At 44.3% G+C, this 260,429-nt stretch overlaps 5 protein-coding genes and 1 long non-coding RNA gene across 11 annotated transcripts in view; 3 read left to right on the forward strand and 3 right to left on the reverse strand.

The window, feature by feature from the left end:
- Nucleotides 1-15,822, reverse strand: part of LOC310831796 — a 97,711-nt gene extending 81,889 nt beyond the window's left edge. The window contains exon 1 of one of the 2 annotated variants that reach the window (XR_014557959.1): nucleotides 15,512-15,822. This is a non-coding gene — a long non-coding RNA (uncharacterized lncRNA). Of the gene's footprint in view, nucleotides 1-10,497; nucleotides 10,810-15,511 lie in introns of those variants that run through there. The other variant, XR_014557960.1, reaches the window with a different exon arrangement.
- Nucleotides 15,823-32,497: 16,675 nt separating this feature from the next.
- Nucleotides 32,498-58,936, forward strand: POLG (DNA polymerase gamma, catalytic subunit). Its single transcript, XM_083712492.1, has 23 exons — nucleotides 32,498-32,833; nucleotides 33,742-34,363; nucleotides 36,176-36,362; nucleotides 37,588-37,755; nucleotides 39,196-39,342; nucleotides 39,649-39,728; nucleotides 40,722-40,904; nucleotides 41,596-41,747; nucleotides 42,685-42,808; nucleotides 43,952-44,176; nucleotides 45,728-45,848; nucleotides 46,160-46,225; nucleotides 46,766-46,870; nucleotides 47,801-47,961; nucleotides 48,418-48,471; nucleotides 48,958-49,075; nucleotides 49,503-49,638; nucleotides 50,322-50,568; nucleotides 52,155-52,277; nucleotides 53,351-53,519; nucleotides 54,651-54,859; nucleotides 55,432-55,592; nucleotides 57,295-58,936. The coding sequence occupies exons 2-23, from the start codon at nucleotides 33,780-33,782 to the stop codon at nucleotides 57,357-57,359; spliced, it is 3,585 nt and encodes a 1,194-aa protein (XP_083568618.1). The 5' UTR covers nucleotides 32,498-32,833; nucleotides 33,742-33,779; the 3' UTR covers nucleotides 57,360-58,936.
- On the reverse strand, nucleotides 56,643-85,717 carry FANCI (FA complementation group I). Of its 2 annotated transcripts, XM_083712470.1 has the most exons (39): nucleotides 85,634-85,716; nucleotides 85,270-85,339; nucleotides 84,674-84,768; nucleotides 83,447-83,519; nucleotides 82,578-82,708; nucleotides 81,153-81,309; nucleotides 81,002-81,059; nucleotides 80,110-80,151; nucleotides 79,478-79,601; nucleotides 78,908-78,993; nucleotides 78,585-78,717; nucleotides 77,166-77,258; nucleotides 76,848-76,984; nucleotides 76,322-76,502; nucleotides 75,739-75,826; nucleotides 73,815-73,945; nucleotides 72,904-72,974; nucleotides 71,953-72,067; nucleotides 71,717-71,839; nucleotides 71,271-71,339; nucleotides 70,019-70,120; nucleotides 68,209-68,412; nucleotides 67,940-68,061; nucleotides 67,273-67,437; nucleotides 66,891-67,070; nucleotides 65,229-65,395; nucleotides 64,707-64,786; nucleotides 64,284-64,400; nucleotides 63,609-63,660; nucleotides 63,020-63,147; nucleotides 62,622-62,690; nucleotides 62,128-62,218; nucleotides 61,241-61,425; nucleotides 60,733-60,789; nucleotides 60,565-60,624; nucleotides 59,683-59,769; nucleotides 59,157-59,252; nucleotides 58,225-58,350; nucleotides 56,643-57,826 (listed from the first exon to the last, which is right to left on the reverse strand). In XM_083712470.1, exons 3-39 carry the CDS (start codon nucleotides 84,755-84,757, stop codon nucleotides 57,761-57,763), a joined length of 4,050 nt encoding a protein of 1,349 aa, XP_083568596.1. In that variant the 5' UTR covers nucleotides 84,758-84,768; nucleotides 85,270-85,339; nucleotides 85,634-85,716; the 3' UTR covers nucleotides 56,643-57,760. The 2 variants fall into 2 exon arrangements, with proteins under 2 accessions (XP_083568596.1, XP_083568595.1); XM_083712469.1 differs by having other exon boundaries at nucleotides 56,643-58,350; nucleotides 85,634-85,717.
- Nucleotides 85,718-92,186: 6,469 nt separating this feature from the next.
- On the forward strand, nucleotides 92,187-109,444 carry RLBP1 (retinaldehyde binding protein 1). Its single transcript, XM_083712899.1, has 8 exons — nucleotides 92,187-92,472; nucleotides 93,925-93,964; nucleotides 95,756-95,884; nucleotides 98,135-98,339; nucleotides 101,171-101,349; nucleotides 103,701-103,859; nucleotides 107,071-107,181; nucleotides 109,174-109,444. Exons 2-8 carry the CDS (start codon nucleotides 93,953-93,955, stop codon nucleotides 109,330-109,332), a joined length of 954 nt encoding a protein of 317 aa, XP_083569025.1. The 5' UTR covers nucleotides 92,187-92,472; nucleotides 93,925-93,952; the 3' UTR covers nucleotides 109,333-109,444.
- A 4,336-nt stretch (nucleotides 109,445-113,780) lies between these two features.
- On the reverse strand, nucleotides 113,781-159,021 carry ABHD2 (abhydrolase domain containing 2, acylglycerol lipase). Of its 3 annotated transcripts, none has more exons than XM_083712800.1 (11): nucleotides 158,685-159,021; nucleotides 148,745-148,826; nucleotides 146,329-146,530; nucleotides 139,677-139,852; nucleotides 138,335-138,502; nucleotides 135,429-135,612; nucleotides 125,605-125,697; nucleotides 123,082-123,192; nucleotides 121,441-121,510; nucleotides 120,541-120,625; nucleotides 113,781-119,689 (listed from the first exon to the last, which is right to left on the reverse strand). In XM_083712800.1, the coding sequence occupies exons 2-11, from the start codon at nucleotides 148,791-148,793 to the stop codon at nucleotides 119,496-119,498; spliced, it is 1,332 nt and encodes a 443-aa protein (XP_083568926.1). In that variant the 5' UTR covers nucleotides 148,794-148,826; nucleotides 158,685-159,021; the 3' UTR covers nucleotides 113,781-119,495. The 3 variants fall into 3 exon arrangements, with proteins under 3 accessions (XP_083568926.1, XP_083568927.1, XP_083568928.1); XM_083712801.1 differs by lacking the exon at nucleotides 158,685-159,021 and adding an exon at nucleotides 151,051-151,113; XM_083712802.1 differs by lacking the exon at nucleotides 148,745-148,826 and having other exon boundaries at nucleotides 158,685-159,003.
- A 40,206-nt stretch (nucleotides 159,022-199,227) lies between these two features.
- On the forward strand, nucleotides 199,228-230,624 carry MFGE8 (milk fat globule EGF and factor V/VIII domain containing). Of its 2 annotated transcripts, none has more exons than XM_083712760.1 (10): nucleotides 199,228-199,484; nucleotides 211,368-211,493; nucleotides 213,007-213,132; nucleotides 214,418-214,531; nucleotides 216,783-216,964; nucleotides 217,538-217,693; nucleotides 220,659-220,803; nucleotides 224,596-224,780; nucleotides 228,326-228,481; nucleotides 228,927-230,624. In XM_083712760.1, exons 1-10 carry the CDS (start codon nucleotides 199,412-199,414, stop codon nucleotides 229,068-229,070), a joined length of 1,407 nt encoding a protein of 468 aa, XP_083568886.1. In that variant the 5' UTR covers nucleotides 199,228-199,411; the 3' UTR covers nucleotides 229,071-230,624. The 2 variants fall into 2 exon arrangements, with proteins under 2 accessions (XP_083568886.1, XP_083568885.1); XM_083712759.1 differs by having other exon boundaries at nucleotides 199,240-199,484; nucleotides 224,578-224,780.
- The last annotated feature ends 29,805 nt before the right edge of the window (nucleotides 230,625-260,429 follow it).

Raw genomic sequence — 260,429 nt, forward strand, 5'->3', positions numbered from 1 at the left:
TTGATAACACTCATACAGCTAGATAACCAAAGACAGAAACAGCCCTCCCTCTTCCGAGGGCGTCTTCTTGCTTTTCCTCCACTTTTTCTCTCTATCTCTTTTCTTTTTTTTCCCCCCTCCTCATAAAGCTGGGCTCAACTTGGCGGGGGTAGCAGAAGAAAAAACAAGAGTAGCGAGGTTTGGATCTTCGATCTGCCATCGAGAAAGCAAAAAAAAAGGAGGAGAGAGATAAAAGAACGTGAAACCTTTTGGGAAGACGAGAGAAGAAAAAGAGCAGCGTTGCACTTATTTAAGAAGGAAAAGCGGGAGAATGACCTGCTCTGCAGGTTATGGCTGGCAGAAGTCACCTATTGCTGAGTTCTGACTATCTGAAATGAGGCATTTCCCTTGGGGGGAAGCAGCTGGTTTACATTCAAATCCCACCCTGAGATACTGGGCTGATGTCTCGCCCTCTTTCTACTGACCAAGTTCTATACTCCTTTTCTGATGCTAAACACCCTTCTTTGGGAAGTGACGTCAACAGGGCTGGCAGCCAATGGGCGGCCTCGCATTCAAATCACCTCTCCTTCCCGCCTCTTTTGCTCTTTCCCTCCCACGCCTCCCCACCCAACACACATTCCGCCCCTTTCCTTTTAGGCAACAATATTTCTTCGAAGTCTGCCATACGTACCCCCAGCCCTCTCTCCCTGCCTGAGTTAAGGCCTGCAACACAACCCTGTGTTGCACACACTTGGCAGCCAGCCCCATTGAAGTGAACGGGGTTTCCTGCAACGCACATTTCCTCTTTTCTGGGGGGCTCAAAGAAACCCACTGCGTGCGTGGGGGTCTTGATTTTGTTCAATGGGGTCTTCCAGTCTAAACCCTGGGTGCCGCAAATTAAGATCACCCCCTTGACTAAGGGTGATCTAGCACCACTTTGTTGGGAGGTGGGGGAGGCCTGGGATTTTGCAGACTCTTGGGGGGGGGGGAATGAAATCAGATCATTTTAAAATCACTGGGGATGGAGAGGATTCTTGCACTCCGGAGCACGAAAGAGGAGCCCTTCTCACGTCCCAGGGCCCGATCCAGCGAATGTTAAGCCCTATGAAGTTCCCTTGAGTTCATTGGGAGAGATTTAGACACTTGCTAAGGGCTGTAGCAAACGTGCCCGATTATGGCCCCTATCCCATACATGTTTAAATCGCCACACTGAGCTATTAGCATGGGGAGGGGAATCTTCTTCTTAGGTTGGAACGCGTAGGACAGCAGTCATGCTTGAGATTCAGTTCCAACGAGTTTTGTGGGATTTTATTTTTATTTTTAGTTATAAATACCCAAACCCCAGCCAATACATCTCTCCTGTTGAAAACTCCCAACATGTAAAGTGTTTAATGTTGTCTGGATTCCTGTCTCCCAACATGTTTTTTTTAAAAAATATATATATAAATAAATAAATTAAAATTAAAGCAGAGACAGTTTCCCTCTTGAAACAAACATGGACATGGCAAAAATGTGTGGGCAGCTGAGTTTGGGGAGCCTAATCGTTCAGTATATTTTCTCCTCTGAACGATGCATTTTTCCCTAGAAGAATTGAAAATGGAAAACAAGTGCTTTGGAAAAAAAAATTCCCCAGTTACGAAATATGAATTATCTCGTATTTTTCTACGGCCTCCAGCCTCTCACTTACAATGCACACACATTGCTGCACGCCCTTGGCTCCAGCACTCTATGAAATAGGCACCACCCAGAATTAGGAGGCGAGATGATTAAAATAAATAAATGGTTTTATCCCTTTTTTCTTCTCGTAAGGCGTCTTTGCTTTGATCTGCTGTGTGTGGAAGACACCCGCCTCACCTTCAGCACCAACGCCTCGCTCCTGAACGGGTTTTAACACACTGGAGCGATCGACAACGAGCGATAGGCAACGTGCTCACAGATCAAACAAAACAGGCATTAGAAGCGATTACTGTCTGAACCGGCATCAGACACAATCTCTCCTCCTATCGGTTTCCAAACGGTCCCCAAACCGAGATCAGATCCGGAAATGCAACGAGAAGCATGTTTGATTGAAAACGAGCAGAGAATGAAGTAGAAGGTTAGAAGCCTGGGCAAGGGAGCGGCACCTAAGGAATTCTAGAATAGAGAATCAAGAGCCTCAGGTCCACCCTTTATTCCGAAATAAAAGTAACATCCAACAGGCCAATGCCAAGCACATTTTCAGTGGCAATCCTATACATGTCTACTCAGAAGACAGGCCTTTTTTAGCTCAATGAGACTTACTTGCAGGCGAGTGCAGGCGGAGGACTGCAGTTTAAATCACAGCAGGTTACTGATCTCAATGCACCAAGGTATATGTTACTCATTTCCACAGAATCCTAGAACTGTAGAGTTGGAAGGGACCACGAGGGCCATATTGTTTAACCCCCTGCAATTCAGGAATCTTTTGCCCAACGTGGGGCTCGAACTCACGACTCTAAGATTAAGAATCTCGTGCTTTACCGACTGAGCTATCCACGCCTAAAAAGCCTTCTAATATCACCTCCAGATCACATTCCCTGCATGGAATTCCAGATTGCTGCTAATCTCAGAAGGCGGCGGGATCTAACTGACTCCACAATCCTGCGCCTATTTACCCAGAGGTAAATCTTACTGTGTTCCCGGAGATTTAGGTTGCGACCCTTAATCCCCTTTTTCCTGTAACTAAAAACCCCGCTTGAATTCCACAGCTTACTTCTGAGGATATCAACTTGTCTCTGGATAGAAATGCACAGGGTTGCGCTGTTATGGAGTGAGTGGGTTTAGGATTGCAAGTCCAAACCGGCTAATATCCAGGCACTAGGCTCACCCTTATGCCACTGGGGCAAGAGAGATCAACAAGATTCTCCACGCACTGGATTCCATTCTAGCGCGCATTCCCAAAAGCAATCCAGCCTTTTCGGATTCTTTTTTTGGAATGTTTGGGAGGGAAACATAGATCTCTGCTTTTAACCATTTTCAAAAGGCTGTCTTTCCTGTTTTCCTATCGCTATGCACACATATAGCAATCTAATAATTAGATAGATTATATTGGGTAAGGGTGTCTTTCTTATCTCCGGGCTCTTGACCTGCACAAAGCACCAATGGATATGATCTAATAGCTTATTCTACTTCAAAAATTAAATCAACATTCTCGCGTGATTTTTCCCCCCTATAAAGATTTTTTTTAATTAAAAAAAAACCTAGCTACAAGGCTAATGGCTAGTTTAATAAACGACCTCGGAAGTAAATTCCTTTGATTTCATCAAAGCTTACTTCCAGGTAATGTTAGGGCTGAAGCTCTAAGGAAACACTAGAGTTCTCTGAATACCCCCGGGGCAAAATCTTTACGCACCGCCTTCCAGGTACAATGGAAAAGGGACCTTAAGGGGCTCTCAGACCATTCCATAGGTCAATCAATACACTTAGACTGAAACTAAGTCACCGAAAATCCTGACTTTGTCAATAAGTCGTAATTTCGGAGGAGGTCCACCAGGTACTGTGTTCTAATTCCAGAACCTTTGAATGAACGGAGGGATTAGATTTCAGGGACGACGCCCTCCGTCTCCATTCCCCCCACCATTTCTTGGAGGAAAATTAGGCTCCTTCACTCTCCCCCACCCTCCGTTTTCTTTTAATTTTGACTCGGAACAAACACGCTTTAAAAACACCGCTCGTCCTTTCCGAAGAGATCCCCCCCCCCACACACACACACACCCGAATGGTACACGCGTTGTTACCGTTTGAAAGGATCTGATTGGGTGGGACTGAGAACGTGTGGATCAAACCGGAGTGAAAGCAGTGAATGGGATCTGACTTCGGATCAGAAGCAGATCTGCAACTCCCTCCCCTCCTCCCACGGCCTAATCCAGTGTATTTGCAAGACAGATTGTTTTAAAGGACTAATCTTGAATTAGATTTCTCTGGACTAGAAGATTGGTGGGAAAGCGGGGGAAAGATACTGAACATTGAGAATTTGGGGTTTTCAAACAAAATCCAAATATTACTGATCCTCTCCCCAGGTCCAGGGGGAATTGTCGTAGATTTTCCTGAAAGAAGGAGGTGTGGTTCTCTTTAGTAAAGGATGATTATCCGTGGCTGGCTAGTAGGTCCCTCCGCTTAGTAGCCATTCCTAAAATTTCACCTTCCCGAATGCCATTTCCCAAATCCTCACACTTCTCTATAGAGTCTTAATGTTCTGCGCCTCCCCTTACATGTTTCCATGAAAATATAAAACCTTTCCGCCTGAGTCCACGTCTGTTGCCCGCAGGGCCCGGCACCTTTGCAGGAGCGAAATATGCGGTGCAATGGTGGGGAGGGGCGTGTTGATGATGCTCTCTCAATTTATTTTATTTTCCGTGTGGGTTGCAAGCGAAGGGAAGGGAAGGCCCATCAAGTTCCGAAGATTTCTAGCGAAAAGACGTTCGGAATGACGTTCTGGGTTCCACGGACATTCTATTCTGGGGTTCGCGATTGAATCAAGGATGGGGAACTGGTGAAACACACACACACACACACACACACACGGGTGTTACTGGACCCCAACTCCCATTAGCGCCAGGCATCGTGGAAAGTGGTCAGGGATGATGGGAAATGTAGTCCAGGAAGGATCTGGAAGGTCACCGGTTCCCTTTCTCGGAATAAAATGAGGCGCCCCCCCCCTCCAACCTGGCCTTGTAGAAACGCGCCGCTCGTTTCTGCCTGTACTGTTGTTGTTGCTTCTCCTCCTGCGTGGAAAACAGAAGCAGGCATCTCAAGGCCAAGCGCGCGATATTTCCTCCAGCGCCTGAACAGGATGACCGTAAAACATGCAAGGAAAATCCTTGCATTCATTATTTCTCTGTGCGCAAATACGCAGAAGCCACTTGGACGAGCTGATTTCTGCCCCCCCGCCCCCGCTCCATCACACAGGTAGCTTGCAAGCTAGGCAGACGATTCGATAACCTAAATCCAGAACCGATAGGTTCTGCCACAGTCAGAGTGTCTCAGCCTTTAAGGTACTACAAGACTCTGTTTTTGCTGCAACCCTCAGACATGGCTACCCCTCTGCAAGCATGCTAAATCTAAAACGTTGTCGTTACCATTAAGTGTGTGTGTGTGTGTGTGTGTGTGTGTGTGTGTGTCACACACACAGAGAGAGAATGGCGTAAAACACCTATATCGAGCCTATTGCGGAGTATTGACTTGTCTCCTCTTGTCAATATTCTATGCATCTGCCCGTGCAGTTGAACAGTATGTTTCAAATCGATGCTAAATGCCACAGGATCTCTCCGCTATGGGGAATGGCTGTTCTACGTGTGCGTTGAATCCTGATAAAACAGATTTGTTAGCTGAGTGGGTGTTGGAAATAAAGAAAGAAAGAAGATATGTGTGGATGGATAGATAGAATATTGATAGGACAGAGAGAGGGGGTGAACGACGGGTAAAAAGAGGGGAGGGAGAGATGAAGGGAAGGAAATAAGGAATTTTAATATAATCTAAATAAATCAAATAATCCCTGGATCAAACCACTATTTCCAGAGGGGGGCTTCGAATCCACGGAACATGAAGAAGGAAAGGAACCAAGGAAAGCAAGAGGCGACCGGATCCTGCTTTTGCCTGGTGCCAAGCTACTAGCCAGCCTGGCCAAGCAGTCGTTCCTGCCCCATTTCTGTCCAGCACTTTCCTTTCAAACCCCCACCATCATTCAGCAGGTAGGCTAGCTCTGGCCAGGCCCGGGAAAGTCATACCAGCAGCCTTGGGCCTAACGTGCTGGTGCTGTCTCGCGTAACGGATCCTCCGAGAGGCTTTTGGAAACTGGGAGCACGCCAGCCTTCCCGCAACTCCAATGAGAGGTCTCCTCCCTCGGGTCTCCGGGTGGGAAAATGCGGTTGGGTACTAACTCTGCCGCGGAACACAATTCCCTACTTCTCCACCGGCTGCCCAAGAATGAAACGTTGCTTAAATCCGAGGGCGAAGGCACTGGCCAAGGTGCTGGAAACTAGCTTCCCTTAACGTGCCTTCGTTGCCGCCACATATTTGCATCATCTGCTCACCATCTCTCCCCCACTCGCCTCTTGCAAAATAAAATAAAATCTCTTTATGCCCCCTCCGCTCCCTCCTTTCTAATACAATGGGAAATTTTCTGGTAAGGGACAGTAAACAAATAGCAAAATCGTGCATCAGGTTACATAATAAGAAATTCTTCCCCAACCTTAAAAAAAGAAAATACTAATCTAGGTATAATCCGCCTCTGGCTAGAGCTATTTGTAACGGATGGAAAATGAACGGTCCCCTATTAAATAAATATTTTTCCCCTCCTCGGAAATTATAAAAGATGAAGAAAACTTCCAGAGCGGTGGCAACCCTCTTAGTGTGTTGTTGCAGAGGGTCTGGTGCCATCTTAAAGACTGAAACTGCACCCCTAAACCCACTTATCTGGGAGTAAGCCCCACTGAACTTGGGAGGTGTACTTCTGATTAGAAATGTATAGGATTCCACTCTAACAAATCGATTCAGACTCGTTCACTCTTCCACCAGATCATCAAAGCTAGATGCAATTCGACTCTAATTGAAATAACAAGTCACAGCTATTGGCTGTTTTACAAGGATTGTATTTAAGGTGGTTGCCAACCTTCCCGAAGAGGGCTGCAGACTTTCTTTATTTTCCCTGGCCTCCAAGACTTTGGTAGACTGCAGGGTGCCAGTCTAACAAGGCCCAACTCGGATCCATCAAGCGTCAGTACAAAGACAGAGTGTCCTGGCTGGAGCCACGTCACCGCCATCCCCTACCTAGGAGTAGTAGGTGGGAGAAGATTTCAAGCGCGCCACTAAATCCAAAAGGCATCTTTCAAATTCCCTCCTACACCTCAGACGCGTAGCTGAGCCCGATTCTGGGAGGTGAAGAATGGCTCTTCATCCAGCCCAAGAGGAGAGCAATGGGTGGAAGGCGGAGAGGAGATACAGGGATGAAAATGAGGGCAAAGAGAAAGAGAGAGAGGAAAGAATCTACAACCCCACTTTCTGGGACTGTGCCCCCCCCCCCGCAGCCAGTGTGGCTGCTCTGAAGTGAACGGGTCCGTGTTGGAAGACTGGACGGGTCAGATCTTTCCAATACTGGAATGCCATTCAGGAGAAATGCTCCCCATCCCTATAGCTGTGAAATGGGCCTAGGGGGCATAAGCTTTGGCTCCCTTCTAACAGAGTGAGCTTTGTGCTCCTGCAAAGGGATGCTTTAAATGTGGGGATTTAAGGGTGGCGGGGAGAGGGAGGCGTGGGGAGGGGAGGGAGGAAATCGCGTGGAAGTCCCAACAGGGAGCCATGTAACACGGCTGTCTGTCTGTCGGTGCGCTGGTGCAGAAAAGGCAGGCCGAGCTCGCAGTCGCCGGGGCCGCAGGCTCGCAGGGGGAGCAGGCTCGGCAGCTACCACGCTCACATGGCGGCCTCCAGATTTCCCCAGTGATATTTCTCCATTCCACCCCTCTCCCTCCCTCCCTCCAGCATGCTTACACAACCCCCCTAGGCTGACTGTGTTCTACACCGTGTCGTTATTTCAACGCCCAAAAGCACAACAGAGAGAGAGACGCACACCAGAGTAGGTTTTTTTAGCGTGGCAAAATCATAACACACACACAGAGAGAGAGAGAGAGAGATCGTGCCTGGATTTACTGAGATGAGCATTTTTAAAAAGGGTCACAACCAGCCAGCTAGAAAGAATCGTAGCCCCAACCTTGCCGCACTCGCTTTCCAAGACATTCAAAATTAAAGAAGCCCTCCTGCTCTCCTCTTCTGAAAGAAAGAAAGAAAGAAAGAAAGAAAGAAAGAAGAAAACTACACACATCATCTCTCGAGGCCTTCCCCCTTTTTTATGCCTGAGCATGTCTGACGTCAGGTCTTCTTTAATTAGGGGAAAGTTATTTTTAGCCAACCTCGAATAACCACACACACGCTTCTTTGCTCGGTGGGCTCAGTCAGGTGAATCTCCTGGTTTGTGCTGGGTCCCCTCACCTCTCTCTTTGCCAACTCCGAACCGCAGATCCTGAAGGGTTCGGAGGGGGGTATTTTGGGAGAAATAAGAAGCAGGCTGGTTGAGGAAAGTAAGGGAGGTGAACTGGGAAGCCTCGCTTTGCCGAGTAATTAAGAATCCCATCATGAGCGGTGTAAACGCGGCCGCTCCAGAAACGGAGTAGAAAGCTGAGGGAGAGAGGAGGGCCAGAGTGTGTTTGTTTTTCTCTTTATACTGCCTTCCAAACAAGCGTCGGGGAGTGAGGGGACCGTGATCTAGACAGGAATCCGTGTCCTTTGAACGTCTGGCCTGTTTTGAGGGGCACAACTTAAATTATCATATGCTATATCCCCAGGCACACGCTCAAGGCTGAGGCCTAATGGGTGGAAGTCATTCTAATTCACTATTATTATTTTAATTGACTCTGAAAAATAAGAGGAAGAAAAGGAAGGTAAGGAAGGAGAAACGACGCCTAATAAAATGCAAAGGCAATAAATCCCGACGCACTTGCATTCGCTGCTACCTAGATATCAATGCAGCGGCTGTAACTTGCGATAGATATATCTAAGTTCCGCCCGCCCCCCACGTTAGTTAGGGTTTCTGCCTCCAATAACAGAAAATTAAAGGATTCATTCTTAGTGGCTGTCCTCATTTCGGTAATGTCTGATAAGCAATACTTCTAAATGGGATGCTCTCTAACTCTGTTTTCAAGGCCAGACATCATGTAAAAAGTGTAATTGTTGTTGTGGTTATCATTATCATTCTCTCAAAAATATCCACCGTAAGCCTGGGATATTTGAAATCCGTTTGTCTTAAATATATATAAATATTTTGCACCATGGGCATCGAAACACTACAAAACCCATTTTGTTTGTTAAGAGCATTTGCAATATTAACCATCCCATGCAAATCGCACACGCTCACCACAAACCCACGGGCCCTTCGAAAAGAACAAAGCCTTTTGAAATAACTGGTGGATGAAGAATCTTTCGAATGCCCTCCGCGTAAATAATAGTCTCAGAAGTGGCTTTTACAATAGCGAGCATTTGGGAGAAGTGGATCGATACCTTTCTAAGGTTTGGTAAGGACCAGCTCAGAGCAACTCAGTAACTATGTGAATGTCCAAGAAACCAACAACTCGTCCCCTCGTTTCTATCGCGCATCTTGGAAACAAATCCATAAACGTGGAAAATAAGCCTGAAACTTAAGGCCGTCCCCAACAGTGGGCCGACTGAGGCAGCTGCCTCGGGTGGTAGATTCGTGACAAAAGACATCAAAAAATGATGCATTATTAATATAATTATTATGTAATAATAATTTAATATAATTATTATTTACCAGTACCATCATCGATAGTGTTAGTGCATTTATTACTTTCTGCTGTTAGTGTTGTTATTAAATGCCGGCGATGAACTTCAAGGCCTCCTCGCAACACTTTTAGTTCCAACAGCCCAAGAACCGAAGATAGACGCACAGTAGACTCTCAGAATGCCTTGACATGGCAAAGGGTGGTAGCTAACTTAGCATTACTCAGAGTAGACCCATTTAAAGCAATGAACCTCAGGTAGTTCATCCTCACTCACTTTGATGGCTCTACACACCCAGCAGGACTAGCGTTGGCTACAACCCATATGCTATCAAGGGATACCTTTAATCTGGGACTGCGGGAAGACGCCACCGCCACCACGCTCCTCAACGGCAGCGTAACGCAGCTACCCGATCCACCCGCGCGCAAGTACAATCCAAGCAAGCTTTACTCGGGAGCCAATAATCACGCACGGCGCGCAGCGCGTAAGGGGATGGCAGCCTCGAACAATTCCACCCACCCCTGGTTCCTTTGGCTCCCCTCGCCTTCACGTGCGCAACATCCCAAGACCCCAGCTACTTCCCAAAGCCATGGATGCCTACCTATTTAAAGCTTTTTCCAGCGGGTGGGAGCAAAAACACACTGGCACGCAGACCCGGCTTTGTCAAAATCCAAAGCTTGCAACCAAGGAAGGTCTGGGAGGACTTCTCCCGGCACCCTCTTCCTTCTTCCCGAGCGCCTTCTTCTCTCTTCCCCGCGTTCCCACGATCTTACTTCCCTTCCCCAAACCTGCAATTCACACGTGCTCATCTTCCTTTCCTTCTTTGCCTCGTTTGCTTATTCAAAGCAGCAAAGGAAGATCAACTTTCTCTTACAGAAGGGGGGGGAGAGATATTTCTTCCCTCCCCCGGCACCCTCGATCGTTCCCAAATCCGTTCCCCTTCTGCCCCCCCCACCCCCCTCAAAACGCCAGCACCCCCCTGAACGCCCCCCCACCTCACGCCAGACGCTGTTTCAAAGGCGAGCAGCGCCATCACTCCATAGCCGTCTCCACCGCCTCTAACCCAACCGAATCCCCATCTCTCTTTTCTACGATGGTGGGCCCAAAAACCCACAGCCTTTAACGCCTTCCCCCGTGGTTGTGGGGGAGCGAGAGAAAAGAAAGGCAGGCAGGCAGGATTCTCGGCGAAGAGCAAGCAAGATCAGCACTTACACGCGGCAGCTCCAAGCACGGGTGATGGAGAAGGCAGGCAGGCAGACAGGCAGAAGAAATCCGTGGCCAAGAAAATAACAAAAATAATAATAATAAAAAGGAGAAGAAGAAGGGGCGAAAGGCGATTGGAGCTGCTGCGTAGCTTATTTTCCAGCCGAGGATGATCCACGGTTTCCGTCTCGCTGTGTGGGCCTTCTTGGCCGGCCCCCCTTTCCCCCTTCTGGCTCTGAGGGAGCGGAGAGAGGGGTGGGGAGGAGGGGGATTTAAGAGAAGGAGGGCGCCTCTAGCTGGGCTTCCTTCCGCGCGCCCAGCCAGCTCCTCTTAGCTCCAAAAGCTCTGGTCGTTTTCCAAGAAAGCCTGGTCTGCTGGCAGGCTGGGTGACGTCAGAGCAGCAGCGTCTTACTCGAGCCAATCAGGGGCGGCTGGAGGAGGAGGAGGAGGAAGAGGAGGAGGGGGAGAAGCGAGGAGGAGGGGGGAGGGGGCGCTTGGCCAGCCATCTCCACCGAGCAGAAATCTCATCCTGCCCTCCCTCTCTCAGCCTGTAATTAAGACTCCGGTGGAGCTCCAATTAAAAAGGGAAAGTGGCTTGTGGCTGGGCGGGGAGGGGGAGAGGGAGTCCATTCTGATAGGCTTGCATAAGGACGGCCTTTTGAAAACAGCTCAGGCAGGCTTAGAAGAAGAAAACCAACACTATACCCGCCCACCTGCCCCACCAGCCCCCCACCAGTCCTTAAACCCTCCTGGATAGGGGAATGACCAACGGGGTGGAATTCTGGGCAAGTAAAAGAGGCGGGTTTTTGGGGGGGGATGTTTGGTTTTGCTGCATTCTTTGCAGGGCGTTGATAGAAGGTATTGTGGAACTGGGGGTAATGGGGTTTGCTGAGCAGACCCCCAAGTCTTTCCGCATCTTGGGATGGGGGATTGAGTAGAAGAAAAAGTATTGGAGCGGGAAGGATATTGATCATAGCCTATTTGACATAACTGATATTTTTGTGACAGTGGTTAGGTGACCCTCTCTCTCTTCCCCTCCTTGTTGCCTTTATAGCCACCCATACATCCTGTCTGTCTGTCTGTCTGTCTGTCTGTCTGTTAATTCTCCTGATGATAGATGGGATGCGCGCCATAGGTCGGTAACCAGATGGGCAGATATGGCAAACCAGAGGAACAGCTCGCGGGCACGTTGGATTTGCACCTGGATTCTGGGAAAACCTCTTTCCCCACCCCACATTTCCAAACCCAGAGAGGCTCCCTCCCCAACTTCACCCCCCCCCCCACGGTGGGATCTGAAAGCCAGGGAGGAAGGGGGTCGTCCTAGAGACCCTCTTCTCTACTGGCCCCTCGCTTTCTCCGCTTGCCTCTCTCTCCATACCACTCTTTGCCCACCGTGGTTACCTTGCCTCGGGCGCTGTCCAAATGCTGAAACCCAGCCCGGCTTTTTCCCAGCCTGCTTTCTCCTTCCGTCGCGTGGATCAACCTTCCCCCTCTACCTGTCTCTCCATCCCATTCCAAGCGAATTAGGGGCCTTGAAGAGGCCAGGGAAAGACCAGCTCTCTATCCGAGATCGGGCAACTTCGCCCTCCTCTGCAGCGAGGTAGAAGGGTGGGAGGCTGCGGTAGTAAAGCGAGGGGGAGTAACGGGGAGGTGAAGACTCCCCCTCCCCTCCCTCGCCCCCTCCCCTTCCCCCGCCCTCTCCCTCTGTCGTCTGCTTCCCAGGACCGCCGAAGCCGCGGGGGAGGTCTTGCCGCCTGAACTTGCCAGCGGGGTCTACCCCATCCATCAAAATCCAGACAGACAGACAGGCCAAGTTCATGAGCAATCAGTTTAACCCCTTGCAGGCCATTCCTGTGTTGCGCTGGAACAGACGACACCCCACCCCCCCACCCCAATAAAACCGACGGTGCGAGGCGGTGCTGTGTTTAGGTGAATGTGGGCGTGTGGACGTCTGAATTGGAATTCGAGCCTTAAATCAGTTCCTTCCCGTTTTGTTTCTCTTCTCTCTCTCGTCTTGATTCCACGTCTCCCCCCGCCCCGTGCTTTCATTAGCCTCGAGCAACTCTAGTCGCTGTCTTATTTATTTATGTATTTGGATCCCCTCCCTTTTTTATAGTAATTGCAGCTGCACTCCTATAGCCACTTATCTGGTCATAAGGCCCACTTCATAGGACTTACTTCTGAGTAGACCTGTCTAAGCTAGCACTGTACACCTGTTATTATTATTTTATCTCCAAACCTCTTGTTTCTCTTTCCTGCTCAGCCTTCTGTTATGTAATGAATTTATTTTCCATATGCACACAAAAAATAATCTGCATTTTTCTGTATGCTTCGCTTAAAAAATTATTATTATTATTTAACCAACCGTTGCTTCTGCAACTCTTTTCTCTGGGCCATTAATGTTTCCCAACTTGCGACTGTAGACTCAATCTGTATTATACACACACACACACACACACACACACACACACATGCATATACATATATACATATATATGTATATATATGTGTATGTATATATGTATGTATAGATAGATATATAAATATACGATCACACAACACGGGGTAATAAAGAGGCGCTATGGTATAAAACGTTGAAACCACAAGAACAGGTATTCAAACCTAGCAGTAACCAAACTTCGGAAGAGGCAGCTATACAATAGATGGGATAGCTACAAAAATCTTGCTGATCGCTTCGGATTTCTGAACGGGAAAATACAAATTCCCATTTAGAAGATGCTCCGAGTATCACTGCGCTCTCTTAGAAAACACCAGGCCCTGCCACGATTTCTGTCTCATTTTGCTTTATGACAAAGGGTCGTATTTTATTTTTTAAAAAAATAATAAATAAATATTTTTTTAAAAAAAATAAAAATAAAAGCAACAACAGCAAATGACATCCTTCCTTTCCCCCGGAAGTATCTGAGATAGCGTTGTGTGGGTTAGATTTAAACTCTCTGCGCGAAAGGACGAGCACTGAAAAATCATTGCGTAACTGCGGAGGAAACGTCAGCCAGCAGTTAAGAGAAAATAATAGTAATAATCCCCTTCCCGACCTACTGCCGTCTCTCCGTGGCTGAGTTTATTTGCCCTAACAATTAATTCGCCAGAGACGAACTTTTCACGTTAACAGCGCTTCTTTATTTGGAAACCTTCGCGTTTCCTATTGAATTAGCTTTGCTCCGTTGGCGCTGAAATGAAGACGCCGAACCAACTTTTTGCCCGGAGTATTTTCTCACCAGCGCAAAGAAAAGTCCCTCTCTAGCTTCCCCCTCCCTCTTCCCCCCGTACATTTCTTTTCTTTCATTTTTCTTTCTCTCTCTCCCTCTCTCTCTCTCTCATTCATTATTTCTTTTTCTCCTCCTTCTCCTTCTTCTTTTTTAATTCAACCACCCGGGGGGTGGACGTGCCTGGCAGTTCAACTACTTCCAACCCCTTTTGTCCCGCCCGCCCCGGGGGCTCCATTGTCGCCCGATTGAGTGAAGTTTCTGCCAAGGCAACTTTCCAATGGTGACCATGGTGCGGCGGGTGTGTGCTGTGTGTCTGGGTGTGTTTAAAGGCACACACCACCGGGGACCTCGAGCCCGAGGAGTCGGCGTGTGTGTATGTGTCTGCGTGGGTCGACCTTTGCTTGTAAAACTGCTCTGTGCTTTCCGAAAGGGAATAGTTGAGCGTTGCAGGAAACAATTCGCTTTGGGATTGCGTGTGTGTAATCTGTTTAGATATTGATATAGACACACAAGCACACATAACAGATAAGAAAGTCATAAAGTCAGGGCTGGGTGTGCAATCTTCCTATTTTTATTGCAAGGGGTGTACTCTGCTAAACTCACAAAAGGAAGGATAATATCCAACTAATATATCATAGTTTCTATACACATCCACACAGAGTCCAGGGCAGAGCTGGTCCAGCCCACTACGTTATCTAGTGCGCCAGGAATCTACTACCACCAGACTAACATCTCTGAGGACGATGGGGAGAAAATTCACGAGTTATCTGCTTCTCACGGTCAACCAAACCCTCTCAGTCCTCAACCTCTTTCCCTAGCCCCCATACGAGTGAATGAACATTTCCTCCATGTCCTCCCTTGTGTGAAAAGGAGAATATCGGACTGCGATCCGGATTAACGGTGTGCAAATAAGACTCCCAGCCTTAAAAAAAACAAAAAAAAAAACAAATTGCTGTCCCTCGCCTTTCCCCTTGCTCCATACGAAGCACGGAGAGTTCATATGGAGCTGAGGGAAAGGGCTCCCATATATACCTTACATCCCAATTTTAAAAGCGGGTCTATACTCTTTTTTTTCAATCAATCAATCAAAATCCTAAAGGAGGAAATTACTATATTGTCCCTTCTCCTTCCTGCATACAAGGTGCTGTAAAGTCTTTCCACAATCTCAAACACACAGATAATAAGTTTTTGCCTAAGAGAGCTGGCCTTCATCTATGGAGAAGGAGAGGGGCACCCTCCCCCTTCCTAAAAAAAACCTAGAAGTGGCCGACTAAAATGTGCCGATGAGTTGCCCAGAGCCAGGATCCAGAAGGGTGTGTAGCTAGAAAACTCTTCTTGACAATCCAGACAGAGTCAGTCAACAACCTTAGAATGGCTTGTGTTTCACACTCACACACCCGCGCATGCACAAACACACAAGCGTGTGTGTGTGTGTGTGTATTCCACACCCCCTCCTCTAAATCCTAAGACTCCCTAAACGGAAGGAAGGAAGACACGTGTCCGGGGCCACTGCGGCAGCCCAAGTCAATTTCAGACAGTAAAAGGTCAGAAATTCCACTACAGGACTTGTGATTTGTTGTGGTGGGGAAAGCCCCCACCCCCCACCCCCCACCATCATCATTTATATTCCAGGTTGAAAATTTAGCCTTCTTCTGTACCCCCCAAGACAAACTCCCCCAGATCTCCGCAGCTCCTTAGCCAAGAACCCTTCTAAAAAGAAAGAAATGAAGAGTCATTTTCTCTCTACTGTCTCTTAAGCAAACGCCACGCAATAGGAACCGCGATGACCTTACCTTGCCGGAGAGGACATGGCGACCCCGTCCGCTTTGCTGGGTCTCAGCTCTCGATCTCTCTTCCTGGGAGGGGGTGTCCCCTGAGCGCTCCCCCTCCCACAAATGGAGGGTCCTTTTTAGAGCTCCCTCCCTGCGCTCCTCCGTCTCTGTGTCTCTCTGTGCAACTGAAGCTCCGTCGCTCGTCTCCCGAGCAGAACAACGAAGGCTGATTTCCCCCCACCGCCCCTCTTCCCTCCTCACCTCAGAGGGAGGCGGGAGGACGAGGAGGACTGCGGGGAAATGTCATTTTAGGATGTGGGAAGCCTGTAAGCAGGGGCCATGTGGGGCCAGAGCACCCCACGTAGGTCTATACGTCACCTATAAAAAGCCCCCGGAGCCTCCTTTCCTCCGAGGCTCCTGGCTCTTGATGCTCGCCTAATAAATATATGAATATCTATAATAACAAGCCTCGTCGCTCTTTTTCCTTTTCTTATAAGAATAAATGGGGGAGAGAAATAACTTACAGACTTGTGCTGAGGAAGGAAGAGAGGCAGAGGTTGGGTGAGTGATGGGGAACATCGCTGAAATATTTGGGGTGGGAGGAGAGGGGCAGTAGTTGGCGTCCAAGGATGGAGGGTCCGCAGACTTGGGGGAAAGTTTGGAAAGAGAAAAGGGAGAGGAATCCCAAGTCCTCGAAAAGGCAGGAAGAGGCGGCATGGGACGCAAAAGGCGGAGAGGGGAACTAGGTGGGGGAAACTCTCAAGCATGGGGGGTTTCTCTCTTTGCCCCACCGAGAGAGAGAGAAGGGGGTCTCCGTCCATCGAGGGGTTTATTCCAGCCCCCTAGTAGCCTAGTCTGAAGAACCACCGCGAGAAAGCTGCCCCGTTCTCATTCCAGCCCTGCCAATCGAGTTTTGGCAAAGCGAGCGAGGCGGCGTCCACACGCTCCGCTGGACTGGATTGCGGAGCAAGATGCGGAGCGAGGCTTCTTCTGCGGCCGCCGCCGCCTTCCGGAGCTCGCACTCGCCTGTCCGGTTGGGGCGCTGCTAATGCGAATAAATCCACAGCCCCCTGCTTGCCCCCTAACCTCCGCTCCCCCTTTCCAGTAGTCCAGAGTTTCCCCACGGGCTCAGGCTCCCTCCGCGCTGAGCGCTATCTGGGCATTTCTGCCCACGGGCAGAGCACACTATCCTCACGACTAGGGTGACGGAACCGGGGGAAGGGATGCGTGCACACCATAAACGGATGGGGAGCCCAGTTCGGAGGAAGGGAGAGACGTCGGGCAGTTTTCTGATCTGAGGTCTGCGTCCTCACTCAGCCGCGTTTCCCTTACGCACCCAGTTCCATTATTCGCGCTCGCGTGTGTTTGTGTGAAAACAGTGTCCATAAAGAACGGCAGATGAGATAGACGGCTGGAGAAAAAGACAGGTCGGTCTAAGTTACACACACACACACACACACACACACAACCTGCCTTATAAACACGCCAATAGTTTGGATGGAAGGAGGCACACCTATTGTTGTGTATGTATTACAGGGACTGTCGATTTACATTCGTATAATTGTTTTTATTTTTTTTATAACACGCCTGTGTGTTTGTGTGTGTGTGTGTGCATCTATCTGTTGGCGTGTACGTGTGACTAAGTGACTGACAGTGACGATACATCATTGGTTTTATTTTTCTCACGCCTGTGTAAATGTGTGCGAGAAAGCACGTGCTCGTGTGTAGCAACAGTCGCCGCATTTTGGACAGTGACTATCACACGCACACACGTGCGGGTGTAAGAGGCCAGTTTATAATATCCCGTTGCTGTTGCAATCAAAATACTCCAGTTTCTACACTGGAACAACTTTTCAACACGAAGCTGTCAAAGTCCAGCCTTTCGCCTCCGCCACTTCCACACCTAACACACACACACCCTCCTTGCAAACCAGGGAAAGTTGTCTAATAGACATTTCTAGTACTTGACGAAGCAATGTTCATGTGAACTCCCTGAGACGCGAATGGTGCCGAACGTAGTCTCCGCCTTAGGAATGGACAAAATTGCAATAGGCATGCACACGCAATAGAGCAACTGAATATCCACATTGTGGATGTGTGATCGCTTTTCTTATCGCTTTTATTAATATAAACCCCCCCTCCAAAAAAAAACACCCTTCTCCCGTTCTGTTTTGCAAATATCATGCTCTCTCTCTCTATATATATATATATATTTAAAGAAACATCAGAACAACGCCGTTTGAAATTTTGGGTTGTATTTTGAGTGTTCTCAAATAGCTTGGCTTTATGTACTATACTCTCAAGAAGAAGCAGAACAGAACCCAAACGTTGGGACTCGATCCAACCCAAAGTTCAAAACTGTCTCTGGTGCTTGTGATCGTCGAAACGGATCTCTCTCTCTCTCTCTCTCTCTCTGAAATCAATGAGACTTCATAAACCTCAATTTTGCCCGGAATGCTTTTCCATCGCGCCCTGCCCTGGCCCATTTCTTCATCTTCCTTTATTCCATAAACCTTTCCCGCCCGGCTTCTCCTGCCAAAGGGCTTCTAGAAGAGTTGGGTGGAACGGACGTGGGCTGCAACCGAGAGAATTAAACCAAGCTCGAAGCTATGAAATCAAGAGCTCGAGAAGTTGGGTGCCAAATATAAAATACCACCAGCAACATCCTAGCATGGTCTGGGAGGTCTCTTTGCCTCCTTCCCCCGACCTAGAAAGGTAAGATTCGGTCTCCCTCCCCGGACAGATCGGATCCTTTGGCTTATCCAGATCCACATCTCCTGTAATGGAATGTCTAGGGACACTTCTGGGTCATCAAGCGACCTTCCTCACCCCCCCCCCTTTTTTAAAGATGATCCCCTGAGTGAAAAAGGGCAGGGAAATAAAAGCAAGGAGAATGGGCGAAGCTCTTGACCCCTGACCTCCGGATTCTGTTCTCTTCCCTCTGAAGCCGCCCGGGAACAAAAAGGGACCGGTTTGTTTCAATGAGAAAGGGCAGGCGAGGTTAAACAAATTCCCTTTTCTGTCAATTGTCTGGCCTGTTTATTGCAATCACGTTAAGGTAATATGCTTGTTTACATCTCTCCAGGGCTGGGTGTCGTCTTCGTCGTCCCCCCCCCCCATGCTCGCCTTGTTTGTTCTGGGGGGGGGGGGGGGGAAGAAAGAACGAAAAAAGAAATCTCCCTTTTCCTGGAAGATTATTTTCCTAGTGGTGACTACTTCGGGGTTAAATGTTCGACCTCGATTAATATTTTCCAATTAATTAATTAATTAATTAATTACTTCTAATAGCATTTCACTTAAGAAATGGATTTCTGGTGCGAACCTTATGAAATTTATGGAGATAGAAACCGAATTTGTTTTTCTTACACGCACGCACACATTCCTAGATGGTCATTTCTAAATTCTAAAGTCTGGCTTGTGTGTGGTTTTTTTTTGGGGGGGAGGGGGTTGTTTTTTTTAAAGGTAAATATTGAGGAGCGGGGACGAAGAGAAAATGCACGGTTACACACCCCGCAGATTTGGAACATTGTCAGTATCTAAACGGTTTCCCGCAAGAAGTGGAAATTCCATTGTGACGCCGGAAGATTTTCAGTTTTTAAAAGCGCACTTTTCTTTCTTTTATACATTATTTCCAGGCAAAAGGATGCTGGAGAAAAAAAGTAACCGGAGGTGGCATGAGAATCCGGTTGCTTCGCTCCAGGCACTACCGATTCTGCAAGCAAAAAATAATTTAAATAGAATAAATTCGTGAATTTGTAATGTTTGTTGTTTTAAAAAAGACAACATTTACGCTCCCCGCCTCTACAATTTTCTGGAACATTCATCCACTAGGACGAAATCGATAACCCAGGAAAGAGATGAGCCTTCCGGTGTATTTTAACCGAAGCAAAATTCTGCTTGTAGATTGTATGAAAAGACTGGCGTTCAATAAATGCATATTTTGTTTGTATGTTTACTCTTTGGCTTAAAATGTTCTTCCTCCTATATTTTAGAGAGTATATCAGTTTGCAATATCGTGGGACGAGGTGCCTACGCAATAAACATGGCAGCACGACTCTCCAAGTTCTCCTCTGACGTTTATAATATTTATATATAAATAAATAAATCATACGCCAATGCATGCACCCACAGTGAAACACTCAGACACGTGAAAACAGAAACCCACGGCATATTCACAGAGTTCGCCTATTTAATTAAAGCTATGCTTTTACATTTATATTCCCTAAAATATTATTCCATCGAGAATCTGATGGGAGTAGGACAAAACCTTCTAAATATATAAGGAGGCTGGCAATGCATAGATGTGCGACATTTAATTTTAGGACCCTTCCTGCCAACATCGGTTTTAAAAGGTGAATGACGATTTTTTGTTTTAGGAGTGTTATATATTTCCAAGTATCCGAAGCTGTTTTGATTGGCAGCTGCTCTGCCAGGTCTGCGGTGAGCAAGGGCGGCCCCTAGCGGCCCTTTTGAGAATTGCACGGCTTTGCGTCGCCCAGCTTTGTAGACGTTACTCCAAAAAAATATGTATTCTATCTTTTTGCTCCTAATTCTCCCCGCCACTCTGTCCCAAAACACCCACCATATTTTATGGGTTAAAGTTGAAGCTTTTGCATTTCAATGCCATCCTAATGCTATTATAAAACCTGGGTTTGCCTTCCCCACCATCCGACGACCAGGCTAAGATGTTTGTTGTTTTTTTTAACATTTGCTGGCTCGCTTAAGAAAATCTGGAAACGGAAATTTTCCCACGAATTTCTTATTTGCTACTCATCGTCACTGAAGGCTCCAACGGGTTCCACACGCACTTCCCTGAATAAAACACACTAGATTACAGTGTTTCCGGTGGAATGCTTCATATATATATATTTCATTTTCCTTAAAGCACAATGCTTTTGAACTGCGAGAATTTGATGCCAAAGGATTCACTCCTCCCACAAAACTATCCATAATCCCACAAACTAAAAGGGCATTCCGATACTAATATGGATTATTTTCGTTTCCCTTTACCGCCTCAAGAAAAGAGGATTTTTCTAGGAGGGGCGCCCGAAGAGAACAAATAAAAAGAAAATTAAAAAATCGACAGAATTGCTTCCATTCTGTTTTCGTGACAATCTTTTCATGTTGACCTTTTGGAGATCTTTCCTCCCCCCCCCCCCCCCTTCAAAAAAAAAAGGAACCGTTCCGGAAGGAATGGAACTTCTCAAAATCCCTTTATATAGCAGGAGAGGCACTGGCGGAGGCGTCAAACCTGCAGTTTGGACTTCAAGGCATACTAACCTACGGTCCGTTTTGTTGCGCGGAAGGCCGGGTTGCTTGTTTGAAAATCCTGGGTCACAAATAAATTCGCTCCCTCATCTCCCACCCCGACAATACTTTCCTGCAGCTGTATATGCGCCCGAAATTTGGGACCACTGGGAGACATCATAGCCATGCTAGTCCCAATCCTATGCCTGTTTGCAAATAAATAACCCTGTCTCCATGCGCGCTGCAAAGTGCAGGGATCACAGTAGTTTTTTCCCGGAAATACTAAACGTTATAAGGGAACACCATCGTCTCCCACCCGTCTCCACCTCGTCATTATGAATATGCTTTTGCAAAGAAACCTGGTACTTCATTGTATATTTTTTTTAACTGGCAAAGGCCGTAGCTGAGTGGCGGAGAGAAGGCTTTGCTTACAGAAGGTCCCAGGACCCACGTTCAATCCCCGATGGGGTAGGAGACCCCTTGCCTGAAACCCTGGAGAGCCGCTGCCAGACAGTGTGGACAACACTGAACTAGATGGCAACTTCTTGGGGTTCTCTGTGTCTCATCTGAACAGAGAAAGCTGTTTTCCACCCGCGATTGTTCAGGATTTTCTGCCTGCCTGGTGTGCCAATATTTGGGATTTCTGGCGAGGGTTGGTTCAGCAGAATTCATTATTCCCTAAATATATACACGGCTAAACCCCCTCTTCCTAAGGCAGGGTTGGGCAGAAGGTCAATCTGCTGCATCTCCTGGTAGATCTATGCAGTTTCGCAGTAGATCGGCAAGGATTTCTGACTCCAAATAACTTAACAAGAGCAGCAACAAAACGACCCTAACCGCTAAAATAACGCTGCTGCGATGCTTGGGTAACTAAGAGTGAGTTTTGGTGTGGCGAGTTCAGTTCAGTTCTGGTCTTCAGAACAAATTCCTGGTCTTTTGCACCAGGCGCCAATTGGCGCATCCAAGGGTTTCAGATTGTGTTTCAAAGTAGATCCCACAAGCCTGAAATCTGCCTTCCTTGGTAAAGAAGCTGAGCTCTTTCTCGCTGGGGGGAAAGCATTCTGAGTCTGCTTTTTTCCTTGTCCCTTGCTTCAGAGCAAACCCCTTCAGAAATGCCCGTGTCATTACTCTGGAAAGGAGTCATTCGAAGATATTGTTATCATTCACTTACAAAAAAACCTAGGAGAAGCCCAGATCCTTGCCAAAAGGGGTCTTTTCAGAAATCGTGCCAGCTTCCTTTCGTTGCGCGACCTCTGCCTTGTTTCCTACACAAGTGAGTATTTTTGCATGAGAGAGAGCATGGAAGAATCTTAATTCAACAAACTGATCTGTTAAGGAAATCCTGGAACCCAAGGGAAGGAAGGAAGGAAGGAAGGAAGGAAGGAAGGAAGGAAGGAAGGAAGGAAGGAAATGAGTTCATATGGGAACAATTGTGATCAGTAAAGCTATAGAGCCAGTGGAATAAGAGTAGAAATTCAAGGATGGGGGGGGATGAAATGATTTCATCTCTCATTGAATTAGAAGTGTATATAGTACACACACAACGTATGTATATATTATTATTTCTCTCTCTAAGGAAAAGATATAAAGCTATAAAGATATAGCGCCAATGTGTATTTGGAGAGCCATAACATCCTGGCACGCATTTTCAGCTGGCCTCATGTAGTTGCAATGCCAAGTATCTTTTGTTCTTAGCAGAGGATATAATTCAGCCAAAGTTAAGCATATTTAAGTCTCCGTGGAAGTAGCTGATTGGTGTTCTGTCACTTGAAATCAAAGCATTTTTTAAGAAAACGTTTTAACTATGGCTGGATTGTGTCCAAGTAGTTTGATTGGGTTTTTGTGTGTGTGTTTGCGTGTTCTTTCTTTAATGCGCTAGACTAGAAAGTGAGATCAGCGACGGCCATTTGAGCAGGGTATGAAAGCTTCCTGTAATTATTCCCTTTTAATTTTAGGGCTGGCACAAAATTTCCTTCTCCTGCTCTGTGTGGTCAGAGCAAGACCAAGCCACTTTCTCTCTTAAATCTTTGATCATCAGCCGTGCTTTCTGGGGCTGTTGAGAGTTGCAGTCCAGAACATCTGAAGGGCACCAGGTTGGCCAAGGTTGGCCGTAGGAAACAAAACACATGCCATTGCTCTAATCATGGTTGCAATTTGTTTTATACTGTCTTTAAATCTGCATTTTTTATTTCTGTAACCTCTCCTAGGGCCTTCTGGTGAAGGGCAGATAATAACCAAGAACAGTTTCAAGACACAACTGAAGGCTGCAAAACAAGATGCAATTATGAGTCTATACATATATATTTCTTGACTGGCTCTCTTGCCTGAAGTTAAACATATTGAAGCACTACAAGATCCTGCAAAGTGCAAAAACAGGGCTGCCAACTTGAACAAAATATTGGGAGGCAGGTAAGCCCCCCCTGCATAACTGATCACATGATGCAGTGTACAGACACCATTTCAATGACAATGCCCATCAACATTGGGGGGGGGGCAGCCTCCTCAGATATTTTATTGGGGGCAGAAGCCCCCTCTGATTCTAGGAGTTGACTCCTATGGTCAAAAGTGACACACTAGAGGTAGTAATCTGTGGATCTGGTGTCACATAATACTTGTTCTGCATTCACAATAAATTGATCTTTTAGTGTAGCAGCAGTTACACTTTGGAACTCCCTGCCTATTGACATCAGGCAGGAGTCTTCACTGTACTTTTTAAGGCACTTGCTATTTTATCTATCCAGACATGGAGAATCTTGATGTGCGGTCTTTAGCTTATCATTGACTTTAATTGATTTTATAAATGTTTTCAGTACCTATTTTTAATCTTCTTTTAACTGATCATTTTATTGTTTTATTCATCTTTGTAAAGCATTTTGTGGTTTTCTTGCAATCAAGTGGTATATAAATGTTGCAAAATAAATAAATAGTAAGATCTCCTGTACCACTATAGGGCAGGAGGCAATCCAGCTCCACTGTTGCTTGCTAAGTGTGTTGTGGCACCCTAGGGTGCCTAGAATGATGGTTGGGGTGCTGTGGGCAACACTGGCCACCATCCCTCTTTCCTTCCCTCCCTCCTCTGCCCTTTTGCTTCTCTGCTTCCCAAAGGCTTGCATAGCTGTTTGTTGCAGCAGCCCCAGCTACAAGATCTCCAGGGGAATGGTGCCTCTGGGACTGGTGGGGGAGTGTTGCTGGTTGCTAGCAAGCAAGTGGGTGAGGGAGTCCAGCCAGCCAGCCAGTCTGCCAGCCCTTGCTTTTGGGAATGTACAGAAGAGAAGCAGGAGGCCGGGCAGGCAGGCAAGCACTGTGCTAGCCTTTCTTGTGCTTGCTGTGTGCAAGGCCTGCCTGGGAGCTCAATGCCCAGTGCTGAAGGGCAGCCTTTCCGCCATGTAGGCCTGGCAGCGCCCACTGTTGCCACTTCTGCCTTCCAAGGTAAGGTGTTCACCTTTGGCCAGTCTCTGTTGGACCACTAAGGCTGGGGATATCTTCTTCCCAGGGCCCCGTGGGGCGGCACCTCTCTTTGGGGTGGGCATGGGGGCAGCTCAGAGATCAGGGGCGACAGCAGCAGCTGCCCAGAGGACTCCCAAGGAGAGGGGAGAGGAGGCTGAGGGAACCCTCCACAAGGGAGGGTGTTTGAAAAAGGGCAAGAGGCTGCCAGCTCTGCAGGCAAGGGGTGATGCAACTGGGCTCCTGAGCCCCACAGGGGTGTCACAGAAACAATGTGGTTGGTCAAGGGAGCAGTGGACTCAAAAAGGTTGAAAACCTCTGGTCTAAATTAAGGTTACCAGATTTTTTTCAAAGAATCCAGGGACACTTTTTTTAAAAAAAGATAATTTTTATTTATTCATTTTTTAAAAAGAGAAGCAATATCTTCTCTTCTGTGGTCTCCTCCATCACACGGCCTTCCTACGGGCCTGCTCTCTTGGAGCTCTAGCCGCTGTGGAGAAGGCTCGGCTCAGGCCTGGGCTCAGGCACATCCTTGCCCTCCCGGTGCTCTACTACCTCTCCTTCTCAGCGGTGTGGCAAGGTCGGGGCTCCACTCTTTTTTATCCTTCCTCTTTCTCTCTCTTCCTTCTCCTTCTCCTCTCCTCCTTCTCCCTGCATTGGCTCTGGGGTTTTTCCTGGCCCCGGAGCGCTGCTGGGCAGTTGACTGTATGGCTGGACACTCTTGCTCCCAGCTCAATTTGGGTCACGGGGTGGGGGGGCAGTGGTTTCCCCAGTTGATGCACCAGGTATCCCTGGTTCCTCTGTGTCGGCAGTCTCAGCAGCCTGGAGCCAGCCTGGTAGCGCAGTTGGCTCTGGCTGGCTTCAGGAGCTGCTCACTGCCGTGGCGCCCGCCATTTTGCCTCGCCAGAAGTCCCCATATGATGTGTCTTGTGCCGTTGAATCAATCACATAACATTCATTCCCTACTAATAAATCTACAACACTTAAAATATAAATCCAGGGACATGAAATGAAATCCGGGGACATTCCGGGGACGGGTTTTGTCCGGGGACAGATTTGTAAATCCGGGGATTGTCCTCGGAAAACGAGGACGCCTGGTAACCATGGTCTAAATGGATCACGTCGATCAGCAGTGGGGAACCTGTGCCCCCCACCCAATGGCTGTCAGACTTCAACTCAACAGTCCCAGCCTGTGTGGCCAATCGTCAGGGATGATGGGAGTTGTAGTGCAGCAATATCTGGAAGACTCAACCCTGGCTTGGATATTTTATTCATGGCACCGGACGCTACAGGATACCCCATTTTATCCTCACAAGAACCCTGTGAGGTAGGTTGAGAGTGCGTGACTGGCCCAAGTGGGCATCATGGCTGAGAGGAGATTTGAACCCTGGTCTCCCAGGTCCTATCATGAGTCCCTCTAACTACTACACCAAACTGTTGCTTCAGATTTATTCTTATCCTTTTTTCACCTTGACTTTCCCTGATCCATAAGATTGACCTCTTGTTATTTATGAACTCCTATGTTTTATCCCCTTTTGTATCTATAATGCTGTTTTTGACTATACCGTTTTATTGGGCAGCTCCTGCCCCAGAGCAAAGCACTCAGGGGATTTGCCCCATGTCTTATTCAGGAACTGTACGCTTCCTTTCCCCTTCTCACCAAGGCGCACCCCGCCAGCCACATAGGGTGGCATTCCAATACGTGACAAGTCCCTGGTTTGTCTGTGTGTCTTCTGTTTCATTTCAGCTGCTGAGGTTTTTAACAAATTCCTGGTGGGCTTCTCGAACTGCCCCAGACCCTGCAATCGTCATCTATCTAAGCATCCCCTCTGTGTGCCCCCTTCCTGGGAGGTCCGGAGGGTGGCAACATGAGAACGAGCCTTTTCGGTGGTGGCTCCCTGCTTGTGAAATGCTCTCCCTTCGTTAACCATATTCCAGACTGGCATCTATGGGGGGGAGGGAGGGGCGGCAGGTTAGATCAACTATAATTGTTCTCATTTCTTCTTTGCCCTGACCTGCCCCTACGAAAGGAGGCTGAGATCAGAAAACATCATGGAATCCCAGCTGATCTTTTTAGACTCACGAGCACCCAGAAGTGGGGGATATGACAAGTTTTACCAAACTGTGCAGCTGAGATTTATGGTTGTGGGTCTCCACAACAGCACTGAAGAATTGAGAAGCAGGCCCGTCCTTCCTGCAGGCCCGCCCCCCACCCCTCCGGCAGCTCCCAATATCTAGGAATTGTTATTTAAACCACTTTAAAAGTCAGGAAAGGGACCCAGCCCAGCTGTTTACTGGAAGCTTGCCATCTCATTATCAGGAGTGTCTATTTGAAGGCATTCCTCCAAGAACAAGCCTAAAGCATTAACTACACAACCATTACGGGTGGTTATTGGACCATACTTTGGATCGTAACATCATTATAAGCCAATAACGGCTCATAACAATATCTCACTTTTAACACCACTTGTCACAGTCAGAGGCTAAAGCATGGGTAGGCACACTAAGGCCCGGGGGCCGGATCCGGCCCAATCACCTTCTAAATCCGGCCCACAGACAGTCCGGGAATCAGCGTGTTTTTACATGAGTAGAATGTGTGCTTTTATTTAAAATGCATCTTTGGATTATTTGTGGGGAATAGGAATTTGTTCTTCTTTTTCTTTCTCCAAAATACAGTCCGGCCCCCCACAAGGTCTGAGGGACAGTGGACTGGCTGCCTACTGAAAAAGTTTGCTGACTCCTGATCTAGGCCATGGGTAGGCACACTAAGGCCTGGGGGCCGGATCTGGCCCAATTGCCTTCTCAATCCGGCCCACGGATGGTCTGGGAATCAGTGTGTTTTTACATGAGTAGAATGTGCCCTTTTATTTAAAATGCATCTCTGGGTTAGAGCCTAGGACTTGCCGATCAGAAGGTCGGCAGTTCGAATCCCTGCAACGGGGTGAGCTCCCATTGCTCGGTCCCAGCTCCTGCCAACCTAGCAGTTCGAAAGCATGTGAAAGTGCAAGTAGATAAATAGGTACCGCTCCGGCGGGAAGGTAAACGGCATTTACGTGCGCTGCTCTGGTTCGCCAGAAGCTGCTTAGTCATACTAGCCACATGACCCAGAAGCTGTACACCAGCTCCCTCGGCCAGTAAAGCGAGATGAGCGCCGCGACCCCAGAGTCAGCCACGAATGGACCTAATGGTCAGGGGTCCCTTTACCTTTACCTGGTGTTTTTACATGAGTAGAATGTGTGCTTTTATTTAAAATGCATCTCTGGGTTATTTATGGAGCATAGGAATTTGTTCCTTTTTTTTCTTTCAAAATATAGTCCGGCCCTGGTCCCTGTCTGAGGGACAGTGGATCGCCCCCCCTGCTGAAAAAGTTTTCTGACCCCTGGACTAAAGGCTCGCTTCGAGCTTCTTTCTTGAACAGCCCGGTTAATCTAAACAGGGTTCACCCCCAGAACCAGTGGGGGGAGGGCAGGAGGGTTTTGTCCTGAGCCTGAGGCTGAAAGTTGTTGTTGTTTTACAATTTTAAATAGATGTTTAATGTTTATGCACATTGGGTGAAAAACATGACACAGTCTTGAAGCAGTATATACATGGCATTAGCCACAATTCATCTGTAGCCAGTAGTTTCTTGAGAAATACTCCTCTTGGATGTGTTTTCCCTCAAACCAGCTTCCAGCCAGTTAGAAAATGGAAGCCTCAGGTAAGCTGAGGTGTGTACATTGGAAAGAGCCATTGCACATGTGCAGAAAACAGCTTCAGTGAACTGGCGTTTGGAATGGGGAAGCCAATGAGATGAGGTGCCTCAGGTGAAGACGTTTTTGACCCTTCTCCAGTGTGTACAGCAATGTAAAAAAGTGGCTTGACAGGGGGAAATGACCTCACTGCGTTTCAAGCCACTAATGCGTACATGGCCTCAGTTTAAGCAAATAAGAGCTGTGGCTTGGTAAAAGGCAACCAATATAGATTTTGTCATATTAGAGTTGAGAATGCTCATAAATATTAATAAATATGTATCAGATCTGAGGGCACAAGATTAGACTGTGATGAACATGTTCCCATCAGATCAGAGGACTGTAGAAACCACTCAATATTTTTTTGGTGCCCTATTTTGTTTTGATGTGCCATCTCCCCCCCCCCCCCCATGACAACTAGGGGTCTCAAAAGTTGGGCCTCTGTGAATGTCTGAGAAGGCCTGTTCTTTAGTGGTGGCTGATGCCCATTGCAAGGAACAAAGTAACACTTTTAGAAGCCCTTAGCACTGAAAAGATTATGGTGCCCCCATATGTAATTCAAACAAACAAACATCTTATACAATATACACTTTTTGTGTGTGTGTGTGTGTGTGTGTGTGTGTGTGTGCATGTGTATGAATGAATCAAATACATATAACTCAGAAGAATATATCAATAATAAAAGCCTTGATTTATTGCAGCACATGACAAGATTGGATTTATTAGTAATACTTCAGTCTATGTTAGTAGGACACCTCCTGGTGTAGCTCAGGATCAACAGCACTATATATTCGAAAAAGTAGTTTATCTGACTGTCCATTCGCTTCTTCTCAACATGTTCAGACACCTCTTGAGATCTCATCACCAAACTCAGCATACTGCTCTCCGAGGTGGCAGTCTTCCTCAATGTTTAGGTGCCAGGTGCAATTTTGAATCAAGATGGCACACTGAAATGTAACTTTGGCTTGTCTTTGCCTATTTTTTGGCATAGGTTCGACCATCCCTTGATATATCATTATCGCCAAAATTGGCATAAAAAGGTTCCTAAGATGGGGGAAGAAGTTTTCATTGGCGCTTGGATCCCACACACCATTTTGAATCAAGAAGGCAGACCAAAATACGACTTTGGGTTTACTCCACCCAGTTTTTGGCATGATGGGTCCAAATGTGCAAATTGCACTACAGTGGTACCTTGGGTTACATATGCTTCAGGTTACAGACTCCGCTAACCCAGAAATATTACCTTGGGTTAAGAACTTTGCTTTAGGATGAGAACAGAAATCGTGCAGTGGCAGCAGGAGGCCCCATTAGCTAAAGTGGTGCTTCAGGTTAAGAACAGTTTCAGGTTAAGAACAGACCTCCAGAATGAATTAAGTTTTTAACCCGAGGTACCACCGTATTTATTTAAAAATTGCAATATTATTTGGTTTCTAAAAATACCTGGGCAGCACATGGCACTCCTCACCGCTAAATAATGAAAACAGAACAGAAAAATAGAGGAAGAGTGTGTAGTAAGTTCTGATTTTCCCTATGATTACTATTTCCATGCTTAAAAGCACAGAAAAAGCACCTATCTGGCCTGCCTATTGGGTATTCTAGCACCATAGGCGCCGACTCCATGGGGCCTGAGGGGGCCCGAGCCCCCTCAAAAATTCGTTTGGGGGGGCTCTGCCCCCCAATAATTTAAGAAAATTATTAGTTATATTATGCTTTGTAAAATCACAAAATTATGTTGGTATTTTTTTTTCCTTGTTTGACGATAGTTACCTTTTAAAATACATTCAGTAATGAGTTAAAACAAAGCCACCCCCGATCTAGAGAGGGGGTGGGGTTGCGGGCTCTTGACCCATCAACAATCTCGCGGGGCTGGCGTCAGCCCCGCGAGAAGCGGGGATTCCCCCTAGCTCATTAATATTCACCGCCCACGGCGGCAGCCAATCGGCTGCCGCAAAGGGCGGGCCCTCACAGGTTCACTTAAGGTCGGGGCAGCCCGGGGCTCGCCCCTTTCGTTCCCCCAGCAGCAGCGGTTTGGAGGTCTTGGGGCCCCCCAATATTTTTTATAAGTCGGTATGGGCCCCCGCCCCCCCAATATTTTTTATAAGTCGGCGCCCCTGTCTAGCACTGACCCGTAGGGCAAAGGTGAAGCCAGAGCCAATGAGAGGCAAGCCAGTGGATTATATTTTTGTCCCCATCACCTACTGAGTTCTAATCCTAAACACACTTGCTAGGAAGTAAGGCTTGTTTCAGGTGATGGGGATAAGCTGGAAGTGCAACAGTTGGGATCATTCCTTTCGTAATTGAAGGGTTAATTAACCAAGGGGGTGGTGATGGAGGTGATGCTTGGAGATGTTTGCAGGAAGCTTGGAGGACTCTCCAATAAGCAGGAGGGAACCGAGGGAACAATCATGGTGATTCGTATGCCTTATTGGCACAAGCAGCAAATACACACCCTGGAGGAAAGGGGTCAAGTTCACTGCATGTACGGTGTTAAAGGAAAATATTATAAAAATGATGTATAGATGGTACTTAACTCCTGTAAAATTAGCAAAGATATATCATAATAGTGATAATCTATGTTGGAAATGTAAAGAAAAAGAAGGTACCTTTTATCATATGTGGTGGACCTGCCCCAAGGTGAAAGACTTCTGGGAGAAGATTTATAATGAATTGGAAAAAATGTTGAAATATACATTTATTAAGAAACCAGAGGCCTCTCTTCTTGGAATAATAGGTTTGGAGTTGCCCAAAAAAGATGTTGGATTGTTTTTGTATGCCACAACTGCAGCTAGAATTTTGTTAGCTAAGAATTGGAAATCACAAGAAGTCCCAACAGTGGAGGAATGGCAGATGAAGATGATGGACTTTTCGGAGCTAGCTGACCTGACTGGAAGAGTCCGCGACCAGAAGGAGGAGGAGTACCAGGAGGAATGGATGAAATTCAAAGACTATTTAGTTAAATATGCTAAGATAACTTAACTGGAAAAACTTCCAAATATCGGATAGGCTTAGGATTTAATGATGTGATGTTAGAGAATAATATGTTTAAAGTCAAAATGAAAACAAAGTAAGATGTTAAGTGATTAAGTTAATTTTATGAGAAAATTGGTTTTGGAAAACTGTTACAATGACATACACTGAAATTCAGCCAGGGGGGTTTGAGGAAGTCATTTAACAATGTTACTAAGATTGGATCAAGTACAGTTAAGAGGTATGTATGTATGTATGTTTGTTTGTTTGTTTGTTTAAAATTTTTGGAAAACCAATAAAAACATTTGAAAAAAAGAAAAAGCAGCAAAAACACACCCTAGAAAGAGAACACAGATAGACAAAGAGAACCTCCTGATACCTCCATCAACTTCTCAGCTTAGATGACAACATGCATGGGCAGTGGCTTCCAAACTTTCAGCTTCTGGGGTAACGCTTTTCACATCAGCTTTGCAAAGGGTTCTGGGGCACATTGTCCGCAGGGAGCATTGGCCAGGCCAGCAGGGCAATGTCGCTGCCCTCTTTGGAGAGCCTACCTTATAACAGACCCATCATCACGAACAGCACAAGGCCCAGCAAATGCTTTCTTATAGAAGAATTCCTCAGGTTTCTGTAGCTTGAAAGTTAGCAAAGAGTATTAAATATCAACTTAGTGTTTTTATTATTAAGAAGCAGACAACACTGCCACCTGGTGTACAATAGGGAAAATACTTCCTGGTGGAACAAAACTTAAGTACCCCTTAATTTCAGACTAAGTGCAATTCAGACGACTACGCATCCTGATTTGCTTGCACAAAGCTCAGGCACAGGTTAGATTAAATCCAGTCTTTATTGAGCGTTTTTCCTGATTTGTTTGCAAGGAAGGTCAGTCGACACTGAGCATTCATCCTGATTTGCTTGCAGGCTGTTTACACGCCTTCCCACACTTTCCCACGGTCACATGCAGAGGCGTAAACTGTTACGGAGTTGCGCGTCCTGTTGAGCGCACGAAGACTTCCAGCGCAATCGTGTCTGCTCAGAAATGACTGAGTCCAACGGCGCTTATTGGGGCAACAGCGAAAATGCAAAGGTACCAAATGTTAGCCGTGGAGAACAAGCGGTTGCTCAATTACGGAAGCCAGTGATTGTTGCCAAGATGGTAAAAAAATATATATCTGCACAGAAATCGCGACTGCATAAAAGCAAAAATATAATCTTGCCACTAAATCCCTCTCGCTCAGTGGCGAGCTTGCAAGCCCTCTCGACCGCGGCAGGACTCGAACCTGCAATCTTCTGATCCGAAGTCAGACGCCTTATCCATTAGGCCACGCGGCCGCGCTGGAAACAAGGTCTCCGCTAGACCTATAGGAACTTGAGAAGCAGGAGACTGGTTCTGAAGTATTCTGGGAGATACCATTTCCTAGCGAGTGTCAAGGGGGGGAGAGGGGGGGAAGAAACTAGGGGTGGGTGGGAAACAAAACCAGCACCGCCTCTGTCTGAGGCAAACTCATTGCTTTCTCTTTCTTCTGCTTGTCCTCTCAATATTTCGGCTGTGTTTAAGACGCGAAAGGAGACTTTGGTAGCTTCCATATAATAATCCCCCCGTGTCGGGCGAGCTCACTCCAGTCGCGCGCCGGCGGAAGGTTCGCCTCGTGAGCTCTTGGGCGGGGCGGAGTTTGGGGTCGTGGGCAAAAATCACCTCATGGTGTTTTGGGTGCTTCGTGTGCCCACGAAAGGGGGCGGGCGGTGGGGGCTGCTGCTGGTGGTGCTGTATAGCTACTTCTCCCTGCCCCCACCCCATTTTTTGTGAGGAGGGGTAGCCTTTTTGGGGGAGGGGGTAAAATAGCCCAATTTGGGGAAGGTGATAAATTGTGGGCGCCCGTTTTGGGTTGTGGTGCTGGTGAGGAGAATAAATATTAGCTCCTTTGGGTGGCATGGAAAAGAAGCTAAACTGAGAGGGGTAGGTAAAATTTTGAGATAATCTGTAGATATATCTTTTTTTCGTTTTTGGAAGGGGGGGTGAGTTGAGAATCAGAACTATTTTCTTATGCCCTCTGGACATTTGGTGTCCAAAGTGTTAGTGGTGGTGTTTTTACTGTGTTTTTAATATTCAGTCAGAATATTAAAACCCAGTTAGATGGGTGGCAAATACTAAAATTATTGTTATCATCATCTCAAGAAGACAAGTATAATCATAATTGTTTTCATAGAATTGTAGGGTTGGGGGGGCTGTTCTTAGCAGTCACAGATATTATGGACTGCTTTTCTATTTCACCCTCCAGAGGGCTCTGGACACCTGTATTTATTTATGTGGCACATAGTTAAAACTAGGGAGCTCTCTCCCACAGAAAGTGGTGATGGCCACCAAGTTGGCTTTACAACAGGAGACAAATTCCTGGCCGCTCTCCATGGCTAGTGGGCATGATGGCTATGCTCTGCCTGCACAGCTGGAGATAGCAATGCTTCTGAACACCAGTCACTAGAAACCAGGGGAGAGGAGAGTGCTCTTGTGCTTGGGTCCAGCTTGTAGCCTTCCCAGAAACATCTGGCTGGCCACTTTGAGAACAGGATTCTGGGCTAGATTGGCAGTTGCCCTGATCCAGCAGGCTTGTCTTCCATTCCTATACATATCCTCATTTACCCTCACAAGAACCTTGGGAAGTCAGTCTGACTGAAAGATAGTCATTTGACCAAAGTCATTTTGCAAGCTTTGTGGAGGAGTGAGGTTTTGAATCCTTTGTCTGAATCTGGAACACTTGCCTAGGCGCTTCACAACTTAAATACTTTGTGCCTGGCATCTTGGGCAGGAAGATGGCAAAAATTCTACACGAAACCTCAATTCTGTTAATACTTTTTGTCTCCTGATAGATCTTCTGTATCCTCCATGCTGCTCATTTCTAGTGAAGATGAAGCGCTTGGTGTGGAATACAGGTCCATTCAGATTACGGGGAATGCAGAGATGGTCCTCGGGTTCTTCTGCCAACCGCCTGGTTCAGGAGGAGATGGCACAAGATACTGGTTCTGTCCCCAAACAGCAACGCATCAATCCACTTGGCATCCAGATGCTTTCTAAGCATCTTCATGAGCAGATTTTCCGGGGTGCCCAGGTTGAATATTCAGAGGAAGACATCCAGAAGAGTGTGGCACACTTGCAGAAGCATGACTTGTGGGGCAAAGAGACAACTACACTTCCTGATGTGGAATTGCAGCTGCCCCAGTTGTATGGGGCCAACATCGATGAGCACTTCCGTATCTTGGCACAGAAGCAGAGCCTCCCATATCTGGAGGCTGCTAAGGAACTACTTCAGTTTGGGATCCCACCAGTGCCCCTGGAGTGGGCTTGGAAATCTGGGTGGACACGATATGGACCCAGTGGGGAGAAGACAGCTGTTGATTTCCCTGATGAGCGGGCCTTGGTGTTTGATGTGGAAGTGTGCATGAATGCAGGCCAATGCCCTACGCTTGCAGTAGCTGTTTCCTCAAATGCCTGGTAAGATGCCGACAGCTCTGGTAGAAGGGTGAAAGTTTTTGTTCCTACAAACTTTGTGTAAAAATAGAACCTATTGGGCAACAATAACATGACCTAGTCAGTGTCCCACTACTTCTGTCCCCAGTGTCCCAAAATACTTTTTTCATTGTTCATTGGTTTATTCCAGTGGCGTAGCGTGGGTTGTCAGCACCCGGGGCAAGGCAAGTAATTTGCACACCCTAACCCGTGGATTTGCGCCCCCTAACCCTAACCCCCAGATGTTGCGCCCGGTGTGGCCGGCCCCCCCTGCACCCCCCACGCTACGCCACTGGTTTATTCCTATAAACTTTTTGGCCAAAGACCCCTGATCAATCAGCATCTCACATTTAATAGATCACTTCATGTTCTTATTCAGTTCTAGGTCTCATACCATAGGGCAAGGCTGGGGAGCCTCAGTTCCATGCAGCCCTCTAGGTCTCTTTCTGGCCCTTAAAGGCTCCACTTCTCACTGGCCCTGCTTCATATCCCGCCCCCCCCCCTTTTTTTTTAATGATTGAAATGTGTCCTTGCACTTTGATAATGTTTCTTGCTTCCCTGTAATTAGCTTACGGTACATAAGTACAACTTGTATTTGTTGCTCTGCCAGTGTTTGCTTTTGGTCCCACCCACCACTGGCATGTGGCCCTCAGAAGTTTGTCCAGAGAGAAATGTGGCCCTTGGGCTGAAAACTCCCCTCCCGCTTATACATCATGCTGTTATCTTTTCTTCTGGGGTTCTGTTGTTGAAAGAGTGCCAGAATGAGAATAAATGTTTCCACCTAGAGTTTCCTGGGCTTTTGTAAAAGAGCAAGAACAAGAAACTGTGCTTATGAAGAGACAATTAATGTTGTATTGGGGGGAGGGGGTTGTGTAACCTTCCTTTATATATTTGGAGGAAGCCCTCATTGTTGACTCACAAAATTCCTAACCAGATGTGTGGGTTGTGCACAGATGCTGTGGGACAGTCAGAGGCGTGTTAAATTAGAACACTGGAACTCTCACCTCCTAAACTTCTTCAAAGCAAAGTGAGAATTGGAAAAGGGGCTGCATTTTCCTTGTTTTCTTGAACTTCATCTTATGAATCCTAGTTTAGCTATCCCTTCAGTACACGTATACTGTGACCACGTTAAACTAAAATTTTAAAATTAAATAAATAAATGGTGGTGACGATTCAAAGTGTTTTCACATTGCTCTTCAGTTGGAAAAGCCCACAAAGCAACTTAAAAATTAATAAAATAACACATTATTTGCCACTATGCTTACAAAGACACGGCATGAAAGCAAAAAAGGGTTTTGGGAGGGAAGAGCCAAACAAGAGGCACCAAATTCTTGATGTTAGGTTAATATGACCATGTCCTTGTCTTCTATGGCAGTGTGATAGCTGCTGGGAACCTGATCTATTTGGACACTGCTCTGCATGCTAGTCATCTGTGTGAATGTGCCCATTTGGTTTGGACAAGCTTTACATACAGCAGGGGAACACTCCCCCAGAGCACAGGTGTTAAAATCAAAGTTGTTTTAAAAGGTAGGTGCTCCTGTAGTGTGATCTTAAGTGTGCTTGCTCCAGAGCATCTCCCACTAAGTTCAACAAGATTCATTCTGTAGTAAATCTTCTTAGGATTGTAACTTTTTTTTTTCAAAAAATGAAATTGATATGGGTGTTAAAACGAGTGCAATGCTGCAGTGTTCTTTCTGAAATTACTAAATTCTCAGATCTAGAAGGTGGGTTCACGTGTTCTATAGTGCCCTGGAAAGAGTGCTTTAGTTCACACAGCTGGGTGTGTTTGCTCCCCAGGTACTCATGGTGTAGCAAGCGACTGTTAGAGGAACGGTACACCTGGTCCAGCCAGTTGACTCTGTCAGATCTCATCCCTCTGGAAACGAGCAACAGCCTTGCCAAGCAGGATTGGCAAGAGAGGCTGGTGGTGGGTCACAATGTCTCTTTTGACCGTGCGCACATCAAAGAACAGTACCTGATTCAGGTAAGTCATCTTTGTCTTCCAATCTGTTCTGCTTACTTTCTTCTTGTATGCAAGCTGTTATTGGTGGCTGAAGGCTAGTTGTTTGTGGTAGCATGTATCAATTCAGTTGTTATAGCCATGAGCCATAACTGTTAGGAAATTGCACAACAAACAAGATACAAATAAATACTTGTAGAAATGAAGCTTAGCAGATCAAATATTAGATCTGTATTGAAGCAAAATTTTCCCCACAGCAGTTAGCTAGGTTTTTATTATTATTACAAAGTCCTTGTGAATCTTTGATGCTGCAGTTGCAAACAAAGCAGCTGTCCTTGTTTGCTTGTCCAATGATAGAGCTATGTGTTCTGCTATTGCCTTGTATCTTTAAAACCCAGCCATTGCTTCTCTGCAATCTGCTGTCAGAAGGGGTACTATTTGCAAGGGGAAATCCATACATGAGGAGGAAGGGTGATTAATGCTTCATTCACCTGCTGCTTTTCTCTCCAGCAAGGTTTCAAGCTCCTCTTTGGATCAGATGTATGAGTCTGGAATCCTAGCTGGAGAAAAAGTAGTTGTGGGAAGGAGCTGCAGGTGTAAAGAGGCAGAAGAGGGAAGGGTTAAGCACCACCCTTCCCTCCTGCTCACCACTCTGATGCTGCTTTGCAGGGGAGAAGCTGCAGTCAGAATTTCAAATCCTCAGGGTAGAGATAGAATGTATAGTCTGGGTATGAGCCGTTAGGCTAGAATTTCACCTGATAGCAGGGTAGTTAAACTGTGAACTCACAAGTTTGAATCTTGGCATCACACCCTGCCTGTGATCCCTTCCTGAAGTATCTATTTGGCTTCTGTTGGTAAGACATGATGCTGAACTTGACTCTCAATTGACCTGTTCCTGAACATACATCATAGCAAGTTCTATGTAATACTCTATTATCCTCCAGGCTGCCTCATTATTGTTGCTTACTGTATTTCCTACCTGCACTTCACCTTGAGGTCCCAAGGCAGGCTATAACAATATAAAAATATACCTGTAACTTTAAAACTAGTTAAAATAATTTACAATAGGAAGAAGAGGGTTGGCCCTCATAGCATATATATCCTAGATGTTGTAGGCTAGGGTATAAAGAGGTGTCTTTAGCATATAACAAGAGCTATACCATGTTATTTTTTGGTTTGCTATGTATGGCTCTTTGTGTAAATGAATGTCGAAATGGCAGTGTTTGTGACATTAAAACAACTATTTCAGGGCTCCCAGATGCGTTTCCTGGACACCATGAGTATGCACATGGCCATCTCCGGGCTAACAGGATTCCAACGCAGCCTTTGGATGGCAGCAAAACATGGCAAGCGAAGAGGGCAGCAACAGGTGCAGCAGCATATCAAGAAAACACGGAGTAAAACTGATGGCCCTGAGGTGAGTTGGAAAGGCACAGAGGAGTTGCATGCTAATCCCTCTGTTTCTTGACAAAGCCGCCCCAACGGCAGCACTAGATAAGATTGTAATGTACTCCAGCGTATATTGAACTAGAGATTCCCCCCCCCCCCCCAAAAGAGCAGAAGGCAGTTTGGAAGAAAGACTACTGCTTGTGGTCTGGATGCTAGCTCCTCTTTGGTCTTCGGTAAACAGATTTTTAGGATTTTATATTGTTTCGCAAACTAACAAATCCCATTTGTCTAGAGGTGACAGTGAAACAAAGATAAATGTGTATGTACACATTGAGAAGTCAAACTCCTTTCCAACCCATTTTAAGTTTTTTTAAACTATTTTTTTGTTTTGCTTTGGGTGTCAGAGTCCTTTCTGGCTCTACATTCAGCAACCTTGATCAAGTCATACTTATATATAACATGGGAACCACATTTTTAATACTCTGTCCTATGAGAGGAGTGGAGAAAGAGGTAGATAGATATGTTGTTTTTATATCTGAGGTTACATTAGCTGGGACTGAACACTTTATTTCTCTCTTCCAAAATAACTAATTGCCCTCCCTTCCTCATAATTGCATGTCTTAATGTGTACAATTTTGTCTCTTACTAAAGTTGCAAAATGCAGTTCCACCACCATGGGGTTTTTAGTAGAAGACTGACAGAGATCACCATAGACAGTTGGGAGAATTTTTTTGGCAAAAGCATTCTGAATTGGTAGTAGAGGGGAGAAGTGCAGAGCCAGCATGGAGGAGATTGGCAACATCCTAGATGTGAGAAAAGTTTTGTTCAGTAATATGGACTTCTGTTGCCTCTTGCATTGTCATTGTTTCACAGGCAATCCTCCAATAAAGGCCTGCCAAACTATAGCTATATTTCTGTATGGATGCCACAGTAAGTCTGATCTACCGATACATCAGAATGAGGTGGTGGAGGGCTGAGATGGTATAATAGATGGCTTTACTTTAGACAGAGTGATCATATTTTTAAATAGTCACCTATATATTCTTAAAAAATACATAAATAGAAAACAAACTTGGTTGACAAAGGACTAGGATAGAACCTTTCTCCCTACTGTGCTATTTTTCTCTTGGCAGGGAGGATTTTTTCTTTTGTAGAGGAGCATTCAAAATTGGAATTATTTTTATGCAGTAATGCAGTTCAATATACCATCTCAACTTTCTGCCACCTCTTTCACATGTGTAGATGAGGCGTCCTAGGACTTGCCATTTTTGTAAAGATCCTGGACTGTGTAGATGTTCTGTGTCATTCTGAGGGTTAGAACTAATCAGAATGGAAGTCTTATTCCTATAGATTGAGGACGCAATCTGATGGTTTCTTAAATGTTTTTAAATGCCTTCCATCCAAAAGTGGGCATTTTGGGGGTTTGTGGACTAGTTAGTCATTACTCTGCTGCCTTACTACCTTGCAGGTTGCCTCCTGGGACTGGGTGAACATTAGTAGCATCAACAATCTAGTAGATGTGCATGCCTTATATGTTGGAGGCCAGCCACTGGAGAAAGAAGCCCGGGAACTCTTTGTCAAAGGGAGCATGAATGACATCAGGAATAACTTCCAGGTAGGGAGATAATCTATAGGATGGTATTTTTTAAGGGAAGGAATCAAGGGACCACTGCTTGGTTGTAGAGCATATGATTTGCATGTAGAATGTTACATGTTTAAAGTCTGGCATCTCTAGTGTGAAGGAAAGAGTCTTGGTATACCTGAGAAAGATGTATGATTTCAATCTGGAGCTCTTTTGCCAGTCAGAGGAGAATACTAGGATAGATTGACCGATGGTGTGACTTAGTGGAATGTGGCTTTTGATACAGGTGTACATAATTTATTCTCCCATTCCCTCTATTCTCTCTGTCTCCCTTCCAAGGACCTGATGAGATATTGTGCCCTTGATGTCCAGGCTACTTATGAAGTATTCCAGGAGCAGCTTCCTCTCTTCTTGGAAAGGTGAGTATTTGGGGTGAGGGGTTCTGAAATGTGGAATTCTTTTTTATGGTGTGTTCATTTATGAGATAGCTTGCTCTGGGTTAGCCGATAGTGTTAGGTTGCCTTTGTGTGTCAGAAGCATCTTAGGGACAAGATGGTGTTAGATTATCAATAAACCCCTTTACATTTTACCTTGCTAGGGATTCTGGTCTCACCTTTCTTTAGATACAGATAAAACTTGCAAGGTTCAGCATGGTGGTAAAGTATCAGTACAAATCAACCAGTGTTACAATTTTGTGAGAAAGAAACAAGAAGCAGTATCTCCCCAAACATCTTAATCCTTCAGAAGTGGTACAAGTGCATATACAAAATTTCTCAGTGAAAAAAAACACAGATAATAGTTAACCAGAAATTACAATGCACGTTGGAAAACTGAGCCAAATAATTCTGGGAGTTACATCAAACAACTTATCATATTAAATAAAACGTCTGTTGTGACAGGCAGGGAGAATGTGAGGGGAAAGCTTGTACAATGCAAAAACCTGGGGGGTGGGAGTAGGCACAAAATGTCTTGTCTTTTGTGGAATCTCATTCCACCAGGTGGGAGGAATAGCCCTTGTGGGCAATCTGCCCTTGCGGACTGCCCAATCCAGGAGTAAAGAGTACAATTTTGACTTTGCTTTTAAAAAAGAGTGCCCCAATTCCAGAACTTAATTTGCTTTATTGGAATTAATGACATCCGTGCACATATGAGAGAGAGTGAAGGGGTCCATCTGTTACCCAGATCAGTGCTCTCAGCTATTGGACCTTGTTCCTAGCAATGTGGCCTCAGCCTTTCATCTACATGGATCCATCCTTGGTTCTGTCTGTTGGTCAAGCATAGTGTGACAGACTCTTACGATCTGCTTCCATTGTATGCTAAGGTCAACAAATGCCTAGTTTACATAGCTTAGTCCAGTTGCTTCCAACATTCTGGCTCCACTCTTATTACCCCCTTTTCTGTTTCTTGGTTAGGTGTCCCCATCCTGTCACATTTGCAGGGATGCTGGAAATGGGAGTCTCCTACCTTCCTGTCAATCAGAACTGGGAGAGGTACCTGGATGAAGCTCAGGTCACTTATGAGGAGCTGCAAAAGGAGATGAAGAAATCCTTGATGAACCTAGCTGACAATGCCTGCCAGCTGCTTCATGAGGAAAGGTGGGGGTATTATAATCACTGTTACAGTGCACTGCTGCTTAAGCCAGAGCTTCATAATTGGTGAAAACCTGGCTCTCCATTAAGCAGTGGCAGGAGAGAACACTATGAAGCAGAAACAGAGCTGGAAGGAGGATGCAGCACTCAACCCTCCCTTTGGTTGGGGCTCCAATTGCATGCTTGCTACATCTCAGGGAAACTCAGCTGAGGAGGTAGTCCAGGACAGAAGATGAAAAGGGGAAATATGGAAGATTTAGGATGCACGCACATCTGCCACATCTCCCCCTCATCTTTGCAGTTGGAGAACTGGGTTCTCAGACCACAGTTTCAGCTGACATTTAGTTCTGGCATTAAAATCTGTAGTATGCTTGGGGGTGGGGGTGGGGGCAATTCCCCTAAAAGAAGATTGCAAGGTTGAGATAAAATTGAGACTGTGGGTTTTGTGAAATGCAATACTGTTTCATTAGGCAGACTACTACTCAGTAAAGGAATTTGTTTGGCACAGTTTCAGCAGTGGGTGCATCTAGATAAACTGAGAAGTTGTTGCTATGACATGGTGGAGGAAAGTACCCTTTCAGCTCCTCTCCCTTGCTGTAAATAAACAGGAGCTTGTAGACTAAGATCTCATTGATGGAAATTGAAAAAAGCATTCTTCAAATTAACCTGTTGTGGTTGGTCTAATGTATCAAAACAGGTACAAATCTGATCCCTGGCTGTGGGATCTAGAGTGGGATCTCCAGGAATTTAAGCAAAAGAAGAAGAAAATTGGGAAGAAGAAGAATGAAGGTGGTAATGATGAACTGCCCAAAGCCGTGGAAAAAGCCTCCATGCTAGAGTGGCAGGAAGGTAAGAGCATCATCATAATTGACTACTAGCTTGCTAGCACACAGCAAATCGCAGATGTCCCCACTGTCTACTGGCAGTTGTAATCTTTCTCTCCTAAATCTAAATCAGAAAGAAAGAGAAAGAAGATACCTTAGATGGAATGAGATCTTTTGTCCATCTGGTTTAGCATTGTCTGTACAGATTGGCAATAGCTCTCCTGAGTTTCAGATAGAGTCTTTACCAGCTGCACCTGGTGATGCTAGGGGTTGAACCTGTTACCTCTTGGATCCAAAGCATGTAATCTACCCTTGATCCAGATCCCTTCCGCTAAGCTGTCCTTGCAATTGGGTAGGAGCAAGCAGCTTTTAAAATCTTATTTACGAGCCTGAAATACATACCTCAGCGTGTGTGTATTGCAGGCTGAATGTTTTGCATCCAGCGCTCAAGAGATTTCAAAGTACGATAGTATTACCAGAGAATCTTAAAAAGTCCCAAGATCCCAGAAGTGCTGTTTTAAAAAGGGTGTCTGTGTTTTTTCATTTTTATTTATTTGTTAATTACAGTCTTGGAGGATAAATATGGAATACACAGGTGTTTGGAGTGCAATATAGAGGCAGCGGAGGAACATAAGAACTATGGAGTGTTACGGAGCTGACACATTTCAGCAAGAAAACATTTCTCTCCTGACCATTAAAGTTACATTTCTACTCTTCCCTAGGCTACTGTGCATTAAACACTCATGTATTTGAATTCCTCTTGGCCACTAAGACTTTTAGAAATTTGCTAGCTGTCAAATTCTGCATTGGATTATAGGCTTTGCAGGCCACCGAATAACTGCGTCCACGTAGATTCTTAAGCCATTTGATGTAATATGTACTGTAGTTATAAAACAGCCTTGTCAACAACTGTACTCGTTGAAAAAATAATTCCTTTCTGATTTGTTGTGTCATGGAAACAGATCCGGGACCCCCAACTGAAGAGGAAGAACAGCAACTTCCCGAGAGCCGATTGTGCTTGGACCGTCTGAAGGGGACTGTAGCTTTGCAGCCAAAGAGACTTCAGCACCTGCCTGGCCATCCAGGGTGCGTTACTAAAGGGAAGTTGTAGACAGTGACCCTTCTAGGACCTTTTGTTCATCTCTTTGTCAGGAAGAAGGATTCCAGTTTAGTCTTCTAATATGTTAGTTTTCTATGTGCATGGATTTTTTTAAAATAGAGCATTTGCCCACGAGAGCCTCCACCTGTTATCAAAAGTGTGCAGCTTAGACATAGATTTACCCACGTTCCTGAGAAGTAGACCTACTTTACAGTTGGCATTTAAACAAGGGTAAAATAAACTTTAACATTCCTGTCATGCTGAGTGGATGTTTTTTGTCTAAAAGTTAGAACTGTTTGATTTACAAGATGATTGGTCAAACAACCACTTATTTGTCTGAATTATTCCGTTTGCTGTGAACATACAGAATTCCGTTGGCAAGGTCACAGGCCTATGTAGTATAGTGAAGATTACGGGTGGCTAGCTTACAACCCATATCCAACCCTCACAAAAGTATTTTATGATCCCCAAGTCTCTCCAAATTCAACCTCTTCTAAAAATGATTAAATTTAATAATGAGTGATTAATAATTATTTTCAATAGTGTAGAATAGCTGGTGGGAAAGTCTCTCAGAAGGCAGCCTTTTGAATGGCAGCTCTGGCCACACCCACTTCTTACACTGGCCACACCCAGTTTCACACTTAACCCCTCCCCCAAGGGTTGGCCATAAACCAGTGCAGCCCTCAGCCTGAAAAAAGTTTACTACTGCTGCTTATGAAGCATTGCATTGTAGAATGGAAGCCCCCCCCCCAATTAATTTCCTGCAATGAGACATGCTTCTATGTATTCAAACTCTCATAGTAGCTAAGTCAATGCCATCCAGGTTATAATGTATTGAGAAGAGAGTCAGCAACCAGAGTCTCCCATTAGCGGCTCGATTGGAAAAGTTCTCTACTTTAAAAAAGGAGCAGGCCACCTGGAAGCATCAGTGACAGAGGAGGTAGCTTTTGTTAAACTGAGTAAAATCAACTCTGACAGGAGATGTAATTATTATTTAATGGATTTCCATACAGCTACTTGGTGAAGGCCTTTGAGCAATTTGGTATAAAATTTAATCTGAACAACCAATTATCTAACATTATTGAGGAAAGCTTTATGTTGACTTTGTGGTCTACTCTCCCCTTGCATAGGTGGTATCGTAAGCTGTGCCAGAGACTGGATGATCCCAGCTGGGTGCCTGGGCCCAGCCTTATCAGCCTTCAGATGAGAGTGACCCCAAAGCTCATGAGGCTCACCTGGGATGGCTTTCCATTGCACTACTCTGAGAAATATGGTTGGGGTTACCTGGTGCCAGGGAGGAGTGACAACCTGCCAGAGGGGACTCCAGATGCTGACTTGCCTACTTGCCCCTTCAGGTAAGAAGTGCATTCTGGGGTGAAGAGAGCAACAAAGCTGCCATGGTCTATAATTGTATAATATTAGTTGATGCAGTGCAATCAGTGTATGCATTGCATCATACAGTCACACAAAAAAGAGAGGTCCTTACCCTAAGGAGTTTATAGTTTAAAATTGTTGAGTTTGCAGTGGAAGGCAGCAAAGGAAGAGGTAGGACACAAAGGTAACAAAAGAGGGGAGAATTGTTGATTATGCTTAGTGAATAAAGCACTACTGAGTCTCTGCCACCAGAGCTATACTTGGAACCCAAAAGAGGGGAGAATTGTGAGAGGCAAGTTTTAAAAAAAGGATGAAGGTGAGCAAATGCAGTTGCATGCATGGTTCCCCAGGAGATTCACTTCCTTTCGTAGCCCATTTGTTGTACCCTGCAGGCGTGATGACTTTAATCTGCTTCCGACAGTTTAAATCTGCTTCCGACAGCAGTTGCCTCCAAAGACAAGCAGAGAAAGTGCTCTCAGCAGGAGAGAGCATCATTTATTCACTTTGGTACCTTTCAGGGATCATCCAGGTGGATTTTTCAGGGTGTGTTCTGCAGCATATATTTACGCAGTAGTAGTGGATTTATACTGGATTGTCCACACATCATTCCATTTCATTCATTGTTCTGTGATGCTTTCCGGTTCAAAGAAAGGGGGTGGGAAGAGTTCAGTTTAGAAATCTGTGACTAAAATCAGTGCAAAAGGTTCAATCTGCCGTCTTGATTCAAAATGACATCCAGTTGTCTCCCAAAATAGATGAAAACATGCTCTTTGATCTTAGGAGCAGTAATGCAAAATTTGTTGTTGTTGTTTTGAGCAGGCCCAAGGTAGATGGTACTTCCTCGGGCTGCCTACAGCTGTGTCCCATTCAGCTGCACTCAGCACACACAGTTCTGGGTATAACAGATTTGTTGAGTTTCCCAGGGGGTCCAAAAGATGGGGGTAGGGCCCCCCACCACTCACAGCTCTTTCTTCACCCCCTCTGCATCCTCCTTTCTTCCTTCTCTTCTTTCAGCCTCACAGTGAATTGCAGTGAGACGTAAGAAATGTTCCCTAGCCCTGGAGAATGACATGTAAGAGCTAGGCTTTGTAAAGCAGGGGTGGGGAACTTCAGACCTGGGGGACCAAATTCCAGGCCTCTGTCTGGCCTTCAGGACTCTCTCCAGGCTACTCCATCCTTCAGTTGTTTTGCCTGAGTGGAATTTGTTCATGAATGGCAATAATGCCTCTTACTTGTCTGGATGTAGAAATGTCAGCATAGGAGCATCTCACTTCTGTATGGCTGAACTATAGCCAATTGCAAAAAGGAAATATATTTTTAGGTCTGATATTTGCAAATGAGTAAAGGTGTGAAGTCCTCAACATCCTTCAGTGAAAAACTACTTTCATTAAAGTGAGCAGGCCCAGTGCACCAATCTCCTTGTTACGTAACATTCTTGTGGCTAAGTTTAGCATTGCTTTGCAAATGGGGTCAAGAAATAAGACAATTTGCTGTATTCAGTGAAAGCAAAACTACTTTCTCCTTAACTGTAGGGTTATTGAGCATCTGTACCGTGAACACTGCAAGGAGAAAGGCAAAGAGCAACCTATCTCACTGGACACCACGCTGGAAGAAGAGCTCATGTTAACAGAAAATAGCACTTTCTGGCATAAGGTACAAATTGTGTGTCTCAGAGCTCTGATACATGATCATTAGAATTATGTGGCACAGTTTTTGCTAAACTGTACAATTTCAGGTAACTGGTAAAGGCATTGAATAAGTGATTTCTCTCCATATTAAAAAGAAAACTCGCTGGATACAGAAAACTAGCATGTCAAGGATGAAGCTAAGCTAGGTTTCTACACGCAGAGTTTTTGTTTTGTCACTTGGGAAAGACCTTCTTGGTCAGATGAGGATCAGGAAAATGAGTAGATGGAGGGGAGAATGAACTTAGCTGTTAAAGAGATTTCTTTCCCTCATGCCAGGTTGAAGAGCTCAGCCGTGCGGAGATGGAGATGGATTCAGATCCTGTAACCAAGCAATTTAGCGAGGTAATGGTATACCTCCTCAAGAGAAAAACAGTAATTGAGGGGAAATCAGTACTCATGTATTGCCTAAACCTGTGTGCTTTGAGTAGTGGATCTTGAGACTGCTGGGCGAAAGCCCGAATGAGGGGTTCGTCTGATTGGGGAGGTAGTAGGAAGAGCGTTCCCAAGTGCCCCAAACCCTTTGTCTACTCCAGCAACCCTGATCTTAGGTATAATGGGAGGGGAGGAACCATAGCAAATCAGTGGCATCAAGCATTGCAGAATTTTGAAAGCAGCATCAGGAGTTCCTAGAAAGATTGAGAGGGATCTATTTTCCCAACTTTTTGGTGACTGTTCCTCTTAAATATGACAGAGGTGGTTGAGGCCCTGCTGGCATGAATGGTAAAAACATCATTCAGATAGCTAATCAATAATGCTTCTCTACACGCTTTTCGCTTTGCCTTTATGAGGTGGGGCATTCTTACATCTTGAGTTGTCTATTTTGTTTTCTTGTACATCCTTGTACATTCAGGTCCAACTAACCCTACATTGGTTTGCCAACAGGATGAGCTGGACCATTCAAAGAGTCATCCTGATTATCACCATGGCAATGGTCCTTACAATGAGGTCAATATCCCTGGGTGCTGGTTTTTTAGGCTACCTCACAAGGTGAGCAGGAATTTCTTGTATATAGAAATAAATTGATAATTTTCTCGAGTTCAGTTAATTGAACTTTAAAATCAGAAATGCATTAAAGTATATATGCAATAAAGTGTCTGTGATATATGGAGGATGTTAAACACCACACAGGGAACATTCCCCCACCCCCTTGAGTATACACTAATTTTCCCCCACTTGATTATTTTTCTTTTTTCTAATATCCTTGTAGGGGGGGGGGGGAGAATGTAGTTATGGTTTTATAGACCTCTCAAGGCTATGCACCTTTGCCACTGAAATGAAGCCTCTTACTAAATTCTATTGGAAATGTAATATTTCTTTCCTGAATAGAACAAAGTATGTGCAAGAGGTGCCACGTGTTCAAACCGGCCTGGAAAATGCAGTTTGTGACCTAGAAGTCTTTACAGTGGTACCTCGGGTTACATACGCTTCAGGTTACAGACTCCGCTAACCGAGAGGTAGTGCTTCAGGTTAAGAACTTTGCTTCAGGATGAGAACAGAAATCGTGCTCCGGCGGCACGGCAGCAGCAGGAGGCCCCATTAGCTAAAGTGGTCTTCAGGTTAAGAACAGTTTCAGGTTAAGAATGGACCTCCGAAACGAATTAAGTACTTAACCCGAGGTACCACTGTATCCTTATTGCCAGATGTTCTGAGTGGTGTTAAGGATTGTTCCTTGGGAAAGGAAATGCATCCTACCCATGCTCCAAGGCATTGCTTCTTTAACATTTCACAGTGTTAAGGAGGCCATAATCCTGTTGTCGGAGTCGCTGCTGGTCAGAATAGATGCTGCTGGACTGGACCATTAAGGGTTTCTGTAAAGCAACTTCATATGTAGTAGGGAGGAGGATTTTATGCTGGCTAATCCCGTTTTATAACCGATACCTTGAGCTAAAGCAAACTTCCATCTCCTGCTGTTAAAAGGATGGGAATGAAAACAACGTTGGAAGCCCATTTGCTAAGGATTTCTTGCCCAAAATGGAGGATGGCACCCTGAAAGCTGGCATAGGGGCCACAGAAGGGACACAAGCTCTTGAAATCAACAAGAAGATCTCCTTTTGGAGAAATGCTCACAAAAGAATCAGGTGAGGGGTGACTTCCTTTGAATTAAATTACCAGTCTGCAGAACTGCATGATACTTTAATCCCCGCTCCCATGCTGTATGGTGATAATTCAAGTTCTGCTTTCAGTACCAAGGTAAATGTGCTTCTTGTGCCATGAAGTGTTCAGTTTGTATACTTTACTCCAACCTTTAAATTTTAATCTTTGCAACAAGAGAGGAGCCCCTCCCCTGAGTCATTTTCAATTTGGTAAGAGCTCAGGGGAGCTAGTTACTTGGTGGGGGGCTTGGTATAGTTCTTATTACTAGGCTTGTTGAAACTTGGGTAAAGCGCTAGCTTAGCTCAATTCTTCCTTTCATGGCCTGCTAAGGGCTTGAGACTTGGTGTGCTCAGGCAAGAAGACAAGGACCAATGCAAGACATTAGTTCTTTAGCTTCTGCTGTTTGCTTTCTGAAGTTTGTTTCCCTTTTGTTTTGTCAGTTCCCAGATGGTGGTGTGGTTGAAGAAAGGGGAGCTGCCTCGATCTGTGACCAGGTACACATACAGAGATGTTCTCAAGGTCATTTTTTTCCTTTTATTTCTTCCCCACTTTCCAACCAAATTTAGTTACCAAAGTGACTTACAACAAAAATAATGATGATGTTAATAATAATAATAATAATAATAATAATAATAATAATAATAATAATAATACAATATGATTAGGGATGCATTCACAAGTCTCTTCTGATCTCTGGGAGTAGGTAGTGTGTCTAGGTTCCAAATTTTCCAGGTTATTGGATTCCAAGCAAATGTCAGAGATGTATATTACCTAAGGGGTAACAGCCAGTTAAGAGTGATGAATGTTCATGAACAGCTGCTGAGCAGCTACTCCAGCAAAATCTTTTCGAACCCTTCATCGCTGTAGGATGTGTCGGTTTACCTGCAGTCTTAGCTGTTCCTGTCAAGTAGCTACTTGATCACTAGCAAGGCTGGCGTCCTCATGTTATATGAAATGGACTCACCCTGATGTTTCTGTAGGCACCCAGACTACGACGAGGAGAATAGCTATGGAGCCATCCTGCCACAGGTGGTAACTGCTGGGACAATAACTCGTCGAGCTGTGGAGCCCACCTGGTTGACAGCCAGTAATGCCAGAGTATGTATGGATTTTCTAATGCTTTTTGTGCTTACTGAGAGAGAGAAACTGAAATACAGTTGCCCAAAGATATGTCCATCCTGCTTTTCTTGTCCATAACGAGAATTCCAGTCTATAAGAAATAGACACCTTTGGCTAATTTACAGGAATAGAGAAGCCATTCTGGCAAACATAATTTATTGGTTCGTTTATTCATTACTACAAAGTCCAATTAGTTTATTAGCTATTTTGATTTTTGGAGCATTGATTTTCAATTACCAGCTCAGGCTATCACTGCTGTAACTAGAAGATTCTGTAATAATAGATCCATGAGCAGGAGAGTGCTATTGCACTCTGGGCCTGCTTAGCCACTGTGTGAACACAGTGATGGACTAGGTGGTTCTTTGGTTTGATCTAGCAGGAATCTTGTGTTCTCTGTGTCTTGCAGACTGACCGGGTGGGCAGTGAGTTGAAAGCTATGGTCCAGGCCCCTTCTGGCTACCATCTGGTTGGAGCTGATGTGGATTCCCAGGAACTTTGGATAGCAGCTGTCTTGGGAGAAGCTCATTTTGCTGGCATGCATGGTGAGCATTTCCACTCACAATGACCTTTCCCTGCCTGTTCCTTCAGCAGCTGATAGTCAGGGGTATACTTACTGCCTGGGAATGTGAAAGCTCTATTCAGCTATCAGAGCTAATGCTGTTTTTGAAATACAGTTTTTTATTGTAAATTTTTACAGTACAGTGAGTACGGAAACTGCATATTAGAAATTCCACTTTTCGCCTTCTTCAGACCAACATATCTCTTTAAAATAATTTATAGGGGTCTAGAGACTTCCATATGTGTTCTAAGCTCACTCAACCAAGGAGGACAAATGGCTGGCAGTTTAATTCTTTATTGACAAAAGCAGACACTTACAAAAGCTCCTAAGGTGCACAGAATACACATGCACACACACTTCTGGCAGCTGCGTAGCTGGCATTTTTTCCAAGCTTGTGCCCAGGCTGAACAGTTGGAGCAACAGTGGGGCATCCCCCAGGGCTTAAGTACCATTGTCCGACAGTGTGCATTATGGTATCTAGGCAACCATAAGGACTACAAACTTGTTTTTAATTGACATCTGAGGTTCTGAGCTCCATTTTGTATCCAGTGCCATATTTTGTTCCTGTACAGAATTACGGAGATACACCTGGCCCCGTTTCACTCCAAGGCCTCTTTTGTCACACCCTCTTAAAGACCACACTAACCCATTCTTTCCCCACCAAAGGCAGCACGGCTTTTGGCTGGATGACCCTTCAGGGGAAGAAGAGCAATGCCACAGACTTGCACAGCAAGACGGCCTCCACAGTGGGGATCAGCCGAGAACATGCCAAAGTGTTCAACTATGGGCGCATCTATGGGGCAGGGCAGCCCTTTGCAGAGCGCCTCCTCATGCAGTTCAACCATCGCCTGACACAGCAACAGGCCAGTGAAAAGGCTCGCCAGTTGTATGTTGCTACAAAAGGGATTCGGCGGTAAGGTGTGCTTGATTTTAAAAAAATTGATCAATTAAAACAACTCCTTTTATTTGGGCAGTGTATTTTTTAAACAACAAAGAATTGATTAAAAATACTACTGCCTGTAGTTTTTATATCTGGAAAGAACCATTCCATCTCATCTGGGGGAAATGGCTCTTCTCTGGTGGTACCTTAGGGTAAGTCCAGTCTCATTCGTATTTCCTTTGTCTTTGAGAATGTCAGTGAACATAGTAGAAGAAGAAGAAGAGTTTGGATTTGATATCCCGCGTTATTACTACCCTAAGGAGTCTCAAAGCAGCTAACAATCTCCTTTCCCTTCCTCCCCCACAACAAACACTCTGTGAGGTGAGTGGGGCTGAGAGACTTCAAAGAAGTGTGACTAGCCCAAGGTCACCCAGCAGCTGCATGTGGAATCATAGAATCATAGAGTTGGAAGAGACCACAAGGGCCATCGAGTCCAACCCCCTGCCAAGCACTCCTGACATATGGTTGTCAAGCCTCTACTTAAAGACCTCCAAAGAAGGAGACCACCACACTCCTTGGCAGCAAATTGCACTGTCGAACAGTTCTTACTGTCAGGAAGTTCTTCCTAATGTTTAGGTGGAATCTTCTGTCTTGTAGTTTGGATCTATTGTTCCGTGTCCGCTTCTCTGGAGCAGCAGAAAACAACCTTTCTCCCTCCTCTATGTGACATCCTTTTATATATTTGAACATGGCTATCATATTAGCCCTTAACCTCCTCTTCTCCAGGCTAAACATGCCCAGCTCCCTTAGCCGTTCCTCATAAGGCATCGTTTCCAGGCCTATGACCATTTTGGTTGCCCTCCTCTGGACACGTTCCAATTTGTCAGTGTCCTTGAACTGTGGTGCCCAGAACTGGACACAGTACTCCAGGTGAGGTCTGACCAGAGCAGAATACAGTGGAGGAGCAGGGAATCGAACACGGTTAACCAGATTACGAGTCCACTGCTGTTAACCACTACACCATGCTGGCTCTTGACCACTACACCATGATGGCTACTTGACCATAGCGATGGTCAAGTAGATATTGGATACTTGGACTTTCAAACAGCTTTTGGTGCAGTACTGCACCAAACTCCCGAGTAAGTGTAGCAGTCATGGGATAAGAGGACAGGTCCTCTTATGGATCAGTCACTGGTTAAAGAATAGGAAGCAGAGCTTGGGAATGAATGGGCAGTTCTCAGAATGGAGAGATGTAGAAAGTAGAGTCCCCCCAAGAATTGGTACTGGGACCTGTGCTTTTGTTCATAAATGATCTGGAATTAGAAGTAAGCAGTGGGGCGGCCAAGTTTGCTAGTGACACCAACTTTTTCAGGATGATAAGAGGATATTGTGTGAGGAGAGGGGGGATGTTTCTTTCCCAGATCATGTGACTTAGCGCTAAACAGTTTACCCCCAAGGCTATTTGCTCACTCTAAGTACCTGTTTGGCTCCAACTTGAACTATTGCCTGAACTGCCATGATGAAGGTCCTACTTAGTTTGGACTTTGGGGGTGTTTTGTGTTGGCAGTTTTGGGTCCCTCCCAACTCCTGTGGTTTCTTATTCCATTCTCCTCTTACAGCTGCTATCTGTCCGAGGAAGGGGAATGGCTGGTGAAAGAGCTTGGCATCCCCGTAGAAAGGGAAGAGGATGGTTCTGTGTCCCTGGAAGATGTGCGGAAGATAAAGAGAGAAGCAGGAAAATGGTAAGGTGTTTTCTACTGGAAGGTTATGCTTGAGCTAAAGCCAGGGCTGTTGGCACTAAAGTAAAATAAAACTTTTTTAAAAATCAAAATTCTGTGCCATGGTCATCTAAACTCTATACCACAAAAATCTACATGCTTCTGCTCCATTTTACTCAGTTCCTTCTCCTGCTGGTCACAGACAAAGGCAAAAGGTTATGTAGGCCACTGAAGCCTGGCCACTGGAAAAATTATTTAGCCATCCTTGTGGCTTCTGAGTATCACTAAGCACTCTTAGCTAAAGGATCACAAATGTGTTTTGGAAAATGGAAATCCTTGAGAAGCTGAAGCCTCTCCCTTCTTTCACCACATAATGTCCTCTCCCCCCCACCACCCCCGTGGTGGGGTGGCATATGTGCTGTAGCTCTTCAGTCCTCCTTTGGATTTCAGAAAAGTCTCTGGTGCTTTGCAGGTTTATGTGATACCATAACATAACTGGGTTGTGAACAGCCATGGCCTTTTCTCCTGAAGATGATGAACTTTTAGAGATAACTTTTGACGTTCTCTCTTTCTAAAGGAGAGTAACCCAAAACAGATTATCTGTTCCCATTCATGGTCAAGGCACAGTTTGTGCAAATAAGGCAAGCTTGAAGCTTCCATAAGGAGGAGTCCTTCTCCCTGCCCCACCCCTTGCCTGCTCGAGACAAGGCATTTATCTGAGCAACTCTATCACTGGGCTTTAATGCCTTGCTTTTGATTAACTTGAATTTTTCTTTCTCCACTCTAAGCACTTAGTGGTACAGGACCCAGGGTTTATATTTTGGGTGGTGGCTTTAATTTGTGAGGCCTACAAGTAGAGGCTGCTACAAAACTTCTGCAATGTAAGTGGGAGAAAGAGAGATGTCTAATGGAGAAGAAATAGGTGGGCTGGAGTTCCAGTTGCATTTTCCATGCTGCAGAGAAAAATGTCAGGAAGCGGGTAGCTGGTGACAGAGTAAGTACAATCCATGCACCCGGGTACCTGCACCTTGACAGATCCCTAAACAGAAGTCTGTTGCTGAATGGCTTGTTCAGCTCTTACGTTCTTCATATTGCAGGTCTCGAAGGAAAAAGTGGGATGTGGTGAACCGACGAGTGTGGGCCAGTGGGACAGAGTCTGAAATGTTCAATAAACTGGAAAGCATTGCCATGTCAGAATCTCCTCGCACCCCTGTGCTGGGCTGCCACATCAGCAGAGCATTGGAGCCAGCTGCTGTCAAGGGCGAGGTGAGAGGGAACCCTCTTGACTCTGAATTCCAGCCCTTGCTTCAATACAGCATGTTTTGGTGGCAGCAGTAACTGCCCAGCTTGCATTGCAAGGGTTTTCACTGGAAAAGTGGTATTAGGAAAATGGGAAAGGGAAGATGGAGGTATCTAGCCAATGACCAGCAGCATGTAGGAACAATATTTCATTTAAAATCTCCAGCTGCCTGTATGAAGCAGAGCGTGCAGCTAAAACTCTTGCTGTTGGGTGTTTTTCCATGGTGTGCTTCATGCCACACACAGCATGCCAATATTCATGTACATGTGATTGTGCATGCTGAAGGCGGGAGGGTGGGGTGCATTCCTTTCCAGGTCTATGATTGTGGAGAAAGGCTGAGAATGATTCTGGCAGCCTTCCCAAGAAGAGCAAGAGCTGTAATGGAGGATTTCACTGCCTGCAGTGAGTAAAAATCACCACTAGACAACCAGGCAGCAGAGATCTACAAGGGTTAGTAATTTATTACATAACAACAACAAAAGCAACACGTATTTGCAGGAGGTTGGATAGTAGCAATTGTTAACCTAGTATTGTAATTCTTAAAAGTTACAGTGGTACCTCTAGTTACGAACTTAATTTGTTCTGGAGGTCCGTTCTTAACCTGAAACTGTTCTTAACCAGAGGCGTGCTTTCGCTAATGGGGCCTTTTGCTGCCGCTGCGCCGCTGGCACACGATTTCCGTTCTCATCCTGGGGCAAAGTTCTCAACTTGAGGTAATTTTTCCAGATTAGCGGAGTTTGTAACCTGAAGCATTTATAACCTAAGGTGTTTGTAACTCGAGGTACCACTGTATTTGCAAGGTGGTTGTGCTTTTTGGTTATCTGCAAGTAGTGTAGCAAGCTATGTCGTGGATCAAGTGTTTGCAACAAGTTGTCTTTTCCATGCCAAGTGCTTTCATTGTATCTGTATGAGCAGTGCAAACACCAAGCCACCTTAAAAATGTGTTTGACAAATTCATACATTGTGTAGTAAAGATCAGGGCTCAGTAGTTTTCAGGGGTTGTGTGCACTGGTATGCTGGTCATGCTTTTCAAGATGCAGGCAGCCAACAAGAAAAGCAAGAGGTTTACAATAGAAAACAGTATCTCTCTCTTCCAGTTTATAACCAGCAGAATAAACTGGGTGGTCCAGAGCTCGGCTGTAGATTACCTGCACCTGATGCTTGTGTCAATGAAATGGCTCCTTGAGGAGTTCAGCATTGATGGGCGGTTCTGTATCAGCATCCATGACGAAGTGCGATACCTGGTGCAAAGTGAGGATCGCTATCGGGCAGCTCTCGCCCTGCAGATCACAAACCTCCTTACACGGTAAGCACCATTTTTGTAATGGCATTCCACAGGCCAATGTTCAGGATATCTGTTCAGCTGGAAAATAAGGGATTGCCTGACAGATTTCTTATAATACTAGCCTACCTTCCATGGCTGAGAGCCAATGTATGAAGCACTTGGGAAAGCAACTACCTAGAGAAGACATAGTATCAAATTTGGGGTTGTGGGGCTCTCCAAATCCTTGCAATATTTTTTCAGGGTTGAGTGAATGAGGTGTCCATCCCATAATGTATTAAGCCCTGTTTCCACCTGGGAGATGTGAGGAACCACATGACCAGCTTTTATAGACTGTCCTCTACTGGTGTATCACTCCTGTCCTTGCCTCATGTTCCTGTGAGTTCTGGCTGGGGGAAAAGCCCTGACTGTCCAAGGCATTATGCCTCTGAATTTCAGCGGCTGGCAATCACAAGTAGGGAGAGCACTACTGCACTCAGGTGAGAATTGTAAAAGCATGTGAGGATTTGGGCCTGTAGTTGATGTGATAACTGAAAGCTGACACCTTTCAGAAGAATTTCCTAAATCTGTACTACTTGCATTGCTTGTATTTTCAGGTGCATGTTTTCATATAAACTGGGTATTCAAGATCTGCCTCAGTCAGTGGCCTTCTTTAGTGCTGTGGACATTGATCGGTGCTTAAGGAAAGAGGTGACAATGGATTGTGTCACTCCATCTAACCCAACAGGGATGGAAAGAAGATACAATATTCCCCAGGGTGAGTATTGTGCCACATTCTTAATTCTAGAGAAGCTAGCATCTCCTTTTCTCACAGAAATATTATCTGAATCCTGTTGTGCTACTACTGAGTAATAATTTATGTCTACTCATTGGAATAGCCATATAAACCAGGAGCGCCATATATATTGATCCACTTTGCATATAACACTAAGCCAAACCATGGTTCAGAACCAGTGAGTGAGTTCCTGGAATGAAGATCATAGTTGCTGTGCTACTTCCCAGCAAAGGGTAGCTTGTCTCTCATTCTGGATTAACCAGTTTGTCTAGAGTGAGGCAAACAACAAGACTGGCTTCAGACGCAATATGGGAAGCACAACAGCAAGACTGGCATGAGCACAACAGCCGTGATCTGCGCTTTGGGAACCATGACTGTTCATTTGCACTAAGCCATGGTTTTATGTGCTAACTAGACCATCCCCAGTGGTTTCAGCCAAAAACTTGTAAATATGTCCTTTTAAAGCCTTCCAGTTCAACAAGGCTCTGCTTGGATCTCCTTTCTCCAGAATTTGTCCTTGGAGTGAGTCCAGGAGCCAGGCTTGCACTTGCATATTCCCTTCGCCATAGAAAGAAAAGAGTGATCAAATAGATCCCTATCTGCTTCTGTAGCACTGGGGTTGCCACTCCTGCTTGTGTTGCTCTGCTACCCCTTCTTGTTTACACAAGCACCATCACTGTTGCAAGGCTCATTCCCTTAATGACAAGCAGCCCTCATTCAGCCAGGCCACTCACTCATTTGGATCTCGGGCTTCCTTGTTGTGTGTGCACATGCAAGTAGGCAGTCGTGACACAGGGGACATGGGAAGGCCTTCCTGGGCCACCTGCCTGTGGTTTGTGTTGCTGCCACAAGAACTGAGTATGATAACACCTTACATTGTTGTGCATGACGAAAAACAGCCCTATTACCCAGCAGAAAACCTCACTCAATTCACTGACACTTATACTTAGATAAGTATGCACAGCAGCCTTAGTTTCCCACAGAAAGGAGCAAGTCCATCTTCACAATACCTGTGGGATGTCCCAGTCAATCTTTGTTTCTTTGCCCAATGTAACATTTTATTATGCTTTGATACATTTGCATAGGGAAGCCGTTCTGCAACATCTGGCTTTCCCATATTGCTTGTTCTCACTCCATCAGCTCTAGGCTTGGTATCCAGCCACTGACTGGAAATAGTGCAAAGGTACAGTGTAAATAACAGAGTGCTTACAAACACTTCAAGATGAAATCTTGTCTCACAAGTAGTAATTAAGCTCAGCATTTGACATAATCACTTTTTAATTGGCATGAATTAATGAGTGTTTAAACAACTTATAACTAAAGCTTGTTAATTATTGAGCTGTAATGGCAATTTTGTTCCAACTATGACAGCTTGAGAAGAAACCACTGCAGGAGAAGGGTTCATGTATTTTATTAAATTAAGCTCTGGCAGGAATCCTTTAAAGCAAATCTTTTAGGGAAAATGCATTTTAGAAAAATGGCAGTCATTCCTAGATTTGGGAATATTCTCCACCATTCTCTTGTAATATCAGTAGTTTTGGAATAAACAGTGGTGTTGATTACTTGTTCTGTTCCCTTCCCAGCTTGCTAGCTATTTCAAGATCAACAAGTAGATCTCAAAGTGGTTTTCAGTATCTATTATGTGGCTGGGAGGTGTAAACATGACTTATTTAATTTCTTTCAGGTGATGCTCTTGATATATATCAACTTCTCAAAATAACCAAAGGGTCATTGCAGAAACAAAAATAGGGTGCAAGGCTTCAACTGACGGGAAACCTACCAGCTCAGTGAATCCTCCCAGAAGCAGCTTAAGCAAGGAGACCTGCCCACTCCCTGTGATTTGCACTTTTTTCACTGAGAAGAGGGAGAAGACTTCGGGGCTATCATTAAAACAGGCTACAGCTTCAAAGGTGAATCACTGACAGAACATCCAGAAGGACAGATTTCACTTTAACTGGGCTGTGCCAGGATGGTTATTCAGCAGCCTGTTGTGGTACAAGCATTCAGAGAATTGCATGTCATTCGTATGGCAAGCAGAAACCTAATTAAAGCCCATCTTAAAAATGAGGCATTCATCTTTCTCCATTAATGCTTCACAGGGCAAGCAGAACCAAGCTACAGTAGTCACTTGGGAATGACCAAGGCAGCTCTTATTTTTTACGTTGCCTCTTAGTTTTGGGTTCCTGGCTGGTGTTGGATTGGGTAGAAGCAGTGTTCTAAAAGAGATGAAAACAAGCTATTAGTAAATGCGCCAGAGGAGTCCTGAGTTACTGAAACACAATTTTAAAACCTGCTGTTTAAAGCAATTTTTACTCGGAAAAACACCTCTGGAAATTAACTTCTGCTAGAAAAGTGCCATGTTCTTCATTTTTGTCATCTCATTAGCGTTCATGTATCTTCCTCACCCCCACAGAGGCTGCTGAGACTCAGTGGTGAAATTGAGTAGTCAGGATGATGCAGAGGGGTATTGCCATTGTACAGAAATGGGTATTTACCATTAGCATACAACTGACAAAGCTTCATATGAATTTCATAGAAGGTACTTTGGAAGTACAGATTTACATTTATATTGGCAGAAAATAGATTGCATCTTTTTAGAATGTCTACTACTGACCTGGTCGTTGGCTGGCTCATTCTCCCTATCTTCAGCATTCTGTTCCTGTAGAGCATTCTCCAAAGTAGACACATTGATACGGAAGTCCCGGGAGGTGCTCAGTTTCATATATTGCATCAGGTTGACCTGCAGCAAGCAGCCCAAGGGGTAGTTAGAGTGAAAGCTTGTACCACCTATAGGCATAGCTTATGAAAACTTAAAATAAGTTTATACACAACTTTTCATCACAAGTGATCTCAAAGCCATTTACATTCTGAAAATCACAGAACACGAATAGTAAGATATCAATAGTAAAACAACAGTGTCAAGGCTCAGAAAGCTAGTGAAAACATGTACTTTTTTGTGCCAAAAGTGACTCAGACTATACCAAATCAATATTATAAATATTGGATACATAAAGGAGCAGGCGTCCCTTATTCTAAGATCTATATCCCTGATGAACAGCACTTTGAAGCACAGAAGGAATTTGTTTAATTATTCCTAATATTACTTTTATTCTTTTTGTCTGTATTCTTTGCAAACGGTAGACACAGGCCTTTCTGGATTTCATCTTGGGTTCTAACAGATGTGACTCATTGCACCAAAGTACTTGATAAAGATTTCCAATTACATATACAAAATGTATCTGATAAATGAGTAGTCTATTCAGCAGGGACAGTCCCTTCATTTGAACTGCTTGGCTTTTTAAGTGTCAGTATAAATAATAATTCAATTTCCTGTTAACTTGCATAATTTTCATGGAATTAGAGTTGGAAAGGACCATGGAGGGGGGGGGCATCTAGTCCAACCACCTGCAATTCAGGAATCTTTTGGCCCAATGTTGGCCCATGACCCTAAGATTAAGAGTCTAATGCTCTACCAGCTGAGCTATCCTAAGAAGTTGCCAAGGTGTGCCCAAAAGTTGCAGCTACATTCTTAGACTGGAATGTTACCTTTGACTTTTTTGAGAGATGGATCAGAAAATTCTCATATTGTTCTATGGCAAAAATCAAGTTAGGAATTGGCTTGGATTCCCGCAACACTTTGGCCTACAGATGGAAGGAAAGCATTGATAAATGTATTATAAATGTGTATTAAATACAGCGGCAGCACAATTACAGGATCTCACAGTAAATAGCTATGTAGGCTTTTCAAATATTTTTAATATCATTTCAGGGTGAGTATTATCCACATGATTAGGGAAACCAAATGCTAGGGAGATATAGATGCTCTGAATTTGATTAGACCTCTGAGCAACAAAACTGACTTGAAAAACATAAACTTGTGCAAAGCCTTGAATAGTTATCTGTCCTCCCCAATTCAAATTGCACCTGTGAGTATTCAGTAGTAGTTTATGCTGCCATCCTCTGCTACTGAAGAAGCAGAGACTTAAGGATTTAAGTACATCCCATTGAAACTCAAATAACTAAGGGTCCAGTGTATTTCTGGGCAAAGAACGGCACAAATAACCATCCTCACCATGACGGTAGACACCTCAGCTGTTGTCTTCTCCTTTTTCTTCTTTTTCTTTTCTCCTGCCATGCTCAAGGTTTCACTCTGGATATTCTGAAAGGAGAAGTTGCTTGACATGTAAAGATAGGGGATTGAGTCTCTGTATTAAGAGGGTGAACAAGCTGGTATAAAACGTGGGAGCAATCCGTAAAAAGAGAAAGCCCCTTTTACAGGGAATGTTCATTGCTGAATTTATATTTGGGTTTAATCCAGACTTATCCCCCTCTCCCTTCTTGCTACTCCAGTTCTGATCTTCCCATTGACCTTTCCATAGTCCTCACTCTGAAGAAGTCATTTTTTGCAATCGTAATCCACCTTTGCAGGAAATACTGAGCCCCTCATCCATACCACACCTTTGTTAAATATGGGCAGGACAATTCTGTAGTCTGCAGCTTTTTGCTGCACAGAACACAGAGTAAGAGTAGGATAGTACCAAAATTCATATCAGTACCTCCCAGATTTAAAACACAACTTGGTTTAGTCAGAAGAATATGTTCCATTCTTTTCTATTATTCTTAGGATTCTCATTTTCCTGTCTTGCCACTGATAGCAGCATTCTCTGCATTTATGAACAGGGCTATTTATGCTGAGAGCATAGGAAATTGTGCCGGGTACAGAATTTAGCTTCCTCAGCATCACAGCTTTCAGCAGTCTCTTTAAATGAACCTCAAGGCAGCAAGCACAGGTATGGTCCCATCTAGGCACTGACCAGACCCAAACCCACTTGGCTTCAGCAAGGTTGATGCCTCCTGTGCCATCAGCATATGTAAATGCTGTTTTCCCCTAGGTTAATAGATGCACTGTTTGGGATTGGGAGTGTGAAATGGGAAATTCAACTTTTTGGCTTACCTGCACATATGTGATGAAGGCATAACACTGGGGGGTCAAGTGGGAGCCAGAGAGTCTAACCTAGAGAAGATAATGCTACTTATTCCAAGAATTTTCTTCCGGAATTAAAGCAGAAACTATTATTCGGCACCTACTAACAGGCATTGTGCAGGATCATGTAACACCCACCAGCTTTTCTAGCCGTCCTGGAATCGCCCATGTTGTGGTTCGGCACACTTGGAGATACTAAAAAAAAAAAACCAATGCAAGAGGACATGGTATATGAGCCACAGGAACTCCCTGCTACAGAATGCAAATAGTCTGGGCATCCTTGCCTGTTAGCATTTGTGTTTTGTAAGATCAGCAGCAGAGATCCTACAGAAATAATACTTTCAGTGCCCCCCTCAACTGAAATTTGGCAGGTAGCAATTTATTAAGAGTCAGGATGTTCTTAGTAGTGGTGCCCTTCCACAGGGATTTTCTGCCTAAGTAGGCTAACGTAAAGCACCATAAGAATTAGTCAGGCTAGATAGCAGGTTATACATTTCAGAAACAAACTTGCATGATCTATACACTACTGGCTACCTGAGAGTAGCCCATCATCAGTTTTTAGGCATCCAGGCTAAGTTGGGCTTAGGGAAAGATGATGATCAGGCCCTCAAACCCAAACCTCATGCCTCGGGTCAAGAGCACTCACATATTTTACAAGGCTTGTAAGAGTGGTGTACATCTTGCTGACACTCCTGAGCAGTGTGTCCACACAGCTTCCCGGAGGCAAGGCTGTTTGTACCAGCTCATGGTATGCAGTCAACAAAGTCCCAAGCTGAAGAATGATTGCCTTTTCCAGAGGCTGGGTTGGGTTTGTCGCTTGAGAGGCATCTTCTACAAAAGGAAGGAAAAAGCTTCGTAAAACCCACAAAGGTCCTTGATATCTAGAAATAGTCACGTAGCCTGTTTGAATGGGTGTGCACTCCCATTTAAAAATCAGGTATACAGTTTAAACATGTTCCAAGTTCAAGCCCAGTTCCTGGTTGGTCAAATAGCAGCAGCATTAATTAAGTTCACTTCTTACAGCTTTGATTTATGTGTCTTTTCCTTGAGATGCTGGCCTTGATCATCATATCCCGGTCACTACTGGAACAAGCTTTACTTGGTGTTGTCCTTGAATGTGCCTCCAGCTGTTTTTGGACTACAATTCCCATCATCCCTTGCTACTGGTCTTGCTAGTCAGGGATGATGGGAGTTGTAGTTCAAAAACAGCTGGAGGCACAAGGTTGGGAAACACTGGTCTAGAATGTGGCTGTCATCTGTATTGATTAACAAATTTGTTCCTGAGCTTAATTCAAACCATTTCACAGAGTTGACCATGTTTGGGGCAGATGGACTGCTTTTTGTCCTATGAAAACTTGTTTCTCTGGGGTCTTTTCCTAAAAACTGTGCCAAAGGGCATTTTGTCCATGATCCTGTGTTGTTTTTTCTTGACAATAAGGATGAGAGTGGGAATCGTCAGCTGAGCTGTTCATACTTCTTAACAAGAGACAACCCAATAGGACACCATTTGAGAACTACTGTTCTTTTTCTTACCTGCTGCCTCCAGTCCCAAATGACTCTTCATCTTATTAATCAGCCAGTCCACCTCTTCGAGGACCTTCTCTGCTCGACTCAAAATCAGTAACTAAGAAGAGAAGAAGAGTTTGGATTTGATATCCCGCTTTATCACTACCCTAAGGTGTCTCAAAGCGGCTAACATTCTCCTTTCCCTTCCTCCCCGACAACAAACACTCTGTGAGGTGAGTGGGGCTGAGAGATTTCAGAGAAGTGTGACTGGCCCAAGGTCACCCAGCAGCTGCATGTGGAGGAGCAGAGACGCGAACCCGATTCACCAGATTACGAGTCCACCGCTCTTAACCACTATACCACACTGGCTCTAAAAAAGAAAGAAATTGCTTTGAATAGCACATTGTGCCTTGCAGGCACAGGAAATTGCCAAGTAGAATTTACTTGTCACATTTATGTATCACTTTTCATTGAATTTGAACCTAGTTTGTGGTTTGTTAGTTTGTTTTACACCAACTCACACAAGCTGTAGGAGCTGCTGTCTTGGCGTTCACAATAGCAAAGTGGGGCTGGTGCTCCATTTCAATATCCTAGGCAGAGAGTGGGGGATTAAAAAGATGAAACAAGCAGTAATTCACCATTCCCATTCCTTTTTATCTTCACAACAACCCCATGAGGTAGGATAGGATAATAGTCACTGGTTCAGTGTCACTCAAGTGAGCTTGGTCTCTAAATGGGGATTTGAACCCAAATTTCTCTGGACTAACACTCTAACCACTACACCAGCCTGATTCTACGTTCTTTCAATAGCTATATCCAGGAAAGGGATTTGGGGATACAGAACAAGCGCACAAGCTCTGCATTGGCAAATGCATGCAGACTGATAAGCTCAGTCTAAAAGGCACAACTGATATGTTACCTGGTCAATGTCCCCAAGCTGAGCATGGATATCCTGGGCAAGCTCACGCAATACACTGCCTGGGCTCTTGATGAGAACATGCAGACTGAAGAGCAGGGCTAGCAAGCCCTTGCAGCAAGGGGCGTCATCTGCGGAGAGCAAAAACACAAGTAATCTTTGGAGACATCATGGCTGGTCTACTGGGTCAGGCCAACAACCAACCCAACCCAGCATTCCATCTCTTAACAGGCCTTCTGCAAATGTAACACTGCTTAATCTCCTTTCCTCATGTTCACAGCAAATTAAAGTTAGCATGACACCTGCTGACCGCAGTTCCAAAAATGGTAAGGAAGGAAGGGAGAGAGAAAGAAGAGAATGTGAGCCCACAGGATGCAACCTAATCATGGCGAGGAAATCAAGGAGTGTTGCACTTGCATTGGGTCACATGAAGATGTTTAGTGGCCCGAACATCTGTCAAACAACTTTGGGTACCCTTATCTCCCATTAATTTATTTAAACCTTGATGCTACATTTCATTTGATTACCTAAGCTGCAGATGTCATAAGGCCTGAAGCAGGAGAACAAAGTCTTACCTGGTCAGAAGTCTTACCTAGGCTAGTTTCCTTGCAAATCTTGACTGTCCAGGATAACAGCTGCATGAACTGCACAAGAAGAGAGAGGGTGACTTTTCTCAGTACAGAATTATTAGTGTTTATGTTGTTGCAGAGCCACTATGAGAGCTGTTTTCAATGTGGGTTGAAAGGCAGATCAGAAGAGTTAAGAGAGAATAAATAAATGATACGTATTAAAAGCAAGAGTTTAATCAGATAGATTGGACTGAGGGCTGGTCCACATGTAACATAAAGGTAAAGGGACCCCTGATCATTAGGTCCAGTTGTGGCCGACTCTGGGGTTGCGGCACTCATCTCGCTTTATTGGCCGGGGAGCCGGGTACAGCTTCTGGGTCATGTGGCCAGCATGACTAAGCCGCTTCTGGCGAACCAGAGCGCACAGAAACGCTGTTTACCTTCCGCTGGAGCGGTACCTATTTATCTACTTGCACTTTGACATGCTTTTGAACTGCTAGGGTGGCAGGAGCAGGGACCGAGCAATGGGAGCTCACCCCGTTGCGGGGATTCGAATCGCAGACGTTCTGATCGGCAAGTCCTAGGCTCTGTGGTTTAACCCCAGTGCCACCCGCATCCCTACATGTAACATAGAGACCAGCTTAAACATGAGGAACAGCTGGTGGATCAGGCCAGTGGCATCACACTGCGGTATATACCTGGAGGGAGGAGGGCTCCAACAGTTTAGAAAGAGTTGCAAGGATGTTGATTAACAGAAGTGCTTCCTTGCTGCTGAAGTCATCGTCAGCGTTGCTGAGCTGGTTCACTAATGACCTCTGAGAAGGAGGGGGAAAGGAAAATAGATTTCATGAGCAAAGAACAATTTTTAGAAAGCAATGAAAGGAGGGGAGGAAGGTGGGGTGAACATTTTTTGAGACTCAAACTTTCTGTTCCTGTCCAAGTATTCTTAGGCAATTCCCTAAGTAGGAGATGCTCCTTTCCTAGATCTGCTTCAATGGCTTTGCCATTGTAAGCAGTGAACTGAGAGCACAGGCCCAGTATCTCTGCCTACATCCTCCTGAACAAGAGTCGATCCATCCCTTCAAGCGGTTCAACCCCAACATCACCTTTCTGCAGTTCACCTGAAACTGTCGAATCTGAAAGGCTGCTTTCTCAGTGACGTTAATGTCTCCGTCTTCTTCCGCATCTTCGTTTGCAATATCTGGCAAAAAGGAGGAGGGAGAATGGCAACAAGGTAGAAGTTGAGGTCAGGAGAGAGAATTCATCACAACTATACACATGGAGATTATCATTACTTTGAAAAGCAGTGGCCGGCAGTATATTTGCTTATATTTATAAAAATACTTGTATGCTGCAGTTTCTTTAAAAAATATAAGTAGTCTACAACAATTTTATTTACATATACAATAAAAAACCATGCAAAAACTTAAATTCACAGATCATCAGCTCACTATTCCAGAAGATAGCTTTCTTAATTGTCTGCGTAAGCTTGGCACCATAGAAAAGTGTATAGTGGACACCCAGAGGTTAACAAAGAAGGGGCCTGCAGAATCTTTACAGAAAGAGCTTTCCGCAGGAGTGTTCCGATGACACTTCCAGCCCCTTCACTGACAATTCAGCAGAAAACGAGCCTTAATGCTTACCCAGTGCCTGCAGAAACTGTGGGATCTTTGCTGGATACAGCTGTTGCACAGTGTTAAAGATCCGCAGCAAACCCTCCAAGCACAACAGTGAGATGCTCTTGCCCTTCTCCTTCTTGCCCGATTCTTCAGCTGCGGTTGGGATTGAGGTGTATCTCCACAGCAGGACTCTTTGGGGAAAGGGGTAAAGTAGGGGGTGATTTAAGGCAGGCTTAATGGCCATGTGTGATGACTAGGAACAGCCAACCCTTGTACCCAAATTACACATCCGCTATTAATGTGCTTAACTCTCTATTCATGCATGCAGAGGAGGAGGGGGGGCAGAAGTTCACGTCAGGTCATCTCTTACATGCACCTCTTGCTCAGTACTGTCAAAGTTAGTACTGTCAAAGTCAGGCCTGCAAAGTTTGCGGCCAGCAAAACCAAGCACAGGCAGCAAGACACACACTGGGCATGCCACCCGCTTGATAATTTCTCAGGTTCCTGCCGTCTCAGGCAGGCAGCAAAAACAGAATGAAAATCAAATCCCTTGTCGGCCACTATATATAGCTGACAAGATGCACCCTGCTGAGTGGGTGCATCTTATGACATCTTAAGACAAGTCCTTCATTATGGCTAGGACTTCCCCAGTCTTCAGTGGCACAATGTGATCCTAATAAGAACTGGCCAGGAGTCCACCTAGTCCAGCATCCCGTTCTCACAGCGGCCAGCCTGTGGGAAGCCTGCAAGCAAGAGTTGAGTGCAAAAGCATTCTCCCCTCGTGTGGTTTCCAGCAACTGATATTCAGAAGCATCACTGCCTCTGATGGTGGAGACAGAACATAGCCATCGGGGTTGGCAGTTGTGTACTTAACATGCTGCAGCCTGTGCAGGGAACCTGGCATCCCTCCACTAGTGTATCTCATTCACCATTGCAGCTGGTGAATTTGGGTAGAGGACCCAGAAAAATGTATGTCCTCCCCTGGACTTCATTCCGCCCCTACTGCCATTGAGAAAGAGCAGAGCGGCGAGGGGGGACACAACATAGGCAAAGAATTCCTGCCCCAGAGAGATGGAAAACATCTGGTTGCTATTAAACCTAGAAGCCTACCTCCCCACCCCACCCCCGGCTTCTGTGGAAGTTAGCAACATCAGCAAGAGGGTAGGGAAGAGGATTTTAAGAATCACTGTCTCTGCATTGCCTCCAACAGTCAAGAGTGCTGAGGGCTGGGATACCAGTAACAGCAGAAATGCCTGATGGACTCTTAACTTCCCTTTGCCCCCACTGTCCCTGAGGAAGAGCAGAGTTAGGGGAGGCATGGCAGATGAACATCTGTTCAGGGTTGCTTGCTATCATTGGGAACCACCGGCATACCTAAGACAGGCAGCTTCAAGAAACAGATCATTTCTCTTGCCTCAGGGATTCTCTCAAGCCAGAAGGATAAAAAATATTTAGGATGCAAATTCTTCTTCCGTACAAAACAGTTTGACTTAACTAACTACTGCAGAAGTCTGCTGCTCAATGGCCTCAAAGACCAAGAGGCTACTTGCTCAGAATCCCAACACTGGCTTAGTTTCAAACTCCTCTTTGTTTTCTTTCTCCACCTTTTAATCTGTAAGAGCTTGAGATATTTAAGATGTACCCTTTACTAATACCATACCAAAGTCTTCAGGCCATGTGACTCACCGAGTGATTCTACAGAGGTTCTGGAACATCTTATCTCTGTTCTGCCCATCAGGCCCATCTGTTTGTCCCGTCTCCTCCAACTGCTGTACTTTCTGCAAGGCCACACTGACAGCATAGCGCATGAACTCACTGCTGGAGCGCAGAACGGCCAAGCTCTCCTCGTGGTTCTGGGAACAGTCCCTGGGGCATCAGAAGAAAGCAAATTCTCAATGGTTGTCAAGATGGCAAAAAGGGATCAGAGATGGAGCCAGAGGAGAAAGTGGTGTAATCTCAGGTGACTTAAGCTACCACTAAGATTGGGTAAAAGCACAATCAGGTATCAAGAGAGATACAAAATTTCTAGATACCCTTGATGAATGTGCCTTGAAACTCAGGTCCTTACCTGAAGAGACTTGTAAGTAATGTGCACACAAAGCCCATGGAAAGAAAGCTTCGGGCAATTTTATTTGCCGAAGTGGGTTTGTTCTTCCCAGCTTTCTCTTTCAGGATTTCGCAAAGTTTGGTATAGCACTTGAACAGGCCCAGAACATCTTCAAACTTGCTCTTGCTGCAACACACATTGCAGAAATAAAAATGCAAAAAACCATGAGACAAATATTTCAAAACAGAACCTAGGTATTTTTATTTCATGTTTCACTCATGAAACACACAGACAAACATGCAGATATTAGTCATTCACTAGAATGGACGGGTAACTTAGTTGGACTCTGATAGACCCATTTGCAAAGCTGTTTTAAAAGAAATTGAGGGAGGGTAGGACAAAGTAATGTCTGAGCTAATTTCCATCCTACTGGGATTAAAGGACCACTACTACATGAAGAGAGCTGGGATTAACACCACTGGCAGTCACTTGAACCCAGAACCTTCAGAGACTTAGTCAAGGGTCGAAGTGTTCAGCTCAACCAGACCATCTAGGTTTTTTCACTATTTCTGCTATCAGGAATTGTGCTGAACTTGCAAGCTCTACCCCATGCAGTTTGCAGCTGGGAAGTCCTGCTGGCTGTATGCTGATGGAGGGCAGAGAGAGGGAGGATAATTTCATTCCTTACCTGAAATTCCCTATGCTAAAGTTGTACTCAATCAGGACCTCACAGACGCCCATCACTAAAATAGCGTAGATATTGTTCTTCAAGCCCACTCCTGTAGACTGAGAGAAGTCTGCCGACTTATCCTGAGCATAAAAAGGTAAGAAATTAAAATCTAATCTCCAGGGCTTTGAAGAAAGAAAGAAAGAAAGAAAGAAAGAAAGAAAGAAAGAAAGAAAGAAAGAAAGAAAGAAAGAAAGAAGCAGTCTTCTCCCTTCCTGTTCCTAACTTACCAGTTCAAAATCTTCTAATTCACTCTTGATCATTCGCCGTGTGATCGACTCCAGCATCTCCTCCAAGTCTTGCTGGAGACCCTTATCATCATCTTCATCTTCTTCTTCTTCTTCTTGTTCTTCTTCTTCCTCAGCCTGTCGGCGCAGGCTTAAGGTGCTCTTATACCAGGCCAGACAATGCTGAATACAGCAGAGTAAGTGAGCCTGAAGGAAATTGCAGCATCAATCATTAATGGTCATGCAGGTTGCTCAGATGCCTCCTCCCTCCTCAGGAAAATGTTCTTGCCACAGATACCAGCCTCATATAACCACCATGCTTAAGTCAAATTAATGCACAAAGGGGTTAATACTATAAAGCAGTGGTTTTCAACCAATGTGCTGTGGCACCCTGGGGTGCCTTAAATGATCCAGGGGTGCTGCAGGCAACACTGGCCTCTGTCCCTCTTTCTTTCCCTCCCTACTCTGATGTCCTCTTGCATCCCAAAGGCTTGTACAGCTGTTTAGTGCAGCACTCCTGGCTATAAGCTCCACATGCGAATGGTGCCTCTGGGAGGCACCTTTCTTTGGGGCGGGGGGGCAGCTCAGAGACCAAGGAGAGGGGAGTGGAAGCGGAGGGAACCCTCCACAAGGGAGGGTGTTTGAAAAACGGCAAGAGGCTGCCAGCTCTGCAGGCAAGGGGTGCCATAACTGGACTTCTGAGCCCACAGGGGTGCTGCAGAAAGAATGTAGTTTGGTCAAGGAAGCTGTGGACCCAAAAAAGGTTGAAAACTTCTGCTATACAGTAATCTGTTCTGCCAGGGCCAAACTGGACAGGACACCATTCACGCCATTTCACTAATGTTGCGGGTGGGCCTTTAACCCTCCCCCAGCCTACTCCCTTGTGCTTCTGATTCAGGCCCAGCAGCTGCTAACTGCTCTGGAAGCTTTTCTTCCAAAGCAGTGCAGAGTAATGCATTGTTTAAGATAAACGGACCTGCAGTTTATTTATTTAATTTAATAAATGTATATATTGCTTGATTGTTAAAAAAACAAACAAACCTCAAAGTGGTTTACAAAAAAAGATAAAACAATAAAATGAAGGAAAAATTCACAACTGTACTTTAAAAACATACAAAAGTAAAAATACTGAAACGGATTAAAATTACCCCAACTTTCTAAGCATCTGGGTAGGCATGTCTAAAGGTAAAGGGACCCCTGACCATTAGCTCCAGTCGTGGCTGACTCTGGGGTTGTGGCACTCATCTCGCTTTATTGGCCAAGGGAGCCGACGTACAGCTTCCAGGTCATGTGGCCAGCATGACAAAGCCACTTCTGGTGAACCAGAGCAGGGCACAAAAACGCCGTTTACCTTCCCGCCGGAGCAGTACCTATTTATCTACTTGCACTTTGACGTGCTTTCGAACTGCTAGGTTGGCAGGAGCAGGGACCAAGCAACGGGAGCTCACCCCGTCGCGGGGATTCGAACCGCCGACCTTCTGATCGGCAAGTCCTAGGCTCTGTGGTTTAACCCACAGCACCACCTGTGTCCCTTGTCAAGTAGGTGCCAAAAAGAGTACAGTGATAGCACCTGCTTGATCTCAATAGGCAGGAAGTTCCAAAGTTCAGGTGCTGCCACACTAAGTGATCATGTTCTTACAAATATGGAATGGGTATTATGTGGCGTCTGTAGTGGTGCCAGTTCTTAATTTATGAGAAATATGCTGGCACTTTCCTTTGAAAGATGCTAGTTACAAACTCCAGATTTCAGTGGAACTGAAAACAAACTTTTAAAAGCCATTATCCAAGTGACTCAACCCTTTGACGCTCTCACCAAAGGTTCTTGCAGGAAGATTTGGTCTCTCTGAGCCAGGATGCATCCCTCTAGTTTTAACGGGGGCAGCAGGTCAGGTTCTGGCTCATAATACCGCTTTATCTGCCACAATAAATAAGGAACAACATTTTACAAGTGAGAATCATTCCCACTTTACTGCTAGGCAGGAGAGGGAACAGGGGAGAAAGGCTAAGCATCTGAATTAAAGTTAGAAAGAAGAAATAAATCTTCCCTAGCTTAGGATTGCTGAACTAGGGTGAAAACAGATACATACTTCCTACCCACACTTCTCTGCCCAGGAACAGGAATAGTTTTTTTCCACCTCCATGTGTGAGATCCACTCACATACATACCTGGCTCAAATATACATCAGCGCAATTTTCAATCCTTTCTTCCCACCTCCCCCTGCTCCCATTTAGACCAGATTTTCCCACCCCTCCTAGATGTCTGACATGTTTTTCTATTTAAAGAATTAAAAAAACCAACCAATCACCAACTTTATGTTCCTTTGTTTTAAAACTTAAAGCAATGCTCTGGGCAGCGAGAGAGGGAGGTGGAAAGGAAGTGTCTTTATGACTGACACAAGGGGAAGCCAATTAACCTTCTGCACAGACAGCTTCACCTGGAAACAGGAAAGACAGCTTACTCCCAAGTTTGGGAGTTTGTACATCTGTCCAAAAAGGAGGTGGGGAGGAGCATGAATCCACATCTCAAGTGCATTGCTCAAGATATGTGCATTTGCCCTCTCTCTTATGTAACTGATGCATGGCTCACTGACCTATACGCAGGTATAAGCAGCAGGTTAAAAAAAATAAGAGAGAGAAGGATAAGATTCTAAGTTGATGCATGTATTCACTTGTCATCTTATGAGTTACCTCTTGCTGTGTAAACTCTGCTACCCCACCAGATAGCAAAAGCAATGAAGTGTCCTATGGCATCTTAAAAACTAACAAAAAATGGTAACAGAAAAACCTTCCGGGTCTAAGGCTGCCATTTTGTCCGAACCAGAATGCTCTGGTTTGTGCTTTCCCTATAAACCTGAATTTGAAACCAGAATCAGAAACTAAGATTGGTAATGGCCCTTGGCTATACACAATAAAGGCCTGACTTAACCGAGAAGCCAAGATCACACAGGGAGGGGAAGACTAGGGAGAAGAGAGCATGTGAGCCTGGGGCTGGAACATGCAATACCAAACTACGGTTTGTCATACTGTCTGAACCAAGCCTGCAATGCTTTGATCTTGCCATATACCTGAGAGAGCAGCATCTCCAGAATGGAATTACTCAGTTGGGAGTTTCTCCGCAGGACATCATAAAAACCCTGAGAGGAGGGAAGCAAAGTTTTTTTAAAAACATAGAGCCTTAAAAAACTCTCACAAGCAATTTTCCTCATTGTAGGCAATGGAAGACAACCATGCTGCCTCTGCTGCCTGCCACTATGCTCAGAAGCAAAAACTGATCCTCACAATATAACACACAAAACCAAATGAGGTGCCATCGCACTGCCATGAAGCACAGCAGAGGTGCGGAAGGGTATTATACAACTAGAGCACTACAACACACTAGCACACAAACACTTACCAGAAGACCAGGAACCAGCTTCCCAAAGGCCTGCAGATGCTGACATTAATCCACAACCTCGACACTGCTTGAACTGAAGAAATTACGTGGAACCACGGCCAAAAGGATCCTCCTTACCTCATAGAGCATGAATCTGACATCAGCCTGCTGACTTAAGCATCGCCTCAAGCTGCCCAGGATTTCTAGGCAGAAGGCCTCATTGGCTGCTGCGTTATAGCGGGTATGAACATCCACCTGGACCTAGAAGGCAGTAACAGAGTCATGAGAAATCATTTCCGGTTTATTATGACTGAAGCCGCCATCCTACGCACCTGGGGCTGCACAGGGCCTTTGGGAAGCTGCTGGCTGCTTACCTGACTCGCACCAATTGCCTGGCTGCACTGGGAGGAGGTCAAGCTACCCAGAACCTTAAAATTCTTTAAGAGGAGCAGAAACCCAGCAACTGCTGACTTACGGGCCTCCAGCTGCCTGTGATGGAAACAGAGGCAAGGGAGAACAATTAACGACACCCATGGATGCTTCTGCTGAGAATTCTGGGGCACCCTGCCCTCCCTACCTTGTTAATGCTGGACAAAGCTTTGAGCTGAATTCCCTTAAAAGTTGGAGTGAAGAGATAAAATGACAAACAAACAAACCTAGAGTGGAAAACCACAAAGGTGTGCAGGGTTGCTTGTTTACGGTATGATCAAGTGGATAAAATGTGCTGTGTGTTGTTTTTTAAAAGACAGCAACCCTGTTTTTTAAAGACAGCTACTTATTTTTACATTTTATTATTGGAACCCATTATAATTTTGTCTATCAACCAAGCATGATGAACTTTGGTTCATTTTTCATGTTGTGGAGAAACTCTAATTCCCCCAACGAGTCTTCAGGAAAGGGCTTGCCCACATTTGTCCTGTGCCTAGAAAGTCATGGGTCCAAGCAGTTTTGCCTTTGCCTGCCGCTTTCCCCCGAGTAAACCTACTCTTTCGTGCTAAATCAGAACAAACAGCAATCTGCAGAAAACCCAGTCGCTGTTTGCTCTGATTCAGCGCTAAAGACTGGGTTTTCCCAGCCAGGGGGTGGGGAGCGGCAGGGCAAATGGAGTTGTGGGTAAGCCCTTGGGTAAAAAAACTAACGCATGCAGAATTTGGAGCGTATGGCACTCCAGGCGACCCCGTCTAGCTCTTGGGACTCTCCTCAGGTTACATCCGCTTTCCACCTGTGTTGTTTATGTGATAAAAGCAGTGAGGGGTGGGGGTAGGGAAACCAAGGAACTCCATAGATGTCTATTTACTTTGAAAGCATAAAAAATGGCAGCTTACCCAGAAAACATTGATTTGCGAAGAACAAGGATCAGGGAGTCCCTCATGGACATGCTAATTTTCAGCAGGGGCTGGGGGAAAAATAGAACGCATTAGACCAAGTGCTCTGCAATTTTGCTAAAGGAGCAGCAGCAGCAGCAAGGCCAAGAAAAGAGGGATAGGGAGGACATTATATCAGCATAATCAGTGAGCCATATCAGTCATTCCCAATCTATGAGCCACAAGAGAACTACAAGAAATAAACGGGAAGCCCACAAGCAAGACCTGAGTGTAGTGTTTGGCTGACATACAGGTGAAAGCATCACCTAGACTTTAGAACACCTTGCCGAGGGGAACCTGTCCCACATTCTCCACAACTTTATGCCACTATGCAGAAACATCCATTTTCTAGTAATTGTCTGGCCTGCTGAGTTCTTTGATCTCTGAAACACTAGCTTTATATCCCATGCCCTTTCCATCTTTTATCAGTTTTTAAATATACGGATGAGATTACAAGTGCCTCAAGCATTTATTTTAAATGGAAAGAAGGGATAAAAAGATATTTTAATGAATGAATTTAAGAGGACAGTGGTACCTCGGGTTAAGTGCTTCATTCGTTCTGGAGGTCTGTTCTTAACCTGAAACTGTTCTTAACCTGAAGCACCACTTTAGCTAATGGGGCCTCCTGCTGATGCCGCGCCGCCGGAGCACAAGTTCTGTTCTCAACCTGAAGCAAAGTTATTAACCCGAGGTACTATTTCTGGGTTAGCGGAGTCTGTAACCTGAAGCGTATGTAACCTGAAGCGTATGTAACCCAAGGTACCACTGTAGTAACATATTTCAAAGTATTTTTAAAAAATATGCTGCACTCTTTCGTAATATATTTTGAGGACTTTTTGAGCTGAAAACTGACTAGTATAAAAGAACTTTACCTGCACGGCCTTAAGCAACCCTTGTACTGTGTCAAGAGGCAGGAATGACAAATGATCAAAGGCCTCTGCGACTTTTGAAGAAGACTGCTGAAGGATGAGCGGGGCAGACAGGATAATACCGGACAACAGATCTGAAAGAGAAAACGGTAACAAGGAGAGCTGCAGCCTTCAATAAGAGAAAGAGAAGGCCAAGATGTCAGGAACCAGGGACAGAAAAAGAAGTGCATTTGATTCGTAGGTTCACAGATCAAGAAAAGACAACTGCACAAATTATGAAGTCACCTTCCAAAAAAAGTAGAACAGTGAAAGATAAGAGGTCATACAACTGACTTCTTCAAATATGTACTCACTAAGGATTGAGGGCCAGACACTATGTATTTCAGACAAACACCAAAAAGACTCATGTTCAAAGCCCTAATCAGCCAAGCAGCTCAGTTAGCAAACGAGAGTCAGTCTCCATCTCTCAACCTAACCTACATCGCAGGGTTTTTTTGGGGATAAAATGGGTGTGGGAAAATAACTTTGTATGCAACTGGGGCTCTAATTGGGAATAAACTACATTTTGACTACAACTGCTACAGACCACTGGTTTTTAGGTTTGGCAGCAATCTGGTGTGATTTCATTTGCATAAACTCCCTTGGACTTTCTTTGCATAAACTCCCTTTCTGTAAATGGAAAGACTGGTATAGTTTTTCAAAAACAACAAAATATAATAACAATAAGGTACATGAGAGAGTGTCTAAACCACTGAGCCTCTTGGGCTTGCCGATCAGAAGGTCGGCGGTTTGAATCCCTGCAACTAGGTGAGCTCCCGTTGCTCTGACACAGCTCCTGCCAACCTAGCAGTTTGTTTTGCTTTTTTAAATAATTTTTATTGAATAATTTTCAAAAAAAACAATACAACCATACTACCACAAAATATAATTAAGAAATAAAAAGTACATACATCGATTTTTAGTTTGTTGTGTGTTATTTACCATCTTATTTCCTCCCAAACATTACATACAACAACAACACATATGTGCAGACACCCACACACCTACACCCGCACAGTAAATATTTTTTTCCCTTTTCTCTTCCCAAATCTTTTCTTCAACTTTGACTTCCTGTCAAGTCCCTTTGCATATGTTTTATCTTACATTTGAATGTACACAAAACAGTAAACCTTTCTATATAATTTTTCTAATACATTCTGAAAACATAATAAATCCTTAATTGTAGTCCACTTCCTTTTATTTCCTTTATCACTCAAATGCTAGCAGAGAGTCAAAACTATTACTGTATTTTTGAACATATTTTTTATAAACATCTCATTTTTCCGCTAATTTTTTGCTTTGAGTTTCCTCTGAGTATACTAGTCAGTTGAGCCGTCGCCACCAATTCCTGTAATTTGATTTGCCAATCTGTTATTTTTGGAGCCTCGTAATCTTTCCATCCCTTGGCCACATCCCTGCCAACCACATCCCTGCCAACCTAGCAGTGTGAAAGCACACCAGTGCAAGTAGATAAATAAGTACTGCTGCAGCGGGAAGCTAAACGGCATTTCCGTGTGCTCTGGTTTCCGTCATGGTGTTCTGTTGTGCCAGAAGCAGTTTAGTCATACTGGCCACAGGACCTGGATAGCTGTCTGTGGACAAACGCCAGCTCCCTCAGCCTGAAAGCGAGATGAGCGCCACAACCCCAGTCACCTTTGACTGGACTAAACTGTCCAGAGGTCCTTTACCTTTACCTTTTTACACAAGAGAGTATGCCTGCTATGTGAGACTTCTTAAAGACAGACAATTATGGCTCTGGAAAACAGATGGAGCACCACTCCCTTCTGAAGTTGAGGGAGGAAAGAAACCAAGAAGCTGTTTTATCGAACTGTGCAGACATGAGATTTCCCTTGCAATAATGTGCCCCCTTTGCTCATTTCACAGTTACCTAAGAAGTGGCTGATAGGGGAGCCTGCATTTGTGATGACTCTGTTCAGGACCTGCTCCAGTATTTCACTTCTGATTGGTTCATGGACCTGAAAGCAGACAGGATACTAAAATTCAGTCATAGGTCAACTTTTGAGGCTGTAGCCAGACTTGCAGATTTATCAGGCCATTAAAAAAAAGTTTACTCCAATATTGCTGCTATGACTAACATAGCCATAACTATGGAGCAAGTGGAAGGAAAGACCCTCACCCGAATTAATGTCCCTCTGGCAAAGGATGATGGATCAGTCACTTTTGGTGCAGACAAAGGCAGCTAGCTAACCTCAAAATGTGTGCATGTCACTACTGTGTGCTTAGCTCAGCCTAATCATAAGTTGTGCTCAGAACTGTGACTCATGCAGAAACATACAAGGGGTGTGCAATTCCTTCTCTTATATGGCGTAAAAGTAAACATTTTTGGATTTAAGGAAGAAAAGTGTGGCTCCAATTTTAACTGAAAGAAACAACAATGCTTGAAATGTTATCAAAGAACTGGAGAAGATAATATAAATCACAACTGTTTCCCTATAATGGCATCTCCTTACCTTGAAGGCTTCCAATAGGAGATCAGTTCCCAACTTACAAGCTTGCTGGGCTGGAGTTTTGGAAAGGCCATGGTTCGTTTCCACAACTTTGCCTCCCAAAGTTCTTTTTGGCCCATAGGAGTCCATCAGGATGAATCCAAGATCCACCAGGCCCCGGGTCACATGATCCCAACCAAACACACTGGATGGAGTCATTAAAAGAAGGGAGAGGGAGACAGCAGCTTTAAAAGAACATTCACTTTTTATTCATTTGTTTATGGGCTTTGCATATGCATATGGTTCGCCACTGTAAGAATAGGTTGCTGAACCAGATGGGCATAAGCAGATTCTTTTTATGTACATTCTTGAGCATGGGCAGAACCGGGCATTTTTGCAAAGGCAACAATATTCTACAGCATCCTTATCTCCCCATGTACTAAATGTGTGCATTACTATCAAAGAATAATGCCAGGGGTTGAGGAGAGAAAAGGGAAAAAGTGAGAACTTTGTCCATCAAGTTCTTCATTGGTGGACTGCAGAAACTCACCTGTTTGCCACAACTTCCAAAACCACGGCAGATATGTCATAGTTTTGAGGAGCCAATTCCTGCAGGAACTTGGAGCCCTGAAGAAACTGCTTGTCCTTGAAGCTCCTCATAACTGAAGATTTCAAAAAGTCAAAGACCTAAAGCACAAAAGTTGAGTGGGCAAGAGAGATTACGCTTGTCCAATTTCCACCACTGAATGTCCCAGCCAGAACCAAACATTGCGTGAACAAACCTGCCAACTAAAAGCTCCATCAGCCCACCTAAATATTCTCTATCAGGCTCACTGATGTAGTCAAGCGCTAGCAGGGAAAGACATACCTGGTCTTCAAATCGGTGTATTCTGGTCACTGAGAGCAGAATGGTTATGCTGAAGGGACACAAGACCTTGCTAAGATCCCCTTGTTGCTCAGTCTACAAAGCATCAAGCAAATGGAGAAAGTTAGAGGGCTTCATATTTATCATGAGATGATTATATATATACTGTGTGTGTGTGTGTGTGTGTGAGAGAGAGAGAGAGAGAGAGAGAGAGTGAGAGAGAGAGAGAGAGAGAGATTTATAAAGTAAATGTTTCATTTTTTTATTTAAAACTATAGTTAGAATGGAAGTTAGACCAATAATGAACATGAGTGTTCCTCGTCTCAGCAGACTAAGCTTGGCAGCTATGTCACTGAATCTGTTTCATCATGTAATTTATTCTACATCAAGCTGTCTTATAGTGACTCAGACCATTGATTCATGTAGCTCAGTGTTTTCTGCAACAGCTAGCATTGGCTTAGTTATTCGGACACATAGTTCTCAGCTTTGGTTGAATGTTCAGCTCTTCTAAACAAAAGTCAAATGCCAAGTTTGCACTTGGATGGCAGAAGCCATCACAGCATTCTCAAAGCCCCTCTGGATCCTTGTGCCCCAAATACTTTTCTCTCCAAAACTTCAACAAAAGATGGGGATGGTTAGGCAGCAGAATTGGTTCAAGCCTGTGTAAAGCCTTTCACTCTCCTTTTTACAGGAAAAGGGACCATCTTGCAGACAGCCTCCCTAACAAAGTCCTCTTTGAGAAACTGCTCTGCTATAAATGCAGTGCTTGAGACTGTTTTGCTTCCACAGCTGTGTAAATACTGCAGAGCTGAATTCTGAATCTCCCTTCTACCCCTTTCTCTTTGTCTTGCAGGGAGAAAGAGCCAAAAAGAGGACACAAGTCCAGCCACTAGGTCCATGTGGTTGGGTTAACATGAGCAGGGCTGCCAGATTACGCTGATTTTTGTGTCTCTCTTTCTGCAAAAGAGGGGCTCCATTTGGATGTAACATTCCTGCTTTAATAAGTCATAATTTATTAACCTGGGAACAAGCATCAGGCCCACAGAGCCACACCCCCCATTTCAGCTGCCAGTTTCAGCAATGCAATTGTTTAATGTGGTAAGATGACATTACACCACAGCTCCCTATAAATCAGACATAAAGAAGTGTGGCTTAAAACAACACAGTGCCAAAGCCAGCAAGCATTTCACCCAGCTGAAAAAAATGAAAGCAGGTAAGACATCACAGAATTCTAGGAGTGACTGGCATTCCAAGCCACAATTAGCTTAGGTCAGAACAATGTCCCACGCGGTGAGTTCAGTCCTAGAAGACTGCTATCAACACAGACCAAACTATATCTAGCATTGGCATAAACAAATTAATGCTACCAATATCTGGCATATCAGCGACATCCTCAGCATCAACATTATGCATTTGATATACCTTTAAGTATTTTATTAGCTCTTTTCCCAAATCCTGGTCCAGAGTAATAGCCAGCACGATATGCAGAATGACGGTGCCTTCCACATGGCGAAGTTGGTCCAGGGGCACTGTGGCTTCTTCAAGGTCCATTGATCTGAAAAGAATCAGTCACAGAGAGGCCAAAGATAGAAAGACAGTTGTGGCAGGGATGGAATAAGGACAACCAGGACAACCACAGAGAAACTAAAACAACACATTTGCCCCAGAATCGAAAGTGTCCTTACAGGGAAAAGAGAGTAACAAATATCAGAGCAGAAAAAATGAGAATATAAGAGGGGACTCACTCTGAATTTCCCTGCTCTTCTTTTTGCTTTTTATCCATCTGATTGAAAAAGTTGATTATCCCTTCCAAAATGTTTTTCTTGCTGCCCTGAAAGATCACAAGACAAAGTAAACAGAAAGTGCACCACAGTATTACGGTAATAAAATACAGTAACAATAAACATTCATACAAACATTTGGAGAGAGATTACGTCTCAGTAGTGGAGTGCATGTTTGGATGCAGAAGGTATCAGATTAAAACTTTCTGGCATCTCCAGTTAAAAGGACCTGGTACCAGGAAAGATCTCTCCCCAAGACCCTGAAAAACTTCTAACAATCAGACTAGGCAATGCTGGGCTGAATTGGAAGTTGTTAATGTTTAATGTTAGATAATGTTTTTATATATATTGGAAATCGCCAAGCCAGATGAGAAGGGTATAAATAATAATTATTAGTATTATTACTTATTGTTGTTGTTATCATCATCATCATCATTATGTGATCTGAGTCATCCACAGAACCTACTGCATGTCAGTTGCAGGGTCCAGGTTTTGAGATTTGCGGAGCCTGGTCAAATTTTCCAAAAAGCTTACCTTTGCAGAAAGCAACAGAAGCTGATAAACTAAAGGAGGGATTTCTTGGAGGTCCAACTGACAGAACATCCTTAAGACCTTTTCCACCACAAACTGCAGCTCTTCTGCACTCAGTGGGATGTCCCTGCAGAGTAAAGATGAAAGCCAGTCCAGATCATCTACCCAAACATCAGTCCAAAACATCAGCAGAGAAGCCTCTGGGTCAACAAACACCACGGTACAAAAACCAGCAAGTATTATTTATGATTTACATTCATAGCCCAACTTTCCTCCAAGGGGCTCAAGGCAGCCCCACCCCTCAAGTTATCTTCACAACAATCCTGTGTGGCAGGTTAGGTTGAGACTGGCCCACAATCATTCATGGTTAAGTGGGGATTTTTAATCCAAGTCTCCATGCTCCATGTCTGATACTGTCTCCACTACACTGGCCCCCAAATGGTATATCCCAGAAATTAGCCTTGGATCAAGAACCTTTCCCACTTAGGAAACACTTGGCCAACTAGAACTTCTTCCAAAGTGCAAGCATGGATTATGAATGACATGCCTAGTGAAACTGCTCTCCCCTCACCTCTGTAAGTGCTCCCCAAGTCAGCAATGAAAAAAGAAAATAAAAAAAATTGTACAGAGGCTACCTGAACATGGAGGAGAGATGTATCACATGTTGAGAACTCCACCTGCCCACATAAAAATCAATCAGAAGGTTTGAAAACAGAAAATAAAGTACTAACAAAAAATACTTCCAGCAGGGATAGTTGTGTTACACATGACAGTTTGTGAAATAAAGGGGTGGTGAGAGAGATGTCTGGCCCAGTGCACCAGCAGCTGGATTAATTGCAATAGCTGCCCTTGAAGATGACTCAGAAACTTCAATAGCCAGATTACTGGCTGGGGTCCTAGTTAGAACACATATAATTGCCCCCCTTTTCTCAAAAAGAAAGCAACAACCCTGTACAGGTTGCCGGTCCATTTCCAGATGTGATTCACGGTCCTCATGTCGGTGTTCAAAGCCCTAAAAACTTAGGCCCCAAATATCTGAAAAGACTACCTCCTTCCTTACAGACCCTCTTGGGTGTTAAGACTGGCAGAAGGAGCCTTCTTTGTTATTCTGCAACCCTCAGAAGTTCAGTGGTGGCAGCCCAGGAGAGGCAATTCTCTGTGGCAACCCCTAAGCTGTGGAATTTCCTCCTCAAAGAGGTGTGCCTGGCACCTTTATTGTATAGCGTTTCTAAAATGATGCAAGCACACTTTTCCGTGGTCTTTGACACCTAAAAATATATATTTAGGACCCACCCTTGTTCTTCTGATTGTAAAATGTTTTAACTGGTTTTGCTATTGCATTTTTATGTTGTTGCAACTCACCATTTTGGTGGAAGTCAAGTAAGAACACCAATAAAAATCAGTACCAGAGTTTAACATTTGACTGGGTAAAACATAGCAAAGAGTTGCTTACATAAAACTGGTGCATTCTGAACAATTCTAAAGGCAAGCACAGAACTGTACATGGCCTGCTGAAGACATGCCTACCTGCTGGAACAAAGTGTATTGATCAGCTGTTTCTTAAACTCTTCCCCACTCAGCTCACCTGGAAAGGGGTGGGAAAGCACACAGTACAAGGGCACTTAGGACAAGTTGCTCGTCAAATGAAAATAAGGAAGAAAGAAGGGATAGGGCTTACCTGCCCCATAAACCAGTGTCTCTTTAGCTGTCGCTAGTGCAGTCAGAACTGTAGGGAATAGCTCCAAAGACCTGCCACTGAGCAAGATGCCACCTTTGATAGCTTCAACAAACGAGGTTGCCAGGTCAGCCAATGCAGAACCTGGCAGCTCATGAGCCTGAAAAATAAGGGACAAGATATGGGAAGATGAATATGAAAATATGCACCAAGGGGGGGTGGTTCCAGACTAAAATAACAAAAGTATTTTAAAAATACAATCTCAAGTTGCCAGTGAAAGGTGCATTAGAAATAGTTGTTGCATGAACACACTGGGATGTCTTTCCTCGGGTGAAAGGAAGTTAACGGTATCACTTATTTATTACATGACACATTAGCCCCAAACAACCTGAAGGCCTAGAATGTTGTAACTATACAAACTACCTTTGATCGTAGACTCAAGTAGGTAGCCAAGTTGGTCTGCCATAGTCAAAATAAATTACAACAATTCTTTAAAAAGATAGTTAAAACCTAAAAAACCTAAAAACTCCCTTAAAAGAATCAAGTCTTCAAAAAAGTTATATGATCTAAGAAAGTCTTCAAAAAAACCTTCCAAAAGAATTTAAAAATTATAATGTAGCACCTTACAGACCAACTGAGTAGTTTTAGGTATAAGCTCTCGTGTGCATGCACACTTCTTCAGATACACTGAAACAGAAGTCATCAGGCCATTATATATAATGAGAGGGAGGGGAGAGGGAATGGGTGATTGGATACCTTTGATAATGTTAAATATGCACACGTGCAGTGGGGTCCCGATCCTGTACTTCAAGCACAGAAACTGAGCAGATGAAAACTTTCCTGTGATAGACCTAAGTGGTAGGAGAAGCCTCACTTACAAAATTACACTGTGCTGAACTGTTGTCAAAGGCACAGGAGTAACACCAGGAGGAAACCTATGACCTAGAAATTATTTCATCACCAAGGAGATGAACAGAGTAATGGCGTGTGCGTATGTGGGTAGAATCCGTGTCTGGGGAACAAGGAGGCTTTGGATTTGGAAAAATCACAGCCTCCCCACAATGTGTCCCATTCATGGCTCCACCACACACAGAGCATTGGTGGCACGTCAGTGACCACAGCACCGCTTTCTTCCACCACACTGGGGACTCCTCCATCTGCAGAGAAGGAGGCCCACAGTATCAAATAGCCCCTTCCTTACCTGCCCTTCTTAATAGTTAAGGATTACTCTCTAAAGCTCTAATCACATGTAGTGTCTTGAAAATCAGCCCCACTAGATAACATGCATGTTCCACAACATGCATAGGGTCAGGATTCGCAGATGACCGCAATGTAATTTAAGCGTGGAATCTAGAAGTGGAAGGGAACCATCATCTCCGTTACACTTTGCTGAGCTGGAGAAACCAGTCTTGATAACTCCATTCCTACCTCTAACATAAGCAGCCGTATAATTTCAGATGCAACTTCCACATGCAGGTCCCCTGACTCCACCAACTGGACACAATGCTTATAAACACTGAGCCTCCTAACAACACCCGTCTGTTGGAAGCAAGGAGAACCTGGAGTGGAATTCCCAATAAACAATAAAGAAGTTACTTGAGCAAACATTTTAATACAGCTCTTACAAGAGACAAAAGAGCAGCTGGTGGCCTAGACTTCACCAACACTCTCAATAATTTTTCTGACCATTTACTCACTTTCTTCTGTGCAATTTAAACAGCTAAAGGGTTCTGCATGACTCCCTTTATTAACAGAAGCTGCAAATTAAAATATCCCCTTTCATAGTCTATATTTCTGTATCTTGTTCAAAATAAACATCAGTTGTGTCCACATGGAATTACTTAACACTGGCACATTTAAGTGATCAGGAAACCCAACTGCTGGGACAAGTTCAAAAGAACTCTCACTCTCCCCACCTGCAAGCAATACTGTCTAGAACAAGGGTTCCCAAACTGTGGTCTGGGGACCACTTCATTCACTTGGTCCACCGCATGTCTCTTAAAAAAAAAAAAACACAAATAAAAATCTAGAAGATTCTTTACAGCACAGTCCCATATTTCTCTGTTCAGTAGCAAGTCCCACTGACATCAGCTGAGTTTACTTCCAAGTAAATGAACATAGGATTGCAGTCACACCCAAGTACTTGCTTAAGGCTGCAATCCTAACCCAATTCAACAGGACTTGCTTCTGAGTAGACATGATTAGGATTGCACTGTAAGATATCAATGTCATACATGGAACAGTTGGGTAAAAAAACAGATTCATAGATCAGTCTATCACAACTCATTGTGTGGTACCTTTGAAGATTCCTCTCAGGAGGGCACCAATCTCCTTTCCCTTCAAAGCCTGCTTTGTGATTAAGCCTTTCAGCTGCAGCAAGAAGGGGGGGGGGGAAGCACAAGATTCATTTATCATCACTTTAAGCTTCTACATCCAATGATACTAGAAACACTGTGTGTAACCAGGTACTAATTTCCATACAATCATCACTAAGGCACATAAATTTACCGTGCTCTTAATACGGCCTTGCAGATACATCCAAAATATTTACTAGCCTACACATACTTACATTCATCATTTGTGGCTGCCTAACCCTAAACTTTTTTCAGTTCTCCATGCCTGGTCACCTGGAAGGAACCTCCACTCATCACAGATGACTAGATGAACGGCCTGTTACTAGATAGCCTGACATGCAGTTAAAATACACCATGTTCATGAAAAGGGAGAACCACAGAGGAACGAATGCTCCCAAAAACATTTTTGTGAATTATATACAGTACTACAGTAACCACTTGAAGGCCATGAAAAACTGGAAGTGGCAATCCACTTGCCTATGATTTCTAAGAGGAGCAAGAAAGGCATTGGATATACTTGTCATTAGCAGTTAGTAAAAGGCAGAAGACTTGGCAACCTTAACACAATGATGAAAAATGGAAGCAAAACAACATTATCTAGCTGTCATAAAACTGTACAGGAGCTAACATTGCAGGAGGAGGGAGACGTATAAAAACATACAAAACATACAAACATACTGTATAGTGCAGAATGCAAAAGTTGCAGCACCTTGGCATATGGCAGATGCATAGCTGCCCACTGACAGAGTCACCACAATTTTTACCATTTTCCCAAATGCATGGGAATTCCCACAGCTATGAGTTAGTAGAAGGAAACAGAAATACAACAGGAATAAATACAAATATCTAGCAACTTGCAACTCGTGCAATTAGCACACTATGAATAAAGGTCCATTAATGTACTATATATGGATGCCTCACAATTTGGACACAAAAATACTGATCATGGAAGCCATGATGGTGTAACAAACACACTGAAGAGAATGAGCAATGTCCAAATGTAGGGATAGGAGTGGTTCTCTATGTGTTTTGGGTTGATGGGAGTTGCGAGTTCAGCTACATACACAGGACCACAGGTTCTCTTTTCCTCTTTACAATCAGTCCCAAACAAGGGCACTATCAGTGGATCCCCCCCCCCCCTGAAATACTGTGGGAATCACAACAGCTCACCTCATTTTCTTTCAGGCTTTGCAGGCCTGCCTGAAGTTGCTCAGCTTTTTCATCTGCCACCAAGGTCAGGATTTTCTGGTCCATTGTTAATAGAGCTGGCGAAACAACAACAAAACTTATTATCTGTAAAATTAGCAAAAAGAGTTTTAACCTACAGAAACAAAGTAAACTCAGATTGTCTCTAAGGCCTCGAAAGGTAAATTGATGCAAAAGCAGCCTCAAACTGTAAAGCTTTTTGTGGACTGCACCACTCTGCACTACAAGCGGGGATGTGTTTAAATCCAATAAAAAAACCGCATTATATATGTTGGGATGGGGTGGAATTGAAGTTTGGATAATTCCTTAATGACATGCTGGGGTTGACTTTGTATTTTTGTATGACTGCAGCGAGTGGGAAAGTATTCAAACGTACAGCCACTTGCCACAACTTTGCTGCAACCGCTGGGTTTCTTTTCACATCTTCTACCACGCTTCCCTATCTGGGGTGACACAGGTGTATCCATGATGGTGCAACCAACCAGGAAGACTCTTGTTTCAACACACACCACACACACATAAAGCTCAAAAGGCCAATCTCAGCCCTCAGACAAACCTACCTCACAGGCTTGTTATGCTGACAAAACTGGAAATATAGGGAGTGGGAATCATTTATGCCACTTTGAGCTCCATGTAGGGGGGAAAAATGGTACAGAAACCGTTATAAACAAAAGAGGCACTCTCCACATGTTCAGAGACACCGTTTCACCTTCCCCTTTTTTTCTAACCTGGCTGAAAGGAAGCCTCCCCCCCCCCCCAAAAAAAAAATACTTGTCTTTTTTTGGCTAATGACCAACAATCACCGCTCAGCCTCGTGACCCACCTTCGGCTACGACCCCGGCCACGTGACCCTCTCACGTCCGCGCCCCCTCCCGCTGCCGACCCTCGTCCCTGTTTTGCCTCAGGCGCGGCTTCCCGGCCTCACCTTCCTTCAAAACTTCCCCGAGCGCCGAATTTCCCGCCTGGAACTTCGTCGGCGTTGCCCCGGCAACGGAGTCCCGCCCCTCTCTGAACAGCTTCCGTTTCCCTAGGCAACCCGTGCGCCGCCTCCGCTTCGCCGTTGTTCTCCTCCTCCCCCCCCCCCCCGCCGCGGCAAGCCAAGTCCCCGGATGGTGCTGTGGCGCAGCGCGTGGGGTGGGCGGCGCGGTAATGGGAAGGTCGCGCGTTCGAGGCTTGCTGCCTGCCGATTTGTGAAAAGGCGGGGATAGGGACAGAAACCAGATAAAAGGGACGCTCACTAAATAGGCTCTCCTATGAAGAACGGTTGCAGTGCTTGGGGCTTCTTGCTTTTAGCAAGTTCTTGGTACTTTTTGTACAATTATGCATGGATAGAGAAAAGTGTTTCTCCCTCTGAACACAAGAAATCATCCGGTGAAGCTGAATGCTGGAAGAAAATCAGGACAGATAAAAGAAATTACAATGGTACCTTGGTTCTCAAACTTAATACGTTCTGGAAGTCTGTTCCAAAACTAAAGCATTCCAAAACCAAGGTGCGCTTTCCCATGGAAAGTAATGCAACATAGATTAATCCATTCCAGAATTTTAAAAACCACCCCTAAAACAGCAAATTTAACGTGAATTTTACTCTCTAACGAGACCACTGATCCATAAAATGAAAGCAGTAAAATATGTACTGCAGTCACACAGTCAGTGAATCAGTAACTGAACTGGGTTCCACACAGTCACAAAAACAAAAAAGCCGCAAAAACAGAAACGCAAAATAAATAGCAAAAACAGACAGACCTCAGCGTAACACTCAAAACGGAAGTGTGGCATTCAAAACGGAGCGTGTTCGGCTTATGAAAAAAATTCGCAAACCGGAACACTTCTGGGTTTACAGTGTTTGGGTTCCAACTTGTTTGAGTACCAAGGCATTTGAGAACCAAGGTACCACTATACTTCTTAGCACTGCACGTAATTAAACTATGGAACTCACTCTCACTGGAGGCAGGCAGGAATGGGCACCGACGTGAATGGCTTTATAAGGGGACTGGACTAGATTGGGCTATGGGTGTCATCCAGTAGGTTCTGCTGATGGCAGTGAAGTATACAGTGGTACCTCGGGTTACATACGCTTCAGGTTACAGACTCCGCTAACCCAGAAATAGTGCTTCAGGTTAAGAACTTTGCTTCAGAATAAGAACAGAAATCATGCTCCGGCGGCAGCAGGAGGCCCCATTAGCTAAAGTGGTGCTTCAAGTTAAGAACAGTTTCAGGTTAAGTACGGACCTCCGGAACGAATAAAGTTCTTAACCCGAGGTACCACTGTACAGTGTTGTATTAAGCCGCACAGAATAGGCCCACTTAAATTAATGGACCCAAATGGCTGTTTATCTTAGTGGATCTACTCTGAGTATACGTTAATTGAAAGCAACCCATAGTCCTTCTGTCATATTCTCTCTTCCACCATCCCAAATGAGGGTCACATCAGCAAGACCTGGGAATCTGCTTCTGACCTGACCTGACCTCATCCAACCTCTCTCTGCAAAACAATCTGATTTTTTTTTTAACATTTCATTTACATAACATTTGTTCCAATTCCTGTTGTCCCGTGCAGCCTTAACCCTTGAGTGACTTTTCTTTGCTGCTAAGATATCGGACAGAAAGCCCATTCAAGACCTGCCAGGAAGGATAATAATAATAATAATAATAATAATAATAATAATAATAGCACCATCGTGAAACCAAATCAGAGTGAGGGTAACACTTCTTGCAGTTTGGCCTTTTCCTGGATTTCTTTCTTGCCTCACGCGTGGCTTGGATCATTTTGTACAAAACCCCTAAGTACCCAGCAACAAGGGGAAGCCTTTGTTCCATGAGGCGATTTCAACCTATGTTTAAAAGGAAGCAGAGATTAACCTAAGTGGCCTTTCTTGTTGCAAACACACCGGCTTATTTCTGAAGCTTTCCACAAAAGCCTGAACTGTTCACAGATGGGAGCTAACACAAGAGAACAGAAGCCATCAGTGGCGCAATTAGGTAATTTTAGACTAAGGAGCAATTTTTCACTTTTTGCTACTGTACCCATCTAGGTTATATTGGGAGGGGGTGCCCAAATGTGGATTATATACTGTACTTGCCACAGCACTGGAAGCCAGTAGCCAGTTTGCTTCATTTTCCTACAGTCAATCTTCACGTGCTAAAAGAGTTTGCACCAATTTATTTTAGAAAAAAACAAAACACCCTTCCAAGTTGGTTGCGTGAAGCAGCAGCCCTGAAGACTGGTTCAGACATGCAGTTGCTTAACAGTTGCTTTGCGAGCACTTGTGTGCTAATATAATTCATACAAGTTTCAAATCTCTAGATGCTAAATCATGATGATTTTTTGGGAGGGGGGTTTGAGTGGCTTTTGGCTGAACCCCATCCATGCCTTGTTCACACAGCTCTATCAATAAATAGTTTGTACCTCTTCTCTCCCCCCTTTCTCCCTGCCTCACATTGGGAACTAATTTCCAACCACAGTTCTGGTGATATTGGAATTCAAATCCTTAAATCTCAACACATGGGGGGCGGGATTCGTAAGCTATGAAGGACTTGCTCACAAATTTATTGACATCTGTGCGAATTTTTACAGCTAGGAAGTGGAAGGGGCAAGGTGAATATAAAATGGAAGAATGGTATAAAGAGGTGCGGGATATAGCTGTTAATGATAAATTAACATGTGCTATTAAGGTAAGATGGGGAATATGCAGGAGAAATGGTTTTGAGGAGATATGGGAGGTATTCTGCCCGGACGCTGAGGTCCAGTGCCGAGGGCCTTCTGGCGGTTCCCTTATTGCGAGAAGCAAAGCTACAGGGAACCAGGCAGAGGGCCTTCTCGGTAGTGGCGCCCGTCCTGTGGAACGCCCTCCCATCAGATGTCAAAGCGATAAACAACTACCTGACATTCAGAAGACATCTTAAGCCAGCCCTGTTCAGGGAAGTTTTTAATGTGTGACATTTTAGTGTATTTTTGGTCTCTGTGTAAGCTGCCCAGAGTGGCTGGGGAAACCCAGCCAGATGGGCAGGGTACAAATAATAAATTATTATTATTATTATTATTATTATTATTATTATTTTGTAGAATTTGTACTGTTAAAACAGAAAGGGGTTAAACCATCACAAGAGGTGTTGAAATTTTGGGAGGTTGGATAATTACAGTGGAATGGTCTCAGGGGTGGGGTGTACATATTTATTTTTATTTATTTTTATTACTTCATTCAAATATGTAACTATATATAAAAATAAAAATAAAAACCTCAACACAGTTACAAAACATGCCCTGCATAAGCTCCCCATAACGTTGGACCATCCGTTTTGCCATTGTGCCCCCTGGGAAGCCCCCTTTGGTGTGAAGGTCTCTGGACTGAAAGAGGAAGGCAAAAGTGACTGTTGATAATCACTGCTGTCTTTACTACCAGTGAAGATATACTTTGTCCTGTTCTCTTTGGTCAGAATTCAGCAGAATCTTCTGTTCTGGTTACATAGAAAGAGACTGTGTACCAGTGGTGCTGCCAGAATAGGGCAGAAGTCCAGGGATCCATTCAACAAAATAAGCAGGAGCCCCCCACCCAAACACAGCAGAGCTGGCTTACCACATTTTGAAGAAATCATGCACAGTACCATTTATTTATAATATTTCTGTTTATTATGCCCCCTTCTCCTTGAGGTCCCACAGCAATCTAAAATTGCAACATGAAATGCCCTTTAAAACAAATGACAATCCAAAGAATAACAACAGCAAAGTGCACATATAACAAAATGAAAGGAAACACAGAATCAAGTTACATTTGCATTTTTTTGCGGCTGTTGTTGTTAAACTATTTTTTAATAAAAAAATAACATCAAGCCAGGCTGCCGCCTATAGTGCAACCTCACAAGACCCTGTATGAGTAGGCTTGCCATATGTTAGGAAAATTCCTGACATGTCCTGGTTTGGGGGTGTAAAAATGGCATCGGGGAGGAATTTTACAGAATCAGCAAAATATGAGGGGAACCTGGACGTATGCAATGGAAAAAGCATCAGAAACAGCTCAAAAAGCTTAAAAATCACTATTTCTGGGGTTGTCAGGAATTCTACTTTTTGGAATATGGCAACCCTACGTATAAGGGTTCGGCTTCAGCAGATCCTGCCTGCCTGCACTGGAGGAGGAAGGGGTGTGTGGTGGGTGTGGTCCGTCCCGGGTGTCATCTTGGGGGGGGGGGTGACATTGCTGCCACCCTGAGACTCTCACCCCACCCCCGCGGGCGGCTAGCCTCAACCGCGGGTGCACAGCATGTGCTGGAGCAGCTAGCTCCGCCTCTGCCTGCCTGATGCCATTTTCCATCAGTTTTGACAAGAATATGTAAACATTTAATTTAATACCTTTATTGTCAATGTACAACCTGTGTACAATGAAATTAACTGAGCCTCCCCCCCCCCCACATACACTCCACCTCATTGCACTCTGTGTGCTTGTCGCACAACACACCAACCCCAAAAGTCAGTTGCAGTATATTATTTTCCGTTCAGCAGCCTAACAGCCCACAGATAGAAACTGTTTTTTAGCCTGTTGGTACGACTGATTATACTTCTATATCTCCTGCCCGAGAGTAGAAGATTAAATAGGTGCTGGCTGAGGTGTGAATCGTCCCTGGTAATTTTTCTCACTCTCCTAAGGTTACGATCCCTTGCGATGTCATCTGGCGGGCTCATGGGACAGCCCATGATATCATGTGCTGTGTTCACCACCTTCTGTAAAGACTTTCTGTCCATGGCTGTCAAGCCAACGTACCACAGTGTGATATAATATGAGAGGACACTTTCTATTGTGGACCGGTAGAAGGAGGTCATCAATTGTTGTTTAACATTGTTCTTTCGCAAGACCCTGAGGAAATGGAGTCTCTGTTGGGCCTTCCTAACCACCTGAGTTATATAGTTTTTCCAAGTGAGGTCTTCACTAAGGTAAACTCCCAGGAATTTAAAGGAAGAGACTAACAACTAACAAGAAACATTTTGTCCTTGACTAAGGGAAAAACGAAAACCTCCCAACTAAGAGACAAATTGCGGTTGGGATCAAAATTCCTTTCTGGACCAGAAACCAACCAAGTCCACAGTAATGGGCAAACAACAAGGAAGGGTGGCTAGGATAATCCTGCGGTGAAAAGGTGTATATTCTGGGCAGCCAGCCATGTCCCATCTTGCAACAACTTAGGAGCTCCTGTAGGGTTTCACAAGAACTAGGGGTGAGCCAAGGCTGCCTGCACCAATCGGGTTCATCACACAAGGCGGCAAAGAACCTGATTTGCACAACCTGAATTTGTCAGTAAGTGACTGAATCTCACCCCAAAGTAGCAGCAGCCTGTAAGCACCCTTGAAATTGAACCTAGGAGCCAAAGTATGGTGACGTTAAACGCCTGGTTTGGCATTGACCCATAGAAGAGGGAATTTCAGCATGGCTTGCTGCTCCACTAGGGATGAATGAATCCCTCAGTTCTGGTTCCTCTCAGTAGGGCTGGCACTGGATGCAACCCATTGTTTAAATGTACATCAGAGAACGGCGTTTTAACTTTTCCTAAATAAGACCTCGGACACGGGTGGTGCTGTGGTCTAAACCACAGAGCCTAGGACTTGCCAATCAGAAGGTTGGCGGTTCGAATCCCCGTGACGGGGTGAGCTCCCATTGCTCGGTCCCTGCTCCTGCCAACCTAGCAGTTTGAAAGCACCTCAAAGTGCAAGTAGATAAGATAAATAGGTACCACTCCAGCAGGGAGGTAAATGGCGTTTCCGTGCACTGCTCTGGTTCGCCAGAAGTGACTTAGTGATGCTGGCCACATGACCCGGAAGCTGTACGCCGGCTTCCTTGGCCAATAAAGCGAGATGAGCGCCGCAACCCCAGAGTCGGCCATGACTGGACCTAATGGTCAGGGGTACCTTTACCTTTACCTTAAATAAGACCTCATCTGCACTGTACATTTAAAACGGCGTCATACCACTTTAAAAAGACTCATCTACCCATGTACTATCTGAAACCAAAGGGGCACATTGGTTGCCAGATGTGATTCCCCCCCCCCCAGCTGTCCTTCTTCACTATACAGCTCCCAGGCTGCTCTGGGGAAAGCCATGACTATTTAAAGTGGCATGATGCTACTGTAAACATATTGTGTAGATGGGGCCTATATTTGTTCATCTAGGCAGGTGGACATCCTGGTGGACATTGGCTCTCCAAAGCAGAATCCTTTCCCACTTTTGCTTAACTAGAGAGGCCAGGGTTTGAACCTGCGACCTTCTGCATGCAAAACATGTGCTCTGCTCCTGAGCTACAGCCCTTCCCCACTGAAGTTATGGACCCTCTTCCCTCCCTCCCTCTGCAATGTCCCCCAAAGCCCTTCCTTCCACCCTGCATGTTACACTAATGAGTGTGGCCCAGTTATACAATAAGAAGCTTTTATACTTGGCTAATCGGCCCCAGAATGCTGCCAGCCTCCCCGCCATGAACTTCTGTGAGCCAAAACCACTTGCTCTCTCTCTCTCCCCCCCGCCCCCTCCTCACCGGCCTTTTGTCATTTTTTAATGGGGTCCCTCGCCTGGTTTGTGCTGACCTAATTAGAGAGCTCTTGCGAGCGATGCCTTGTGATGGTCTAATCCCAGCCTGGTGACTCTACAAAGCTTTTGCCTGGGTTTCCTCTTGTTGCACTTCAGCCTTTTCTCGATTCTTTGCTGCCTGTTGCATGTTCAATTTATTCACTACGGTGATTCTGTTTGGATTGCACACTGACCTTCTTGGAACTGTTTCACCTCCCTGGTGAGTATTTCGAGATTCTTTCTTTCAGCTTAGATTCTGCCGCTGCAATTGCTTCAAATCACAGCAAACGCAGCCCAGCCGTTAAAAACAACTGGATGTATTTCAGCAAGGACTAGATGTCAGGGATGCTCTGCTTGGAACCCTATATTGCAGATTCGGCATTGCATGGGGTTGGACTAGACAAGCGCTATGTACCCATTCAACTCTGTGAGCTTTGTCCAGGGTTGCTAAGCTAGCAGATGGACGAGTTTCAGTGTTGCACAATGGAGGAATCAATACGATACGATACAATATCTTTATTATCATTGTCCCATACAGAACAATGAAACTGAAAAACTACACAAAACGTTCAAAAACCCCTAAAAACTCTGAAACCCCATTTTAAAATACAATATACTATAGAGACTCCTTATGCTGCGTTTAGAACCAGAATTGCATTTGCGTAGAAACTGTTTCTCAGGCGGCTAGTCCTGGCCTTTATAAACCTATACCTTCTTCCAGAAGGCAGAAGCTGAAAGAGATTATTTCCGGGGTGCGCACTATCCTGTCCTGTGCTATCTCTCCAGTGCAACAGTTGCACTAGCAGAAACTCGTGGTGCAAGGGATCGCACGATCTTGTGCAACAAGTTACCAGCAGCCTGTTCATGCAGTCTCTTGTGTAGCAAACCTGTGAGTCTATGAACACAGGAACTTAAAAGCTGCATTATACCAGGGCAGATCCTTTGTTCATCTGGCCCTTCGCTGCCAAATCGGACAGGGCATCTGCTCTCCAGGGCAGAAATTGGTCTCTCCCATCCCTTGCTAACTGGAGATGTCAGGGAGTGGACCCAAGACCTTCTGCATATTGTGCTGGCACTGAAACAAGACAAAAAAGCCAGTTCCAATGCATGTTTACTGCCACCAAGCTGAATAGGACTTCCTGTATGTCCCATCATCCCTGACTACTGGTCCTGCTAGCTAGTCTTGTACTCATGTACTCATCATGGCCAAGGATAAACAAAGGCAATCAGGACATTAGCTGACGTGGTGACAGGACATGGATGTTGGCCCCACCCTTATCAGTAGATAAAGACTCAAACAAACAGGAGGAGTGGTAAAAGCCATATAATTGGGAAGCTCCACAACCAACAAAGGCTAGCAGCTGGAAGCCTTTAGCAACCTAAGAGAGAAAGTAAACTTTGGGGACTGTATAAGTATAAGACATAATTAAAGGAGGCGGCCCAGCAATGTTATCTGAAAATTAAGTTCCTGGTAATGAGAAGAGGCTGGGACTTCCTGCGGACAGCCTCACTAGGTCTCCTCTAGAGCCCTCAAGGCGGACTTGGGATTCTGAAGGATCCTCAGCTGCAGAAAGTTGCCAGATCTCTCTGAACCAGAGAGTGAACTGCAACAGGTGTCACTGTGTTGTCTCCTGTTGATGTTAGCCTGACAATCCTCATTCTCTCTTTTCAGTGGTTGCGTGGATTAGGAAAACAACAACATGACTTCAGTGGTGAGTACAGATCCTGCTTGTTCCATTCCATTTGTTCCCTTTTTCTGATTGTAACTGGGCTTAGATTAAGGAGATCTTGATTCACCTCTGCTCTCAGCAGGGCTAGCATCAGTCTTCTACACCCTCAGGCTGCTACCAGTGCTGAGACCAGCGCTGATGACAATGTCACTTTGGCTTTGCCACATGGGACAAACAGTGGCTGCATCCAGGAAGCTGCCTACCATGTGAAAATGTTGTTGAATATTTATATGCTGCAGTTTTGGGGGAAAGCCCTTCCAAAGCATCTTAGCCCATCCAAAGCAATGGAAAGATATTCCATGGATAGGGTAAATCTGGACTGGCATTTTTATGCCGATGCCATTGCGTGGGCACACTGCAAAAACCTTACATTTGTGAGCAGCATTGAGCCCACAATAAACACCTGCTTCTGTCTTGCTTCAGCCCAGATGAAAGGAAAAGGTAGATGAACAGTAACAGGCAACTGAGGAGCTCTGCCTCTAAGATATATAAGGTCAGGAGCAGGTATCAGGAATAAAGCACACAGAGTAAGTGATTCAGAAGAAATAAGACCTCCCCAGGAATGCCAGGCCTAATGGGGACAGCAACTCTTCTCAGTGGGTTTTGCCCCTATGAGGCAGTTGCCTAAATCTCCACCTTCCTCGGGTCTTTCCCAAGCAATCTGAGACTCCGCTGATGTGCCTGTCTCTGCTCCTCCCTCTTCACACCTCTTCTATTCCTGGGAGACAAGGGGGCAGGGGAGCTTGTCACAGCAGGAAGGGAAGACACCCATCCTGACTCATCTCTGCCTCTTGGCCTCCCTCCTCTCTGCACCCACCTCTGCTTCTAATTCTGTACTTCTATCTGCCACAGATTTTCCCTGCTCACTAAACCCTGTTACCTTTTCTACTTCAGACACCTCCTCCTCCCAGTCTTCTCCCTCTTCTTCCACTGACCACTCATCGTCACCCTGCCACCAGTCCCCGGATTGAGCCCAAAACCTTCTAGATGCAAAGTACGCACTTTGCCACTGATCTACAGCCAGTAGTGTAGTGGCAAATTCACTCACGCAGGGTCATGATAGTTAAAGCCATCTCCCTGACAGTCACACCCCTTCAAACATTATGCAACCTTCTAAGTTTATATAGTAATATTGTACAATAATGATAATTAAGGATGCATTGCAACGATCAATGCAAATCTCCACGAGTTGCCTTTCAGATAGACAATTTTCTGTGCGTGTACATGGGCAAAAATGATTTGGAATGCTTCAATATCTTCTTTCTGAGTGTCTTAAACTGTGTTTTCCATGAAGTTCAATGGAAGTTCGACATAACAGAACTTGGGCACCAAACTCTGGAAAAAGAAAACTCTATGTTTTCAGTGTTCCTAAATGCTCTGCTTTGGCTGTACAGTGGTGAAAAAACTCCCCTTTCATGCTGATTGGGTGCCACCTTTAGAAGACATCTGAAGGCAGCCCTGTATAGGGAAGTTTTTAATGTTTAATGTTTTGATAGTTTTTGTATATGCTGAAAGCTGCCCAGAATGGCTGGGGAAACCCAGTCAGATGAGCAGGGTACAAATATTGATTGATTGATTGATTGATTGATTGATTGAGATACCTGTAAGGACCCTGCTGCAAAAATATTCACAGGTCTTCTCCTTTTAGAGTCAATATTTTTTACATAGGGTGCCAAGTATTATGCAAGTTTTGTCAGTTCTTGCATGAGCAGTTGACATGATGGGGATGTTTTAAGTCAGGAGTTCATTTCCCCCTTATGCTTTCACCCCCAGACTGGCACATTCAGGATCGTTTCCGAGGAGGAGCAAGCCTTGCGTTCCAAACTTGAGAGGCTGACCACCAAGGACCATGGCCGCGTCTTTGGGAAGTGTGAGAAAATCCCTGACTATACCTTGCAAAAGGTGAGGATCGCTGGGCGGGGTGGAGAGGGAAGGCCAAAGACGGAGAGCTGTTGATGATTCCAGAGGGTGGCCTGTTCATGGAGCTCAACATGGCTAATTAACCTTTCAAAAACTAACTACTCACGTAGCTCTGTGTGTGAGAGAGAACAAGAGGTTTTAGTGATGTCAAGATGGTCCATCGTGAGACTGTTGCCTTACCTTCCTGAGAAAACAGAAACTGAATTTTTATGCCTCGTCTCCCTGCCAACAGGGCTAGCTAAGAATCCTTCAAGGCCCGTATCAGGGACCCTTCTTTGAAGTTTGCCCATGTTTTGCATGGCTGTTCCACTGCAATTTAACCAGTACGCCTCTGGTTCATGTCATGTAGCATTCAGTGGAGACCAGAGGGTCATAGCAGGGGGGGAGACAAAGGGGAACACACACAGACAAACCTGGGTCCTGGGTCCACCAGGGCTTCTGCTAGGCCCTGAGCCACAGAGATGAACCACAGCCCAGGTCCATCACTGGCAGTCCTAACAGTTGTTAAAGCAGTTAGCTTGTTCTCCCTTGAAAAGCACAAAGAGCTAAAGGAGAAGGTTGAAAAAATGGCACTCCAGGTTTGATGCTGCCATTGATGTAGAGGCAGAGACAACCCTACAGGGATGCCCGGTGTGGTGGCTGCTTTATGCAAGAATCATCAAAGGGTTGCAATGTGCCTATTGTTTAATTTCCTACATACAATTGTATCAAAGGCAGAAGTCGCTAATTAAGAGCATAAGTCCTGTTAGGTCAGACCAAAGCCATGTCTATCTCAGGGTTTCCTACTGCTGTGCTGAAAATCCCACTCTTGCTTTTTTACCATTCTCCATCAATTAATGAGAAAATAAATTGCGTTATGAAAATGATCAAAGGGGAGAGGAAGCGCTCAGGGCGCTCAGTGCGTGTTTTTTTTTGTCACACTCACCTTACTTTTGAGGTTGCCAAGGGATTATTTGTGAATGCCAGGGACGTGGGTGGCGCTGTGGTCTAAACCACTGAACCTCTTGGGCTTGCTGATTGGAAGTTCGAATCCCCGTGAAGGAGTGAGCTCAGTCCCAGCTTCTGCCATCCTAGCAGTTGGAAAGCACACCAGTGCAAGTAGATAAATAGGTACCACTGCGGCGGGAAGGTAAACGGCGTTTCCATGCTCTCTGGCACTCGTCACAGTGTTCCATGCGTCAGAAGTGGTTTAGTCATGCTGGCCACATGCTCCGGAAAAGCTGTCTGTGGACAAATGGCGGCTCCATCAACCTGAAAGCAGAGATGAGCACCTCACTCCATAGTTGCCTTTGACTGGACTTAACTATCCAGGGGTCTTTACCTTTACCTTTACCTTGTGAATGCCCTTTCTTCCATACAAGTGGCAACTGTGGATATATATAATGGGTCATTTTTAATTAATGGAATTTTTTTGCAAGGGGAGGAAATCTGGATTAAATGTAAAAAAGAAAAGTATGGAATGCCCATAGAAGTTTTGAGATATGTGGTATCTTGGAGGCCTTTTAGTTTAACCTGCTGCTCAGTATAGGATCTGTGAACCAGCCCACTTAATATCCAGAAAATTATATGATTTTGTTCATACCAGCTATGTGAAATGACAGCACTTGGATTCTATAGCGAAAACTAATTAAAGTGAGCTGGGCTGGACATTCCTTGCCTATTTTACTGCTTGGTATGCCAAAATACATTGGGACAGTTGTCTGCAAAAGTGTTTTCTTTGGTGGCTCCTCAGTGAGTTGCCTAGCAATAGCAGACAAAAGCCATTTTAGTTCACTGCCACCAATTTTCTTCCTGAATAGTACAACCACAAGTGGAATGCTAGGTGTGTTGTTCTATATATACACTGGTTGCAGAGGGCAATGGTGTTAGTCAACAGGCTGTCACTCCATAGAAATATTAAGAACATAGGCCAGAATCTGTATGGCAGATGTTCTGGTGTTGCTTAGAAGACAAGTTGATATAGAATAGGGCTCAGCGATGGAAGGAAGTTTGATGTCCCCAGCATTAGGGCAAGAACAAATAACTGGTTGAGCACCAAGGGCCATGCCAGATACAATATCATGAGACCAATGGCCACAGCTAGCGAAAATGTTTCTGTTTAGAAGAACACTTCCTTGAATATGAGCACACAAGTGCTATTTTGCATGGGAGAGAAAGGAAAGCGGGTATTGTCCCATTCCTGTGACATCTTCTACCTTTGAGACACTGTCCGGCTTCTCTTCTCCTCCACAGGCCAAGGACGAACTGAACGAGACCCTGGAGAAGCGCGAGCTGGCTGTGAAAGAGCTGCGGGAACTGGTGCAGGAGAAAGCCAAAGGAGGAGAGGACATCTGCAAGGTGGTGGCTGAGAAAGTGAAAGGAAAGGATGATGCTTTCTTCCTGCGTTTCATCCGAGCCCGTAAATTTGACATCAGCAGGGCTTATGATCTGATTAAAGGTGGGGTTCTTGGCACGCAAACAGAACCAGTCAAATCTTGTTGGCATGCTGTGGTCACCCTTCCTTAGGGTAGCATAGGGAGTGGGCGGGTGATATTGGCTTATTTATCTAGCCTATTAAAAAGAAAAAAGGAGGAGTGAGGGGCAACACCTTTAATTGCCAGCAAAACCCAAAGTTAGGTTGTAGGAAGAGGGTTTGGGTGCTTCCGCTGTGTATTGTTACCTTATATTGTGTTTTTCCCCCCTTTCTCTCTCTGAGAGGGATTTTACTGGCATTGACCCTGGACTCTGGTAAACTGGAGAGATTATGCTGGAGAAGAAGAAAAATATTTGCTTGGCTCTATTTCAGAGCTCCCTTTGTTTATGCAACAGGGCAGTAATTAACAAAACTAGTGAGGGAGATGAAGAACAAGAGAAGGATTTTTGCCTGTTTTTATTTAACCGCCCCAAGCTACGCTTCCCCATTTCACGCCTGATGGCTCTTAACAGGAAACAAGTGAAACAAGTTACTACCCCTGCTATTCCTGCCCCCTGCAGGATGGAAATCTGGATTGATCATCCCCTTGTTGGTAAACAAGCATGAGAAAAATAAGGAGGCAGAATGATTTCGTTTTTACTGAGAAGGAACATAGATGGGTGGGTGGGGGATGAAAAAATAAATAAGCCCAGTTAGGTTCCCAAGTCCTGAAGCAAAAAGTTTTAAGTACTGTGGTAAAGGTAAAGGGGCCCCTGGCCATTAGGTCCAGTCGTGACCGACTCTGGGGTTGTGGCGCTCATCTCGCTTTATTGGCTGAGGGAGCCGGCGTACAGCTTCCAGGTCATGTGGCCAGCATGACTTCTGGCAAACCAGAGCAGCGCACGGAAGTGCCATTTACCTTCCCGCCAGAGCGGTACCTATTTATCTACTTGCACTTTGACGTGCTTTCAAACTGCTAGGTTGGCAGGAGCTGGGACCGAGCAACGGGAGCTCACCCCGTCGCGGGGATTCGAACTGCCGACCTTCTGATTGGCAAGCCCTAGGCTCTGTGGTACTGTCCCAAGTACAATTCCAGAGTTTGCACTTCATGATATTATTGGGGGGGGGACAGTGGGAGTGGGCTTATTGGAAGCTGCCTTGTACTGAGTGATATGTTTGGTCCATCTAGCTCAGTACTGTCTGCACCAGGAATGGGGAACCTGTCCTCCCCAACATCTCTCAGTGTTGGATTACAGATCCCTTCATCACTGATCATTGGCCATGTTGGGCTGATGGGAGATGGAGTCCAATAATATCAGCAACACACTGGTTACTGATGGGTTTTATTAGGTAGGTGAGGGGATGTATTAACTATCTTTTATCCCTCTGCAGGCCCATGTGTGTGGGTTGAGACAAAGAGAAAATGGGGCTGCAATACTTTTTTCAAAATCCAGGGCTTTTGCGGATACTCTCACAAGAGAAAGCACTCTCAGCAGAGTTTATAACTCCCATTTGAGGAAGTTTAATCGGAAGCACAGGAATTAGTCGTTAGGCTGATGTCCCACTTTTGTTTCCCTGTTTATCAAAGAAACAGGCTCCAGACTGAAAAGCAAGTTTAAAATGTATAGTTTACTCACAGTCAAGCATTCATCCTTAGCAGCAACAGAAGTAAAAACTAATGCAAGTAAAATACTTGTATTTACAGCCAAAACAACTTCAGGCATGTGCCTTATACAGGAACAAGTGGAGAGACGGTGGCTCCCATGGCTAGTTGAAGAGAGATGGGCAGGGGAAAGGAACAGGAAATACTTATTTGCTCCTTCCCTCCCAGGAGAGGAGTGTTAATGACATCACACAGAGCATTCTCTACCAATTATGTTTCTATGGTCTGAGTCTGCCTATCAGCAACACAGCTCTATGGTCTTAACTCCTTCATGTGCTAACTAGCAAAAATGTGCATTGTTAGATTTGACTGCAAAACTTCCATAGTTTCCCTCACCCTAATCTACCCTGACTGGCAGCAGCTCTCCAGGGTTCTTTCTCAGACCTACCAGGAGATGTAGAGCTTTGAACCTATAACCTTCTGCAGGCAAAGCAGACACATTACCACCAAGCGACTGACCTTCCTCTGAGATCTTTGCCTGGTTTCATTACTTACCTCAATATGTGATGATACATCACTGCTATGTTAGCTGACCCTCCTCCTTCTGCCAAGTGGGGTCCTAAGCTTCTGCCCTGAAGTTCTGCCCTGATAGCCCTACCATTTAAGCACACTGCCTCCTTGCAAGGATGGGGAACATTTGCAAGGACGGGAAACCAGTGGGCCTCCAGATGTTGCTAGACTGCCCCTTCCATCATCCCTGACTATTGGCTATGCTAGCTGGGGATGATTTTTTATTATGTATTATTATGTTTTTATATGAGCTGGAAGCCACCCAGAGTGGCTGGTGAAACCCAGCCAGATGGGTGGAGTATAAATAATAAAACATCATCATCATCAGGAGGGCCACAGCTTCACCCATTCCTAATCTAGCTCAATGCTTCAGTCTCTCTTCCCACACTCATCATGGAGCCAGCGTGGTGTAGTGGTTAAGAGCGGTAGTCTCGTAATCTGGTGAACCGGGTTCGCTTCCCCGCTTCTCCACATGCACCTGCTGGGTGACCTTGGGCTAGTCACACTTCTCTGAAGTCTCTCAGCCCCACTCACCTCACAGAGTGTTTGTTGTGGGGGAGGAAGGGAAAGGAGAATGTTAGCCGCTTTGAGACTCCTTAAAGGGAGTGAAAGGCGGGATATCAAATCCAAACTCCTCTTCTTCTTCTTCTTCTTCTTCTTCTTCTTCTTCTTCTTCTTCCATCTTTCTTCCCCCTCACACCAGGTTATGTCAACTTCCGCCAGCAGTATCCAGAGCTCTTTGAAAACCTGACTCCCGAGGCTGTGCGCAGCACCATTGAGGCTGGCTACCCAGGCATCTTGGCCAACAGGGACAAGTATGGACGGGTGGTGCTGCTGTTCAACATTGAGAACTGGGATTACGAGGAGATCACCTTTGATGAGGTGAGCAGAACAGAGGTCCTACACTGCAAGCACTTGTGCTCCCCCCACCCACTATTAAACTACCAATGCTTACCACTGGGATGGGTAACTTGTGGCCTCTGTATGTTACTGAGCTACAATAGCGAGTGGGGGACCTTTTCCACTGCAAGGGGCACATTCATAGAATCATAGAATCATAGAATCATAGAATCATAGAATCATAGAATCACAGAATCATAGAATCACAGAATCATAGAATCATAGAGTTGGAAGAGACCACAAGGGCCATCGAGTCCAACCCCCTGCCAAGCAGGAAACACCATCAGAGCACTCCTGACATATGGTTGTCAAGCCTCTGCTTAAAGACCTCCAAAGAAGGAGACTCCACCACACTCCTTGGCAGCAAATTCCACTGTCGAACAGCTCTTACTGTCAGGAAGTTCTTCCTAATGTTTAGGTGGAATCTTCTTTCTTGTAGTTTGGAACCATTGCTCCGTGTCTGCTTCTCTGGAGCAGTAGAAAACAACCTTTCTCCCTCCTCTATGTAACATCCTTTTATATATTTGAACATGGCTATCATATTAGCCCTTAACCTCCTCTTCTCCAGGCTAAACATTCCAAGCTCCCTTAGCCGTTCCTCATAAGGCATCGTTTCCAGGCCTTTGACCATTTTGGTTGCCCTCTGGACACGTTCCAGTTTGCCAGTGTCCTTCTTGACATTCCCTTCTGGCCAACCTTCCAAGGGCCAGTGGTGGGGTGGAGACGGGCCAGTGGTGGGTTAGTGATGGGTGTGGCCTTTGCAGAGTTCCATGGGCCAGATAGAGAAACCCAGAGGGCCACAACTGGCCCCAGGTCGGAGGTTCTCCACCCCTGGACTGCATCTTCCACCATCGCTGACCACTAGCCATGCTGGTTGGAGCTGATGTGAGTTGGGAGTTCAATGGCACCTGGAGAGTCAAGTGTGAAAGTTTGTGCAAGCATACACAACAACTAAATAAGACACCAGAATGTCTCAGATTATTTTCTTGTATATTTGACCCACCTCCTGGTTTGGGATGCTTGGTAGTGAACAATGGCCTGATGTGATAGGTGCTTCATATCATCTGTGCAGGACTATTTTCTTTTTGTGTTAGAATCCGACTCCTGGAGCAATGGAAGGTGGGGGTGGTGGAAGCCCTCTCGCAACTATTTCAGCCCTCTAGCAAGGGCAGTCTGTCTTGCCTCTGGTGACTGACTAGACAAGGAGGGAGCACCTCTCGCTAGTGCAAGGATGCTCATGAAAGATTATCCCCAAGGGAAAACAACCCTCGATACAAAAACATTCCGCGTTCCTGCTGCAAGCTACTGCTTCTCATCAAGGTGTTTCAGGTTCTTTAGGGACAGGCACGGGGAACCTTTGGTCCTCTAGATGTTGCTAAATTCTCAACAGCACCACCAAGCATGGCCAATGGCTGGGGACGATGCGAGTGCTAAATTCAGCAACATCTGGAGGGCTAAAGGTTTCTCACACCTGGCTGCTGCTTGCAGGGGTTGCAAACTCCTAGTGTGATGCTTTTGCATCAATTGTTGACTGTTTTTAAGGTTGGATATCCCAACCACTCAGTCATATGGGCTAGAAACATAGGTAAAGGTAAAGGTACCCCTGCCCGTACGGGTCAGTCTTGACAGACTCTGGGGTTGTGCGCCCATCTCACTCAAGAGGCCAGGGGCCAGCGCTGTCTGGAGACACTTCCGGGTCACATGGCCAGCGTGACATCGCTGCTCTGGCGAGCCAGAGCCACACACGGAAACACCGTTTACCTTCCTGCTGGTAAGCGGTCCCTATTTATCTACTTGCACCCGGAGGTGCTTTCGAACTGCTAGGTTGGCAGGCACTGGGACCGAGCAGCAGGAGCACCACCCCGCCGCAGGGATTCGAACCGCCAACCTTTCGATCGGCAAGTCCTAGGTGCTGAGGCTTTAACCCACAGCGCCACCTGCGTCCCTGCTAGAAACATACTTAGCTTTTAAAATGAAATCTGAGAATCTCAGATAGCTGAACTCTGCCCAAAGCTGGAGGGTCAAAGTTTCTCCACATTGCCTCTGCATTCTGCAAGGTGGAACACCATTTTGGGCTTTGGGGGGTGGGTATTGTTTTTGTTTGTTACTATGTTGTGTGTGTGTGTGTGTGTGTGTGTGTGTGTTTCTATTGTAAACTGCCCTGTGATCCTCGGATGAAAGGAGGCATAGAAATTTAATTAACAAAATAAATACTGGCTTCAGTAGCATTGTACAGAAAGGTTGCCTGTTTCCCAAGGCATGGGAGGAAGGAAATCCATCAACTTGGCCAGAGTTCTGGACATAAGCTCCTCTCTCCATGTGTTTTGATCCAGATTCTTCGCGCCTATTGTGTGATCCTAGAGAAGCTGCTAGAGAACGAGGAGACGCAAATCAATGGCTTCTGCATCATTGAGAACTTTAATGGGTTCACCATGCAGCAGGCCTCTGGCATTAAACCATCCGAACTGAAGAAAATGGTGGACATGCTGCAGGTGAGTCTGCCTTATTGCCCGCCCTAGAAAGCAGTGAAGACAACCAGGACCCCATAGATTACCGGTTATGCAAGAGGTATTCCTAGAACCAGGGGGCAAACAGCATACCACATGACCATTGTGTGGCATCAATGATGTCAACCAACCCTGGACAGTTCCTTCGTAGTAACATAGGAAGCTGCCTTCTACTGATTTGGACTCTTGTCCAATCTACAGCCTTGCTCCTGTACATTCCCCCATGCAAAACTCATTCAGGTGGCAGCAATTTCCTTCTCGCCAGCTTGCCACTGCAGCCAAAGTCCTTTCGCCTACGAAGTACTGCATTTTTCGCTCTAGAGGACGCACCCAACCATAGGGCGCACCTAGTTTTAGAGGGGGAGAACAAGAAAAAAATAATCTCTCCCTCTCTGTGCAGCGCCCCTTCAGCGAAGCGGCAGGAGAAATGGATCCCCTTCCATTTCTCCTCCCACTTCGCTGATGGGGCGCTGCGCAGAGAGGGAAAGCTGCACAGCGCCTCTCCGGCAAAGTGAAGCCAGGAGAGCAAGAGGGATCAGTGCGCACCGACCCCTCTCGCTCTCCAGGCTTCAGCAAAAGCAACGCGAAGCCTCCGGAGCACGGCGGGAGCGTTCCTGCTGCGCTTCGGAGGTTTGGCGTTGCTTTTGCTGAAGCCACGGAGCCTGCATTTGCTCCATAAGACGCACACACATTTCCCCTTAATTTTTGGAGGGGGAAAAGTGCATCTTATAGAACAAAAAATACCGTACTTCCTCTGTCTAGGCATGTAGGCAACTGAGTGATGAAAGTCCGCTGCTTATTGGTGCTCGAAACGGGAACAAAAAGATGATGTATACACAACCAGAAACATTCACAGGAACATTTGAGGTGCTGGAGAGAAAGGGCTATATGGTCCTTCACGACCCCATGCAAGTCATCACTTATCAATCTGATGAGTGTGATGGTGCAATTTGGCCTTTTGGCTAAATTTCAGGTGGGAGAAGAGATCTGTAACAGGAACGCATCCAGATCTGGCTAAAAGAATGAACTAAAAAGCCAGGAACACAATAGTGAACAGTTCCTGTTAAGGAGAAGGTAGAGGCATCCAGAGCATGGTCAAAGGAACATATCTTCCTATGCCCTATACTTGGTGGTGGTGCTTTTTGAACCCAAGCACTGCATCCTATTATGGGAAACCTCCCAGGTAATGCATGCCAGTGGTAAACAAGGCCAGAGGCACGAGACCACTAGATGCTCGGTGCTCCCCAGGTGCCAATACCTGGTTGGATCCTCACCTGGCCAGTGTCTCTCTGAGCGGCCATCCCACACGATCATCCCACACCTGCATTGGTGTTATTCAAGGAGAGGAATCAGGGCGTCAGGCAGAGTTTTGGGAGTCGATGGAGAGGGCAAGGGGAGGCAGATGCCCCTCCTTAGCGCTGGATGAACTGTCCTCCCCGCATTTTCAGCTTTCATTTAACCAAAAGGAAAAGAACATGGTCTGGTTTTGTACCTAAACCATAGGTTGGCAAACTAAGGCCCGGGGGCTGGATCTGGCCCACTCGCCTTCTAAATCCGGCATGCGGACGGTCCGGGAATCAGCATGTTTTTACATGAGAGAATGTGTCCTTTTATTTAAAATGCATCTCTGGGTTATTTGTGGGGCCTGCCTGGTGTTTTTACATGAGTAGAATGTGTGCTCTTATTTAAAATGCACCTCTGGGTTATTTGTGGGGCTTAGGAATTAGTTCATTCCCCCCCCCCCGCAAAAAAATATAGGCTGGCTCCCCACAAGGTCTGAGGGACAGTGGACTGGCCCCCTGCTAAAAAGGTTTGCTGACCTGCTGACCCCTGAACACTTTTGCCCTTTAGCTCAAAAATATGTGAAGTATTTCCTTCAGTCTTCCAGATTGCTGTTTCTCTGATGGGTGCTTTAGCTGAGATTCCTGCATTGCAGGGGGTTGAATTATATGACTCTTGGGGCCTCTTCCAATTCTGCAATTTAATGATGGATGAAAACTCTAATGTTTTGCACAGGTGGCTACATTCCAGCCACCCAACAGTTGACACCCTTCCCGTTTCCATCCTATATCCCATCAAGCAAGAGATTTTGTCTGTGTACAGACCAGAGATTAGAAGTACACCTTCCACCAAGAATCCTGGGAACTGTAGTTTTACCCCTCACAGAGCTACAGTTGCCAGGACCCATAGCAAAACTAGTTCCCAGGATTCCTTGGCAGGAAAATGTGCTTTAAATTCATGGTGTCTATACAGCCATTATCACAGTTCAGAGACACATTCAAGCCAGGGGGGAAAGTGCTTGAGTGAGGGGTATGACTGTCCAAAGAGTCCAAAAGTGTGTATCTGAAGAAGTGTGCATGCACACGAAAGCTCATACCAAGAACTAACTTAGTTGGTCTTTAAGGTGCTACTGGAAGGATTTTGTTTTGTTTTGACTATGGCAGACCAACACGGCTACCTATCTGTAACTCAAAGAGTCCAAAACGCTGGATGGAGTACAGTGGTACCTCGGGTTAAGTACTTAATTCGTTCCAGAGGTTTGTTCTTAACCTGAAACTGTTCTTAACCTGAAGCACCACTTTAGCTAATGAGGCCTCCTGCTGCCGTCGTGCCGCCGGAGCATGATTTCTGTTCTTATCCTGAAGCAAAGTTCTTAACCTGAAGCACTATTTCTGGGTTAGTGGCGTGTGTAACCTGAAGCATATGTAACCTGAAGCGTATGTAACCCAAGGTATTTGGCCCCTGGACACAAAGTACCCTTTACATCCATACAAAGAGCACAGCCCTCAGTGGTGGTTTAGTGGAACTGCTTCGCTTCCTCCACCCATCCAAAAAGGAGAAATCAGGCTTTTGAAGCAATAAAAGTCCTCTCTGCCTAGCTGCTCTGTCTCCCCTTTGCACTACAGCCATACCTCATGTTATGTTTGCTTCAGGTTGTGTGTTTTCAGGTTGCGTCCCGCAGTGACCCAGAAGTACCGGAAAGGGTTACTTCCAGGTTTCGCTGCTCGCACATGCGCAGATGTGCAAAATGATGTCAGGCACATTCGCAGAAGCAGCAAATTGCGGCACGTGCAGACGCAGGTTGTGTTCTGCTCATGTTGCGAACGGATCCCGTTTGCAACCAGAGGTACTACTGTATTATTATTTTTTTGCGGCTGGCTGCCTTAACCATGTGCTCTTTTTTGGAAATCCCTAGGATTCTTTCCCAGCTCGTTTCAAGGCCGTCCACTTCATCCACCAGCCGTGGTACTTCACCACAACCTACAACGTGGTGAAACCGTTCCTGAAAAACAAACTGCTGGAAAGGGTGAGTTATGCCGCAGAAGGGTAAGGAGCAATGAGAAGACGAATACAGCATTGTCAGTCAAGGAATGCAAGCATGCCAGGGCAGAAATGAGATGTTACTGGGATTGGGCATCTTCTGCCAGGAATAGCAGTGTTATGTACTGAATTGAATAGGATCCAAACTGCAACAGTCTGATTGGTCCTAGAACAATAGGATCCAAAAGGCAGCAGTCTGATTGGTCCTAGAACAATAGGATTCAGAATTGGTCCTAGAACAATGCAGCAGTATGATTGGTTGGCAGGAACCACCCAGTCATGCTCCAGATAGAAGTGAATCCACAACCTGATTGACTTACAGTAGAATTCCGGAATTAGCCAATCATGTGCAGCCCATTGTGTAAATAATGTATATAAAGCAGATACTTTGAGGGGACTTTCATTCATTCCTCCTCACCACTATGAGCTGAATAAAGAGCATGAAATCACCTTGCGACTCTGAGTATATTTCAAGCAGGCATGGAGACCTTTTGGCCCGGCAGATGCTGCTGATCTATTATTCATAAAACAACAACTTTCGTATCTCACATGTTTCTCCACGAGCAAAAGGTGGAGTACATGGTTCTTCCCCTCCTCATTTCATCCCCCCAGCCACCCTGTTATGTAAGTTAGGCCAAGAGGCAGTGACTGATCCAAGGTAACCCCCACCCAGGGAGCATCATGGCCCAGTGGGGATTTGAACCCGGGTCTCCCACATTCTAGCCTGACACGCTAACTGCTACACCACACTGCCTGCAACTCCTATCAGCCCCAGCAAGCATGGTCAATGGTCAGGGATGATGGGAGCTGTAGTACAGCAACATCTAGAGGGCCAAAGGTTTCCCCACAGCTAGCTGCTGCTTGCAAGGGTAGCAAACTCCTGGTGTTACGATTTTGCATCACTTGTTGATATTATATCCAGCCACTCAGTCATATGGGCTAGAAACACGTTTCGCTTTTGAAATGATAGCTGAGAATCAATTTTTTACATACATACATACATAATTTATTTGGTTTTTCAGATTTAAAATTTTAGTCAAGTATTGAACATAGAAAATAAAAACAAAATTCCGATGAATGTTTTGGACTTCCCTCCTCCCCTTTGTGGGTCCTATTATTAATGACTTCCTCCCGCATCTTTTATGATGATCCAAATCTACCTCTCCATTGTGTCCAAAATTCACCATTAAGCTACAAGTGATATTCCAATCCTGCTAACGATTTTAGCTGTTTACAATGGTCCTTAAGATAAGTTATAAATTTTCCCCGTTCCTTATTAAAATTTGGTCTTCCTGATTTCTGATTTTTCCGGTCATTTTAGCCATTTCGGCATAGTCCATCAACTTCATCTGCCATTCTTCTCTGGTAGAAGGCTTTATCTTATTTCCATCTCTGGGCCAATAACATCTGCGCAGCTGTGGTTGCTTACATAGTCTTTTCTGCTCCTTTGGGATTTCGGCACCTATAATTCCTAAAAGGAAAGCTTCATGGTTTTTTTTCAAGCCAAGGTTATTTTAAACATATATTTCAAATCATTCTATATCATAAGTAAAGTAAAGGCCAGTCGTGGCCGACTCTGGGGTTGCGGCGCTCATCTCGCTTTATTGGCCAAGGGAGCCGGCATACAGCTTCCAGGTCATGTGGCCAGCATGACTAAGCCGCTTCTGGCAAACCAGAGCAGCGCACGGAAATGCCATTTACTTTCCCGCTGGAGCGGTACCTATTTATCTACTTGCACTTCGTGCTTTTGAACTGCTAGGTTGGCAGGAGCAGGGACCAAGCAATGGGAGCTCACCCCGTTGCGGGGATTCGAACCGCCGACCTTCTGATCGGCAAGTCCTAGGCTCTGTGGTTTAACCCACAGCGCCACCCACATCCCCTGTTATATATCACAAAAAGTAGCTCAAATAGCTGAACTCTACCCCCAGTTACACAGCATCTCTCAGCTCAACCTTTCTGCCTTCCTTTTTGCACTCAGGTGTTTGTGCATGGCGACGAACTCGACACCTTCTACCGAGAGATCGATGCCGATATCCTGCCAGCAGATTTTGGGGGCAATCTGCCCAAATACGACGGCAAAGTCACCGCGGAGCTGCTTTTTGGGACCCGACCTGATGCTGAAGACACAGCTCTTTAAATAGCAACATCTTGGCATAGAAGATAGGGCGCAGAGGTGTCCCCCAGCTATCCTGTTAAACGTAGCTTTGGTTGAAAGATCTGTCGTGGCCATAAAATCTGGGTGTACATTGCTTTGCCACTCTCTCTCATTCTTTGTCACCAGATGGCAGTAGAGCAATCAAAAGTCCCCTGCCATTTCTCTCAAGAATAATCCTTTTGCTTTTATTACCTCACCCCCACCCAGGAAAAACAAGAAAGTGGAATGAAAGAGAGGGGGGAGGAAGAAGAAAGAGAGAGAGATGGTCTGTGGTGGGGACATTCTAGATGAGGCAGTACAAGCTTTGTTGACCAAGCACCCAGGTAGTCAAGTAGTTGAGATGTGCCTTCATAGATTTACTGGCTTGCCCTATAATGGTGGGAAGAAAGTGTGCACCCACATATAGCTATGTATTTTAGAGCCCAGATGTCGCTGGATTTGGGGGGCAAGTGGCTAAGGAAAGAGGAAACAGACAAAGCTGTCACAAAGGCAGTGCAAATGGCACAGCCACAGTCCATTACTGCAGCAGCACACAAGCCAAGGACTGTTTTCAATACAGAATAAAAAAAAAAAAAACCAACAGCAGCAAGGGTGTTTTTCTTCATTTGTGAGTCACAAAAAGCAACATTTGCCGAGTTTCTCTGTGCTTTGGAGAAACCAAAATTCTCTAAGAAGCCCAGTTGTGCGGCCTGTGAGAATTACTTACGGTTGAATTTTTTGCAGAATATTGTCAGTAAATTTGTGCTATTTTACATGCTTTGTGTTCCTAGCAGCCATGCCATGACCTATACATTACATTAAGGCCCCATACTCCAACCACTAGAAATCCTAATGTGCAATTCCTCCGGCTTCAAAGATTTCAGAAGGCATTGATCAAAATGTTCAAGTGTATGCTCCTAAAAAAGCTGCTGCTGTTGTTTTAAGGAATTAAAAGCTTAAATTCTTAGGAAGCTGGATTCTGTGGGTGATCCCACATTCCGACAGTTTTCTGCACTTCCTTGAATCACAGCACACACACACACACACACACACACACACACAGAGAGAGATATCCCTCTCTATCACTCCTGGGCAAAAGGTGAAAGAGGGGAAATGGCAGCCACTGGGAGAGGAGACATGCCTTCAACATATGTCTTCAACATTTTGAAAGCGACTTTAGCAAAAGACCCAGAAATAGCTCATTGGAAATTGTATAAATGAATGTGCTTTGAGGTTTGTGGAGACAATGAAGTGGCTTCACCATCAGAAAACGCTCCAGGCCAGTGTGGTGTAGTGGTTAAGAGTGATAGACTCGTAATCTGGTGAACCGGGTTCGCATCCCCACTCCTCCACATGCAGCTCCTGGGTGACCTTGGGCTAGTCACACTTCTTTGAAGTCTCTCAGCCCCACTCACCTCACAGAGTGTTTGTTGTGGGGGAGGAAGGGAAAGGAGATTGTTAGCCGCTTTGAGACTCCTTCGGGTAGTGATAAAGCGGAATATCAAATCCAAACTCTTCTTCTTCTTCCTAGAAAAGACATCCACAAAGTCCCCCCCCCCCAATCACGAGTTTGATTTACTTTAGATATGGAGGTCCAGAGGCTTGAGGGCCAAAATACAACCTTTCAGGCATCTGTATCTGGCTCTTAAGACTCTCACCAGCCACAGCCCTGCTTTGCATCTTCCCTGAGGGTTTTTGCCTGGCTGGAACATATCCTTGAACTCTGAAAATGCTTCTTGCTTGCCTGGATGAGGCCAAAGGGGAATGTGTTTAGAAACTAGTCTATGGTATAAAAGAAATTCATTCATTGCTTTGCCCACTTTTACCTCTGGCCCTGACCACCAATGGCATGTGGGCCCCAGAAGGTTGCACAGAAGAAAATGTAATCCTCAGGATGAAAAAAAGTTTCCCCATCTTGTTTTATTTCTTCATTTGCATAGTCTTTGTTGGTCCTCCATGCTGGTTTCCAAGGCCCCAGACAGAGGCGCTGTCTTGCACCCATGTCTGGGGGGGTTGGCGCACATCGTACGCATGTCACAGGCGCCCAGCAACAAATCTGTGGCAAGGTTTACTGTTGCCTCAGCCAGATTTTTCATTTTTACTGCACACAGACCCGCTGTATTCTCTGAATACTAAATTTCAGAGGAGGGTAGTGATATGATCAGTTGACTGTGCTCGCTTCGGCAGCACATATACTAAAATTGGAACGATACAGAGAAGATTAGCATGGCCCCTGCGCAAGGATGACACGCAAATTCGTGAAGCGTTCCATATATATATATATATATTTTTAAAAGATATGATCAGTTGACCAATTTCATTCATACAACCCATGTTTCAGACATACTCCCCTTTTTGCTCATTAAGGCAAGAGGCACCAGCAGTGCTGGAAAGCAGACACGCTTACCCAAAGAGAAGTAGGTTCTCTTCCTTGTTCTATGAAATCAGATCTACAGCAATCCCCACCTCTCTCCTATTCCTCTTCCTAGAGATAAATACCAGGACTGTTTGATTTGTAAAGCAAACCAGCAGGGGTCCCTCTGAAACAGAAAAAGCTCAGAAGAAGCCTACAAGAGGTGCATTCATTAGACCACTGGCTCCCACTCAAGCCAAACAGGATATCTACTCTGATGCTGCAGAGAAGACAGGGGTCTTTCAGAGTGGAGAGTGGGGTGGAAGCTGGTTGAGCTACCGATCACAATCTCACCCTACCCAGAGGCATTAATATGACTTAGGTGGAGCAAGGGATGTGGATGGAATCAAGTGTCCCTCTGCCACTCTTTCTGATGAATTCACCCATGTTAAGTCAGGTTAAGGTTTCCCACAGAAATAAAAGAAGCACCCATCACTCCACCACCCTTATAACTAATATATGGAATAAGCATCTCCCCCAGCAAGTTATAGAAAGGAGTTCCAGCTGCACCACTACCTTTGACTTGATGTTTTCCCAAATGCGGGGAATTTAGAGTAAGCAATGCAGACCTGCAGTCTGCTGTGACAGAGCCCACCAAGAGCAGCACATGATTTTGTGGGTCATATACAGCTTGGTTCCTAGAATTTATGAGGGCTTAAGTAGGTTGCAGTACAAAAAGCCAGTTTGTTGTGTGTTGTTGACTAGAAGCCACAAGCCCCAGTGGCGTAGCGTGGGGGGTGCAGGGGGGCCGGCCACACCGGGCGCAACATCTGCGGGTTAGGGGGCACAAATCCATGGGTTAGGGGGCGCAAATCCACGGGTTAGGGGGCACAAATTACTTGCCTTGCCCCGGGTGCTGACAACCCACGCTACGCCACTGACAAGCCCCAAATCTGGATGGTTATTTCAGATCAATTTGTGAACTGAAGCATTGTGCATCTCTGCAATGCTGTACTTCCTCCCCCCAGGTCTCTTTCTCTAGGCTTCTTTTCTGTTAAATAACTAGGTTAATATTAAATCTGGATATAAGCATGTTACCAGTACAGTTGACTCAGTTCAAAGATTAACTGTAGGGGTAGCAATGCTTCCACTAGATACATTGCGGTTAAGAGGCTTTTCCATGTAAATGAAGAATCAATGTGATTATTTCTCAAAATATGTATACTTAAATATCTGCTGTGCCATGCACAGACATTTTCATTTTTGTTAGATGGAAACAAACTGTTCTAGTCTGCCCAGTGACTCCCAGATTTTTCTCTTTTGCTGTGCTTTGGCCAGCTCAATCCTCACAAAAACCAAGTGGCAAATGAAAGGAAAATGCTAATCACAGACACATAGCAGTCATTTTTGTTTGCTGCAAGTTCTGCAAGGGTTGGGCTAGCCAAGGCATAGAAAAAAAGAAAAGAGCAAGTGTGGAAAGAAGACTTCTCCAGTGCACAGGTTCCTAAATTCTCACACCCAACCTCACAGATGTTATGGAAGCTGCTTGTAGAAAGAGCTTGTATGGGATTTTCATTGCTATCTATTTAAGGAAAGCATGCACAATGTACAGTGGTACCTTGGTTTACAAACTTAATCCGTTCTGCAAGTCCGTTCTTAAACCAAAGCGTTCTTAAACCAAGGTGATCTTTCCCATAGCAGCGGGGGACTCAATTTACAAATGGAACACACTCAACAGGAAGTGAAACATGTTCTTAGTCCAAGGCAAAGTTCACAAACCAAAACACCAACTTCCTGGTTTGCAGCATTCTTAATCCAAGTTGTTCATAAACTAAGGTGTTCTTAAACCACTGTATACTGTGTGACAAAGAGCTTCAAGGCCTGGGTATAGGAATGAAACTGTAACTAATACTCTACTTTGCTGTAAACTAAACTTGCTTTAGTAGTCAGATTTCCTTGCAGATCAGTTTCCCCGCCCCCTTGCTGGTTTAAAATTATGATTTAAAATCAATCCACCCTGAATAGTTGTCATAATATCACTTCCAATTTGTACCTCCTATGCTAGTTGAAACCAATGACAGACAAAACAACGTGTTCCGAACTCAAATAAGTTCTTTATTTTTTTAAGCAAAGAAATTCCATTGAATCAAATATAACAAAATTACTCTGTTCCGCATGACTCTGTTTATCACACACAGAACAAAAAAAAATAAGAAAAAAAGATCAAGGACACACTTTTAATAACTTGAAACGTTAGCAGATTTAGAAAAATTGCATTGCTAGTTGCAAATTTTCATCTCAGCAGCAACTGGTTCCTAAGAGACAAGAAAGGAACCAGCAACCATTGAGAGTCACTTACACACATGAAACCTGTTCAGGGCAGCATTTTTGTTTCCAAAGGAATTAGGAATGTGAAAGTGATGTTTTCCAAAATGTCTGTCTGGAAGCAAAAATTACCAAAAAGGAAAAAAGAAAAAACTGAGGTTGAAGAGACATTTTCTTAAAAAAAACAAAAAACCCTAAAAAACCAAACACTCAACTCACTCCAATAAGGCAGCTGCAGTGACAGAAATCAAAGAGCGCACAGGTACAGGTCTAGCTTCCTGAGGTGTTCGGATATTCCTCTGTGTGTTCAGGAGAAAAATGGGGTGTTTATCTTTTAAAGTTGTGCTTTCTTAAATAAGGTGAAAGGCTGTCAGAACGAATCTATGAATTAACTATCAAATGCGATCGAAATAGCTGTGATGAAATAATTGAACGGACAGACTCACAGATTCTAACACACTACACTGATGAATCTCAATGGCAGATTAAGTTCTTGAGGTTCCCAGTACGAAACAGCCACACAAATTAAGCCGTGATGTCTGCATGGGCTTTTATCAGCCATTGATCTGGAACTGAACCTACTTCAATTCTGGAAAAGGCTGTTTGGTACAAGCAAAGATTCTGCTGCATATAGCAAAATAATAACTCCTGCGAGTTGCAAAAAAAAAATATGCTGAAAAACAGTGAATCCCCATCTCAGGAATTTTGAAACAATGGGTTACTCTACAAGGATTTGAACCAGCAAAAGTGCTGGAAGGTTGGTGGTCCCAGAAACTGAGGAAATGTCTTGCACGAAGGAAACAGGGATGGTTGCTCTGGTTGCAAAATGGAAAAAAGCGGGGGGGGGGGGATACCAATTCTCAGTTCCAGCTTTATAAATGCTGCCCTTTCATGGTTGTGCCCTTTAATGTAACCAGCAAAAAGAACAGAACACCAGATGCTTCAATGAGATACAGTACAGTTCTTGATTTAAAAAGGGGGGGGGGAGATCCCACTGCCCCCGCATTCCACCCAGCTGATTTCATCTCATTTTGTCAAGCAACCAAACCAGAGGTGCTTCAAGGCAAAGGAGATTTAAAAAAGAAAACAATTCCAGATAAGGAACATGTGGAGACAGCGAAACAAGATGTTAGAATAGTACGAAGGCCACAAAACTCCAGCAGCGTTGCATGGCACCCACCACCCCTTTTCAATGGAGACCTTGCTCAGTACACAACCAGCAGGCTACTTGTCGCCCTCATTTATATCACTGGCAATAAGTGTGCCTGCTGTGCGACTAAGAGGTCTGCATAACATGTAGCTAAGGAGGATTGCTTAGGCAACTGAGATATGGGAGGGGGCCGGTGGTGTGTTTCAGATACTTTACAACCATCTTGTTGGCTGTTATTACTCTTGTCGAGACTACTCAGTGATACACACCTGGACCTCTCCTTGTAGAGATGCTTTCCTATGATAAGAGTCCCCAGACAGGGAGTTGGAAGTTCTATTCTGGCAGAAAACTCAAAGGCCAATGACAATACAATTGGAAGAAAACTGCTAACCTCAGTCTGTATAACTGAATGTAGGGCATGCCCTTTTAGAAAAGAATATACCAAACACTTTCAGCATGAGTCTGGGACAAAAACAGAGAGAGTTGTAAACATGACCTGCTACCTAGTAATATAAGCCTTCACAAAAAGACCGAAGCCAATCTTAAAAAGGTGCCCAACCTTAAGAGTCCATGAATATCTGGAATACAAACATTTCACCCACAACCAGGCCACTTTAGTGCAGGCATCAACAAAACAGTGAAAATATGAATGTTGAAATAGATGCATAGCTTACAGAAAGCTGCAGATGTTACCAGTGAAGAGCTGCTTTATGCTTTCATCTGATGAAATCTGCTTTGAAAATAATTGAACATGGCAGCTCTTACCACGTGGCAAACCAATTGATGGCAACAGATCACCTCAAACAGAAAGGTCTGAAGTGGTGTACTGCTTTTTTTTTTTTAAGTAACAAGATCTGGTGAGCTCCTATGCACAGTTACAAACAGCAAATCGTAACACAGAAAGCATCACCAAGCTCAAATTTACTGGCAAAAACAATGGGATGGAAGAAATGTTAGTGTCCTGGATGCTTCCTTGTTTTCGTTTGTTTGTTTCCATGTAATATCTTTCGGGGGGGTGGGCTGAAGTCTAGCCTACTGATAAGCAGGGAGATGCATTCCAGCAGAATCACAGATTTACTGGAAAATACTAACTGAAAGTCAGAATCACCTATATTTTTAAAATGGAATTTGTAAAGCCACTTCCTCCTGTTGGATCAAGTTAACTCGTTCTTTCCTCTACTGGGTTTTTTCTGGGGGGTGGGGAGCATTAAGTGTATCCCCAAGTGTGTCTATCAAGCAGACTGAGAACCTCAATTTTATGGTCTCACTGGCAGTGTTATGGGGCAAAATAGGTTTCCAAATTTCTATATGGCCATGTTAGTGAGAACTAAAGACTCTGTAACAGCTCCACATTTTGGGGTGTGTGTGTGTGTGTGTGTGTGTGTGTGTGTGTGTGTCTGTGTGTATAGGGAAAAGGGATCCCTTTCAACATTTCACAAGAGCGCTAATGATTTTCAAGGGTTTGACAGTTTTAGACAAGAGTGGTTCATGCTCTCCTCCATTTAAAAGAATTTTAACCACTGAAGTGATCTTCTTTGAAAAGGCTGTATTACATAGGTGCATTGCCATGTGATCCCTGAGTACTGAAGCTTAAGAATGCCTAAATATGAACACTGGAGTGCCATCAAAAGCAGGCATCAACTCATCTTCTTGTTCAGGTGCAAAACTAGTTCCATAGCTGAAGGGCCCTTTACAAATAATTGCATCCTCACATCCAGCTTCAACCAGCAGGCAATAAAAGCCTTTCCTTTGTGAAAAATGCAGTTTCCCTTTTAAATGCATCAAAAATGTCTTACTTGGGTAGAAGTCAATGGTAGTGTTAAATTCTGCTATTTAGCACCCATTTGCTAAGAAGTGGGGCAGATGAGATTTATATGATCTAAAGAGAAACCAGAAGTGGGGCAGATGAGAAAGATGGCTCTCAGTGGCAGGTCTAGAGGAACTTCTATGCTTATGTGCTGCTAGGCAAACTCTTTTTGGCGAAACAGCTACACACTAAAGAGGAAAAAACTAATATTGTGGAGACTGATGTGAAACAGACACTCTCATAGCTTACTTTCTAAATTTTAAGTGGGGGTAAAGAAGCTACATTCACTTCCAATATATATTTGCAGTAACTAAAAATGATTTCAACATCGACTTCCACTCAAACAGAAAGGAGACTCTAGATAGTGACCTGCACTGCTTATGTACCTATAATTTCATCCCCACACTAGGGTTTACGTAGGATTTTGGCAGTTTATGGATATAGAAGAAAATTCCAAAGAATAAGATACTGAAAAAGAAGGGAGAGCCAACTCTTTGAGGAAAAGGAAAGAGCCATAAGCACTGGCCAAATCATACCTTGCTAGGCTTGGTCACTCCCTCAGATTTGAGGGGGTAGAACATGAGTTCTACACAGCTTGCCAGACATGTCAAGGTTGCGGAACTAAGGCTGAAGGAGTTTTTATTCCTGATGTGAGAAATGCACCTCTGCTACAGTAGCTAATTATTGCTCAATAAATAAAACTAGAAGAGAAGAGAATAACCCCCGAAAACTCAACATACACCTTTCTGAATTTCAAAGCTGCTCCAGGATATGTTCTATGAAGCATCCAAGTTCAGAAAGGACTCCTATCCATGTTAAAAAAAAATCACACTATAATTAAAGTGCCTTGAAAAACAAAACCAGAAAGGTTTAAACAATAAAGTGCTAACTGTTATGAAAAATGGGGTGTGTGAGAACTCCTGCAAAAAGAGGTGAAAGGAACCACAAGGAGGCAACAGTGAGCTGACAATTCTGAAGGGAAGCAGTGTCTTACTACAATGTTCCACTGTCTTAATAGAAAAGTAATCTAAATATCAGATTTTTAAAAAATCTTATTAATACATATATGGCTGAATATTTTTCTTCCAGGGTGGAAACTCTGTAGCTCAGTGAAGAAATATGTCTCTCTATTGTGTGGTAGTAAAAAAAACCTTTTTTACTGTAACTCAGCCTAATGCATCATTCACCAAATTTCTGCTGGTGTCTTTGCTCTGAAAGACAAGTCAGAACACTGGACTCATCAGATTGTCCTATATAACCTAGTAACTGTAGATGCATTAGATACAGAACTTTTTTTTTCCTTTTAAGCATTTCAGTATTGTAGACACCAAATCCCCATCTCCTCTAAGGCAAGGCATACTGACTGAAAATAGCCAGTTCAACGCTTTAGAAGTCTGGGGATTTAATTTATTTATCTATTATGTTCTTCCCTAGCAGACATGAAATGTGGGCAAGACAAAAATAAAAAAGCATAGATGGATATTATATTCTCTCTTTCACACACACAAAAAGTTCCTAAGAGTATACATATAGATTTGCTAAGAAGTACTCTAGAAAACAAAACACAAAAAAGGGCCACCTACAAACTGATAGCAAGTGGCTTCCATTCGGAGACCGTATTAAAAGGCCTGGGTTAAGAGCACACAAATGTCTTGTGTCAAAATAAAAATTCCTTATACTAGAAAAGGCAAGTATCACAAGGCTACTTGTTTAGTCTCGAGTAGTAACACAACAGGGAATCCACTGGACTGATCAACCCAGAAGCCATCTTTGAGCCAAGTCTCAACAAAAAGCAAAATGTGACTGTACACACCCAGCCATCACTCCAGAATTCTGGAGCAACAGTAGTGCTGATTACACATCAAACACTTTCAAAGCAATCTAAACCCTCGAAGTGCATTAATCAGAAAGGGCAAGCCCCCCCCGCCCCCTTCTCAAAGGGATGCAATTCCGGAAACTCAAAATTCTTTCAACTTTCCTCTTGTTTTGTGGACAGCCTTTCCGATGACTTGCAGAGCGAACTACGACTGATTTCCTCTACAGATAGATATAGATGTCTCCCCCCAGGTGGGGAGGGAAAAAATGCAACCACAAACGGACTGTAACTCCTAACGCACATCACTGACTGCTAGACAAGTTTTGCAAAAACCAGAAGTGGGTTTTTTTGTTTCAGTTTCTATCAGTGAAAGTGGGAACAGATGGTCAAGAGCATCAAAACTTCTTGCTAATTTCAAAAATGTTCTTTCGTTGCACTTGTTTCAGAATCTTGAAGCAAGCTATAGATGGCAACCCACCAATACAGTGCATCAGTTCTTCCAATACACAACTGTACTGCAAATGATCAAATATACTCCCAACTTGCTCAGTGCCAGTCATTAGCCTCTCTGGCCGTAGCTCTACTTTGGCATGAAACACTATGGTCAATGCCCAAGTTCAAGGTGTTCAGAAGTTAGGTCTGGAAAAGCAGAAGAGATTAAGAGTTCCAGAAGATGGGGATTAAAGGTGAAACAACCTGAAGTCTTTGGAACTGTTTATTCTTGGCCAGATGATTGTTCCGTATCGGAGCATTGTGATTTATTCTTCTCCCACTGACAGATGGCATTGGCATATTGGACCACAAGCTTATCCATCCAGGTGAGGGGTTCAGGAAAGAGTACTGCACCCTCAAAAAAACCCAGGTGACCTCCATGCAATGGCAAAACAAACATGACATTCTCCCGCTTTTCTGCAAGTGTGAAAAAACAAAGTTTAGAACTCAACACGTTTTGCATCTTACCAAAGTACAGTACTCTGTCCAGTAAAACCTCAGGTTTAAGGTATAAAAGGTAAAGGGACCCCTGACCATTAGGTCCAGTCACAGACGACTCTGGGGTTGCGGCGCTCATCTCGCTTTACTGGCCGAGGGAGCCGGCGTACAGCTTCCGGGTCATGTGGCCAGTATGACCAAGCCGCTTCTGGCGAAACAGAGCAGCGCATGGAAACGCCGTTTACCTTCCTGTCGGAGCGGTACCTATTTATCTACTTGCACTTTGATGTGCTTTCAACTGCTAGGTTGGCAGGAGCAGGAACCGAGCAACGGGAGCTACCCTGTTGTGGGGAATCGAACCGCCAACCTTCTGATTGGCAAGCCCTAGGCTCTGTGGTTTAACCCACAGCGCCACCCACGTCACTTATACTCTATTATTTTGACTGGAAAATGTATATACAACCACCTGTGTTCCAGGTAGGCATGATACTCCAGTTATAAGGCAGTTGCATTAGTCAAGATGCAAGCTACATGAAATCAAGTCTGTGCTGGATATTTCCCACTGATCCTTCTAGAAAGTAAGATACCACATTACCCTCTTCTACTCCTCCTTTAGTGTCAAATTTTAGGTTGCAAACTCCTTGGGGAAGGGGGCTATCCTTTTGGACTCTGTAAAGAATATGCACATTATGGTTCTATATGAGACACATGCATAGGTGACAAGTTTGTCTGGAAAAACAAACATGCCTTCTGCCCTCCAAGGCTATCTTTAGGTTATCACAACGCTACACTGCCTTGCAGAAATCTATTTACTGAAGCTTTCAGCTCACCTGAGAGGGCTTTTGGTATTGATAAGAGACTATCGTGCACCAGAGGGTCATCAGCAGCATTAACCAGCAAGAGGGGAACAAAGATCTGCAGATTTAAAAAAAAAGAATTCTGTGTTGGAACACAATCTTGTTTGTAGTCTAGTTATGAAGTCACAATTGAGTACAACAAGTGCTGTAGGTGACCTGAATCTGCAGAAACACCACTGTTCAGATAATATAAATTTAAAATTGATGGAGGAGCTCCTTAGCACCAGTGTAAGTGATTTCTGTCACAGAAAGCTTTTATTACTACAAGCAGCAGTCAATAGCATATCTTCTGCAGTGCTGCGTTTCAGGCAAAACCAATTCACTGTTTTGCTATAGGTGGAAAAGATTTTGAACTAGTATAAAACTCAAAGAGTGTAGAATTGGCTACGGTGACTTAAACTTAACGTTTCCAATGACAGACATCTGCTGCTTTCTAAATTTAGGGAAAATGGAAACAGAATTGGGGGGTGCACTAATGACAGCATACGTAGCCTATTCCATAGAAGTTAATCAGAAATTGCCTTACAGAAAAACAATAGATAAATAGATTCTATAAGAAATGTTGGTCTCCGAGTACCTGACCATAAGATAGAGGAGCTTTAGTCTCTTCAAAAGATAATAAACTGGTTGTGAAAATTTCACAGACATGCATATTTCCACTTGCTGACCATACCACAAATAAGCATACTTTCCAAGGCAAGGAAAATTATTGCTAATTTATGATGACCCCACATAAAGAACTACTATTCAGCAACATGTGCTATAAACTTGGCTAGAAGCACATGGGGACGTTCTCCATCTCACCACAAATCTCACATACTGACATATGTGGTACATGTCAAAAACTAGAGTAACAATATCGTATCAACTTACTTTCTGCAAGTAATGCAGGCAGCTCTCCTGTTCATAGTATTCCTTTAAGGTGCTGTAGCCATGGAACTTCCTGAGACACAGTAAAAAGAAAGCTTAAGCATTTAGAGATTTTCTTGTTATTGAATCACAAATATTTTCTTCTAATTCTTATACACAGGATTACAATAGTTCTCCAAATAAGACACTTGAAATGATTACTTCTGTACAAGTTAAAGCCAACATTCTGCTTCGGCTTTCAAAAGAACTATCTAGTGAAACATCCAGAGAATATGGAACTATTTATATGTTCTTCTTGTTCTTAGCTTTAATATCTAAATTCCGTTCCCCAAGACTGTCTATCCTGCAGAAAAAAAGCATCAAAAGAAGAATGTGGCTACTTAGTAAACAATTAGCTAGGGAACAAAATAGCAGGCAATGAAGCAGTAACTCAAATATGTGGAAATGAGTGTACACACACCGTACCATATCAAATATGCTGGAAACATCCTTTCCGATTTAATTGCAGAACCCCTAAGTTAAGGAAGTTAAAACTAATTATATTACTAGCCCCTCTTTAAATGCAACATCAGGCTCCCAAGTTCTTCTAAGAACAGAAGTCAAGCCCCTACCTAACTAGTAGAACGTAATGTTGATGTTCATATTACTCCCAGCCACCCTAAATATTATTTGTACTGGTCATGAGCCATAAACAGGCCACCCTACGAATTATTTGTGTACAATACATTCCAGCACTCTTTGGATGAAGTAACAGAAGCAAGCAAAAACAAGCAAGGAAACACACAAAGGAGGTATAGCAACTCCTAGTCCGCCTATTTGGGAATGCAAGTTTTACTGAGGAACAAGTGTGTAGCCAAAAAAAGGAGGGTGTCCTCTGAGGACAGGGTTGATTTCTCGCCATATCACTATAGGGTATAGGGGAAACTAAGGCTAACCAGCGAAGGCTTTATCTAGTTTCTACGGGAAAACCTACCCTTGAAACTCCACGACAGAAGTTCAGCTATGTAACACAATTATGTAGAAAGTGGTAAGCGCTGATCATTAGGAATCACAACTTTTTTCTTATGCCAATGGCTACTGGCAAATCAGTATATGAAGAATTTGATGCAACTACAAATCTAAAATACACATTTCATTCAGACCAGCTTCATCTTCCATCTATACCATAACTGAAAGTGATTCAGCACTGGTGCTAGCATTTGGGGCCATTGGTACTTCTAACAAAATGACACTCCTGACTCTATTCTGATGAACTTTTACCAGCACCCCTCAGGTGTTTCTGTAGCACCACCAAGTAACTCAAATTATTGGAGTTTGCCAAAGGAATTAGATGACAAGGATCACTGTTTTCTAACCATTCATAAAAGATTTCTAGCACTGGCTTAAGATATGCTTCACAAAAACACTGTAGAACTGATTAGTCAACCCTGCACCCTAATTTTACTCACTCAACAGCGTTGCTATTTACAGCATGGTAAATTCATTTTTTAAAGTGTAACAAACAAGAGGCAAGACAAACCTGTAAACAATAAGATCTAGAAAGAATTGGGAGTTATATGCACAATGATGATAACAACAGCCTCCATTTCAGGAAGGTCTAAATGACAGGGGAGAGTTACCAAATGTGCTTCTTGATGTCCATACCTCATGATACTGTCATCAATCTGCATAAGGGATGTTGCTGTGTGAAGTCTGCTCAAGTCTGACTCTAATAAACTGTGAGGATTTTTAGGGCTCTCAGCAAACAAGGTGTGTCTGAAACAGAGAGAATGAAGTGAGTGACTATGAAACACAGACATACTCTAACTATTAGAGAACGTACTCTATTGGGTTTACTGCTGATCTGAAGGTTACTTCATAAATTGCTTTATGTTGACGCAGATCTTAAGATCCATGTTACTGTCATCTCCAATACCATTCTGAATCTGTCCCATGTGAAAAAAATACAAAAGGCAGTTTTGTTCAGCTCTGAAGACTTGATACTGGCTCAGATTTTGACATTGGTGCAGAAACTGGTGCAGATACAAACAGTATACCTGAAGGAGCGTCCCCCATCGTTCAGCCCAGACACTGAGGTCCAGCTCTGAGGGTCTTCTGGCGGTTCCCTCACTGTGAGAAGTGAGGTTACAGGGAACCATACAGAGGGCCTTCTCGGTAGTGGCACCCGCCTGTGGAACGCCCTCCCATCAGATGTCAAGAAAATAAACAACTATCTGGCTTTTAGAAGACATCTGAAGGCAGCCCTGTTTAGGGAAGTTTTTTAATGTTTGAGGTTTTATCGTGTTTTTAATACTCTGTTGGGAGCTGCCCAGTGGCTGGGGAAACCCAGCCAGATGGGTGGGGTATTAATAATAATAATAATAATAATAATAATAATAATAGGAGTAAAATTGAGCCAAGGTCAGAAATGCTTAAGAATCAGTGTACTGCAGTAGTCAGGAAGTTGGCCTTAGAGTAGTAGATCCCAGTTCAAAGCCCTGCTCAGCCATGAAGCTTGCTGGTGTTGACTTAACGTGGGCCAGACATCTCAGTCTCATTTTTCTCACAGTGTTGCTGAAAAATAAAATGGCAGTGTGTGCGTGTGCGCGCGCAACCACATATGCCACCTTGGTCTCCTTGAAAGAAGGAATCTCTGCCCATCCCAGTGCTGGAATTTATTTCCACCTTTGTGCTGCTGCAAAAAGCAGTGGGGTCTTCAGGGGCTGAAAAATCTGTTTGGGGGACTGAATGAGGCCCCTGGGCCAGAGGTTAGCACTCCCTGCACTAGGTCCTGTGGGCAATTACATTACTAAGCAATAGCCCTGTCAGCATTGGTGAGAACAATGCAAGAGGGTGTGTGCTGTAGACTATGGATCAGATGCATGATCATGTTCTCCAAAAAGCAGAGGTGGAACAGAACATGTGCAAAAGGAAATAAGGCTTGCTGGAAGTGTAAAATCAAAGAAGGCAATTTCTACCATATGTGGTGGACTTGCGAAGAAATGAAGAAGTTCTGGGAACTTATTTATAATGAATTAAAAAAAAATATTCAGATACACCTTTCCTAAAAAACCGGAAGCCTTCCTCTTAGGAATAATTGGGGATGAAATTAAAAAAGAAGACCAGACACTATTCCAATATGCGACAGTAGCTGCTAGAATATTAATAGCACAAAATTGGAAAAACCCAAATATCCCAACTGTTAGAGATTGGCAAACAAAATTATTTGAATATGTAGAACTAGCAAAAATGACGCAGAAAATTAGAAACCAAAAAGATACAAAGTTTATTAGTGATTGGAACAAATTTATAGTATACATTGAAGGAAATTATAGAAACTTAAAAACCACAGGTTTGATATAAATCTTACGATGTGTAAACCATTAACATTGAAGCTGCAGAAAAAAGAAAGAAGTCTTATTAAGAAGCCCGAAATCAGGAGGGAAGGAGGTCAATAGGTACGTAGAGGAAAGATTTAAAGAAGGAGATGAAGAATTGCAATGAAAATTTATGTTACTTTTATGTTGCTTATGGATGTTTTTTGATATTATTGATTTGTTTACTTTTGGTTATTTAAATGAAAATTAATAAAAAGAATTATAAAAAAAAGAAAATGTGCAAAAGGAAGTTTGGTTTGAGGGTTGGCCTTAGAGCACAAAAGATCCATTATGGAGAAAAAAGTGTTTTTGTAGATTAACAAGCCGTCCTTCAAACCTGCTAAAGGTTGCTCATGCTTACAACCAAGAGCTCTTTTAACAGGAAGATTAATATATTTAGTTAAGTTGTCATAATATTTAGTTATCTGGGATGAATTAAGGGGGTTCTATATCCTATACATAATTAGAGTCTCTTAAAGCTGTTTTTCCATACTGGCTTAAACAGGAAGCAATACAGCAACTACAGTTACAAGCTTTGACTACTGCTAACCTTGAACTGTTCAAGCAACCAGTTATTGTAGTTTCACACCCTTTCCCCAAGCACAGCCAAAGTGTCACAGACTTTTCAGAAAGATGTTTCTGAAAGTAAGGTTACTAATGCACATGGTTCTTCAGTAGCTACTGATCCAGAGGAGAATTAATTTTGTTGGTACCCTGCTCAACTTGACGACACATAAGAACAATTTATGGTACTGCACATTATCAGCTGACACAGAGGCCCATTTAGAAAATAAAGAGCATCATTTTGTACCTGTGAGACAATATGATTTTCTTCAAGTTGTCTGCCATGAGGAAGTTGTAAAATCTCCGACACTGATCCCATTGCATGAAGGTTTCCTGTGCCCTAAAGATATGACATGGGGCAAATTAATTAAAAGCTGGAAAAGCAAGCTTCCAGGGTCATAGCAACAAAAAGTACTTTGCAAATAGATGGCAGCATTTCCACATAACTAATTTGATTCACTTCAAGGAACCACCTATAAGCTATCACACCTTCAAAAGGAATCAGCTTTTTCCTTTTTCAAACGCACAGTAATGCATAAGAGAAATGTGTCATTAAAGGATTCAGCCAGCAGGGGGAACAAAAGCATTAGAAACTGGAGCACAAAACAGCCAACAGCTTGCAAAACAGAACTTTCCAGGAAGAGATGGGTTGTTCTATGTTGTCTCAACAGGTAATTTCAAACATGCGTTACAAAAATTGACAGAGCATGGACAGATGAACTCAAAACTGTATTTGAAACTGCTTTTTTTTTAAAAAAAAACAAGGTTAACTAAGGAAAACACAGACAGAGCAACTAGTACTTTATAAGAATGAGAGATTTTTGCACAATACCCACCCCCCTTTTAAAATAGCAGTCCCTGAATGTGTACACATGCCAAAGGTGGCACAGTCTTGTGAAGCAATTTGTAAAAGTCTAAAATCTATCTTGCAGTTACATGCAGTATCCTCACATTTTTCTCAGGTTCAAACAAAGTTTGACAAATATTTTAGGGATGGGGAGGAGAGAAGACACGGTGTATTAAGCTTATGTTGTTCCAATTTCTAATCCTCTTGCTTAAAAAAATTAATCCTGCCACAAGATTTCTGCAGCTGCACAGTCTTAAATATAAAGGGAGCCTTTGTTGTCCAGTTTGGAACCAGAGCTGAATTGCTATGTGTTCTATTAATATGGAGGTTGCCATTTCCTTAGCCTGCTTGACACTTTCTCAAACCAGAAGGGCCTCCTGTGTAGTATTTACGTTCAGATACAACATCCTTTAGTTAAAGTGCAGTTGCAGCTATAGTACTGCAACTAATGGATTTAAATGGCATTTATTTCCTAATAAGCAGAACTTTGCATACTAAATGTCATTCTAGGGAAGGCTTCCAACTCTAAATCCATTTGTGCAAGTGGGTTGCAAAATAAATTATTGGTTGTTGTTTTTTTAGAACAGTACCCTCCCCTTGGGTTTTGACCTTAAAATACACCAGAGCTCATCAAGGTTAGGTCAAACGATTTTTTTTTTTTAATAAATTTTTATTAGGGGTTTTTACAAAATAAAGTACAAAGATAAACAACCTTTCTTTTATCTCAACAGAGTTTCATAACTTCTTTGGACTTCCTCACATCTCCCGCTGCCATTTTCATCATCATAAATTTTTCCCAGCAATTTATCATCTAATTTGCAAATTTTATAACCACTTATTTAAATATAATCGTCTGTAAATTAATTTCTCTTAATCTCACTTTACATCCCATTTCGATCCGATTTTGTGGTGGCCAATTATTTATGATCAAACATCCTACTTAACTTTCCACCAAGTCACAATATTTTTGTAAATAAGTCTTAAATTTCCTCCAATCTTCTTCAACCCTCTCTTCTCCCAGGTCTCGAATTCTGCCAGTCATCTCAGCCAGTTGCATATAGTCCATCAGCTGCATCTGCCATTCTTCCAGAGTGGGTAGATCTTGAGTTTTCCACTTCTTAGCGATAAGTATCCTTGCTGCTGCTGTTGCGTACAAAAAGAATGTTCGGTCCTTCTTTGGCACCATCTGGCCGACAATGCCCAGGAGGAAGGCCTCTGGTTTCTTAAGGAAGGTATACTTAAATACCTTTTTCAGCTCATTATATATCATTTCCCAGAAGACCCTCACCCTGGGACAAGTCCACCAGAGGTGAAAGAATGTTCCTTCATTTTCCTTACATTTCCAACATTTGTTGTCTGGCACATGGCATATTTTGGCTAGTTTAACTGGGGTCATGTACCACCTATATATCATTTTCATTACATTTTCCTTCAGAGCATTACATGCCGTGAAGTTCATCCCCGTGGTCCACAACCTTTCCCAATCCTCAAACATAATATTATGCCCAATATCCTGTGCCCACTTTATCATGGCCGACTTAACCATTTCATCTTGTGTATTCCATTTCAACAGCAAGTTATACATTCTTGAGAGTACTTTAGTCTTAGGTTCTAACAATTCTGTTTCCAACTTCGATTTCTCCACCTGGAATCCTAACTTTTTATCCTTTTTAAAAATTTCTTGAATCTGAGCGTAATGTAACCAGTCTCGCACTTTGTCTTTCATTTTTTCCAAACTCTGCAATTTCCAATTGTTGCCCTCTTTCTCTATTATTTCCCAATATTTCGGCCATTTGGCCTCCATATTGGGTCTTTTTCGGGCCTTAGCCTCCAGAGGTGATAGCCATCTTGGAGTTTTATTTTCCAATAGGTCTTTGTATTTTGTCCAGACATTAAACACTGCTTTCCTGACAATATGGTTCTTAAAGGCCTTATTGATCTTAACTTTGTCATACCATAAGTATGCATGCCAGCCAAATGCATTGTTAAAACCTTCTAAATCTAACACGTCAGTGTCCTCTAGAAGTAGCCAGTCTTTTAGCCAGCAGAAAGCTGCGGCTTCGTAGTACAACCTTAAGTCTGGCAGGGCAAAGCCCCCTCTTTCTTTCGCATCAGTTAATATCTTAAACTTAATTCTGGGCTTTTTGCCCTGCCAGACAAATTTAGAAATATCTCTCTGCCACTTCCTGAAGCACTCCGTCTTATCCACAATTTGCAATGTTTGAAACAAAAACAACATCTTAGGCAATACATTCATCTTAATAGCAGCAATTCGGCCTAACAAAGAAAGCTTCAATTTTGACCAACTGTCCAAGTCTCTCTTAATTTCAGACCAACATTTTTCATAATTATCCTTAAATAGACTCAGATTTTTTGCTGTTATGTTTACCCCTAGGTACTTTACTTTTTTAACCACAGTTAGTTCTGTTTCTCTCTGAAACCGTTCTGACTCTGCATCTGTCAAGTTTTTTCCCAACACCTTAGTTTTCTGTTTGTTTAGTTTAAAGCCCGCTACCCGACCAAAGTCCTGAATCAATTGTAACACTCTTTTTGTACTAGATTCTGGCTCTTGCAATGTCAAAACAAGGTCATCTGCAAAAGCTTTAAGTTTATATTGTTTCGCTCCGATCTGAATCCCTTGCACCAACCGGTCCCCTCTAATCAAGTTCAAGAGCACCTCCAGGACAGAAATAAACAGCAAAGGGGAAATCGGGCAGCCTTGTCGTGTCCCTTTTTCAATCTTAAACTCTTCTGTAACCACATTGTTGACTATCAGTTTTGCCTTTTGTTCTGAATAAATCGCGTCAATCCCATTTTCAAAACCCCGCCCCACTCCCATTTCTTTTAAATTCCCCTTCATAAATTTCCAAGAAATATTATCGAAGGCCTTCTCCGCGTCTATAAAAATTAGAACTGCTTTAGTGTTAATATTTGTTTGCAAAAGTTCCAAAATGTCAATAATGTTCCTTGTATTAGCAAATAAATGTCTTCCTGGGAGAAAGCCTGCCTGGTCTTTATGAATTATCTCATTTAAAACTCTTTTGAGTCTTCCTGCCAAAACGTCAGCAAATATTTTGTAATCCACATTTAAAAGGGAAATGGGACGGTAGTTCTTAAGTTGTGTCTTTTCAGTTTCTGATTTTGGTATCAATGTGATGAAAGCTTCCTTCCACGATTCAGGCGCCTTCTTTCCCTCCATAATTTCATTGCTGACCTCCATCAGTGGTTGAATCAAATAGTCACTTAATGTCTTATAGTACTTGGAGGTCAAGCCATCTGGCCCTGGAGACTTGCCCAACTTCATATTCTGAATGGCCTGTTCTATCTCTAGTCGTGTTATTTTACTATTCAGGAGTGATCTATTTTCTTGTGATAGTTTTTTAAGTCCATTTTTCTCCAAAAATTTTGCAATCTCTTCCTCCTTTTGTGGCCCTTGAGTGTATAATTTCTTAAAATATTTCTGGAAACATTTTCTAATTTCCACCGGGTTCTGAATATTCCTTCCTTCTATTTCCAAATTTGTTACTATGTTCAGCTTTTGTCTCTTCTTCAACTGCCAAGCCAGCAGTTTCCCACATTTATTAGCCGATTCAAATGTTTTTTGTTTCATTGATTTAATCTTCCATTCTATTTCCTGATTTATCAGTTTGGAATATTGTGCCTGATGAAGTTTAATTTCTCTCAAAATCGGCTGTGACTTCGGGTTTACTCTTAGTTTCTTCTCTAACTCTTTAATTTTCCCCAAAATCTTGTCCTTTTTCTCATTTTGTAGTCTTTTCTTTATGGCGTTCTGTTGTATCAAGAACCCTCTCATCACAGCTTTGCTTGCGTCCCAGATTGTTCTTTTTTCCACAGCAGTGTTCAAATTTATCTCAAAATAGTCCTTTATTGTTTTTTTGGCCTTCTTGATAATCTCCTGATCTCTAAACAAGTTGTCATTCATCTTCCATCTAAAGGAGCCGGTTGGTAATAATGTCATGTCCATTTTCAACGCGTTATGATCGGAGCAGGTCTTTGGGCAGATTTCCACTTTCTTCACCTTAGGAGCCAGACCTCTAGAAATCCATATTTGGTCAATTCTTGTCCAAGTCAGTTGGGCTTCAGAGAAAAATGTTCCTTCTTTCCCTAAGGGGTTCTTTGTCCTCCATATATCAATCCAGTCCATGTTGTCTGTCATTTCAAAAAAGGTCTTTGGTAGTCTGCCTTCTTTAATAACCTTTTGGCTTTGTGACCTATCCATGTTTGTAGAAACGATCCCATTCATATCTCCCATCATAATGATGTTATCATAGTCCAGATAATCCAGCATAATCTCATGCAACTTCTTGTAGAATTCTGATTTCCCTTCATTTGGAGCGTAGATTCCTAATATCAAAATTTTCTCTCCTTGGTGCTGTATTTCAATTGCCAAAATTCTTCCATGTTCATCTTTAAATAGAAATTTTGGTGAGAGGCTCTCCTTTGCATATATCACCACTCCTCTCTTCTTAACTAAGTCCGAAGATATAAATTCTTGGCCTAACCTTTTATTTACCAATATTTTTCTGTGGAGCCTAGTCACATGTGTTTCTTGTAAACAAGTAATGTCTAGTTGCTCCTTTTTTAATATGTGAAAGATTTTCTTCCTTTTTTCCGGACTGTTGCAGCCATTTATATTCCAACTTAAAAGTTGCAGAGACATCCTGGATAGATCTGTTTAGTTTCCTTGGGATGGTATTTTGTTCTGTGAGTCTTCAGGGTTCTGAGGTACAGGCACCTGTGGTGGTTCAGGCCCTGAGGGTAGTTCAAGTCCTTTATGAAGGTCCTCTCCGTAGGCAGTCAAAAACTTGTCCCTATCTTCCAAAGTTCTAATTTTAATCTTCTTCCCTCTAAAGGTAAAAGATAGTCCTTGGGGAAAATCCCACCTAAAGATGATTGAGTTGCTTCTCAGCAGTTTTACTAAGTCCAAATATTCAGATCTAAGATCCAACAGCTGTTTAGGAATGTCCTTAAAAATCTCAATTCTTTTGTCCGAAATGTTCAAGGAGCTTCCGTAGTGCAGGCCCAAAATCTTGTCCCTTTCCTCCTTTGATCTCAACGTAATCAAACAGTCTCTGGGCCTTTCTCTCTTTGTAAGTCTTCCAAGTCTGAAGGCTGACACAATTTTAAAGTCTTCCTCCTCTAGACCCCAGAACTTGGAGAATTCTTTGGTCAGAAACTCAGCTAGATTACCTTCTTCCACTTCTGGTATCGATCTTATCCTTAAATTAATCTCCCTGTTCCGAAGTTCCAACATGGAGAGATAGGTCTGGTGTTCCCCAACCTGCTTACTGAGCGGCCTTACTTCTTTTTCCAACTCTCCCACTCTTTGGCTGGTCTCTTCGGCCAGTTTCTGATTTTCACCTGCAGCCTCCTTCAGTTGTCCGATTGCTTGTGCATTCTGTGCAACTTGCCCAGATAATTTGTTTAAAGTTTCTGTATTAAGGTCAATTTTCGCAGTTTGTTGGTCAACTTTCCTCTCCAAAGACTCCAATTTCTCAAGAATTCTCTCTAATACAGAACCAGATCCTCCTGAGGCCATCTCCTCTAGTTGTAAATCCTCAGTTTCTTCCTCCCCTGCCTGTGACAGGGAGGTAGCTTTTTCCTCCGAGGGCAAAGTGGGCACAGATGATCTGCGTGCTTGTGAGGCTGCAGTTACGGTTGTCAGAGTTGTTTGTCTGGTTCTTAATCCCTTTCTTTTTGCGCCACTCATTCCAAAGTTATCTAGCAGTCAAGGTCAAGCTGAGTTGTTCCCATGGGAAAGCTACGGCCCAGGTGGTAGCAATCAAACAGAGGGCCGGGAAATAGAAAGTAAAACAATGTTTTTGTTGTAAATCCTCAATCCTCTAGGGGGAGCATAAAATGTCCTAGGAAGAAGAGTCCATTCCACATACGAAATCTGAACCAATACTTAGGGATCTTCACAAGAGTAGTTTTAGCAGAGTTGGTTTTAGGTTTGCCACAATATTTCAAGTTGTGCTTACTGGAGTTCCAAAATGCAAGAACGTAACCATTCTGAGCTCCCTCAGACTGTCTCAAAGTTTAAATAGAATGTATCCAAATTTGCAGTCTGACAGTTCTACTGCTCAGGCAGTTCTGACACCTGGGCTTCTTAAACAGAATTGTAATCCACAAAGAAAGGAGTATATAAGTCCTAATAAAAGTCCAAGAATCAATTGCTTACAGTCTTTAAAGGGAAAAGTAATTTCTGCGGGTGCTCAATCTGAGCTGTCAAAAGTTCTCTCTATGCCTCCACTCCTCCTGCTCTTTGCTTTAAAAGTCAATGGCTGCGGAGGACGGACTTCCTTTTCCTCGTCTCTCCGCTTTCAGCTTATTTTCAATATTTTTAGTCCCGAAATTTAGTAAAGTCCTCAATTACTCACGGGTTGTTGCGTTTTAGAATCTTGTGTTGAAGGAAGAAAGGTCGGCGCTCACCGGCAACGGCAGCGCGGCTTCGCTCCGCTGAATGCGCATAGACCCACAGCGCCGCTACCCCCTCTGCGATCCGGAGCCCCTTACGGGGTTCCCTCAACGTTTCGGGGGTAGCTCCTGGCGCCCGCCGGGTCCCGAGACCGCAGGCTTCCGCTGCCTGCGGTTTTCCAGAATGGGTCTCCGCTTCGCCGTAGCGGACGACCCTTTTCCAGCGTAGCTTCCCTCTCCCGGTTAGGAAAGGGCAGCCATTACCGTTCGCGCCGCCTCCGGAAGTCTAGGTCAAACGATTTTTAACCTTTCTTTCAGAGTACACTGCCCACAGCACACAGGACTATAAAAAGCATGTTTGCTACATACTCTGCCTGAATTAACATTACTGTAAATGTACAAATATCTAATCAGATCTGAAAGAACACCAAGAAATCCCTTTCCTAATCCTCTACTCATCATTTGGAGACTGACAAGAATATAAGACTCTATCTTTCAATATTCCAGTGTAATCTGGCTTTATAATACTTTCGATACCATTGACCATGGTGTCCTTCTGAAGCAACTGTCTGAACTAGGGGTTGGGTGGCACCACTTTGCGGTGGCTCCAGTCCTACTTGGATGGCCATTCCCAGAGGGTGTTGATTGGGGAATGCTTTTCAGACCCATGGAACCTTCACATCTACATAAAACCGCTGGGTGGGGTTATCCAGAGGTTTGGAGTACATTGTCAGCAGTATGCCGATGACACTCTGCTTTATTTCTGCTTTACATCTGCAGGTGAGGCAATGGAAGTGCTGGACCAGCGTCTTGCCTTGGTAATGCACTGGATGAAAGCCAAAAAACTGAAACTCAATCCAGATAAGACTGAGGCACTGTTAGTGGGTGGTTCCCTAGACCAGATGGGTGGAGATTGCCTGTTCTTGATGGGGTTACACTTCCTCTGAAGGAGCAGGTTCATTGCTTGGGGGTACTCCTGGATCCTTTGCTGTCGCTCAAGGCTCAGGTGGCCTCAGTGACTCAGAGTGCCGTCCATGAGCTTCAGCTGGTGGCCCAGCTATGCCCATATCTGGACAGGGATAGCCTAACTACTGTTGTCTATGCTGTGGTAACCTCAAGGTTGGATTACTGCAATGTGTTATACGTAGGGCTGGCTCTGAAGACGGTTCAGAAATTTCAGCTAGTGCAGAATTCAGCTACCAGGTTGCTCACCGGAGCAAGATGGCTTGAGCATACTACACCAATCCTGGTCTGACTGCACTGGCTACCAATTGTTTCCGGGCCCAATTCAAAGTGCTGGTTTTGACCTGTAAAGCCTTGAATGGCTCAGGACCACAATACCTCAAGGACCATCTCTTCCCATATGAACCTACCCGGACCTTGAGATCATCTCCTGAGGCCCTTCTTTGTGTGCCTCCTCCGTGAGAGGTCCAGAGGGTGGCATTTGAGAACGAGCCTTCTCTGCAGTGGCTTCCCATCTGTGGAATGCTCTCCCCAGAGAAGTTCACCTGGCGCCTTCATTATATAACTTTAGGTGCCAGGCAAAAACTTTACTTTTTAACCAGGGCTTTGGTTGATTTGAGTGACATCCTATGCCGTTTTAAAATGTGGGGGTTTGGGGGGGAGGGGCTTATTGGGTTGTTGTTTTCATTTTGATTATTTATTTTGTGATTTTATGTTTCGATTTTGTTCTGTGAACCTCCCAGAGACCTCCGGGTATAGGGCAGAATAATAATATAATATAATATAATATAATATAATATAATATAATATAATATAATATAATATAATATAATATAATATAATATAATATAATATAATATAATATAATATAATATAAATATATATATATATATAAAAATGTGTTGTGCTTCTAAGTAGCACAGACAAAGCAAGCATCTTTAAGGTCCTTTTTTAAATGTCACTTTTGATCTCTTGGGATATATGTGCACACATGGACACTACTATACATCCTGTTTGGAGCCTCAGTTCAACACTGGAAATACACAGAGCCAAAGTAGTTTTGGGAGACTGTGACTCTGAACAAAAGAACAGCAGGAGGGAAGGGTGTGCCTAATATTCTTCCCACTGGCACTTTTCCTAATTATAATTACCTCTGCCCAGCTAATGCTTCCCCATTTTACACCAGAGTTCTAGATTTGTGTTTATGCAAAGAGAGATGGAAAAGGTCTGGATTTTTGCAGAAAAAATGCTAGCAAGGTTAAGAACACTCTAGTCTCCTCCTATTCCTCTGCTAAAAATGGCAGCCCCCCAACGCTACTTTTCACTTATACATACCCCCCCCCCGAATCTGTTATAGTAGTTTGCAGGGAGCATTAGTTCGACCCAGCTCTCAACCCAAAATACACAGCACAACTGTAAGCAGAAATGATTCTAGCTGAAATGACATGGCATAACTAGATATCAGAAAATTTGGCCATGACAAGGCTTCAAAAGAGACTGCTAATACTGAGTAAAAGAATACAGATCAATAGGTTAGGTATATGTGGAAATGGTTTGCACCCTTTGCTCTCAGCTAAACGCCTACAGCAACTGAATATGCCAACAGCAATTTTAATGATGAAATTTGCTGTAAGTTCCCAGTTCCCTTTTTTGTGCAAAAAGTTCAAAACACAGTTTAGCAACAAAACTTCACACAACTAAAGTTTTTATGCCCCTGAACCCCAAAGAAAGCTTTTGGTATCTGTATCATATTTCCATGACCAGCAGATTGTTTCCTTAGACATCTACCATAAGTTTCTCCTGCTCTACAAGACCAAGCTTACCTCAGTGCACTGTACCCTTGACATACGCTGACACAGCACAATACACCCTCTTGGTTAGTCTGGTTCTCCCCCAGATATTTGCACACTATGTTTCCACCGAGGCTGAAGCCCACAACAACCAGCTTGGATTGAGGATAAGTTTTCCTGATGTAGTTCACCATGGCTCCAAATTCCCATGTGCAACCTGTAGAACAGCAAAAAAAAAATTAAACATGACGTATCACAGATGCATCTAAAGTCCCAATCTTCCCCTAGAGCTCACATATGCACTTCAACAGACATTTCTGACAACATTGTTCATTATTGAAGCACAATGGGCATTTTTGCACATATACAGTGATATTCCAGAAGATCATACAGAGGGAGAATACACCCACATTAATAGTGAAACCCACACCTGCTCTTCTAAAGAACCTTTTTCTTCCCTTTTTTACTGCCATATGAACAGAGCCTCTAACTGCCGGCTACAGCAGCAAACCTCCCCCCCCCTTTTTTTAAAAGGATCAAAGCAAGTTTTTCAAAATATTTCATTCTCTGTTCAGCAGTCATCAGGTCCCAGCCAAAAGCTGTAACTAAAAATACTACACACACTTTCATTTCTTCCAACTGTGAACTGGGAGAGAAATCTATATATAAAGTATCCCCCTCCCTGCAAAAAAACCCCAAATTGCTGCACACAGTCCAGATTTCCAGCAGCTATTCAGCGATCAAGTCTAATTTGTGCATTTGACTGTAATCCTTCATGTGCAGGGATTTGTACAAACTTTTGGGAACTGAAGACTGTATTCATACACATAGCACTCCTGTGCCAACATGGCCTGACTATTATTTTCTACTGTCAATGGCCACTCCTTCAAAAACATTTACAGGAACCTAGGAAGCTGCCTTATATCGATCAATGGGGTCCATCTAGCTCTGTATGGTCTACAATGATTTACAGTGGCTCTCCATGGTTTAAGATGGAGTCTCTCCTAACCCTTCTTGGAGATTATAAGGACTGAATCCCAGACATTCTGTATGCAAAGTAGATGCTCTACATCTGAGCTACAGCCCTCAGAGGCATTATAATAACACTTCAGGAATTTTTAGAGTTAGGGACAGCACCAAGAAGCCTTAATACCAATACCACGCTGATCCCCAGGATTTGCTTGCAGTGACTGAAACAGGACTATGTTGTGTTCCAGCTAAGCAACGTAACATGGGTTTCTGAGATACTCTGCCAGCCCTTAGGTGGGCACAAACAGTTACTGCCAAGCTTCTCACCTCCATATTCTGGAGGGTCACAGAATATAGGGAGATGGGGATCTTGGCAAAACATTTCAGACATTGGTTGGACAGTGAGCTTCATATTGGACCCTTGGCTACAGATGCAGTTTCTCTTCGGCTCTCACCCCCTTCTCCCATTAGCTCTCTTGGGGCTGCAGCAGCTCTATCACCATCTTACTTTCTTTTACCTTCCCACGACTATGAAGCAGCATGCTTCCCAAACTTAGAATATAGCAGCCTCATTTGCGTTTTCCCTGCATGCCTTCTTTTCTGGGAGAGGAAAGGGTGCTTAGCTTTGCACTAAAGTAGGGGTGCCACATGTCCGGGAATCAGATTGCAATTTTTAAAAATCGGACTGTAATTTGGGAATATGGCAACCCTATACTAAGGTTTTGGATGCACTTCATCTCTTTCCTTTCAGAGGATGTCTTCCCCAAAAGAACAAGAGGATAGGGTGGCTAGGGTTGGACCAGATGCAGCTCCGTGGCTGGGCATGCTCAGCCTGGAATATGCTCAGCAGGTACTGAGTTGATTTCCCAGCCCCTGAGAGGATACATGTGTCACAGCTTGATATTTAATACTTTGGGGAGGAGAGACATTGAACAGCACTTTTTTTGGTAGGGAGGCTGCATCTTCATTCTTGAAAATGTTTTTCAAGCCTTGTTTATGAACACCATACCTAAGCCTCAAAGAACATAACTCCCATAGGAAGGAGGGGCGGTGCAGAGCTTTACAACAACATTTTGGATTGCTCAACAACACTCCAGAATTATCTCCTGAGGGCGGAATAGACCATGGTTATTAAAGAGCAGCCATGCAGTAGACCACACCCTGGAGGCTTGAAATTCTAATCACAAGCACTGAGATACAAGATGTGACAAGAGCCAACAGGACTACATCAGCTAAAGAGATCCCCACTCTCCTTTAATAGATATCAGCTTTATGCTCACCTGCTCTCTAAAGCAGTGTTTCCCAACCTTGTGCCTCCAGCTGTTTTTGGACTACAATTCCCATCATCCCTTGCCACTGGTCTTGCTAGTCAGGGATGATGGGAGTTGTAGTTCAAAAACAGCTGGAGGCACAAGGTTGGGAAACACTGCTCTAAAGCTATCTTGAAAAGTTACACATCAATTATTTTTCTGGCAAAGAGAATCTGAGTAAATAGATTCTAGGTGGATGAATGTACTGGACACACAGACGCTGGGAAGCTGGTAATGCTATAGTGGTTGCATCTTCAATTGCTATCTCATGGTCATCCCATTGTGAAGCATTATATATGGCAAAACATTGGGAAGGTGATCATGGTATTATCTCACCAAGTCATCTTGTCCCTACTACTTTCCCTTCCCAATGTTTCCCAATATAGTGTACTGTAAAGAGAGGGGTTTTAGGAATCAACCTTTGGAAACAAAATTAATGCAGACTTAGCACAAGTAATAGCTGCTACTTTGAATACTGTTGGTTTTTTTTAATTGAGCAAGTAAGTCATCCTGCTTGGGAATTAGCAAAAAGGAGGAGGTTTTATCACAGACAACACTTTCAAGCTTCAGAAGGCACCATCTAGTGTGCTTTGACATTAGAGGACTTTGTCCAGTTGCAAAGTAACTCTGAAAGGTTAAGATGAAAGAGCCAATATTTACCATAAGTGAACATGCGTGGAGACGTCAACTCAATAGTTGGCAGAGCTCCAAGGTGGTTTAGCACAGCACATCGATAGCCATTCTTCTGCGAATAGTCAACAAAGGTGCGGATGTACTGCTTCTCACTGTGATTGGCTATTCCTGGGCAAATTACCATTGTGATATCTTCTGCACAATGAAAAAGGTCGGGAGAGGCAAGTTTTAAAGCAAAAGCAAAAGAATACATGCTAGTTATACCAGTTTCATATTCCACAAAGACAAAACACATTTATTTCACAACAAAGCTATTTTTGCTCCTCGTGCATTGTTCAATCTGTAGTGATGTTTTATATGCTATGTTTATATCATCAAGGGAAATAAACAATATGCCCTGCACAATTTCAGAGTTTCTTCATCTAGGTTCTTTCATCTGACTGAGAGGAGTTTATTTTAACACGTTACTACAGATGTTACTCCAAACGATGTCACTGAGAGAGAGGATTTCTATCAGTTTTGGTACATTATTTTGAAACTCTTCATGAAGAACCTTGAGGTAATGTATCTAATTAAAGCTGAAGGTCTTTGAGGCTAACTAGAAATAACTTTGTAAGAGAAGGAATTGTTTGTTTTTGGCATGTCTGTTGACTAAATAAAGGGTCCAGATTTATACATCTATCTGAAAAATATCCATTTGGTCAGCAATGCTTCCTTCTTTTGAAGATCAAATCAAAGTTGCTGAGAAAGCAACTGCTGAGAACAGCTCTACAGCTCATTGCATCGCTATTTACAATGCTTGGTAGCAAGAATCAACCCTCCAGCATCTGGTACAATTCCACATTTGAGAGTGAAATTCTTAGAATATTTAGCAGCAGCTTCCTATGCACTAGAGCAACATTTCAAAACAAGCAGGATCAACTGCCCCTTATACCTGACCTTCAGAAAGACATGTCATTACTCACTAAATTTTGATATATTGTTTTTAAACACACACACGTTCCAGATGTGATTAAGCCCATATACACAAGAGAAAAGTCCTACAGGCAAAACAGCCTGTTTAGAGACCTTAATCCTAAGCATTATGTTATTTATGGGTCAGAGGAATAGCATTTCATGCCCATTAACTCAACTGGAAATCTAGGCCATAAACCTTGTATCTTATCACTTGGTTGTAAAAACTGTTTTTTTTTTTGGTACATGATTCATAACAGCACTAGCTGCAGAAGCTTACAACCACCTAAACATGTCCCAGAGTTGTGAAAGCAGTGGCCCCCTAGCCTGCCAATGGTAGTCAAAAATAGTAATGTATTTCCCCCACATTTACTCAAACTTCTAATAAAAAACCCACAACAACTGGTTATCTCACCTCTAATGCAGTTTTCAGCCAGTGGTTCAAAGAGGTCAAAAGTTGCTGTTGCACCATCTGACATTGTGAGGTACTTGCGAAGTCCATAAGGATGCGGTGATCTTACTCTCCCCATCTTCCCATAGAGGGCAGTCTGAATGTGCCCACTCTTTCCCCAGATCAGAGGTGGAATGTACCTAAAAAGAAAACAAATGCATTTATTTGCTTTAGGAAAGCAGATCTGCTATTGAAACAAGGGCACTTCCTTCCTAGAATAGTATTTTGTGATGTGTAGGGGTAAAAATAAGGAGCAGCTGCTTGGTAAGTGCATTGTCCAACAGATATAGAACTGGAGCCCCCAACCTATTGATCTGGTATCAGGTATGATTTAGTGACCTCTGAAAAACACCAACTGCAGAATGCTTACAAAAGCATTTCCTTTCAAAGAAGAGAACATCTGTACTAGGCTTATCAGGAAGATGGTACAGCCTGGTGCCAAAGCAGATGGCTTTTTATCTCAGATTTATGATTCCTGGTGTACTGAAGAAGAAACTTGGGGGGGGGGGAGGGAGAGAAAGATATAAAGCTGATAACTTTATCTGTTTTAGGAACACCAATCTAAGTGGGAAGGAATCAGTAGGTGAGCAATACAAAGCTGCCAGACAGGAGGGACCTTTTCAATGCATATTAGGAAACCTAGTTCATTACTCAAAAGAAGTATGTCCTTGGTACAAATACAGAGGTCATGAGCATATCAAAATGGTGGAAAGCAAGCTTTCGACTGTACAGAGAACAATCATGCCTGACACTGGTGAGCTCATCAGAACCTGAGCTCCCAACATAAAAGTATAATGAATGTCTAAATTATGTGCTTATACTATCATTGGATTTTACCTGCCACCTGTCAGAGTCTCTAGGTGACTCACAACAGAATAAAACTCAATAAAATTTAAAACAGAGCAGCTATCACTAATTTGGAGCAAAAATACAAAACACAGAAAAACAACAACATTAGAATGTCACTACACATTGCTCTGGGAGCTCATAAGAGAAACAGCCCTCTTCCCTTCTTATGTAGAGAGGTGCTCCAATACTTATTGTGTCCTAAGCCCTATAAGGCCTGGGAACCCATTATGAAGAGAGATCAGGTCAACATTTGACCAGTAAAACACATGTGCATGCACCTGCTCCAATAAATCAATCAATCAGTAACCTGACCAGTCAAACAATAGCCAAATATCGAAGCACAGATTTACTAGAAGAGAGAGGAATATGAAAACTACAAGAGATACTGTGGCTCTAGAAAACATCAGAGCCCAATCCCTTCTACATGACCCCAGAGCAAATGAAATGGTCTCAGTGATAGCCCCAAGTCTGGGGCATTTGCAACATGTGCATGCTTGATTTATACTTTCTCTTGAATCTTACTTCTGATTAGACATGGCTGTACTTATAGCACATGGCCAGTGGGAAAAGTTGACCACATGGATTACCAATTTGGAAGAGGGCAGGTAGGCATATTGAAATTATTGCAGAGCTGCAGCTAGGTCACACTGTACCACACACACACAATAGTATTGTTGCAAACGCAGGAGCATTAATCAACAACTGATTCCCAATAATGTAAACATTATTAAGAGGACAGCCAGTCAGTATTGCTTAGGAACATAGAAAAAGTTTGTAGATCAATAAAGGAAAGCATGTTGTCAACTGCCCTGAGATCTACTGATGAAGGGGGGGGGATACAAATTTAATAAATAAATACAGGAAACGCAGAGTTGCCTGCCCCCTTTTAAAATTAGACAAACGACTTTACTGAGTCTTGTAGGTAAAGCCAAAGGGCCCTCAATGTATTGCTATCAGAGGACAGCATGATACAACGAAAAAGGGGGCTATCAGTCACACAGACTTTGTGACTTTTTTGGAATCTTTGACAGTAATCAAATAACAGATAGTCAATTGACTAGCACTGCAATCCTATCCAATTTGTTCAAACACATTCATACATCTTTCATATCCTGTGCAATGTTTGGTGTTGCTAATAGAATTATTCATGAAAGGTCATCAGCATGATCTAATTATACATTAAACACCAGCAGTGAAAATACAGATAGTTGGTGGTTTTTTAGCAGGCTGGAAAAAAGAAATTTCCATTATGCAGTTAGCTGTCCTAAACTGGTGTTCTAAATGCCCTTAACAGCCTTGTGGTTAATAATTCCAAAATATATAGACCAGTATCGTGGCAGCTCCTACAACGGTAGTGTAAATGATACATAAGTCATGTTGATTATATGCAAGTAGAACATATGTACACAGACATTTAGCTTCAGTTTCTACACAAAGCTCCTCTTCTTGCTCTAGTAAACAGCACTGCATTCATGCAATTGTGCTGCTTAATAGTCATGCTACCCTGAAAAGAATGCCAGAGATGCTCCTAGTTTCTTGTAGACAACAGTAAGAGCATTTCAAAGGATCTTCAGATTAATGAGCTGCACTAGCATTTAAATTACTTGTTCCCATTATAGGCATATGACAAGACTTTGAAGTTTGGAAACTTTACTAAGAGAGTGTTGTTAAGATGCTGCTTAAGAATATGCCTGAATCTTTTAAAAAAATGTTAAGGTAGAATTATCATTAGCCGAATTTGAGCAAACCAAAGTTTTATCCAAATCTAGTCATAATCAAAGTTGACCCAATGACACTAATGGACATGACTGAATTAAAAGATCTGCTATAATTTTAGTTGGGGCACAGCACTCATTTCCCAAATTAAGAAGACTGCCATCAGCTACAAGATCTTGTTGATACTGTACTACTTTTACTCTACCTTGCTGAAGCTAATTAGGTCTGGGTCAGGTCAGCAATCACCTTGGAACCATATAGATGCTGCCTTGGGTTCCACAATGGAAGAAAGGCAGGATTTAGAATGAAAAATAAATAAATAAGCAAACAAATGATGGCGCCTAGAATTGTGCTTTTGTCCTGGGCTTCTAGTGCTACAGCTCTCACATTAAAGTTATTACTGATCCAGAATTATTGCCAAGCTGAAAGTTTAAGAGGGAAAACAACATATAAATTAATATTAACTATGCTGCACACTGTGGAAACATAGGTTACAGAAGGACACCCTAGGCTGATGGCAACTTTTAGGGGGGAAATCTTAACTCTAATTGTCACTGGTTCTAAGTGTTTTGATTAAACCACTGATATCAGTGGGACCACTCTAAAAATGACTTAGTTGTCTTACCACCACTGACTTGCTCCACAGCACTGTTCTCACAAAGTAGTTCTTGCAAAAATTTCACAGCGGGTACTACCTTTTCCTGTTTTTCTCACCAACCACAAACACAATACATTTATATGGCTCAAGAGTTCCACCAAACTCTACACTTCCTTTATGAAGCAAAGCATTTAGCAGCCTAATATACAGCTTCTTCTCCTTCATGACTGTTCTCATAATAAAGGTGTATTTGCAGTGCAGTTACTCACAGTTCAAACATGCATTATGCTGGTGAGAAACACAGAAACGGTGAATAGCTGCACACAATTACATTTGATAACAGATAACACTGTCACTGGGGAGTGGTTTATCAGTGAGCAGTTTCTATTGTACTGCTGACAGACTTTGGATCAATCCTCTTTTGCCATCATTCCATGGTATTAATATCTAAGGGCATTTCAAGAGGCCCCCAATGTGCAATTTAATTCATATCCAACTACAAGGAGTCTCATATGAAATAGCTCATGTTCTGCAAGTGGCCCAGGAGCGTTGGGAATAATGATGAGTCTGTGCAATGTTTCCCAAGGCCAATGCAGAGTGTCTCATAACCAAGTGCCCATAACCAAAGCACTAGTGATGCAAATGTATGGAATATTCTTTTTATTTGAGTGTTAGTATTTTGCTTTCCAAATCACATTCCTCTAGCAGTCAACTAGCCTCTCAAGCCTTTCAAGATCATATACATGGAAATATTACAAGTTTAATAAAATCTTGCTTTTCAGTATTGCACCATCTCAGCACAGGAAACCAACTGTCTAGCCTGCAACATGTATTCCATATCACCCTGAGAGCTGATCCAAAAGCTAGCAAGCAAAAGCCATTTTTACTTGCTTGTTAAAATTGTCCTTTGCTTTTCCACCCAATTGCACACTTTACCTTAATATAGAATGTAAAAAGCTCAGCTTGGCCCATTAACTATTAAAATATTTTATCCAGGTTGAACACAGAGGTATTGTGCTATGTACTATGCCAAAAGGATTAAAACACTTTATCATGTTCTGCTTGCAGTCCTGCTGACCTTGCCACCCCATGACAAGTGTTCACTACTGTTGAATGATTTTGGGGGAAAGAGAACAAAAACTCAAAAATTACTACAAATGCTGGTGAGGTGGTAAGTGAAGTTAAACCTCATCAACTGTGCTGTGTTTGTCATTATTTTACGCTCCTTTCAGGAGTCCAGTTCCAACACAAGCTAACTTGATTAAAACAGAAATTACAGTTTGACCTGTGTGTGTTTTTACTCACTTGTTCCAGCAGTCCTTTAAAATCAGGAGATCAAGCTAGAAGAGGCATGCAAAATCCCTTAAGCCTCAGTAAGGTCCTTGGAATATCCCATGGAACACAGTAATTAAGATTCCATGCATTTTGTACAAGGTTTAACAGCAGTTTTTTACTTGGTTAACAGGAACCCAATCCTGCACGTTTCATGAGAAGAAAGTTCCTCTGTGTTCAATGCTTACTCCCAAGTAGATAAAAAAAACCAAAAAAACTAACATGCTCACTAAACTATTGAAGAGCCTTCAAATGCAGACATTATCAAGTCTCATTGATAAAAATAATTGTTTAAATTAAAAAATTAAGATTTTAAAATTTTGAATAGGATTTTTAAAATTCAAATCAGAACAACTGTATGACAAGTATTTGGCTATACAGTACAGCAAATTCAGATAGTTGAAGGTGATTTTCCTTCAACCCACTCAGCTTATAATGGCAAAAAAACAAAAACAGGTTAGATCAGGTAGCAATGTGATTTGCAGTATTTGAAAAGGCCTCATTTCTGGAAAGCTCTCCTCCCTATGGAGAGGCACCTGACACTTTTTTTCCTGAAATCTTTTTTCCTGAATTTTTTTTTACTTCTCTGCTGTTTTAATACATATTCATTTTCCAATCCAACATTTAGTTTATATTCACATTTAAACAAGACAGACTTGCAATAGTTTACCTGTATAAAAAGCTTTCAGATTTTTGTATCATAAAGGTAGGAAACTTTCTATAAAGCTATTGCTTCCCACACATATCAAACATAATTTTACATTAATGATTTAACCAACACTTTATTTAGCTACATAATTATCTATGTATAATTATATTCACCTCTGATAATCCACGCGAAGCCATGAAGTATGAAATTCTATACTACTGGATTCAATAATAAGTTTCTCTGAGAGGTTCTTCCTTTGTATTTGCTGCCTTCTTTCAATGAAACTCAACCAGTAAGGAGATGTAACAGTGGACATATCTCCATAATGGAAAAGGGGGTTGCTGTACATTTGCATCAAAGCAGAGTTGTGGCAGATAAAGATGCAGAAATTTCTGCTATTACAGTGGTACCTCTGGTTATGAACTTCATTCGTTCCAGAGGTCTGTTCTTAAGCTGAAACCATTCTTATCCTGAGGTGCACTTTCGCTAATGGGGCCTCCCACTGCACACAATTTGATTTTTTTAAAAAAAATATTCACTTTAACACACCAAAAATAAAAAACAAATATCCATCAACACAAAGCAAAAAGAAAATTAATACAATGAATAGTAATCTCAAAACCTTAAAATAAAAATGGTCTTTTCCTATAGATCAGACTTTCCATCTACTCCTCAAAGATTCTTACTTTGCCTAGCGTGGAGGAGTCACAGTAGATTAAAAATGTGGATTGTTCATTCACCTTTGTGCAGTATCTGCAGGTACAGATGGTAGCTTAATGCATTACTGCCATGAAATCTCCTGCCTCCCCCAACGAAAGTAGATTTGACTAATTATTTTGGCAGTTTTTGAGGTTTCACGGTAAGTAATATTTTAATACTATTTCTTCAAACCAAAGATCTCACTGCAAATGGGTATTAGTCCAACTCAACAAAATTAGTTTATTGCTACAAAACAACTTCAACTAAGGACATAGCAATGACGTGGTCATTTCAGCAAATAACACTTCCTGATGCTAGACTGATAGCTCCAAAAAGTACAGGAGCACTATCATTCCCCATACTAGAACTGAAGACTGAATAGGGGAAAGTCATTACCTTAATTGCCCTGCTTATGATCACCAGAGACATGTGGTTGTCCGTAAAAAATAGAAAACTGGACTAGATGGGCCTTGGAGTTTGATCAAGCAAAATAGGTTCTTTCCATATGTCATGCTTGTTACCGAGTGTGAATTCAACAACAGGATGCAGTCAGCCCCGCTCTCTTAAATCCAACATCTCTATACGATACACAAGTTTCCAAAGATAGAAATGTTTCATTCACATAATAAGCCTTTATGATCTTAATATTTGCACAAAAATGTTCCATTCTATTCCCAATAAAAGATCTCTTCCCATTTGTAAATAATTCCCTTCTTATGTATGAATTTTTGCATTTGGACACCTAAACATTCATATATTCATTGGGTACTCACTCTTTGGTTAGAAGAGAGCATGACTTGAGTAGAAAGCGGGACAAAGGAGTGTCTTGGTATATGAGATCTGGAGGGGCAGTTGGGCTCTTCAGATTCAAGCAGCGGACAATAATGTAAAGAACAGCAGCTACAGCAGCCAACTTCACCCCATCAAATACTGCCGGCAGCTCAGGGGTTTCCATTAAGGAATTCATCTTGAAATCTATGAAAGAAAAATAAAGCTCAGAAATCTATTTTCAGCAACTGAGACATGCTTACAAAGCGGTGCCATGAAACAGTATTGTTAGAAATGCTTTTATGTATAAAAAACATTCATAAAAAGCCCAGATCAGGGCAGGCTCACACAGAACAGATTATCCAGTTTAGCTTAAGAGCTATGTGTACATACACAATAAATCTCTAGACTCTACACCAGAACATTTTGACAAAGCAGAGATTTCTGTTCTTGGTTGACAATCCGTATCTTGAATTTTATCTCTATATTACCAATTAAAAATTAGACACTCGAAAGAACAACTGCATGACAGAACTATCAGTCAGCTGCTTTGACAGTGTCTAGCATTCTGTAGACAGTGTTTAAAATTAGGATATTTATTCCAACCCCCCCCAAATGCTGTCTAAATGTGGTTTGATGACTCTGCCAGTGTTGATAAAGCTCCTATCCAAGCAAAGAATAAAAAGGAACAATTCTGGTGCCTATTCTAAAAACAAAATCAGCTAACTGAAACAAGATACAAGAATCGCAAGAGAAGTTACACAAAGATGCTGAATCATGGAGGAGTAGAAGCAAATGCATCCATGCAGGAGATGACTTGTGCAACTGTCAATGGCAAGGAGTGTCTACTGTCAGCACCAGCTGGTTTGCCAGCTACAGCCACTCCTTGACAAACTTGCCACATAAACATGGTTGGATAACCTTGAATTTCTATCCCATTCTACCTACCTTAGGAACCCAAGGAAGAGTACAGATAAGCAAAGAATACAAACAAATTACAACCTCAAAAACGCAATACAGAATATCAATAAAGCAATTAAAAAAAACAACACAAAATAATATCAATAATGCAATTTAAGACACAGAACTCACAAGCACAACAGAAAAGGAATTCATTGGCCCCATTCTCCTTTCCTGGATAAACAAGTGGGCTCCTTAGGAACAGTGTAATAATTATGATGTAAGGGACAATCACAACCCCACCACAAAGGAGTTCTGCTATGAGGCTGCAGCCACAGAGATGTACCTATCCTATATCACCAGCAAAAAGGCCATGTCCACTGATGGGACCACATGTGGGGGCTACCCTCTAGATCTAAGGCTTATGTAAGTGCTGAGGTTATGTAGCCAATTACACGGCTTGCTGGACTAGTAAAAATTGCATTGTAATTTTTATCCAACAATCTGATGACATGTTATGATAATGGTTAACGTCACTGCAATAGCTCACTCTGTTTTATGTTGCTTTTTATGTTGTATCCCACCCTGGGATCATTATGATGAATGGTGGGCTTGTAAAATGAATATAGTATTAGTGAAAAATGCAACCATCTGTTATTACTAAGCTCAATTTGTTACTGCAGTTTCTCTCGTTGAAGCTTTTAAGAGTTTCCCCAGAACAAGCTACAAAAGTCCATGTGAACATGGCAATGAGTAAGGCTGCTTGTCCTTGAGCTCTGTGGTCTGTTTTTATTTTTTTATTTTGAATAGTTTTAAAGTCAGTTGGCTCAGCCACTAATGTTAATTGCAATATACAGGCAAGGAGCATATCTGTTTTTACTTTTACGTGGGCTTAAAAGCAATATATTTTAATTGGAGGACAGGCGCTGGGAAAGTAGCATTTAGCATTCAACTGATAAGGAATGCTTTTTAAAAGCTCACTGTGACGAAGGAGACTCTGCAGTTTTAACAGTTTTAATACAGTTACCGCAAAAACACAGACCTGTAGTGCTTTAGATAAATTGTCTGGAACTCCTTTGTCAGGTTTAGTCCACAAATCCATGCTTGACTATTGTGAATCAAGGGACGCAGAAGTAATTGGAAAGCAAGATGAAATTAATTTGTCTTATATGGACTACCTTGTTCTTCATATGGCAAGAGTACAAGAAATGGGGTTGGAGATGTCTTATCTCAAGTAAGAGGTTTTGCTACACCTCTATTGAAAGCTTAACTAACTGGTTAGCTGATCTGGACTTGTTAGGAGCCGATACATATGCTCCCGGGCAACCTAAGCTTCCTCCATATAATAAAACATCAACAACAATTTTGGCACGATAGACTCGGCCACAACTGAGACCAGCAGAAAAAGCATTGCTAGATTACATACCAAAATAGCAGCACTCTGTTTAGCAATAATTTGCAGGATGTTGAGAGTAGTCCTTGACAACTCTCAAATAATGCATTCAAGCACATAAAACCCACCTTGTGCTGTGTGCCACTTATTCTTAAATGCAGGAAACTCGGGAATCATCTAAGCAAATACGTTGTTCAAATCAAGGTTAACCTATAAAATAAGAGACATACTGAATGTTATTTTACTGGCAATAATAACACAGCAACAGTCACAACAGGCTCAGAGCACAACCCATCTAGAACACAAGAGGATAGCTGTCATAGGTTCACTTCATGCAAGCCAGCTACCTAGGGGCCATCTGAAGTTGAAGAGAGCGAATCATGTGCAGTAGCTTACCATATGAATCTGTGAATATGATTTGCCTCCATATTTTGGCAAAACCATATTGCAAAGACAACAGCATGGCAGCAGATATAATCTATACATAGATTTATATATACATATGATCTATGTAACAGTAGTAGATTCCCATTTTATACAACAAAAAGCCAATAAAAGCTGGCATAATCAGCAATACTGGTGCCACGAGATACAATCCTGTATAATATTTATGCTACATAGGAGAACAAGGTTGTACATCTGCCTGAGTCAAAATTAAGCTGACAATAAAAACTTTTGTACCTATAAACTATAAAAAGTTGTTCAACCTGAATTCCTCTAACATTAGCAAAACTTGTATTGTTCAATATCAGCTGCCCCAACACATATCTGACAGCAGCAACGTTTTACCTGAAGAAAACTCAAAGAAAGTCTACATTGAAGTTAATGCTAATGCAAAACTGTGCAAAATATCTGCTGGATGAAAGATGGTTGAAGTGATGGCTGTTACAATGGATAAAACCTTTGGTGTGCGTAATCACAGGAACTGAGGCAATACTGTAGAACAGGCTTCCTCAAACTCGGCCCTCCAGATGTTTTTGGCCTACAACTCCCATGATCCCTAGCTAGCAGGACCAGTGATCAGGGGTGATGGGAATTGTAGTCTCAAAACATCTGGAGGGCCGAGTCTGAGGAAGCCTGCCGTAGAAGAGTATAAAAGCAGAAACATATATAGTATAATGCTTTGTAGAATATCCCTATGAAGGAAAGATTGGAGGGTGGGACTGATGAGATAAGATCAAATGCAACACCCTGTGCTAGCAATTAAATACTCTAGAAGAAACTAAACCAGCCTAAAGCAAAGGAAGTTAGTAATAACTCAAACTCCAATCAAGCTCTTGACATTTAAAGCGAATGTTTGCAGAAGTAGAGCATACACCCTTGCCGCACCCAGGGAACAGGGAGGAAGGAATATGGCTGTAGTGTCATTCACCTTTTTAATAAGCTAAATAATTCAAAATTCAAAACTGGAATATGTTCTATATCCTTCAAAGGTATAAATGGCAAAGCCTGTTATCAATTGTAGTGAGAGTACTTCCAATGGGCACTGATACAGTACTAAAAATAAATTGGAGTCTACTTACTTGACAAAGCAGAGAAGTCCACAAGTATCAAATGCATGCCTTTCATTCCCTATGTTTACTGTCCAAACAACTAAACTGGCAAAGAAGGCCAAGTGCTAATAAGGACATTAAGTTCAGAATGGGAGCTGCCCCTCCAAGATGAGTTAACAGTGGTGAATTCACAAGTGTGCATTATTTAGGACTGGGAAGGACAAGCTATCAACAGCCACTAGCCATGATGGCTATTAGAGGTTGCTGGTGAGCACAAGTAGGGAGAGTGCTAATTGTGGGTTTTCCATAGCCATCTGGTTGGCCACTATGGGAACAGAATGCTGAACTAGATGAGCTTTTGGTCTGCTCCACCAAGGCTTTTATGCTCTTAGGAGAGCAGACTCCAAGACACGAGAGCTGGGTGAACATTGAGTCTTTAACAAGGAAGCATTCTAGTAATTAAACAACAGGAATCCAGGAGCTGTAGCTTCAAGTCTGACTGCTCGGTAGAAATTGGGAAGCAAAAGGCAGTGTGTGTTAAACCAGCCCTCCCAAACCTGGTGCCCTCTAACTTGAAATTGATGTGAGCTGTTCTAAACACCAGGAGGGCACCAATTTGGAATAGGCTAATGTCCATGAGCATTAATTATCACCAGTTTAGTTATCTCTAATGTAGCTTAAGAAGAAGAAGAAGAGTTTGGATTTGATATCCCGCCTTTCACTCCCTTTAAGGAGTCTCAAAGTGGCTAACATTCTCCTTTCCCTTCCTCCCCCACAACAAACACTCTGTGAGGTGAGTGGGGCTGAGAGACTTCAAGGAAGTGTGACTGGCCCAAGGTCACCCAGCAGCTGCATGTGGAGGAGCGGAGACGCGAACCTGGTTCCCCAGGATTACGAGACTACCGCTCTTAACCACTACACCACAATGTAGCTTAAGTTACCTTCGACAGATTCCTCTTTAGTCTGCTCCTAGGATGTTTAAAAGGAGAGTTGGCTGGGCATAGTGACATCTCATTCACTCTGAAGGTTTCTGTATTCCCCCATTGTGATGCTTTCCAATAGCAATGCATTTTACATTGAGGAGGGTAAGTGAGAAAGGGCTCTTGTGAGACCTCAATGGGGAGAACCTTTGTGAAAGTTTCAGGTGCCAAAGCACCCAAGATCTTTGAAAAAGATTAGTGCCTTTGAGGCTTCACAAGAGCTCTTTCTCTATTATTCTCCATATGACCAATTCATTACCTAATGTCATAGCCAACGCTACTGGGAAGCACCACAATGGGAAAGTGAGAATCCCCCAGTGAGCTGTTGCTACATCCAGACTCTTCTTTAAACATTCTAGGAACAGACAAAGAGAGGAAGCAGTTACCAGTAACAAAGCTGTGTCAGAAGCATGGGAGGGGGAATTTTAGGGCCAGTATACCCAAATCACAACTGTGCTCATCTAGAGAAAAGGTGGAAGGGGACAGGAGAAAGGAAGGATGAGGAGTGGAAATCAAATAATCTAAAAAAGACCTTTAGCACTCTCTTCTATTTGTTAATCTAGTTCCTCCAAGAAGACAGCAGTACTTACAACGAGCTCAACATTTTCTCCTTACCCAATGCCCTTTTTAAAAGCTAACAAAAGGAAGGGAAAGACTGTTCAAAGAATTGGAATTTGAGCTCACAGCTGTTCTTTCATCATTTATAAGAGCTACTTCTTACAATTCAGGGTGGAACACTCTTAACATATGCCATCCCCACTCGTCTCCACCAAAGGTACCAGGGTTCAGAAACGTAGTTGCTCGGGGCATAGTCCATGTGTGTTTGCATAAACTGTCAGGTATCAGAAAAGTAAATAATTTTCTCCATCAGGAAAATAGGATATGAATGGGGTTTTATTCAACATTTTTTCATTATCAAGAGGAAAGAGATTATTAATATATGGACTTTGTATTTTCAAGGATTGTGCAAGTGACCCAGTATGAGGGACAGAGTTTCAGATTTGAAACATCTGAGGTCACTGCTCACTAATATTGAACAAGATCACTATCTAAGTTCAGATCTCCATCTGCATAAATTGGAATTAGCATAGTCTCTACCCGGATTTTTGATAAAGAAGCAATGTGCAAAGTATTTTATTCTCAAGGAGCTATAAAGGTATATCATACAAAGGTATGATAAAGGTCTACTGTTTTGGACTGGATGGATGAAGCATTTAATGTACAGTCAAAAGCAAAAATAGAGATCACCAGTTACTGATGTTAATGAAAGCATTTATATGCCAAAGCACTACAGAAATTCTACAACCTAATATCCAAGGTTTGGAAATCTGCAGCCTCTATTTCAAAAAGATGTACATTTCACTTTGAAAGTTACTGAAGATCTGAAAGACATGCAAAGACTAATCCACTACAAGTCTGAATTCCACATACATTTCTATCTTTAACTAGTGCTTACATTCTTCAGTTCATGATTCTACACCTCAGAGAATACAATGAGGGTCAAATTAAATGCAGTTTGTGGAAGATCTGTTATTAAGATCTCATTCTTTTAAACTCCATATAAGCAATCAGAGGCTTCATAGTCAGCATTAGCTCTCAATTTTGGGACTCTTAGGTAATATGTCCTCAGGAAGCCCATCTGCATGCAGCGTTCACCACTGCCTATTTGCTTGTGCTATGAATGACCCTATCTAGTAAGTAAAGCATCCTGTTTTTCTGCATGGCCAAGCAGCTGCATTTGAGACACCCACAAAGCAGAACACGATGGCAATAGCATTATATTCCCCAGCAACTAGGGACATGCTATCTCTAATCCTGGATGTGTGCCATAATCACTGATAGCCTTATCCTCCGTAAATTTGTCTAATACCCTTTTAAAGCCATCTAAGTTGATGGCCATCACCACAACGTGCAAAAGCCAACTCCATAGTTTAATTATACGCAAGTATGAAGCGGGTGGCACTGTGCTCTAAACCACAGAGCCTAGGGCTTGCCGATCAGAAGGTTGGCAGTTCGAATCCCTGTTTCAGGGTGACCTCCCGTTCCTCGGTCCCAGCTCCTGCCCACCTAGCAATATGAAAGCACGTCAAAGTGCAAGTAGATAAATAGGTACTGCTCCAGCGGGAAGGTAAACAGTGTTTCCGTGCGCTGCTCTGGTTCGCCAGAAGCGGCTTAGTCATGCTGGCCACATGACCTTGAAGCTGTCTGTGGACAAATGCCGGCTCCTTCGGCCTATAGAGCGAGATGAGCGGGCAACCCCCAAGTCATCCGTGACTGGACCTAATGGTTAGGGGTACCTTTACCTATGAAGTACTTCCTATTGACTGTTCTGAATCTCAAATCATTCAGCTTTATTAAAATAATCTCTATCCACTTTCTTCACAAATTTTATAAACCATTATCATGTGCTTCTCACCTGCCTTCCCTCTCCAACTAAAAACCCCAAACACTATGACCTACACATTTTTCCAGTGCTGCACATGGAACTAGTATTAGAAGAGATCTTCTGCTTGCCAGAAGATGGACTTATCTACTTCAGCCCCTTCTTCATTTTCAATTGCAGTCGCTGGAAACATTTGCGGAGCTAAACAAGCTGATATACAATTTAACTTCCCCATTGCAGTTCTGAATACTGGTTTGATGATGAACAATATTTCATTCTATATACATTTTCAGGCCTACAGAATGTTCTCAAAAGAAAGTGAACTTTGGAATATAATCATTCATTGCTGAACTGTTACATAATTCTGACAAGTACGTGATCTGCATTTTTTTAGTGCTAAATGACAGGAAGTTCCAAATGTCCTACTGTATAATTAAACTGTAAATATTATTAGTCACAAGGCCAAACAGGTCACCAACAGTGATGCTAAAAAGTTCTCATTTATTTTTTACATGCCAGTTATCAGCATGAGTTTATTTGCAACTAATTTTAAGCCACACAAATATTTTTTAAAAAAAGACAAAAATACCCTGCTTCTCCTATGTAAGAGCTCTGGTAATCTCTACTGCACAACCCAAAGTTTCCACTCCTAGATCTTCAAAATTATTTCTTCTATGAAATGTCATAGTAATTTAAGATTACACAGTATTCAGGATGAGAAGAAAACTTTGAAAGAATGCTATAAACCAAGCTGAAAGATAAACATTAATTCATAGCCAGCCAGCACCTTCAAAGTATAATAATAAGCAATTTCACATTTAGCGCCTTTCCCAACAAAGGGAAATCCCTCTCTATTTCAATAATGGAATCTAACTACCAAACAAAGCCTTCATGAATCTATAATTCCACAATAAAAACTTATCTTCCAAAATAGCTCAAAACTTCCTACATGATAAGTAGAATGCTTAGATGATTATTTATTTGTCTCAGCTGCCTTAAGATATGAAAGTATCTGCCGAGGAGAGTGAAGGACTTTATAAAAGCAGACTGATCCGAACTCTGTTATAATGATAATGTTATAATGGCATGACATGACACAGTTTAGAAAAAAAGAGTAGAACATGAATTTTAAAACAAATAGAGTACTGTAATAGTATAAAATATTAAAATCAGTTAAAGCAATTTGCAATCAGAAGAATTGGGTGGGTCCCTATAAGGGAGGGACAAAGTGATATTGTGGGCAAAATATTCGCTGTGAAGAAGACATGGATCCAGTAATATGTCAGATATGTTTTTTATTATATTATATGAGCAGTTTTGAGTGTCAGAACTCTTAAGAGATAAACACCCATGCTGTTTGCTTAAACAGAAGCAACACTGTTGGACTCTGTGCAAGATAACTCTCAGAAGAGAGTTTCTTTTAAGTCCAAGAAAGGTTGACTGCTTGCAGCTGCTGTCTGTAACCTGAATAGTGAAAAAGCAGGAATTGTCTAAACATAACTTCTGATTTATGCAGTATGATCCTTTGACAATGTTAGGGGTGTATTGAATGATATACTAATACTAAGAGACCAATTAAAAGGCAAGGAGAATCAATAGGTCTACTCTGAGTAAATCGTAGATAAAAGATTTAGGTGATGGTCCAACTAGTAGTACATTTATCAAAGTAGTAGTACATTTATGAAAGTACTACTACAGATACACAGAACATATTTCAGAACAACTCATACAAACCATTATAGATCTTTCTTGACAGTTTTAAATTGACTCAGATACACAGAAAAAATATGCAAGTACATATTTAGGTATTTAGTAGATTTATATCCCATTTTTCAACCAAAGTCCCAAAACAGCTAACATCATTTATAAAATGTAACAGATAAATCAAGCAAATAGCAAGATGGCAAGGCCCACAGTGAACATAAGCACAAAAGCGCATTATCAAGAGTCACAAGACACATATTCAGCAGGAGACATTTGGTCTTTATGGCCGAAGAAGTCTCAGAAGGATCAGAGAAACCAAATTTGTTGCCACTCAAAGCCAGCACCCACTCTGGCCTTTATCACTGCATCTCTGCATCTCACTTTTCTGTAAGAGACAACTTAGGATTGCCTATGCAGAACATGTATATACCACTGGGTGACAAGCCCTGCCAGCTATTTGTTTTAACTGCTACATATTACAGAATATGTACAGTTGTATTTAATACCCTTAAGGGACACAATACAAGATTTACAGTACTTTTCATTTCTTCATGCAAAGCTAACAAGGTCGTCATTGACAAAACAGCAATTGGGTGAAATCTAAAGCAGTATAACTGTATAACACAAAAGAGCAAAAGCAAAAGGGAGAGGGGAATGCCCCCTTTTAGTCTTCTTGTGCATGGATTATTTTAGAATAAGTCTTATTCTATCAGTGCAATCTCATCTATTTGATGGCTTATAACAACATCAATTAATCAAAATAATCCCAGGTGATTGGAGCAACTAACTTTATAAAGTGTCTTTAAATTAAGTAACCAATCTATAAAGCCTAGCTATAAGACAAGTGTGGAATAGTTAAGATTCAGGAATAGGAAGACAAATGTCTACACATTACCTCACATTCCACCTGCAAGACAGTGCCCTTCCCGGCTTCTTGCTTCAGAATTTCATTGACATTTGTCATTATTTCCTCCGGCAACATATACTTGTAGAGAGGGGATAACAACCAATGTCAATGAAATTCTGAAGCACGCCTGGTGGGGCACCATTTTGCTGGCTGGATACGGGCGAACATGTATGCATTGCACAGAAGCACAGGTGCCGACCCCAAGGGGCCTGAGGGGGCCCGAGCCCCCTCAAAAATTCGTTTGGGGGGCTCCGCCCCCCCAATAATTTAAGAAAATTATTAGTTATATTATGCTTTGTAAAATCACAAAATTATGTTGGTATTTTTTATTTTCCTTGTTTGACGATAGTTACCTTTTAAAATACATTCAGTAATGAGTTAAAACAAAGCCACTCCCGATCTAGAGAGGGGGTGGGGTTGCGGGCTCTCGACCCATCAACAATCTCGCGGGGCTGGCGTCAGCCCCGCGAGAAGCGGGGATTCCCCCTAGCTCATTAATATTCACCGCCCACGGCGGCAGCCAATCGGCTGCCGCAAAGGGCGGGCCCTCACAGGTTCACTTAAGGTCGGGGCAGCCCGGGGCTCGCCCCTTTCGTTCCCCCAGCAGCAGCGGTTTGGAGGTCTTGGGGCCCCACCAATATTTTTTATAAGTCGGTATGGGCCCCCGCCCCCCCCAATATTTTTTATAAGTTGGCGCCCCTGCACAGAAGATCATAATCACCAGTCAATATATAATAGGAAGTCTGTCTTGGGTACAATTCAGAAACAGCAGGAAGTAGAGAAACACCCTAGGAGGAACAGCGGGCTAGTTCAGTGAAATCTCCCAAAGCAGAAGCAACACATGGCTCAAAGGATAGAGGTGACTAGCACTTGGATAACCATAGTTTGGACCGAAAGTAATAAACAAGATGACAGGAAGGGAAGCATATTTGAAAGAAAAATTAGGGAGAATATTTTTTACTCTGTGGGGAAAAGATGCTGAACCTAGGCAGTAAATGTTGCTGCCTGTGCACACACAAAAATATTGGGGAATAGGAGAAAAGGAGAGAGATCTGAAAACTCACCTCAACCCCCTACCCCAGTCCATAATGTAAGAAGAGGATAAACCGAGTCTAGTAATACTTCATGTTATATTAAAACCATGCAGTAATGGGGAAACAACAACAATGGGCATGTTAGGCGGGGCGTAGCCCATGAAACCAAACCCATAAAACAGACAAGAGCCTTTGTAAGAGGTGAAAGAGGAAACAGTTGGTAAAGGACAGAACCTCAGCCATCACTGTTACAGACCATTTAGGATGAAAAAAGCAGACTCTGTTACAATTCACGAGTTGTAGACCCTATCATTTCTCAAGAGAATTTCCATTATGACAAAGAATAACCACATAAAATGCTGGTTTTTTTTACAACTTTTACAACTTAATCTTGGAGTAATCGTTGTACCTCTTTACTACCTTTTCTGGGGCACAGGCAACCCCTGTTATTGAACAGGGGAGGACCCTTGCCTCCAGGCTTTGCTTACTAAATAGACCTTTATTCTGATGGGGGGGGCTGTTTTTAAAACACAGCCCCGATACTGAAAACTCTCCCTCTTTCCCCAGTTTTGAAGTGACGGACCTGCTGATTTTAACGTTCAGAGAGAGGAAAGCTATAGGGATGCCACTGGAGCCAGTATTTTTTGTTTAGGCTACTTTTTACACTCCATTATTAAGTAATACTCAAAGAGATGGAACAGTAACAAAATAATTGTGTGTGGCGGGGGGGGGGGGGTGTTGGAGAGGAGAGAAGCTAAGAACCACCCTGCTGGATCAGGCTCTTGGCCCATCTAGCCTAGCATCTTATCCTCATAGCGACCAACCAAACGCTTGTGGAAAACCTATGAGAGAAAGAGAGGGATTGAGAGGGAGAAGCCCACATAAGATGCTACGGCGCTCTCTCTCTCTCTCTCTCTCTCTCTCTCTCTCTGTGTGTGTGTGTGTGTGTATGAAACATCTAATTAAAAATGTCTTTAAAATTAAATTAAACGAACAGTTTGAGGAGGGAGGTGGAGGAGAGGAAATAGAAGCTGGAAAGGAGAATAGGAGAAATCAACAGCAGGAATTTAGGTGGTTGTTATGGGGGGGGGGGGAGAAGGGGCCTGCCTTTCCCTGCAGAGGGTGATGATGATGGATGGGCAGCCCGGGCATGGCTGGGAAAGGAGGGAGGCCTCTGGGCCAAGGTCACAAAGCCAACCCCGCCCCCCCACGTTGTCGCCGCTTTGGGTGGCAAAATGGGGGGGGTGCGAGGCGGGGGAATCGACAGAAGCCCACCAGCCGCGCTCCTCCCCACCCATCACCTGCTTCTTTCCGCCACATTAGGCAGGTGCGAAGGTGCCTCGGCCTCCCGCTTCTCCCCCCCCCCCCCGGTCCAAGTGGAAGAAGGGCGAGGGGACTAATAGTGCCACCACATCCTCCCCCTCCCATTTTTTGGGGGGGAGGGGGTTGTCTCTTGGTCGCCGCCCAATTTGGGAAATTGCCTCAGCCCCCCCCCCCACATAACAGACATCCCTTCCCCCTTCTTCGTGCCCGACCCCCCTCCCCCAGCGCACCTCACCAGCCTCACCTGCGTAGGCCCGGTCCGGGCTCTCGCGCTCTCTCCTGTCTTGACTGCGACTCCCATCGAGATACGCCGCCACACACCCGCGCCTGGTTCGTGCTCCCAGCTTACCCCTCCCCGCTCCCTCTCCTCAGCCGCCGCCTTTGTCACTCCATTGGCGCCCGCGCCTGCCACTCTCCACCTTCAGCCGGCGCCGGATTGGCTGTCGGAAGCCGGCCTTTCGTCCGAGTGGGAACTGGGAAAGAGAAGGGGGTGGGAAGAGGAGGGCCTGGAGGTTGTCAGGGCGGCGGCGCCGGCGGCAGCAGCAACGACGCCGACGCCGCCCTGCCCTCCCCGCAGCAGTCCGGCGAAGAGGAGGAAGAGGAGGATGCCCATTGGTTCCTTATGACGCAGTTGGGCGGAGACACGAGGCGCCATTGGGCCAGGAGGGGTGTCAGTCAGGGCTGGGTGGAGAAGTGACGCGTGCCTGAGCGTTGCGTCGCGCTGAGGGGAAAGAGGGAATGAGCGGGAAAGGGGCGGGGTGGGTGTTGGTTTTTTTGTTTTTTTAATTTTTACCTCAGGTGGAAGATTCTGCCTCAGTTCTTTTGCCTCAGGCTGTATCATTCATTCATAATATTTCTTCATCGCCCTCCCTTTCCAAGAGAGTAACATACTGTACATACAAAAAATAAAAAAGAGCCACAAACTTCAAAAGCTCGAAATATTGTATAGAACAGAAAGGAGCCATAGCTCAACTATGAGAGCAGTTGAAGAAGAAGAAGAAGAGTTTGGATTTGATATCCCGCTTTATCACTACCCGAAGGAGTCTCAAAGCGGCTAACAATCTCCTTTCCCTTCCTCCCCCACAACAAACACTCTGTGAGGTGGGTGGGGCTGAGAGACTTCAAAGAAGTGTGACTAGCCCAAGGTCACCCAGCAGCTGCGTGTGGAGGAGCGGAGACGCGAACCGATTCCCCAGATTACGAGACTACCGCTCTTAACCACTACAGGTGCTTTGCATGCGAAAGAGTTCAGTTTTCAGGTGGGGCTGATGCCGATCTGTGTAGACAGTACTGAGCGACATGGGCCAAGGCAGCTTTCTGTGTGATGTTGAAAACAACAGGGAAATCTTAAAAATGGGCAAATAGAAAGGCCTTTGCCTGGCTTGGAAAAGCTTGTAATGTTAGGCAAGCCATGTTTCCCTCTCAGAATGTATAGCAGCCTGTGCACGACTTGTTTTCTCCCCACTGGGAAAGTGCCAGCTTTCCCCAGGATAAATGGATCGCAGCAGCTTTACAGTAAAATCAAACAAAATTAAAAAATGTTTCATTAGTGAAAAATACATAGGAAATGCATAATATCAGCAATGTTGCTTTGTAAGGATTGGTATGTTACGCAAAATTGCCTACAAAAAATGTGCATATTAAGAGGAATTTGCACAAAAATGCTGGTTAATTTTTTTATGATTACTTTTCAAAGAATCACAAACTGATGGGGAAATGCGTGGAACTAATTCAAGATCGGAGAAAATGGCAAACTGAGAGGAACTGAATGTGGCATATTTGCTCATCGCTAAATAGCACTCTGCAAAACTCTAGCCATTTATTGACCTTTTCTCAAGTGGTTGCCTACACTGTCTGGAGAGAGGGTGGAGTTCCACAGATCCTTTTGTGATGCCCTATGATTCATCCTGCGGGTCTCTTTAAGTGCAGTCTTAGCCTCTGCACGTGGCAGCTCATGTGTTTATGAACAGGTCCCTTGTCCAATGCCATTCATTCTCCTCCTCTGTTTGCAAAGCCAGCCTGTAGGCTGCGCAGAGAGGCTGGTCCAAACAGAGTGAGCAACAGCCCCTTTCATTATTCATCCAAGTGTGCAGGCCCGTGCTGCATGCAGAAGATATGAAAGGAGGAAGGCAGCTGCTGTGCACAGACTGCCAATGAGATCGGAAAGCTGCCTTTGCAGTTCCTCTTTCAGTACAAACATTTGGCTGCGGGCTACCACAAAGAGCTGGCCCTGCCTATCTCCCCCTCCCCCCCCCCCCGTGTGCCCCAAGTGACATACTCCATGTGACAAGCCATGTCAAAAAATACAAGTGGGCATTAAAACAAAAAGTATTTTGGGAGAGACAAGGGCATGCCATGATTGTGTCCTTGTCCCTGTCCTGTGATCGCCTTGTCCTGTAATACATCTGCACTTACAATTCACTCACTAGGCATGACATTCTCATTGCAGCCATAGTGAACATAGTTAAAAAGGATGACCAGGAATGATTTTTTTTTTCTTTTACAAACCCCTCCAAAGGGAGAAAAAGAAAAGCAGGCATGCAGCTGGTGAGAGATATATTGGTCTGACTCATGCTTCTACGCTTTAACCTCTAGATCTTCCTTTCCATCAGCTATTCTTGGATGAAGAAAGAGCTGGTGCCTTTTAAAGAATGCTACAGTCGCATGCATTAGGAATTTCTATCCTAAATATTTGGGCAGCGACTGAAAATTCTTCATACTCAGCTTAACAGAAATTAGTAGTATTGTCCTCTTCGCAATTACACACATGCAATCCTTTTTGAGCACTAAAAAAAAGTCATGAATAACAACATGGGGGAGGGGGAATGTTCTCCACAACAAATAGGAATTAGCTGCAGATCTGAGTGTTTCCTATTATTGTTATCATTAATAAAGAAGGAAGGAACTGGGGGAAGAGGAGAGAAAAAGACAGCAAATACTTTTATAAAAATCCCAACTGCAGCCATTGATGCTTTATTTATTCCCCACTAAAATGAGGTCTCTTAGATGCTTTAAAGCTGGTTGATGGTGAGCTTGCACTAATAAAATACCGCATTATTCGCTCTATAACACACACCAGACCATAACACGCATGTAGTTTTTAGAGGAGGAAAACAATAAAAAATATATTCTAAACAAAATAGTGGATATATGATTTTTGTGGTTCATGCTGTGGCCACAGACATGTGATCTGACAGTGAGTTTGGAGTAGCCCAATGCAAAAATCCTGAGGATCCATGTGGATCCATGCTTTGTAACCACGGAGGAGGGAAGGAAGGGGAACCATGGATCCTCTGCTCACGACTGCAGCAGATCCCCCCCGCCACCCGCAGGCATTCACTCCATAACACGCACAGACATTTCTTTCCCCTTACTTTCTAGGAGGAAAAAAGTGAGTGTTATGGTGCAAAAAATACAGTAATTGTTCATCACATTTGCATCGCATCCAGACTTCATTCCAGTGAGCTCTGTGCTAAGCATACTGTGTTCTTTTATTTGATCCTCACAGCAACCCTGCGAGGTACAGGCAGCTGAGAAACTATGATTAGCCAAAGGTCAATGAGCTTCCTCCTGAAGGGCAAAGTAGACATTGTGCACAAATTTTATTTTTAGAAAAGGGGGCAAGTTAAAGTGGAAAGGTGGCGAAAGAGAAGACACTCTATTTTCAAGTGTTTAAAGCATAACTCAGTTTCAGTGATCCACATATTTTCCTTGTAAAAATACCAAATGTTACATTTTTAAAAAATGTTTTATTATAAGTGATACCTTCAATGGAACATTGCATGCTGACTAGCTCCTGCCAGCTAGTCAATGGCTACTGCATTCCGTTTCCCCTTCTAGTTGGACTGTTTCACTCCAACATTCAGTCAGCATTGCATGGACACTTAGCTAATCTAGTCCTCTGAGCTATTTTGGGGTTTCCCTCCCCATTAGGTGCTCTCTGGTTTTTTTTGGGGGGGTTGTATGCAGTGGCGTAGCGTGGGGGGTGCAGGGGGGGCCGGCCGCACCGGGCGCAACATCTGGGGGTTAGGGTTAGGGGGCACAAATCCACGGGTTAGGGGGTGCAAATTACTTGCCCACGCTACACCACTGGTTGCATGTGCACATCTGCAAAGCTTGGGCTTCCCATGAGCCTGCTAATATTTCCCTCTTGTGTGTGGATGGTGACATTTTGGCACAAAAGCACTGACACTCACATTTGGACCCTGAATATAGAAAGAATGGTTTGCTTAACATTTGCCTGGCCTTCAAATTATCATGTGCATGCGATTGCTATACTAGACCTTCATAGCGACTGCCAAAGGTGGCACTTGCTGATTCAACGTGACAGCTCCTTTGTGTGTCTTGGATTCTCATGTGCTTACAGAATAATTGAGTCATATGTTCTCATCGCTGCCTCTTGATAGCAGCGGCTGCAGTCCTCCCACTTATTTCAGAATGGTCCTACTGAATTTAGTGGAAGTGCTCCAAAATGGCTTGAGGACCAAGTGTAAACATTTATTCAGTTTGGGAGATTAGTCCAAACTGCAGCTGGTAGCTGTAATAACAGCCACCAGCAAAAGCAAAAATAGACCAAAAATAATACTTATTCTAGCCTGCATATTGCACGGCTGGGGTAGAAGACATGGGGACCCTGTGCCAAACCAGACATAGGAGTTTCTAACTCTCCTCTATAAAAGACTCTCTTTTCTATTAGAATTCATACCCAGAGACAGCCCCTGCAGAGGATCCATGTGACTATTAAGTACATTATTTGGGCATACAAACTATTGTGGAAGCAACATCTTTGGACCTGAGCTCAGGAAATCCTCTTCTGTCAGTTTGCAGCAGAAAACGACTATAGGTGGCACTGATTGACTGGCACCTGTGCTGTAATGCACTGTCACAGAAGGTGTAAAAGGAGACAGCAATTGTTGCTTTATGTGGGGCTGCCGTTGAAGATGACTTGGAAACTTGCAACAGGTCCAAAATGCGGCAGTCAGATTACTGGCTGGGGTTAGGGCTGCCATACGTCCAGACATTACCGGGATTTCAAAAGGTGGAATTGACGTCCGGGGGTAATTTCTGAAAGGCAGCAGTCCTGAATCTTAGACAAGTCAACTGAAAATATGGCAACCCTAGCTAGGGTTCCATTTAGAACTCATAAATTTTAATTGCATTCGTTGCTAGTTTGTTCTTGAGCCCAATTCTGAGTACTGACATTAGTGTATAAAGCTCTAATCAACTTGTGCTCCAAATGTCTTAAAACCTGCCTTCTTGCCTACAGACTCTCTTGGGTGTTAAGATCAGCAGAGGGGACCCTCTTGGTAGTTTCACCATCCTCAGGAGAGGGCATTCTGTGTTGCAGCCCTTAAGTTGTATAATTCCTTCCCCACAGAGGCGTGTCTGGCACCACTTTGTGCAGAGAATCCTCACAACTTTCAGCACCCTTAACCCTGATACTTTAAACTAGAAATGCCAAGGATCGAATCTAAACCACATGTTCTACCACCCTGAGCTACAATCTTTCCCCATAGTCGATGTCTGAGGCAGCCCTGTTGTCCCAAGTTTAAAATGGTGACTTGGTCCTAAATTATATAAGTCTCAAAAGTACTATTCTACAGTAATTCTGACTATATTAGTATCCTGGGTGTTTGACATAGTTCTGTAAAAATATCCTTCCTTCACTACTGTGTTGGGCGTTTTTTGTGTGCATTTGCTGAAAGCGCAATTTATAAAAACAAGTTTGTAAGAATGTAGGCACATTTTCCAAAGGCTAGTACGTCTATCAAGGTGACTAAGTCCCAAAGATTCTGAGTCACCATGGAGGAATGGAACAAAGCCATCAGGAAGAAATGGCTAAATTTAAAACATGTAGCCTGATCCCATGGTAATTTGGAACATGTAAGCCTGCTTAATGAAGTAATTGAGCATAGATATGCCTGACTCTGCCTAGAGTACTGTCATGGACTGGTTGGACACAAAGGAATGGTGGGAGGAACCAGCTGGGGAGCCATCAAGGAAAGAAGGTTCAGAGCCCAGGGAGTGGTGGTGGGACAATGATGAGTGGTCCGAGGGAGAACACTGAGAAGATGAGGTGTTGAAAGCTGAAGAGGTAACAGGCTTTATTGAGCTGGGAAAGCCTGTGACAGAGAGAAGTCCAGAATCAAAAGCAGAATCTGAAGTAGGCGAGTGGGAGGAGGGACGTCAAGAGGCAGAGATGAGTTAGGCTGGTGTATTCCACTCCTGCTGCAATAAGCTCTCTTCCCCACTGGCCTCCCAGAACGAAGAGAGGCATGAAAAGAGTGAAGGAGAGGTTGGTTTCACACAGGCGCAGTCTCTGATTGGGAAAAACCTTGGAGAGAAGAGGACTTAGATGGGGCAAGACCTATCAGGGGCAAGACCTATCAGGGGGCAAGACTTATCAGGGAAGAGCTGCTGTGTTCAGTTGATCTGACACTCCTCCAAGTCTGTGCAGGTTATGTTCATTCTAATAAAGAGTTAACTCCAACTTGCACAGTGTAATTTACTGTCGGCTCACTCCTGACACAGGTACCTTTGCCAATCTAGTGCCCACATGATGTTTTGGACTACACCTCTCATCCGTCCCAGCAAGCACAGAGGGAGTTATAGTCCCAAACCTCTGGAGATGGATGGCTATCAGTTTGGCAAACATAAGAAGAGTCTGCTGGATCTGGTCCATGGCCCATCTAGTCCAGCATCCTGTTCTCATAGTGGCGAATCAGATGCCTTTGGGAAACCAGCAAGCAGGACCCAAGCACAAGAGCCCTCTTTCCTCCAGCAACTGGTATTCAGAAGCATTGCCTCCAACTGTGGAGGCAGAGTGTTGCCATCATGGGCAGTAGTCTTCAATAGCCTTTTCCTCCATACATTTCTCTAAACCCCTTTTACAGCCATCCAAGGTGGCACTCCCTGCTCTATGTACACAAGCTAACTGAACACATGGCTGAATCTTACTTCAACAGTGGTGACTAGACAGCATACCCTCCAACACTCCTCAGATGAAAATAGGGACATTCTAGTCTACATCCATATCACTGCCAGAGCAGCATGAGGGGTCCCCCCCCCAATCCAGTGAGCAAGCTCCCGTTTCATTTAAAAAGAAAACCCCTCAATTTGTGTTTGCTTTACTGTTTTAATTTGGCGCTTAATTAAACCCAACAGAGAGGGAGGAAATAGAGCAACAACCTTTACATTTTGCTCCGGGCATTCTTTCACTTTTCTCAAAAGAAAATAGGCCCCTTTCCTAAATATATATTTAGATTATGATGACTGTACTGCATGCTCCTTTTCCTTCGGCAAAGCTTTTTCCTCTCTCTACCATGTTCATGCCCTTTACAAACTCAATTCTCCACTGGTGCCACAAGTCGTACAGTGGAGACACGGCCAGCCCCTTTATTTGTTCAGCTACAGGGACTGGACATACAACCTCCAAACCAAAACACCAACCACTGCAGTGGTGCTACAGAAGCTTGAATGATACAGGGGGTTCTGTAAAAGCGGGGAGGGACATTTTCAGGTTCTTAATACGAGAAAATGGAAATGCCTTGCTATATTATGCTGAACCACAGCTCAGGCCCAAACCACACATGACAGCAGCAACAAATTCCTGGGTGGGATTCAACTAATGGGATTCAACATCAGCAGATGGGCTTCCACTTGGGCAAACGAGCTTTTCCTTCTATCCTTTCTCAGCATCCCAGAAAACTGGATCTGCTGAGCCAGAAGAAACCCCAGATCGGTGCACGGGGCAGAGAGGGATGTGGTCATTCCATGTAGCAAGCTGAAATGCTTGCCCTCATGGAACAATGTTGAATTCCTCCCCCTATCTTTGGGTACGCGCTGGCACCCTCATTCAGCCCAGACACTGAGGTCCGGCTCTGAGGGCCTTCTGGTGGTTCCCTCACTGCGAGAAGTGAAGTTACAGGAAACCAGGCAGAGGGCCTTCTTGGTAGTGGCACCCGCCCTGTAGAACAACCTCACATCAGATGTCAAGGAAATAAACAACTACCTGACTTTTAGAAAATTTCTGAAGGCAGCCCTGTTTAGGGAAGCTTTTAATGTTTGATGTACTTATTGTGTTTTTAATATTCTGTTGGGAGCTGCCCAGAGTGGCTGGGGAAATCCAGCCAGATGGGCGGGGTATGTATACATACATACATACATACATACATACATATAGTGGACACTCGGGTTGCGAACGTGATCTGTGTGGGATGCACTTTTGCAACCCGCAGCAGCACGGGTTGCGATTTGGTGCTTCTGCGCATGCGCAAAGAGCAATTTAGCGCTTCTGCGCATGCGCGACCGCCAAAACCCGGAAGTAACCCGTTCCTGTACTTCTGGGTTTCGGCGGTCTATAACCTGAAACAACACAACCTGAAGCGTCTGTAACCTGAAGTATGACTGTAAATAATATATTATTACTACAGTGGTACCTCGGGTTAATAACTTAATTCGTTCTGGAGGTCTCTTCTTAACCTGAAACTGTTCTTAACCTGAAGCAGCACTTTAGCTAATGGGGCCTCCTGCTGCTGCTGCCGCGCCGCCGCTGCACGATTTCTGTTCTCATTCTGAAGCAAAGTTCTTAACCTGAGGTACTATTGCTGGGTTAGCGGAGTTTGTAACCTGAAGCATATGTAACCCGAAGCGTATGTAACCCGAGGCACCACTGTATTATTATTACAAAGTGGTGGGGGAAGTGGGTTAAAATGTAAAGTGCCACAAGGAGTAAGAACAAATGGAGTCATGAACCGCTCCCCTACCTCAACACACCCACAAAGTTACCCACCTCACCCACACAAAGATCCCCCCATGACACCCAGGTTTGTTTTTTTTAAAAAAGGGCTGCTGTGTGGTGAAGGCAAAGGAGGAGCCACATGGGGAGGAGGACCTGACTGCTGCCACCAGACCCACTGCTCCCTCCCTCCCTTGCCCACCTACCTGCTGCCTTGGGCTCTCTCAGGGCAGCTGAGGCCGCAGGTGCTCTGCTCAGGCATGGCTGCTCCCTCATCCGCTATCAGGAGCAGGTGCCAGGAGATAAATCACACAGCATCAGTGAAGTTAACTCTTTATTCAACAAGGTCAACTGACGATGCTAGGCCTAGTGGGTACAGCAACACATGCCGGCAGTTGTGAGGACTGATGGTTCCCACCTTCCCAAATTTGTTTCCTCCTGGTTACCATTGTTTGCTTGCTTTGCAGTCGTATTTGCAATACAAAGAAATATTGTTTGCTTTCAGCCCAACCCTGAGAGGAACACCCAGAACCACTGTTAATTTAACATGTGTTCTGCAAACATGCATTTACAAAGAGCTCAGCCACTGAGAAATGAGGGGTGTGGGGAAAAAAGCCATGTGAATCAAGATAAATTTTAAAACCCTCTTTATGTACGCAACCATAGCAGCTAGGATTTTAATAGCAAAGAATTGGAAAGGCGACAGTATCCCCACCAAAACGGACTGGCAAGCGGAAATGATAGAGTATTTACAACTCGCAAAAATGATTGGGAGAATAAGAGGAAATTCAAATCAGAAAGTTAGAAAAGACTGGATAATATTTGAAGAATACCTTAAAAATTATTGTGATAATGCAAATCTCCCAACAGACCTAGATTGAATTTTGAAAGATGGAGAAAGCATATAAAAAATTTTTCTTGACAAATAATGGGAAAGCTAAATCATAACGAAAAAAAGGGTGTTTTGTTTGATGAGAAATTGTACGTTAGTGTCTATGGTGTGTCTATGTTGTATGTATTGTATGTACTGTCTAAGTTATATGTAAATTGTTGTATAATAAAGGTTATTTTAAAATTAAAAAGAGAGAGAGAGAGAAATGAGGGCTGTGATTGACTAGATATCCCCAAATCAAATAAACAAAACCACCTTCTTTAAAAGCTGTTGTGTGGCCTAATCAATAAGGCAGCTTTGAAGCAGAAGGCTGAGGGCAGGATGGCTTTGAAAGAGGATTAGACAAATTCGTGGTGGATAAGACTTTCAGGGGCTACGAACTCTGACAGGCACGTTCTTTCCCTGCTGTCAGGTGCAGTATACATCTGGATACCGGGGTTTTTTTTATGCTTTAATTTTAATTCAGAAGCAAACTTCTTCCAGCTCTCAGGAAACACCAACATAAATTTACTATAAGTTCCTCAAGCTCTATGATCGTGTTTTTAATGTACATAGCCTTGAGATGATTGTGTAGATAGAAGGTGATTAGATTAATAATAGTAATAATAATAATAATTACGCTGCAAAACCAACCACATCCTGTATTCCTTTAAGTAGCGATTCCATGCAAGCTAAGTGTGTGCTTTCTGCATGCATTTGTGGGTGTAACACACAGCATAATGACACACTGCGAGTTCTATTAAAAAAATGCAGAGGCTTGCTTTTATAGATGGGTAATGTGCGTGAGCATGATTAATGGTTTGGGTAGTAGGCATGCATGGAGGAGGTGGTGTAAATGCTTCAAGGTAAGGAAAGGTAGATTTAGCAAACAGGAGCTGGCTCTAGAGTCTGAATGCTCTGTGGATATCTCCTAGTCTTAAGCATTGTGCCAAATAAGAATGTGTCTATAGCAATACGGGGCTAACATAGCAGTTTCGTTCTGCCCTTTCCTGGAACTAAACTGAGCGCAGATCCCAAATTAATTCTCTTTTGCTTTCTCAATTTGTGTGTGCCATTTTTTCTCTTAACACGAAGAATATTGGGCAAAGGAGTGTCAGTATCTGGCAGGAGTTAGGCTCTATATACCGTATTTTTTGCTCCATAAGACGCACCTGACCATAAGATGCACCTAGTTTTTAGAGGGGGAATGCAAGAAAAAAATATTCTTTAAAGGGAGCACTGATCAAAGCCTGTATGCATCCCAGGCTCTGCTCAGCACTCCCTTTCCTGAGCCGTGTGGAGTGTGTTTGCGGCGCTTGGGGGCTTTTCCTCGAGGATGGAGAAGGGCAGCCCATCATTGACGGGTTGCCTTTCTCCCTCCTCAGGGAAAAGCCCCCAAGTGCCGCACACACGCTCCACGTGGCTCTTTAAAGGGAGCGCGGCTCTTGGGGGCTTTTCCGGGAGGTGGGGGAAGGGACAGAGCACGGCTGTGCTGGTCCCGGGGGGAAGGTTACCATTGGTGTAGTCAAAGTCCGGTCCTGGGTCAATAGCCTGGAAACAGTTCCGAAGGAGCAGGGCAAGGTCCGAAGCAGGAAGCCGGGCGGGGACAGGAACACTGGAGGAACAGGACTGGATGCTGGCCGAAACAGCTCTTCATCAACGTTGCTCCCGCAACCTGGGACCGGGCTGACTGGCCTTTATCTTCTCTGAGGCCAGGGGCGGTCCCGGCCCCCAGGAGACCCGCCTCTCCTGGCCTTAAGGCGAGCACTCCTGGGAGAAACCAGTTCCCTTCGCCTCTCTGCCCTGAGCCTCTGCAGTTCAGGAGAGGCTGAATGGTTACTGGGCCCAGGGGGAGACTCACCTGCAGGCACTGAGTCCTCAACCACCTCTGGAGCCAGAGTGGAATCACCTGGTGCCTGCTCCTGAGGATCCGGCACAGGTGCAGGCGCTTCAGAATCAAGGCCCTGCCCCAGTTCAGCCAGCCCTGGAGGCGGGGACTCCTGTGCAGGCTGGGATTCCTCTGGTTCAGCCTCTGAATCAGAATCGCAGGCCATCACAACGGCTAAGCCAGAAGCTAGAACAGCAAGAGGGAGCACAGCGATCCCTCTCACTGTTCTGGCTTCTGAGATAGCTGCACAGCCTCTTCAAGGCAGTGGGATGAAGGCTCCCTGCTGCCCTGAAGAGGCTGCGTGCAGCTAAGCCAGAAGCTAGAACAGCAAGAGGGAGCACAGCGATCCCTCTCACTGTTCTGGCTTCTGAGATAGCTGCACAGCCTCTTCAAGGCAGTGGGATGAAGGCTCCCTGCTGCCCTGAAGAGGCTGCGTGCAGCTAAGCCAGAAGCTAGAACAGCGAGAGGGAGTGCTGTGCAGCGATCCCTCTTGCTGTTCTGGCTTCTGGGATAGCTGCGCAGCCTGCACTCGCTCCATAAGACATACACACATTTCCTCTTACATTTTAGGAGGGAAAAAGTGCATCTTATAGAGTGAAAAATACGGTATTTAAGGACCCTGCGAAGACAGCTGCAGCACTGGCTCCAGACAACACCCACAACATTCATTTCCTTAAAAAAGTAAAATCAAATTCTTTTGTCTGATCCAGCAGGGCTCTTAGATTCTAAAGAGCCCCTGTTCAACCTGTTGCCGGGGTGGTAGGTAGGTGGTTATTCCCAGATCACAGTGAAAGTATGATGTTAAAGGGAGGGTGTTATGTACTGAAGTTCTCACCCTGGGCCAGGGGTGAGAGGGGGATACTGTAGATAGTTTTCACTCAGGTCCACATATGCAAATAAGGGATTGAAAGTGACGTTCAGTGATTGGATAGTTACAGAAAATGGTTACTGTTGTGTTCTAGGTAAAGGTAAAGGTACCCCTGCCCGTACGGGCCAGTCTTGACAGACTCTGGGGTTGTGCGCCCATCTCACTTAAGAGGCCAGGGGCCAGCGCTGTCCGGAGACACTTCTGGGTCACGTGGCCAGCGTGACATCGCTGCTCTGGCGAGCCAGAGCTGCACACGGAAACGCCGTTTACCTTCCCGCTGGTAAGCGGTCCCTATTTATCTACTTGCACCCGGAGGTGCTTTTGAACTGCTAGGTTGGCAGGCGCTGGGACCGAGCACACCCGCCGCAGGGATTTGAACCGCCGACCTTTCGATCGGCAAGTCCTAGTCGCTGAGGCTTTAACCCACAGTGCCACCTGCGTCCCTAAGCCTACGGCACCCGGTATTCCCAGGCGGTCTCCCATCCAAGTACTAACCAGGCCTGACCCTGCTTAGCTTCCGAGATCAGACGAGATCGGGCGTGTTCAGGGTGTGTTCTAGTGGAGCTCTATATAAGCAGGCTGGCTGAACCCTTCAGTTCAGTTCTGTTCTGTGAATAAACAAGAGCTGTTTGAAGAATTGCTGTGTCGTTTGATATGTTCACCTACAAATTAAGATTCTCAGGAGCTCAAATGAAATCAGTGATGAATTGTAATTCTTGTTTACTTAAGTACGTGCACAAAAACTTATGCTTTATAAATGAGGCTGTACATCATTTTCTTTTCTAGCTCAGGCCACTGCTTACAGTGTGTTTGTGAAATAGAATAAGCCAAATGAGGATGACACTTCATGCGTCTGCAAACTCTAATCCATGAAAGCTTGCACCATAATTAGTAGTTCCACCAACCTCAGAAGCTCAGGGTGGCAGCAGCCCAGGAGAGGGCATTATCTGTGGCACCCCCTAAGTTGTGGAATTCCCTCCCTACAGAGTCACCTTCACTTTACATTTTTAGCAAATGCTGAAAACTCGCCTCTTTGCCCTGTCTGTTTGACACCCAAGGTGTGTGATTTCAGGACCTGCCCTATTTCTGCAGCTGTAATTTGTTTATAAACTCTTTTTAATACTGTGTTTTAAATTATAACACTGCCTATGGTGAAGGGTGGGCAACAAACATAATAATGATATAATAATGAGGATGATCATTGCTAGTATTTAAAAGTATCACAAGTCTCTCTTTTGGCAAATTAGTGCCTTTCTTGAAATTAGTCCACCATTAGCACTCCTTGTTGGTGTCAGATATCCTAGAACCGCCCTTGGGTAACATTTGGCAAATATTTGGAGAGGTAACTGGAAGTCAGGCACGTATACCAAGTCCTACAACCTACACTCAAATACCTGCGAGCATCTATAATTACAGTAAAATGGGTAAGCCCAGTTAATAATGTACAAAATACCATGTACAAGTGCTAGGGGGCACTGTGGCACAGGAAATGCTGATGACTCAGTGATTTTCCCTCTGTGCAAGACTTTGCTTGTCTTGCTTTTTTTATTTGTAGTGAGATATCATTATGCTATTTGCATTCTTTGTACTTTGCCACTAGGTCTGGACAGATTCTAGAACAGCCTGCACATTTGAAGCCCAATATGCTACTGAAAATTTGTACAATCCTGCACTTCTACTGGCTCTCTCAATACCAAACTGGCGGCCGGGAGAAATAATTGAAATTAAAATTTCCATCATTATCACCATCGCCATCAAGTCATTATTACAGTGGTACCTTGGTAGTTGAATGGCTTGGCTCCTGAACAAATCAGCTCCCAAATGCTGCAAACCTGGAAGTGAGTGTTCCGGTTTGCGAACGTTTTTCGGAAGCTGAACGTCTGACACGGCTTCCGCAGCTTCCGATTGAGTGCAGGAAGCTCCTGCAGCCAATCGGAAGCCACACCTTGGTTTTCCAACAGTTGTGGAAGTCAAACGGACTCCAGGAACAGATTAAGTTCGAGAACCAAGGTACCACTGTACTTCAAATGACAAAAAATAAAAATAAATATATTATCTTGTGGCAATTTTCTTGTTCATCCCAATAAGCAATTATTATTATTATTATTATTATTATTATTATTATTATTATTATTATTAAAAACCTTTGGAAACTACTGCCTTAAAAACTAACAAAGTTGGTGAGAGAACAGAGATCCATAATTCATACTCTTGTCACTTTCATTTTAAGGGAGCGGTGATGGGTATATTTTCTTTTAACAGGGCAAAAAAACCCCGCCAGTTTTGTGTGGCAATTTTCAAAACTGCTTTGGAGAAATGGGTTATACTCCCTCTCCCGCAGCTCCAAAGTCCCAATCCATATCCCTCCTCTTGCATTTCACAACTGCTTTTTATCAAAATTTGGATGAGGTGGGAGATCCAATCATTGATCCCTTTTCTAGTCTAGACTTGAGATACCAGCCCAGCAGTGGGAGATATGATACTTCCTGTTCTATTGTTAGGCAACCAGCATAGAATCATAGAATTGCAGGAAAGGATCCTGAAGATATGTTCACTGCCAGTGAATCTCCACTCAGCCATGAAGCTCACCAGGTGACCTACCTCAGCCCAACCTACCTCACAGGGTTGTTGTGAGCATAAAATGGAGAGGAGGAGACCTACGTACACCACCTTGAGCTCCTTGAGGAAAGGCGAGATATAAATGCAGTGCTTTTTTCGGGGGCGCATACCCCTATATATTTTGTGAATCTTTGTACTTTTGTCCATTGACTATATTTATTTTCCCCGATGTGAACTATAAAATGGTGATTTTATTGGGTCAAAATGAGAGTACCCCTAAACATTTTTTTAAGAAAAAGGGACTGTGTAAATGTAAAAAATAAATAAAACAAATACATATTTCTAACTTAAAGGTAAACGGACCCCTGACCATTAGGTCCAGTCACGAATGACTCTGGGGTTGTGGCACTCATCTCGCTTTATTGGCCGAGGGAGCCAGTGTACAGCTTCCGGGTCATGTGGCCAGCATGACTTAGCCGCTTCTGGCGAACCAGAGCTGTGCATGGAAACGCCATTTACCTTCCCACTGAAGCGGTACCTATTTATCTACTTGCACTACTTACAGTGGTACCTCGGGTTAGGAACTTAATTTGTTCTGGAGGTCCGTTCTTAACCTGAAACTGTTCTTAACCTGTGGTACCACTTTAGCTAATGGGGCCTCCTGCTGCCACCGCGCCGCCGCTGCATGATTTCTGTTCTCATCCTGAAGCAAAGTTCTTAACCTGAGGTACTATTTCTGGGTTAGCGGAGTCTGTAACCTGAAGTGCCTATAACCTGAAGCATCTGTAACCTGAAGCGTATGTAACCTGAGTTACCACTGTATCTATTTATCTACTTGCACTTTGAGGTGCTTTCGAACTGCTAGGTTGGCAGGAGCAGAGACCGAGCAATGGGAGCTCACCCCATCGCAGGGATTCGTGGATTGTGCTGTGCAACCTTTGGAACCACTGTTGCTCCATACATTTCAATAATAATAATAATAATAATAATAATAATAAGAAGAAGAAGAAGAAGAAGAAGAAATTTATTTATACCCCACCCATCTGGCTGGGTTTTCCCAGCCACTCTGGGCAGCTCCCAACAGAATATTAAAAACACGATGAAACATCAAACATTAAAAATTTCCCTAAAGATGAGCGGCAGGCTGAGGTTGACATTCGGGACACGGCTTCTTGTTTCATCCATCGGATGTGTATCAGCCGCTCACAAGTTTAAAGAAGAAGGATGTACTTGAGGGCCTGGGAAGGAGCAACCAGGAATGAAAGCAGGAAGCAGGAAAACGAGAAGTAAAAGAAACAAAACGCAAACAGTAGCAGAGGGGGAAAGAAAAGCAAACAGAAGAAAAAAAAGAGGAGAGGAAGACAAACAACGATACAGGAAATATGAGAGATGAAAGAAGAGAAAAGAGCGTAGAAAAACAGGGTGAGCATTACACCCGTGTTTCTTCCACATATTTCGAACGGCGGCGCCTTTTCTAAATGTTCTGCCTTTCAGGATTCCTGTCTCGATTTGCACCATCTGGGAAAATACTAAGGATTGATCCCAGCCGACTTGCCTTTGCTGTTGAATTGTAATTGATAGCTCAGTTGGTTAGAGCGTGATACTATTAATGCCAAGGTTGCAAGTTCGATCCCTGTAAGGGACAGCTGCATATTCCTCAGTGGTGTGCAGTCAGTGGACTAAGCTAGCCCCCTAAATGTTCCCGGTAAATTAAAGTGTTAATGCCTGGCACCTCCTCCCCAAAGCCCAGGAAGCTTCTGTCTGGCTTAGGGAGGGCGAAATGTCAGGATGTCATCCCGTCCAATCACCCTCACATGCTGCCACCTCTGGCCCTGTTCCCCTACGAAAAATCTTACCACACGCCACTGATACTGCCACACTGCAGGGGGCTGGACTAAATGATCCTAAGGGTCCCGCTATGATTATATGAATTCCAGCGCTCTCAATTGTTCGTTTTGCAGCTGTGGCTTTATCTGCCAGAGATCTATCCCAGTAACCTGTTTGCAGATGAAGCCTCTGTCTGGAAGCACCCAAAGAAGTAGGGCGTGGGAGGCAGACGCTTTGCGCATTGCCTGGTCCTTCGTCCTTTCACAACACCTTGCGCTGCAGAAATAACCTGACAATACTTTTCACAGCACGGAGATGCAATGCCTGCGAATTAAAGGCACAGAAAGAGGACCCGGGGCAGGTGAGGGTGGGGAGTCGCCAACCCTGCTAGGCCGTCTTTACCCTTCTTCGGCTGTGCACACATTGCAACTTTACTTTGGCTCCAGTGCGCTCCCGCCTCTAATGTTTGAAGCCGTGTATACGTACGGTGTATAGGGACACGGGTGGCACTGTGGGTTAAACCACAGAGCCTAGGACTTGCCGATCAGAAGGTCGGCGGTTGCTCGGTCCCGTTGCTCGGTCCCTGCTCCTGCCAACCTAGCAGTTTGAAAACACATCAAAGTGCAAGTAGATAAATAGGTACCGCTCCGGCGGGAAGGTAAACGGCGTTTCCGTGCGCTGCTCTGATTTGCCAGAAGCAGCTTAATAATGCTGGCCACATGACCTGGAAGCTGTACGCCGGCTCCCTCGGCCAATAAAGCGAGATGAGCGCCGCAACGCCAGAGTCTGTCACGACTGGACCTAATGGTCAGGGGTCCCTTTACCTTTACCTTATACATACGGTGTAGCCACAGTCCATATGTATCTTGCAGCTTTTAAAGAAATGGTGCTGTTTTCTGCATTTACCCTTAAACCAGCTTCCATCTGATTTGAAAAGGTAAGCTGTGGTTAAGATGTGGCATGTGCTTTCGAGACATCTCTTGCTCGTGCGCAGACTGGGCCGGATTTAGGTTTGATGAGACCCTAAGCTACTGAAGGTAATGGGGCCCTTTATATGTCCAGCTGTTCTTTGCCGACAACAAATTGTCGCTGTTTTTTGTGTTGAAAATATGCTATAAATGGGACGCGGGTGGCGCTGTGGGTTAAACCACAGAGCCTAGGACTTGCCAATCAGAAGGTTGGCGGTTCGAATCCCAACAACGGGGTGAGCTCCCGTTGCTCGGTCCCTGCTCCTGCCATCCTAGCAGTTCAAAAGCACATCAAAGTGCAAATAGATAAATAGGTACCGCTCCGGCGGGAAGGTAAATGACATTTCTGTGCGCTGCTCTGGTTCGCCAGAAGCAGCTTAGTCATGCTGGCCACATGACCCAGAAGCTGTACGCCAGCTCCCTCGGCCAATAAAGCAAGATGAGCGCCGCAACCCCAGGGTCAGTCACGGCTGGACCTAGTGGTCAGGGGTCCCTTTACCTTTACCTATATGCTATAAATGGTAATTTATGGACCCATTACATACATCATGGGAGCCTACACAACACAAAACATTGTTGCTGTATGTAGGTTTTTGTTTTTGTTTTATCTTAATATTTTGGAAATCCATTTTTCCCCCTTCGATTTTTTTGGGGGGAGCCTCCAAGAGAGTGGGGCCCTAAGCCAGGGGTCAGCAAGGTTTACCTTGCCTGGGCCAGTTCACTCCAGCGAAGATCCAGCTAGATTGTGTGGCCATGTAAGTGCCCGTGATTTCTGGCGTCTGCGTCTGCATAGATACGGTTTTTGGCATCAGCGTCAGACGCGATTTACAGCACCGCGGAAGCGAGTCCCTGTGCTGCACCGGTTTAGCGCAGCGCACGGGGACTCGCCGAGCGGGTGGCTCGGTTTGGGGATGGCTTGTGGCCCAGTTAAATGACCTCTGTGGGCTGCTTGTGACCCATGGGCCTTAGGTTGCCTATCCCCGCCCTAAGCTATAGCTTCTTTAGCTTATACATAAATCCGTCACTGTGCACAAATGGCAATTTCATTGACTAGGAAGGACTTCAGTGCAGGGAAACTGGCAATGTGCATTAGACACCACTGTCTTCTCTCTGGGCAACGTAAAAAGTTAAATAAAAACTGAAATGCAGCTGGGAAGACAACTGCACTGCATTTTATGCTGCTAATGTGCACATAGCCATATTTCCACAATGGCCCACATTCTCATAGGGAATCTTAATTCCCAGAATTGCTGTTGGTTGTTCTATGATTCACGCTAATCTTTTCCCATATGACTATATAGGTACTTGGTGTTTGGCTGAGAAGGAATCATCACTGATTTGGAGATGCTACCTTTGTTAGTTGTCATAGTATCACACCCGGAACTTCAGATAAGTCAATCTTTGTGCTTAATTATCTAGAACAAATAGTGAGAAGAAAGGAAGCCCTGCTTTGAGATACAGTGCTGGAGACATATATTTTTTTTTAGAACAAGTTTCAAAACTTCTGATATTTGAGACAAGCTCTTTATATGCGAATTTTATTTAGTTACTTATTTTTGTTGCTGCTGCTGCTGCTACTTCTTCTACTACAATTGGGACTTGTAAAATGTTGCACTGTGAGGGAGCGCTTGTGTTCAGGGTTCCAGTCGGCTGTCTTCCTGCAGGATACTCCATTTCATTTCCTGGTTCCTATCTGGTTCCCACCTGGGAGCCGGTGTGGTGTAGTGGTTAAGAGCGGTAGACTTGTAATCTGGTGAACTGGGTTCGCTTCCCTTCTCCTCCACATGCAGCTGCTGGGTGACCTTGAGCTAGTCACACTTCTCTGAAGTCTCTCGGCCCCACTCACCTCACAGAGTGTTTGTTGTGGGGGAGGAAGGGAAAGGAGAATGTTAGCTGCTTTGAGACTCCTTAGGGTAGTGATAAAGCGGGATATCAAATCCAAACTCTTCTTATTATTTTCCCCAAAGGTCAGTCAGCATTTCATGACCTTGGAGCATGATGCCAGCAATACTAGATGGGTGCTTGGAGGGGGAAATCCTTGCATCCATGAAGAGCAACAATAAAAACCTGTCCTGAAACACCATCCTTGAAAGGACAAGTGATATGCATGTCCCAACAGAGAGTGAATGCACTGTGGGGCGGGGGGGGGGGCTGTGCAATAAGCAGCCCTAGCAACTCAGGTAAGTAAGTCAAGCCTGCACACTCAGGGTACATACACACTAGAGAGAAAGGAAAGCACATGTAGTTTTTGTAACTGCTGCCTTTGCATTTCAGATTTATCCATCGTCATTTGGAAGTAAGATGGAAATAAAAAGGTTTAGGCTGACAGCTTTGGTTTGGTGCTTGTGGATATGCCTTTGTGGGGGCCCAGCTGTGTAGGCTGTCAGTACAAGCCCCTGTGTTTCAAAATTTGCCACTAAACCACTACTAGGGGGCAATTATGATAAGAAGTGGCCAGGATTACTGGGTTGAAAGGTGGGGGGCAAACTGAGCCATACAGGAGTGTAATGGAGTTATAAAGATCCCTTCTCAACTTGAAGTGTAGAAAGAAAGGGGATTTCTGTTAATTGCTTACATGGCACCCTATAGTTTTCCTACCTATGGAAAACATCCTGTACATTTCCTTACGCACTGAGACGCACACACACCATCTTCTGAAATGTGCCATAAGCTTTGTCTCTCCCAATTTCTCATTTTCCCCATCTTTAATTCAATTCTCCACATTCCCTCCTCAGTTTGCAATTCTTTATTTTTTAAAATTCATTTGCGCTTTAGCACAAATGTCTTCCAATACCCACATTTAAATATGCAATTTTGCCTTTTCCGCACATTTTGGCAACCACTGCTTTCCCGATGCAATGCATCTTGTATATTATTTTCACTAATACATGCATTCATATATAGACACTGAATCCTGGCATTTTTGTACACATTACATGGTTGGAGAACTGCACTGCAAAATTTAGGGAAGTGTGTGTTTCGGAGGGTGACTGCCTTGTGGTTTGCATGTTGTTTCAATAAGTGTGGAGCTGGTAGATTCTCCCTTAAATGAAATCTGAACAGAATTCCTCCCCTCTTCTTCCATGCAAGCTTTGTGTAAGCAAATCAGAATGAGTACACAATAAATAGGTTATCTGCAGCAGGATCCGCTCTCTTGGCTTTCGGCAGGCACTGCTCAAACAGCTGCAGCAGCAAGGAAGGCTCGCAGTCCCGTAGACCACAAACCAATGCAGGTGCATGAACCGTTTAGACAGGTAAATTGAAAAAACCACGAGCATTTTAGTGCAAAATTCTCCTGATGGGCACATTTTCATGTCATTTTCTCCGATATACACATTTTTGCAAAGCAGTGCTGCCCAATTGTCATGCTTTGTTTGTGTGCTATTTCCACGAATATGTGCATTTTTGTGCACATGCTACCGTCATGGACTGGCTGGATGCAGAGGAGTGGTTTGAGGCAGCAGACGGGGAAGGTAAAGATAAAGATAAAGGACCCCTTGATGGTTAAGTCCAGTCAAAGGCGACTATGGGGTTGCGGCGCTCATCTCGCTTTCAGGCTGAGGGAGCTGGCATTTGTCCGCAGACAGCTTTCCGGGTCATGTGGCCAGCAGGACTAAACCGCTTCTGGAGCAACAAACAGCATGACGGAAGCCAGAGCACACGGAAATGCCATTTACCTTCCCGCCACAGTGGTACCTACTGTATTTTTTGCTCTATAAGACTCACCTTTTCCCTCCTAAAAAGTAAGGGGAAATGTGTGTGTGCGTCTTATGGAGCCAATGCAGGCTGCGCAGCTATCCCAAAAGCCAGAACAGCAAGAGGGATTGCTGCTTTCATTGCGCAGCGATCCCTCTTGCTGTTCTGGCTTCTGAGATTCAGAATATTTTTTTTCTTGTTTTCCTCCTCCAAAAACTAGGTGCGTCTTGTGGTCTGGTGCGTCTTATAGAGTGAAAAATACGCTATTTATCTACTTGAATTGGCATGCTTTCGAACTGCTAGGTTTGCAGGAGCTAGGACAGAGCAACAGGAGCTCACTCTGTTGCAGGGATTCGAACCACCGACCTTCTGATCGGCAAGCCCAGGAGGCTCAGTGGTTTAGACCACAACGCCACCAGCCGGGGAATCCCCAAGGGAACCCCTAGGGGAAGAAGGCTCAGATCCAGGGGATTGGTGGTGGGATGGCAATGAGTGGTCAGAGGGAGAAAAGGGGGCAGATTGGGAGGAAGCTGAAGAGGTGGCCAGGTTTAGTGAGCAGGAAGAGGCTGTGGCAGAGAGCACTCCAGAATAAGAGGCAACAGCAGAGGTGGGTCAAGAGGCAGCGTGGAGGCAGGCTGCTGAAGAAGCCCGCCTCCTGATGTGACCAGTTCCCCTCCCCCCTGGTCTCCAGGAACACACAGATAAATGAAAAGGGCAGACTGAGCAATAAGATGCAAAGTGACAGAGCCTTAGGCTGCTGGTGAAGGAACCAGGGAAAGAGCCTTTGAGAGGGGTGGGAAGGCAGAGACCTTCAATCCTCTCAGCTGCCTCATTGGGGCAAGACCTACCAGGAAGGGTTGCTGTGATCACGAAGCCTATGCTGTTTTGGTTTATTTGAATAAACAGTTAACTTTAAAGACACTGGGTATTTTATTGCTGAGTGCTCCTGGCAGCTTACCCTAGAATATTAAATTTTGGCTGCAAAAGTCGGGGGGGTGCGAATTTTTAAGCAAAGCTGTGTTTCAGCTTATACACTGTTTTGAAAATTAGGTAAATTAGGTAGGCTTGCCTGTAAACACAAACTGAATCAAATTTCTCCCCCACCCCTAACCTCAGCATAGCAAGCGTCAGAGCCTCAGGGGCTTGAGCCCCATTGGGAGAAGTCTGCTGGTGACAGTCCACACATGGCTTTTATTTGGGACACATAGCTGGCTCGAGAGGGCTTGATTATTTGAGGGGATTTTCCTTTCCGTTCAAGGAAAGGAGTAGTCATAAAGAAGGAAGAATGAGCCACTGGCAAAGCCTTTCCTGAATATGGGACGCCTGCAAGCCAGAATCAATTGCGGTTTCAGTGCCCTGCAAAATATGTGATTTTATGAAGCTGCAGATGGGAATCTACAGGGGGAAAAAAGGATTTAGGTTGAAGCCAGTTGGGAAATGGCTATTTCAGAGTTTCCACTTGGTCCCTATTGCCTTCTGGACACAATTTGAGTTACTGGCTTTGTCATATCCCACTCAATTGCAGGAGGGTTGGGCCCCATATGATTCCAGCTCCCTGTTTGGTTGTGACCTCGAAGAGCCACACCGGATGAGAGATGCTGGAAAACTATGATCAAATCTCTTGTGGGTATTTTTGAAATTTGAAACAGTTGTGGTGCATGAGTTTGGAAGGGCAAGGCGGATAGGACTGGGGGAGTCAGTCTTCAACAATGAAGATAAGAGTGTAAAATAAGGTCAAGCATTGATGGAAGGAAGTCATACTTTAGTTTAAAATTTGTTATAAGTGTAAGTTAAGGTGGTGGGTGGGAAAGGGGGGGATCTTTGGTCTGGTCTGTGGAATTTTTTGATATTTCTGTATTTTTCTTCCCTCCCTCTTACTTCTTCTTTTCTGTATTTTTTGTATTTGGAAAATTAATAAAAATTATATCTTATTTTTATTTTTATTTTTAAAAAAGAGTAACAGGAATTGGAATCAGATTATTGAGCCGTATCGTTTTCTCTGCATTAAATCTGCTCAGAATGTCAAATAAAAGCTTATGACCCAAGCATTCTTGCCTTTCTTCTCAGAAATATTTCCCCAGTACAGCTGTGTTTGGCTGACTACTTTCTCTAAAGCGCACAGAATATGCCATGTGTTGCGGAGGAAGGAATGTGTGTGGAACTATTGGGGAGCTTCCCATCTCCATCTGGCTTTTCAAACGTTTGCTCGCATTTTCTTCTCCAGTTTTGAGGTTAAGTCTGGAGAGAAGGAGAAAGAGGTGCTCTTCCCAGATTCCCCTACCCCCTTTTTTAAACAAAAAGGCTGTGACCACTGTTTTATGGCATTGTAAAGAAGTCCAGTGCTGGAGTCAAGCTGGGTATCTTCTTAGTTTTGGTCAAGTCACATCAATGATGGAACAGTAGCTAGGAGTCAGTGGAACCTGGTAGGGTGGAAGACAGGGAGGCCAAACAGTAGGTGGCGCTAGAGCCAATCACAGGCAGAGCCAAAAGGAACACAGGAAGCTGCCTCATCTGCACCATCAATTTAAAGCAGGCTTCTTCAGCCTCGGCCCTCCAGATATTTTTGGCCTACAACTCCCATGATCCCTAGCTAGCCGGACCAGTGGTCAGGGATGATGGGAATTGTAGTTTCAAAACATCTGGAGGGCCAAGGTTGAGGAAGCCTGCTTTAAATTGATGGTGCAGATGGTACAATTCACCGTGGTACAATTCCCATAATTCCCTGTGACAAGTGATTGTTAAACCACTCTGAGAAATGTAACTTTGTGAGGGGAATGGGGGATCTCCTAACAATTATCAGCAGCCTTAACAAACTACACTTACCAACATTGTTGGGGGGAAGCCGTGACTGTTTAAAGTGGTATGATACTGCAACACATAGATATCTGCATTGATCATTGCACTGCATCCCTAATTATTGTTGTTGTTTATAGTCATTTAGTCATGTCCGACTCTTCGTGACCCCATGGACCAGAGCACGCCAGGCACTCCTGTCTTCTACTATCTCCCGCAGTTTGGTCAAACTCATGCTGGTAGCTTTGAGAACATCTCGTCCATCTCGTCCTCTGTTGTCCCCTTCTCCTTGTGCCCTCCATCTTTCCCAACATCAGGGTCTTTTCCAGGGAGTCTTCTCTTCTCATGAGGTGGCCAAAGTATTGGAGCCTCCCTAATTAATATTGTTGCATAATTATAATACTATTGTACAGTGGTACCTCGGGTTACATATGCTTCATACTCTGCTAACCCAGAAATAGTACCTTGGGTTAAGAACTTTGCTTCAGGATGAGAACAGAAATCATGCTCCGGCGGCACAGCAGCACGGGAAGCCCCATTAGCTAAAGTGGTGCTTCAGGTTAAGAACAGTTTCAGGTTAAGAATGGACCTCCAGAACGTATTACGTAAGTACTTAACCACTGTATAATCTTAGGAGGACTCGTGGCTGTGAGGGGCATGGTGTGACTATCTTGAAGCAGGAGTGTCAGCTTGGCCCTACGACTGTAGGTGCCCAGGGCCATGGGTGCCATTCATGGGGAATTTTGTGGATGCTCGGGCACACAAGGCCTCCAGGGAGTTGGCACCTATGTCTGGAACGGACCCTGGACTTCTGAATTTGCCACTACGCTACTGGCTCCACATCCCATATGATGCCATTGTTAAACTTTTATCCTCCCGGCACTTGTTGCTTGGTGGTACCTGGTTATTTTTAGTACTGGCTAGGATGCGTGATAGTCCCTCGAAAGAGATACCAGGCATTGAGTGCGGGCTTTGATTGTCCCAGCCGAAGGATTAGTAGCAGGCATAGGACTTAATCTTTTTTGAGACTGTTGGGAAATTACAGCTTCTCCTCCCCCACCATGTCACAAGCACATACATAGCTGCCGGAGGCTTAATTTGGAGGCCTTGGCAAATCTCCTTGGAGCTCAGATAAATGAGTTATAAAATGTAGACCTCGTTGTACTGCGGTGTGACCTAGTCTGCTTAAGCATTGTAGGTCAGATTGGCGGCAACCAAGCGGGGAGGGTGGGGGGGAGATTGCTAGGGAGAGAGATAATGGGGCCACGTGGGCTTTAGAGAATCTGAATGCAGGAGAGGTCAAGCGGCAAGATGATTTAAATGGTAACCAAATGAAGAAAGGCGATGTTGCTCAGTTGAGGCATTATTTATTCATTCAGATCACTTGAATGAGAAAAGCCTGGAAGAAGCACAGCACAAAGGAAATTCTAGAGTGACTTGCCACCCTTATATTTACCATCTGAAAACTTGAATTTTGGGGGGCCTTGATGAGCTGTGTATGCACTATATATTTAAAGCACATTTGAAGCACATCTTTTGCCACAAAGAATTTTGGACGCTGTAGTTCGTTAAGGCTTTCTGGGAATGACTTGCTTGCTGGGAAGAGCTGCCATGCCAAAAATCATTTAAGGGGTAGAATGTGCTTTTTCAGATATAGTGTAGCCTCAAGAACTGGCTAGTTAGTGTATTTCTAACCAGCTTTTCATCTTAACTGATCTCAGGTGTCAAGGAACTGCCATCAGCTCAGAGGCGAGAGGTGGAAAGGCAGTTGTGTTACAGGGAGTCTCCGAAGATCTTGCCAAGTAGTTCTTCCTCTGGCAAGGAGGGAAGCCACACCTCCAGTGGGGAGGGGGTGCAAGGATCAGAAGATGCTAGGGAGAGCCTCAAGACTGAGCCTGAGCAAAGCGGAGGGGAGGCGAGTCCCCCTTTGCCAGCACCTGTTCTGCGCAGTAGTCTTCGGCGCAGAGAGGGGAGGAGAAAGTTGGGGGTCACACGGCTGTTATGATCAAACCTATCCATTCTGAAGGAAATCAGCCCTGAGTGCTCACTGGAAGGACAGATCGTGAAGCTGAGGCTCCAATACTTTGGCTGCGTCATGAGAAGAGAAGACTCCCTGGAAAAGACCCTGATGTTGGGAAAGATGGAGGGCCCAAGGAGAAGGGGACAACAGAGGACGAGATGGTTGGACAGTGTTCTCAAAGCTACTAACATGAGTTTGACCAAACTGTGGGAGGCAGTGGAAGACAGGAGTGCCTGGCGTGCTCTGGTCCATGGGGTCACGAAGAGTTGGACACGACTAAACAACAATATGAGGTGGATAGCTTGGGACAGTGTAGTGGGCTGGGAAGGTTGAGTGCCGTGGGGGAAGAGCTCCAGTAGAGATGCTTAAGGAGCATTTGGGCTTCAGATCCTCTACCACAACTGCAGCTCCAGGCTGCACAGGACCTCTGTTCCCGCATCACTATAAGGCAAGCCTTCTTTTTGCAGCCTTAACCGCTGCTCAGATTGGAACCTGGAATCAAAACAAAAACAGGACATGCCGGTCAAATGGCATGAGAAGTGGCTGGGCACCTGATGCTGCAGCCTAGCAAACCAACTGCAAATTATCAGGGTTTCCTTAAGCACCCACAGAAGTGCCAGATGTTCCAAGCAAATGCAACAAAAGGGAGCAAATTGAACACTTTGGTTAGAGCACCTGGACTCCAAAGTCTCTTAACAGCCCTAGAGCAAAACTGTCTGAAAGTACTTCAAAAAAGGAGCATGGAGTTATTGTTCATTGCTTAATCCACCAGGACAAAAATAGATTTCTCCTATGTAGATGTTTTGGCTGGCCTGTGAAAAAATGGTTAGGAGTCAAGTAGAAGCAAAAATTTCCACTGGTTCTATATCTATACTTGCCAACAAGCCATATTTCTCTCCCAGTTCAATTTCCACCACACAGAAAAACAATTTCCTTTTTTCTCCTCCTGGTCACTTGAACAGATCTTGCCTCCGTTATTATCCCTGGGAACAGCGGGATTCCTCTGTTTGCTCCACTACAGTCCCATTTTCTTGGAAATTGTTGAACACTGTCCTTATTTGGCATCTGCCTGTCATTAAATACAAAACAAAACTCCATTTGCTCCATGCTTAAAAGTGATTTGTTTATCTCAGTCTAGCATCTGTGCCCCCAAGAGAGAGAAGAGAGGGAAAGGACACTTTTTCCAATAATAGATGGTCTGTTTTATTAGAGCTCACCCTGCAATAACTGTTGGAGTGTAAACACCACTCTGCAGGGCAGCTGACAAACATTCACCCACATTCTCTGGCTTCCTTTTCTGCACAATCGCTGCTTTATGCTATGCGCCGGCCTAGGGAATCGGCAACTGGAGGCCTCAGGGGTCAAATCCATACCCTGCTGCAATACTCCTTAGCCTTTTCCGTTGTCTACCCAGAAACAAGAGAAGAGAGGAGACAGACTGCAGACTATGACAACAGGGCTTGTCTGCTTTCCAGGTAGCTCTGTGAGGGGAATAAAGTTCTCCTACAGAACTCTCTGCACCCTTAACAAACTACAGGTCCCATAATTCTTTGGGGGAAGCCACAACTGCTTAAAGTGCTACGATGCTGCTTTAAAGATAGAGTGCAGATGGATCCTTTTGTAAAACCCTTTCCTTTAATTTGCAGTGGATAGATCTAGCTCTAGATTTTTAGGCAGCAGAGCTCTGCTTGGCATTTCACCTTTAACATCACCCCTTCCCATTTTTTATTTTTTTAAAAATATTTTTAAAATATTTTTTGCCTTACATGTGCTGAATGGGCATACCTGTCAACTGCCCCAATAAAATTGGGACATCCCGGTTTTGGACTCTGTGAGTATCCAAAAACACCCAATCATAGAGCTCCAGAACTCGGGTTTTGAGGCTCTATGATATCGCACGGGTCATGTGACTTATGTGGGTGGGGCATGTCCCAGATTCTAAGATTAAAATGTTGGAGGGTATGAATGGAGTCCTGGACCTTTGTCCTGTGCTGATGGCAACATTGGCCTGGTAACATTCAGGAAGGAGAGGGTTGAATTTTACACCACGTCTTTGGCTTAGGGAAAACGTTTCAGGGTTTGCGGTTTTATAAAAATGGCACAAAATGGCTTTGTCTCCTTGCCAGTGGTTATTGCAACAATCTGTATTTATGGTCCCTTCCCTGCTCGACAAAGATGCTGAACTGTCAACAACTGCAGCTCCTTCCAGTCCAGGCATCCCCAACCTTCTTCTTCTTTTTTTGCATACATAATTTTTATTGATTTTAAACCATAACAAACAAAAATAAAAAGATTTACATCTTGTTATCACAAATTTCTTTAAGACTTCCTTCAGCTTCCCCACAAATCATCCGTGCCCTTATTTGAAAAGTTTACGCAAATCCTAGTTTATATTGACATTATTTTCTCTTTTCTTCCTTTTCTCTTTAGACAATATTCCTACTTTTTCACAGAGCCTTTTTAAACCCAACTAGCGTTATCTGACCTTCACTTATGTTATCCAGATATTCCACAAATTTCCCCCAGTCATCAATGAACCTTTGGTCTTTTATATATCTAATTTTCCCCATCAATCTGTCCATCTCCGCGTAGTCTAACAATTTTGTTCTCCATTCCTCAACCGTCGGTATGTTCTGTTGTTTCCAATTTTGAGCTAGTAGGACTCTTGCGGCCGTTGTTGCATATTGAAAAAATTTACCGTCATTATTGTTTATATCCCTTCCTGCTAGTCCTAACAGGAAAGCCTCTGGTTTTTTTTCAAAGGTGTATCTTAATATACTCTTCATTTCATTATATACGCTTTCCCAAAAACCCTTAACCTTTCTGCATTCCCACCACATGTGGAAGAAGGATCCCTCTTTTTCCCTGCATTTCCAGCATTTGTTACAAGTTTTATACATTTTTGCTAGTTTTGCAGGAGTTATATACCATCGGTAAAACATCTTCATGAGGTTCTCCTTTAACGTTATGCAGGCTGTAAATTTAAGGTTTTTTTTCCCAAAGTTTCTCCCACTCTTCATAATATATGTTGTGACCGATGTCCCTAGCCCAGTGAATCATCACCGACTTCACTTCCTCGTCTATCAAATTCCACTCTAATAGTTGATTGTACATTTTAGATAGGATTTTATAGTCATTGTTTATTATTTCGGTCTGGAGTTTAGAATCTTTATCCGCATATCCTCTCTCTTTAATATCTTGCTTAAACATTTCATTTATTTGGAAGTAGTGTAGCCAATCAAATACTTTTTCTTTAACCTGGTCATACGGTTTCATTTTCCATGTCCCCCCTACTTTAATTAACAGTTGTTCATAGGCATCCCCAACCTTCGGTCCTCCAGATGTTTTGGACTACAATTCCCATCATCCCTAATCACTGGTCCTGTTAGTTATGGATCATGGGAGTTGTAGGCCAAAACATCTGGAGGGCCATAGGTTGGGGATGCCTGTTCTATGCTGTTTTCCAACACAACAAAGAAACTGCACACAAACCCCTGACCAAAGATGGCTGGCGTGTGCCCTAAAAACCTAGCTCCCAGGTGGAATCAGCCCAATTTGACCCACAAAGCTGTTTTCCCTCAACAACACCGCCCCGACCATATTGATTTGTATGCTGTTGGTGGGTTTTTGTCATTGTCTTGTTGGGCTGTGTATGTGATAAAGGGGCACCATGCCGGGGTGAAGGTGTCTTCTTCTATTTGTCCCCGTGTCAGTTTCAGTTTATCAGTTAATTTTTCTGAACAGCAAAGAACCTGCACAAGCAACGCTGACACCAAACCCTACATATAGTAAGTAAAATAGAAACATCGCCACCCAACCCCACCCCCACCCATCTTCCCCCTTCCACCTTTCCCCCCCCCTTTCTTCCTAATGTCTCAACAAATGAAACTGATTTGTAAAAATGTTACATGGGGGTGGGATATGAGAGAGGGACATTGCACACACTTTTGTAAATCAAGAAAATCTTTAATAATAATAATAATAATAATAATAATAGCACCCCGACATAAATGATGATTTATTATAATTCCTCTGCGCTTGGCAGTCCAAAGCATCATTGTGGGGAATTTCAAATACTGTAGCAGACAGCTTCCCAGGCCCAGCTACTGTTACCAGATAAGTCCATGGACTAGAGACAGCTGAATTAAAGGAGTCATGAGAATCAGCATCAATGGGGTCCGGGTGAGGTGCTAGGGCTTAGGCATTTGTCCAAGGGTAATTCTGGCTGCTGACGCCAGCCCTGCATAGATCGTCCCACATCATGCCCTGTTTCCTGTTAGACAACTTTTACATTCAGTGCCAAGAATACCTCTGCCCACAACTCTGAATAGGGCATGGATTCCTGCGGGTTCTTTTCTCTGCCAGCACCCACAAGCTGGATGCTAATTCCCCAACCAGGTAGCCAGTTGCCCTCTGGCCCACAGCTTACTGCAGTAGGGCATACCTCCTTCCCTCCCCACTGTCTCAGTACATCCTGGTTTTTCTCATGAGAGCATGGCGGCCATTTTAGGTGCTGTGATTTTGCGCCGCAATCTTGCCCCTCCCCCATTTTGGGGGGCAGTGATTTTGCGTGTTGTCCCAAAATGTGCATTTTTTGGACACCATGCCCCACCAAAGTGCTTTTTTCAGGGTCATGATCTCGGTCACATGACCTGCACAGTGTCCCAGGACCCCCCCATCATTCAATTTGTACAAACCCAACACACACACACACTCACACACACGACATACGCAACGCCTCTGTTATAAATTCATAGAAAATCAACCATACATCGGATCTGCACTGTTCCACTTTTATTTTACTCCATGAAGGAAGGACTACAAAATGGTGAAGGTTTGATACAGGGCAGGCATAATCTCTCAAGCATACCAAACCTGCCCAGTTGGCATGCCAACCTTGATGGTCCTAGACAGAAGACCATCACACTCACAAAAGACCTGCATATGGGAGTGGATTCAGCATGGACTGGAACAAAGGACAATGATCACCTCTTCCCTCTGGAGACAGGAAACTGTAAATTCCCCTTTGTCCTCTGGAAAGTACTCATGGGGAGGGGGAAAGGAGGAACCAGCCAGGTGACAGAATACTCAGGTTACCTCCACAACTCCTCCCTCAACCCCTCCTTTTTGTGATGTATCAATGATGTAGTGATGTAGTTTTAGGGGTGTAGTTTGGGGGATTAGTAGCTAATAAAAGTTGGGGTCTTCTTTTGTTCTGGGCTTCCATCTTGTTTCACCTGGTGGCTGGTGGGAGTCCTGTCACGACAGTCTTCAGTAAAGACCAAGCCTACTGGCTGCTGTTTTGCTCTGGTATTCCTGGCTGGTGTCCTTGTTTTTTTGTCCAAGGGAGCCCTCAGATTTCTCCATGAACAGTTTTAACAACAGGAAAATGGTGTCCCGGTTTGGGGCAGTGTCATGTTGGAGGGTATGCTAGGGTGGGGGGAAGAATCACTGTACTCTCCCTTTCTTCCCAAGCTGTAATGTTCTCCTTTTCTTCTGTGTTCTTTGCAGGGGAGAGAAATAAGAAAAGGACTTTGTGCTGTACAAAGGTCTCTCTCCTCCATCACCTGCCGAAGTTGGCATTGATAGACATAGGCCTATCCAACTAGCGCAGCATCGTCTCCGACTTCTTACTTCCCCTTTCAATTGGCAGGAGAAGCTTCTTTAATCTCTTACACTGTTGGGTCAGGGAGACTCCCACTGAAGTCCTGGCATTCCTCACACATGACTCAGCTTCAGTAGCACTGGGAGTGAAGAGTGTGAGGATAATGCGCAAGGGAATCGGACCCCGTCAATGAATAAAAGCAGGGATATCCAGGGTGAGTTGTACTATCTTATCTGTACACACAGAGTCAGAGGCCACATTCACACCATACTATGGTGCTACTTTTAACTGTCATGGCTTCCCCCACAGTATTCTGGGAACTGTGCCTTGTTAAGGGTGCTGGGAGTTACAAAAGGGAAATGTCTGGGGAAACAGTTTGTAACGCTGCTTCCCAGGTGCTTCAAGGGGGTGGTGGGCATTCGCAGTACAAGCCAAGCCCTGGCTCTGTGGCTCACCTAAATGGATTGAATTCTGTTCCCGGGCAGCTGGCAGAGCCCCTCTTGGCCACACGCCCCTGGCAATGTTGACTGGACTTCTGATCCTAAGCCCAGTCCAGCTTCAGGTCCCCCACCAAGTGCCCCCCTACTAGAACCCACCGTTCTCAACCAACTTTCACCTGCCTCCCCCCCTCCACATTCACACTCCCTTTCCAAGCCTCCTCTAACCTTACCTTCCGTCTCCACCAGAATTCCACTCTCTCTCTTCCCCCCTCCCTCCCTGCTTGACATTCTCTTAGGAATTCTAATAGCATCACCTTAACTGCCATATTGCAAAAACAGAGAAAGAGGTTACAGATGGGAAATGTCTGGGAATCCCAAAGTCGAAACTCAGAGACCCTGGTTTATTATGTCTCCCAGGAGGACTCAGGATCCACCCTGGACGTCAACCCTTCCCTGTTCCCTCCCTGTGTCAAATTATAGATTGTAAGCCCCTCGGGGGAGGAACTTCTTTATTGAGGGTCACACACAGTGGTGCTGCAAACTTTTAATACAAAAATAGGTTGACATTTTAATGGAATGACCCCATGACTTACAGGTGTGGCGTGTGTCTTAGAGTTAAGAGCAGGCATAGGCAAACTCGGCCTTCCAGATGTTTTGGGACTACAACTCCCATCATCCCTAGCTAACAGGACCAGTGGTCAGGGATGATGGGAGTTGTAGTCCCAAAACATCTGGAGGGCCGAGTTTGCCTATGCCTGGTTAAGAGGCATCAAAAGGCCATATGGTTCAACCTTGTAAGCAACCAGTTCTTCACAACAGAAAATATCATCTGGGGACCACAGCTGAGGACCTGCCAAGCTGTCAACAGCTGGGGACAAGTCAAGTCAAGCCAAGATGGATGAGGCTAATAATAATAATAATAATAATAATAATAATATTTCTATGTCACTCCTCTCCTCTGGGCATTGGAGCTCCTCTTACCTTCACAGTTCTTTCTCATCATGATTTGTCTCGGTAAGTCCCTCACCATCATCTGACAGGCATCTCTCCTGCAGGGCAATATAGGGCTTGCTTGCAAAGCAGCACTTTGTGACATCAGCTGGCAAACAGGAGCCAGGCTGCTGGGTTGTCAGGCAGCTGAATTAAGAAAAATAAAACCAGGGGGGTCAAAGTGTGCTGGGATTAGACCACCGTGGGTCAGGCCAGAAGATGCTGTTGGGGTGTGTGGTTGTGCCTCCCCTTCTTCTGCATCTTGCTCCCCTGCTCGTTCCTTTAGCTGCTTGATGGAATCATAGCATGGTAGAGTTGGAAGGGATCCCAAGGGTCATCTAGTCCAACCCCCGGCAATGCAAGGATCCTGCCCACAGCTAGCCCTGGCTGGGCTCCAAACTCCAACCATCTTCTTACCAGCCAGATGCACCGACCCCTTGCAATTCTGTGTAGGGTGGGGAAAGGGGAGAAAGAAACCTTTTGCTCTCCGTCTCTCAGGACATTGATATGAGAGCCACACCATCCAACCCTGTCAATATCGCAAGGGTGCATTCACAGGGAGGAGGGAGGAAGCTGGTTTTCTCCTGCTCCAGAGGCCCTCAGGACCTGAAGCCATGGCTTCAAGCTACAAAAAGGAGATTCTGACTAAAGCTCAGGAAGAATTTTCTGGCTGCAAGAGCTACTTGACAATGGGAAGGATTCCCTTGGAAGGTGATAGTCTCTTGTTTCTGGGAGGTTTTTGATAGTAAAATTCATGTTAGATAGTAAAATTCATGTTCAATTGCTGTTTCAGGCGTTGTTTTAAAAAGTCTGGAACGGATTAATCCCTTTTGCATTACTTTCTATGGGAAAGTGTGCCTTGGTTTTGGAACGCTTTGGTTTTGGAATGGACTTCTGGAACGGATTACGTTTGAGAACCAAGGTACCACTGTATGTTGGAAGCTGCCCAGGGTGGCTGGGGCAACCCAGTAAGATGTGTGGGGTATCAATAGTAAATTTATCATTATGGAATGGGACGTCCCTATTTTCATTGGAGAAATGTTGGAGGGTATGTCAATAGTTATTAGCCATAAAGGCTATGTTCTAACTCTGCTGTTGGAGGCAGCATGCCTCTGAATACCAAATTGCTGGGAATCCTAAGTAGGGACAACGCAGTTGTACTCAGGCCCTGTTGTGGGGTTTCCCATGGGCATCTTTTTGGTTGCTGTAATAACAGAATACTGAGCCTGCAAGCTCTTCTTCTGTTACAATATACTCTGAATTATTTTGCATTTAATTCTATGGGAAGTGAGGGTTGGTAGGTTATGCATGCTGGGTTCATTGTTAGTCCAAAGAAAGGTCTGTGAGGGGAATATGGATCTGCTAACAACTCTCAGCACCTTTAGCAAACTATCTGGGGTGATTTAGGGCACTGTTGGTGCTGTGGGTTAAACCATAGAGCATAGGACTTGCCGATCAGAAGGTCGGCGGTTCAAATCCCCGTGACAGGGTGAGCTTCCGTTGCTCAGTCCCTGCTCCTGCCAACCTAGCAGTTCGAAAGCACGTCAAAGTGCAAGTAGATAAATAGGTACCACTTCAGCGGGAAGGTAAACGGCGTTTCCGTGCGCTGCTTTGGTTCGCCAGAAGCTGCTTAGTCATGCTGGCCACATGACCCGGAAGCTGTATGCCGGCTCCCCTGGCCAATAAAGCGAGATACGCGCTGCAACCCCAGAGTCGGTCACGATTGGACCTAATGGTCAGGGGTCCCTTTACCTTTTTCACAAATTTGGATCGTCAGCTGCTTTTGGACTACAATTCCCATCATCCCTGGCCACTGGTCCCTAGCTAGCTAGGCATGATGGGAGCTGTAGTCCAAAAAACAGCTGGAGACCCAAGGTTGGGGGAACATTGCTTTCAGGAAAGGCATGACTGTTGAAAGCGGTGTGATACTGCTTTGAGGGTATAGCCTAGATGGGGCCTGATATATTATATTTACAAGTAATAAGCGCAGAAATGCCATGTTGTATTTATATACCGCTCAAAGGTTTCGCAAGCAATGAACACCTTATTCATATAAAGAAAGATGCAACAAAAGCATGATAAATACAACAGACCAATCATTGAAACAATGTCAGATAGCAATATCAAGGAAATGAAAAAACACATGAGCTGATAGTGGCCTACTTACACAATGAATCCGCCAAAATCTAATAGTTATCAACTAATCGAGGACTGTATCACTTAACCCAGTCTGCAAATGCCATGTGTGTTGTTGTGAATTCTGGTTAGTCCTTGGTTTTATCTATAGCCTCCATTTTGGTGGCTGGGTGGGCTTCGATAGTGAGGCGCTCATGAATAAGTGTTGCTTTAGCAGCAGATGCCATCGTAGAAGTCATAAGCTGAAAGGGATATTGGGAAAGGAACCATTGTCTTTATCTTTATTTATCATGGCAAACACTAGTCATTCTTTGGGCCTTCCGTGTCTTGCTCGGAAAAGCTGGCTGACAGGGTGGTAGATATCAGACACCAGCAAATCCTGGATAACATGAGAAGGTAACCGGAAATGAAACAGACGGGTTTTTTAGTCTGTTTTTGGTATGGTATGCAGCAGGCTAATGAATTGTGTGAAGATCTTAGGCAGGGGCGAAACTAGGCATTATTTCACCTGGGCCAAAGACCCAGTTTGGCACTCCCCACCACATGCACATTTGTGTACATGCACACGCAGTCTAGGAGCCTCCGGAGGTTTCATCTGGGGCAAAAACCCCAGCTAGCCCCCTGTAGCTACGGAACTGTTTCATGTACAGTGGTGCCTCAGGTTAAGTACTTAATTCGTTCCGGAGGTCCGTTCTTAACCTGAAACTGTTCTTAACCTGAAGCACCACTTTAGCTAGTGGGGCCTCCTGCTGCCGCTGCGCCGCCGGAGCCCGATTTCTGTTCTCATCCTGAAGCAAAGTTCTTAACCTGAAGCACTATTTCTGGGTTAGTGGAGTCTGTAACCTGAAGCATATGTAACCTGAAGCGTATGTAACCCGAGGTACCACTGTATTAGATTTTTTTAGTTTTTTGCCTCTGAGAGTGGTTCAACTTGACAGAATAAGCTAAAACACACGAACATGTTTTGGGCTGTGAGAGTAAAATGTGCCAGTTTTAATTATATATTTTTAAGGGTGCCCAAAACACTGCTTTAAGAGATGTGGGTCATGGGTTTGGAAATACCCTTGGGGAAATAAAAAAGCAGAGCAAAAGTCATTCAGCCATACATGATCAAAGGGCAAAAAAAGGCATGCCAAGAGCTGTGTGCGCTGTAAACCACCAGTAGCCAGGGACTTTTCCCAGATGTTGGCAAGCTCTTCTAATTTAATTTTCTCAAATATTTGATTGCGACGCGTTTGTCTCCTGACAAAGCTGAAAAAAGAAGCCAAGTCTCCAGTCCAGGGATGGACAACTTATTTTTTCTCCTGATGAGAGTCGCATTTCCTTGGGGGGCAATATTTTTGGGGCAGGACACCAAAGACGAAAGGAGGACAGGTAGAACTCAATGTGGATGGGGACAGGACCAAAGACAGTTGTGTGTGGCCAGGCCACCCCCTTTTCTCTCACCTTGCCACTCCTTTCTCTCTCTGGTCGCTTCCAGACCACTGGTTCATTGAGCATTCATCCCAATTTGTTTGCACAAAGCTTGTGGGGAGGTTATATACATCCTCGGCTGTTTATCGAGCATCCATTCCGAATTATTTGCAGGGAGGGTATGCGACGTTGTGTATAGTTGTTACCCTCAACTGCCCTGTTCAACAAACAGGGAGTGATTGTGATCACCCTATGACAAGGCTAAAATACAGCTTGCACACCAACATTTTGAAACAGGCTATGTGCATAATCAAAAAATGGCATTCAAAAGTCGAATGTATAATAATAATAATAATAATAATAATAATAATAATAATAATTTATTATTTATACCCCACCCATCTGGCTGGGCTTCCCCAGCCACTCTGGGCGGCTTCAAAAATATATATTAAAATACTGTGCTACATCAAACATTAAAAGCCTCCCTAAACAGGGCCGCCTTCAGATGTCTTCTGAAAGTCTGGTGGGAGCTGTTCTCTTTGACATCTGGTGGGAGGGCATTCCACAGGGAGGGCGCCACTATACAAGGGAAACTCCCAAGGTAGGCTTTTCAGCTCGAGTCTCTTTAACCGGCCTTGTGAATGTTGGGAGATCAGGTCCTTGGGATGAAAATAAGAACCTAAAATGAGCCTAAAATGCTTGACTAGACCGAAGCCACTTCTAATCCAGTATCCTGATATCCTGTTCTCACAGTGGCCAGCCAGCCAGATGCCTGTAGAAAACCCGAAGATGGATGTGAACACAAAAGCACACTCCTCACTTTTATTCAGGGGCAGGCTTCCTTTGATCTTCCAACTACAGTGGTACCTCAGGTTACATACGCTTCAGGTTACATACACTTCAGGTTACAGACTCCGCTAACCCAGAAATAGTACCTAGGGTTAAGAACTTTGCTTCAGAATGAGAACAGAAATCGTGCTCCGGCGGCACGGCAGCAGCAGGAGGCCCCATTAGCTAAAGTGGTGCTTTAGGTTAAGAACAGTTTCAGGTTAAGAACAGACCTCCGGAACGAATTAAGTACTTAACCCGAGATACCACTGTATGTGCCTAATCCCCTTTTAAAGCCATCCAAGTCAGGGCCCATCACTGCATATTGTGGGAGCAAATTCAACAGAATTCTTTCCTTTTGTCTTTCCTGAATCTTCCACCATTTAGCTTGATCCAATGACCCTGGAGGCCCCTTTTTATTTATTTACTTGTTTTTTAAAAAATAATTTTATTGTTTATTTAACATAATTGTTACAAAATATAAGCAAAATATTACAAATACATACGTATATATTTCAAATAAGCACGTATATATGAAAAAGAAACAGAAGAGAAGAAAAGAAGAAAAGAAAAAAGAAGAAAAAATAAAGAAAAAAAGAAGAAAAGTTGGAAGAATTTCTTCCAAGTTTATTCTACAAATATCTCAATATGAAAATAATAATAAAATTTCATTGATTGACTTCCATTGCTTACATTGCACTTCCTATATACATTTTCCATTTTATTTATTTGATATTGAATTTCTAACTTCCCATTTCCTCCTGTCATAGGAAAATTTTGGGGTTCACTTGGATTACCAATCAAAGACACCAGCTAGAAACAGAGGAGCAAAACAACAGCCAGTAGGCCTGTTCTTTATTCAAAGGACTCTTGCAACAGGACTTCCACTAACCACATGGTAGAAGCAGGAAGAAGCCCAGAACAAAGGATGGCTCTTACTTTTATCAGTTTTACAAAGATACCCACACCATCACAAATACATCACAGCTTGGGAGGGTCTGGTGACAGAAACCTGAGCATCAGGTTTGTCCCCATCCTTCCCTTGACCTCCACCTCACACCCATCAAGTAAGACAAAAGAAGTTCCTGGTTTCCAAGGCCAAGTCAATCACACCTCTTTGTCCTGACCAAGAACCTAATCCATTCCTGGATGGTTTGCCATTGTCTGTGGGATGACTGCCTGTCTGACACCCATTTGCCAGGATGCCAGTATTATTTCTTGTGCAAGAGGTTGCTGTGCACGTGATCCCAGGTTTCAGGGATTATGGCTGCCCACATCCCAGCCTCCCCCCTTCGCAAGCCATTCCTTTCCTGAACAGAACAATGCTGGAATGGTGCAAATCCATACTGGAGCAATTTTATATGACTTTCTAAAGTTTTCCCAGTGAGACAGTATGTAGATACATTTATCAGTGAATTGTTACATTTGGTTTTTTAAAAAACAAATTAATTTATTTAACATAATTATTACAAAATATAAGCAAAATATTGCAAATACATACATATTTCAGATAAGCACACACACACACATATATAAAGAACAAAAGAGGAAAAAATAGGAAGAGGAAAAAGAAAAAAGGAGGAAAAAATAGAGAGAGAGAAAAGAAGAAAAGTTGGAATAATTTCTTCCAAATTTATTCTGCAAATATCTCAATATGAAAATATTAATAAAATGTCATTGATTGACTTCCATCGCTTACACTGCACTTTCTATATACATTTTAAGCAAGATTGTATCTGTTGTTCCAGATTGTTACATTTGATAATGTGCAGCAGAGGTGCTTTGATAGGAAAAACTGTGACAAAGTGTTTTGTGGGGACATTTGCTGAAGTGATTGTGTTGATTTTGGTAGTCGGGGTGTGTGTGCATGGTACCTGCTGGAGGGGCAACCTCCCCACCTTTACATAAATTCCTGCAACACTCCAAAAAGCCGGCTTAGGTGTTCCTCTCCCCTTCCTCATTTAATCCCCACAACAACCTTGTCAGTTAGGTGAGCAACTAGCTTTAGGTCACACAGTGAACTTCATGGCCAAGTGGAGATTTGAACCCTCGTCTCCTAGGTCCTAGTCTGACACTCTAAACACTACAGCACAGTGGTATTATAACGTATTATAATTAATGCTAGTATTATAAGGTGCCATGGCAAACCTAAAGTAGGGCTGCCACCTGTTATGTATAAATACAGTATTGCCCCATATTTCAATGTAAAATGCTGCATCCTGTATTGATGCACCTTTGTCCTGTATTTCAAGTCTTCTCTCTCTCTCTCTGCCAAGTTAGGGATCCTCTCCAAATTCATGTGTTTGAAAGAGTGTATTTAAGTTCTGGGTAACCAAGCACAGACAGATCTACAAATTCATGTGTGCCTGTATGTGTGCACATGGAATTCCAGAGGGGCCATCCTGTTAAGCTGCAATAGATCATAATGTCTTTTTATTCCAGTTGGAAAGACAATAAGGTCCCTACCAGAGCGGAATGGCAGACCAAGTTGTTGGACTATGCAAAGATGGCAAAAATGGCCAGGAAAATCAGAAACCAGGAGGTTCAAAACTTCAACAAAGAATGGGGAAAAATTATACTATACTTGAGAGACCACTGTAAGCATTTGAACTCTTTAGCAAGTCTTAAATAACTCATGTAATGTTACATAGACTTTGGACACAATGGAGAACCGAAAAATTAGAGTGACTTATAATATGCAGCTGAAAAGGTTAGCTAAAGGTTAACTAAAGCACCCATGGAGGGAAGTCTCAAGATTCGGAAGAATCTTGTGTAATTTTTATTATTTGTGATTTGGAATGTGAACAAATTTGTAAAATCAAATAAAAACTATTTAAATAAAAAGCAATAGATCATAATGGTTTGCTTTGAAATCACTGCGCATCAGATGGAAAATAAATAAATCGGGGGCCCCCACCCTACCCTGTCCTGTATTATACCAGAACAAAGGTGGCAACCCTATTTCAAGCACGACTGCGCTTAGCCAAATGTTGGCGTCTAGGCGCCTAGCAGCCCATCCCGGTCCGCTCACCCATCCCTCCAAATGGGCCAAATGGCTTTCCTTTGCGCTGCTGTTGCTCCTGCTCCTTCCGACGCCGCTCGCCATTGGCTCGACAGCCGGAGCACGTGGCGGCGGGGCGTAATTGGCAGGCTGAGCCTTAAGGGGAAGAGGGGGCGGGCTCGCTCTCTGCCTTGGGCTGCACTGAGTCATTCGCCTGTGCGGAGCAGGAACACAAACAGGCGGCAGAACTTGCTGAGCTTGAGCGGAGCAGGACGAGACGGGACGGGAGGCGCGCTCAGCCCAGCCCAGCACCGCAGGGGAACGACGCACCATGAAGGGACCCAGCTCCTCGCAGCTCCTGCTGGGGCCTCTCCTCGCCTTCTGTCTGCTGGTTGCTGTCAGCGGTGAGTAGGCAGCGCTGATTTTCCCTTCCCTTCTCTCGCTTCCCTCCCTGGTTTTTGGCTACTGGAGGTGGTGGGTGGGGAGCCCTTCTTAAATTGCGCGCGGGGCGCCTCGAAGGCGAAGCTGCCCTGGCTTTAAATCCGTTTGCAGCCCAGCCCCTCTCGATTTGTTCCTTCGCTGCCGACCAAATCCTTCCACGAAACTCGCGTTAAAGCGCCGTGAGATCGCGAAATGCCCATTTGAAAGGATCAGCCGAACGCACAAGCAGGGTATGTTTACGCGTTGGGTTGGAATGCCGTTTGCTTAGGGTTAGAGAAAAGCGCTCTGTACATGCTCGAGAGGCTCTGTGCACAATGATGGTTTCGCCAGGGGCGGCGGGCGGCGCTAAGTCCTGGCTTTATTTTAATGGTTCTTTTCCTCCCTGCCTGTGTTTTGGGGGATTTAGCCTTGACAAGCTCTAAGAGGAAGACCTGGTTATGAAGTTTAGAGAAGCAGGCCCTGTGTTCAAATTGTGGAGGGAAACGGTGGGGGAAGGGAAAGGGAGCTAGTGAAATCCACAAGCCTCTGAACTCGCCTAGTTTTACCCTATCTGTATCGTTCCTCAGTAACATTTTACAAACAATAGCTAGTGGGGTCAACGCAAAGAGTAAGGCTGTGCTCTCTTTCCCCACCCTCTGAACCTTGACTTGATGTGGGGATCATCAGACTAACATTTTGCAATGTGGGAAAATAGGCACCATATTTTCCCACGGGAATTGGTCTGTGGAAATAAAAGTGAAAGGAGAGCCTAAGGGGGCCTGCTCTAGGCTTTCAGGGTTGTTTTGGGGATAAGTAACCTCTTTTCTTAAAACTTGGTGCTAGAGAGGTATTTTTGTTCTATACCGACCTATTTCCAGGACTTAGGTACATGTGCATATTTGGTTTAAGGGACTTCCTCATAAATCTCCCAAGGGTCCTTTTGGGTGCTTGTGGGCAAGATGTCGGTAGGCTTTTGTGGGGATGTGGAAGACACTGGATCAGTGCAATGACTCATTTCCGAAAGGAGCTTAGGGACATAGGAAGCTGCTTCCATAACCGGTCAGATCATTGCTCTGTCTAGCTCAGTTTTGTCAACACTGGCTGGTAATGGTTCTCTGGACTTTGAGGCAGAAGTCTCTCCCAGCCCTACCTCTGAGCAGTGGCCCCTCACAAGGGTTAATCTTACTTGGAAGCCGCTTTCTGGACGTTTTACCTAGATGTGCACCTCCAGACTGAGGCTCCTATAGCTTTAAAGGCACCATGGTTTGGCTTAACGTTGCATCCAGATTTTGGCCCCATGGTTTGTCTTGCTCCAGACAAACCATGCACTTTAACCAAGGTGTGTTCCTGGCTTACTGCTTTAACTAGGGTAGACAAACCATAAGTCTGGGTTTTAACAATATGCCAAACCATGGCTTCGTCCCTTGTAGGGCAGCGGCATTGGGGAGGAGTATTGTCACAGTGATCTTTTATTTATTTATTGGTTATTCATTAAATTTGTATACTGCACTATACCCGCAGGTCTCAGGTTGCAACATAAAATTACAATATGAAAACATGAAATGCACAATAAAAACAAAAGTCCCTTCAGTCAGGGAACCTGCTTGCTTGCACTAAGCTTTGCTTTGGTTTAGCTTTATGTGTAAGTTTGGGCTAAAGTGATGGTCTGAAATTAAAAACTACTACTTCTTGCAAAATAATTCAACTCCTTTTCTGCTCACCATGGAGGTATTCTCAGTTGCCTTGAGTATGAAATGTCACCTCTTTCCGAAGTGTGCCCTAGATGACTTTAGGCCAGTCGCTTTCTCAGAGCCTAACCTACCTTGCAGGACTGTTGTGAAGATGCAGTGTATTGAACTCCCTGAAGAAACAGTGGAATATAAACAAATAAGTACATAGGGACCCAGGAAGCTGTCTCAGGTGGAGTCAGATCATTGGCCCATCTAGCTCAGTATTGTCTGCTCTGGCTGGCAGCTTCTCCAGGGTTTCAGCCATACATAGAGTTGCTGGGGATTGAACCAGCAACCTTCTGCTTGCAAAGCAGATGCACTACCACTGAACTGCGCCTCTTCCCTAGTAAGCTCACTGAAAAGGAATTCCAAACAATTGCTTTCAGGATTGGGATGTAAGCATCATATTTTTCTTACGCCCTATCCATGGTAAATAGGCCTTGAACAGCCAGTATAATATAGTACAGCGATGGGGCGAGGGGAGATCTGGGCCCCATCTGCACTATGCATTTTAAAGCATTAAACAGTTGTGATTTCCCCCAAAGAATCCTGGGAACTGTAGTTTGTTATTTTCATTCTCAGAGCTACAAGTCCCAGAGTTCCCTGAGAAGAGGGATTGGTTGTTAAAGCACCCTGGAAATGGTAGTTCTGCTAACTGAATAGGAGATCTTCTAATGACTCAGCACCCTCAACAAACTACACTTCCCAGGGTTCTTTGGGGGAAGCTATGACCAATTAAAGTGGTATGATGCAGCTTAAATGTGTAGTGCAGACCAGGCTGTGGATATGATAGTGGCTGGTGATCGCCTCCACCACAAGGAGTCAGATTCCTAATTGCTTATAGTACTTGTAGCAACCAAATGACTCCCGATTAACACTGCTGAAAGGAAACTTGGGGTTTTTTGTTTGCAAGGACTGTGAGCTTCATTCAGTTTTAGTACTTGGAGCAAACACTTGGGCTCAGAATTATTTAATTTTATATGCATTTCTTTTGCTCCAGTTTCCCATGGGTGGACCTTGGGTGCATAGTAAAAACGGTGACAACAATGCATATTCTCAAAGCCTGAGTTTTGCTCACTCCTTTTCTAGTGAATAGGCTGTTGGATTTGGGTCAGGGAGACTTGGGGTTGAATCCCACTTGGCCCTGAACCTCATTAACCGACTGTTGGCCAACAGCTCCCTCTTAGCCTAGCCTACTTAACAGGGTTGCTGTGAGGACAGAACGTGTGTGCATGGGAAGGAGTCATGTACAGTATGCCGATCTTGAAAGGAGAGCAGGATAAAAAAACAAGTTAGCAATAGAATGAGGAAGTTGAGGGCATATGTTCCTTGGAACATCTCTCCCCACACTTGGCAATGCTCCTTTGTGTGGTCAGAATCGGGGATTTTTTCTTCCGACGGTTTTACCTGGTTCCTAAGGCAACTGCTGGAAGAGAGAGCACAGCATATTTATATTTCTGATTGATGGTGACAGTGGGGAGGAGACTGTTTAAATGCTTACTGCAGGGCTGTGATGGGTACGGGCCTGAACCCAACAGTGAGCTAAGCATTATCTGCCTCCTCTCTTGTTAGCACTTTAGGGCAGAGTCAGCACTTCTAAGTCTTTGTTGGAGGAGGAGAAAAACAACAACCTGAAACTCAGGACGATGGAGATGCAGAGCCGTATGTAGCTGAAAGGGATTAGAATGGATTCTGCATGAATGAAAATCCCAGGGGATTCTGCTTTTGGTGCAATCTGTCCTCTTGTCCACTTTCCTTTTAAAAATTCTAACTTAAGTTCCGCATCTGGCAACCTCTGGGCCATCCAGCCCGCTTCCTTGGTGATAAAGGTCCCCCACTCACTCGCCACACTTGCCAACCCAAAAATATAGGGGTGAATAGGGGAGCAGCCTCTGATATTTGGCAGATGGTACGCGGGTGGCGCTGTGGGTTAAACCACAGAGCCTAGGACTTGCTGATCAGAAGGTCGGCAGTTCAAATTCCCGCGATGGGGTGAGCTCCCGTTGCTTGGTCCCTTCTCCTGCCAAACTAGCAGTTCAAAAGCACGTCAAAGTGCAAGTAGATAAATAGGTACCGCTCCAGCGGGAAAGTAAATGGCATTTCCGTGCGCTGCTCTGGTTCGCCAGAAGCTGCTTAGTCATATTGGCCACATGACCCAGAAGCTGTACACCAGCTCCCTCGGCCAGTAAAGCGAGATGAGCGCTGCAACCCCAGAGTCGGCCACGACTGGACCTAATGGTCAGGGGTCCCATTACCCTTTACTTTACTATCAGGCCCACAGGGTATTTAAAGTATATTGCTTCCCCAAAAGAATCCTTGGAACTGTAGCCTGTCAAGGCTGTTGGGAATTGTAGTTCTGCAAGAGATAAACTGCAATTCCCAGGGTTCTTTGAAGGAAGATGTGGGCGTAAAATGTTATTTAAATGTATGGTGTGAATGTGACCTAAGCCACCTTCAATCAGTGATGCTCCTGCGAAAATAATTCTCATTCCTTCTGCCCAGTGGTTTAGAGTCAAGAGTAGAGAAAATGCTACTCTTCCCAATGAATCAAAACTCTCTAGGAATGATTTGGGCTTTTGTTTGGGGGTCATGAAACATTAGGGAGAGGTGGGTGACAGGAGTTGGGGCTACTCCAGTTCCAGGCAAGATACTACATTCAAATACTATGCTTTTTGAGCACATGGAATGAATTTTCTGTGCATTCATGAGGACTAGCAGCTTGGTACCCCCTCCTAAATGAATCCTGTTTTTTTCCAGGCACTTCTGACTCTGGGAAACGAGACACATTGTTCTCTAGGTTGGGGGAATGATTGTGTTGCTCATCTGATTTTCTTGTCTCCTGACAGTGAGTGAAGTGATAATTGGGAATTGGTTCTGACCCAACAGTCCCGACGCAGACACATAGTATTCTTTTAATCATGAAGCAATCCTTCCCTCTGCAAGCAGACAATAGTTTCTTATCCCAGCCAGAAGATACGTTTCCCCCTTTCCATTGTTTGCTGCTTTGTTTATCAGGGCCAAATGGAATGAGCTGGTTCTTAAACAGTAGCTAATCAAAGGACACAAACATTCTTAGCCTGCAGTCAGAATGAGGGAAAGGAAAAGAATATAAAGGAGCACCAATGGGTGTGAGAGCAAACTTTTTATTCTGCAGGGACACCCTAAAGAGGACCCTTGTTGTTGTTTAGTCCTTTAGTCGTGTCCGACTCTTCCTGACCCCATGGACCAGAGCACGCCAGGCACTCCTGTCTTCCACTGCCTCCCGCAGTTTGGTCAAATTCATGCTGGTAGCTTCGGGAACACTGTCCAACCATCTCGTCCTCTGTTGTCCCCTTCTCCTTGTGCCCTCCATCTTTCCCAACATCAGGGTCTTTTCCAGGGAGTCTTCTCTTCTCATGAGGTGGCCAAAGTATTGGAGTCTCAGCTTCAGGATCTGTCCTTCCAGTGAGCATTCAGGGCTGATTTCCTTCAGAATGGATAGGTTTGATCTTCTTGCAGTCCATGGGACTCTCAAGAGTCTCCTCCAGCACCATAATTCAAAAGGAACAGACGGCATGTAGGATATGACACTGCCTTGTACCATATCAGGCTTCTTGTTCATCTAGGCTAGTACAATCTACTCTGTTTTATATTATAGTTGTTGCTATTTAAATTTACTAGTCCCTTTATAAATTATTATTACAAAAAGCATAAAACAAAAACAAAATTTTAATCAACTGTATTTTTACAAGGCAGGATTAAAACATCCCACTCACCCAAGGCCTAGCAGAAAAGGCCTGGCACCTAAAATATGTAATGATGGCACCAGGCGAGCATCCTTGGGGAGAGCATTCTATGAGTGAGGAACCACCACTAAAAAGGCCCTGTTTTCGTCCAGATCTCCCATTGAGGGGACACATGAGATTTTAAGTCATTTTTATCTATACCACTGCCCAGAGACCTCTCGCTCTGGGGCTGCTTAGACATGTCAATAATAAATAAAAGAAATAATAACGCATACTCAGATTGGCAGCAGCTCTGAAGGATTTCTGGTGCGACTCTCTCTCCTATGACAATTGCCTGCTACCTGTCCTTTCTAATTGGAATTGTTTGGGATTGAACCTGACACTTGTAGAGACTTCAAAAACCATGTTATACCAAGTCAGGTCACTGGCCTGTCTAGCTTCAGATGTTAATGATTAAAAGGGTTTATATACCACTTTCATTTCCAGAAGAACTGCTTAGGCAGTCCACAAACAAATAAAGGCAGACATCAAAATTACAAGTATAAAAGCAACTGTAAAAAGACAGCTTCCTGGAATGAAGATGTTATTTCATTATTAGGGTATTTATATCCCACCTTTTGACTTGGAGTTCCATTGTCACAGAAATTGTAGCAGGAGTTCTCAGACAGGAGAGTCGCCCTTTAAAACTACTTTTTCCTTTGCACGCTGTCGACTTTCTCCTCTGCTCTAGCCTCTTCCTTGAAATAGTAAGCGGCTTGCAGAGCTGTGCAGAGACCTACTTAATGCCTGTCCTATTAGGAACACACCAGGGAAATTAATTGGTTCTGCTGTAAATTGAGGGTGAATGCTGCATGCCCCCCCACCCAGAGAAGCTCAATTCATAACCTTTTCATGAGAGATAATATGTTATATGAATGAGAAACCGTGCTTTGTGAATGAAGCTCATGTCAAATTATACATTATTAAACCAAAAGGTGGACAGAACAGCAGTGTTCAGACTGCATTTTACTTGAGCAGCCACCTCTGAAGATGTAGCCAGGAATCTCAGAAACCCCTCAGTGGGCTGGTAATGTGTCAAGTGCTCTGTAACTGAGTTGGAGGAAGTTGCTCATCAGTAGAAGATGGGAACTGTCAAATGGGGGTCTTTTGCTTATCAGAGAATTTGGGCAAGAGTAAGAAGAACAGATCTGGGAGGGAGAAGGAGACAGGGGTAGTTAAAGTGTCTGGACAGGGAAATTAAATGTGTCTGACTATGGATGGCGGTTCGAGACAGGCAATTCACAAAGTACCATGATGGACATGTTTGGAAGCTATGTAATCACACATGCTCCAGTTTTGCTGAACATCTCGCGGATAATCTTCCTGACACTTTCTGAGGTTTTAAAAGTTGCTCCCCACATTGTTTTCCTTGATGCTTGACTTTGTTTTACAGTATTCTGCATTGTTTTATTTGATATTTTAATGTGTTGTGAACTGCTTTGAGATTTTTTTCTTTAAAATATAAAGTGCTGTAGAAATGAAATGAATAAACAACAACAACAACGAAAACTTCATCCCAGTGGAATGATGCCTAGACATTCTGTTGTGGTGACCATAACCTAGGTTTAAGGTGCTGCTTGGTGATATATACCTATCTGGGTTTCTAACATTGGTCCTCCAGGGGTTTTGGATGAAAGCTCCCATCATCCCTGACCATGACAATGCTGGCTAGGGCTGATGGGCATTGGAGTCCAAAGCAGATCAGGGAAGGTAGAACTAGTTGTTGAACTCTTGCTCCCACCAACCTCAGCTGCAGGATTGCTTGAAGCATTGGGGCATGAATTTACCCTCCCTTAAAGGCAGCCCCGGAGCAGGCATTAACAGCTCTCCTGCTGCGGCCCTGGCATCTGTCCCAGAATTCCAGGTTCTGAAACCACCTCTGCTTGGCTTCTGAAACTTCTGGGACGTTGCCCATCCTCAATACAGCCAAATATTATTTTCCCAGCCTTTTAAGGGTTAGAAACTTGGTGGTGATGGTGGGTTGTTTTTAAATGAAAACTTGGCGTTGTATTCAACTAGCTTTTTTAGACCAATTGAAATGAATGCCCATTAAGTATGATGAGTCAATTCCATGGGTAGACAAACTAAGGCCTGGGGGCCAGATCAGACCCAATCGCCTTCTAAATCCGGCCTGCGGACAGTCCGGGAATCAGCATGTTTTTACATGAGCAGAATGTGTGCTTTTGTTTAAAATGCATCTCTGGGTTATTTGTAGGGCATAGGAATTCATTCATTCCCCCCCTTCAAAATATAGTCCAGCCCACCACATGGTTTGAGGGATAGTGGACTGGCCCCCTGCTGACCCCTGCAACTCTGAGTAAAAGTTAATTCAGTACATCTCAGAGGTTCACTGAGCAGGAAAAAAAGGGTTCTCTGGAACCTGGATTCTGAATTTTTTTCCCTTACCCTTTTGCAAAACTCTGGCATTCACACATCCCTGCTGATTGCCAATGCATTTCTGTTCAGCCACCTCCTTTCACTGAAGACGCTCAGTGTTGTTCTTGTTTTTGTACAGTGGTACCTTGGGTTACATAGGCTTCAGGTTACAGACTCCGCTAACCCAGAAATAGTACCTCAGGTTAAGAACTTTGCTTCAGGATGAGAACAGAAATCGTGCTCCGGTGGCACGGCAGCAGCAGGAGGCCCCAGTAGCTAAAGTGGTGCTTCAGGTTAAGAACAGCTTCAGGGTAAGAACAGACCTCCGGAACGAATTAAGTATTTAACCTGAGGTACCACTGTAGTAAGGGACGCAGGTGGCGCTGTGGGTTAAAGCCTCAGTGCCTAGGACTTGCCGATTGAAAGGTCGGCGGTTCAAATCCCTGCAGCGGGGTGCGCTCCCGCTGCTCGGTCCCAGCGCCTGCCAACCTAGCAGTTCGAAAGCACCCCCAAGTGCAAGTAGATAAATAGGGACCGCTTACCAGCGGGAAGGTAAACGGCGTTTCCGTGTGCAGCTCTGGCTCGCCAGATGCAGCTTTGTCACGCTGGCCACGTGACCCGGAAGTGTCTCCGGACAGCGCTGGCCCCTGGCCTCTTGAGTGAGATGGGCGCACAACCCCAGAGTCTGTCAAGACTGGCCCGTACGGGCAGGGGTACCTTTACCTTTACCTTTACCACTGTAGTAACTTGGCCACTCCACTCCATGGGAACCTGGCTCTCAGTTGCAAAAGGCAGGGCAGAGAGACACAGAGGGCAGCTAAGTTCTCCTGTCTGTTTGGGAGAAAGTCAGATCGGAAGTGACATCTCAGATTGCTATGGCCATCCCTTCCTCCCTGGCTGTAGCTCGTGGCAGTGCATTGATGGAAGATGAGGTCATTTGGCACCAGCCAGGGCGACAGCACAGGCAGTGCCTGAGCTGTGTTGCTTTTTTTATTTTCCCTTCCCATGCTGGGCTGTGAGAGCTGCCCATGCACCTCTGAACACAGTTTGGAGCCTGGTTTCTTCTTAGCCTGTTGGAGGAGTGGAGTGTTAGGAAGTGAGATTAACCCCAGGGACTTCTGCTATAAAAAGACTTACGAGCAATAATGCTGGGAGGAGTAGCTTAAGCTAATGAAATCTGTCTGCCATGGACATTAAAGCCCTACCCCAGCAAACAAGGAGCCTGGAGGCTATTTTTGGAGGATCTGCCTTGGGTCCTCTATAGCGGGAGATTCAGAAGAGGCAAAACGAAAGGAATTCTTCAAAGAGAAAGTAGCGTATTTTTTGCTCTATAAGACTCACTTTTTCCCTCCTAAAAAGTAAGGGGAAATGTGTGTGTATCTTATGGAGCGAATGCAGGCTGCGTAGCTATCCCAGAATCCAGAACAGCAAGAGGGATCGTTGCTTTCGCTGTGCAGCGATCCCTCTTGCTGTTCTGGCTTCTGAGATAGCCAATAGTTTTTTTTCTTGTTTTCCTCCTCTAAAAACTAGGTGCGTCTTATGGTCTGGTGCATCTTATAGAGCGAAAAATACGGTGCTTCTTCTCTCCGTGCGTAGTTAAACTGTGGGGTTCACTTCTGCAAGATGTTGTGAACAAAAATTGCCCTTTCCCCTTATGGGGTATCCAAGAGCCCATATAGAGTCCTTACATAGGTTCCCTATTGGTAGGAGAGAATAACAGAGGCCAGCCAGAGAATATTGAGAAGCAAAGCAGCTAGTGAGCTTGATCTTTATTGATCTGTTGCAACAGGGTGCTCCCCTCACCCGCAGGAGAGAGGAGGAACCCAGAAAAATGGCGTGCAAGGCCTTATAAAGACTTTTGAAATTGCCATCCTGTAGATCAAGACCACCCCCAGAAACATCATACATACATCACAGAAGGGGTGTAACCTAAGACCACCCCTCAGATACATCATACCTACATCACAGAAAAGGCGGTCTAAACAGAAATTTGAATGTTGTTTTTCTCCTGTCCTTGTTTATCTCCTGTCTGGCAGGTTACTTGATTGCCTGGGTAGCCTGGCCAGTCTTTTGTAATGATAAATACTTAGTTCCTGGGCCATGTCACAGGCTCACACCCTATTCATATCTTAAATGTGCCCTTAAGACAGGATTTGTGAGGAAAGAGACAATGGGAGGTTTCCCACTTTGACCCGTGCAGAGAAAACATTTGCTCAGTTTAGGAATCAAAATGGTTCCAGGTCGGTCTTCCTGTGCTGATCTATGTACGTGCTTGATTGGTAGGTTTATGAACATTACCATATATCTAAGACCATAAAATTCCTATCACAATGATGACTAGAGCTAGGCAATATATCATTACATCGCCCAAAACCAGTTTGAAGTCCATATTGTGATACCGGTTTCATAATTTTTGACCTGGCAATATGTCGCGAATCATCATGTGCGTGTGTGCTGTGCAAAAATCACCATGCGTGAAAAACTGTGAAGCCAGCCAGTGCCTTGACATAGCTTCTCCTAGGCATCTGTTTGGCCTCTCACAAAACAGGATGCTGGAATAGATGGACCTGATTCAGCAGGCTATTCTAATGTACTTAAGTATAGACAAGGACTTCTCCACAGAGTGCATAGTTAACTATGGAATTTTCTGCTACAGCAGGTGTGGGAAACCTTTGACCTAGTTATTGTTGTTGTTGCTGTTATTTTATTGAATTTATATACTGCCCCATACCCGGAAGTCTCAGGGCAGTTCAGGGAAAAGATAAACATAAAAACCACAACTTACATAATCAGAATAAAAAGAACAACCCAATAACGTGCCCCCCAAAAGAGCCACATTTTAAAAGGGCATAGGATGTCGGAATCAGAGCAATCAAAGGCCTGGTTAAAAAGGAATGTTTTTGCCTGGCGCCTAAAGGTGTATAATGAAGCTGCCAGGTGAACTTCCTTGGGGAGAGCATTCCACAGATGGGGAGCCACTGCAGAGAAGGCGCGTTTTCATGTTGCCACCCTCCGAACCTTTCATGGGTGGGGGGGTCACACGAAGGAGGACCTCAGGGACACCGGGTAGGGTCAGATGGGAAGAGGTGGTTCTTGAGGTATTGCAGTCCTGAGCCGTTTAAAGTTTTATAGGTCAAAACCAGCACTTTGAATTGGGCCCAGAAACTAATTGGTAGCCCGTGCAGTTGGACCAGGGTTCTACTTGTTGCTGAACTCCTATCAGCCTCAGCAAGCATTGCCAGTTGCCAAAGATGAGGGGAGTCAGAGGCGCCATCTTCTCAAGACGATTGAGGGGGCCCAACGTGATGTTGCGATGAGCCAAACTCCCTCTGAAAATTGAGAGGGCCCTCCTCCCTAAACAAAATGGCGCCCACAGAACTACTTCAGCCCCTAGGTGTTGGCGTGCCTGATGGGAGTTGTAGTTCAGCTGCGTCTGGATGCCCAAAGGTTCCCGACGCCTGTGAGGATGCTCCCCCCTTTAAATAATCCCTAGAAAAACAGGCAGGATAAAAATGGTTTCTGGGGATTGTTATTGTTCTATTTCATAGCACATGCTGTACCATTGAGCTGTGGCCCCTCTCCAAATACAGTGGTACCTCGGGTTAAGCACTTAATTCATTCTGGAGGTCCGTTCTTAACCTGAAACTGTTCTTAACCTGAAGCACCACTTTAGCTAATGGGGCCTCCTGCTGCCGCTGCGCCACTGGAGCACGATTTCTGTTCTCATCCTGAAGCAAAGTTCTTAACCTGAAGCACTATTTCTGGGTTAGCGGAGTCTGTAACCTGAAGCGTATGTAACCTGAAGCGTATGTAATCTGAGGTACCACTGTGTTTTCTGTGACCCCTCTCCCACTCCTGGACACAATTGGAAATGGGAACCTCAGACAAATCAGGATCCTGACCCCCCATTGGCATTTATGACTCAGAAGTGGTGGGGAAGAGGGACCTTCACTACAAAGCTGCTGCCTTGCACTGATTCACTCCCTTGGTTTTCCAGGTGACTTCTGTGAAGAGAACAAGTGTCAGAATGGAGGAACCTGCCTGACCGGCATCACCGAATCTCCTTTCTTCTGTATCTGTGCAGAAGGCTTTACTGGGATTGATTGCAACGAAACCGAGAAAGGTAAATGTGGTGTTCGGAGCACGGGGTTTAGCGTTAGAACTTAAGCAAGCAGAGGATGGTTTATGATGATTATTAGTACAAATTTATAGGCTACCATTAAGCCGTCAAAATGATGTGCATAATGAAAGTGGAATACAACACAAGCTCTAAAAAGAGTAAAACCAACTCAGGATGAATGCTCAATAGTGAAATTGCTTGGAGGAGCCCAGAGAGGAAAATGCAGGATAGGTAAAAAAGGTAAAAGGACCCCTGCATGGTGAAGTCCAGTCAAAGGCGACTATGGGGTTGTGGCTTTTGTTGTGTATTGAGTCAAACGATTTTATATCTGTATTATTATTGTCTGTATTGCATTAGGGTAAAGTAACTGCCTTTTGGTTCCAGAGGGTACAGCTACTATTGGTTCATTTAAGCTGCTGTATTTGGATCCTCTGTCTTATTGGTTTCCTCCAAAAGGCAGGACTGTGATTGCCTGATATTGTTCCCTCCAAAATGTATCCTTTCTAGCTTGTTCCCTGTCCCTATAAATGTAGCTCTCCCCTCCTCAAGTCTCAGTCTTGTTTGCTTTAATAAAGAAGTGTTACTAGAGAACTGTCTCCAGCATATTATGTCAAGAGAGCTGAAATCACAAACCCCACGTCACAACAGCTTTCAGGCTGAGGGAGCTGGTGTTTGTCCGCAGACAGCTTTCCAGGTCATGGTGGCCAGCATGACTAAACCGCAGAATACCTTATTCTTCGCTCTATAAGACACACCTAGTTTTTAGAGGAGGGAAACAAGAAACAAGAAAGCAATGCAAAGCCTCTTGAGCGAAGAGGCAGGAGCGCTCCCTCTGCGCTCAAGAGCCTTTGGGTGGCTATCCCTGAAGCCAGGAGAGCAAGAGGGATTGCTGCGCTCTTGCTCTTCTGGCTTCAGCGATAGCTGCGCAGCCTGCATTCGCTCCATAAGACACATGCACATTTCCCCTTTTTAGGAGGGGAAAAGTGCATCTTATAGAGCGAAAAATACGATAGATAGGGCATTGGATAAGGGACTGATCTGACTCCTGACACAAGTTCTGGTCTCAAAATCTCTCCACCTTGGGACCCCAAATGCTTACTGCAACAATGGCAGAGTTAAAATAAGTGCAAGCACATCAGTCCTGCTAATTATGCCATTGTTATTCCATTGCACTTCAGAATATATTTTGCAATGCTAATGACATGCACATCTCATTTATTGGGAAAGGATATTCACATCCCGATTGCCATTTGCAAACCATCAGTTGCTCTGACATACATGATTTCTTTAGAACTTAAGGAGTGTCTTGTTGGATCAAGCTAGTCGCTCATCTAGTCCAGCACCCTGTTCTCACAGCGGCCAACCAGATTTCTAACGAAATTGCATGTGTGTTGGGGGCGCTGATAACTCTGCAGGTGGTGGTTTGTCGACCTCCTCTTGCATAGTTAAATCTAGCAGGGGCTGTGAGATGTCCTTGTTTGCATCTAATTTCTCCTTCTGCACCTCTTGTTTTCAGGTGCCTGCCACCCAAACCCCTGCCAGAATGGGGGCTTGTGCCAGGTGGTTCCCAACAGGGGTGACGTCTTCACCGAATACCTTTGCAAGTGCCCCTCGGGCTATGAAGGCAAACACTGCGAAAACAGTGAGTGTGAGATGTGTCTTTGGGAAAGTTGCAGCTGCAAACGGAAGAGCAGCTCGTGCTGGCTTGGAGCAAATGGCCCACCAGTCTGGTACCCTGTTTTCAGCAGTGGGTAGCTACGTGCCTCTAGGAAAGCCCCCAAGCAGGGCAACAACCTCTTGCAATTACATCCATGTTTATAGTAGGCAAGATTATACATTTATATCTCTTTCCCTCTAAGGAGCTCAAGGTTCCTGCTCTTTTCCCATTTTTTTTCATAATAAATTTTACTATTTTATTTTAAATTTCAATCCAATAATAGCCTCATTATAACAGTACCAAATTGTAATACAATTACTAATACCGATGGTTCAAATACCAAATTCTATAATTTAGGTGGCCTCCCGCATGCTAGATGGTTTGATGATTTTCTTTTATTTCTGCGTTCCAAAATCTTATTAATTTCAATTACATTCCGGTCAAAATAATAATCCCTTATACAACAGCTGCAATATTAATAACTTCTATTTGTGTTGACCAATAAATGATTTATAGAGCTACAAGTGAGGCACTCAAACTATATCCTTGTTCTTCCTGTGCGTGGCAATTCTGTCCCTTCTCTTTCCCCATTTCACCCTCACAACAACCGTGTGAGGCAATGAAGGGTGAGATGCTGTGATTGTGGCTCAAGCTCATTCAGTTAGCTTCCTGGCAGAGTGGGGATTTGAACCGTGGTCCTGCAAGTCCTAGCCTGACATTCTAACCAGTGCACTATACTCGCTGTTCATACTCCGTACTCTTCTCTGCGAGTCTGTTGTTGATGGCAGATACAGCTTCAGCCGGTAACTGTTACAGCTGTTCAGCAAAGAAAATCACAATTTATCTGTTTTTTGGCAACTAAAAGTAGTATCGAAGATAGGAAAAGTACAGTGGTACCCTGCCTTATCTTCTGTTTGGCCACAAATGACCTTCAGACATTTGCAGTCTTAAGACATGGCTGACAAATGCAACAAAGCTTTCTTTTATGGTTTTCTTTTCATTTATAGAGTTTATATCCTGCCCTTCCTCCCCAAGGAGGGCAGGGACGCAAATAGATATACAAGAGAAAAACACATCAAGCCAATTCTAAAACGGACCAAAACATTCTAGCAGCAATTACAATTTGAAGCATGCTTCCATCCAGCAATCTTGAGGTTGCTAGGAACAATATTCTTAAGCCATCAAATGCCTGGGCATTTAGTCAAACGGGGGTCCTGATTTGGCTGCATTGGGGGCGAGCAACTCAATTCTTCTTTCCTTTTGGCTGTAGACATGAACGAATGCTCTTCGCAGCCCTGTAAGAATGGAGGAACCTGCTTGGATCTCAGTGGGGACTACGCCTGCAAGTGCATGCCGCCCTACCTGGGGAAATCCTGCCAACTCCGTAAGTTCCTGCTCCGTGATGGGTGTGGAGGGTGGTAGTGATGAAATGACCAAGATCCGTTTAGAGCACAGCTGGTGAATCATTGGTCCTGCAAATGTTGTTGGGCTAGAACTTGCAACATCCATGACCATTGGCCTTGCTGGTTGGGCTGTTGAGAGTTGGGATCCATCAAGATCGGGGGTGGGGTGGGGTGTCTCCCATTTGTGATCCAGCCCAATAGTCTGCTTCTGAAAACTAGCGGCTAGAAGACCCTGGGGAAGCTTGCAAACAGGTTGATAAACTGAAGTTTATTTGCTTACACTGATATCTGTTCAAAGAGCTCAAGGCAACATGCACTGATTATCTTCCCACCCTCGAGTTTATTCTGTGAGGTAGGTTAGGCTGAGAAGACTCCCAAGTGGCTCAGAGAGCTTCATGGCTGGGATGGGATTTGAGCCTGCTCCTAGTCTGTTTTTTTATTTTTTATTTTAAAAAAAACATTACGCCAGCATCTTGTATTCAGAAATATATAGAAGATTGTGTATACGCAAAATAAAATTCTGCCCATGGATAACCCAGTTTCTGCATTGAGTGTTATCTCCTGTATACATGCAGAAATCTTGCAAAATTATATAAGCCAATAGTGAGCTAAGGTGCCCTCTGCATTGTGAAGCAGTCATGGCTTCCAGCTAAGCTCTAAAAAGAAATATATATATATGTGTGTGTGTGTGTGTGTAGACACAAACAACCAACCAACCAACCAACCAAACAAACAAACAAATGACCTACCTGTGCAATGCCCTACACTAGCACTATGCAGTAGAATGAAAGACGAATTCTTCTGACTGATTTGCCCTTTCCAGATCAGTGCAGGAACCAAAATGCAGCTATCCTTCGCAATGTTTACTTCTTCACTTTTCCAACCAAAGCATATGCGCAAGAATGTGTACCTTGGGGGGAAATGTGTACACAAAAATGCGTCTGTATTAGAGAAAATAATGCATGCAGATTCTACATATAGGGGGAAACGGCTTGCAAAATGCATACGAAGGAAAAGTGCTTTCAGAAATGTATGTTGGGAGAAATGCATTTTTGGGGGGAGGGGAAGATTGCAAGACTGGGGAAAAAAGACAAAATGACATTTACAGATTCAACCATCCCTACAAGAAAGCCTCTTGAGTGTTCACCACCGTTCCTTACTCTCTTTTAAACTTGGGTTCCCGCTCAAGCTATGCCTGCCCAGTTCTTTGTGAACTTCCCTCACATTTACACGTCAGAGATAATTAACACGTAATTGTCTTCTCTGCTTAACTTAATTTAAGCATGAAGTGATTGAGAGTCTCAGTCCCCCAAAAGCTCTTCTAGGACTTATTTGCATGATGTTCTGCTTCTTGGTGACACTTTTATTGCATAAACAAATTAGGCACTTGAAGGGAGATAAGAACTAGAAAAACACATTATTCTGAATAACCCCACAAAGATATTTCCCCTCCCATCTCCTTGAGGGCTTCTTTGCTAGAAATAGGGAGCAGGCAGGAGCCATTGGCTTGAGAACAGCATTCCTTTGAGGTTGAACCAGAGCTTGCACCCACCTCCGGTCAGAGATCAGGGATCTTGCAGGCCTCCAGGTAGGTTCTCCAGCAGCTGAAGATGGCATATGTATGTGTGCGAGATTAAATTATATACAATTATTTGTATATAGCTATCCAGCCATCCCAAGGACCAAAGTTTGAACCATATGAAAAGTAACACAAGGCAACATCATAAACAAACTTATAATGCCATGTTTCCCTGGGAGGTTGCAACATGCTTCTTAAAAAGGGAGGGGATATTCTTCTTGTTTAACAAATGTTAAAATAAAATAACACGGTATGGAATGAATTGAGTGCCTGCAGATCTGAATAAAATTCTATAAAAGCACAGAACAGTCTCTGCTTGAGACTTTGAAGTACCACTTTGCTTCATATAGACTGATAAATACTTCACAGCCAAGAAGTCTGATGCTCTCCTACTCTTTTGATGTGGCAATTCTCTCTGTGTTGTTGTTTGCAGGGTGCCAACTCTCTCTCGCTCTCTGTGTGTGTTGTTTTGCAGAGTGCAAGAGGCAGGTCCCTGCCCCAAGGAGTTTACAGTCGAAAAGCTGACACAGGGGAAGAAACTGGGGAGGGAAGTGGAGGCAGGTATTAACAGGGAAGCAATATGTGATGGTTTCAGTGTCTTCTCTCCCTCTTTCCCTGCCCTCCTCCCTATGGTCTTGGTGCCCCCCCTCCAGGATGTTCAAATTTGCTCGGCATGGAATCAGGAGCCATTTCGAACACACAGCTCGCCGCCTCTTCAGTGCACTACGGGTTCCTTGGCCTGCAGCGTTGGGGTCCAGAGCTCGCTCGCCTCAACAACAAGGGGATTGTGAATGCCTGGACCTCCAGCAACTATGACAGGAGCCCTTGGATTCAGGTAATGGTGCGCTTGGAAGCAGCGAGTCCAATGTGGGCTTTGAAATGTGGGATGCCAAAAACTAAGCAAGGAGCATTCGTCCATACTGGGAGGGCCAGGTGGAAACAGGCCTTTGATAGACTGAGTCGATTATGTAACAATGGTGAATATGCTGTTACTGTTGTGGCAGCTTGTTTGAATTATAGAAACATTAATGCGACTTCCTTTTTATGGTGTAATGTATTTTAATGCAAGTTGCTTTGATACCTTCTTAGGTTACAAGTGACCAATAAGTCTAGTAAGCATAGCTTGGATTGTGTTGCTTTCATTGTTTTTAAGGCTGATGTTTTAAGGCTCCTTTGGGAGGGAGGGATATAAATGGGAATTAAATAAATAGAGATGGGGGGGGGGGGTGGAAAGAGAAATGGGTGCTTCAATGTGCTGTGCTTGTTTCTGTGACTCCCAGCATGCCATTGGGCATATAAGCCACACACAAACACACACAAAACATCTGATTAGTGTTGAGTCACACAAACACTCACACATACATACAGAGATGTTTATCCAGTTTCTGCCTGCTTTTCCTCACCCCAGGTCAACCTGATGAGGAAGATGAGGATCTCCGGCCTTGCCACACAAGGGGCACGCCGCGTAGGCCGCCTGGAATATGTCCGGGCCTACAAAGTAGCCTACAGCCTCGACGGGCGCGAGTTCGTGTACATTAAGGATGAGGAGCAAGATCATGACAAGGTGAGCAAAGCTGGCAGGTGCTGCAGCTGTGCCTGAGGGGTGGAGAAACAAAAAAAGAAAAAAGCGGATGCTAAGATGGTAACAGCAAAGGAACCCTGGATGGTTAAGTCCAGTCAAAGGTGACTATGGGGTTGCGGCACTTATCTTGCTTTCAGGCCAAGGGAGCCTGATTTCCAGGTCATGTGGCCAGCATGATTAAACCACTTCTGGCACAACGGGACACCGTGACAGAAACCAGAGTGCACGGAAAATGCTGTTTATCCTCCTGCTGCAGCGGTGCCTATTTATCTACTTGCACTGGTGTGCTTTCGAACTGCTAGGTTGGCAGAAGCTGGGACAGAGCAATGGGAGCTCACTCTGTTGTAGGCATTCAAACTGCCGACCTTCCAATCGGCAAGCCCAGGAGGCTCAGTGGTTTAGACCACAGCACCATCTGTACCCCTGTACGATGCTGAAGTGCTTTAAAAGACATTACCTTGTTTTTCTTAACAGCAGCCTCCCAAGGTAGGCCACTAAAACAGCGCCTTTGTTGTTGGGCTTGGCACCATCCCACAGCCACTTTTTGTAGTTGCTTCGGATGCTGATGCCTGCCCACGACCCACAAAACTGGAATTTTGATTGGCACAGAGTGGCAGTTGCTTGAATTTCCCACAGAGCTCCTGCTGTACAAAGGACACATCAGTTTCCTTGCCCATTTCCCCCCCCCCCGGCCCTTCTCCCTTTGCCCCCCTGTATGCGGCCTCCAGAAGGTTGTCCATGAGGAGAACTGGCCCTCAGTCTAACCCCCCTCCAAACTCTTTCGCTAGAGAATGATTAAATTTAGCATGTGTATTTTACTTACTTTTAGTAAACTTAAAACAGTGGGGTGACTCCCATGCTAGCCATACTCCGAGTAGACCCATTGAAATGAATGGACCTAGGTTAGTAATGCCCTTTTGATTTCAAAAAAGTGCTCTTACCATGACTAGCATCGGATGCATTAGTATCTATGTTAGGCAAAATTGCACACAAAAAATGGCCTGGGTTCATAAGCTGGACTGTAGGAGGGCCTCCCGAGATGGGCAGTGTATTGTACAAATGCCTTGCTTAGAAAGAAACGGGCTTCCTCTCTGCCACAGGCCCTCTTTTCCATTGAAGCGCACCGCCTTTTGCTACAAAACAGGAACAGTTTTGAGCACAGCATACATTTTTAGTTGCAATTGTAGAAGAATCCACTGTGATTGAAACATATCGGAGCTTGTCAAATGGTGTTGCAAGGAATCTTAAGAGCTGCAGGAGATTTTCCACGAGGACTTAAAAATTGCCTTTTGCAAACTAAGGTGGAGAACTGAATTTAAGATTTGAGAAAAAACAAAACAAAAACTGAGACAAACTGAAATTGGCAGGTGTGCCTTGAGGGCTCTCCTGCCCTGCCCTCCCCGTTTCCTTTTGATTGCTGCAATTCCAGCCTCTCCCAACCGTGCAAGAAGAAAGATTTTAGCTCTTCTCAGAGAATACTAATGATGCTTAATTCAGTGTGCTGAGCCTGGTGGGTCCTTACTTGTCCCCATGCAGGTGTTGAGGAGACTATGCTGAATATTTGGAAGTCCAGACGTTCTTTGAGTTTTTCTGCAAGCACCGACAAAGCCCCCCAAGCGTGATAATCAGAAGCACATTGCATAGTAGCCATTCCTCAGACCCACCCTTCCCCACCCCACCCCACCTTAAACGTTTTCTCTTGTCCCAATGGAGGCCTGATAAAGGCACATAAGAGTTGAGTTAGCTTCTGCATGAAAGGAGGGGGAGGGAGTTAGTGTGTGTGGGGTCCTAGCACACGAACAGCCCCCACCTCACCCCAATTAAATAGCTGGTTTAAGCTGTTCTGATGATACTTACAGCAAGTTCGTTTCGTGAGCCAGCAGAACTAGTTGAGTTGGTATCGCACAAGACAACAGAGGTTTAGGACCAGAGTTTTCCTTCTCCTATATATTGGCTCCCTCTGTTATTCCTGCAAGCTCTAAACTCCTCAATAGTAGAAGAACATAGGGAGCTGCTTTAAACTGAATCACACCATTGACACATCTAAAGGTAAAGGACTCATGGACGGTTAAGTCCAGTCAAAGGCGACTATGGGGTTGCAGCGCTCATCTTTCTATCAGGCCAAGGGAGTTGGCATTTGTCCACAGACAGCTTTCCGGGGCATGTGGCCAGCATGACTAAATGCTTCCAGTGCAATGGAACACCGTGATGGAAACCAGAATGCATGGAAATACCGTTTAACTTCCCGTCACAGTGGTACCTATTTATCTACTTGCACTGGCATGCTTTCAAACTGCTAGGTTGGCAGGAGCTGACACAGAGCAACGGGAGCTCATCATGTTGCGGGGATTTGAACTGCTGACCTTATGATCGGCAAGCCCAAGAGGCTCAGTGGTTTAGACCACAGTGTCACCCGCATCCCTTGATACATCTAGCTCTGTATTGTCTGCACCGACTGGCAACACCATCTGCATGTAAGGCCAATGCCACTGAGCTACAGATTTTCTGTTATTATTTCAACTTTCCTCCATTGAGTTCAGGATAGTTTGCATAGATCACCACACGTAAAACTTGCTAGAAGTGAGAGCTGGATTTGAGCTCACGATCTCTGTCAACAAGTGCCAGCGTTCTAACCATTCTGCCATGCTGCCTTTTCGAAATAGCTGCCTAAGAAGATGTCCCCTTTAGAGAGCAGATGTAACTCTAGACCAGGGGTTATCATCCTGGTCCCTACCATCCACTAGTGGGCGCTTCAGGATTCTAGGTGGGGGTTCTATGGCACAAGATGAATCCTCCTTCCATCGAGCACTGGTGGGTGGTAAGGAAATTTTACTATCAAGAAAGATGGTGGGCGGTAGCTATAAAAAGGTTGACTATCCCTGCTCTAGACCATCAACTCTGTTCCTAAGGTCTCATCCTTTCGCCGTTGCCCTCTCTCCTCTGGCAGGTGTACACTGGCAACACCGACTATGAAGACACGGTGACCAACCTCTTCAATCCTCCGGTTACGGCCCAGTACCTCCGCATCTACCCTATGATCTGCCGTAGAGCCTGCACTCTGCGCTTCGAGCTGGTTGGCTGCGAAATGAATGGTAAATGCTTCCCATTGGTCTAAGGCCACTGGCACCGTACGTTTAAAGCACTGCAATGGCTTCCCCCAAAGGATTCTGGGAACCAGGAGTGGTTTAACAGCCAGTCCCAGGGAATTATGGGAATCGTTTCTCTGTGAGGGGAATAGGGGTCTCCAAATAAATCAGCACCCACAACAAACCACAGCTCCCAAAATTCTTTGAGGGAAGCTGTGACTGTTTTGAGTAGTTACATAGTACTTTAAACGCATGGTGCGAATGTGGCCTAAATGTCTTTGGTGGTGGTGGACTTTCTTGCATGGATAATCAGAGGGCAGCAGCACCCTGGAGAATTTGACTTCACCATCCTTGCCCGCATGTTGGAATTCTTTTTCCTTAATCTGGTTTGGGTAAGCCAAAATGTCAATGTAGGTCTAGGGATGGGGGTATAGGTCAATGTTGGTTTCTCTCAGTTTCTCATTTTTCCAGTTCTGAGTTCAGTTCTCCACATTTGCACATCACTTTGTGAACTTTGTTTTTTTTTAAAAATAAAAGGTCCTCATGAAAATTCATTGGCTTTTCATTGTGAATTTCCCCCAATATGTACATTTTTGCAAAGCCATCTCTTCTAGTACAATGCATTTTGGTATGTTATTTTCACTAATATATTTTCACCCTTTACCCTGACATATATATGTTTTGCTACGTTACTTGGCTGTGGAGAACTGCATTTCAAAAACTGGAAAAATGCAAACTTTCCAAGGATAGCTGTATGTTTGGTTTGCATGTTGCTTTGGAAAAGGCAAACCAGGTGTGTTCACATTAAAATGTGAACCGAATTGAATTTCACCCCCATCCCCATAGCAGGTCACCCAAATTGCCCTGGGGGAATTCTGCAAGGTTGAAGCGGTTGCCTTTGCTGACCTCTAATTTCCAAAATCTGTTGGCACTTAACTGTGAAAACTGGGACTCTCAGATTGGCCACTTGGGTACTGTGGATAATTGCCAGCGCTGTCTGCTCTGTAAAGAAACATTTAACATTTCTGTGCAGAGGCAGCCCAGATTTTGCACTAAAAAGGGCCGAATTTTGCTACCTGTTTTTGCATGATTTCTTCTTGTTTGCATCATATTTTTAATCTGGCTTTGTTTGGGCCACGGACAGGGGAACTGAGAATTTTTCTTCAAGCTGCTGGGAAGCTAAGAAAAGACTAGACTTGATACGCAGTCCTCACTTCTGAACTTTAAATATGCATCTGCCTGGCAGGGGTTTGATGCATTGCTCTGCCTCCTCTTCTTTATGGGACAAGCTCTCTGGGATAGCTGTTGGTAGAGCATGAGACTTTTAATCTCAGGGTTGTGGGTTTGAGTCCCGTGTTGAGCAAAAATATTCTTGCATTGCAGGGGGTTGGACCAGATGATCCTTGTGGTCCCTTCCAACCACAGGAATCTCAACCATTGGGCTTTGCTCAAAATAGTCATTTCCAGTTTGATCTTGGAAGCGGCCCCTTGGTGAGGACTGGCCTGGTAGGACTAGGCTTTCTTTGGCTTCCCTAACAGTGATGGAGTCCAGGTTGTTGGGTCCTGTTGTCCGCCTCCCTATTGCAGTGGTGCTGTCAGGGCAGGACTTATGGGCAAACGCCTGGGGTTCCCACAATAGAATGAGCAGGTGGGCTCCCCAATCCAGGAGGGTTGGCTTATCTAGGGATGCCATACGTCCAGGAATTGGACTGTCAAAATGGCATCTGGGTGGATTTTTACCAAGTCTGCAAAATGTCCTGGAAAACCCGGATGTATGAGATTACGCTAGTAGGACAGCAAGAAGTTCTGTAAGGAGGACTATTTGAAATATTGCAAGAAAGACTATGAGGAGAATTGTTAGTTAATGATAATTAAGAGTAATAGAGAAATTAAGAAATGCAGAATAAGTGAGAAAGAATGGTAAATCATCAGAGGTGTTGACGGAAGCCTAAAATATTGTATAAGAAGTTATGTTAAATGAATGTTGGATATGATATGTTAAAAAAACCCCAATAAAAATGTGTATATATATATATATAAGAAAACCCGGATGTATGGCAACTGGAGCGATTTTTAAAGAAAAATCCCTTTAAAAATGCCCCAAAAGCTCCAAAACTCTTTTTTGGGGGGGCATGTTCCCAGAGAAAGGTCATCAACTTCACCCGCCCTCCAACAACTTTGTTTGGATTTTCACTTTTGGGAATATAGCTTAACGCGTTTCCAGAATAGATGAAGTAACGCATATTAGCATTTTCAAGTGGCAGGCGGAAGCCCAAAGTCTAAAATGGCTCGACTTGCACCACTGCCCACATCCAGACTTTGGGGCTCTTTCTGTTTCTTCCTCCTCCTCTGCATCCATAATTACAATCGTACCTTGGTTACTGAATGCCTTGGTACTCGTATGTTTCGGTTCCTGAACGATCGAAAACCAGGAGTGTGTGTTCTGGTTTTCAAATGATTTTCAGAAGCTGAACGTCCAGCATGGCTTCCGATTGGCTGCAGGATGATCTTGCAGCCAATCAGAAGCCGTGCCTTGGTTTTTGAATGGTTCCGGGAGTCAAATGGGCTCCCAGAAGGCATTCTGTTCGAAAACCAAGGTACGACTATACAGTGACACCCTCTGGTGGTGCTCAGAATTATAGGCCAACTGACTGTTTTTCCTGCTTCTTACTGTCACAGCTCTGTTGTAGCATTGTAAATTTGCTTGGTGCTTTGCTGAGCAGTGTCACGAAACCCAGACTGGCCCCTGCCCTGAGGACCTTACAGCTGAAATGTTGGTGGAGGGTGACAGAACTCAGTATTGCTCACTGACTGGCAATACCTCTCCTGGGTCTTTCCGAGTCCTTCCTTGACATGCCAGAGATTGAACACGGAACCTTTTGCATGCAATGTAGATGTTCTTAACAATGAGCCACAGCTCTTCCCATCCTCAACATTAACCCATGACTTTAAAAATTATCATTTAATCACAAAACGCCAATTAAATACCTTTGCTCTGAGTATGCATCTCAAATATTTTATCCTACAACAGCATTTGGGTGTGTGTTTTGACTTGAGAAGCGTATCACAGAATTCAGAGAAGTGGGAAATCTGAAGGATAATTATTGAGGAATATCCACTGGTGAAATTGGAATGGAATTACACCATTATTGGGTAAAAACCAGGGTGGCTAACCTTTGATGCTCTAGATATTCCTGGACTGCAGCTCTTATCATTCCCTGACCATTGGGGCAACAGGAGGTGTCATCCAGCAACACTTGAAAGATTACATGTTAGATGCCCAGCTCTTGCACCCTCAAAGTGACATGTAAATATTTGTGGACATCATTGGGATTCCATCTTTTGGGTTGCCTTACCCCTGTCCCCCATGCCTTTGTATTTCCATCTGTGCTTTGGTTTCTTGTTTTTAAAACAGTTTCCAGAAAGCTGCAAGACTTGCTTTTAGTGAGATCCCTAATGGTGGACAAGTTGGTTTGAAGCATCAATCAGCTCTTCGCCACTCCTGATGTTCAGAGCACAGGGATGCAGGTTGCAGAATTCTGCCTTAGAACCTCCCCCAGAATCTTCTCAACACATAGGAATTTCTGTGGCAGGCATGTTTCTACGTGGGGGATCTAGGCCGATGGGTCAGCATGGAAAGTTTTGAAAGCTGCTGCTTTGGGCAAAATGTGTTTGTGTGTTTCTGTCTGTCTGATGGTGCTTAATTTTGTTTTCTTTGGAGCATCTGTTGCTTCCGGTCTCTTCCCTTTCACTGTGTCTGTGTAAACCGTTGTGTTACAGTGTATTTCAACATGGCAGGTTGCTCGGAGCCGCTGGGCATGAAATCCCACTTCATCAGCGACCAGCAGATCACAGCCTCCAGCGTTTACAAGACATGGGGCATCGACGCATTCACTTGGCACCCGCACTATGCCCGCCTTGACAGGACGGGCAAGACCAACGCCTGGGCTGCCCACCGCAACAAACAGGACGAGTGGCTTCAGGTAAGGCCTTGCCGCTCCTATGCAGGAAGGAGGGGCGGAAGGGCAGTGCAAGGGTGAAGACTGGGCACTTGAATGTGTGGCATAAGAGGAGCCTTCAGATGGCCCATCTAGCTCATCACTCTGCCCTCACAGTGGCCGACCGGATTCCTGAAACAAACTTGGAAGCTGGGAATGAGCACAACAGTATCCTGCTCACCTGTGATTCCCAGCACCTTATATTCAGTGCCTGGAATATGACCATCATGGCTAGTAACCATTGATAGACTTGTCCTCCATGAATTTGTCCAATCCTCTTTTAAAGTCATCTATTTGGATGACGATCATTGCTTCCTGCAGCAGTGAGTTGCAGTTTAACTATGCCACATGAAGAAGTACTGTCTGAAGAATTACACACCCACACACACACACACACACACCCACACACACCCACATCCCTTTATTGCGGTCCATAAACCCAAAATACACAGTACAGCAATGGTTATATATCAACCGTTATTGAGGTGTAAGAATGGCCTTTCAAGTCTACAAAGGTGCTCTAGCCCATACATACTGGTTTCTAATTCTTACTGCCTCTGGGAATTTTTTTGCTACGGCTAGTGTAATGGCATCAGTCTTATCCTTGAGGAGAACCTCAGCATAAAAGGAGTCAGCCGTTGTAGGTTGTTCTGTTAATATTGGTTTGATTAGATGCTTTCTAATCTGTTTATACAAACAAGAGTTTAGTAAAACGTGTTTCATACATTCAACATCCTGGGCACATGGGCACAGCCTGTCTCGGTATGGGAGGCCAGCTAATTGAAGAATTCCTTTCCTTTTATTTATTTATTTACGGCCATAGGCCCATACAGGTAAAAACGACACATAAATAACAACTTGTGCACGTGGGGAAAAAAAACAGCCGCTAAAACACCACTATAACAATAAAATACTATAAGATAGAATGGCATACTACGCCTTAATTAGCTTGTAGTGCTCCTTGGCGTCGACCTTTCCTTTTACTTGTTCTGAATCTCCTGCTGGTGCTCACGGTAGGCAAAGGGCCCAGATCCAAGTAGTTTTACCTTTGCCCTGCTGGCTCCCCCCCCGGAAGACCCACAGTTTAGTCCTAAATTTTGCTGTTTTGTTTTCTAATTTTCATGTTTGTATTCTGCATTTTATTTTGTGACCTGCCCTGAGATCTTACAATGAAGGGCGGCATATAAATCTAATCAACAAATAAATGAAAATAAAATGGCAAATGGCAGAAAACCTGACTGCTGTTTGCTCTGAATCAACGTTTTCCTGGGGAAAATCAGCAGAGTAAATGCATAAGCCAAGAGTCTCCAAAGTAGTTCCTTTTTATCAGCCCTGAACCTCCCACTGAATCTGCTACGAGGGGAGAAAAACATCTCTCTATCCATTCTTTCCATGCCAGCCATAATTTCATAAACATAGCATGCCACCTCCTCCTCCACCTTTTCCTCTCAGTGAAACGGTCCCAAATGCCGCAACCTTGCCTCCATGCCCTTGATCATTTGGTTTCCCCCTTTTCTGAACTTCCCCAAACCTTTCAGTATCCCTTTTTGAGGTGAGGCAGCCAGAACTGAACACAAAATTCCAAATGCGGTTGGCACCATTTAAGGTGACCTTTTATAAGGGGGCATAGGGGGCTTGGAATTTGTGCCCTAAACTTCTCCCAGCAGCTGTTCACATCCTTATTGTGTGGTGGAGATTCACAAGGGCAGAGGACCATTCCAGACTGCCGTTATTCTGCAGGGGTCTGCATGTGTTCATTGCCATACCGACAAATTTAGGTTCTGCACTGAAAGTCAATGTGGGACTTTTGCACAACAAACCTGTTTATTATCTCCCCATTCACCACCAAAATCGATTTTTTGTATGTGATGTGGATGGGAAAATGTGCAGTAATTTATGTTTGCTTGATGTTAGCATTATCAACCCCCCTGCAAACAAATTGAAGGAATCCTCAATAAACAGTGGATATTGCACAACCTCCCTACAAACTTTGCTGCATTCAAATTGGGTTGGAGGCTCCATAAACAGTTTGCCTGGAAGTGACCTTAATCCATAAAAAAGCAAGTGAGTTAATGGTAATCCAACCTCTTTCTTTTTCACTTCAAAAAAATAAAATTGCTGCGAGCCAGGATTATTCGTTTCCAGAAGTAACTTATCTCAAAACGGGAAACAATTTAGACTCAAGTGCTTCTATACACACCCTGCTCCAAAGGTTGTTATCTTCTCTTGCTTCCACCCTCCTCGACCCATTTAGTCAGAGGCCAATGTGTAGCTGCCTGTATCTTGTCTGTAGCTGATCCTTGCTACTAGTGATGTTGATTATTTTCACATCCCTAGTAGCACATATCCCAGTGCTCTCAATGAAAATTAGGGGCGGAAGTTCCCGTTTTTCTGGCAAGAAACTCTCCCTAAACAGACATCTAAAAACTAACACGGGGATAATCCACACTTACCTTTTGCCCTGCACTTTCTAGAGACAGGTCTGAGTGCTTTACCCCAGCGCTTTCCCCAGGAAAATCTGCTGTCTTAACACTGACTCAGAACAAACAGCAATTTTGGTTTTCCGTGGATAGCAGTTTGCTCCGATCAGCAGCGAAGACCAGGTTTTTGCAGGGAAGGCAGAGTCAAAGGGGGGGGGGGAGCGCTTAGATATATGGTGCTTTAAAACGTGTAACTGTGCCAGGAATGTGGTGTGGGAATGTTATATAACCCTTTGTGGGAAAGTTGTGGATAGTTGGAGATGATATATTGATTAAATGTTATTCTTCCTTACTCATGCTTGTGAGTTAGTAGCAGAGTACATTCCCCAGTATATTGCAGGAAGCTAGTTGCAGATTCGTTTGAATATCTTTAGTTAAGTAATCCAATCTGGCATGCCCAGTTTAGAGTATATTCCTGGTAAGACCCCTTTGATTCCCCCAAAAACGAATAAAGACACAAGAGTCTTCCTTATAAGTAATTAAAAGTTTACTCACATTCAGTTCACAGTATGATCCTGAAGGCAGGCTTTAGCTTGTAGTTACAGAAGTGAGTTTGAGTTCATCCCATATGGGAATGAGCCCATGTGTTGCTGGCTGAGAGCCAGCAGACAGCAAAATACACCAGTATCAGAAGAGAGCAGCAAAAGAGGAGGATGGCTGAGTGACTGGCCCTTTTACAGGGTCTCAAAGGGTTACGCCCATCTATCTAGTCACACACTGAGGATGCTCCAGACCAGGTGGGACAGGAAGTCCTCCTGCCTGGAGTAACATCCCCCTGTGTGTCCACTCTGGGCAAACAGGAAGTGTTTTATTTTACTGCTACAGTGATGTCACATCCCACACATGGCACAAAAGGAAGTCTGGATGAGCCCTCAGTTGTATGCAAACTTGCCCCCAGGTTTGGATGCTTTTCCTGCAAATCTTCTGAGTCTTAATAGAACTTGTGTGTTGGGGTTAAAAGGTTTCCAGGGAACGTGGCCTCAACTGAGTCTGGGCCCCTCATTTCTTCTTCATCTTCACAAATTAAACGCCATCCTTGTTTCCCTACAGATTGATCTTGGGGCTGAGAAGAAGGTGACCGGGATCATTACACAAGGAGCTCGTGACTTTGGGCACATTCAGTATGTTGCTGCCTACAAAGTGGCCTATAGTGATGATGGGAAGTCCTGGACTCTTTACAAGGATAGCAGGACAAACGCCACCAAGGTAGGCTTGGGGAATTTTGCTTCCTCTGTAATTGAGAAACCACTCCCATGCTCAATGAGGAATAGGAGAGAAATTCAATTCAGTTTGCATTTAAGGCCAAATCTTATCAAATCTGCGCTCTCCAGAACAAGATGAGAACCTAAAAAACACCCTTCAATATCTGCACTTATCCGAAATTTGCGACGCACTTCCCCGACATTTTTCAGGGCTTAAAAATGAATACTTTAGTGAAAATAAACACAGAATGCAGCATTATATCAGGAGAAATTGCTTGCAACAAAGGGTACATTAGCCAAGTGTGTGTGTATTAAAAGAGAAATTCACACTAAAATGCTGAAGGATCAAGAAAGGGTAACCCTTGCTTACAGCCCTGTGAGGTCGGCCGGCCTCCTTCCTTCCCGCTCTTGTGTTTTCTAACCGTACTTCTTTCTCCTCACCGGCACAGATATTCCAAGGCAACTATGACAACAACTCGCACAAGAAGAATGTGTTTGACGTTCCCTTCTACACCCGCTTTGTGCGCATCCTCCCCGAATCCTGGCACAACCGCATCACCTTGAGAGTGGAGCTTCTGGGCTGTGATGAGTAGCCCCCTCACCCCTGACCATGGAGGCCGTGAAGCAGAGAGCCAGACTGACTTCCCCACCCACTTTGTCTCCTGCCCCCTGCATCCCTCGGACCTGTGGCGCTTTCTGTTCCCAAATCCACTACTCCTAGTTCCAATTTATAAAAAATCCTATGCCCTGTGTCAGGCACTGGGAACACCATTTTTTGTAGAGCCAGCAGCTATCAGGGTCCGGGGGCCTTGTTACATCCTTGACCCTCTGCTTGTCTTCTATCTCCTCCTCACTTTTTGCTTTCAAAGAATGATTGACAAGCTGGCTCCTTCAGGGATTGGCTTACTTTGTTTGCATCACCACGGCCCCCTCTTGCGGGTCCCTTGCACTGCACTTTAAGAGCCACTGTTGAGCGTCTGGGCTCTTGCTTTTCTAAGCCCTACCCCATGCATGGTTGATTCCCTCCTGGCGACATCGTCGCGCACACAAACCAGTTCAAGCAGTCCTTGTCCTCTCCAGAGAGCCCTGGAAACTGTGGTTCAAGGTGTGGGGCGACTGTAACGGAAAATGCTTAACAGCCTCCAGGAGCCACATTTCCCAGGATTCTTTGGAGGAAACAATGGCTGGTCTAAGACACAAGTTTAATAGCCTAGGTACGATGTAGGTCACAGGCAGTGTTGTATATATACTCCCTTGGATTATCATTATTTTTCAAAACATGATCAGAACTTCAGACCAAAAAAACCCAGGGTTTCAAAGTTCTAAGTTTTTGCAAGATAAGTTGAAGTTTAGCGTAATTTATTCTGCTTTCACAAGTCACAGAGAAGCCCATAATGCCCCTACTTCCTGGAAACAGAGGTCTCTGCTCCTCTCGGCTCCTCACATGTAACCACGCGGTTGCCCACACTTTTCCAAGTTCATTTTCAAAGCCATGAGGACTATCAGCTTGCTTTTGCTCCTCCGGCAATGGAAGTCACTGCATGAAATCCACATAGCCCTGCTCCCAGTTTACCTGTTCCCTTGATAAACTTCTCAGGATGCTAAAAGATTGGAGACTGGGTGAACTCACGGATTTGTAAAGTATTCCTTAAACTTTGCTGGGGCTGTTTTGGCAGTAGTCTAACCTTCCCCCAACCCTCCACTTTTTGCATACTGAAAAAGACACTGCACTGTTGTTGCTGTTGTTTGTTAAACCCACTAGGCCCCTCTCCTTGCGACTAATGCAACAGCTTCCCCTAATTGCTTCTCTCTTTTGGAGACCACGCTTGGCAGAGGCCCTGTGAAGAAGCGAGGCTCTAAGAAGCTGTGTCAAGGAAGGAAGGACAGTGTTTTAAAATGAAAACAAATGTGGAATGTCCCTTTTGGAAGGGGTCTGTGTGGTGGCGGTTGGGGGAACACATGGCTTTCGGTAAGACAAACCTAATAAGAGGGGCTTCAAGTAGGGCCACCGTCTGGGATCTGGAAGCAATTAACCCAGAGCACAGTTTTTTTTAAGCCATAGGAAATTCTGAGGGTATCCGCTATGGCTTCTCAGCAAGACACAGTCCCTAAGTAAAGACTCTCAGTATTAAAACAAACTTTAAGAACGCTTGCTTTTTGATGTCTCTTTCAAGGCATGGAATCCCAGGCAGAACCAATGGATGGGGGAGAGGGAGGTGGAGTTTGGGGTGAGAGATAATACTGTAAGTTCCTGGCTTACTGTACAGATGAAAGAGATGGACAATGAAAGTTGTCTTCTGGTGGCCAATGCTATTAAGTCAGCAGTGGAGAACCTTGGCCCTGGGAGCCCGAATAGGCCCCTCCAAGCCTTTCTGTCTGGCTCGTGAGAAACCCCCACATCAAGCCCCTCACCGGCCCTGTTCTCCCTCCTCACGTATATTTGCCTGGCTGGAAAATGTCCTTGCACTTGGATGATGCTTCTTTCCTAGTGGGAGGAGGGTGAGAAGTGTATGAATGTGTGTAGAAAGTAGCCCAGGTGCTCTAATACACAGCCTAAGGGCCACACGGAGTCCTCAAGGCCAATGGACAGGGAGGTCTTCCAGCTTCATGCTTCTGGTGCTATATTAGTGCAAGCATAACGACATCCAGTGCTTGGAAAGAGTTGACAGCCAATCAGAAAGGAGCCCAAATCTGAAGATGCCCTGCTGCAAGATAAGGCAGATCCCAATGAGCTGAACTAACTCTTCACATGAAGCAGATGCACTGGGTAGCCATTCCTTTGCAGTGTTTAAGGGTTTGGGAATGAGGCCACCAGTTAGTATGCATTCTTTGCTCGGCTGACTTTGCTCAAGCACAAATCCCCATTGCTTATGATGATTGGTTGAGGAATATATTCACATTGTAAACCAGGGTTCCAAAGCTAGTTGCAGAACCAAGGTCAATAGGTACCCTGGTGAAGACTTGTCCTAATATAAATGTTAACCCTGGTTAAGGCTGGTGTCAGGGATGCAGGACTAGGGTGTGCATAATGCTATGGCTTGTCTCTGATGTCTTCAACATGGTTAAGAGGCAGATTGCATTACATCTGTGCCGGCCTATAAGAGGGAGTCCCATCCATTGTGTTGCACCATGGCAGACCAGCTATAGATCTTCTCGGTCAGTCATTGCCCCATGTGCTGTTGCCTGCTCACTCTGCAGTGTTCTGTGCGTTGAGCAAATCTGTTCAGAGCACGCCTGGCTGAGGATAGCCATGCGCCCTGCCTGCAGAGGATTGTCTTCTGTTGGAAGGTCAATCAAAGGACAGTCTTCAATTAGAAAGATGGCCTCTATTTGAGGGGCTGCCCATTTTGAGTTTTAAAGACATCAGGGAGACCATCAGGTGCCTTGAAGTTGCCTACACCCAGACAGCAGATGAAGAAGACTCCCAGCAGCCAGCTCACCTGGTCACCCCCCCCCCCAAAAAAAGAACCATGGAGTCATATTGCCTTCAAGTTACAATTTTTCTAAATTTGCACTGATATATATATAAATGCGCATTTTATGCAAAACTCTGGTCTATTGTGCTCTTGTTGCTTGACAAATCACAAGTAACCACCCGAGTCTGGCCTGTGCAATACAGGTGGTGCTGTGTACTCAAAAAATGCCCCACATCAGCACAAAACAATTACATCTCTGGCCCACACAGGCCCAGTCTGGGTTTAACTCAGGCAATTCCACTGTCTCCACTGAGGAGGAAACATAACCTATTGAGTGGGATGGGAGAGCTCAATGCATCTGGCAAGGCTGTTTATATTATCCCTCCTACTTTCCTCTCCTTTTGACACTTCCATCCCTACCCCCCCCCCCACATACGTGTGTGTGTGTGTGTGTGTGTGTGTGTGAGTGAATCACATTTGCACCATACATCTAAAGCATTATGATACCACTTCAGTCCCCTCTTTCTGGGAACTAGAGTTTTCTTTTAAAGGGTGCTGAGGTTTGTTAGGAGACCACCTGTTTCCTTCAGAGAGCCACAGTCCCCAGAGTTCCCTTGGGGGAAAAACAGGATTTATGCAGCTCTGTGAACGGCATAGAGGTACCAATTATCAGCTGTATTGTACCTTTGCATGTAGGGTTTCAAGTGAAAATGGGTCACCTGGAGCCATTGTGTCAGATGATGGACCGGTGAGCAGCCCCGCCCAGCTGTCAAGTTTGACTCATGGAAGGTGGGGGAGGTAAAGATCTGGCTTGCTGGATAAATGCAGGCCCCACCCCTACCCTACTGACTGCACTTGTTTCCTGATCCACAAATGCTTCCCAGGTGCATCATGCCAGCCTTCCAATGCTATACTTGGAGGTCTTAGATTACAGCTGCAACTTGTTCCAGGTCGCATGGCGGATGGGATGGTGACGTCTGGTGCTGGTGGGAACCAGACTCTTAAGTCAAAGCGTGAGCTAAAGAGAGACATTCCTTTGGGGAGGGTTGGCTAAGCAAGCTCCAAAAAAGAAAAGCTGCTGATGTGTTAGAGATGCCCAGAAGGCTTTGATTATCTATGTGCAATGGAGAAAAGGCATGAGCTGGCGATGGGGAGGACTGCATCATCATCATAAGAAGATGAGGGATTAATGCAGGATCCTGTCCCAAACAGTAGCCAACCAAACACCTCTTGGGAAGCCCATAATAAGCAGAGCACTGAGGCAATAAATATTTCCCTGTCTGTATCAACTGGTATTCAGCAGGATATCACTCTCAATATTAGTTTTCTGCCTCTGATACCTGAGGCAATGCATAACCACCATCAGTGGTGGCTGGTGCCTATTGGGACTGGGAGGGTGTAAGGGAGGGAGGCCAACAGTAGGTGGCGCCAGAGACAATGGCAGGGGAAGAAAACTCATTCTGCTTTACGGAGTTCCACAGTGGCAAAACCGAGACTAAGGAGGAAGAAGCAGATAGCAAAAGCCACCTCCCAGGACTGGTGACCTTGGTGGACCTTTTTACCATCATGGACCAGCCTCCGCTGTTTATCGTGACCAGTAGCCATGGATAGACTATTCACCCATGCATTTACCTAATCTCCCTTTATCTGTGATTTATTTTCTCACATTTATATCCTACCTTTCTTCCATGGTAGCATACAATTCCCAGGTGCAGACCATACTTAGGTCAGTTTAGTTTCTGCAACATGGTGGTCTCATGTGCCTTCACACCACACCCTGGTCATTAAAGCTATCGATTTTATGCCTTTGGCCATTGTTACATCTTGTGGCATTTCCTTTTGGGTTGTCTGAAGCCCTATTTTCCTTTGGGTGGTCATGCTATTTTAAACCAACTACATGACATGTTCACACCATACATTTAAAGTAGTACTGCGCCACTTTAAACAGTCATATGGCTTCTCCCAAAGGATTCTGGGTACTATAGTTTGTTAAGGACACTGAGGGGTGCTAGGAGACCCCTACCCCCCCAACAGAGCTAAAATTTCCAGAGTTCCCTATTAAGAGCGATGAATTGCTAAACCACTCCCATAACACAGCTGATCCTAGAAGCCATGCTGTCAAGCCTCACATGTGATGATGGATGTGGGGCAAGGGGGCATGGTTTGGGGAAAATGAGACAAATTGGGACCCTGATTGAAGTCCCCCATACCTTCTGCAAGAAATCAAGATGATGTTGGTGTTCAACCTAGGAAGCTAATGGAGAGCAGTGAAGGACATCTGCTGGCATGTTTACTGCCATGAAAGTCCACCTGTTCTCAACCTGTATGCTTGCATAGATACACCAGGCTTCCCCAACCCAGCCCTAAAGAATAGGGTAGGATTGGTGCGTGGAAATTGCAAAAAAGCAGGTTTCGGCTAAAAATGAGAATAATTATCTTATGATCACCATGGTGCCAGCTATGGAGTCCATTACCCTAGGAGGTGATAGACACTACTTCACTGGTGGAGGCAGTAATGTTGTCACAACAACAATGGTCTTGTTCAGATGGCCTGATTATCATCTTCCAAAGCAGCTGCTCTATTCCCAACTTGAGAATGGAAAACCTAATGCCAGCGGACAACAAAAGAGGTTTAAAAATGCTCTCAAGGCAAATATAAAAAAGTAGTATAAACACTGACAACTGGAAAACACTGGCCTGTGAGTGCTCAAATTGGAGAATAGCCTCTACCAAAGACTTCATGGACTTTCAAAAAGGACAAACTCAAAATGAAAGGGAGAAATGAGCTAAGAGGAAGGCACGTTTGGCAAATCCTTACTGGGATCAACTCCCACCCGGAAACCTATGTTCCCACTGTGGAAGGATGTGCGGATCCAGAATTGGCCTCTGCAATCACTTACGAACACACTGTTAAGACATGGAAGACAATCTTATTTGGCCACAAGTGATTGCCGAAGAAGAAAGAAGTTTCTGAATACCAGTTTCTGGAAGCCACAGGAGAGAAGAATGCTCTTGTGCTTGGGTTCTGCTTGAGCATTTACCCACAAGCATCTAGTTGGGCACTGTGAGAAGTGGATGCTGGATTTGATAGGCCATTGGTCTGATGCAACAGGTTCTTATGTTCTTAGTGGAGGCATTTAATCAGAGGCAGCAGGGATGCTGTGGCTGCCAGACTCCTGCATTGGACAATGACCCCCAGGGTCCTTCCTAACCCCACAATAGTTAAGAGCACCAAGGTACAATGCAAAGCTCAGCCTGTGATTTCTCGCACAATGCAGCTGATGATGAATGGTGGGAACGGCTGACAACTTATTGTAGGAATCTTCTGGGTTTTCCCCCCCAACCGTAAGAACAAACAACTTTCTTGGCATATCAGCCAGTGGAGTGCCAGGTTATTGCAGAGTGAATGGCTTCCCTGCTTGGGAAGGTCTGTAGCTCTGTGGCAGAGCACATACTTTCCAGGTGGGGCCTGGTTCAATCCCCATCACCTCCAGGTAAGGCTGGGAAAAGATTCCTAGCTGAAATCTTGGACAGCTTCCTAAGTTCCTAAATACAGAGTGTTCTCTATTGAGGAAGCAGCAAAGAGCTTTCAACAGTATGCAACAGAATAGTGGAAGTGGGCAGAGGACACAATGTAATCCTACAGATGAGAACAAAGGTGTTACAAGGTACCTCCTGGTTTGTTTGTTTGTTTGTTTGTTTGTTTGTTTGTTAAGTGACATCATGCTTATTTCTTGGTGGGTTATACAGTGGTATCTTGGTACTCAAATGGCTTGGCTCCTGAGCAAATTGGCTCCACAAAACCAAAAGTGAGTGTTCCGGTTTGCGAACGTTTTTCGGAAGCTGAATGTCCGACACTGCTTCCGTGGCTTCCACTTGAGTGCAGGGCGCTCCTGCAGCCAATCGGAAGCGACACCTTGGTTTTCGAACGGGTTTGTTTTAAAATTTTTAAATAATAATTTTTATTAGTATTTTCCACACAACAACAACACGAAAAATATCAAAAAATAACAAAACACAAAAACCAGCATACAAAAAACCCAAATCCATATCTTACACATTAATAATATGAACACTAAAAAGAAAAACAAACATTGACTTCCACCAGTCCCACAGCACCTCCTTTGCGTCTCATTGTATCATCCTGTTCTCCTTATCATCTTTATCCTAGCATCTAGATATAAATCTCTCTTTCTTATCCTTTCACTTCACAAGGTTATTCCAGACTCAGTCGGATTTCTGTCCTCGAACCTTGGCTTTTAAGGTATTCATTTAAGCACTCCCTTTTTCACTTCACTTTTTGGTTTTTGTCTTATTATATCTGTCAATTTGGCTAATTCTAAATATTCTGAAAGCTTACATTTTCGAGCGGTTTCAGGAGTCAAACGGACTCCTGGGACAGATTAAGTTTGAGAACCAAGGTACGACTGTACTCTGTTTAGAGGCTGTGTGAATGGTTTTATTCACACCTCTTGCACACAACCATGAAATCTCACCTTTGTGTTTGGTAGCAAGACTACAGAGACTGTGGTCGCAGTGAACTCTGCCCTTGGAGACTCCTGGCTATGCTGCTGCTGCTTCTCCATCTTCTCCTTGTGCTTACTGCCTGCCCACTTCTTGCCCATACAAACAAGTGACCAGAACAAGGAGCTACAGCAGAATCCATCACTTGCCTTGGGCACTCCTGGGTAGCTGTGCAGACTGGGCCCAGAGCAAGTGGCAAGCAATGTGGGAGCAGGAAGCACCTGGTTAGACTAAGAACAGGTGTGGGGAACTGTTGGACCTCCAGATGCTGCTAATGGCCAGCAACACCCTGAAAGTCAAAGGTTTCCCACACTTGACATAGAAAGTTACGTTATACTGAGCCAGACCATTGGTCCATCTAGCTCAGTGTTGTCTATGCTGACTGACAGCATCTCTCCCAACTCTCCCTCTGGTCTACCTGGAGATGCCGGGGTTAAACCTGGGACCTTCTGCCCCTTTGCATGTGTTCATCTAGCCCATCATCATCATCATCGACTCTTACTAGTGGTGGCTCCCCAGGGTCCCAGGTAGAAGTCTTTCCCACTACCTGTTGCCTGAGGTCCTTTTAATGGGAGATGTTGGAGATCAAAACGAGGACCTTCTATGTGCAGAACATGTGAAGAACTTAAGAAGAGCCTTCTGGATCAGGTCAGCAGCCCGCCTAGTCCAGCATCCTGCTCTCACAGTTGCCACCGAGATGCCTGTGGGAAACCCGCAAGCAGACCTGTGCACAAGAGGACCCACCCCTCCTGCGATTTCCACCAACTGGCATTCAGAAGCACTGTTCCCTCCTCCAACCATCTCCATCAAGTGCTCTGCCAGGGGGTCCTCCCATACCCTACATTGGCTCCCAGTACGTTTCTGAGCACAGTTCAAAGTGTTGCTGCTGACCTTTAAAGCCCTAAACGGCCTTGGTCCAGTATACCTGAAGGAGCATCTCCACCCCCATCATTCATCACTGAGGTCCAGCGCCGAGGGCCTTCTGGTGGTTCCCTCACTGCGGGAAGACAAGTTACAGGGAACCAGGCAGAGGGCCTTCTTGGTAGTGGCGCCTGCCCTGTGGAATGCCCTCCCACCAGATGTTAAAGAGAACAACAACTACCAGACTTTTAGAAGACATCTGAAGGCAGCCCTGTTTAGGGAAGCTTTTAATGTTTGATGCATTACTGTATTTTAATATTTTGTTGGAAGCCGCCCAGAGTGGCTGGGGAAGCCCAGCCAGATGGGCGGGGTATATATAAATAAGTTGTTGTTGTTGTTGTTGTTGTTGTTGTTGTTACCCTTCAAATGGTGGTTCCGATCCACGAGAATGGCAAGATTGAAGTTCTGTGAGAAAGAACATCCCTCTTGGCTGCCCAAAGAGCTATTTAGACGCCTCTCCACTTTGCAGGGAAACTGTCCACAGGATGATGCCTCTATAGGCAGATTGTATCACCCAGGTTGGGAGAATCTGAGCCTATTTCCAGAGCGGTTGAACAAATGCCCCCTGTTCTCAGGGTTTGTGAGCCATTTCAAAGAGAGAAAAGGGGCTTATTTGAAGAATATTGGGAGTTGGTTCCTCTCTCTCTCTCTCTGTGCTTTGTGTGACCAAGCGGCTCATAAGCTTTTGTGCCTTAGCCATGCCCCACGGATGCTCTCATTTGGCAACCGCTCCCAGCTCATCTGGGCCTGAGCTGCTTCTCTCTCCCCGATGCATGGGAAAGTGTGAGCCCCAAAGGAAGGGCTCAAACTGCAGCTGTTTAACAATCAAAGGTTTTTAGGTGCCAGTCCCAGAGGGAGGATGGATCAGCTCTTAATTGCCTCCCAGCTTCTAGTAAATTCCTCAGCCCCTGGCCGCTATCCGAGACAGGCACGGATATAATAAAAGTCTGTGCCAAGACAGGGCAACAGCCTTGCCAAATCGGCTAAAACCTTGCCCTGTGATCCCACTCCACAATTATAAATAGGACTGTCAGCTCATTAATTTTATTTTTTATTTTAAAAAGAAAGCTGAATAGCGATCTGGCTTTTGACTGATCAATGAGTGGATTAAAAATTTCATACACTTACTTAATGCAACTCTTGGAGAAAGTTGCTTTTCCCCTGAGGATCCTGAATGATCCATTGAAGTGTGAGATTATTGCAAGTTATAAAACTAAATTATGTTACTGTTAGGACTGGATGAACCAGTCCATTTTCTCTCAGGCTCACATTTTTCCAGTGTTGAGTTTCGTTTGCCACATTTCCACATTGCATTTTAAATAGTAATATTAATATTACAAAATATATTTATACAAAATATATCCAGTATCCATAAATGTTGCAATTTTTTAAAGGTCATAATGAAAAGTGATTTTAGTGCAAACTTTTTCTCACACTTCTACAAACAATTTCCCCTGATATAGACATTTTTGCAAGCAATTTCTTTTTGCAATTGCTGGCATTTTTTGCAAGCAAATTTGCCTACATAATGCATATTTATCTGCTATTTTCATGAATGTATGCATAGTTTCCCCTAATATGCACCCTTTCATACCCATTATTTGGTTGCATAACAAAATTTGGAGACATTACCATTTAAAATAATGGCTATGGGTTTCAATTTGCATATTGCTTCACATGAAATTCTGGACCAAAACACATTCTTCAACCACCTATGCATGTCTGCTCAGGAGTAAGTCCCTTTGCTTTCCAGTAGAGTTTCCTGCCAGGTAAGCATGCACAGAACCACAGCCACATGATAGAGTAGTGTTTTAGAATCTGAGCAGGGAAGTTACAAATGCAAACCTTAGCCATGGATTTACCACGTAATCTTAAGCTTCATCTGCAGCATGGAATAGATCAACCTTTGCCAAACTGGTGTTCTCTATGGTAGATTATAGCCTACTTTACAGGGATGTCATCAGGAGTACAGATATTTCGCCCTTGTGAAGCATTTTTAGCAATTCGGCAAAGCACTGTGTAAATCTCCTTTTTCTGTTTGTGCATTTAACTGGAGATTTGTTTAAACAATAGTAGAAGTTAATGGTACAATGATGTTCCCCATTCCAGTGATTTCAAACACATCGGCTTCATCCTGCGAGTCTCCAGAGATGCACATAACTCGCTCACTATACCTTGACACTTTGATGTTCTCCAGGCCCCGTGGTTATAAAGGAATGGATTATAGCAAGATTTTCCTGGCACCTCTGCCTTTTGCCAGAAGCATCCTTCCGACATTTTTTTCTGGGGAGCAGTTGCTGATAACAGCTCCAGGATGTAGAGGCAGGAAATCGATGGGAGCCCCCCTCACGCTGTAGGTCACGCCGCAGAGACAAACATTGTCTTTAACTCCTGGCTATCAGCAGGCTTGTTCTGCTGGGTGCCTGGAAGACAGCTGCTCAGGAAACATCAGGAGATGGGCATCCTTGTCTCCTGCGACCAGGAAATTCCTGGCTGCAAGCATAGCACCAAAGGGTGGGTTTTTTGGGGGGTGGGGTGGGGAGAAGCTGATCAGTGCTTCAGTTTCCTTTAGAGAAGGCATAGGCAAACTCCAGCCCTCCAGATGTTTGGGACTACAATTCCCATCATCCCTGACCACTGGTCCTGTTAGCTAGGGATGATGGGAATTGTAGTCCCAAACATCTGGAGGGCCAGAGTTTGCCTATGCCTGCTTTAGAGCATCACTACAAGACCATTTCCCCAAAGCAATCAAGGTCATGAAAATATTGATTCCACCAGTCATCTGTAGAGATCAAGGCAGCAGAATTGTTCTCCTTTCAGTCCTCCTAACAGCCATGTGTGGTGTGAAATGTGGGCGATATTAAGTGGCCCAAGGATAGCCACTAAGTTTTGTGGCTAACTAGAGATTTAAACCTACACTGGCGGTTTCCTGGCCATTTCACTAATTGCATGGAGAGCTTGGTGGAAACCAGTCAACGCTGGATCCCTGATAGGATAGGCTGAGAGACTCTGTCCAGTTTTACCTCAGGATAAGCACTTCAGGGATTTTTATTTGTATGTTGTCTTTCAGTCGATCTCATCTGTTTGTCTTTGACCTTGTTCTTAAATCAGTTTGGGTCCTTTGTGTGTATGTGAGGGACGTGGGTGGCGCTGTGGGTTAAACCACAGAGCCTAGGACTTCCCGATCAGAAGGTCGGCAGTTCGAATCCCCGCGACGGGGTGAGCTCCCGTTGCTCGGTCCCTGCTCCTGCCAACCTAGCAGTTCGAAAGCATGTCAAAGTGCAAGTAGATAAATAGGTACCGCTCCGACGGGAAGGTAAACAGCATTTCCGTGTGCTGCTCTGGTTTGCTAGAAGCGGCTTAGTCATGCTGGCCACATGACCCGGAAGCTGTATGCCGGCTCCCTCAGCGAGATGAGCGCTGTAACCCCAGAGTCGGCCACAACTGGACCTAATGGTCAGGGGGACCTTTACCTTTACCTTTAAAGTGGCACTAACATATGCAATGAATAAATATTGAGCACTACTGTGGGGTAGTTGTCAGAGTTATTAGACTAGGACCTGATAGACCAGGGTTCAAATTCACACTCAGCCATGAAGCTCACTGGCTGACCTTGGGCCAGTCACTACCTAACAGTCACAATGATTAAATAACTAAATAAACAAAACAAATTCATTTATCTGCCTTGGAAGAATGTGGCGTGTAAATGCCAACAGCAGCTAGAGATGGGGGGTTGAGGTATCAAATAAAAGTGACCACCCCTGTTTTGACTCCTCACATGAGTGGAGTGAAGGTGAGCAGAGCCCTGTTTTACCTTGCTGGCCCCAATCCTAGACTGCCTGCCCACCCCAGGACTTACAAACCTTACCTGAGGGTGCTGGCATAGCAGATACCCAGATAGTTTATTTCCACAAGGAAGTAGGATGACACATCCCAGAGAATAGCATCATTTTTCTGTCAGGAATGCTGGGATGTGTAGCTCATTCGTACACGGGGAAAGCGTCCACCCACCTCCTTTTCTTTCTTTCTTTCTTTCTTTCTTTCTTTCTTTCTTTCTTTCTTTCTTTCTTTCTTGAATTTATTTTTATTTGGTTTTACAGTGGTACCTCGGGTTAAGAACTTAATTTGTTCTGGAGGTCTGTTCTTAACCTGAAACTGTTCTTAACCTGAAGCACCACTTTAGCTAATGGGGCCTCCCGTTGCTGCCGCGCTGCTGCTGCGCAATTTCTGTTCTCATCCTGAGGCAAAGTTCTTAACCCGAGGTACTATTTATGGGTTAGCGGAGTCTGTAACCTGAAGCATCTGTAACCTGAAGCGTATGTAACCCAAGGTACCACTGTACAAATATGAGTTTATAACAGTACCAAATGCCTATCCGTATAAAGAGATTTCTCTGAATCTCATGATCATCCCTTCCATGTGTCCTAATGTGAACATTTTCAGCTACATATTATTTCCTAATCTATATTTTGTATTCATCCATATTATCCATAATACCTGTTACATTACAAGTGATATTAAAATCCTGCTAATGTTTTTATCTGCTTACAGTGGTCTCCTAAGTAAATTATAATCCCCCCCAATTCTTTTTTAAAAGTTTTTGTCCTCTTGTTTCCTGAGCTTTCCAGTCAGCTTTGCCATTTCAGCATAGTCCATCAGCTTAAGTTTGCCATTCCTCTCTGGTAGAGACTCTTTCTTCTTTCCATCTCTGGGCTAGTAGCATCTGTGCGACTACTGTCGCATACATAAAAAGTCTTTTCTGCTCCTTTGGAATGCCGGTACCTAAAATTCCTAATAGAAAGTTATTTTCAACGTTTTTTGCAGTTCACCCACCTCAGTTTTCTCTCTCCACAGGTAAAGTTTGTGGGTGCTATGGTGGCAGTGGATGATTTTAAGCACCTGCAAGCATTTTGCAAAGTGCATCGCTTACCCTCCTCACTCAGTATCTAGAGAGAATCCTTGAATGTGAGGAATTAAGGGCTTCCACATCTAAGGGTGACGGTCTTTCCAAACATAGGAAGCTGCCTATGTGAGACCCTTGGCCCATTTGATCCAGCAGGGTCTACAGCAACTCTCCAGGGTTTCAGCTGGAGTCTTTATCAGCAGCCCTACCTACTACTACACCTTGCAGCACGCGAGACCAATGCTTTCCACAGATGTGAACCCTCAGATCTCTTCATGTAGAAACCCTGGGCTGGCTTTAAAGGCTTGGTCAGTCTGACCCAGTTCCAGCTGGCAAGTGGACACAGGTCCTGATTGTCTCGGAAATTGTAGCAGGAACAGGAACCAGTGACTAAAGAAACAGAACCTTTCCGTGAAGGACAGCACAATTCAATAGGGCCTGTTGCCTTACATTGTTTACAAGTCTCCCAGTTAAGGAAAGACTTCTTGAACTATAAGTTGTTGACTGGGATGGATTCCTTTAAGTTGGCTTCTCAGCCAGCACTGAATAGGGGAAAAAAAAGTTTTCTTCTAAAGGGTGCCTCCAGACAGTCACTGTTTTGTGGGAGAGATTCCAGTGCATACTGGAAAATTTATGTTCATCGCTCCCGGTGGAGTATAGGGTCAGGTTCAAGGTGCTGGTCTTGACCTTTAAAGCCCTTTGTGGCTTAGGGCCCTCGTATCTACAGGAGCTCCCCTCCTGGTATGCCCCGCAGAGGACCTTAAGGTCCATGAATAACCATAGTTTAGAGGTCCCGGGCCCTAAGGAAGTCAGACTATCCTTCACCAGGGCCAGGGCCTTTTCAGTGATGGCTCCAACCTGGTGAAATGCTCTGTCCCATGAGACTAGGGCCCTTCAGAATTTAACCTCCTTCCATTGGGCCTGTAAGACAGAACTATTCTACCTGGCCTTTAATTTGAATTTAGCCTGATCTTTTATTTCCCTTCTCTTCCCTCCCACTCCCTTTTTATGAAGATTACCCACTCTGAGACCCCACAGCTAATTCTCCCCGGGTCTCCTCGCTGGCCCAAGTAGGACCAATTCAGCCAGCTAGCCCTGGGGATTATCTAATTGCTTATTTCCCCTAAATTGATTTTTGATTTTTATTGTTATTCATTTTTTTATACTGTATTTTATGTTGCTTTTACAATTACGGTAAGTGTTTTAAATTTGTTGTTAGCTGCCCTGAGCCCGGTTTTTGAACCGGAAAGGGCGTGGTATAAATCAAAATTTATTATTATTAAGTAATGTGGATTCAAGTGCTCTGTCACCATAGTTTAACAAGTCTTCTTAAACACACACACACACACACACACACACACACTCCATAGACTTTCTGCAGTTGGGAAAGTGATGGAGAAACGGATTGAAAAATGTGGGATAAGTGACTGATTCATGGGCCAATGGAGAAACACCCCGCAAGCAATAACTCATGGACATACATTGAAGTGAAGTGTTGGAAAATCCAGAACAGGTAACAGAAAGTACCGTATTTTTCGCTCTATAAGATGCACCAGACCACAAGACGCACCTACTTTTTGGAGGAGGAAAACAACAACAACAAAAATATTCTGAATCTCAGAAGCCAGAACAGCAAGAGGGATCGCTGTGCAGTGAAAGCAGCAATCCCTCTTGCTTTCTGGCTTCTGGGATAGCTGTGTAGCCTGCATTCACTCCATAAGAAACACACACATATCCCCTTACTTTTTAGGAGGGAAAAAGTGAGTCTTATAGAGCAAAAAATACGTTACATCTCCATGCAGCGCACAGTTAAGTTATGGAACTTGCTCCCAGAGGAGGCAGCGATTGCCACCAACTGGGATGGGGTGGCTTCAAAAGAGGATTAGGCAAATCCATGGAGGACAAGGCGATCCATAGCTACTCGCCATGAGGGCTATGCTGTGCCTCTTTGGTGGAAGGCAGTAATGTTTCTGAAAACCAGTTTTTGGGACCTACAAGAGAGAAGAGTGTCTTGGGCTCAGGTCCTGCTTCTCACAGGCATCTGGTCACTGTAGGAACAGGATGCTGGACCAAATGGGTCCATGGCCTGATCCAGCAGACTCTTCTTATGTTAATCAAAGCAGAATGAACCCAGTGTGAATGCTTATTGTTGTATAACTTTGCCACAAACAAATCAGAACGAATCTGCTATATATTTTGGAATGCGCTTTGCCCGTTCGTTCTCTCTAGGTTAGGGATGCCTCTGGAGATATCACTGCTGTTATTATTGAACTTACTGCAACATTTTAATTCTATATTATTGTTTTAATTGTGGGTGGGGAGGGGGAGGAATTTAAAGGTGGGATGTGAAACTATGAAGGAACGAAGGTGAATGATGATGCTCTGCTCCAAAACGCATGTTTTCTTTTTGAAAGGGTCTGTTCTAACCAGAAAGGTTAACAGTTCACAGGAGGGTCAGTAGTTCAGAGTGGGAGTAAAGAGGAAAATGAAGCCTAAAGTCAAAAGGGGGAAATGTAGGAAGCTGCCTTATACGGAGTCTGGTCATTGGTCTATCTAGATAAATATTGCCTACACGGACTGGCAGTGGTTCTCCAGGATTTGGACAAGGCTCTTATAAAGAGGTACCTGAAGATGCCAAGATTAGAACCTGGAACCCTTTTCAAAACTGTAAAGAAGTAGACTCACTAGCAGGGTTTGAGTAAACATTTACAATTAGCAACACAGAAATGAAGATGAAAAAATGGGGAAATAATAAAGTGTGAGACGAAATGTGAAAATAAGTAGGGTATAAAAATGTGAAGAATGTAAGAACATTTATGTTAAAGACTGCATATTAAGGTAAAATAAAACAAACAGTAAACATTCAAAGAACCAGAAAAGGAAGTCGGGGGGGGGGAGGGGGTTGGGGATTAATATGTTGTTCTGTTTTTGAGATAATGTTGATTGTGATGATGAGAAAATCTGTAAAACTCAATAAAAATGATTCAAAAACAAACAAAGAACCTGGGATCCTTCGTACAGAAATATGATATTTCATACAGAAATATTTCATACAGAAATATGAGCCACAGCACTTCTTCAAAGGAGAAGGAACCTAAGTGATGGAACCTAATTGATTAGAGGAAGTGGTACTGTATCCAGAATTCTGCTCCCCTTCTGAGGTTGGGAGGGAGGAGTTGAAGTAATGCAGACTGCCCCCCCCCAGTGTTCCAGGGACAGTTCCAGATTTACAGAAGCTGTCCTGGTTTCGGATTTGATGTCCCACTTTTCCTTAAAGGTAAAGGTAAAGGTACCCCTGCCCGTACGGGCCAGTCTTGACAGACTCTGGGGTTGTGCGCCCATCTCACTTAAGAGGCCAGGGGCCAGCGCTGTCCGGAGACACTTCCGGGTCACGTGGCCAGCGTGACATCGCTGCTCTGGCGAGCCAGAGCCGCACACGGAAACGCCGTTTACCTTCCCGCTGGTAAGTGGTCCCTATTTATCTACTTGCACCCGGAGGTGCTTTCGAACTGCTAGGTTGGCAGGCGCTGGGACCGAGCAGCGGGAGCGCACCCCGCCGCAGGGATTTGAACCGCCGACCTTTCGATCGGCAAGTCCTAGGCGCTGAGGCTTTAACCCACAGCGCCACCTGCGTCCCTATATACTTTTCCTTAGGACATCCCTTTTTTATTTGGAGAAATGTTGGAGGGCCTCAGCCTAGTATACCTGAAGGAGCATCTCCACCCCCATCGTTCAGCCCGGACACTGAGGTCCAGCGCTGAGGCCCTTCTGGCAGTTCCCTCCCTGCGAGAAGTAAAGCTACAGGGAACGAGGCAGAGGGCCTTCTCAGTAGTGGTGCCCGCCCTGTGGAACGTCTTCCCATCAAAGAAATAAACAATTATCTGACTTTTAGAAGATCTCTGAAGGCAGCCCTGTTTAGGGAAGCTTTTAACATTTGATGAATCATTGTATTTTAATGCAGTGGACACTCGGGTTGCAAACATGATCTGTGCGGGATGCACGTTCGCAACCCACAGCGTCCGCAACCTGCAGCGGTGCGTCTGCGCACGCGCAGGTTGCAATTCGGTGTTTCTGTGCATGTGCAAAGCACGATTTAGAGCTTCTGCGCATGCATGACTGCCGAAACCAGGAAGTAACCCTTTCCAGTACTTCTGGGTTTCGGCGGTCCGTAACAAAAAAAACACACAACCTGAAGCGTCTGTAACCCGAGGTATGACTGTATTCTGCTGGAAGCCACCTGGAGTGGAAACCCAGCCAGATGGGTGGGGTATAAATAAATAAATAAATAAATAAATAAATAAATAAATAATTGATAAGGGAAAGTGAGAAAAAGAAAAGATAGTGTAAGAGAGCACTGAAACACTGTGGATGGAGAACCGGAATCCAGTGTAAAAAAGAGAGCATGTTCGGTGAGCCGTAGAAGCCAGATGGCTGCAAATGCAGGAAGAAGCTGAACCCTGAAAGGTCTTGAAATTGGTAAGGGGAATTGATCAGGTTGGCCTAAACAAAGCTCAGTGTCAGGGCTGGCACAGCCATTAGGTGGGGTGAGGCTGCTGGGTTGTTGTTGTTGTTATTTATTACCCTCTAATAAAGGTAAAGGACCCCTGACAGTTAAGTCCAGTTGTGAACGACTCTGTAGTTGTGGCGCTCATCTCACTTTACTAGCCGAGGGAGCAGACGTTTGTCCACAGACAGTTTTTCTGGGTCATGTGGCCAGCATGACTGAGCCACTTCTGGCGAAACCAGAGCAGCACACGGAAACACCGTTTACCTTCTTGCTGGAGGGGTACCTATTTATCTACTTGCACTTGCTTTCGAACTGCTAGGTTGGCAGGAGCTGGGACTGAACAATGGGAACTCACCCCGTCGTGGTGATTCGAACCGCCGACCTTCTGATCAGCAAGCCCTAGGCTCAGTGGTTTAGACCACAGTGCCACCCATGTCCCTATATTACCCTCTAATACATTATGTCAAAATGGAGTATGTTTGGATTTTAAATGTGTCTGAGGCTGTCACCATCCTACGCCTAATCACCCAACCACTCTGCCCAGTATAGAGAGGTGGTTGGGCCAGCCATTGTCACGTGACCCCTGGAAGGCTGATAGAGGTTCTCCATCCCTGCTCTCCAACCAATCCCAGTCCTGCTTTGTCTGCGACACTCGATCAGCTCAGCCAATCCCTTGGCAAGAGAGATTTGTGATGCTTGGCAGCAAACAGGCATTGTGATTAAGCATCCTCCCTCAGCGGTATTTCCAGGAAAAGGAGAGAAGGCTGCATACACCTCAGCACATTCCTTGGGCCTCCCGGGAGCCATCGCTGCCCCATCGCCACACGCATCACACCAGACAGCTTTTTCCTTTGACCTGGAACAATGGAGCAGGTGACTCAGTGTCTCCGAGGCTCTGGAAACACCGTACCCGTGACAGAAGATGCTGCCAGGGCGAGCGGCACTTCCGAAAAACAGCAAGGGGGTTGCAAGGGCAGTGGCATAGGGGGAGAGGGAGGCCCTGGCCCACAACTCTTCAAAAGCAAAATACGTTTTGTTGAGGTGCAGCTTGGGAAGGTGGGAAAGCAGCTGAGAAAAACAGTGGAGTCGTGCTCTGCTGGGTATTAACTGAGAGCTTCCCCTAGAAGCAGCCATTCGTTCCTAACCACACTACAGAAGTGCATTGCTTCCCGCAATGAGACACCCATAACTCTGTGGGGCTGAAGCAGATACATAGCTGTCAGCTTACAGATTTGAAAATAAGGGACCAGCAGCCTCAAAAATAAGGGATCAGCAGCCAAAATAAGGGATTTTCAGAGCACAGGTATGTTCAACTTCTGAGCCCCTCCGAGCCAAAGGCAGAAAGCCCAGCCAGCAGCCAAATGAAGCCTCAAGTGGTGGGTCCCACAGTGCAGCAACCCAGCAAAGGGGATGCAGCAAGGAAAACCGCTGTCACCTCTCCGCTGGGAAGCGCTGAGCAAATGCGAGTCCCCAGGCAACACGGCCGATTTGATCGGCACAAGGCATGCAAGCTCCACCCCCCAGTCGTTCTTAGACTCCTTATTGGGTGAGCAATGCAGCCAAGCAACACAGTTGGAGCCTCCCTCCTCCCTGGCTGGCAGGGAGGGAGGGAGAGGAGCTGCTTCCTTTGAAACCCCGGAAATTTAAGGGACATCATCAATAAGGGACAGCAGTGGGACACAGTGCTGGGATAAGGGACTTTTCCGCCAAATAAGGGACGGTTGACAGCTATGAGCAGATATGACCCAATGCATCCCATATTCCCAAATCCTGCTCCAGGAAACAAGGCTTAAATAAAGTACTATGCATTAGAAGTACAGCAGTACCTCAGGTTACATACGCTTCAGGTTACATACGCTTCAGGTTACAGACTCCGCTAACCCAGAAATAGTGCTTCAGGTTAAGAACTTTGCTTCAGGATGAGAACATAAATTGTGCTGTGCAGCAGCAGGAGGCCCCATTAGCTAAAGTGGTGCTTCAGGTTAAGAACAGTTTCAGGTTAAGTACGGACCTCCAGAACGAATTAAGTACTTAACCTGAGGTACCACTGTATTATGATTTTTTGGTTTAAAGGCTTTTGCCCATCAAACATTTTAGCCTGAATTAAAGTTAATAAGATCCATAGCTGTCAACCTTTCCCTTTTCTTGCGAGGAATCCTAGTCGAAATAAGGGAATTTCCCTTAAAAAAAGGAAAATGTTGACAGCTATGATAAGATGTTAACATTAGACTGCAATCTTACCTCGGAGTAAGTTCCATTGAATTCAATGGAGCTAGTTTTTTGAGTCAACATGTATAGAATCACATTGGGCTCATTCAAAATTTCCTTTGTGCCTCATTTCTAGGCAAAGGTTTGGGATTTCTGTGTCCAAGTGGTTTTCTTTTCTTCCGCCCCTTCCCCCAGGAAAACCCACATTTTATAGCTGAATCAGAGTAAAACAGGACTCAGGTTTTCTTTGCCATGGACCTGGAAATCCCAAACCTGTGCCCAGAAAGTGTGGCACAAAAGGAGGTTTGGATGATTAGGCTGCAATCCTATTGTCACTAATCTGGCTGTAAACCCCACTGAGCACAGCGAAAGTTGCCTCTGAAACTGAATTTGCTGTTTGAATCTGACTACTTAAAATGTATTGATTGTATCTTTAAGTTCTGCTTTGATTTGCAGTGTTAAAACAGAGCCAAAGAAAGAAGGGGGAGTGGAACCTTTAATGGAATAATAAGAATTGTGACTATTGCTCAGTCAGCATATGGCATTGTTTAGACTCATCTACAGTGCTGATTGTGACACATTCTTCTATCCACATGTGTGTGTGTAAAATTAGAATCACTGTAATACTCAGTGTAAAGATGGGGTAGAAATTCAGTTTCTACAGAAAAATAGAAATCCAAAAGATGTATTGTTCATCAATAAATTATGACGATTTTGATATTAAAACACACTGGGCTGTATCCAATGTTAGTCCTACTCAGAGTAAACCCATCTGGGTTAATGGACATGGCAGATCTATTAATTTCTACTCTGGGCCTACTCTGAGTAGGACTAACATTGGCTACAAGCCTATATTTTCCTGTGATATATTTGTATAATTATATCTAACATTGGCTACAAGCCTATATTTTCCTGTGATATATTTGTATAATTATATCAACACCTTATAACACTTCGAGAGTTCCCTTTGATGGAGGAAGCAAGGGATTTCTTCTACAATATTCAGGAAAGGTTTTTGAGTTTAAAATCGAATGTTGAGCTGTGGAATGTTACACATCAGCTGGAAAAGAAAAATGGAAAACTGAAGCGGGAGGGGAAGGATGAACGGGCTTGCCTGAGCCCCCTAACAATTTATTGGAGTATGCTGGAGGATGGCCTCGCAAGCTGGCAACCTCAACCCTAATATGGAAGCACTCCTCTTAGGGAGCAAGGATATACTGCAACATTTAGTTGCAGTTTGCACTTGTAAAGTCTCTTCCAGACTACCAGTTTATTGAGTATTCATCCTGATTTTGCTTCCATGTGGAAGTCAGGCTGTGTCTAATTTTCATTGAACATTTGTTCTGATTTACAATAATAGACTCATAGAATTGTAGAGTTGGAACGGACCTGGAGGGTCATCTAGTCGAGCCCCCTGCAATGATGAAATCTTTCGCCCAAGGTCGAGCTTGAACCCACCACCCAGAGATTAAGAGTCCCATGCTCTACCAACTGAGCCATCCCACCTTGGCAGTTTTCTTTATGGGAGAGTCATAGGACGAGCGTCCATCCAGATTTGCCTCCTTGCAATCATTCCTTCATCCCACACTTTTCAGTCCATCTTCCCATTACTTTCCTAACTGCAACAAGTCTCTCCCCCCCCCCCTTTTACAAAAATGAATAAAATAAAGTGTGTTTCTTACACTAGGGCAGCAGAGTGCTTTCATTCATTTCAATTGCACAAACCCACATTTCCAGTATCTGCTCGAATCCCTCTTGCAAAATACTGGAGGTGACCTAAAAAACTCCACCTTTTGGCTCTGACATGAGCATTTAAGGGTGGTTCAGAATAAAAATTACAAATCACACATATAAAAAAAAGCCTCCCACAAGATAATTAAAAACAGACTTGTCCCTTCAATTGAACCACTTGTCTGTATCTAATATTATATATTTCCTTCCTTTATCTGTGAGACATTTGGACTGTTTTATACAAGAGTTCTGCCCTTATTCTTAAATAGAGGACGGAGGCCTGGACTCCATCTCCTTCCTTGCAACATATATTACCCTAAACACACCATCCTCCCCACAAATTCTCACCAGAATGCTTTCTAGCAAAGAAAGGACATTCCAGGAAGGAGCCCCCATAGCAACCTGGTGGTGCCCAGGCACCCATGAGATCTTAATCATCACAAGCTCGTTAACAAACCAATTAGCTGATTTATTTTAGGGGGTGTAAAACAACAACAAGCACTTTACATATTGTTGGGTGGAATAAGGAACAATGATGAACATGCCCTCCCCAGGAGACCAGTACTCCCGACTAGGAATGATTTCATGCTTGGTGAATGTAGCAATGGGTGTCCCATCAAGGCCTCTCCCTTCTTGCGGTCTCCAGACATCCACCAGCTTGCCAAAGACATCTGCAGCTGAATCCGTCATGGACACACATTTAAAGTACATTTTCCTCCCACCCACAAGAGTCATGGGAACTGCAGTTTTTAAGGATGCTGGGAATTATAGCCGTCTGAGGGGTAAACTACGCTTCCCAGAATTCTGTGGGAATGTTCAGGGAGGCAGGAGAGGATATATTGTTTATTAATATCCTTCCTAACTTGTGGTAGCAAGTTCTGTAACTTAGCAGAGTTTTACATTCCCCTTTTAAACACACATCAGGTAGCTGGTTGCAGGCTTGTTTAAGCCTCTCAATATTAGATTCCTGGTAAGTTCCCTTATTTCCCCCTTAAAAGAATATACACACCACAATCTTGTGTAAAGTATATAAAAGAAGTTTACTCACATCATCAGTTCACAGTTGGATCCCTGAAGGCAGACTTCATTACAAAGGATATACATGTGAGTCTATCCCATATGGAGATAGTCCCTTTGTCCCTTTGTCCTCTGTTGGCAGAAAGCCAACAGAGCATTTCTAGCTGAAAAGCTCTTCAATGATGCAGAAGCTCAAAGAGAGGAAGATGGCTGCGTGCCTTGTCCTTTTTGATACCTGGACAGGTAAGGTCACACCCACCTCTAGTCACATGCAAAAGGTAGGATGCTCCAGCCCAGGAAGAAACAGAATGTTTTGACTGACTGGACCAAACATCCCCTTGCATGTCCACTCTAGGAAAACAAGGAATGTTGTACTTGACTGCTACTTATGTATCACATCCTACATTTTCCAGGTGGAAATGTGCTATAAATGTGCTATAAATATATGACGTGTACACAGCAAGTGTAAGAATGCTGGCCCAGCTCTCCCGGATTTCAGACAGGCTTGTCTACTGCCTAGGGTTGCCATACGTCCGGAATTTCACGGACACAACCAGCAATTGGCCATCGGAAACAGTGTCTGGGTGGAAATCGGTGAAATGTCCAGGAAAATCTGGATCTATGGCAACCCATGTCGGCAGTGTTGTTTTTGGTGATTTCCCTCAAAATCAGCTCAAAAAGGGGGGGGGGGGGATAGAATGAAAGCTCAACAACACCCCCACCCCAAAGAAAAAAGCTCAATAACTTTTCTGTCCAGATTTTCACCTTTTTGAAATATGTCAACGCTACTACTTCCCCTACCTGGGGGTTGAACCTGAGACCCTCTGCAAAAAAAGCAAATAATAATAATAATACCCCACCATCTCGTTGGGTTTCCCCAACAGATGCTCCGCCCCTTCCCCAAAGAAATACCTTTTGTCAGTCAGTATCTCCAATATCTATGGTGTTTCACACAACAGCATCCCACTTAGATGTAATGGGGGGGGGGAATGTGATTCCTTTTTGCGGAGGGCTGATGTGTCCGTGGCTATCCTAGTCCCGCTACTCACCTACTGACCTTAATTTCAAGAAGCTGCAAATCTACTTCGCAGGCTAGCACTGAGCATAAGCTGCTCCATTTGGGTTCTGGTCGAGTTGTTGCCCTTTCCCCAACCCCAAACACACTCCTTTCTTCTGGCGCCTAGTTAGAAAGCTCCTTAATCCAATACTAACAGAACCGTGTAACAGTTACAATCGCCAGTCTCCTTCTCCTTTCTGCTATCCAGCTTTTCCCAGATCAGGTTTTAATGCCTATTAAGTGTTTAAACATCTATGGTCCTAAACTCTTGCCAAGCAATTTCTTTTTATTAAGCCACGTGGGAGCTGAAAAAGAGATGATGCGTCCATGGTTTTGCATGTGCGATAAACTCCAAAGATCTCCACGCACCCAGAAAGATTAGGAACAGAGGACAGGACCTTATATCAAGTCAGACCATTGGTGCATCTATCTCAGTTTTGCCTACACTGACTGGAAAAAGTTCTCCAGAGTTTTAGACAGGCCTCTCCCACTCTTACCTGGAATTGTCGGGGGTGGAACCTGGGACCTTCTGAATTATGGCCCTTCCCCTGGTTATGCTGGACCTGAGATGCCTAGGACCTCAATCCAGGAATTGGGAAGCTGTTGGAATCCAACACCCATCACCCCCAGCCCACCATGGTCAGTACTCAGGGATGATGGGTGTTGGAGTCCAGCAACATTCTCCATCCTTGCCTTAACCTTTTCCAACTCAGGAATAAAACTTGCACCCCAAATCCAGACGTTTGGGACTACCAATCCCAGCATCCCTGTCCATTTGCCACAGCGGATGGGGGTTGCAGTCCACAACATCTGGAGGGCACCATGTTGGCTAGGCTGAAGTATTCAGGCCCAGTAAGTTCTGGAAGTTTCAGAGAGGTGAGTGTGGACAGAAAAACACTCACAGATATTGATCTTTACAGGAGAAGGAGAGTCATAAGAACTTTCTGGGGTCCTGTCCTTAAAGAGAAGGTGGTAGATGCTCCACAAATTTTTTAAAAATAATAATCTGTCACTGCTTCAAACAGCATTTTGGCTCCCCTTAGCTGCCTTGACAGGATGTCCCAATGGGAACAATATTCTATCATGATATAGCACTGTGCCCAGGGGTGTTCTTGAGAAAGCAAAGATGGCTGCCCTCACCACCATTGGCCAGCTGGAGAGGGATAAGAAATCATTCTTCTTTTGGGACCAGGTTCAGAACTGGCATTCTTGGGCCGTTGCCAGGGGCCCAGATGCATGGCAGGACCAACAACTATATGGGGGGCTTTCTGAATAATTAAAACAGCTCACAGCTGTCTAGCACAACTGGCTGTGCTGCAATTGTTTCTCACTTCCCACACCCAGCAGGTAATCCTGCAGGGTGGGGGGTATAGCAATGCAGGATGATGACTTTGTCAGCACCTCCCCTCAAACCCAGAGCTGGACCCAGCTGTTTGGGCTTGATGCTTTAAAGACGCTTTGGAAAGCTCAACTGGTCCAAAACGCAGCAGGCAGGTTGCTAGCTGGAGTTCCATTCAGAGCTCAAATAACCCTTGTTTTAAAACAGCTGTACTGGTTATTAGTTTGTTTTTGGACTCAATTCAAGGTGTTTAAGGCCCTAAACAACTTAGACCTCAAATTTCCAAAAGACCACCTCCATCATGACCAACCCTCTCAGGTGTTAAGATTGGCAGAGGGAGACCTCATGGTAGTTCTGCCACCCTCAGAAACTTATTTTTTCTTTTATTTTTTTGCAAATTTCTGCAGTGAGGGGGTCTTAAAAATAAGTTTTTGTGAGGAATTCAAATCTGCTATGATTTTTATGATTGGACAACATTTAGCTTGGCTAATCTACGTTTTATGAAGAAAACGTTTGGTTTTCTTGGAAAACCAAATAATTCAAATTTTACCTCCTGAAAATGTCAGGCAATGCCACAAAAAAACTAGTTTCTCTGCATAAACCATATCTATGCATACAATATTACATTGTAACCATAAAACTACATCAGTTAATAAGAAGTTTCATCGAGTCTTGAGAGCCAGCGTGGTGTAGTGGTTAAGAGCGGTGGACTTGTAATCTGGTGAACCCGGTTCACTTCCCCACTCCTCCACATGCAGCTGCTGGGTGACCTTGGGCTAATCACATGTCTCTGAAGTCTCACAGCCTCACTCACCTCACAGAGTGTTTGTTGTGGGGAAGGAAGGGGAAGGAAGGGGAAGGAGATTGTTAGCTGCTTTGAGACTCCTTGAGGGGAGTGAAAGGCGGGATATCAAGTCCAAACACTTCTTCTCACTTTGAATTGATCTTGGACATCAGTTGACTTGCTTCTTGGTCTCTGCTGCAGCTTTCATGTTTCTCATATATATTCACATGACAGTTGAAAAATTCAACATGCCCTAATGTGGAATGGTGGCCTGGGAGAGGGTTTTCTCTGTGGCAGCCCGTAAGTTGTGGAATTCTGCCAGAAACACACACTTAGAGATGCATCTGGTGCCTTCATTGTATAACATTCATCATATGGTGAAGCAACATCTCTTTACCCTGACCTTTGACACTCAAGACCCTTCCTGCTGAAATAGGAGGGGCCCCAACAGTATTGGCATTCCGCCGGCTCCTGAATTCCCACAAAGATTTAATAGTTTCTGCTGTTTGCTAAAGAAGAAGCACCTGTTTACCTTGGTGTTTGACAGTTAAGGTATTTTGTGCTGAGTGGGGCCCACCTCTTTTGCTGAATCTCTGCTCTTCTCTTTTCATTGGAATGAATTTACTTGTTTTTATCATTGTAACTATTTTAATTTGTGTCTAATTATATGATTATATTTGGGTAAAATTATGGTGAAGAGTGGGCAAGAAATCTTACGAATAAAGAAATTATGGATGTTGGAGAAATTTGATTCAGTTTGTATTTAAAGGTGACCCTACCCAATTCACATTTTCCAAAGCAATATGTGAACCGAAACACAGCCGTCCTTAGAAATTCACACTTCTGCGAATTTTGCAATTCTCCAGCTAAGTAATGTGAATAAAAATGCATATACTGGGGTAAAGTGTGCAAATAGCATACAAAAGGATATTTCATTTAAGGGAAATTGCTTTGCAAAAATACATCTCATAGGCAAAAATATACAAAAATGTGTACATAAGGAGAATTTCGCACTAAAATGCCAATTAATTTTCCTGTACCAAGACCAAAGCTGCTGCTCGTAGATATTGCTATCACTCAGGGAAACAGGCAACACAAGTTATGCACCCAGGTGGCAAAAATAGATGTTGGGCCAAGTTAGAAGTGCCCAGCAGTCTGTGGCTCCAGCTCATTGTACCTTCTGAGTATGACCTTTGATGCAAAGCAATGCGATACCCATCCTTTTTAGACAAGGTCTCCTTGTTCGTAACCAGGAGACAGACTGTCTTGACAGATAAAGCCTCTTGTAGATATCAGACAGTGAGAGAGAAAACAGCTTCAGCCCAGTGCCTATCAGAGAGGCTTGTGCCTCTGAGATCAAAGCAGGAATAGTTCATTGAGAAGGAGCAGCGTTTGGGAAAGGACGGACTGTAGGCCATTTGCTTTCAGGATGAGCAATTGGGGCTGATCTGCCTGTTAAGGATAGAGGAGAATTTTGATGGAAAGGAGGATGGAAATTGCAGATGTTTGCTTATTTGTCCTATGCGTAGAACAGAAATCAAACCAACAAATATAACAAGTATTTGCTCTTGTTTTCAGTTGGCAAGCGATACATAATCATTGAGTTTCTTCTTACCCCAATTTGCATCACATTGAAATGAACGTTGTGGAATAATGTAATGATAACGTAAAGCATTGCAAAATGTGCATATTATGATAAATTTGCATGAAAATGCTGATGAATTTTCACGAGGACTTAAACAAACAAACAACACCCCCTAGCAACCCAAAGTGCAAATTAAGTAAGTTCACTCTTATATGTGAATGGAACCAAATTTCTTCCCCATCCCTAGATGTTCATCGCACCCAGTTGTGGTAGACAAGTTCTTGGTAGTGTACATTTTGGGAAGGAGGGACTGTGCCTAGGCCATGCAAATACTTCATTATATCTCACTGTGTGTTTGTGTGTCTGTGTATATATATAAAGGTTGTTTACTTTGAAGTCTGAACATCTCCTGCTTCCACAGCACAGCTGGATCCAAGCCCCATTTCCTGATCCTAGAATAACAACAGCAGCACAGAGAAACAGCCCAGAGGCCAGCAGGGTCGCGATGCACACAACTTTCCAGTTCCTTTTCTCATTCAGACTCTGCTCTGTAGTCCAGAAATAAGGGCCACGTGAGGAATTTGTGCATTCAGGTCAGGATAAAAGAGAATCTCTTCTCCTGCTTGATTTACCCCAGATATACCTATGCTCCAGTAGTCCTTATTGGTTCTTATTTTTATTTTATTTTTTAAAATAAATTTTTATTAAGATTTTTGCATTACAAAATAGAAAAAGAAAAAAACAAAATAAACAAAATAAAAGTTGTTAAAAACTATCAATCTTTTCGTCACATTATTTTTCATTTACTTGTTTCTCGGACCTCCTCATACCTCCCTTTTTTGTATTCCAATTCAAATTTATTAGCTCAGCAGTTTCTTTCCCTCTTTATTCTACCCAGATCTTTAAATCTTAAATTATTATAACCTTGAGTTTTTACTTATACCATTTTTTCATATTCTTTTATACCAATACAGCTAGAAACCACTTAATTTTTCTTATTGGTCCTTATTTTATGAGTTGGTTTCATGCTTTACCTTTTTCTCTTATTGTGCTCTGTGATTGTTGTTTATTATTGTATGCTGTCCTTGGAGGGGATAGATTTAAAAAAAAAACAAAACAAACAACAACAATAATATTGTGTTCAGATAGTAAAGATAAAGGGACCCCTGACCGTTAGGTCCATTCGCAGATGACTCTGGAGTTGCGGTGCTCATCTTGCTCTATAGCCAGCGTTTGTCCGTAAACAGCTTCTGGGTCATGTGATCAGCATGACTAAGCCGCTTCTGGTGAACCAGAGCAGTACACGGAAATGCTGTTTACCTTCCCGCCAGTTTACCTATTTATCTACTTGCACTTTGACATGCTTTCGAACTGCTAGGTGGGCAAGAGCTGGGTTCAGATAGACTCCATTAATTCATCATCACTGTCACCATCAATAGTGACGTGTGTTGCAATGGAGCTTCTCTCCTGACACTGGTGTCGCTGCAGTTTACCTGATGGGGTGGGACAGGCTGGCAGCAAGCTTGGGTCTGTGTGGGTGCCCAGGTGACTCCAGTTCAGCTCTCACCTTGCCACTGCTTGGTCCTGCCCCAGCCCCTTTACAGGTAAGTGGCCATGATGCCCATATCAGTGGCTCTGAACCTCTTTTCTACCATATTGGCTCCTACTGGTTGTCATAGCAGTGACAACAGATGAAGATGGCAAAGACAGGATTCGAAGCCCTGAGTCCGCTAGCACAAGCGCTCTTGTACTAGTGGATAGCTGAGTTTAAAAGTTGTGCAAGAGAGGAATCCAACACAGCAGTTGCGTGAGTGGAAACGTATTGCGCAGCAGACTGTGCAACGTATCATGCAGCAATGTTACCAGCCACCTGCTTGTGCATTCTCTTGCACAACAGTGATCTGCTGGCACAAAGCATTTCACTATTGGGACGGGTGTGCAACTACTAAGCGCCTTTCACTTAGTGCTTCAATGGCTACAATTCAGGGTGGGGGACTTTTGTGGCCTCCCAGATGTTGTTGGACCTCAGCTCCCCTCATCCCTGACTGTTGACCATGCTAGTTGGGACTGATGGGAGATGGAGGACCACAAATTCCCCCACCCCTGTTCTAACTAAATGTAAAAATGTGAAATGCAGAGAAACTCCAGCATCTGTTAACAGCTGTCAGAAGCTGTGTAGCAGCTGAATGAAAAACTCCAGTGCCTCTTTCTACATGAGACTGGTCATGGTTGCTGTCAAAGTGGGTCCATATTTGTTGATTATTTAATTTATTAATTACATGCCCTTCACCCTGAGGTCCCAGGGAGGGTTACAACATTAAAAAAACTGTCTTAATCATTGAATCTACAGTTTTTCAAGATGAAGTACACCTATGCTTTTTGTTTGCTTGCATAATGATGATGATGATACTTTAATATTTAATTTAATTTATATACTGCCTTTTTATCTGAGGATCCTAGGGTGGTTCACAACAGAAAAATACAAAATGAGAATACAAAATACATAATAAAACCAAACCAAACCAATACCCCCCATTTTTATATACTGTGCTTTAAAAAAAAGTTAAATTGTGTTTTCTAATGTGCAGCTTTGTACTGTATTTACTTCCTCTTGGAACAGATCGTATTTCATATAATACCGGTATGTTTAGCTTTTTCTGCATGCATTTATAACAATTATAAGGCTATGCAGGGATAGTATTTGGAATCTAGTGACCCCTAGTCTTAATTCCCTTGGGATGTCACTGATTCACAATACTTTAGGCCCGCCAAAACTACAGAATGTTAGGCATGAAATCCCTGTGATTAGACCTCTTGACTTTATTTGTAAAAGCAGCCATGGGGTGCCCAAAATGAGATCAGAGCAATGGCAATGGGGGAAGGGTGTGTGTTTAACAATTTTCCTGTTCAACATTCAAGGGGAGATGGGGCAAAAAATTCAAAGTTGCTGCCTTAATATCCTTGCAGCTTCTATTAAGTTAAAAACAAGAGCATAGATTTCCCACATAACATTTGGCCCTTATTCATGTGCTTCTCCCTTCAACTCAATGGTGAAGCTTAAGGATACAGTGGTACCTCAGGTTAAGTACTTAATTCGTTCCGGAGGTCCGTTCTTAACCTGAAACTGTTCTTAATCTGAAGCACCACTTTAGCTAATGGGGCCTCCCGCTGCCGCCGCGCCACCAGAGCACGATTTCTGTTCTCATCCTGAAGCAAAGTTCTTAACCTGAAGCACTATTTCTGGGTTAGTGGAGTCTGTAACCTGAAGCGTATGTAACCTGAAGCGTATGTAACCTGAGGTACCACTGTATTAGCAATTTTTTTAAAAACACCCCAACAGTGAATAGTTGTTATCAGCTCCTTACACACCAGCATTAATGCTGTAATCCTTTCCACACTTACTTGAGAGTGTAAGCCTGATGTGTAACTTCCATAAAAATAAAGGGGACTTACCGGTATTTCTGAATAGAAATGCAGAGGATTGCACAGTTTAGTAGCTATTGTATAGCTTTGATGTGTGCAGTGTTTCATTCTAATTTTGGGTGAAATCCTCAAATTAAAACATTCACACCTGGGTGCATGTGTGTGCATATGCACAAACACACACACACACACACACACACACACACACACACACACACACAACGGAAGAGAGAGAGAGGCCATATTTATGGCCAACAGACCCTTTTGCTTTGGAAGAATAAGTGGGAGAAAAATTGTGTTCCTATATTACCCCTTGGCTCCCAGTACGTTTCTGAGCACAATTCAAAGTGTTGGTGCTGACCTTTAAAGCCCTTAACGGCGCTGAGGGCCTTCTGGCGGTTCCCTCACTGCGAGAAGTGAAGTTACAGGGAACCAGGCATAGGGCCGTCTTGGTAGTGGCGCCAGCCCTGTGAAACGTCCTCCCATTAGATGTCAAGGAAATAAACAACTCCCTGACTTTTTGAAGACATCCGAAGG

Source organism: Podarcis gaigeae (genome assembly GCF_964106915.1).
Source record: "Podarcis gaigeae genome assembly, chromosome: 14".
In the NCBI taxonomy this organism is placed as follows: Eukaryota; Metazoa; Chordata; class Lepidosauria; order Squamata; family Lacertidae; genus Podarcis; species Podarcis gaigeae.

Excerpts from the sequence above, each read along its gene's own strand:
- FANCI (XM_083712469.1), bottom strand. The coding sequence starts at position 84,757 with ATGGACCAGAAAATCCTGACCTTGGTGGCAGATGAAAAAGCTGAGCAA. Across the intron at positions 80,152-81,001 it reads AATACACTTTGTTCCAGCAG|GTGGAGTTCTCAACATGTGA; the intron begins GTAGGCATGTCT and ends TTATGTGGGCAG. Across the intron at positions 68,413-70,018 it reads TCTTCCTGCAAGAACCTTTG|GCTCACTTACTCTGCTGTAT; the intron begins GTGAGAGCGTCA and ends AATTTCCTTCAG.
- MFGE8 (XM_083712759.1), top strand. The coding sequence starts at position 199,412 with ATGAAGGGACCCAGCTCCTCGCAGCTCCTGCTGGGGCCTCTCCTCGCC. Across the intron at positions 199,485-211,367 it reads TCTGCTGGTTGCTGTCAGCG|GTGACTTCTGTGAAGAGAAC; the intron begins GTGAGTAGGCAG and ends TTGGTTTTCCAG. Across the intron at positions 213,133-214,417 it reads AGGCAAACACTGCGAAAACA|ACATGAACGAATGCTCTTCG; the intron begins GTGAGTGTGAGA and ends TTTTGGCTGTAG.
- RLBP1 (XM_083712899.1), top strand. Across the intron at positions 95,885-98,134 it reads CTGACTATACCTTGCAAAAG|GCCAAGGACGAACTGAACGA; the intron begins GTGAGGATCGCT and ends TCTCCTCCACAG. Across the intron at positions 98,340-101,170 it reads GGCTTATGATCTGATTAAAG|GTTATGTCAACTTCCGCCAG; the intron begins GTGGGGTTCTTG and ends CCCTCACACCAG.
- ABHD2 (XM_083712800.1), bottom strand. The coding sequence starts at position 148,793 with ATGATTCCCGAGTTTCCTGCATTTAAGAATAAGTGGCACACAGCACAA. Across the intron at positions 121,511-123,081 it reads ATTGATGACAGTATCATGAG|GAAGTTCCATGGCTACAGCA; the intron begins GTATGGACATCA and ends ACTGTGTCTCAG. Across the intron at positions 120,626-121,440 it reads GCCTGCATTACTTGCAGAAA|ATCTTTGTTCCCCTCTTGCT; the intron begins GTAAGTTGATAC and ends TTAAATCTGCAG.
- POLG (XM_083712492.1), top strand. The coding sequence starts at position 33,780 with ATGAAGCGCTTGGTGTGGAATACAGGTCCATTCAGATTACGGGGAATG. Across the intron at positions 46,871-47,800 it reads TTTTTAGGCTACCTCACAAG|GATGGGAATGAAAACAACGT; the intron begins GTGAGCAGGAAT and ends TGCTGTTAAAAG. Across the intron at positions 52,278-53,350 it reads AAGAGAGAAGCAGGAAAATG|GTCTCGAAGGAAAAAGTGGG; the intron begins GTAAGGTGTTTT and ends TTCATATTGCAG.